We start from the raw sequence: 277,030 nt of genomic DNA on the forward strand, positions 1-277,030 counted from the left end.
AAGATGTTTGGAAGACAGTGGAGACCTTTGAGGATGCTGCAAACATTTTACTGTGGGAAAGTATAACGGTATTTTGGCTGGGGTAGAGCTGAGCCTTAAGTGCACTGGTATGTTGCATTTGGCCACATTACCCCTAGAGGTCCTCTGAGTCCTGGGATCAATGGCTTCCTGATTCTCAGGGACTGAGGAACAGCCCAGCCATTCCCTTTGATTTGCCCTCCTTATGGGAACCCCTGCAGTGAAGGAGGGTTGGAGGACCAAGCCAGGCACAGACCTGTGGGATAGACTGCCTGAAGCCCTGAAGAGAGATGGACTGGAAAGAGAGACAGTGAGAAAACTCTGAGAAAACTCACCAGGAGTGGAAGAATTCTGTCAGAGGGATAAGTGTGAGCCTGTGTGGGGGGTGGGGGGTGGGGGTGGTGCATGAAGCAGGAACAGTGGTTGGTTCCAGGTCCAGCGTGATACTGTTCTTGATATCCCTGGATTCAGCACATACACACCCTTCAGTGCCTAGGTGTTCTGGGAAAGAAAGCCCAGGGAAAAGAACTTTCATAGGAAATTCCTTTGTGGAGATGGTCACAAGGAATATTTTTCTACATGCCAGGGAGGAAGAAGAATGCAGAGACCAGTGGACCAGAGGAAGGAACACTGGCATGGTGGTGTCCTGGGGATGATGTGGAGGTCACCAGCACACCAACAGAATCCACCCAGCAACAGAGCAGAATTGCACATGGAAGCTCTGATTTTATGTGCAAGAACATTCTAACCATGAGGTATCTCCACCCCCACCATCCCTAGTTCGAGATGCCTAATGGGAATAATGAGGAGGGGACATCATAAGAAAGGCCAGGCACAAGGTATGGAGATTTTGGCTTATGACTCATCATTACTCTTCTTCCTTCTTTCTCTCCAAACTCCTTCATCCTTGCTTTCTTCTTTCTCTCTCTTTTTTCTTCCAACTTCTCTTTCTTTTTCCTCTCTCTGTCCCCCCCTTTCCTTCCATACTCCCCTCTACTTTTTCTCCTTCCTCTCTCTTCCCTTTCTCTAACCAAACATCCACTGCACAATCATACTGTTCCTAGATTTTCGCTAGGCTTTGGGGAGCACAGAGATAAATATATGTGGCAGAAACCTGTCTTAATCTCTTCCAGCTATCAGCCCCAAGAGACTTGCATGTGAATGGACAATTATAATTCAACATGGTTAACGCAAGGTCCCAAGGAGCCCAGGGCAGGAAACACCTAAAAGAGGGATGCTGCACTTGAGTCTTGAGAGGGTGAATAGGAATTAGGCAAGTGGAAAAGAGGGCAGCAATGGGGGCTCAGGACATCCCTTAGAAAGGGAACAGCATGTAGTAGAGGCCTGACAGAGTCTTCGATCTTAGGGGAACCTCAGATAGGGCAAGTAGATGCAGTTCCCCAATGTCTTCTTTAAATCTCACAAATGGCACCCAGGTTCAGTGGTCTTGGCAGACAGTGTGGAATGAGATCACTGTCAAGTGGGAGAATCCCAGAATGATGGGCTCTCTGCTCTTATATTCTCAGCCCTGTCATCACTCAGAATCAGATTTTATCATCAACACAGTACTTTTTCTACTTGGGAACCATCTCATCCTTCCCAACATCTGGGTTCTTGGCTTTGAAATCTTGCTGTAAAGTCACTGCTGCACTGTCTCCTTACATGCATGTCACTGCAGGCCCTAATAATTTTCCACTTTTGTCCCTTTAGGGGATTTCTGTGGGCAGTCTGATCACTGGCTATGAAACAGTGCTACTCACTGTGGGCCGGTACTGGTCCATGAGTGTTTGTTATAGGTCTGCAATGAGATAAGCACAGAAATTGAGCGCTTAGAAACTTTTATAGAAATTTAACATTGATGTGACATTCAAGCCCATAATCAGTTTCATATTTTATTCTTTTTTACAAAAGTATTAGTTCATGAGGAATTGGAAAATTTATATATAAAACAACAACAAGGGCTTCCCTGGTGGCGCAGTGGTTGAGAGTCCGCCTGCCGATGCAGGGGACGCGGGTTCGTGCCCCGGTCCAGGAAGATCCCACATGCCGCGGAGCGGCTGGGCCCGTGAGCCATGGCTGCTGAGCCTGTGCGTCCGGAGCCTATGCTCCGCAACGGGAGAGGCCACAACAGTGAGAGGCCCGCGTACCGCAAAACAACAACAAAACCAGTCCCTTATTGCAGGCGGTGGTACAGGCAATCACGATTCAGGACCGTGGACAGCACCTCATCCTGCCTCCCAAACCCTGAGTCATCACCCCTGCTCCCAGCTCCTGGTGAATGCCCTTGATGAACAGCTAGTTCCCAAATCCAACAGATGCTTTTCAGCTGTTGTCTTAATTGACCTTTCTAAAGTGTCTGCCTTTGTTAACACCTGCATCTATCATTTTCGTTTAAAGATCATTCCCAGTGAAGGAATAAAAACGTTCCCCTAGAATTATCAATGGACCACACTGATAAAGTGAGGGGACAATTTCTGGTAGCTAAAACATATTATTAATCTTAAAACACTGTATTGACATTGCTCCTTTGCTTTTCAGTGGGCTCTTAGAGGACAGGAGACAGGTTTTACTCATATTCATGTCCAACATGTATCGTAAAGTCATGCCCAGAGTTTGTGTGAGCAAATGCCTGCCGCTTATCACTGGATGACCTTGGGCAAGTTATTACTCAACCTCTCTTTGCCACTGCTTCCCCAACTGTTAAACTGGAATCCTATTAGAGTCTACCTTATAGAGTTTTAAAAATATTAATTTAGTTAATACATTTAAAAGTGCTTAGAACAGTGGCTGGCACAGAAGAATAAAAAGTATTATTATTTTCATCATCATTTTATATTACTGAATAAACCAATGAGCAACTATTATCATCAGGCTCTAGATGGTGGAGGACTTCATCCCACCACCTGGGAAGGGCTACTGCTTTATATTGACGTTTGAGTATACACTGCCCTACTCAGAGCACCGTGAGCTCCGGAATTCCTGAGATTTGCTATTCCTGGGTCCCTGTCTTGTCATGTTGGCCCCACCCTCCCACACCTTTCAGTTGTGTATTCCCTTTCCTTTTCCAGTTGCATTCCTGCCGACTTCTTTCACCCTCCAGGCTCACTCACAGTCTTTTCTTTTGGTCCCACTGGATGAAGAGTCCCACCTGTGCAAGTTGGCCTGGCAGCTCCTGCCCCCTCAGTGATTCGGCCCAACTTACCTCCTTCCTCCATGTGCCCATAAACTTTCTTCCCCTAGTCCCTTAACTGGCCTACTGCTGTTAGGCAATTCTAGGTCTCTCTACCTAATTGGGTCTTGCTCCGTCACTGCTCAGGGAGATTTTAACCATCCTTCAGAGCTTGAGTCAAACTTACCCCTTCCATAAAAGGGACATTTCTCCGTTCCTTTCCTGAACTACTACGTCAGCCTCTGAACCCCACAGGGCTTCTCTGCAGTTCTCATTCTGTCTCACCATCACTTCTAACCTCCTCGAGGTTCAGGTCCAGGTCATGCCTGGACATGCCCACACTCTCAACACCCATCTCAGGCAGCCGCTCCTGCAAGTTTCAGAGGGCTAGTCCCTTCCTTCTTCTCTCTGAGGCTGTTACCACATCAGCAAGATGGGGCTAAGAGCAACCGCCTCCTTGGGTTTCTGCGCGCATTAAGCGAGGCAGGGCAAGGAAACCGCTGGGCAGCGCCTCGCTAGTGGGGTGGGAGCTCGCGTGGCCCCTCCGCAACGCGAGTCCGCGCGGGGACTCCTGGGATTTGTAGTCCGTGCCCGAGTTGCAGTCTCGCAGGCCCAGCAAAGACACCCTCGGGCTCGGCTGGGAAGGTGGCGGGGGCCTGCGGGACGCAAGGCGCTGGGCCCGGGGCCCGCCCCGGGCGGGGATGGGGCCGAGCGAAGGCAGCCGAACTGGCCCTGCCGCTGCTGCTGGGGCAGCTGCTGGCGCTCACAGGCGGCGGAGACGCGTTCTACCTCGAGGTCAGCGAGCTGGAGGAGAAGTGCTTCATCCAGGAGATCCCCGATGGCACAGTGGTCATAGGTGCGCCCGAGCCATGCCCTCCCCGCACCCAGAGTCCCGGCCTTGCCCTCCCCGCACCCAGAGTCCTGAGAGGGAATGGGGATGAGGCCCCGCGGGATCAGCTCAGGCCCATACCTCCCCTCTGCTGCCGGGGGTAGGCACGGGTGGGAAATGGGTGGACAGCAGTGTGGGCAAAGCATGCTCTCCGTTGCCTGTGCCGGAGTTGGGGGGCGCCGAGGAGGCAAGTCTGATCCAGACCCGGATGACAGCAGAAAAGCGGGGCAGGAGAGGGAAGGAGAGAGGCAGAGGGTTGTGGTCAAGCCCCGCAATCAGACACCCGGATCTTCCTGTTCCTCCCCCCGTCCCCCGTGACTCCTGGAGGTCCTGGGCGGGCTCTTGGTCGTGAGTGTGGATGGGGATGCATTCAGGCTGCCTCCCCATTAGGTAACTACAAGACCGAGCTATACGACCCTGCTATGGAAAAGTACCAGCCCTCCCCGCAGTGGATCAATTTGTTCGTGTTTGTGAAGGACCCCGAGAACAAGGTGAGGTAGGCCTTGACGCCCTGCAGCCCTCCCACCCCCATGTCTCCAGCGTCATTGTCTAGTCCTCCCTAGTCCTCCATTTCTCAGAGGAGGGCTCATCTCCTCACAGGCAAGAGGGCTCAAGAAAGGCCATGCTCTTTGCAGTCTGTAGAGTATTGTGTACTAGCAGTGCTGGGATCTGAGATTTTCAAGCCCAAACTGATGCCATTTTCCTCACACCCTCCCTACTGGTCTGGCCTGTGGGGATCAGAACCTGGGATACCCCCAGAGTTCCTCTCCTAGAAGCAGGTTTCTGGTCAGCTTCTCTGTGCTCACAGAGGCTGTTTCCTCTAGAATCTGCTGGCTCGTCAGTATGGCCCTCGGGGCAGCTTTACCTTCACTTCTCAGTCTCCCGGAGAGCACCAGATATGCCTTCACCTCGAGTCCATCCGGTTCGCCCTCTTCTATGATGGCAAGCTGGTGAGTATGGAGGGGAAAGTCACCAACCCTTAACATCTCAGTCCCTTGGGTGAAAAGGGTTCAGTAGGCGGTGCCTCTTGAGGAGGGCTGGGCTTTCCATGAAGTAAGCATACAGAGGACAGGTCCTGAAGAATGAGAGGGGACCCAGGAAGGAGTCACTCTGACTTAAAATCATCGCTCGGCTCCCTGCCATCCCTAGAATAAAGACCAAGCTTCATAATGTAAAATTCAGAGCTGTCCAGCAGCTGAACGCTCCCAGGCTCTTCATTACCACCTCCCACTGACATGGAACTCCTAGGAGCTGCTTGTCTCAAACACTGAGTCATACACATTTTGTTCTGCACATTTTGTTCTGTCCCTTCTGTCTTTTGGACATGGTACTCCATGCAAGCAGGGCCTTGATCTGGTGTTTTGGCACCTGGAGCAGAGCTAGTCCTCACATCAATGAGTGTGAGGCACTGAACTGCTCAGTTCAGTCAGGCCCAGACTGGTGTGTGGAAGCTGGGTTTCTGGCAGGTGCGTGGAGCTGAGCTCCCTGACCCCCACCCTTGGCTCCTCTGCTCCCCAGGCCATTCACTTGGACATGCAGTTGGGTGAACACACCAATGATTATACGGAATTTGCAGCCAATGACAAGCTGACCCTGCTGCATCTGCGCATACAGCAGCTGGTGGAGCAAGTGGAGAAGATCCAGAAGGAGCAGGAGTACCAGAGGGTGAGGGGCTGGGCTGGGCCAGTTGGGACAGTGGATGTGTAACCTCCCAGAGAGTGGCTCTTTCAGCTCTTCCCCTGGGGGTCAATTCAGTTCTAGCCACACCTTCCTGTTCTCCCCTCCCACAGTGGCGAGAGGAGCGCTTCCGGCAGACCAGTGAGAGCACCAACCAACGGGTGCTGTGGTGGTTCATTCTGCAGACCTTCATCCTTGTGGCCACTGGCATCTGGCAGATGCAGCACCTCAAGAGCTTCTTTAAAGCCAAGAAGTTGGTGTAGATGAGCCCCAGAGACCAGAGGCTTAGCCCCCACTCATTCCCCTTCTGCTGAATAATGGGAAGTGGCCTGGCCTGGTCTGTCTCCTGGCTTCTCCCACCCCTCCCAACCCTGAGGGACTTCCTTGTTACTGGTGTGTGTGGGGTGGGGGACAGAGGACCTCTTTAAACTGGTTTCTGAGCCAGGACTTGGGAGAGGATGGGTTTCAAGCTGGAGGCATATGGGTGGGAGGAGCTGTAGGCTCCTTTGCTGCTCTGTGAGACTGAGCAGGAGCGGGGTGAGTGTTACCCCAACCCCCACATTAAACAGGATGGGTGAACTAAGAGTGAATATAAATTATAACTGTCAAATTTTCTGACCTAAATATTTATTGCCTCCTACTCTGCAATTCATTATATGTGTCCAATCAGATGTTAATATTTGAGGCCCTGCATGCATTAGTGGGGGACTGATCTCAAAATGGATGAGGTGAAGAATACTTTTACCCCAGAAGCAACATGTGGAACCTTTTCCAGAAAAGTCCAATTTGGGCCCATCTTTTGGGTAACCTGAATGCTGGTGGTGATCCTGTGCCCAACCCGCCTTCTCTCTCTCTGGGCTCTGGTCAGGCTCATGTGCTATCCTATTCCAATCACCTGGACTGCTGGGTTCTTCAAGGAGTCTGATGGGCACCTCTGTCGTCCTGCTATTTTTCAGTTGACCTCTTTCTCTTTTTATGATGCCATTGGCTAATCCTTTCAGGAGATGCCTAAAGATTCCAAGTCAATGTTTCCATTACATTCAGCATCTCCTGTAACTCAACCTTCACAAGTGCACACAGGGGTAGATACCCCGCATTGCTTCTGCCTGATCTAGTCCACATTTTACCAAGCCCTATGTTGGTTGCCCTGTTGGATTATAGCCATCTCTCACATGAATTTGACATTTTCTGTTATAAGGAAATTCACTGGTTGGCACCCTCAATAAAATCAAGTCCAAATCGTCAATGTCAGGAATATCAATGAGGGAGACTCCCCATAGGGTGGGGCAGCTGTGAAAGCCCTGGCCCCTGAGATAGATGCACCCCCCCTAGGATACTCCTGAGGGATGACTGCAAGCCTCAGGGGTGCTGCTCACTGGTGTGTCTGGCCACAATTAGCCTCAGAAAGTATAAGTGAGACTTAACTGAAGGCTGGGGGCGGGGACCACTGGAGAGTAACCTCTAACCAGAGAATGTGACCTTAGGGTCACTTCGCTTATCTGAAGCTGGGGGTGGGGGTGGGGAGGGTGCTCTGCTCTCTGCTGCAGGAGAAGCACAAGACCCAGGTGGGCACATTCTTGCCCATGGAACCTGTGGTATGACACCAAATGAGGCAGAATGTTGAACAAGACGTAGGGTGATGTATACTTCTGAGGAGAAGGGCATGGGCTAAGGGCAATATGTCAGGAGTCCTGGCCTAATCTAGGTAGTAATGGAAGGCTGCTTTTTAGAACTGAGACAGAGGATAGGAGTTAGCTGGGGGAAGAATGTTCTGGCTAGAGGGAATAGCACATACAGAAGCCCTAAAACAAAAAAGCACATGGCTATTTGGGGAAGCTGAAAGAAGGCCACTATAGCAGAATCCCAACTCCAGAGAGGCTGCCTGCAGCCTGCTTTCTAATTTATGATTTCATGTCTAGGACTTGCCTCTTCCCCAGTGATTAACCCCAGAATGACCATCCTTTTCAGAGGGACCCTGTCCTCTACCCACAGAGGTGAGACCTTATCCTGACACTTCAATAGGGAAACAAGTCACAAAAGAGCAACAGTGAGTATATGGGAGAGCTGCACACACACAGTAGAAGAGAGTTCCCCATCCATTTCCACATGAAACCTTCACAGTCACTCTGTAGAGGAAATGGCATGTGTCCCTGATTTAGAAAAGAGAGCCAGCTAATAATGGATGGGCCATGCTGAAACCTGGTCAATTCAACTCAGTTCTTGGTGTTCTTTTCTCTGTTCTGGCTACTTTTCTCCAGGTAGAGGAAAGACCTCATACAAAGAGGTAAAACACACTGCCTCTGATTTTAAAGAGCTGGCCATTTGAATTTCTAGTTTCTTGTGGCTACCATAACAAATTATCATAAAACATGGTAAATTAAAACAACTGAAGTTTATTCTCTCACAGTTCTGGAGGCCAGAAGTACAAAATCAAGGTGTCAGCAGGGCTGCACTCCTTCCAAAGGCTCTTGAAGAGAATCCTTCATCTTCTTCCAGCTACTGGTGGCTCCAGGTATTACTTGGCTTTTGTCTACAACACTCCAATCTCTGCCTCCATTTCCTCCTCTTGTGTCCCCTCTTCTGTGTCATATGACACTTGTCATTTGGATTTAGGACCTAACCAGGTAAGCCAGGATGACCTCATCTCAAGGTCCTTAAATTAATTATATCAACAAAGACCTTTTTTTCCATATAAGTTCATATTCACAGGGTCCAGGGGTTAGGGCATAGGCATATCTTCTGTGGAGCCATCATTCAACCCACGACACAGAGCAAGAAGTGTACGCCTGATAAGGTCCCATGTGATCTAACAAATGGGGTACTCAGAGCTCTCAGAATTCGGAATGGGGTGAGACCTGGGTGGATGGATGGATGGATGGATGGATGGATGGATTGATGAATGGGAAAAGGGATGCCAAGGAGGTCTTTATAAAAGAGAGAGTACATGAGTAGAACATTGAAAGATGAAATGGTTTAAATATGAAGAATAGGGAATGAATTCCATTTTGGGGAAATGGAGCCTGTAGAGATGCAAATGTACAAAAGATTTCAATATAATTCAAAATATAATCCAATACCCATGAATATATAACACTGTAAGACAGAGACTTTGAAAAAGAAAGGAATCAGGAAAATAAGTGTAGCATGAGTAAGATGAAGACAGGAGGAAAGTTAGATCAAACAACGGATGGAAGTGAATATACCTACTGCAAGTTGGACAACTAGAAGTAGGCTGTTATCAGAGGCTGAAGACTGGTGACCTGCAAGTATATTGTTTGTCCTTTTTGTGTGTTATTTTTTTTCAAATTATTTGACAACAGTAACAGTGCCACAGTTTCTGTAGTTTAAATTTTGGGATATATTGGATAGGCAAACTGGTTGGATGAAAGAGCTTGGAGCTGTTTTGCAACACTCGACTTGACATAAATGTGAGAAAATGACAGTTGTGCATATCCAGGAGGCATGATAAAGATTATGAGGAAGGAGTGGGCCTCTCTCCCTGGAGAACACTGTCTTAGACAATCACTTATGAATAAGAGAGACTTTGTGGAAATCCAGGTTTCCAGAAGAGAAATTCCAGCACATAGTTGGAGCAGAAAAATACACATTTGGACACATTGGAGAGGGTAAGAGGAACAGTTTGACTTTACCTGCATTACTTGTCCCCCAAACTGGCACAGCTCAATGCTAAGAAATCATTTTCTTGGTCAGTGATTTCTCCTTCAGGGTAAAGTGAGAGTGTGTGAGTGAGCACCCAGCTTCTCCAGCAGTGTGAGATCCTGTCAAAGAGGTCATTTCTCTCTTGCTCCATCCAGAGTGCTGAGTTGTGAGCTACATGACATGGGGGTGGGAAGAGGCTGGGTGAGAGCACATAGGACCCTCAGAGGACATTAAAGGGACATGGGTCCTACTAACTGTCATGAGCTGCTGGGGACACTTTACCTTTGAATCCTTCCAAATGGCCCACAGGCACTGCCGATGCTCCATGTGCCTCATCTACACACCTCCCTGTGGCTTATCTCCCTGAATGCACTCCTGATGGTGGTGAGAGCAAGCTCTGGCAGACAGTAGTGAACATGTGTAGAAAGCTTGCCTAAATCTGCTGGCCAGGAAGAGACCACAAACTCGAGCTTTAGCTCTATCCTTGCAAAAGCAAAAGAGAGTCTGTCAGCCTCTGGCCTGGTGCATTGCAGGATGGAGAGAAAGCATATAAGCTTAAGAATTCTGTCACAAGAGACAACAAGGAATGTAGAGTAGGCATATCCAGAAACCTCAGAATCCCTAGCAGGGCTGACAGAAGGTATTTCTCTCCCAAAGTCAATGAGTAAAGACTGGAGGAGGTAACTGCTACTTCAAATGTGAAGACAGCATCACAAGACTTCAAGGAACATGAAAAATCAAGGAACTATCACACCACCAAAGGATCACAATAATCTTCTGGTAACCAATACCAAAGACATGAAGATCTATAGTTTTCCTGATAAAAAGTCAAAAGAGTTGGGTTTTTTTGTTTGTTTGTTTGTTTTGCGGTATGCGGGCCTCTCACTGTTGTGGCCTCTCCTGTTGCAGAGCATAGGCTCCGGACACGCAGGCTCAGCGGCCATGGCTCACCAGCCCAGATGCTCCGCGGCATGTGGGATCTTCCCGGACCGGGACACGAACCCGCGTCCCCTGCATCGGCAGGCAGACCCTCAACCACTGCGCCACCAGGGAAGCCCCAAAATAGTTGTTTTAAGGAAGCTCAATGAGCTGCAAGAAAACATAGAAAGACAATTGAACAAAATCAGGAAAATGTTACACAAATAAAATGAGAACGTTAACAAAGAGAAATCATATAAAAGAACCAAATCAAAATTCTGGAGCTGAAGAGTACAATGAGTGAACGAAAAGTGCAATAGAGAGCATCAACATCAGAATGGATCAAGCAGAAGAAGGAATCTGGAATTAGAAGACAGGACCTTTGAAATTATCCAGTCAGGGAGAACAAAGAAAAACTAATGAAAAAGAGTGAAGAAAGCCTATGTGATCCGTGGGATAATATCAAAAGAAACAATCTGCAAATTATTGGAATCTCAGAATGAAAAGGGGGGCGGGAAGCAGAAAACTTACTTAGAGAAATAATGGCTGAGAACTTCCCAAATCTGGGAAGAGATTTGGCTATCCAAGTTCATGAAGCTCATATGGTCACCAAACAATTTAAAGAGATCTTCTCCAGGACGTATTGTAGTAAAATTGTCAAAGGACAAAGACAAAGAGAAAATCTTATAAGGAGCAAGAAAAAAGAAACTTGTAACTTATAAAGGAACCCTCATAAGACTATCAGAGGATTTCTCAGTAGAAACCTAACAGGTCAGGAGAGAGGGGGATGTTATTTTCAAAGTGCTGAAAGGATGAAACTGCCAAGTAAGAATACTCTATATGGCAAAGTTGTCCTTCCGAGATGAAGGAGAGGTAAAGACTTTCCCAGACAAACAAAGCTGAGGGAGTTTATCTGAGGGAGTTTATCACCACTAGACCTGTCTTGAAAGAAATGCTGAAAGGAGTTCTTCAAGCTAAAATGAAAGGACGCTAATTAGCAACATGAAAATACACAACATACTGATAAAGGTAAGTATATAGTCAAACTCAGAATACTCTAATACTGTAATATGGTGGTATATTAACCACTTTACTATACAGGTTAAAGGACAAAAGTATTAAAATAACTGTAGCTATAATAAGTTGTTAATAAGTACACAACATAAAAACAGGTAAATTATGACATCAAAAACATAAAAGGAAGGGAGAAAAAAGAGTAAACTTGTTGTACGTGATTTAAGTTATCAGCATAAAACAGACTGTAATATCGATAAGATGTTTTATGTAAGGCTAACGGTAACCACAAAGCAAAACCTATAGTAGATATATGAAAGATAAGCAGAAGGGAATCAAAGCATACCAGCACAGAAATTTAACTCACAAAGGAAGGCAGCAAGAGAGGAATAAAGGAACAACAAAACATCTAGCAAACAATGAGCTGGCATTAGTATGTCCTTACCTATCAATAATTACTCTAAGTGTAAATGGATTAAGTTCTCCAATCAGAAGGCATAGAGTGGCTGGATGGATTTAAAAAACAAGACTCTAATACAGTGGTCCCCAACCTTTTTGGTGCCAGGGACTGATTTCGTGGAAGACAATTTTTCCATGGATGGAGGGGTTTGGTGGGGGAGAATGGTTTAGGCAGTATTGCGAGCGATGGTTCAGGTGGTAATGTGAGCAAGGGGAGTGATGATGAGTGGCAGGTGAAGCTTCGTTTGCTCGCCTGCCCCTCACCTCTTGCTGTGCAGCCTGGTTCCTAACAGGCCATGGACTGGTACCAGTCCATGGCCCAGGGGTTGGGGACCCCTGCTCTAATACAAGCCTCCTACAGGAGACTCATGTCAGCTTTAAGGACACACATAGGCCCAAAGTCAAGGAATGGAAAAAGATACTCCATGCAAGTGGAAATGAAAAGAGAGCAGAAGTAGCTGTACTTATATCAGACAAAATACACTTTAAACCAAAAACTGTACAAAAGACGAAGAAGGTCATTATACAGTGATAAAGGGGTCAGTTCATCAAGAACATATAACAATTGTAAATATATATGCATCCATCACTGAAGCACCTAAATATATTAAGCAAACACTAACAGATCTGAAGGGAGAGATAGACAACAATACAATAATAATAGGGGGCTTCAATACCCCACTTTCAACAATGGATAGATCATCCAGACAAAATCAATAAGGAGACATTGGACTTGAACTACACTTTAGATCATATGAACCTAACAGACATATACAGAACATTCCATCCAACAGAACAGAATACACATTCTTCTCAAGTGAACACAGAACCTTCTTCAAGATAGATCAGTATAGGTCACAAAACAAGTCTTAGCGATTTTAAAAAGAGTGAAATTATACCAAGTATCTTTTTGTACTACAATGGCATGAAACTAGTAATCAATAACAGGAGGAAAACTGGAAAATTCACAAGTATGTAAAAAGGAAACAACACACTCCTGAACAACCAATGGATCAAAGAAGAAATCAAGAGGGAAGGTTAAAAAATTTTTGAAATAAGCAAAAATGGAAAAACAATATACAGAAATTTTGGGGATGCAGCAAAAGCAGTTCTAAGAGGAATGTCTATAGTGATAAACACCTATATTAAAAAAAAGAAAAATCTCAAATAAACCACCTAACTTTACACCTCAAGGATCTAGAAAAAGAAAAAACTAAGCCTAAAGTTAGCAGAAGTTAGAAATAACAGAGATCAGAGCAGAATTAAATGAAATAGAGACCATAACAACAATAAAAAAGATCAACAAAACTAAGAACTGGTTTTTAAAAGATGAACAAAATTAACAAACTTTAGCTAGACCAAGAAAAAAAGAGAAGATAAAAATAAATGAAATCAATAATGAAAGAGGAGACATTACAACTGATACCATAGAAATACAGAGGATCAAAGAGACTACTATGAACAATTATATGCCAAAAAATTGGACAACCTAGAAGAAATGGATAAACACCTAGAAGCATACAACCTACAAAGATTGAATCATGGAAAAATAGAAAATCTGAACAGACTTATAACAAGTAAGGAGATTGAATCAGTAATCAAAAACCTTCCAATGAAGAAAATCTCAGGACCAGATGGTTTCCCTGGTGAATTCTTCCATACATTTAGGGAAGAATTGACACCAATCCTTCTCAAACTCTTCCAAAAATTTGAAGAGGAGGGAGCACTCCCAAACTCATTTTATGAGGCCAGCATTACCCTCAAACCAAAACCAGATAAGGACACTACAAGAAAACTACAGGCCTATATCTCTGGTGAATATAGATGCAAAAATTACCAATAAAATATTAAAAAATTGAATTCAACAGCTCATTAAAAGGATCATGCATCAAGTTCAAGTGGGATTTATCCCTAGGATGCAAGGTTGGTTCATCATATGCAAATCAATAAATATGATATACCACATTAATAGAGTGAAAGATAAAAAAATCATATGATTACCTCAATAGATGCAGAAAAAATTTGACAAAATACAACATTCTTTCATGATAAAAACTCACAATAAATTGGGTACAGAAGGAACATATCTCAACATAATAAAGGCCATATAGGACAAGCCCATAGCCAACATCACACTCAGTGGTCAAACGCTGAAAGCTTTTCATCTAAGATCAGGAATAAGACAAAGGTGCCCCCCTCACGACTCCTATTCCACATAGTACTGGAAGTCGTAGCCAGAACAATTAGGCAGGAAAAAGAAATAAAAGGCATACAAACTGAAAAGGAAGAAGTAAAATTGTCTTTGCAGGTGATATGATCGAATATATAGAAAATGCTAAAGATTTCACAAACACACACACACACACACACACACACACACACACAAACTGTTAGAACTAATCAATGATTTCAGTGCAGTTGCAGGATACAAAGTCCACATATAGAAATCAGTTGTGTTTCTATACACTAACAATGAAATATATAAAAAGAAATAAAGAAAACAATCCCATTCACAATAAAATAAAACATTTAGGAATAAATTTAACCAAGAAGTTAAATATCTATACACTGAAAACTATAACACTTTGGTGAAAGAAATTGAAGAAGACACAAATAAATGGGAAAATGTCCCAAGTTCATTAATCAGAAAAATTAATTTTGTTAAAATTTCCATACTGGGGCTTCCCTGGTGGCGCAGTGGTTGAGAGTCCGCCTGCCAATGCAGGGGACATGGGTTTGTGCCCCGGTCCAGGAAGATCCCACATGCCGTGGAGCGGCTAGGACTGTGAGCCATGGCCACTGAGCCTGCGCGTCCGGAGCCTGTGTTCTGCAACGGGAGAGGCCACAACAGTGAGAGGCCCGCATACCGCAAAAACAAAAAAACAAAAAACCACAAAATTTCCATACTACCCAAAGCCATCTATAGATTCAATACAATGTCTATCAAAATTCCAAAGACATCACAGAAATGGGAAAAAAAATCCTAAAATTCATATGGAACCACACAAGACCCTGAATAATTAAAGCAATCCTAAGAAAGAAGAACAAAGCTAGAGACATCACACTTCCTGATTTTAAACTATACTATGAAGCTATTGTAATCAAAATGGTATAGTACTGACATACACCAATGAAACATAATCAAGAGCTCAGAAATAAACCTTCACATATACATTCATCTAATATTTGACAAGAGAGCCAAGAATACTTAGTGGGAAAAGGATAGTCTTTTCAATAAATAGTTAGAGAAACTGGACAATCACAAGCAGAAGAATAAAATTGCAACACTGTTTTACACCACACACAAAAATTAAATTGAAATGGATTAAAGATTTAAACATAAGACATGAAACTCTAAAACTCCCAGAAGAAAACATAGGGAAAAACTTCTTGACATTGGTCTTAACAACAAGTTTTTTAAATATGACACCTAAAGCACATGCAACATAAACAAAAATGAATAAGTGGGAGTGTATAAAACTAAAAATCTCCTGCACAGCAAAAGAACCAATCAATAAAATGAAAAGGCAACTTGTGGAATGGGAGAAAGTATTTGTAAGCCATGTATCTGATAAGGAGTTAATATCCAAAATATATAAGGAACTCAAACAACTCAATAGAAAAAACTGGATTTTAAAATGGTCAGAGGACCTGAAAAGACACTTTTCCAAAGACATACAAATAACCAACAGGTACATGAAAAGATGCTCAACATCACTAATTGTCATGGAAATGCAAATCAAAACCATGATGATTGGTACATGAAAGATGAAAAGGTACATGAAAAGATGCTCAACATCACTAATTATCATGGAAATGCAAATCAAAACCATGATGAGATATTATCTGATACCTGTTAGAATGACTATAATTAAAAAGATAAGAGATAACAAGTGTTGGAGAGGATGTGGAGAAAAGGGATCCTTATGCATAGTTGGGGGGAATGTAAACTGGCACAGTCACTATTTAAAACAGTATGGAGGGACCTCCCTGGTGGCGCAGTGGTTAAGAATCCTCCTGCCAATGCAGGAGACATGGGTTCCAGCCCTAGTCCAGGAAGATCCCACATGCCGCGGAGCAACTAAGCCTGTGCGCCACAACTACTGAGCCTGCACCCTAGAGCCCGCAAGCCACAACTACTGAAGCCCGCGTGCCTAGAGCCCATGCTCCGCAAGAAGAGAAGCCACGGCAATGAGAAGCCCGTGCACCACAACAAAAAGTAGCTCCCACTCGCCACAACTAGAAAAAGCCTGCGCTCAGCAACGAAGACCCAAAGCAGCCAAAAATAAATAATAAATAATTTTTTTTAAAAAAGAAAAACAGTATGGAGTTCCTCAAAAAAATTAAAAATAGAACTACCATATGATCAAGCAATTCCAATTCTGGATACATATTTAAAGGAAATAAAATTACTATCTTGAAAAGATATCTGCACCCCCATGTTCACTGTAGCATTATTCACAATAGCAAACATGTGGAAACAATCTAAGTGTCCGTCTAGAGATGAATGAATAAAGAAGATGATATGGACACACCCACACACACAAATATTATTTAGCCATAAAAAATAAGGGAATCCTGTCATTTGTGACAACATGGATGAACCTTGAGGTGTTATGCTAAGTGAAGTAAGTCAGAGAAAGAAATACTGTATGATCTTACTTATGTGTGGAATCTAAAAAAGCTGAACTTATTGAAACAGAGAGTAGCCAGGGATTTCGGAGTGGGGAGAATGGGGAGATTTGACATGTTGGTCAAATGATACAAATTTGCAATTAGAAGAAGTTCTGGGGACCTAATGTACAGCATGGTGACCATAGTTTACAATACTGTATTGTATACTTGAAATTTGCTAAGAGAATAGACCTTAAATGTTCTCACCAAACACACACACACACACACACACACACACACACACACACACACAAATGGTAGATATATGAGGTGATGGATGCGTTAACTAACTTTAATATGGTTATCATTTCACAAAATATATGTATATCAAATCACCACATTGTACACCTTAAACTTATACAATGTTACACAATGTTATTTGTCAATATATCTCAATAAATGGGGGGTTTCAAACTTTTGTACATCAAAGGATAGCATCAAGACAGCAGAAAGCCTAGAGTCTAGTCTGGATAGAACTTATAAAGAATTCTTACAACTCCACAACAAAAGGAGAAACAATCCAATAAAAATTAAAATGGGCAAAGGATTCAAGTAGAAATTTCTCCAAAGATATATAATAGCCTATAAGCACATGAAAAGATGATCAACATTATTAGCATTAGGAACATGCAAGTCATAACCACATGAGATACCACTTGACACTCACCAGAGTGGACATAATTTTTTGTTTGTTTGTTTGTTTTGTTTTTTGCGGTATGCAGGCCTCTCACTGCTGTGGCCTCTCCCGTTGCGGAGCACAGGCTCCGGATGCGCAGGCTCAGTGGCCATGGCTCACGGGCCTAGCCGCTCTGCGGCATGTGGGATCTTCCTGGAACGGGGCACGAACCCGCGTCCCCTGCATTGGCAGGCGGACTCTCAACCACTGCGCCACCAGGGAAGCACTGGACATAAGTTTTTAAATGGTAAGTAATAAGTGTTGATGAAGATGTAGAGAAATTGGGACCCTCACACATAGCTGGTGGGAATGTAAACAGAACAGAGGCTGTGGAGAACAGTTTAGCAGTTCCTTAAAAAGGTAACATAGGGCTTCCCTGGTGGCGCAGTGGTTAAGAATCTGCCTGCCAATGCAGGGGACACAGGTTCAAGCCCTGGTCTGGGAAGATCCCACATGCTGCGGAGCAACTAAGCCTGTGTGCCACAACTACTGAGCCTGCGCTCTAGAACCCGCGAACCACAACTACTGAGCCCACATGCTGCAACTACTGAAGCCTGCACACCTAGAGCCTATGCTCCGAAACAAGAGAAGCCACCACAATGAGAAGCCTGTGCACCACAACAAAGAGTAGCCCCCACTCACCGCAACTAGAGAAAGCCTGCGTGCAGCAACAAAGATGCAGCCAAAAAAAAAAAAAAAAAGGTAACATAGAGTTACCATATGACCAGCAATTCTACCTCTAGCTACTTTAAAAGATATGTTCACACAAAAACTTGTACCTCAATGTTCATAGTAGCATTATTCCTAATAGCCAAAAAATGGAAACAACCCAAATATCCATCAACCAATTAATGGATAAACAAAATGTGGAATATCAGTCAATAGTGAATGAATAATAATGAAGTACCGATACATGTTACAACACGGATGAAACTTGAAAACATTTAGCCAAGGGACAGAAGCCCGACACAAAAAGCCACATATTGTATGATTCCATTTATATGAAATGTTTAGAATAGGCAAAGCCATAGAGACAGGAAGTAGATTAATGGTTTCCAGGGGCTGGGGCTGGGGAGTAATGAGGAGTGACTGCTTAATGGGTGGGGTTGCCTTTTGGGCGATAAAATGTTCTGGAATTAGATAGTGATGATGGTTGCACAATATTGTGATTATACTAAAAACCACTGAATTGTACACTTTTAAAAGGTTAACATGGTGAATTTTATGTTATATGAGTTTTATCTCAATTTTTATACACATATATTTTGATACTGAAATAAACGATGACATGAGTAATAATGGTAACAGAACCAGGAAGTAAAGGGCATCACCTCTTTACTGAGCATTGTCAATTAACAGGAAAGAAACTAACCTTTCCTGAATAAATTGCATTGCAGGACAACCAAATTGCTTTCATTGATCGGGGAAAATTCTTCCCTATGGAAATATTCCAGGTGATAAATGTGGAAGAAATGATGTTAGAAAAAGAATTAGAAAAATATCCTCCTTCCCACCCTTAGTGCAGTAACTGAGTCAGGGAATAATCAATGGGTGGAGTGTCTAGATGAGAGGTTGATAGAGAACTTCACAACAGAGAGATCAGACTGAATTCATTGATCCCCCATGCCTCCAGATGGCTTACAATATGATGAAGTAATCTTGCTATAAAGAGTTGAACCTGCTTCTGACTAGGCCTCCAGAGTTCATTTCCATTTGTAGGTATTCAAGAAATCAAAGTAAAAGTTAAGTGACACTCTGAGGAAGAAAATAGACTTAGGTCTCCTAGAAGCACAGTTTGATCCTAGGATTCTCATGCAAGTGCTCTCAAAAGAAACCTGCAAGGAACTGAGGGAGGCAGAGTAGGACAGGGGAAGAAGCTGAGGCAATGAGTGCTTTCAGTTGAAGTCTAGGCTCTGCCTAGTCCCCTGGAAAGCTCTGGAGCATGGGCACCACTACAGTATTGTCCCTCCTCAGCTCAAGGAAGCTAGGCTTTAGTACCCCTGTCAATCACTGGCTGCGGGCCATGAAGAGGGTGAGCTCGGGTAGGCTAAGAGCAACTTTCTACAAGCAATTGCCCTGAGTAGAGGGCAGCTGTGAGCCCTTACAGCCAACATTCACTGCAGACAAAAGTTGGGTGTGCCAGGGACTTCTCTGGTGGTCCAGTGGTAAAGAATCCACCTTACAGTGCAGGAGACACGGGTTTGATCTCTGTTCGGGGTATTAAGATCCCACATGCTGTGGGGCAACTAAACCTGTGGGCCACAACTACTGAGCTCGTGCGCCTCAACTAGAGCCTACAGCCCACGTTCCGCAAAGTACAGAGCCCATGCGCTCTGGAACCTGTGTGCCACAACTAGAGAGAGAAAACCCGCAGGCCACAACTAGAGAGACGCCCACACACCACAACAAAGAGCCCGTACGCCGCAACAGAAGATCCCACATGCCTCAACGAAGATCCCGCATGCCCCAGCTAAGACCCGACGCAGCCAAAAATAAATAAAAATTAATTAATTAATTAATTTTTAAAAAATGTTGGGTGTGCCAGTAAAGGGAATCTGGCAGGGCAGCAACACTATCTACTATACAGATAAACAGATTGAGAGTCTGAGAGCCATTATACAGGATGACCAGTGTCAGCAACATGTCATTGACCCAGAATAAAAGGGAGAATGCTGTCCATCAAAACAGACTTAAGAGCTATCACAACCAAATGTTGGGTCTTACATGACAAACAGTAGTAAAACTACACCAAAGAAATTCAACTATGAACTGATATTAGTTTATACCAAGGAACCATTGTTAATTTTGTTAAGTATGATAATGGCATTATGGTATGAAAGTAGCTGTCATATTTTTGAAAGATGCATAACAAAGTATTTAGAAGTGACATGGCAAAATGTCTGAGCTTTGCCTTAAAATACTTCAGCAAAGAAAAAGTAACAAAGTAAATACAGCACAATCTTGGTAATTATTCAATCTAGAGAATGGGTACATGTGAGTCCATTGTTGTATTTCTTTACTTCTGTATATTTGCAGGGATAAATGGGTGGAAGAATCAGACCTGGTGAAACACAACTCTTTGACTAACCACCCACTCTTTTCTAGTCCCAGGAAAGTTCCCAGACAATCTGCTCCCTCTACCTGTGACCTTGGGACTGGAAGAGCTGACAGCAGGCAGCAATGAATACCTGCCTAGAGGGGATCCCAACCTGGGCTCCCAACTCTCCCTCTCGAGCTCTTCCCATGCCCCTGCTTGGCCTCCCTCCTCATTGGCCCCCAAGAGCCTCTCACCAAAGGAGAGGCAAGACACCTCACCACCTCAGGAGCCTCCTCCCTTCCTGTCCGCGTGAGGCTTCCTCCGCATGGCAGGTACCCTACTTAAGTCAGTAGTCAAATCCTTCACTGGAGGCTGCAGAGCAGGGCTCAGGGCTCAGCACCAATGCACCCTTACTTAATCTCACCTGAGCCTCCAAAACCGGCGCCAGGCACGGAGGGGAGGCAGCAATCCCCTGCCAGCTGGGAGGGTGCCTGCCCACTACCGGCCACAGGCCGCGCAGGCCTCCAGTCTCCTTCCCTAAGCAGAAAGGAAAACTGGAAGCAGGGCCCCAGGACTTGTCCTGGAAGTTAAGGGCTATGGAGGGAGGAAGGAGGAGCAAGGAAGTGTCCCCTGAGGCTGCCAGATGGAGAAAAGCTTCCAGCCTGGGGAAGGGGCACGCTGAGCCACAGCAGAGGGAAGCAGAGCCTGTGCTTCCTTCTCTACATTCCTAACTTCCAGTCTTGTTTATTCTTAAAACAGATTGTGCTGGTCAATAGGCTGCCCCTAACTTTGACAATGGGATACAGATGACTAAGACTCTATCTTGGGAGAGGAGCTTCCAGGGGGCTTGTAGAGACAATCACATAAAGAGAACTATGCCCAGGAGTCAGGGCCATATTGGGGGTGACCGGTGTGCTGTGGGCAGCCAGGGGAGCCACAGAGGTAACCCTTCACAGCAGGGTGGGCCCTGGAAATCTCCCAGGCATAGAGCAGAAGCTAAGAGCCACAGCCCCAGAACTCCCAAAGTGGTGGTGAATGGTGCGGGGGAGGGTGATGAGCCCAAACAGGATTTCAGAAGGACAGCAGAGCAGAATTGCAGGGAGGGGCAGCAGCATTTGGACCCTCCAATGCAAGCTCTGCACCAAGAGGCTCAGGGCAAGGGAGGATGAGGGTCAACGGGGGAGGGAAGCCAGATTTCAGTTAAGCTGGGGGGAAGACTGTGAAAAAGCTGCCGTGAGGACTCCAGTAGCCGTTTCAGGGGATGGGCATAGGTGGAGAACACCAAGCAAAGTGGTGACAGAGGCCAGATGGCCTGGAGAACTGGCTTTAGAGGCTGAGCTGGAAAACACAAGGCTGAGAGTCCTGAGATTGTGACTTCAGGTATTACCAGTCTCTTATCAGCCTTGCAAAGAGCTCTGGGCCCCTCCAGGTCACAGTGCTCCAGAGAGAGAGGCCCAGGCCACAGGCAATTAGACACAGACCTACAAGGGCCAAAAACAGCACCAGGTGGGAGATGGCTGTCCCAGTGACTGTCCTAAGGGCCCAATCCTGATGGAGAGCTCCATTTCCCTCCAAAACAGTATCTGCCCAGGACCTGGTCCAGCCTGGCCAGGTCCCCATTGTGACTGGGAAGGAGATGAGGCAAAGAGAAAAACCCAATGTTGATTTCAAATGGGAGCAACACTTTGCCAAGTGTTTTACACCCATTGCTCCTTTATATCAAGTAGTATTTCTGCCTTTCTGTAAGATAACTGTTTTCTACCATGTTATGGAGATGGCTGAATTTTCTCCAAATTCAGAAGCAATGTTTGGCATAGTTTGACTTAAAACATGAACTATATAATACAGTTGAAATTTGGTTTTAGAGACATTGGGGCATTTCGTTTATTTTTACTATCATAAACTGGAGTGTGTGGGTGGGGGATATCCCTGTAAAGATTTTTAACGGAATTCAGAAATTTACATGTATTTAATTTGCTTTTCGTCATTCTTTTTATTGGAATTACATGTGAGAAAGGATTCCTAATGACTTCCTGTCTGCCTCTTCTCCCAAACCCATCAAAAGCAGCAAAGAAAATGAGAAACACGTGCTTCCCTGGTGGTGCAGTGGTCAAGAATCCACCTGCCAATGCAGAAGACACGGGTTCGATCCCTGGTCCGGGAAGATCCCACATGCTTCGGAGCCACTCAACCTGTGCGCCACAACTGCTGAGCCTGCACTCTAGAACCTGCAAGCCACAACTACTGAGCCCACACGCCACAACTACTGAGCCCGCCTGCTGCAATTTCTAAAGCCCTCACTCCTAGAGCCCATGCTCCACAACAAGAGAAGCCACCGCAATAATGAAGCCCACACACTGCAAGGAAGAGTAGCCCCTTCTCACCACAACTAGAGAAAGCCTGTGCACAGCAACGAAGACCCAACACAGCCAAAAATGAAAATAGTAAAAATTTTAAAAATTAAATTAAAAAAGATTTTTTAAGGGACCCATATCCATTAAAAAAGAAAAAGAAAAGAAAAGAAAATGAGAAACAGCAACTCTCTGTCTTTGATTAAATGAGGGAAAACCTCTAACTCCAAACTCTGAAATAAAATGAGAAAAACTGCCAGGGGCAGGGAACACTGGGCCATCCACAGAACCTTCAAGGCAGGACCAGTGCAGGACAGACCCATGCAAGTGGGTGGCCAACCCGGGGTGGGGGTTGGGACAAAACAAGAACATTTGATACAGTAGAGTGGAAAGAGATAAGGTGCTCAGAGAGATAAGCGGTTACATGCAGGACCTGGCAAACTGCTGCCTGGCTAACATGGGGAGTAGGGAGGGGCTCCAGGGGAAGCAGCTGCCGCTCTTGGTTAGCTCAGCAGAGGAGAGATCAGCAGCCTCAATCACACACACCTGTCTTATGAGGCGTCTCCATGAAATAATGCAAATACCTTGGCTCCTCCCCACACGATCCTTGTGAAAACAGCTCATCCAAGAAGAATTCAACCACAAAATGAATAGGCAAAGAATCTATACTGCAGGAAAAAAAGAAAGAGGAAAAATCAACAAGTGAAGAACATCTCTCCAAAAGATATTGTCGTAGAAAAGATGAGCATCATAAGCAAAGATACGCCCCCAAGAACTCATAGAGTATACTAAAACTATCACCTCCATCATGCAAGGTCTCAAAGCTGAATCGCAGGTGCTTGGTGAAGCAATGATAGGACAGCAGAAAGAAATGAAAACATTTTTTTTCTACCAGAGCTCAGGAAAAAGAGGGAGAGGAGAATTTGACTATCCCTGAAATAAAGGCCACATATGAAGCCATGAAGAGGGGATGAGGTATTATGAATAACAATCAGGGACAGAGAGAAAAGGATAGAAAATATTAAGAAAGATGAATTGAAAACGAGAAAATCAGAAAAAAAGATTAGAGAAAAATGGCAGACATAGAACAAAAGAGATCCCACTAGACAAATAGTTGGAATCTCTGAAGAAGATAAGCAAGAGAAAAAAAGAAATATTCAAAAATGATTCAGATAGTGGCAGGAACCCTTGTCCATCAGCTGATAAACAGGTAAACAAAATGTGATCTATCCATACAACAGAACACTGTTCAGCCATAAAAAGGAATGAAATTCTGATATATGCTACAACATGGATGAACCTTGAAAACATTATGCAGACCATAGAAGCCAGACATGAAAGGTCACATCTTATATGATCCCAATTATGTGAAATGTGCAGAATAGGCAAATCCATAGAGACAGAAGTAGATTAGTGCTTGTCAGTGGTGGGGGTGGAGGCAATGGGGAGTGACCAATAAGGAGAATGGGGTTTTTTCTGGGGTGTTGAAAATGTTGTGGAATTAGATAGTAGTGATGATTTTACAATTTTGTGACTATACTTTAAAACCATTGAATTGTATACTTTAAAAGGATAAATATACTAAAATAGTGTGCGAATTATATCTCAATTTTTTAAAATTTAAGTTTATTTATTTTTTGGCTGCGTTGGGTCTTCGTTGCTGTCCACGAGCTTTCTCTAGTTGTCATGAGCAGGGGTTACTCTTTGTTGAGGTGTGTGGGTTTCTCATTGCAGTGGCTTCTCTTGTTGCGGAGCACGGGCTCCAGGTGCGCAGGCTTCAGTAGTTGTGGCATGTGGTTTCAGTAGTTGTGGCTTGTGGAATCTAGAGCACAGGCTCAGTAGTTGTGGTACCTGGGCTTAGTTGCTCCGTGGCATGTGGGATCTTCCCGGACCAGGGCTCGAACTCGTGTCCCCTGCACTGGCAAGCAGATTCTTAACCACTGTGCCACCAGGGAAGTCCTATATCTCAATTTTTTTAAAAATGATTTAGATGAAAATAAAACAAAAAGATTCAGGTAACTCTTGCAAAACAGAAGAAACTTTGAGTCCACGGATTTAAAAGAGCATCACACCACATCCCAGAAATGAGCTCTCACCCATCAGTCAGCACTGAGACATCACCTGCAAAGACACTGAATTTCAAAGATAAAGCAAAGCAACAATCTTGTGGCTTCCAGGCCAAAAAGAAACAAGCACACAAAAATCAAGCCACCTGCAAGGGGTAGATCAAGCTACCTTCAGAATCTCCAAAAAATTTTCAACATCAGCAGATAGTGCAGCAATGTCTGCAAAGTCATTGAGGGAAAAAATGTGACCCAAAAATGTCATGCCCAAATTTCACACAAGTATCAAGGCATAGAGAGATGTTTTCAAAGTTTCAGAACTCATGAAGAGCCTGTTAGAATCTTGCCACTTGCAGTGTGATCTGCAGCATCAGCCTCACCTGGGAGATGTCAGTCAGACACTCAGACTTTCAGACCCCGTCCCAGACCTATTGAACCAGAGTCCTAAGAACATAAAAGTTGGAAAATCACTGTCCTAGAAGACAATTTTCAGCCAAAATGAACAGAAAAACTAGCAACAACAGCAACAAAGTCAGTAGTGAGCACTGAATACATTCACATGTACAACTGAGCCAAAAATGACTGCAGCGACTTTGGTTCCAGGAAATAGACTTAGAAATAATCAAAGAAACTGTCTTCGGTAAAGTCAGTAAAGGAGAGGCAGAAATGGTGGAAGATAGTATAAATATGTTGATTTTCTCATCTTTCCCAGCAGAATAGTAACTAGATACTGTCATTAGCTAATAAGTAATAAAAATATATTTAAAGGAATAAGACAGGGTGGAAATACCAAAAACATACTAAATGCTGAATGCAAGAGTCTGGAGGGCTCCTCACTGGGGAATCTGACCCCAAACAATTGGCCCACGTCATTACCCACTGTGAAGCTCCCAGTTGACAAGGCCCACCATGTTTTCAAAAAGTCCCCAGTTAGTATCTTAGGCCCCATTCTTAATCATGAGCAGGGAGCCAGGAATTGCTAGACATCTGAGAAAAATGTCGAACACATTTAAACAAAAGAGAAAAGAAGCAACCTGGAGGAATAGACACTATGCAGGGAGAATATTTTATACATGGGTTAAAACTCTTCAAATTATACACCCAAAATAGTGAATACTACTGTATGTAAATTTTTAATTAAGATTTTAAAAAACTATCATTGAAATCTTTAAAAAATTAAATATTCTTGGGACTTCCCTGGTGGCGCAGTGGTTAAGAATCCCCCTACCAATGCAGGGGACATGGGTTCAAGCCCTCGTCTGGGAGGATCCCACATGCCAGGGGGCACCTGAGCCCGTGCACCACAATTACTGAGCCTGCACTCTAGAGCCCGCGAGCCACAACTATTGAAACCCGCACGTCTAGAGTCCGTGCTCCGCAACAAGAGAAGCCACCGCAATGAGAAGCCCTCGCACTGCAACGAAGAGTGGCCCCGGCTCACCGCAACTAGAGAAAGCCCATGCACAGCAACGAAGACCCAATACAGCCAAAAATAACTAACTAAATAAAAAATTTTAAATGTCATGCTTAAAAAAAAAAAAATATCCTTAAAACAATAACAATGCTATTTTTTTTTCTTGTTTTTGGCGGTACGTGGGCCTCTTGCTGTTGTGACCTCTCCCGTTGCGGAGCACAGGCTTCGGACGCGCAGGCTCAGCGGCCATGGCTCACGGGCCCAGGCGCTCCGCGGCATGTGGGATCTTCCCGGACCAGGGTACGAACCCGTGTCCCATGCATCGGCCGGCAGACTCTCAACCACTGCACCACCAGGGAAGACCAACAATGCTATTTTTTAAAAAAGAAAGGAGGATAGAAGGAAAAGAGGGAGAGAGGGATGGAGGGGAAAAGGAAGGAAGGAATGAAGATTCAGAAAAAGAAAAAAAGGTCTTGGAAATTCAAAATCTGAAAGCATAAATGGAAAATATGCAATGTAAAAGTTGGAAGATAATTTGAGAAACTCTCTCAATAAGGAGGGCAAAAAAAAAAGGGCTACAAAAGATGAGAAAAATGAGAGAAACTCTCCAGGAGCTCAACCATCTAAATGAGAAAATGGAGGGGAGAAGATAATCAACAACCACAAAAAATAATAATAATTTTAGAAATGTTGCCAGAACTGAAGATCTTGACTTGAAGGTTGGAAGAAAGCTTCAAAAACCTACAGACCCACACCAAGGAAAGTTACTGTGAAATTCCAGAACACTGGGGACAAATAGAAGATTCCAAAAACTTGAAAAGAGGAAAAAACCAAGTCATACACAAAAACATCAAGAATCACAATGGCTTTAGATTTATCAACAACAACTCTGGAGGGAAGAAGACAAAGGAGTAATCATTTCAAAATATTGAAAGAAAATTATTTCCATCCTAGAATTTCATATCCAAGACAAACCAACAGTCAAGGGGGAAGGTTGAATAAGGATATTTTCAGGCATGCAAAGTCTAAAAATTGACCTCCCAAACATCTTTTCTTGAAAGGTTACTGCGATGTTCTCCACAAAAACAAAAGAGATAAACAAGAAAGGGGAAGAGATGGGTTAGAAGAACCAGAAGACCCAACATGGAAAGAAGTGATGAAAATCCCCAGGAGAACGTTGAAGGAGAATCGCTTGGTGCTGACTTTCATTGCACTGTCTTTATAACCGGAATACACACGGCCTACTGAGCCTGGTCCTGATTTTCATCTGTACTTGGTTATACAGGAAAAGTTCCTGCTCTTTTCCATGCCCTGCTGCCTGTATCAGCTGAGAACGCTCAGCCCACCACATAGAAATAGCCCCTTCCTCCTATCATAATGCTGCCAGATGTGCAGCACCTGGAAACTCCAGAACCCTGTGGGATTTCCCAACTGTGATGAGACCCTCCAAGACTCACTCACAATCTTGCCCACCACCTTCCCTGAGAGGGAAGTTCTGAGGTATGCCTCAGAACCTCTGTTCAGTGTAACCTCTGGAGCTTCATCTAACAGTGGCCATACTGCCCTTTCCTTACACAGATGGGTTTACTACTTGGGTTTTCAAAGCTATACAGTGCATTCTTTAGGAGTACATACATAGAAGTAAAACCACAAAGAAAAGCAAAGAGGACATACATAAGTGAGGCTAGTGGTTATCTGGGGGAGGTTAGGGACATTGAGTGGTTTGTGGGGGAGGGACAAATAGATTAGTTATGGTTCTGGTAACAGTCTGTTTCCCAACCTGAGAGATGAGTATGCAGCTATTCACTTTATTATTTCCTCTTTCAACTGTAAATATACATTTTCTCTATGTATGTTATATTTCAGAATAAAGATTGTTTGATTTTTTACATACACGTATGCAGATATTCCATGCATATTTTTTTGCCCCAAAATTCTAACTGAAAAAAAAGTCACCTGGGTTTCCCTGGTGGCGCAGTGGTTGAGAATCTGCCTGCTAATGCAGGGGACACGGGTTCGAGCCCTGGTCTGGGAGGATCCCACATGCTGCGGAGCAACTAGGCCTGTGAGCCACAACTACTGAGCCTGCACGTCTGGAGCCTGTGCTCTGCAACGAGAGGCCACGATAGTGAGAGGCCCACGCAACACAATGAATACTGGCCCCCGCTTGCCACAACTAGAGAAAGCCCTCGCACAGAAAAAAAGACCCAACACAGCAAAAATAAATAAATAAATTACTAAACTCCTACCCCCAACATCTTCTTTAAAAAACAAAAGTCACCTGGCAGATGGTAGTTGCTGTTTCTTTGCAAAATGCTATGCAAGTAAGCAAACAGACATCACTGTTTACTTTCAAATATAAGTGCCTGTCGCAGTTGATGGGGAGATTGGAGCTCAAAAAGAATAAAAGCCCAAGCCTCTGGATGTTAAGTTTGCATTCCCTGGTGAAATGGCAGCAAGAAACTGGGCCAGGATCAATTCTACCACAACACCTCCCAATACAGATTGGGCCCTGTACTCTCATTCTACCTGCCAGCTAGACTCACAGCCCTTAGCTGCTCACCATAAACAATAGAAGAAAGTACACGCCTCTCATTCAAAGCCACTCTCATCTCCACACTCAAACCTCATGGGGTTTCTCACTGTATTATTCAAGGAACATCAAATACCCTTTCACACTTTGAACTTTTCACTGGTGATTCCCTCTGACTGCAGAGTTATCCCGCCATGCGCCCCCCCGCCCGCAGCATAACAAAATCCTACACACCCTTGAAGGCTCACCTCAAAGTTCTCTCCCTTATAAAACCTTCCCAGAGCCTCTGGGCTCCCACACCACCGTGCGTCCCTAATGTGAGCCCCTATCACATTGTACTCAATGGCTTGTCACTCTGTGCTCCCTTTTCTAGATCAGGAGCTCCTCAGCCAAGAACAGTATCTTTTTCTTCTAAATGTTTACCCATCACCAAGCTGAGCTGTGACATGGAGGGAGTGCTAACAAAGGCCTACTGAATGAATAAATGGCATTCTTTTGCAATGGGACAAACTGGAAACACACAGACACTCTATCATCTGAATGATCTTTTTAAATCAAAGAAAATCAAGTGGGAGCTAGAAGTAACTTCATGGGAGACCTAAGATCCCTGGTGAAGCCAGTTCTATAGATGAGCCAGGCCCAGGAAGTGTCAAACACTCCTTATGTGATGGTTCTAGGGCTATGGCTTCCTAAAGGGCAATATTATGTTGCCAGGAAGAATATTCTTTCCTCCAGGGAGACAGTTTTGTCATCTGCAAGAAAATTAACGCTTCCTTGGCAAGGCGAGCTTCCTTATGAGGTACATTACTAAAGAAAATAAGGTTTTCTTCACTGGTAGGGGAACAAACACCACACACACACACACACACACACACACACACACAGTCCCATCTTAGAAAGCAATACATTTGAAGGCAGAAAGGAGGAACAGTACCACACCTGGGGTTTTAACCTCATCAGGTCATATTGTCAACAAAAAAATTAATCAGTCAATCTAAGAAAAAAATGGAAATTTTAATTCAAGCTAAATTGACGATTATAATCCAGGAAAAACATCTCAGAAAGCTCTGAGAACTGTTCCTCCTGTTAGAAGTCAAGGCAGAATTATGTAAGTTTTTTGAGACAGAGGGCTGTACATTAAATGACAGTTTACACAGTCCAGATCAAAGCATCATCGTGGCCCCTTACAAGATCAGGAAGGAATGTCATCTTTAAGGAGTTGTCTTGTTGATGCTAGGAGAATATTGTTCTTCATTGTTGAGCAGGTATTTCTGCCAATGGGGAAGCTTTGGTTGATGTATAATGCAGATACACAATGCACAGAGTAGGCCAAAGGGCAGATAAAATTTTTATGTTTAAATTTTTCTTGTCTTGCCATAAAATATGAATTTTATTTCACAATATCAAGTGTACCCTGAAAACTCATCCTGAGATCAAGCCAGCCCAAGTCCATGGAAGAAACCCACACTACTATGCAAAAGGTGCCAGAGAAAATTTGCAGCCACCAATCCCTGTGCTGTAGAGCTGATCCATTTTACTTGGACTGAAGTTGTAACATCTTAGGCATAGCAGTGTCACTAAGTGGACATCAGCAATTGGACACATGAGCTGTCTTAACATAGCATGACACACAGTTCACTCTGAAAACAAGTGGGATCAATCTGAAGAAGGGAACTTTCATTTGCTTAATTGGGTGTCCTCCCTTGCTAGGGGCCAAGTTAATGTGAAGGCAAGCAAGGGTCCCAGGAAGGTGAACACTTTGATGTAAATGCTGTAGGAGGAAGGAAGAATGATATTGTTCCCCATCCTGGAAGCAGAACTGAAGTATGGGAGAGGGGACTGGCTTTGGGCCAGGCCTTGTTTTGAGTCTCCTTCCTGAGATGGAGGACCTAATGCCAAGCTCCAAAAGGAGTTGATGTCTTGAGATCCAAAAGGTCCCTTGTGGTCTGACAAGTCCTGAAGGAGGAATTCCTTCCGTGAGCCCTGCATAGCTGTGGCCTCCTGCTATTCCAGTAAGCTCCAAATGGCTGACTGGTAGACAGGCTGTCCCATTCTATCGGAAACTGAGAATCCTACATGTGTACGATGTGCAGGCTGACAGTGGGATAGGAAAAATCAAGGTGATCCACCAAAGAGATCTGATAGGTAAAGCCACCTCCAGCACATTCCAAGAAGACAGTTCGCCAAACAGAATCTGACTCCTCAAAGATCAGGGAAAGAGTGTGGAGGACCAACCAATAATGGAATAATGGAGCTGTTTGACACCTCACTCTGAAAGGTCTGTCAGGCCATATCCGTAGGTTGCAACCACTGTGCAATCCACCCAGGGAGATTCATGAAGTCATTCTTTTAACAAATATTTATGGGGCATATATCATGTGCCAGACACTTCTGGGCACTTGGGAAGGATCATGGAACCAAACAAAAATCCCTGTCCTCATGGGTTTACCTTCCAGTAGTACAAATAGACAATGAGCATAAAAAATAAATACATTATATGAGAGCTTGGAAGTGATAAGAAAGATTGAAAAATAAAAAGTAGACCAGAGTAAGGGCAACAAGAGTGCTAGAGGGTTGGCAGGGGTATGAGAAAGCAATTTTTAAAAAAATTAAGTCTTGGATTCTTTTTTTTTTTTTTTTTTTGCAGTACACGGGCCTCTCACTGCTGTGGCCTCTTCCGTTGCGGAGCACAGGCTCCAGACGCGCAGGCTCAGCGGCCATGGCTCACGGGCCCAGCCGCTCGGCGGCATGTGGGATCTTCCCGGACCGGGGCACGAACCCGCGTCCCCTGCATCGGCAGGCGGACTCCCAACCACTGCGCCACCAGGGAAGCCCTAGGCTTGGATTCTTTAAAATGTTTCCTGGAATATTTTATTAACATTCTTCACTTTTATATAAACCATGAATATTATCTAAATTTGTGAGAAAGCAATTTCTAAATAAGGTGCGCCTCAGAACGAGGAAATGACTTTTGAACACATATTTGAAGGCAGTTGAAGGAGATCTCATTCCTTCAGTGAGGAACCTAGCATATTTCACACCTGGAATAGATAATATTTTAACACCCCTCTCCTCCATAAGAAAAATATTTTCAGGAACAATCATGATGAATAATTATGGTAGTTAGAAAAGAAATGCAGAAAGTGAAAACTTTCTTCTATTGAACTTTATATATATAATAAAGTTAATAAACAAATGTCACAGTGCCCAAAAAGGGTGGAAAACCATGGTTTTTATATCTACCTGAAAAGTGATTTAACTGGAAGACAGTTTGCAGTATCTTACAGACACTAAATGTATTCTTACCATTTCATTCAGCAATGACGCTCCTTGGTGTTTACTGAAATAAGTTGAAAACTTATGTCCACACAGAAATTTACACATAGATGTTTATAGCAGCTTTATTCATAATAGCCCCAAATTTGGAAGAACATAAGATGTACTTTAATAGGCAAATGGGTAAATGAACTGTGATACTGCCATATAATGAAATATTATTCAGTAATAAAAAGAAATGAAATGAAAATGGGGACATTGCTATTGATAATCAACAAAAGAATTATGAGAATGCTATGAATAGTTGTACCAACAACTAGATAACCTAGATGAAATCTTAGAAACCAAAGATCTACCAAGACAGAAATAGAAAATCTGAATAGACTCATAACTAATAAAGAGATTGAATCAGTAATCAAAAATCTCCTGACAAATAAAGATGATAGGCCAGATGGCTTCACTGAAAACTTCTACTGAAAAATTCTATCAAACATTTAAAGAAGAACTAACACCAAAAAAGTGAAGAAGAGGGATTACTTCCTAACGCATAGAATGACAATATAAAGCCAAGACTGCCTTTATATCAAAGCCAGGCACAGATACTACAAGAAAAGAAAACTACAGACCAATATCCCTTATGAACATTAATGCAAAAGTTCTCAACATATACAGGCAGAACCGGAGATAAAGCAAGTTTGGTTCCAGACCACCACAATAAAGCAAATGTCACAATAAATGGAGTCACACAAATTTTTTGGTTTCTTGGTACATATAAAAGTTATGTTTATACTATCCTGTAGTCTATTAAGTATGCAATAGCATTATGTCTAAAAAAAATTGTACACAACTTAATTTTAAAATATGTCATTGCTAAACAATGCTAATCATCATCCAAACCTTCAGCTGGTTGTAGTAGTAACATCAAAGATCACTCATCATCAGGAATTCCCTGGCGGTCCAGTGGTTAGGACTCAGGACTTTTACTTCTGGGGACCAGGTTCAATCCCTGGTTGGGGAACTAAGACCCCACAAGCTGCGCGGAGCAGCCAGAAAAAAAAAAACCAAAACCACTCCTATAGATCACCATAACAAATATAATAATAATGAAATTTTTGAAATATTGTGAGAATGACCAAAATGTGACACAGAGACATGAAGTGAGCAAATGCTGTTGGAAAAATGGGGCCAACAGACTTGCCTGATGTATGGTTGCCACAAACCTTCTATTTGTAAAAAGCACAATATCTGCAAAGCACAATAAAATGAAGCACAGTAAAACGAGGTATGCCTATACTAGCAAACTGAATTCAGCTGCATATTAAAAGATTATACACAATGGCCAAGTGGGATTTATTCCTGGAATAAAGGATAGCTCAACATATGAAAATCAATCAATGTAGAACACATATTAACAAAATGAAGGGGAAAAACACATGATCATCTCAATTGTTGCAGAAAAAGCATTTGACAAAATTCAACACCCTCTCATGATAAAAACACTATAGAAACTAGGAATAGAAAGAAACTCTCTCAACATAATAAAAGTCGTATATGAAAAACCCACAGCTAACATCCTATTCAGTGGTGAGAGACTTTTCCTCTAAGATGGGGAATAAGACAAGGATACCTGGTTTTGCCACTTCTATTCAACATATAATTGGAAGTTCTAACCAGAGCAGTCAATCAAGAAAAAGAAATAAAAGGCATCCCAATTGGGAAAGAGAAAGTAAAATTATCTCCATTCACAGATGACATTATACTATATGTAGAAAACTCCACACACACACCAAAGCGGGGAGTGGGGGGGACCTCTTAGAACTAATAAATGAAATCAGCAAAATTGCAAGGTATAAAATCAACACTAAAAAATTAGTTGCATTTCTATACACTAACAATGAACAACCGCAAAAGGAAATTAATAAACAATTCCATTTACAATAACATCAAAAAGAATAAAATACCTAGGAATTAGCTTATTCAAGGGGGTAAAAGATTTCCACACTGAAAACTACAAAACATTGCTGAAATAAATGAAAGAAGACATAGATAAATGGAGAGACAACCCATGTTCATAGATTAGAAAACAGTATTGTTAAGATTTCCACAATACTCAGTGATCTACATTTTTAACCCAATCTCCATCAAAATCCCAATGGCATTTTATGCACGGTAGAAAAATCCATCCTAAAGTTCATATGGAAGTTCAAGGGAACTTCCAAAAAGACAAAACAATCTTGAAAAAGAAGAACAAGTTGGAGGACTCACTCTTTCTGGTTTCAAAACTTATTACAGGCCGGCTCGGCGCCCGCCGCGCGGCGGCCCTGGGGGCGCGGCTGGGCCGGCGGCCCGGGCCCGAAGCGGGCTCGGAGGCTGGGGCGGAGGCGGGGTGCGGGCCGGCGCCCTATGAGCGCCGGGTGCGCTGGCTCCGCGAGATCCAGTCGACGCTCCGCGAGCGGCGCCCGGCGCGCGCCCGGCAGCTGCTGCGCCTCCTGCGCCAGGACCTGGGCCTCGAGGGGACCCTCCTCACAGACATCCTCTACAGGAATGTGGCCTTCCTCAATCTGGTGGATCCCATCTCCCACGACCTGCTTGTGAACCTGGCCCGGGACCTGCAGTGCCCCAAGTCGCGCTGCCCCCGCAGGACTATGAGCTCTGGAAGTCCTCAGACAAGACCTGCCGGCAGCTCATCTACCACCTCACCCCTCACTCCAAGCGGCAGCAGGGGTCCAGCCTTCCCCGAAGGAAGACCCAGAGCTGCCTCAAGAGCAACCTCCAGAAGACTCTGCTGGCAGGGGAGACCGTGAACCTATCGGGGATACAACTGTCGGTGCGGGACGTGCAGCATATCATGCGCTACCTGGGCAGCCAGGGCGCCAGGCTGGCAGTGCTGGACCTGAGCTTCACGGGGCTGAGTGATGAGCTGCTGCACCGGCTGCTGCCCAGCCTCTGGACGCTGCCCCGTCTCACCCAGCTTCTGCTCAACAGCAACCGGCTGCCGCGGGCTACCGCCCGTGAGCTCACTAAGGCGATCAAGGACACCACCAAGTTCCCGGTGCTGGCCCGGGTGGGCCTGGGCAACAACGTGGATGTGGCCTCCCTGCCCCAGCCCCTGCTGGTTGGCCTTAGCCGTAGGCTAAGCCAGCGCACCTCGCTGCCCACCATCTACGAGAGCCTGGACCCAGAGCCTGAGGGTGGCATGGCCGGGGCCACGGCCCTTGCTTCCAGCTGGGGCTCTGCAGCTGCCGGGCCAGGGCCCGAGCCCCAGGCCTGCTGCACCAGGTGACCCGCCACCCGCCCTGGCTCCTGCTTCCTGACTAGCAACGCACCCGAGCACGTGGGAGGGGGTGATGGAGGCAGAGTTACCCCACAGGACCCAGATCCCCGTGCACAGGAGGATGGGCTCATTGGAGACTGGATGGTCGGTCCAGGCTGGAGTCTCAGCCTTCCCTCAGCAGAAGGGGCCTGGCACCTACTGTGCAGACCCCACAATAAAGGCTGATGCCACCTCCAAAAAACAAAACAAAACAAAAAACACCTTACTACAAAGCTAAACAATGTGGTACTGGCATAAACACAGACATATAGACCAATGGAATAGAATAGAGAGCTCAGAAATAAACTCTTGCACATATGGTTAAATGAATTTCAGCTAGGGTGTCAAGACTATTCACTGGGGGAAAGATAGTCTTTAACAAATGGTGCTGGGAAAATTGGATATCCACATGCAAAAGAATAAAGTTGGACCCTTACCTTACACCATATACAAAAATTAACTCAAAATGGATCAAATCAAAGGCCCAAATATACAATCTAATACTATAAAACTCCTAGAGGCATACATTGGGGAAAATATTCATGACTTTGAATTTGGCAATGATTTCTTGGATGTGACAAGACAGTAAAAGAAAAAATAGATAAATGAGACTATATGAAAATTAAAACTTCTGTACATCAAAAGACACAATCCACAGAGTGAAAAAGAAACTTAAGGAATAGGATAAAATATTTACAAATCTATATAAAATATATAGAATATATATACTCCTACAATTTAACAACAAAAACCCAAATAATCCAATTTTTTAATAGGCAAAGGACTTGAACGGACATTTTTTTCAGAGATGATATACAAATGGTGCACAAGCACATGAATAGATGCTCAACACACTAATAATTAGGAAAATGAAAATGAAAATCACAGTGATTCCAGTCTGGCATGTAGGGAGCTTAGAAATCAACACTCCATTCTAAGAATAAGAAAGAAAGAAAAAAAACACTGGAATATCAGCAACTTTTCTTAGATCTGTCAAAGAAGCAAGGTCACAGGGCAAACCACAGCCCCCAAAATTGGAGAGACAGAAAAGTGGATACAAATAATCACAACTTACTGTAGCAGAAACCCACAAGCAGAAACCTCCTCAGGAACCAGTACCAGGGTAGGAAAGTCTGAACTGTAATTTACAAATTGCTAGATGCTCAGTGTGGATAAGTCTGAAAATTAAAAATTCCAGAGGGGGCCCTCACTTCTGTGAATTTAATCCACAGGAGCTCAACCAGGTTAAGTGTCTATGAATCCCCCTGAATATCAGGGAAAATCTCCTTGGGCTCCCATCAGGGGGAGTGGAAAAGTAACCATTTTGACATATGCCAAAGCATTCTTTTCTTCTTAACAAGGCCTGCCCTCAAGAAAAACTACTTTACCAGAGCCTAACCTACTGAGATTTTATCAGTGTTTAACACTGGGAGAAGGAAAATACCTAACTTCAACCATTGGGGGGTGGGGGTGGGTGGGTACTAAGAGGCATTTGTAAACTTCACAGCCCAGGAGCACAGGCTCATTGAAAGACTGAGACCAAATCATAGGACTACAGAATGCTTCTCCTACTCTGACACCTTACCACCACATTCCTAAAAGACTATTCACCAGAGTTACTTTCACCCAGTACATTATGTCTGGTTTTCAACAACAAAAAAATTACAATGCATATTACAAGACAAAAAAATGCCATTTGAAGAGACAAAGCAAGCATCAGAGTCAGATATGGCAGGGATGCTGGAATTATCAAATCATGAATTTAAAATAACTATGACTAATATGCTAAGAACTCTAACGGAAAAAGTAGATGACATAAGAGAACACATGCATAAGGTAAGCAGACAGGTGGAAATTCTAAGAAAGAATCAAAGGGAAATACTAGAGATCCAAAACGCTGTAGCAGAATGAAGAATCCCTTTGATGGGTCATTAGTAGACTGGACACATCTGAGGAAAGAATCTCTGAGCTTGAGGATATGTCAATAGAAGCTTCCAAAACTGGAAAGAGAAGAGAGAAAAGACTGAAAAAAATGAAATAGACTATCCAAGAACTGTGGGATAACAACCAAAAGTATAATATAGGTGTAACAGGAATACCAGAAGGAAAAGAAAGACAGAAAAGAACAGAAGCAATATTTCAAACATTAATGAATGAGAATTTCCCCCAAATTAATGTCAGACACCAAACCACAGATCCAGGAAGTTCAGAGAACAGCAAGCAGAATAAATGCTGAAAACAAAAACAAAAGAAACAAAAACTATACTTTGTTATATCATAATCAAACTGCAGAATATCAAAGATAAAGAAAAATTTTGAAAAAACTGGGGGAAGGGGGACTTCTTACCTATAGAGAAGCAAAGATAAGAATTATACCCAACTACTCCTCAGAAACTATGTGAGAAGAGAGTGAAGTGAAATATTTAACGTATTGAGAGAAAATAAACACCAACCTAGAATTCTATATTATATTTTCATAATTCTGTGAAACTATCCTTCAAAAATGAAGCATAAATAGAGACTTCCTCAAACAAACAAAACTTGAAGGAATTTGTGGACAGTAGACCTGCCTTGCAAGAAATGTTAATTGGAACTTCCCTGGCAGTCCAGTAGTTAAGACTACGTGTTTCCATTGTATGGGGCATGGGTTCCATCCCTGGTCAGGGAACTAAGATCTTACACAGCCAAAAACAAACAAAAAAGAGTTAATAGAATTCTTCAGAAAGAGGGAAAGCAACATAGGTCAGAAACTTGGATCTACATAAAGAGATCTCCATTAGAGAAGAAATAAGTGAAGGTAAAATGAAAACCTTAAATTTTTTGTTTTTAATTGATTTAATAGATAACAGTTCATTCAAGATAATAAAGCAACAAAATACTCAATGATTATAGCTTAGAGGTAAGTTAACTGAATGATAGCAGTGATACAGGGATAGGAAAGAGGAATTAGAAATATTTTGTTGTTATAAGATACTTGCACTACCCATGAAGTGATACAGTATTGTTTCTTTGTTTTTTGTTTTTTTTAGAGTCATCAACATTAAGTATGATACTTTTATTGTGCCTAGGTTTAATATAAGCTAAATAAAATCTTGTTATATCTGTTACAAATTTGTCAGCAAGGAATATAACTCAATGTGAAGAAACGTTTTTTAATTTTTAAATTTTATTTATTATTTTATACAGCAGGTTCTTATTAGTCATCAGTTTTGTTTTGTTTTGTTTTGTTTTTGCGGTACGCGGGCCTCTCACTGTTGTGGCCTCTCCCGTTGCGGAGCACAGGCTCGAGACGTGCAGGCTCAGCGGCCATGGCTCACGGGCCCAGCCGCTCCGCGGCACGTGGCATCTTCCCGGACCAGGGCACGAACCGATGTCCCCTGCATCAGCAGGCGGACTCTTCAACCACTGCGCCACCAGGGAAGCCCTAGTCATCAGTTTTATACACATCAGTGTATACATGTCAATCCCAATCGCCCAATTGATCACACCACCACCCCAACCCCCCCACCGCTTTCCCCCCTTGGTGTCCATACATTTGTTCTCTACATCTGTGTCTCAGTTTCTGCCCTGCAAACTGGTTCATCTGTACCATTTTTCTAGTTTCCACATATACACGTTAATATATGATATTTGTTTTTCTCTTTCTGACTTACTTCACTCTGTATGACAGTCTCTAGATCCATCCATGTCTCAATAAATGACCCAGTTTCGTTCCTTTTTATGGCTAATATTCTATTGTATATATGTACCACATCTTCTTTATCCATTCGTCTGTCAATGGGCATTTAGGCTGCTTCCATGACCTGGCTATTGTAAATAGTGCTGCAATGAACATTAGGGTGCATGTGTCTTTTTGAATTATGGTTTTCTCTGGGTATATGCCCAGTAGTGGGATTGCTGGATCATATGGTAATTCTATTTTTAGTTTTTTAAGGAACCTCCATACTGTTCTCCATAGTGGCTGTATCAATTTACATTCCCACCAACAGTGCAAAAGGGTTCCATTTTCTCCACACCCTCTCCAGCATTTGTTGTTTGTAGACTTTCTGATGATGCCCATTCTAACTGGTGTGAGGTGATACCTCACTGTAGTTTTGATTTGCATTTCTCTAATAATTAGTGATGTTGAGCAGCTTCTCATGTGCTTCTTGGCCATCTGTATGTTTTCTTTGGAGAAATGTCTATTTAGGTCTTCTGCCCATTTTTGGATTCAGTTGTTTGTTTTTTTAATATTGAGCTGCATTGGGGCTTCCCTGGTGGCGCAGTGGTTGAGAGTCCGCCTGCCGATGCAGGGGACATGGGTTTGTGCCCTGGTCCAGGAAGATCCCACATGCCACGGAGCGGCTGGGCCCGTGAGCCATGGACGCTGAGCCGGTGTGTCCGGAGCCTGTGCTCCGCAATGGGAGAGGCCATAACAGTGAGAGGCCCACGTACTGTAAAAAACAAACAAATAAACAAACAAAAAATATTGAGCTGCATATATATTTTGGAGATTAATCCTTTGTCCATTGATTCATTTGCAAATATTTTCTCCCATTCTGAGGGTTTTCTTTTCGTCTTGTTTATGGTTTCCTTTGCTGTGCAAAAGCTTTGAAGTTTCATTAGGTCCCAGTTGTTTATTTTTGTTTTTATTTCCATTACTCTAGGAGGTGGATCAAAAAAGATCTTGCTGTGATTTATGTCAAAGAGTGTTCTTCCTATGCTTTCCTCTAAGAGTTTCATAATGTCCGGTCTTACATTTAGGTCTCTAATCCATTTTGAGTTTATTTTTGTATATGGTGTTAGGGAGTGTTATAATTTCATTCTTTTACATGTAGCTGTCCAGTTTTCCCAGCACCACTTATTGAAGAGACTGTCTTTTCTCCATTGTGTATCCTTGCCTCCTTTGTCATAGATTAGTTGACCATAGGTGCGTGGGTTTATCTCTGGGCTTTCTATCTTGTTCCATTGATCTGTTTCTGTTTTTGTGCCAGTACCATATTGTCTTGATTACTGTAGCTTTGTAGTATAGTCTGAAGTCAGGGAGGCTGATTCCTCCAGCTCCATTTTTTTCCCTCAAGACTGCTTTGGCTATTCGGGGTCTTTTGTGTTTCCATACAAATTTTAAGATTTTTTGTTCTAGTTCCGTAAAAAATGCCATTGGTACTTTGATAGGGATTGCATTGAATCTGTAGATTGCTTTGGGTAGTATAGTCATTTTCACAATATTGATTCTTCCAATCCAAGAATATGGTATATCTCTCCATCTGTTGGTATCATTTTTAATTTCTTTCATCAGTGTCTTATGGTTTTCTGCATACAGGCCTTTTTTTTCCCTAGGTAGGTTTATTCCTAGGCATTTTATTCTTTTTGTTGCAATGGTAAATGGAAGTGTTTCCTTAATTTCTCTTTCAGATTTTTCATCATTAGTGTATAGGAATGCAAGAGATTTCTGTGCATTAATTTTGTATCCTGCAACTTTACCAATTTCATTGATTAGCTCTAGTCATTTTCTGGTGGCATCTTTAGGCTTCTCTATGTATAGTATCATGTCATCTGCAAACAGTGACAGTTTTACTTCTTCTTTTCCAATTTGCATTCCTTTTATTTATTTTTCTTCTCTGATTGCCACGGCTAGGACTTCCAAAACTATGTTGAATAATAGTGGTGTGAGGGGACATCCATGTCTTGTTCCTGATCTTAGAGGAAGTGTTTTCAGTTTTTCACCATTGAGAATGTTTGCTGTGGGTTGTCATATATGGTCTTTATTATGTTGAGGTAGGTTCCCTCTATGCACAGTTTCTGGAGAGTTTTTATCATAAATGGGTGTTGAATTTTTTCAAAAGCTTTTTCTGGGGCTTCCCTGGTAGCGCAGTGGTTGAGAGTCCACCTGCCGATGCAGGGGACACGGGTTCGTGCCCTGGTCCAGGAAGATCCCACATGCCACAGAGAGGCTGGGCCCGTGAGCCATGGCCGCTGAGCCTGCATGTCCGGACCCTGTGCTCCGCAATGAGAGAGGCCACAACAGTGAGAGGCCCGCGTAATGCAAAAAAAAAAAAAAAAGCTTTTTCTGCATCTATTGAGATGATCATATGGTTTTTCTTCTTCAATTTGTTAATATGGTGTATCATATTGATTGATTTGTGTATATTGAAGAATCCTTGCATCCCTGGGATAAATCCCACTTATTCATGGTGTATGATTCTTTTAATGTGTTGTTGGATTCTGTTTGCTAGTATTTTGTTGAGGATTTTTGCATCTATATTCATCAGTGATATCGGTCTGTAATTTTCTTTTTTTGTAGTATCTTTATCTGCTTTTGGTATCAGGGTGATGGTGGCCTCATAGAATGAGTTTCAGAGTGTTTCTTCCTCTGCAATTTTTTGGAAGAGTGTGAGGAGGATGGGTGTTAGCTCTTCTCTAAATGTTTGATAGAATTCACCTGTGAAGCCATCTGGTCCTGGACTTCTGTTTGTTGGAAGATTTTTAATCACAGTTTCAATTTCATTACTTGTGATTTGTCTGTTCATATTTTCTATTTCTTCCTGGTTCAGTCTTGGAAGGTTATATCTTTCTAAGAATTTGTCCATTTCTTCCAGGTTGTCTATTTTATTGGCATAGAGTTGCTTGTAGTAGTCTCTTAGGATGCTTTGTATTTCTGCAGTGTCTGTTGTAACTTCCCCTTTTTCATTTCTAATTTTATTGATTTAAGTCCTCTCCCTCTTTTTCTTGATGCGTCTGGCTAATGGTTTATCAATTTTGTTTATCTTCTCAAAGAACCAGCTTTTAGTTTTATTGATCTTTGCTATTGTTTTCTTTGTTTCTATTTCATTTATTTCTGCTCTGATCTTTATGATTTCTTTCCTTCTGCTAACTTTGGGTTTTGTTTGTTCTTTCTCTAGTTCCTTTAGGTGTAAGGTTAGATTGTTTATTTGAGATTTTTCTTGTTTCTTGAGGTAGGCTTGTATAGCTATAAACTTCCCTCTTAGAACTGCTTTTGCTGCATCCCATAGGTTTTGGATCATGTGTTTTCATTGTCATTTGTCTCTAGGTTTTTTTAAATTTCCTCTTTGATTTCTTCAGTGATCTCTTGGTTATTTACTAACATATTGTTTAGCCTCCATGTGTTTGTGTTTTTACGTTTTTTTCCCTTTAATTCATTTCTAATCTCATAGCATTGTGGTCAGAAAAGACACTTGATATGATTTCAATTTTCTTAAATTTACTGAGGCTTGATTTGTGACCCAAGATGTGATCTATCCTGGAGAATGTTCCGTGCGCACTTGAGAAGAAAGTGTAATCTGCTATTTTTGGATGGAATATCCTATAAATATCAATTAAATCTATCTGGTCTTTTGTGTCATTTAAAGTTTCTGTTTCCTTATTTATTTTCATTTTGGATGATCTGTCCATTGGTGTAAGTGAGCTGTTAAAGTCCCCCAGTATTATTGTGTTACCGTCAATTTCCTGTTTTATAGCTGTTAGCAGTTGCCTTATGTATTGAGGTGCTCCTATGTTGGGTGCATATATATTTATAATTGTTATATCTTCTTCTTGGATTGATCCCTTGATCATTATGTCGTTTCCTTCCTTGTCTCTTGTACCATTCTTTATTTTAACGTCTATTTTATCTGATATGAGTATTGCTACTCCAGATTTCTTTTGATTTCCATTTGCATGGAATATCTTTTTCCATCCCCTCACTTTCAGTCTGCATGTGTCCCTAGGTCTGAAGTGGGTCTCTTGTAGACAGCATATATACGGGTCTTGTTTTTGTATCCATTCAGCAAGCCTGTGTCTTTTGGTTGTAGCATATAATCCATTCACGTTTAAGGTAATTATCAATACGTGTGTTCCTATGACCATTTTCTTAATTGTTTGGGGTTTGTTTTTGTAGGTCTTTTTCTTCTCTTGTGTTTCTCACTTAGAGAAGTTCCTTTAGCATTTGTTGTAGAGTTGGTTTGGTGGTGCTGAATTCTCTTAGTTTTTGCTTGTCTGTAAACCTTTTGATTTCTCCATCAAATCTGAAGGAGATCCTTGCCGGGTAGAGTAATCTTGGTTGTAGGTTCTTCCCTTTCATCACTTTAAGTATATTATGACGCTCCCTTCTGGCTTGTAGAGTTTCTGCTGAGAAATAACCTGTTAACCTTACGGTAGTTCCCTTGTAAGTTATTTGTTGTTTTTCCCTTGCTGCTTTCAATAACTTTTCTTTGTCTTTAATTTTTGCCAATTTGATTACTATGTGTATCGGTGTGTTTCTCCTTGGGTTTATCCTGTATGGGACTCTCTGCACTTCCTGGACTTTGGTGGCTATTTCCTTTCCCATGTTAGGGAAGTTTTCGACTATAATCTCTTCAAATATTTTCTTGGGTCCTTGCTCTCTCTCTTCTCCTTCTGGGACCCCTATAATGCAAATGCTTTTGTGTTTAATGTGTTTAAGACCCAGAGGTCTCTTAGGCTGTCTTCATTTCTTTTCATTCTTTTTTCTTTATTCTGTTCCGCTGCAGTGAATTCCACCATTCTGTCTTCCAGGCCACTTATCCGTTCTTCTGCCTCAGTTATTCTGCTATTGATGCCTTCTAGTGTAGTTTTCATTTCAGTTATTGTATTGTTCATCTCTGTTTGTTTGTTCTTTAATTCTTCTAGGTCTTTGTTAAACATTTCTTGTGTCTTCTCCATCTTTGCCTCCATTCTTTTTCCGAGGTCCTGGATCATCTTCACTATCATTATTCTGAATTCTTTTTCTGGAAGGTTGCCTATCTCCATTTCATTTAGTTGTTTTTCTGGGGTTTTATCTTGTTCCTTCATCTGGTACGTAGCCTTTTCATCTTGTCTATCTTTCTGTGAATGTGGTTTTTGTTCCACAGGCTGCAGGATTGTAGCTCTTCTTGCTTCTGCTGTCTGCCCTCTCTTGTTGATGAAGCTATGTACGAGCCTTGTGCAAGTTTCCTGATGGGAGGGACTGGTGGTGGGTAGAGCTGACTGTTGCTCTGGTGGGCAGAGCTCAGTAAAACTTTAAGTCACTTGACTGCTGATGGGTGGAGCTGGGTTCCCTCCCTGTTGGTTGTTTTGCCTGAGGCAACCCAACACTGGAGACTACCTGGGCTCTTTGGTGGGGCTAATGGAGGACTCTGGGAGGGCTCATGCCAAGGAGTTCTTCCCAGAACTTCTGCTGTCAGTGTCCTTGTCCCCATGGTGAGCCACAGCCACCCCCCACCTCTGCAGGAGGCCCTCCAACACTAGCAGGTAGGTCTGGTTCAGTCTCCCCTGGGGTCACTGCTCCTTCCCCTGGGTCCCGATGCACACACTACTTTGTGTGTGACCTCCAAGAGTGGAGTCTCTGTTTCCCCCAGTCCTTTCAAAGTCCTGTAATCAAATCCCATTAACCTTCAAAGTCTGATTCTCTAGGGATTCCTCCTCCCATTGCCGGACCCCCAGGTTTGGAAGCCTGACATGGGGCTCAGAGCATTCACCCCACTGGGTGGACTTCTGTGGTATAAGTGTTCTCCAGTCTGTGAGTCACCCACCCAGCAGTTATGGGATTTGATTTCACTGTGATTGTGCCCCTCCTACCATCTCATTGTGGCTTCTCCCTTGTCTTTGGATGTGGGGTATCTTTTTTGGTGAGTTCCAGTGTCTTCCCGTCGATGATTGTCCAGCAGCTAGTTGTGATTCTGGTGTTCTCACAAGAGGGAGTGACAGCACGTCCTTCTACTCCGCCATCTGGTTCAGGGCCAGGGAAATGGAGAAACTAGCTCTTCTCACCACTTTTCAGCCATTTTCACTCACTGCATGTGTAGAAAATGAAATAGTTTTCAGCACCCTGGGGTAAATGGATGAGGATGCTTGCTACTGAAGACCAGTGGCCCAGGGGTTCTGGCTGCCTCAGGCTCGACTTCGCCATGGGTGAGAGCTAAGGAGATCAGGATCTCATCAGTCCATAAGCCCGTTGTGGCTGACTGCTGGAGAAACTCAATGTGAGGAAACTTTTAAGGAAAGAAAATGCAAATGAGATAAGAGTTTTGGGTGAACTTTTTAGGAATAATTATGTTTTAGGAATGTCCATCTAAAAATAATCTCTCCAGGGACTTCCCTGGTGGTCCAGTGGTTAAGACTTCACACTTCCACTGCAGTGGTCACAGGCTCGATCCCTGGTCTGGGAACTAAGATCCTTCATGCCGCACGGGGTTGAAGCTAAAAAAAAAAAATTCTCTCCAGATATTCAACAACATGAAAATTTAGAGTTGTGCTAAATTAAGTTAAATGATGGAAGTTTATTAAATAACTAGGTCGTTTCCAAATAAAATAAGATACTGAAACATTAATTACTGAACACTGGCTTCCTTTTACAGAGAAACAAAAGGTTTAGAACTATTAATAAATGTTTGGGGGCTTCCCTGGTGGCGCGGTGGTTGAGAGTCTGCCTGCCGATGCAGGGGACGCGGGTTCGTGCCCCAGTCCAGGAAGATCCCACATGCCGCGGAGCGGCTGGGCCCATGAGCCGTGGCCACTGAGCCTGCGCGTCCGGAGCCTGTGCTCCGCAATGGGAGAGGCCACAACAGTGAGAGGCCCGCGTACCGAAAAAAAAAAAATAATAATAAAATAAATAAATGTTTGATGGGCTTCCCTGGTGACCCAGTGGTTAAGAATCTGCTTGCCAATGCAGGGGACATGGGTACGAGCCCTGGTCCGGGAAGATCCCACATGCCGTAGAGCAACTAAGCCTGTGCACCACAACTACAGAGCCCACATGCCTAGAGCCCATGCTCTGCAACAAGAGAAGCCACCGCAATGAGAAGCCCGTGCATTGCAATGAAGAGTAGCCCCCACTCATCGCAACTAGAGAAAGCCCACGCACAGCAACAAAGACCCAACGCAGCCAAAAATAAATAAATAAATTTATTTTTTAAAAAAACTCTCAGCAAACTAGAATAGAGAGGAAATTTCTCATCTTGATAAAGACGATCTACAAAAAAACCTGCAGCTAACATCATACCTAGTGGTGAGAAACTCGAAGATTTCCTGTTAAGATCAGAAATGAGGCAAGGATGTCCCCTCTCACCGCTGTTTTTCAACATCATACTGAAAGCCTAGCTAATATGATAAGACAAGAAAAGGAAATAAAAATATTCAGATTGAGAAGGAAGAAATAAAACTTTCTGTGATCAGTTTTGGGGTTTTTTTTAGAACAATAAACACCTTTATTACATGAGCTAAGATAGGAGGGAAGAGGATTTATTTGCCTTTCCGGGCCTTGATTTTCCTCAGATAGAACTCCAGCTCCTTTCCCTCTAAAACATAACCATCTGCTCTGCCACACTGTCCTGGTCTTGAAGCAATGCATGCAAGAAACTTGCCCTGCTGGAACTACTCCTCTAGAAGACTGCTGATTTGGGCATTCTTTTTCCTTTCATCATATTTCTTCTGAATTTCTTTTTTGAACGTTTTTTGTTTAAAATCACTTCCTCTTCAGGAGTCAGCCTAGCCCCCTTCTTGCGGCCCAGGGGCAGTGTATAGTGAGACTCGTACCACTGTTGGTACGTGTGCTGTCAATGAGCACGATGCAGTTCTTCACCAGGGTCTTAGTGTGGACCAGTTCATTGTTGGTTGCATTATAGACAACATCAATGATCCTTGTCTTGCGTGTACAACACTCTGAGCCCCAGCAGAAGTTCCCAACGTCCAGCCTCAAGGCCCAGTACTTCTTGTCACCTCCTCACACACAGACTGTGTGTATGCGGCGGGGGCCACTCCTGGTGTTGGCAACAGGGTGTCCCAGCTCATACTTCCACTTCTTGTGGTAGGGCTTTCTCTTGCCCCCAGTCTTGCAGCGCTTGTGCCAGTTGTCCTGAGAAATGCCTCCGTGTGGAAGTGGGGTCAGGAGCCTGAGCCAGGGAGCCCGGGGCCAGCCCACCAGCCCAGCACCCTGCCTCACGCTCAGCTCTCCAAGGTTGGCTCCCCCATGATCAAACAAACTTTGATCATCTATGTAGAAAATCTGAAAGAATCAACAACAACAACAACAAAAAACTCCTGGAACTAATAAGTGATCCTGGTTGCAAGATACAAGTTTGCAGGACACAAGATGGATATTCAAAAGTCAACTGTTTTCTTACAATGAAAAAGTGGAATTTGAAATTAAAAATATAATATCATCGTGGAATCTAAAATATGGCACAAATAAACTTATCTATGAAACAGAAACAGATTCACAGACATAGAGAATAGACTCGTGGTTGCCAAGGGGAGAGGGGTGTGGGGGAGGGAAGGAGTGGAAGTTCCAGGTTAGCAGCTACAAACTAGTATTTATAGAATGGATAAACAACAACGTCTTACTTTATAGCACAGGGCACTATATTCAATATCCTGTGATAAACCATAATGAAAAAGAATATAAAAAAGAATGTATTTATATGTATAACTGAATCACTTTGCCATACAGCAGAAATTAACACAACATTGTAAATCAACTATAGTTCGATAAAAAGAAAAGAAAAAATCTAGTATCATTTACATTAGCACCCCCAAAAATGAAATAGGTATGAATCTAACAAAATATGTACGAGATTTATATGAGAAAAATCTACAAAACTCTGATGAAAGAAATCAAAGAAGAACTAAATAAATGGAAAGATATTCCATATTCATGGGTAGGAAGACACAATACTGTCACAATGTCAGTTCTTCCAAACTGGATTGTGATTCAACACAATCCCAATAAAAATCCCAACAAATTAATTTATGGACTTTAATAAACTGATTCTAAAGTTTCTATGGAAGGGTAAAAGACCCTGTTTGCACCTTGATTTGTCTGCTGAAAATGTGAACTAGTAAAAATGAAGTAACTGGAAGAAAAATAGCCAACACAATATTGAAGGAAGAGAATAAAGTTAGAGGATTGACACTACCCAACTTCAAGATTTACTACAAAGCTACAGTCATCAAGACAGTGTGGTATTGGTGGAAGAATAGACAAATAGAGTAACAGAAGAGAGTAGAAAGCCCAGAAATAGACCCACATAAATGTAGTCAACTGATCTTTGACAAAGGAGCAAAGACAATACAATGGAGAAAAGAGTCTTTTCAACAAATGGTGCTGGAACAGCTGGACATCATATGCAAAATAAATGAATCTAGGGACTTCCTTGGTGGTGCAGTGGTTAAGAATCCACCTGCCAGTGCAGGGTACACAGGTTCGATACCTGGTCCAGGAAGATCCCACATGCTGCGGAGCAACTAAGCCCGTGCGCCACAACTACTGAGTCTGTGCTCTAGACCCCGTGAGCCACAACTACTGAGCCCATGCGCCACAACAACTGAAGCCCATGCACCTAGGACCCATGCTCCACAACAAGAGAAGCCACCACAATGAGAAGCCCATGCACTGCAACGAAGAGTAACCCCCGCTTGCTGCAACTAGAGAAAGTCTGCACACAGCAACGAAGACCCAACGCAACCAAAAGTAAAATTAAATTTTAAAAAAATGAATCTAGACACAGACTTTACACCCTCCACAAAAATTTACTCAAAATGGGGGGGGCTTCCCTGGTGGTGCAGTGGTTGAGAGTCCGCCTGCCGATGCAGGGGGCACGGGTTCGTGCCCTGGTCCGGGAAGATCCCACATGCCATGGAACGGCTGGGCCCATGAGCCATGGCCGCTGAGCCTGAGCGTCCGGAGCCTGTGCTCCACAATGGGAGAGGCCACAACAGTGAGAGGCCCGTGTACTGCAAAAAAAAAAAAAAAAAAAAAAAAATTTACTCAAAATGGATCGCAGACCTAAATGTAAAACAACAAAGCTATAAAACTCCTAGAAGGTAACACAGGAGACAAACTAGATGACCTTGGATATGGCAATGACTTATAAGAAACAACACTAAAGTCATGATCCATGAAATAAATAATAGATAATAATTTCATTTTAATTAATATTAAAAACCTCTGCTCTGCAAAAGACACTGTCAGAATGGAAAGACAGGCCACAGACAGGGAGAGAATATTTGCAAAAGACATATTGATAAAGGATTGTTATCCAAAATATACAAAGAATTCTTAAAAGTCAACAACAGAAAACTAACAATCCAACTTAAAAATGGGCCAAAGACCTGAATAGACAATTTGCCAAAGAAGATATACAGATGGTAAACACACATATGAAAAGATGTTCCACATCATGTCATAGGGAAATGCAAATTAAAGCAACAATGAGATACCACTACACACCTATTAGATTGGCCAAAATCCAGAACACTGACAACACCAAATGCTGGTGAGGATGTAGAGCAACAGGAGTTCTCATTCATTGGTGGTGAAAATTCAAAATGATGCAGTCACTTTGGAAGACTGGCAGCTTCTTACGAAACTAAACATACCCTTAGCATATAATTCAGCAATCATGCTCTTTAATATTTACACAAATGAGTTGAAAACTTATGTCCACACAAAAACATGCACATGAATGTTTATAGCAGACTTATTCATAATTACCAAAACTTGGAAGCAATCAAGATGTCCTTCAGTAGGTGAATGAATAAAAAAAACTGCGGTATGTCTAAACTATGGAATATTATTCAGCACTAAAAAAAAGAACTATCAAGCCGTGAAAAGACATGGAGGATCCTTAAAAGTATATTACTAAGAGACTTCCCTGGTGGTCCAGTGGGTAAGACTCCGCGCTCCCAATGCAGAGGGCCTGGGTTCAATCCCTGGTTGGGGAACTAGATCCCATGTGCATGCCGCAACGAAGATCCCGCATGCCGCAACTAAGACCCAGAGCAACCAAAATAAATAAATAAAATTTTTTTTCTAAAAGTGTATTACTAAGTGAAAGAAGCCAATCTTAAAAGGCTGCATACTGTATTATTCTTTAGGGGAGGAAAACTTTTCCTTTCTTCCCTTCTAGGTTTCGTGGCTGGTTTAATAATTAGACGTAAGACATTAACAGGAGAAAAATTTGATTTGTACATATGAGTGCTTGAAGGAATGTGAGACTCAGAGAAGTTACCAAAGCAGGCTGCTTCTTAACCTTTTAGACAAAGAAACAATCACTTGTGAAGATTTGACAAAACAAGGGGGTTTGGACTTGGGGTAGCAAATTAATGAAAAGAAACAAAATTTGTTTATAGAGCCTTCTCAGCCTTGAATTCCCTATCCCTGACAATAAGGATGATTTCTTGGGGTGGCCTAATCTGCTCTCCAATTCCAACTATATGACATTCTAAAAAAGGCAAAACTATGGAAACAGTAAAAAGATTAGTGGCTACAGGGGTTAGGAGGGGAGGGTAGGAGGGATGAATAGGCTGAGCATAGAGGATATTCAGGGCAGTGAAATTATTCTGTATGATAATATAATGATAGATACATGTCATTCTACATTTATCAAAACCCATACAATGTACAACACCAAGAATGAACACTAATGAAACTATAGACTTTGGGTGATAATTATGTAAGATTCATCGATTGTCACAAATGTACCACTTTGGTGCAGAATGTTGAAAGTGGATGAGGCTGCTCTGTGTGGAGACAGAGGGTTTACAGGAACTCAGTGCATTTTCTGCTCAATTTTGGTGTGAACCTAAAACTCCTCTAAAAAATAAAGTCTGTTTAAAAGGAAAAAAACCCATAATGAGACATCATCTCACACCCACTGGAATGGCTACAATCAAAACAAAACAGAAAACAAGTGTTGACAAGGATGTGGAGAAATTAGAACTCTTGTGCATTGTTGGTGGGAATGTAAAACAGCACAACACTATGGAAAATGGTATGGCAGCTCCTCAAAAACTAAAAATAGAATTACCATATTGATTTGGCAATCCTACTGGTGTATATTAAAAATAATTGAAAGCAGAATCTCAAAGAGATATTTGCATACCCATGTTCAAAATAGCAGCATTATTCACTATAGCCAAGGGGTGGAAGCAACACAAGTGTTCATTGAATGGATGGATAAATAAAATACAATGTATGCATACCATGGAATATTATTCAGCCTTAAAAAAGGAAGGAAATCATATCACATGCTACAACATGGGTGAAGCTTAAAGACATTGTGCTAAGTGAAATAAGCCAGTCGCAAAAAGACAAATACTGTGTGATGCCACTTGTGTGAGATATCTAGAGTAGTCAAATTCATAGGCGCAGAAAGTAGAATGGTAGTTGCCAGGGGCTGGTGGGGAGGAGAAAATGGGGAGTTACTGTTTAATGGGTATAGCGCTTCAGTTTTGCAAGATGAAAAATTCTAGAGATCAGTTGCACAGCAATGTGAATACACTGTACTTCACACTACTAAACAGTACACTTAAAAATCATCAAGAGGGACTTCCCTGGTGGTCCAGTGGTAAAGAATCTGCCTTACAATGCAGGGGACGCAGCTTCGATCCCTGGTCAGGGAACTAAGATCCCACATGCCGCTGGGCAGCGAAGCCCACATGCCACGACTACTGAGCTTGTGCGCCTCAACTAGAAAGCCTGCGGGCCACAAACTACAGAGTCCACATGCCCTGGAGCCTGCGTGCCACAACTAGGGGAGAGAAAACCCACACGCCACAACTAAAGAGAAGCCCGCGCACCAAAACGAAATGCCCATGAGCTGCAACTAAGTCCTGACGCAGCCAAAACTAATAAATTAAATAAATAAATCTTTTTAAAAAAAAATCATTAAGATGGGGAATTCCCTGGCAGTCCCATGGTTAGGACTCCACGCTTTCACTGCTGAAGGCGTGGGTTCAATTCCTGGTGGGGGAACTAAGATCTCACAGCTGCACGGCATGGCCAAAAAAATAAAAAATAAAATAAAATGATATATTTAAAAAAATCATTAAGATGGTAAATTTTACGTTTTTTTATCATGACTAAAAACTAAATAAAGTAAAATTTTAATAACGTAAATTAACGAAGCTAATTATTTTTTAGTGGATCAAAGACCTAAATATAAGAGCTAAAACCATAAAACTCTTAGAACAAAACATTGGGGAAAAGCTTCACAACTTTGGATTTGGCAATGATTTCTTGATGTGACACCAAAAGCACAGTCAACAAAGGAAAAACTATATAAATAGAACTACTTGAAAATTAAAAATTTTTTTTTCATCAATAGACAAAATCAACAGAGTAAAGAGGCAAGTCATGGAATGGGAGAAAATATTTTAAAATTATATATATCTGATAATGGATTAACATCCAGAATATATAAGGAACTCCTACAAATCAATGACAAAAAAACAAACAACCTGATTTTTAAATATACAAAGAACTTGAATATACATTTCTCCAAAGAAGATATACAAATGGCCAATAAGTGGAGAAATTGGAACTATTGTGCTTTGCTGGTGGGAATGTATGCAACTGCTGTGGAAAATGGTATGGCAGTTCTTCAAAAAATTAAATGTAGAATTACCGTTATGACCCAACAATTCTGCTTCTGGGTATATACACAAAAGAAATGAAAGCAGGGACTTGAGCAGATATTTGTACACCAATGTTCATAGCAGCATTACTCACAATAACCAAAAGGTGGAAAAAACCCAAATGTCCATCAGTGGATGAATGAATATACAAACTGTAGCATATACATACAATGGAATATTATTCAGCCTCAAAAACAAGAAAATTCTGACATTCACTGCAACATGGATGAACCTTGAGGACATTATGCTCAGTGAAATAAGCCAGACACAAAAGGACAAATATTGTATAATTCCACTTACATGAGGTACCTAGAATAGCCAAATTCATAGAGACAGAAGGTAGGACAATGATTCCCAGGGGCTGGGGGAAGGGGAGAATGATGAGTTAGTGTTTAATGGGTACAGAGTTTCAGTTTGGGATGAAGGAAAGTTCTGGAGATGGATGGTGGTGATGATTGCACAACAATGTGAATGTACTAAGTACCACGAAACTGTACACTTAAAAATGGTTACAGTGGTAAAATTTTATGTTATGTATATTTTACCACAATAAAAAAAGACATCCAACATTATAATTTCATTTAGTGACATAAAACTATATACATATCTTTCATTTTAAACAGGTTATGGAAACAGTGGTAACTTACGTACCTCATAAAATGAATCAGGAAATTTAGAAAGTTTAAATCATGAGAAATTTAACCCTGGTCATGTACAAACCAGAATATTGTGTTGACATTATTTTTATATGGTAAACTACTTTTCCAAGACTCTCAACCATGCCCAAAGCTCTTTTATCTTGGAATTAAAGCTTCTTCTTGTCTTTTAACAAAGGCTATTATGCACATAGACTTTCGAGTGTCTACACACATAAAAAACACAGTTGAATAATTTTGTTTTAGACAACTTTTACTATTTATTTGGACTAGATAGTTCTAGAGTGTGCACATAACAACCGAATGTCTTGTTTTGTTTTCCATTTTAATGGTAATCTTTAAGTTTACTGAGAGCATAAGAGAGAGGAACAGAAAAAGTGAGAAGCAGCTGGCTTTAGACCAATCTGAAATTGTTATTTTAAAAGACTACTTATGTTTCCTCTGCAACGGAAGGGAAGAACTTTAGAAACAGAAAAACAGAAGAAACCACATTACAGCTGGTTTAGAGAGTAACTTGGGCCTTTGACAAATTTCTCAAGCCTTACAATTAGAAAGCCCACATTTACTAATCCCCGAGGTATGGAAATGGAGGCATGGAGTTCATCCTACATTAAATAAAATGATCTCTCTTTTCAACAAACAAGACAATCTCTTCATGAGAGTTTGTTTTTTGCTTGAAGGTGTCTCTTAAATGAACAATCTTTTCAATGTCAAAAGCCCCCCAAAGTGGGCTTCCCTGGTGGCACAGTGGTTGAGAGTCCGCCTGCCGATGCAGGCGGCACAGGTTCGTGCCCCGGTCCGGGAAGATCCCACATGCCACGGAGCGGCTGGGCCCGTGAGCCATGGCAGCTGAGCCTGCGCGTCCGGAGCCTGTGCTCCGCAACGGGAGAGGCCACAACAGTGAGAGGCCCGCGTACCGCAATAAATAAATAAATAAAATTAAAAAATTTTTTAAAGCCCCCCAAAGTGGCTACTGCAATTCCAAATTGTCACTGGTGAAATTGGAGCAGTCAGAAAACTAAGTACAAGTTGGTGGTGTTGTGGTTAGAAAGCATGCAGCAGGTAAGTGTTCGACCAGGAAGAAGCCCTTTTTTAAAAGAGCCCATGGAACCGAATGGTCCATAAGGATGGTTCATGTGTAACTTTATTTCTCTGAAGCTTGGCCAAAGGCCAATCAATCAGCACCCATCAGAGCCAGATACAACCTCCTAATTCTAGGCAAACTAAGCTAAACAAAATAGTTCTCAGGGATACAAGGACAAGATCAAGGAGGAAATCTTTACAAGGTTTTGAAATGATGACCCAAGACAAAGAATGTCCAACTAGAGAATGAACTTATCAGGGTTATGCCCATCTCTCCCATAGAATTTTCATTCTCAAGAAGCAGCAAATGCTGGAGAGGATGTGGAGAAAAGGAAACCCTTGTGCATTGTTGGTGGGAATGTAAGTTGGTGCACCCACTACAGAAAACATCATGGAGGTTCCTCAGAAAATTAAAAATAGAATTACCATATGATCCAGCAATCCCACTTCTAGGTATTCATCCGAAGCAAACAAGATCACTATCTTAAAAAGATATCTGCACCCCCCATGTTTATTGCAGCATTATTTACAGTAAATCCAGGACATGGTAACAAACACACACACACACACACACACACACACACACACACACAGAGGAGCATTTTTCAGCCATAAAAAAGAAGGAGATCCTGCCAATAGTGACAACATGGGTGGACCTAGGGGACATTATGCTAAGTGAAATAAGTCAGAGAAGACAAATACCATATTACCTCATTTACATGTGGATTCTAAACAAACAAACAAACTCATAAATACAGAGAACAGATTCGTGGCTGCCAGAGGCGGCAGGATAGGAGTGGCAAAATGAGTGAAGGTGGTAAAAGGGCATAAACTTCCTGTTACAAGATAAATAAGCTCTGGGGATGTAATGTACAACAATGAGGACTATAGTTAATAATACTGTATTGTATATTTGAAAGTTGCCAAAAGAGTAGATCTTAAAGTTCTCTTCACAAGAAAAACATTATGTAACTATATGTGGTGATGGATGTTTATTAAATTTATCCTTGTGTGTGATGATCATTTCTCAATATATACATATTTCAAATCATTATGTTGTACACCTAAAACTAATACAATGTTGGGACTTCCCTGGTGGCACAGTGGATAAGACTCCACGCTCCCAGTGCAGGGAGCCCGGGTTCAATCTCTGGTCAGGGAACTAGATCCCACATGCATGCCGCAACTAAGAGCTCACATGCCACAACTAAGGAGCCCACATGCTAAAACTAAGGAGCCAGCAAGCCACAACTAAGGAGCCCGCCTGCCGCAACTAAGACCTGGTGCAACCAAATAAATAAATATTAAAAAAAAACAAATACGATGTTATATGTCAATTACATCTCAATTAAAAGAACACAGTTTTCATCTTATAAAAAAACGCTCAAGACACTGGGCAGGCAGATAGACCATAGAACAAGTGTTAGAAGGCTAGAAACAAGTAACCAAAACAACCTCAAGAGGCCTTATTCCTGGAAAAAAAAAAAAAGAAACTCAGTGCTGAGGGATTTCAACAAAACATCAGATCTCAGTTCAGCATGAGCTTGTCTCCTGACCATGGACACCTCAAATAGGTAGAGACTGGGAGGAGTATCAGATGCACACAGTATTACTGATTCAAGGGTCCTGGTCCAAGGTTGGGAGGGCTTCTGCTGAATCTTGGTGAACCTCCAATTCTGTCAACATCCTCCAGCCAAAGACCAGCAAGAGCTCACCCGCAACTGAACAAGTGGGGTTTGTTTTTCATTTCAGCAAAGTTGGATGCACATCACAGGGGAACCCTGAGGCAACTCAGCAAGAGGGTGTTGGAAAGAATTTGTTATGGGATTAGGGCTCCTGTAGGCATTTTGGAGGAGGGCTCAAGGCAGTGGGTTTTCCTCTGGATTGGATGCTGTCAAGAAGTGGGGGTAATTTTACGACCAGAGGATGTATAATAAATCCAATCTGTAAGGCAGGAGGAATGAATGAAGGCTAAAGGTGTGATTGGTAAAGAAGCAGCCCTCGTACGTGCCAGGACCAGAGGATGCCTGGTCATTCTGGGAGGTTGGGACAATGGTCAAGTTTTTGTTTGTGGTTAGACCTGATTATTGAGTGGAATCCTGTTTCTTGATCCATCACAGTCACATAGTGACCTCATCTGATGTTGAGGTCCTATGAAATTGGTCATGTTCAACAGAACACCAAGGCCTACTTGTGAGTGCAAGGCCAGCCCTAGATGTCAGGGGCGGTTTTCCTCTTTCTTGTAGTCTGATTTAGTAATATCATATGTAAATAAATGTCTAGTTATTACTATGACTAGTTAGTAAATTAACTGATACATGAATTTGAATAAACCCAAAATCTCTGTTGTACGATTCTACTTATAGCAGTCAAATTCATAGAGACAGAAAGTAGAATGGTGGTTCCCAATGGCTAGGGGGAGAGGGAAGGGGGAGGTTATTGTTTAGTGAGTACAGAGTTTCAGTTTTGCAAGATGAACAGAGTTCTGGAGATGGATAATGGTGATGGTTGCACAACACTATGAACGTACTTTATGCCACTGAACTGTACACTTTAAAGTGGTCTAAATGGTAAATTGTGTTATTTATATTTTGCCACAATTTTAAATATTAAATAAATAAAAACATCTACAAAAGGTTTGAGGCAACTACTAAATCATACCACTGATGAAATATTTTATCTTCTTGATTCATTTTTTAGTAAAAAAATTAACAATTTAAAACAACTATCAATTGTAATGATATGGGTCAAACTTAATAAAATACTTCATATATGAACGAAAATCTAACAAGATTATTACACCTCACAGTTTGCATTTTTTCCTCTCTCACTGTTTTACATGTTAAACAGAAATAAATGTGGTCACATGTAGAATGACAGAAATGAAGTAACTCAAATTCTATTTCTCTGTCTTTAAAATCATTAGGTTATTGGGACTTTCCTGGTGGCGCAGTGGTTAAGAATCCGCCTGCCAATGCAGGGGACACGGGTTGGAGCTCTGGGCTGGGAAGATCCCACATGCCGTGGAGCAACTAAGCCCGTGCGCTACAACTACTGAGACTGCGCCCTACAGCCCGCGAGGCACAACTACTGATCCCATGCACAAGCTCTGTGAAGGGGTATTTTGTATGCGGAAATCTTCAGCCCTGGAGGACCAGGCTAGAAGTACAAGACATCTCTACCACAAGGTGACCTCCAAGAAAGGACTTTTGGAGGGAGGTCATCACCCATGTAACTAACTGCGAAGGTTTACCTGCAGAGGAGAAAATAGCCAGGTTAGTTTCCTCCCATCTCCCCAAGTGATGTCCCTCTTCTGGGATAGGAAATGAGGGTAGGCTTTGGAATAGAGGAAAGGAAGTCTCCTCCCAAATTTAAGGCTACCAGTGTGGTCTAGCCCAACATCAGAGAGTCTCTGGAGGCTCTAAAGCAGCAGAACTGCTTCTTTCTTCGAGAAGATGGCCAGGGTGAGCCAGAACCTGAACCTTCCATCACTTTCTCTCTCCTGGAGCCACTGATGGTGGCAGAAGTGGTAACTGGCAGACCGATGGGAGCAGAACCCCAGCTTCCTAAGTACACTCCAGCTGCACCAGAACAGGGTACCCCACCCCTGCTGGACCTCTGGCTACAGAGTGGGGCTTGGCAGCAACAGTAGCCAGAGAAAATGGGGTGCTTCTGGAGATGCCCCAAGCTTTCTGGGGTCCTATCCAATAAACACCTGCACGCCAAACTAGCCAGGGCAACTGAGTTGCAGACCTACCACAGGAAGGAGGACATCCTTGGGAATGTGAGTAGGGCCCCAAGCCAATTAATAGGAATATTAAAAGACATGTAACTTTTTTTTTTTTTGATGAGGGGGAATCCAAGCTGTTCCTGTCAGCATGATATCATCCATGCAGTAGACCAACATGATGTCCTGTAGGTCAAGGTTGCTGTGCACTGACTTGCCTAGAGCCAGAGAACCCCAACCCCTAAGGTTTATTCACTCATCATTGGCCACAGGCCTTCAAGGCTCACTCACTGCAGTGTTCCTCTTTCTCCTAGCTCTGAAAATGCCCCTTCCTTCTTTTCTAGCTGAACAATGTATCTAAATTTTGTGTAATATTTTATGCTGAGAGTGGGGGGACCTCTCCTCCTCCCCCACGTCTTGGCAACACAAGTATGTCTGAGACAGCATCCCTGTGGTAGTCAGCATCCCAGACAGTCCCTAATGATTTTTCTTTACAGGTATCCATGGTCCTATGTGGTCCCCTCTCACACTGAATGGTGTTGACCTATGTAACCAATAGGATGCTGCAGAAATGACAACATGTGGCTTCTAAGGCTGAGTCATAAAGGCATTATGCTTCCACCTTGCTCTCTTGATTCTCTCACTTGAGGGAAGCCAGCCACCAGTGCACAAGGACACTCCAGTCCCCCTGTGGAGAGGCCCTTGTGGTGAGGAACTGAGACCTCCTGCCAATAGCCATGCGAGTGAGCCACCTTGGGAAGAGATCCTCCAGTCCCACCAAGCCTTCAGATGATGCAGCCTTGAGTAACATCTTGACTTTGTGAGAGACCCTGAGCCAGAACCACCCACCTAAGCTGCTCCCAAATTCCTGACCCCCAGAAACTAAGGAATATATGTCTATTTTTGTTTTAAGCTACTAAGTTTTGGTATAATTTGTTGCTAAAACAGTCCACCTCCCCAGTTTACTACTCTTCAAGAAGCCACCTCCTCACCTTCGTCCAGAACGCCCCCATCCCCATAATGGCATTCTGGATGTGAGCAGTGCAAGATCCCCACTGCCCACAGACTTGGGTCCCTGGGTGTGGGCTCCAAGCCCATTGGAGTTCACGTCCTTTGCAGACTACTAGAGCTCTCATCTCCTGGCCCCACTTAAAACCAAGAGATATCAGTGGGACTGGGAAGTGGGGGAGTGGGGTGTCACCAGCAGACTCCCCATCCATACTCTGCCATGACTATATATTCTCAGGGTATACGTGAGACCCTTCCTAATTTCCAGTGATATAGAAGAATTTTTCCTATTACTTCTGTTTGACTATTTTGGGGAAAACTGGAAAAGGGTGTAAATCTAAGGACAGATCTGGAATGCTATTTTGGAATGGGAAATTACTAAAACCCTGGGTTACAACATTATAACACTTACTAGAAAAGTCACTCTAAGGTGGCAGGGGGCCAAAGGGGACAAAACTGGAGTCAGAGTGCCCTGTGATGGAGCTAATATTGGCCAATGAGCAGTGATGATCTCATTGTTATGATGCCCTCATAGTTATTGTCATGATAAATCATTGTATTAGGTGAATTCTGACAGCATGGGCTCCATTAGATATCAGAGTGATCTGAGATGCTCTGGCCTTTAACTCTCTCTTGGCCAGGGCCTTGTTTGGGAGCTCTTGTTTATGAACACCCTACTGTATGTGCCAGGCACTGTGCTGAAAAGTGGCAGAATATGCCATCCCAAATATGCCACTTTGGCATAAGAATTATTGAGCTAAAGGCTCTTGAAGAAATAGCAGGTATGTGAAGGGTACTCTGACCTCCGCTTTTCTTCCTGAAAACAGGAGACAAAATTTGTGAAAGATGCTCTCTCTGTACCAGGAGGAAAGATTCTTATCACCAGAGATGGGAAGTCGAGACCAAGAGAAATCTGCACAAACAGACCTTATTAAAATAATTCATCTTTAGTCTCCCCATTTTTTCTTTTTTGGCCACGCCACACGGCATGCAGGATCTTAGTTTCCCAACCAGGGATCAAACCCTTGCCCCCTGCAGTGGAAGTGTGGAGTCTTAACCACTTGACCGCCAGGGAAGTCCCTCTCCATGTATTTTAGTTACTTTTCCACAACTGTCTCTCTTTGTCCAGCCTACTATATAAACACTTAGGCCTGGCCACTTCTCTGGATCTTTGTTTTTCCTGTGGGGGCTCCCATGTAAAGATCTATATGATTTTCTTCTTTTAATCTGTCCCATGTCAATTTAATTCTTGGAACCAGCCAGAGATTCTAAGAGGACAGAGGTTAAGTTTTGCCTCCCTACTGTGCCAAGGTCTCCATTTATGTCTCACAGTCCCATGAGATACTGCTTTCATCCCCATTCTCTAGATGGTGAGACTGAGACCCAAAGCAATCGAGGACATTCCTAAGGTCACAAAGCCATAAAGTGGTAGAGCTTAGATGGACACCTGAGTCTATCTGAACCCCCAGCTTTTCTACCACAATGTACATAGGAATGAGTCACAGATGGCTTCCAAGAAGAAGAGACACTGGCCTGGCCCAGCCCTTGAATAATCAGAACACGTTTATTAAACCCTGGAGGGGTAAGGGAGAGAATGCAGTGTTGAGCGCATCAAGGTTGTATGATAGGGCTGAAACCCAGGGTTCAAGGGAGAGAGTGGTGGGGAGCGAGGCTGCTGCACGCAAAGGCCAGCTCTTGAAGGGCCCTAAGTACCAGGCCTTAACCTGGAACTTATCCTGTGTGTCTGGGGGGCCTCCTGGTTGTCCAAAGTGGGGGGTGACATGGTCAGATTTGGTGTTTGAAGACTATCTGGGGACAGCATGGAGGCTAGATTGGGACAGCAGTTCTCAACATCAGTGTGCATCAGAATCATTCTGGGCTCCCTGTAAAAAACATCTGGAACCACACTCAAAAGTCTGATTCAGGGACTTCCCTCATGGCACAGTGGTTGAGAATCCGCCTGCCAATGCAGGGGACACGGGCTCGATCCCTGCTCCAGGAAGATGCCACATGCTGCGGAGCAACTAAGCTCGTGCGCCACAACTACTGACCTAGAGCCCGTGAGTCACAACTACAGAGCCCGCGTGACACAACTACTGAAGCCCACCCGCCTAGAGCCCGTGCTCTGCAACAAGAGAAGCCACCGCAATGAGAAGCCGGCACACCACAAGGAAGAGTAGCCCCTGCTCGCTGCAACTAGAGAAAGCCTGTGCGCAGCAATGAAGATCCGACACAGCCAAAAATAAATAAATAAAATAAAATAAAATAAAAAAATCTGATTCAGCAGGGCTGGAGAGGGGCCCAGGGTCTGCATTTTAACAAGTTTTCCGAGGGATTCTGATGCAGGTGGTCACATGAAGAAACACTAGTAATCCAGAGGGAGAAAAGCAAGGAAACTAAGAACAAGGTTGTTGCCAGAGACAAATGATAAGTCCTTGAACCTCAACTGTGGCAAGGAAAATGGAAACAGCCTAACTACTATGGCAGGATAATATCTTTATAATGTTACCACTTTTTTTCCCCTAGTAATTCACTCCAACCCCGTTTCCAACAGCTAGTCCATTCTGTGCTCATTGCTCCTCATGGGTGGAATGTGACAGGGCAGAAAATAAGAGTCTTTTCAGTGTGATACGTTGGACTTGTTTCAAACAACACAGGAGTTGGGATGGGGGGGAGAAGGTAAAATTTATAGATAAATCAAGATTGGCCATGAGTAGATTATTGTGGAAGCTGGGTGATGACTGCAAGGGGACTCATTATAGAATTCTGTCTACATTTGTCTATGTTTTAAATTTTTATTTTAAAAAGATTTTTCTCTTTTTTTTTGCGGTACGCGGGCCTCTCACTGTTGTGGCCTCTCCCATTGCGGAGCACAGGCTCCGGATGCGCAGGCTCAGCAGCCATGGCTCACGGGCCCAGCCGCTCCACAGCATGTGGGATCCTCCCGGACCGGGGCACGAACCCGTGTCCCCTGCATCGGCAGGCGGACTCTCAACCACTGCGCCACCAGGGAAGCCCTAAAAAGATTTTTTTTAAGTATTTCTGGATTCAGTTTCAACAAGGACTCAGGGCAAAGGAGAGAAGTGTCAGCCACAGCTGAAAAGTTTTTTTTTTAATTAATTAATTTATTTATATTTGACTGCATTGGGTCTTCGTTTCTGTGCGCAGGCTTTTCTCTAGTTGCGGTGAGCGGGAAATACTCTTCGTTGTGGTGCGTGGGTTTCTCATGGCGGTGGCTTCTCTTGTTGCGGAGCATGGGCTCTAGGCACACGGGCTTCAGTAGTTGTGGCACACGGGCTCAGTAGTTGTGGCTCGCGGGCTCTAGAGCTCAGGCTCAGTAGTTGTGGCGCATGGGCTTAGTTGCTCCGCAGCATGTGGAATCTTCCTGGACCAGGGATCGAACCCGTGTCCCCTGCACTGGCAGGAGGATTCTTAACCACTGCACCACCAGGGAAGTCCCTGAAAAGTTTTAAGAAACTTCATGAGGGAGAGGGGAGGGGAGGGGAGGGGAGGGGAGGGGAGGGGAGGGGAGGGGAGGGGAGGGGAGGGGAGGGGAGGGGAGGGGAGGGGAGGGGAGGGGAGGGGAGGAAGAACTGGCCCAGGGTGAAGAGGTTCCACTGACAGGAAACTTCTGCTCTTAGGAGAGAGAACTCATCTGATTAGTGTACTTGTGTACTTGGGAAGAACATGGTACATGCTCTGCTCAGTTCTGCCCTTCTTCCTCTTAGGATCTGCCACATCCACCACCCCTCCAGGGGCTCTGGAAGGGAGGTCCACCCATTCTAGCACTGCCATGACTGGGGGCTGGGGGTTCAGTTGCCCACATTGAGCAAATGCTCTGCCCTGGTCTTTGTCAGTAATATGGTAATATTCAGCCTCCACCTGCCTCTCCTTTGCTTCATTTTCCAGTATGTAGAGAACTCTAGTCAAGAAGACAGTGCCATTGGGACTTCCCTGGTGGTGCAGTGGTTAAGACTCCACACTCCCAATGCAGAGGGCCCGGGTTCGATCCCTGGTCAGAGAGCTAGATCCCACATGCATGCCACAACTAAGGAGCCTGTCTGCTGCAATTAAGGAGCCCATGTGCCACAACTAAGGGGCCTGCAAGTCACAACTAAGGAGCCGGAGAGCCGCAACTAAGGAGCCCGCCTGCCACAACTAAGACCCGGTGCAACCAAATAAATAAATAAATACATATTTTAAAAAAAAGAAGAAGACAGTGTTATCTACTGGGGCTTCCTCCAGATACTCCAAAAGGAGGACTTCAGGGGTCTGGAGAAATGGAAGTGTTACTGAGTCCAAGCTCACTCTGCTCGCCGCATGACAGAAGACAGGCCAATAAATCGGGAGACAAGGTGTTGAGGCAAGGAGTACAACTTTATTCGGAAAGCCGGCAGACTGAGAAGATGGCCAACTAAATTCTCCAAAAAACCATCTTATCGGGGTTTGGATGCCCATTTCTTTTATAGAACGAGGTAGGGGTGCGGGGGTGGGGTGGGGCTGGGGGAGGAAATGAGGAAGTAAAGTAAAAACGCTATACGTTTTGTAAATATCCCCTGGAATGGCCAGCCTCTGGGAGGGGATGTGTTAATTTCTTCTTACTTGCAGCCATCCACAGGTGGACAGGGTGAGGATGCTTCCCTGAACAAAGGCACTTTAGTTTAGCATTCAGGCAGGGTTCCCCGAGGCATTATTAGGCCATTACGTATAGACAGTATCCTTTTAGTGAACAAAAGCAGTGGAAAGCAAAGGTTAAAGTAAAGGAAACAGATCCAACATGTAGTCAGATTTGGCTCTCCCCTGTCACAGAAGTAAAGAAGAGGAGGATGGAGGGAAGCGATGAGAGCACAGAGAGAGGCCGGAGGAAAAGCAAAGAATCCAAGAATAGAGGGGAAGGTTGCCTGGGGAAACAGCAAAACCGGGCATGGAGATGGCTCTGGGGCACATCTAGGCAAAAAGAACCTTAGGTAACCTCACCAAGATTCTCATGAGGCAGGAAGAGAGCTGGGGTCTCTAGTAGACATGTGAGTGAGAACAGCCAGTTCTCAGCAGCAGCCACTGGGGACAAATGACATCTCCATGAATGCCTGTGTGGATGGATGACCTTGAGAACTAGATACACCTGTACACACACACACTCACTCTCACTGTCTCTCTCTCACACACACATACACACACACTCACAGTTGAGTACTAGATAAGACTCCAGGGCCTTAAACACAACCCCAGGGAAAGGGTAAAACCCTCAGTTAGCTGTGTGAGGCCCATGGTGCCCAATCTCACCTGTGCAGATGGGACACTATGCTGATCTGGTAATGTGGTTTGCATCACCCTTATAGTTTCCCCTTCCCTCCTCACCACTCAAGCAGTTAGTTCTGTAACTGTTGCCTTGCAGTAGGAGTAAGGTAGATCACAGAGTGGAAGGTAGGAGAACTTGCAAACCATCCTGGATGCTGTGTTTCAAAAGCCCAAGCTCTTACAGACTTGACAGTCAAGGCCAGTGGCCTTCAAACTTTTGCTTCATGCCCCCAAAAAACAGTTTCAAAAACTACACACCCTCTCATTCAGGACCAGCTACATAAACTGGAGTGCCTGGTACAAAATGAGAATGTGAGCCCCTTGTTCAAACATTATTAAGAATTACAAAGGACTTCCCTGGCGGTCCAGTGGTTAAGACTGCGCTTCCACTGCAGGGGGCACAGGGTCGATCCTCCATGCTGCACAGCATGGCCAAAAAAAAAAAAGAGAGAGAGAATTTCAAGAAGGTGATGGCAGAAAGTTAAGCCAAGCTCAGAGCCCTTCCGAATAAGGGACCCTGAGTGGCTGTGCAGGTTGTACATCCATGAAGCTGGCCCTGCTCTCACACATTTTAAGGTTAGCATATTAAAAAAATATATAAATGTAAGCAGTGGCAAAAGATGTGATTTTAGTACCTTGCATACATGCTTTAAAAATATTTTCTTCCAGTTCTCAGAGCAGTATAATAAGTTAATTAAATGTATGAGAAAGGTCTGTCATGACTATTCATCAATATTGAATGGATAAACAAACTGTGGTACTTCCATACAATGGAATACCACTCGGTACTAAGAAGGAATGAGCTATGGATACACACTACGAAATGGATAAATTGCAAAGTAATTACGCTGAGGGAAAGAAGTCAGGCAAAACAGAGTGCATACTGTATGAAAATATAGAACATTCATAGAGACAGAAAGCAGATCAGTGTTTGCCTGGGGAGAGGGGAAGGAGTGGGAAGGAAAGATTACAGTCAGGTGGAGCCATGTGGCTGAAATCTCCCCAACAGAATGTGAGTGAAAGTGATGTATAGTCATTACTAGGTATTGCTCATAAAAACAGCCCAGGCAACCCTCGCTCTATCTTTACCATCCTCTCGTTGAATGGAGAGAACCTGGATGAGGGCAGAGCCACAAGACAGAGAGGGAGTGGACCCCTGAATGACTGCATGAAGCAAAGTCCCCTTCATCCAGCATTGAATTGTGACATGAACAAGAACTAAACTATTATGGTTTTAACCCCCTGACATGTCGGGGTCAGTTGTTACAGCAGTTAGCCAACCCTGACTAATACAGAGCCCAATGTAATCTCCCATGAGATAGCTGGCTGTTTCCCTCAAAGGAAGGCTCCACCTGGGGGCTCAGGCTGGTTCCCTGAGGCTTGCAAATTGGGTTCAACACAAAGAGTAGGCCAGCCGTGGGAGGGAGCAGTCCGTAATACTGGGCCAGTTTTCTCATAAACCCACGGAGCAAGTCCTGAGATGGCTAGGGAAGGAGACTGCCTGATAGCCACAGAAGGAGTCAAGCTGCCCACCAGGCTCTTAAGAAGTTCTTCTGTAGTGAGACCCTTTGGTGAATGTTCATCTGGCACACTAATAACTCTATGCTCTGAAGCCATTCTGGGCAGTCTATCCACATTTATCTTCCTCAAAACTTCTTGTCACTAAGCCTTCAGTCTGGTTCCTTCCAAGTCCCTGACCAACAGACTAAACCATTATCCAACGGCTAGGAATCAGTGCATCTTTACTTTGGGGCCTCTGGGCACACTTCCCTTTTCCAGGTCCCTCAGGCCTTCTCGGAGGAAGACTGGAAGACCCCAACAATCCATTTCCGGCTGGAGCCAACATAATGTGCAAAGCCGTTTATAAACAGGGCTTTAGATTATTCTTCCTTAGTCAACCCATCACAAACAACTCTCCAGGAGACCATGAACATCAGTAGGAGAGGAATGTAAACAACTTGCTCAGGCAACCTACTTGTGCTTTTAGGGCCTGCTGGACCGAGGCCATATATGTCACTTCTTCTTCATGATGGAGTACTGCTGGCTACCCCTAATTCTATGACTAGGTAGATCAGATAACATGGTAGCTCAGGTCACGTGGTCACCTGCTATGCCATGGTCAGGCATCCAATTTCCACATACCCGGGAAGCAAGCCAGGAGATGTTTCTCAGAAGGAAAACAACTGCTGAACAAGGTCATAACTTTGCTCCAAAAGCCAATGCCTGAATATAAGGGCCAAAGGCAGAACTACCTACTTTGCAGCCTGATCCAGTAAGAAAACCTTCTCTCCTTGTATGGTCCCCCTTAAAGTTGATAGCTTTCAAGTGACCCAGTAATAGGTAAAAATAATATACCTAAATATGGTATATTTTATAACCAAGTAAAGAAGCCCACCAAGTACAGTACTGCTTTCTTAGTGGTCAGGAGTGTGATGTTCAGCAGCTTGTCCTTTATTTGGTGCAGAATATCAAAACACACCCCAGAACCCTAGATAGTTCACTGAGTAGATAGGCCACTATATATTCGTGGGATTTATTATCTGCTCTCTGGCACACACATCATGCTTACCAAATCATCTAGGGTATCTGCTACTTCCTGTTCTCAAGGTCCTTCAGGATATTGTCATCAGCATCACAGTAGATTAGCCTGATATCCACTGAAATGGTGATTTGGTCAAAAATTCCGATAAACTGAGTATGTCCAGAGAGTGACATACCCCTGAAGCAAGACAGTAAAGGTCTACTGCTGCCCCTGCCAGAGGAACACAAACTTTTTCTGAGGTTTGGTATAGAATAAATAGCATTGACTAGGGTCTTCCCTGGTGGTCCAGTGGTTAAGACTCCATGCTCCCAATGCAGGGTGCCCAGGTTCAATCCCTTGTCAGGGAACTAGATCCCACATGCTGCAACAAAGATCCCACGTGCCGCAGCTAAGACCTGGCATAGCCAAATAAACAAATAAATATATTTTTTTAAAAAAGCATTGATCAGGGCTTCCCTGGTGGAGCAGTGGTTGAGAGTCCGCCTGCTGATGCAGGGGACACGGGTTCGTGCCCCGGTCCGGGAAGATGCCACATGCCGCGGAGCGGCTGGGCCTGTGAGCCATGGCCGCTGAGCCTGCGCGTCCGAAGCCTATGCTCTGCAACGGGAGAGACCACAACAGTGAGAGGCCCACGTACCGTAAAAAAAAAAAAAAAAAGCATTGATCAGACCTATAATTGTGGGCCAACAATTGCACTGGCCTACCAGAATGAGTTTATCATAATGCTCGGTCATGATTTAAGACCATCCATCTTCTCTGGTTTTGTTTTTTGGGGTTTTTTTACTATTGCTTTTATAAATTTATTTATTTTATTTATTTATTTTTGGCTGCATTGGGTCTTCGTTGCAGCACGCAGGCTTTCTCTAGTTGCGGCGAGCACGGGCTACTCTTTGTTGCGGTGCACGGGCTTCTCATTGCAGTGTCTTCTCTTGCTGCGAAGCACGGGCTCTAGGCGCAAGGGCTTCAGTAGTTGTTGCACGCGGGCACAGTAGTTGTGGCTTGTGGGCACTAGAACACAGGCTCAGTAGTTGTGGTGCATGGGCTTAGTTGCTACACAGCATGTGGGATCTTCCCGGACCAGGGCTCAAACCTGTGTCCCCTGCATTGGCAGGTGGATTCTTAACCACTGTGCCACCAGGGAAGCCCTATCTTCTCTGTTGATGTATGAATGGATAAAGAAAATGTGATATAGACAGATAGATAGATGGATAGATAGATAGATCTTCTCTGTTGATGTATGAATGGATAAAGAAAATGTGATATAGATGGATAGATATCTGTATATGTGTATATGTATATAAAGGAATATATAAATATCTACAATATATATAGGAATATATATGAGGAATATACAAAAAGTATATATATAAAAAATATAAATGAATATTATTCAGCTTTAAAAAAGAAGGAAATCCTGCCATTTGCAACAACATGGATGAAACTAGAGGACATTTTAAGTGAAACAAGCCAGTCGCAAAAAGATAAATATTGCATGATCTCACTTATATGTGGAATATTAAAAAAAAAGGTAAACTCATAATAACAGAGAGTAGAATAGTGGCTACCAGAGGCTGGGGTGTAGGGAAAAGGGGGAGGTTTTCTTAAGTAGAATGGTGGTTGCAAAGGGCTGAAGGGACAGGAGAATGGGGAGTTATTATTTAATGAGTACAGAGTTTCCGTTTTACAAGAAGAAAAGTGTTCTGGAGATAGATGGTGGTGATGGTTGCACAACAATATGAATGTACTTAATACCAATGAACTGTACACTTAGAAATGGTTAAGACAATAAGTTTTATGTTACTCAAATTTTACCACAAAGAAAATAAATGAATGGGAAAAAATACCATCTATCCTCTGTTCTGGACAAACTGAAGAGGTAATGTTGATATAGTGGGAATCACCCTGAATCTTTCAAATCTTTGATGGCGGTGCTAATCCCTGTAATGAGATGAAGTATTATTTTTTCATTTGGCAGTTAGGGAGAGCTCCAGGGCCTTCCATTTAGCCCTTCCTCTCAAAATAGTCCTTGCTCCCTTGGGTTGGGCCAATGTCAGAATTCTGCCCTTGTTGATGGATCAACAGCAACTCTACATATAACCACCATATGGTTTCAGGACACCACTGGCCCTGGCATGACACAAGTTGCACTCAAAACTATTTTTAAAAATTTGTACTATACGCATGTCATATATTCAAAAAAGAAAGGGAGGGAAAATATCCCAGTTTTAACAATGAAATACATAATCATTACATTTTTTAAATGTTCCTTTGTGTACCACTCAAAATCCTCTCGCACACATACCACGTTTTTGGAAACACTGACCTAGTACATGCCCCAGTCATCTCATCTTTATCACACTTGTAATTGTGTATTTAAGTGTCCACTCTCCCCACCAGACTGAGACGGTGAGTCTCGCTGTCCCAAGCACCAAACGCTAGACTCCCCGTGTACCATACACTGAAAATACGAATCTAGACAATCCCTTTGTCCCTTTCAGCTCAGGCTGTCCACGAGCCCATGAGTTCTGGCTGGCTGATGTTGAGCAACCATTTCGCCTTTTGCAGCCTCGGTTTTCTCCGCTGCAAAATGGGAACTACTGTACCTGCCACTCAGTGTAGGTACAAGGAATCAGGTCATGGCTGTGAAAGTAGCGTAGCACTACAGAAATTACGAATTCACGCATCCATTTAACAGTTATTAAGCGCCCAGGGCCGTGCAGCACGATTACTACAGCGCACACCCTCCCCTCGCGCAGGTCTCATCCCTTGGATCCTGGGATGCGGAGGGCGTTTCCTCACCAGGTTCACTCTTCCGCGGAACTCCGGGTGGTGACCTTACTCAAAATGGCGCAGGCAGCCTCGGGGGCTAGTGCGGCGGCGCGGACTCCGCGTGCCCTCTGACCTGCTGGCAGCGACAGAGGGGGAGCCGGGCGCCGCCATATTGGCTGTTGTCCTGCGAGGGGAGCGGCGGCTGCGGCGGCGGAGGCGGAGGCGGCGGCGCGAGTGAAGCGAGGGAGCGGCGCGAGCAGCAGCATGACTCGGAGGCGGAGCAGGCCGAGTGGCGGCGCGGGCCGGCGCGAGCGGGCGCGGGCCGCGGGGCCGCAGAAGCCCCAGGCGCCGGAGCCCCCGCCGCCGCCGAGCCTGGAAGCAGGAGCGGGTGCAGGGCCCCCGGAGGCGCCGGCGGAGCCCTACCGCGACGGCCCCAGGGAGGAGGACGACCCCAATCTGGCTCCCGGTCCCCAGGTAGGAGCGAGCGAGGCAAGTCTGGCTGCTCGGGCTCTTTTACCTCCCCGGAGCGGGGCCGGGACGGGTTTGGGGATGGACCATCCTCCCCCGGTTGGGGCCAGAGCCTTACCCCCTGGGCCAGGGCTGAGGCTTTCTCCCCCAAGGCGGGAGTGGAGTCGGGATCCTTTGGTCCAAAGCCGAGGCACGGCACGTCCGGTTCTCCTGAGACCAGGCTTCCTGCCCTCTCCCGCCGCCTCCGGGAAACGTTATGGTCGCACACCCACACTGGGACCGCGCACCAATCTTGAGGCTACAGCTTAGGTCTGTGCCCTTTACCTCCCCTGGGCCCACCTGCTTCCCCACCCACCCATAGGCCACCTCGGGGCGCTGGGGCCTGGAAGGCTGCAGCCTCTTCTCTCTCCCCCCGGGAGCGGCTCCACCCCTTCCCCTCGCTGCCCCCTCAGCAGCTGTGCCCCCAGCATATGTCTCCCGGGGCCTCCCTCCTCTCCTTGCCCAGCGGAGCAGTTGCAGCAGACAGCCAGGCTGCCCAGAAGACTATTTGGTGGGTCTCCTGCACCGAGGTGGAAACCCAGCAAAGCCTGCTCTTTCTCCCCTGTATACCCCCGACCTACAAGGCGGCCCACCCAGACCCTCAAATCCCTGGGTTTGGCGAATTTTGCTGAGAGTGAGCAGTAGAAGGACTCTCCAAAGCTTCCAGTTTGCCACCTGGGAGAAGGTCACTTTCATTTGAGCAAAGGAGATAATAGGAGGTACCCTGCCGGTGTTCACTGCGAAGCTGGGGTGGCATGAGCCACAGTTGCTCTGGGAGGGTTATGGCACCTGGGGCTGGGTGGCTCGCCCTAAGCTTGCTCTGACAAAAGAGTTTTGAGTTGGTTTTTTGGATGAGCCTGCCAAGGAAGGCAGGCTCCTGCAGGAGTCTTGGAGGGTCGGATGCAGCGCCGGATGAGGATGAGGCGTGGCAGAAGATGCGTTTGGCTCTGCAGACACTGCATCGGGCAGCAGGGGACTCTGGGAGGCTGGTGCAGCCAGAAGGCATGGCTCTTGACAGCCTTCTAGTAGAATCTCTGGAATTGTGCATGTGAGTGGGGATGCTGTTTGGGGTACCATTCCCAGAAAGCCTTCCCTAACCTCCCCAGTTGCGTGAGGTGCCCCCTCTGTCCCACAGCCCCCTGTGCTCCCCTCTGGTAGCACTCCCCATTCTACAATGAGATAGTCTGTTGATGTGTCTGTGCCCCCCCCCCCCCCCCCCGAACTTTGAACTCCACCAGGGCACAGATCATGCCATCTATCTCTGGTCCTCCACACCTAGCCCTGGGCCTTGCTGACACAGAGTAGGAATAACTAGGTGAATGAGAGAGAATGAATCCGTTGAGAAGCTGTACTTATTGTAACCCAGTTTGGATACTGGTCTCCTTTGTGTCTCAGATCACAATCAGATTTTTAATTAATGAAGATGTCACCACTTATTGAGTGTCAGAAGCCCCACCTTCATCCCCACCCCTACCCTGGGCTGAGACTGGTTCCAAAGGATTTGACTCCTCAGGTTGGACCCCACCCTTGCCTGGTCTGACATCCCACCCTGAAGCTGCTTTCTCCTCTAGCTTTCTCTTTCCCTTCTCTGGGCCCCCTGGGAGTGCTGTTCTCCAGAAGGGGATAGTGGGGGAGGAGAGAACCAGGGAGCTGTTGTCTTTTCTCTTTCCCATTCAGGGTCCCCTGCCACTTAACCAGCCTATAGTATTCATGGCCAGAAAGTTTGGTTGATGGCTTAACCATTTAGTTTTTATATAGGACACAACTTTAACATGTAGGTTCCTACCTACTGCACTGCTTGACCTGCCAATTCATTCATTTATTCATACTAGGCACTTTACATACCTTCCCACCACCCGTGTTCTCTCAGCATTTAGCACAAATGTGATGAGTTAGCTATTGGTGTAATTATTGGTCTGCTTTTGCTATGTAAACTCTGAGAGTGCAGGAACCAAGTCAGTCACCATTGTACCCCTATGCCTGGTGGTTAACAAATTTTAATGAATGAACTGAAGGATATAAATACTATTAACCCCGTTTTTCAGATGAAGAAACAGAAACTCAGAGAAACTAAATATTTGCCCAAATAACTCCTACTATAGGTGCCCCCACTACCACCAAAAACAGGACACTCTGTGTACTGTGGGGTATTTAACAAGGCATTTTTTTACTCTAGCCACAGTAGGTGAAACAAACTGACAAACTCCTCTGATTGTGCCCCATTTTTGTTGGGGAAGGGGGTTCTGTGTGCCAGAAGCAGGCCTTTGTGCCTTGGTGAAAAGCACCTGCTGAAAGAATTGGGATCAGTCATTGCTCTACCCACAGGCATACCTTTGGTGAGGATCACTGGCTCCCACCACCACTTAGAACCCTATCTTAAATACTTAGAGTGGGTAAGTAAGGTGAAATTCAGTGTCATATGCCAAACCGAAGCCAAAGATGGCAAATGAGATCACTTTCAGTCCACATACAGGTTTAAATGCCTCAAGTCACATGTAGTTTTGTTTCTGTTTTTGTTTTGATTTGAGCCAGTATTTTTAAAAATCAAAGGTTTCCTGCAAAACTGGATTTGTGCCATCTCTTAAAATCTGGTGCTCCTGGGCCCACATTTCCAGGAGGCAGTAATCTGCAGTCTCTGAGAAGTGTCTGCCCTCTTTATCATATGAAGGACACCTGATCTGTGCCAGGCCCTGGACCAGCTGGAAATGCAGAAGTGAATCAGCCGTGGTCCCTCCTCACAAGGGGCTTATTTGGTCTAGAGACCAAATGAGTAAATGAGTTTGGTTTATAGTAGTTTGCGGTAAGGCTTAGAAGATCATTACTTCCTCTGAGTTAAGGCTTATAGGCCACTGGTTGCATCCAGTTTCCTTTGCTCATTTTCATAACCTGTACACATTTAAATGCAGGACTTTGAGCTTAATTGGAATCCCAAAAGTCCTTACTTCTAATTGATTAGGCCACTAAACTACATTGATACATTCACTAAAAACCCAAATCCTCATTTATTTCACAAGAAGACTAAAACAGTTACAGCCTTCTTAGCAAAGGAAAAAAAAAACACCCAACTTACAAAGCAGCTGGAGGAGGCAGTGAGACATAGTATTTAATGTTGCAGACTTGGGGTGAGCTTCCTGCTCATTCTCTTAGCTTTGTTGCTGTGGGCATGTTTCTTCCCTTCTTTAAGCCTCTTCTAGAGCTTCACCAGAGAATGTGGAGCAACCCACATAGCACCTAGTGCTCCTCACGCCAGAGCTAGAATTGGACGTGACGTGTGGCAGGGAGCCATTTGGCCATCCAAAGCCTGAGTGTTCTCACCTGCCAGCTCTGCTGGCTGTCTCTAGTTCTCTTGGACCACTCAGCTTGTAGTCCAGGTGCACACTCAGTAAACCCCCAGGAGACTTGCTAGACTGTAAACTGGCATTTGGTGGGGGTTGAGCTCATCCTGCCCTTCCCATTTCTCATCTCTACAGCATCACCTGGGACTTTGCCCAGCCTAGTTTAAAGGAACTCTAGAGACCTGGCTCCCCCACTGCTCAGAGTTAAACCTGCTCCCTCATGGGACTGGAGCAGATGATCAGCCAGTATCTTTATTAAAATCATCTCATTATGTTTAATCCACTCAGCAAGTATTAACGATCTCTGTGCCAAGGCCTTTATTCGGGGCACACAGATGAATGAGATAATCCCTATACCCTGGGACTTCCCCCTTAAAATCACTGCCCACCCAGCCATTTTCATTGCAGGTAGGAAGAAATGGTACTGAGGAGAGATCCTTGTCTCCTCTGGTTCTTTGTAAGCCAGTAGAGATTCACTATGTAGAAATGCCAAAAGTCTTTTGAAGATGAAGACTTACCTACTAAGATTTTAAAATTTTAAATTTCCGGACTTCCCTGGTTGGTCCAGCAGTTAAGATTCCGAGCTTCCAATGCAGGGAGCATGGGTTCAATTCCCGGTCAGGGAACTAAGATCCCACATGCCATGCGGTACAGCGCAAAAAAAAAATAATAATAATAATTAAAATTTAAAATTTCCTTAAAATGTCCCAGAGCTATAAGCTTAATAAATGATATCAGATGTACTATTAAGGTCCTAACACCTTTACTTACTAAACCTAGAATTTTTGAGAGCATGGGCTATGTTTTAATTCATTTCTGGTGTATTTATTACGCATGGTCCTTATGTGTTCAATGAATGGCTGTTAAACTAAATTATAATAAAAGAGATGTTAGGTTTCTAGCACTTTTTTCTTATCTGCCCGCACTGCTAGGCCAGGCTGGCAGTCATTCATTCAGGCACATTGCACACACACCATGCCCAGCCTTCCTCTCACCTGACCTGGCGTTCATTTATTCTACCAACACTAATGGACACCTGATCTGTGCCAGGCCCTGGGCTAGCTGGGAATGCAGAAGTGAATCAGACATGGTCCCTGCCCACAGGGGCTCATGGTCTAAAGAACACACATATAATAATTGCAGTTAGGCTAGAAGAGCATCGCTTCCTCTGAGTTGAGTCAAATCCTAGATCCTAGTACATGCTTTTAGAAGTATTTCAGCCTTTTAGTTTTTTTTTATGTATAAAATGACAGTGATGCTGGGCTCACACTAGGGTTCAGCAAGTACTGCATGTCAAGCACTGAGCACAAGTGGTAGCTGTGATTATTATAGATGCTTTGTTCTGAGGATGCACAGACGTGATAGCCTAGAAAAAGCTTCTCAGAGCTGAGGCTTCAAGGTCAAGTAGAAGGTCCTCCAGAGAAGGTGAGAGAAAGTGTCTAACCAAAGCAAACAGCATAGACAAAGACCCAGAGGCCAGAACTGCCCAGCTTATGGAGAGTGGTGAGAGGTCTGGCTGGAGAGTTTAGCAGGTTCTTGAAAACCAAAAGGTTTGGGCTTTATCCTGTAGGCAATGAGGAATCAATGAAAGGTTTTAAGTAGGAAAGTGAATGTGATGTGCTTCATTAAATTCTCTCTGATAGCATGGAAGTAATTCTCAGTGGGAGAGGCAGCTGTGATTGCTTGATTCTACCTCTACCTCTCCCTCACCCCAGCCTAACTAATAATCAGATCCCTTGTGCTTTGCTGGACCGTATCCCAGACCTAGAGTCTTTAGGTCTGAAGCCCAGCATCTATTGTTATTAAATTGCCCCAGGTGATTCTGATGTGTGGCTGGGTCTGGGAATTGCTGAACTGAGGGTGCCATGGGGATCTTTGCGGAGGCCTAGGCTATTCTTTAAAGAATGGGGCTTCCTGGGGGAGGAGAGAGCTTTTCCATAAGCAGGAGAAGAAACAGCCTTAGTTTTTTTAAAAAAACAAACTTTTCCTAGTTCTCCAGTTGTTGCCCATATTCTCCAACTGCTAATCTTTCTTCGTGTATGGAAACACGTGCTGCCACCTCTACTGAATGATTGGGATGCACTGATTCATGAGACACAGGCCCTGCCCTTGAAAAGCTGTCTTCTGTGGAGAAGACAGATTTTAATAATCATGATACACGTGATAAGCTCTCTACAAGAGACATGTAAAAAAGTGTTAGGGCATCCCAGAGCAAAGCACAGTTTATTTTGCCTGTGGACTTAGGAGAATGTAACACCCAAATTGAGCCTAAAAAGGAAGAGGCAGAGGGAACAGTGTGAGTGAAGATGTGAGTGCTTATGTATTGGAGAAGGGGAATGGATATTGTGGGAAGGAGTGGTTAATGGTTCTTCGTGGCAGAATATGCAGAGCAGAGAAGGACTGAGGAGAGGCATGCTTGTGTCCCGGGAAAGGCCCAGTGTTTGCACCCTTCAGTTCTGTGCCCATGTTCCCACCCTCATCCTTCAGACTCTAGGTGGATGAACATGGTGCAGTCCTATAGGCCACCTGTCCTTTATTTCCTACCCAAGGCTCTTAGCTATCCAGATCCCTTTGTGGTTTCCCCCTCCATTCTGAAGTGAATAGATATAGGGAAACTAAGGCAGAAAGAAGGGCCCGGAAATATTGAAGGTTCTTATTAGGAAGTTGCAGCCAGAGAATGTGGGCTGGGTGGGGGGGGTGGCGGGGGTCAAAGAGACCTTGAAGGTCACCTGTCTAGTCTTCTGTCCTGTGCTTCAAGTAATAACTTTGGATTGGGCAAGTCTCACTTAGTAAGTTTCCCTGTCATTTCTTCCAGGACAGAAGAGGAAAGAAACTAACGGGTATTGAGCACCTACTGTGTGCCAGGCCCAGGCCAGGTACTTTATATAATTTATTTCCTTCTGTCCTCACCACTCTGTGAAGTATGGTTTTATTCTCATTTCATAAATGAGGAAATTGAGGCTCAAAGAAATTCAGTAATAATCCAAGATCATACTGAAAATGGCAGAACTGGGATTTGAACTCACAACAGTCTGTCTCCAAAGTTCATACTCTTCCACCCATGAGAACTCTGTGTTGCCATTACAGAGTAGTCGGTAATAAGGTTTGCCCAAGGTTCCAGGTAAATAAGAAGCAGCTTAGGCCTTCCTGTGGCTGATTACACCCAGGAGGCAGGTTTGACAGATGAACTAGCCTTGGCGGGTAGAGGGCCCCTGGGGTCAGAAAGACTCACTGCCCTATCCTTGACTCAGCTTGTACAACCGAAGAGAATTCTCCACAAAATGGCTTTATGTTGTGAAACTATTGTCCTACCTCTTGGAAGGACCTGAGCCAACAGCCTGAGTGGGAGTTCGGGTGAAAGCTCCAGGGCACTGAGGTTGTATCAGCTCCCTAAGAATTAACTACACCTCTGATGGCCAGCAGTAGAATGGTCTGAGATTCTTACCCATTAGTGGCCTGGAGTGACGCAGCCATGCCTTTTCAACATGGTATGTCGGGAAAGGGGCTGGTTTGGCTGTGTTTTAGTTTCTATCCTTTGTGTAGAGCAGCTGAGACATGAGCCAGATGGGCTTTAAGGATTCGTTCATTTATTCAGTGAATGCCTACTATGTGCCAGACCCAAGCCAAGCCTAGTTCCTGGATACACTTAAATGGCCGCAGTCTACTCCCTGCCCCCAAAGAGCTCCCATTCTACCAGGATTTGGAGTAGGCAGAAGATATGTCTATGGCACAATGTGATAGGTGCTATACTGAAATAATTCTACTCAGCCTGGTCCAGCAAAAGCTTCAACGACCTTTGACCAAGATTTTAGGGGATAAGTAGGAATTTCCTGAGGAGTAAAGCTGAGGTGCTGGGGTTTGAAGGGGCAAGGTGTATCTGAGGAACAGTATGAATAGAACCTATGGCTCTCAGGTGTTAAGCGTGGAAATGGAGTATGGAGAGGTCAGCTGGGGCCAAGTTATAAATGCCAGGGGCCAAAGGGTGCCCTGGTAGCGAGCTCCACCAGAAAGGAGCCTAGAGATCAAAGAGAGACTAAGGTAGGAAAGAGGAGGTAAAGGAAAGAGATCCTCAAACTGGATAGGTATGTGAGAAGGCACATAATAAGCTTATATTAAGTAGAGAAGCCCAATGTCCTAATCAGTTTTTAATTTATGTATTATTTTGTTTATTATAATTGTATGTTATTTTAATGTGTTCCTGCCTGATTCTCCAAAATGAATATGAGGCATCCTGGGAGTTTGGGAGCATTGACAACCCCGTGCATGAACCTGCCTGGTTTATGCATGTGTTCTTAAGGCAGGAACTCTATGGTTCACAGCACCTAGCACAATGGTTGGCACCAGGTAGGGGCCCTGAGAATGTTTGTTGAATGAGGGAATGAATGGGTGAACGGAAGAGTGAGTGGTAATGACTGGGCTGATAAGTTTTTCTAGGCTGGGGATTAATCATTTTCTCTGCTTTTGGAAGGGAATTTTAACTGTTGTCCTCTGCCTGCCTCAGTGACAAGGAGGCTTTTGGAGTTGGGTGACTTGAGAGTAGAGTGCTCTACTGGGCCACTTCAGAATAGAATTTGGAAACTATTGCAGGGCTGCTGGTTAGATACAGCATGTGTCTTGGGGGAATCCTCTCAAACATACACAAACTCTTGGGAGTAAAAAGAATCCATGAAAGGAATGAGAGCAGGTTTGGTTCTGGAAATTAGATCCAGCTTCAAGAGCAGTCCTTGACAGCCATCTGGCCTAGTGACACATAATTCCCAAGTTGTGGCCAGAAAGTCTGAAGTGCAAAGTTTACTCATGCCCCCAAAGAGCTATCCAGATATGCCATGAACTGCTATATGGTTGTTAATAATCACTGTTGCTTATAGTGTACTCACTGGGTGACAGGCACTGTTAGATGCTTTACATCAGCAGTTCTCAAAGGGTTTGGTCTTGGGACCCTTTTACATTTTGAGGACCCGAAAGAGCTTTTGTTGGTTAAACTATTGATGTTTACTAAATTAAGTATTAAAACTGAGAAAGTTTAAAAATATTTAGTTACTAATTCATTGCAGAATAACAATATTAAACCTATCACATTAACATAAATAACAACTTCTAAATTAAAAATAATAATTTTCCAAACAAATTAGAAAAATGGTCTTGTTTTCACTTTTGCAAATTTATGTCTACCTTAATAGAAAGAAGTTAGATTCTCATATATGCTTCTGTATTCAGTCTGTTGCAATACATTTTGATTGAAGTATGTTAAAAAAAAAAAATTCAACCTCACACAGATACATAGTTGGAAAGAGAAAAGTATTTTGATGGCCTGTCCAGACGATTGTTGGTATTCTTCTTTGCAATATGGAATCTGAGACCATATCAATAAAGTCTTTATACTCATTTACATTAAAATCTGTTGGTTCAAAAAAAAAAAAAAAATCTGTTGGTTCACCTGACACTTTGAGTGGACTTTATACCAGTGCATGATTCTGTAACATTATGCTTTGATCATTTGGAAAGTAGGTTCACTTGAGTTATGTAGATCTTCCAAATGTTTTCCTGTTTCATTTTATAATATCAAAAGATAACATTTGTTAATATCACCATCAATTTCATCATAAAGTCTTTAAGTATTGGGAAGCTGTCAAGCTCATTGTTGTGGATACAACTTTTCCAAAATTCTAATTTTCTCCTAAAACTTGAATTTTATCATTGACCATAAATACAGAGTTGTTTTCCTTGAAGTGACAGGCTCGTTTTGGTCATTTTTTGAGAAAATGTCTGCCAGTAACCCAGGTTTGAATGACCATAGTTTGTCAGTCATTCTTTGAAGTAAAAATGGTGTTCCATGAAAAAACTGTCTTCCCCTTTCTTTGATTTTATCTCTTTTTTCACAGGAAAACTAGAATGTCTTAGCATAATGCTTCTCAGACAAAGAAGAAAAGTCTTGGGCCTGGCCAGGCGAGGGAGCAGGCACTGGTTTTAATGGCTGCACATGCCAGCCTCCTGGGCTGAGAGTGGCCACAGTCTAGGGTTCCCCTGGCTCATTGACTGCTCTGGGGTTGTGCGTGCTACAACACTGATCCCCTGTGTGAGTAACCCCACACTGTCCAGAGATTTGGGGTTTGCTCAGAGAATGAAGCAGAATTATCTTGGAGCTTTTTTGAGCAGATCCCAAATCTAGAGAACCACTAGAACCTTTCCTTTTTCTCCTCCATGTTTTACCTAAGGCTAGACTGGAATCTGGAGAGGCTCTGAATTTAAACTGAGGTAAGAAGTAATAGTTAGCTGTTGCCCAGGGTTTCTGGATTTAAGAATCAGTTCCATCAGCCTTTATGATGAAGAAACATGGTTGGAATTTTCATTCATTCGATAAACATTTATTGATTATGTTATTCATGTGGGAATACTGTGCCAGGTGCTAAAAAGTACAGCTTGAGAACAGCTAGTTGAAAGCCTGAATTGACTACAGAGGATAAGAAGTCATGATTGCCAGGAATTTGGAAAATGGCAGGAGATTGCAGTCAAAGGGAACTTTAAGCTTTAAGCTTTAAGCTTTAAGAACTTTAAGCTCTTTAACCAAGAGCTTTTCTCTGCCAAAGCAAAAATTTGAAAAATCTGGTAGTATTAACTGTATATAATATCTCCAGGGATTGGAATTCAAACAACCCTCTGGCAATTAAAGTAGAGATGAAAATGTCAGAGGGAAAAGTCCCCAGGCTCCACTGGGAGTTTTACCCAGGGGCAGGCACCAAAGATTAGAGTTAAGACAGCTCTGAGGGTGGCCCCCAGAACTACCTGGGCCTAGAAAGAAAGAATCTAGTATACCAAACTCAAGACAGTGGATAAGCTAGTTTCCAGTGTAGACTTATTAAGAACAGACCAGCCAAGGGGCATAGATGATAGATTGAATACCTCCTGTATGGATCCCTTGAGCTAAGTGCTTTGCATCTCTAATGTCACTTAATCCTCTGGGCAACCTTATGCAATGTAGGTGGTATATCCCTGCTTCAGATTGTACTTAATTAGCTTTCCAGGCCCTGTGTTTCTTCCTTTAACCAGAAAGAGCCTGCCCTGTAAATTCACTTCCATTGATGGCTATTCTTATTTATCATGTGTACCATTTTGGCTCTAGGGAAAGTCATGTTATTTCCATGAATGTGGAATCTCATTGTAATCCCCAAGGAATGCAATCTTCCACACTTGAGATTGTAACCATTTGGGTGGAGGTCCAGGGTGGGGAGATGGCCTTTTTCTGTGGGAAACAGTAATTTCAAGCAATGTCTCACCAAACTACCTGCCAGCTGTATTGCCATGGGGACACTTAACAAATCTGATTTAGCCACTATGTGCCCAGCTGAGCCTGTGCCCTGTGCTGTACTGTGAGGGATCCAGACAAGAATCAGATCTGGTACTTGCCTTCTAAGAGCACAATCTAGTAGAAGGGACAGATAAATAAGTTAAGTGGAAGGCACAGATGTTGTAACAAAGGCACAATGTGCTGTGGGGATATGGGAAGGAGAGGTGAATTATAAGAGGGAGTCTCTAGGAAAGCTTGGGTGAGATTGGATCTAAGCTGGGCCTTATTTAAGCCTTGCCCTTCTACTTAGTGGTAAATGTGGGGAGGAAGGGGGTTTTAGGCAGAGGATCCCCTTTAGCAAAGGCATGACATAAGAGTACAGGGAGTATTGGGGGAACTTAAGGAATGACTTCATGGAGTGAGGACAGATTAAGATGCCTAAAAATCACCTTCAGTTCACTGCATGTGAGAGACTCTTGCATTCTCTTAAAATACAGTGATTGTATATTCTATATTTTCAATCGTAATCCTGATTTTAAATACTGTTTCCCATTGCCCCCATCATGTTCATAATTAGTGCCATATGTTGAGCAACATATATGCCTGGCACTAGGTGCTTTATCACAATGCTCACAGCCAACTCTGCAAGTCAGGACTTAATCCCATTTTATAGATGGAGAGACGTAGAATAAGTAGAACTTGCCCAGCATTATACAGCTGGTAAGTGATGGAGGCCCAGGATTAATGCCAAAGTGAGTGTTGTTTCTGCTACACCCCAGCACCTCCCACAAGTACTTTGGCACTAAGTACAGTCACATTGATTACATATTTAATTTATAAGAATTCTGTTTTCACTTTTAAAAGAAAACAGAAAAAATCACTTATTACACCTTGTCATTTACATTATACATTTGAATTCTTGGTTGTACCTACAAAACCATATATACTGTACCTTACAGGCCATATAAAAAATTTCGAGAATAATTTTACTCATACAAGATTTTCATCTTATGTAATAACTATAGAACCTAACACTGAAATGAAATGAAACTCCATTGTAGTAAAATTACCTGTCCTGGTGTTTGCCTTAAAAATATGGTTACTTTTCTATTTCTCACAGGGAAAGGGACTTGGGCATTGACCTCATCTCCTCCTTCTGGAGTTACTGTGGCATTTTGTAGCTATGGAAAGTTTCCTGGGTACACATCTCAGAAAGGCTTCTCTTGCCATAACTTATCTGAACACCATCCTTCTCCATCAGCCTTCCACTCTTTCCATGAGATACTCATCACCAGTGGGTTCTAGAAGCCTATATTCTTTTGCAACTGCCATTAAGCAGCCGACTTGCTCACTGAAATGTCCCCTTGGCACGGACTGTTTAGGCAGCATCTCACATGAGTTCCATATGTAAGATTCCTTTCTTTCTCTCTCTCTCTGGTACTCTTTTCCAAGGTCCTTGTACTTCTGTAAATGTTTCAGTATGCTTCTGGTACTACTGTTTGATTCCTTTCTTTTTCTAGAAACCAGGGACCCAGGTCAGTGTAATTGTAACATTACAGATTTAAGGATACCCTGATGCCAACTTATTGTGAGAAGGTGATTTTATTTGAAAAACATGATGCCATTTATTTTATTGGTAGGATGAAAATAATACTCTTATTAATTCCTTTGCTTAGGCCTCTGCAAATACCTGTTACCTAGTGGTGGGTAAGTTTGGAAGGTATATCAGTTAACTACTGTGTGTAACAAACCACCCCAAAACTTAGTGGGTTAAAACAGTACTATTTATTATTTGTCATGAGTCTCTGGGTTGACTGGGTGTTTCTGCTGATCGCGGCCTACTTGGCTGATCTCAGCTGTGCTCACTCGTGTATCTGATCTGCTGGCCAATCAGCTGGGAAGACTCAGTTTTCCCCACATGTCTCTCACATCCCTCCAGCAGCTAGCCTGGTCATGCTTACATGGCATGACGGGTGCGAGAGCGAGCAAGCCCAGCCATGCAAGGAGGCAAGTAGAAATGCATACACACTTTTCAAGCTTATGCTGGCAGCATGTTTGCTAACATCCCGTTGGCTGAAGAAAGTGACGTGACTGTCAGAGTGAGAAGGGACTATAGTACAAAGTTGCAGGATATAGGAAAGCCATTAATTGGGGTCATTAGACACAATCAGTCTCCCAGTCAGTACCCCTCAATGTGACAGAAAACCTGTAGACTTATATTTCTAGGTAAAGTTTGTCCTAGAAGGGAAAAACAAAATCCAAATAATAATTACCGTGTACTGGGACCATGCTATCGGCACACACAGGGCTAGGCACTTTCCCTATCTAGGCACGAACCCTCACAACTCTGCAAGGTAGGTAGGAAGTCAGAGCTCAGGAAGTTCAATAACTTGCTCAAGGTCACCCAGCTAATTTGTGGTCAGGGAAGGATTAGAATGTGTGTCAGTCTGACCCCCGAAGCCCAGGGTTTTTTCACCATACCTCACTGCCTCTCAGAAGCACCAGGATTTGCCTTACCCTCCAACTCAGTTTTCAACTGAGTTGATAACTCTTTGACTGGCTCCTCCAAAATGCTGCTGTGATCCTAATGGAATTGTGCAGCTCTTCAGGAAACCCACATGTTCCCCCAAACTGCATTAACTGAAACATTTTTTCTTTCAGGTGGGGATTGGTCTGTAGACTTCACAGACTCCCAAGGTTTGTGGCATCTCCCAGACATGCCAGAGAAGGAAGGGCCATCTTCTCATTAACCTTCAAGATTTGGGGACATCGGGGCATTAGGGCATTTGAGCATGAGCTTTGGAGTCAGCCTCACTAGGGTTCAAATCCTAGTTCAACCACTCACTTAACTCTATAACCTTGGGCAACTTATTTAACTTCTTGAAATTTGTTTCTTCTTTTAAAAAAAAGAGAAGAATGATAACACCTAGTTTGCAGAGCTGTTACAAGGACTAAAATTTGGTAAATAAAGTGCCTAACCCAGTGCCTGGCACGTAATAAGTGATGTCATTAGTATTGTTAATATTATTTCTAAGCAGAGCCCTTCCCCTTCTGGGAAACCCTGTTTCTGTCTGTTGGACAGGTTCCCCCCACCTCCAGCCAGTCTGTGCAGACTTGCTGCCTGCTGTGTCACCGGGAACGCAAAGGCTGGGAAGAAGGCCCTTCCCAAAATGGACTGGTGTTGCAGGGTGAGAAGCTGCCCCCTGACTTCATGCCAAAGCTCGTCAAGAATCTCCTAGGCGAGATGCCTCTATGGGTCTGCCAGAGTTGCCGAAAGAGCATGGAGGAAGATGAAAGGCAGACAGGTCGAGAACATGCAGTGGCGGTAGGTAACCGCTGAGAAGGGGTCCCTGAATGCAGGAGCGCTGCCTGCCCAAAGAAGTCAGGCTGCTGAGCCGTTGCTGCCTTGTCCTCTCAGGTGGCTCTCCTCAGGCAGCACCTATGCCCAAGTGCCAAGAGGCTGCTGGGCTGCATCCACACAGCATTAGCAGCTTGGGTTCACATTTGGGGGAAGAAAAGAGGTTTCAGGCAGCCCACCAGCCCCTGAGGACAGTGCACAGTGTGAGGGCCGGCTCAGATGTACTGGTAGATTGAGATCCTGACCCTTCCCTGTGACTGTGCTGCCTTCAGCTCTCTGGCAGCTCAAAAGCCAACCAATATGATATGGAGGGCAAAGGTCAGTTTGAGGGTCTGCAATGTGCCTCCATTAGAAGGCTTCCAAGATGCCTAGAAGCTGTCCAAGTGCTATCTCCTGAATCACAGAGGTCCGACTCCTTGTTTCTTATTCCCCCCAGCCCCTCTCTTTTACCCAGAATCAGTTCAGCTTCAGGACTCCTAATTTAAAGACTGTTCCTCTCCTTGCCAGCTCTCAGGACTCCCCAAAGGCCCACAGTTAACAGGCAGTCTCTGCCATTACCAGAATCTCTCTCATCATATCCACATACTTCACTGGGAGCACCACAGCCCCTCTTAGCAAAGGCCTGGCCCGCATTTGCCCTTGAACCTTTAGTTGTGGGAACTGTGCTTTGGCCATGGCATGGGGGCCTGGAGGAGGAGGTGTCCCTGGGGAAGCTGAGGCAGCAGAGGGTTAGCTCTGATGTTTCCCCTTTTACCATGAGCCTTTTTCTTCCCCCTTCCCCAGATCTCCTTGTCACACACATCCTGCGAATCGCAGTCTTGTGGGGGTGACTCTCATTCCTCTTCGTCCTCCTCTTCATCATCCTCATCCTCGTCGTCCTCCTGCCATGGGAACTCAGGGGACTGGGATCCCAGCTCGTTCCTGTCAGCACATAAGCTCTCGGGCCTCTGGAACTCCCCGCACTCCAGTGGGGCCATGCCAGGCAGCTCTCTCGGGAGTCCTCCTTCCATCCCTGGTGAGTCTTCAAGCTCGGAAGACAGCCAGGCCCCATAAGTGGAGAGAGCTCTGTTTTCCTAACTGCTTGTTCAAACAATCAGAAGATCGGTTATTAAAATATTGAGCTGGCCGAAAAGTTCGTTTGGGTTTTTCCATAACACCTTATGGAAAAACCTGAACAAACTCTTTTGGCCAACCCAATAAGTAAAAGTGGAGCTGTTCTGGTGGAAGCCAAGCAGGGAATCTAGCCCTTGACTGTCTTGGTGGGACTCCTTTCCCCAGGACTGGCTCTGATAGCTGTTGCCATTGGATCCAAGAGGGGACCTGGTAAGCACTGGCTGAACAGAAAGTCTGAAAGGGCCTTTAGGGAATTAGGAATCAGATCACCTGACTCCTGCAGCAGCACAGAGGGCCTGGGTGCCTCCTTTTCTCCATCTAGGGCATGGGTGCTTTTATAAAAGCACTGCACTTCCATCCACAAGAGATAGGCAGTGTGAGCTGCCTTGATTATTAGCCAGTTTTGCAGCTATGTAAGCCTTTTCTAGACCCTGAGATAACACTTAGTGACCCAAAGAAAAAATCTTGGGTTTTTGATGTACTGTGTAAATATGAATTACTGTCTGCTTCTAAATGGAGGACCTGAATTCTTCAAAGGGGTGCTGCCCCCAGAATTGTGAGTTGAGTAATGCATAATTCCAGTTATTTTGGTGCATAAGCCAGAGAGAGTCATCAAAGCCTTTTCCCACTTGTCCTCTGAAATCTGGGGCCACCCGGGAGTCTGGCATACCCTGGCTGCCTCAGTCCACATGGCCCAGAGGCAGAGCCTCAACCTGCTGCTCCACTGGCTTCTGTAGATCCTGCCCTGGGCCTGAGGAATGCCTGTTGACAGGCAGGTCCTAAAGAGGCACTGAGAGACAGAACATGTATCCCCTGTTTATGCCAGCAGAGGTGTTGTGGCCTTGCATGGGGCTGGCATTCCTGGTGCCTTCTCTCTCAGGCCTGGACTTCAGCCTGTCCAGCTGTTGCCTAAAGAGAAATCTCTCCAGCCCAAGCTACTGCTGGGCTTTTCCGAAAGCTCACAAGTCCACCATGCTGAAAGGCTGTTCCCAGGCATGTTCCCTATGGTCACAGTAAGCAGGATGCTGCAGCAATGAGTCATTGGGCTTCCTTCCCAAGATCTGGGCTCCCACTGACACCTCTCTCCCCCGTCCGCCCACAGGTGAGGTTTTCCCCATCTCGGAGCACCACCGGCACTCAGACCTCACTGCTCCACCTAACAGCCCCACCGGCCACCACCCCCAGCCAGCGCTGCTGATCCCATCTCACCCCGGATCCTTTGGCTCACCACCCCACCCGCACCTGCTGCCCACCACCCCGGCAGCACCTTTCCCTGCCCAGGTTTCAGAATGCCCTATTGCCATGGCTGCTGCCCCCCACACCCCAGGGCCATGTCAGAGCCCCCACCTTCCCTCCACTAGCATGCCGCTCCTGAAGATGCCTCCACCATTCTCGGGTTGCAGCCACCCCTGTAGTGGGCATTGCAGCGGGCACTGCAGCGGGCCCCTCCTCCCACCGCCCAGCTCTCAGCAGCTCACTAGCACTCACAGGTGAGTGGCGCAAAGAGCAAACTCCCTGACAGCTTGAACTTAAAAGAGTTTTGGGAAACTTTGCAAAGGGTACCTTTGGGATAGAAATTAATGTGTTTATGTTTTTTCCATAGTTTGTTCAATTATAAAAGAAATATGTGTTTATTATTTAAAAACTTGGAAAAATTTAGAAATGTATAAAATTCCTGGCAACCTAAACTTTAACACTGCAGTACATTTTTTCTTGATGTTCTTTTTTTTTTTTTAATATTTTTTTATGTATTTGGCTTCGCTGAGTCTTAGTTGCAGCATGCGAGATCTTTAGTTGTGGCATGCAGGGTCTTTAATTGCAGCATGTGAACTCTTAGTTGTGGCATGTGGGATCTAGTTCCCTGACCAGGATTCGAACCCAGGCCCCCTGCATTGGGAGTGTGGAGTCTTAGCTACTGGACCACTAGGGAAGTCCCGTGATGTTTCTATATATAAATAATATATATAAATAACAAAACGAGGTCCACATTCTATATATTTTTGTGTGTTTATTTTTTAACAGTATACCATGATCATTTCCCCAGTTAAAATTCTTCAGAAAACTTTTCAGTGGCCATATAGTGTCTAATTGTACAGCTCTCGCATAGTTTATCATTCCCCTATTCCTGGATATTTAGGCATTTCTAGTTTTTAACTGTTATAGACTAGGCTGTAATAAGCATCCTTGCACACAAATCTGTTTGAGTCAGGAGTTCTGTCCTTAAGATAGATTCCTAGAAGTAACTCTTAAGTACTGAGAAAGTTTATATTAATATATATATGAAAGATACAATTTTTTGGAGAAGATAGATTTATCTTTTTATATTGTAAATCACATGTGTGTGATTTTTGGCCATGCCTGGTGGCATGTGGGATCTTAATTCCCTTACTAGGGATTGAACCCATGCCCCCTGTAGTGGAAGCTCGGGTCTTAAGCACATGACTGCCAGGAAAGTCCTCTAAGCACCTTGATAATGATTCCTTCCCCGTGGAACCTCCCTCACCTTCTCCCATCTCAGAAGGTGAGAAAGGCCCCAGAGTATGGGGGTTGTCAGTTTTTATAGGGGTGGGTAATTTCATAGGCTAATGAGTGGGAGGAGTGTTCCAGCTCTTCTGGGAAGGGGCGGGGATTTCCAGGAATTGGGTCAGAGCCCATTTTTTGATCCTTTTGGTCCATCTTGGAACTGTTATGGTGCCTGTGGGTGTGTCATTTAGCTTGCTGATGTGTTACAGTAAGCATATACAGAGGCTCAAGGTCTAGTGGAAGTTAACTAGTGTGCCATCTTGGACCCATTTGATTCTAATCAGTTTATGTCATGTCCTTGGGCTATGTCATTCTTTCAAAGGCTGTGCCCTGCCCCTTTCCCTCCTGTTTCATCCCCCCCCTCAAAGATTTTACTCCCACATTCTTATGGGAAGCAGAAGGGCAATGGTTGGTCCGTCTTCTGTAACTGCTTCAAGGCTGAGTAGGACTGTTGACCCACCCCTGCTCCTTGCCCCACCCTTCTTCCTGCCTCCCTTGGCCCTAGCCCTGGGGCACTCCTACTGCTGATGGCCAACCCAGGGCTCTGACTCTTCTGGCTCCAATTCTGGGACCTTGCAGGCCTGTCTCTTCCTTACCCTGGGAAAATAGTCTATATTACAGGGTGCTTCCAGAAATCCACAGGCAGAGCAGTGCAGTGAGAGAGCATGAGCTGTGTACACAGACTGAGTCCTAGCTGATCCTTGGGCAAAGCAGTGAAGCACTCTGAGCCTCGGCCTCCTCCACTGCAATGTGGGGATGGCAGCACCTATTTTGCAGGATTTGGGGGATTGTTAGAAATAATATGCTGTATACAGTATCTGGCGCAAATAGTAGCTCTTAGAGTCTGTGGCCCACAAGGCACATTTGCTTTCTTAACTTCAAGGCCCCATGGCTAAGGCAGCTCTGTCCAGTGATTCAGACTCAATCATAAGAACCTTAGAGGGAATTCCCTGGTGGTCCAGTGGTTAGGACTCGGCACTTGCACTGCCAGGGTCCCAGGTTCAGTTCCTGGTCAGGGAACTAAGATCCCACAAGCCGCGTGGCATGGCCAAAAACAAACAAAATGGGGAAAAAAGGGCCTTAGTAAAAGGACATTGACCTCCTTTGGATGTTCCAGGGAGCCATCAGTCCACTAATCTGTTCAGACACATACTTACTGAGCACCTACTGTGTACAAGGTTGTTACGCTACACACTGGGGCCCAAAAATAGAAGTGGCATAGTCCCTATTCTTGAGGAATACACAATCTGATCTGAAAGAAAGATGGGTAAACAGACCATTGCTATAAAGCGTGATTGTAGGATAGAGGTATACCTGGTGTCCTCAGAGTCCAGGAGGCTCACATGGTAGGCGTGGGCAGGAGGCACAGGGAACCTTTCCAGAATAGCGCCATTGAGCTGGGCCCTGAGGGACAGAGAGAGTGTTTGCCCTGTTTTTGTGAGGTTCTGATTTGGTCTGACTGCCTTGGCTTTTGTGGGATGAGGCAGTTGAAGGTGATGGTGGGGATGCTTCCTGGGCTCCTTGTGGCCTGCTCCTGCCCTTCCCTTCCTCACCTTTGGGCCTGTCTTTCTTCCCCATCAGCAGGGACCCTGGGTGCAAGGGGCACAAGTTTACCCATAGTGGCCTGACCTGCCAGCTACCCCAGCCCTGCGAGGCAGACGAGGGGCTGGGCGAGGAAGAGGACAGCAGCTCAGAGCGTAGCTCCTGCACCTCATCCTCCACCCACCAGAGAGATGGGAAGTTCTGTGACTGCTGCTACTGTGAGTTCTTCGGCCACAATGCGGTGAGTGAGCCCCGCCCAGGCCAGAGCGGGCTTGTGGCCAGCCGAGGGGAGCCAGAGGAGCACCCTGCTCTCCCCAAGGCCCCCTTGCTCATGGGGCTAATAATTGTGCTTGGACCCTGTGAGTCCTCCCACCAGCGTCCACTCGCTTGATCCTCACAGCACATTGGTGAGGTAGAGATTTCTCAACATTTTGCTGCCTTTGCTCTTCTCATGGTTTCTCTTAAGATTCACTTTTGTTCCTTAGGCAAAAAGAAAGGAGGTGGCAGAGGAAAGCTATGATTCTGATGAGTATGTATACGTGTGTAATCACAGAGAAGTGAAGGCTTGTGCATGATGAAGGCAGAGTGGAAGCAAAAGCTCTCAGTCCCCAGTGTGAGAGCCAGCCGAGGGCCAGGTAGTGAACACAGGTGGTGCCAGGAAGGAGGCTCAGAGCAGAGTACATGCTGTCTCTGGATGGGGAGAAAGCAGTTCAGAAGTCTCATAAGATGAAGAGGGAAGGGCTGCTGGCTAAGGGAGAGCAGTTGAGGACAGAAGAAATGAAAGTAATTACATGGCTAGTCACCTTTGAGCTAGCGGTTGTTATCCTCATTTTAGAGATGACAAAATTGAGGCTCACAAAGGCTCAGTGAACCTGCCCAAGGTCATACAGCTTCTGAGTGACAAAGCCTGGGCTCAAACCTGCTTTCTTGGCTCCCAAGTTACTGTGCTCCCAACACTGCTACGTACCTCTCACTCCCTCCACCCACCACTGCCTTGGCTCCGGGCCTGGCTGAGGGTGAAGCCATTTGGCCTTAGTGGCTGTGGTAGAAAGAACAGTTGTCTCGCTTCTCACCACGTTTGGTGCCGGCGGGTGGGAGTGCTACGGGCTTCACAGGCCCAGGGTGTAACGTCAGCACCTCCCCCTCCCCCAGCCACCCGCTGCCCCGACGAGTCGGAATTATACCGAGATCCGAGAGAAGCTCCGCTCAAGGCTGACCAGGCGGAAAGAGGAGCTGCCCATGAAGGGGGGCGCCCTGGGCGGGATCCCTGGGGAGCCTGCCGTGGACCACCGAGATGTGGATGAGCTGCTGGAATTCATCAACAGCACGGAGCCCAAAGTCCCCAACAGCGCCAGGGCCGCCAAGCGGGCCCGGCACAAACTGAAAAAGAAGGTGGGTGTGGCGGGAGCCCAGCTCTACCACCTCTTCTCCCCGAGGAATCCCTCGCCCCAACCCCCAGGACTTTTGGGGCATGAATGGTGCTGGCGGCTCTCTGCTCTGGGAAGGTCTGAATAAGTTTGGGAGGCATCAGGGTGAGGGAGCCTGGGGGCCAGTGATTGGAGGAAAAACAAGTCATAGCGTCAGAAGCCGCTTGCTGGATTCCTCAAAGCCCAGGACTTGCTTCAGTCAGGTATTCATTCAGCAAACACTTCTGCAAATACTGGGCGCTAAAATATGATGCAGTTAAGTTCTCACCCTGGAGAAACTCAGTCCAGTGGAGAGACTGACACAAAACTGGACAAGCACGTTAGTGTGTGACAAGTGCTGGGATGAGGGAAGCCCCCCGTCCTGCCTGGGCGTGCTGGAAATGGCTGTACAACGAGGCTGCCTTGGGAGCTGAGTTGTAGGGGGTGAGTACAGATTCATCAGGAGGGCCCTCCTGGCAGCAGGAATAGCACGTCCACAGCACCTTTGTGAAGCCAGAGCTCAAACCCAAGAGAGGTAGGAGAGATAGTGGAGGTGAGGGAAGGGCCTCTTGGGCTTTGACTTGATCCTGCAGCTGCAGGGGGGTGGGGTGGTCGCTGGAGGGCTTTAATCACAGAATGCACTCGCCAGATCTGCATCCCAAGATTACGGTGTGACAGTATGGAAGGTAGCCTGGAGGGGTAATACTCCAGGCTGGAGAACCAAGAACCAGGAGAGGAATGATTGATAATGGGCCTGGAGCAAGAGAGATGGGTTTTTCAGAGGAGGCAGGTGATCTGATTGCAGGACAAGGAGATGATGGAGTTTGGGATTATCTCCCAGGTGTTTGCTAGGGTGACTGTCAGGATGGCGTACCTTTAATGAGCAAGGGTGGAATTGGCAGAAGACTGGGAATTCAGTTGGGACACGGTGACTCAGAGATTCTCATGAGACGTCCAAGTGGAGATGGAGGTGTGGGTCTGGGAGTTGCTGGCATGGGGATGTAATTGAAGCTATGGGAATGACCCAGCCTGAGGGCTGAGTGAGCTCCTCCCAGAAGGCTGAGGATAGAACCAGGGGAGCTATTCCTGGGCAACCCTGCTGCCAGGCAAGCACCACAGTTTGATGGCTCAACCCCTGCCACCCCATCACCTCTTGGCCTGCCTGCCCTCAGCTTTGTCTGCACAGTGCCACACTCAGGAGCTCAGCCGAAGAGAATGGGTTTGACAACTAGCTAGCTCCAGGTCCTGGGTGGTCAAACAGCCCTGGTGCTCTGGAAAGCAGCAATGATTCTCCATCTTTTTCCAAACCAAAGGACAAACCAGGACCCCTTCTCTGCAGCCTGAAGTAATAAGCCAAAGGGTCCCACCACTGCCTTCAGAAAATGGTCAGCATTTTCTGTCTCCTGGCCAGCATTGCCTGGCCAGAAGTGTGCAGTGGGCAACAGTGGTCTCTTTGGCCTTTCCTGGCCTCCCAAGGCAGTGGTTCCTAGTTAGGTCCCAGCAAGTACGCTTCACAGTTCCCAGGCCTGGTGTGCTTTTCATAAATCGCTATGCCTGGATATCCTTTCTCCTTCATGTCTGCCCCCTCGTTTTCCTTCTGAAAACCTCCTCCCAAGCCCAATTCACGTGTTTCCTTCTTTGCAGTCTTCCTCAGGTAATATCTTCCGCTGTGCTACGGCTGCACCTCGCACGTCTCTCTAGTCTGCCTTTTATCATTCTCTACTCGTTCAGAAACTTCCTGCACAGCTACTGTCTGCCCTGCCCAGTCTAGAGGCCAAGATACAACACAAACACAGAAGCGGGTAGTTCTGATATCCTATAACTAGCGATCATGGTCATTATCTGTTTATACATCAACCTCCTCCCCAGTACCCCTCCTCCACCTCCCAGACTTAACTACAGTCCATCAAAAACACAGCTTCCACCAAGAACCATCCACCCACTACCCACCTGGGGAGACAGGTAAAGCTGGGTATTTTTTTGCTCCCTCATACAATTTCTGGACCATGACTCTCTCTCTCTCTCATGTCCTAACCCTTGCTCCTTTGAAACCAACCCCTGGCTATGTCATCTGCAACCTCCCACCACCACTCCTCTTCATCCACTGAAGACTGTCTCCTGTCCTTCTTCCCTTACCTTGACCATCATTCATTCACTCTCCTACCAGTCCTCTTAGTTCCTTGCGCCGTTGCCCTTCCTTTACACCCGCTCAGAAAAACCAGTCCTGGGTTCGACCCCAGCCTGCCTCTCCCCTTCTACACCTTGAGGAAGGCACTGGATTGAATCTATCTGTGGCACCCAGGCCGAGTGGTCTCCCGAGTGCCTGAGCCCCCACTTTGCTGCTCTCTAGTCTTCTGGCTCCTCGTCACTTCCATTCTCCCCAGTCCCTTTGTCAGACCTCCATTCTGCTCCAACTGCCAGGCTCTCCCCACCCCCACCTTATTTTTTGGCAGATAACCTTACTTACTGTTTCAACAAGGATTAAAAGCCAAGTGGACAGGCACTCTTTCAATGTCTTACCACCCCACCTGCAGACTTCCTTGTCATGAGGGAAGAGTTAGCCCTTTTCCTACCTAAGGCCTGTGCAGTCCTTCCTCCTCCTCAGTCTAACACCGGCTTCCTGCTGTGTGGCTCCAGCCTCTCTGGGCTGTTTCCCATCAGCAGTTCACTGTGCCCAGTACTCTCTTTTTTGAAAGAAGACTGTCCTTTGAGCATACAACTTCACACTACCCCAGTCTCTTTCCTCTTCACAGAAAAACGTCATCTGCATTTACTCTGCAATTGTCAGCTCACTGCAAATTGTCTTCCACCTCCACTGCTCCACAGAGCCACCAATGAGTTCTTTGTTGCCAAATCATTCTCTCCTGTTCCATCTTCTTTTCCACTAGGCAACATCTCACACTTTGTTCTCCTTTTCAAACACTGTTTTCTTTGGCTCCTCCAACTTCAGCCAAGTGGGGGTGGGGAAAGGGCAATGGGGAGGCCACATTCTCCACATTTCTCTCTTCTTCTCTGCCCTCTGTCCTGTCTCCTTTGTGAGCGCCTCTTCCTCTGCCTGGCCCTCCCCCTTGAGGACAGGTCCTTGGGAAAGAGCCATCTAGATAGTGTTGCCTCCCAGGTCATTATGTCCACCTATTTCCTCCCTGTGCTTCATGGTGACATCTCCTGCTGCTGGGCACCTCCTCACACATGTCCTGCAGGTACCCAAACTCAGCATATACCAAACTGAGCTTGTCATCTTTGTCCAAAGAGCCCGCTTTTCCTTCTCCGTTGTCTGTCTAGTTAACGGCACTACCATCCACCCAGTTGCCTGAACCAGAACCCCAGGTGCCATCTGGGAGGACTACATCATGGTGATGGAGAGCAGCGGTCCTTGGAATTGGACCCCAGTTTGAAACCTGGCTCTGCCATATTTGCTGTATGACCTTGGGCAAATCACTTAACTTCTAAGCCTCAGTTTCTTCCTCCATAAAATGAGAATAACCGTAGAACCTAATTCAAGGCTTTTGCAAGAATAAAATGGAGTGATGCACAGAAAGGTTGGGCAGAGTGAACGCTTGGTCAGTGTAGCTGCTGCAGCAGCAGTAGTGGTTGTTGATGTTGATTTCATGACTCATCTCATTCTCTCTCCCCGCCCCGTAACCAAAAGTCCTGGCTGTGCTACCTCCCAAGTAGCTCACACCCTACTGCCACTGCTTAAAAAGCCTTCCGTGGCTGAACATTGCCCTTAGGGTCAAATCCAGGCTCAAGCATGGCCTGCAGGGCTCTTGAGGATCCAGCCCCTGCTTAGCTTTCCAGCTTCATCTCTCAGTCTGCCCCTATTGGCTTCCTGCCCACTCCCCCCCACCAGAAGAAATCTGTGCTCCAGCTGTCCCTCTGAATGTTTGCATTCCCTAAATATTTCGCCTGTTCCCATTTCCCAGCCTTTCTATTTCCTTTTGTCTAGAAAGTGCTTGTCTCACACTTCCCAGGATAATCCTGTTCACCCTTCAGTGCTCAGTGAGATCCTGCCTTCTCTGGCAACCACCTCCTGATGGCCCAGTCTGGGTTCCCAGAGCACTCTGTGCTTTTTTCCCTGTACCTCTTGTCACTGGCACTCAGAATTAAACAGCCTGTTTGCATGTCCGTCTCCCCTGGCAGATTCAAGTCAGTGAGCAGAGACTGTCTCACGCATGGCTGAATTCCCAGTGCCTCATAGAATCACAAGTCAAAAAATGATTGTCAAAGGATATTGAAAAACATAAGAACTTCTGAAGATCACCCCTGGGTGTGCTTTCCCAACTCTGCCTCTTAATTAGCATGTAATCTAGGGCCAGTTCCTTATTCTTTCCAAAGATGAGTTTCCTCATCTGTAAATTGAGGATAACGACACAGCAAGGGCAGTTGTGAGGATTAAGTGAGACAACATGGGGAAATACCAGGCTCATGGTACATAGCAGAAAATGCGTGGTTCTGTGCTTTCTCCTTCTCTCACTACCAAATTATACATGATTCCACGTCACTCCCTCTACACCAGTAGTTTTCAGTCTTTTGTAGAGCAGCAAAACTCTTTTCTGCAATTGAAATCTTCCATGGAACCTCAATTCCTAACAAATAAAAGCAAAGCTGTTCTGGTGCAGAGGAGGAGCAGAGTGAAGGGCCTTCCAGTCCTTTGTCCATCCCCATGGCCTCAGAGCTCTGTAGCATTGAACTCCACGGCACACAGCTGCTCTAGACTGTTTCTCTTCCTCACCTGAGTACCACATTGCCAAGGCACAGCCTTATTAGTGCCCAGGAAAGGGGCACACACCCACTCAGGTGTCCTCATAATGACCCTCTGACGTATATAGGTTGGCAGTTTTTCTCCCAAATTTGCAAATGGAGATTTTAAGGTTCAGGGAGAATAAGTGATTTGTCCAAGGTCCCACAGTTGTGGAGCTAGTATTTTAAGAGAATAAATAACCCTGGGGCACAGGGTCACCTGTTAAGTTGACATTGAGGTGGTCGCAAGACCTCTTTTCTCGCTTCACTCATCCTGTTTCTCCCTCTCCATTCCCAAATCAGCCTGAAATAGGTGAAATGGTGAAATCATCTGGCTCCTAGCACATGACTACCACTTTGTCCCCGTTGGCTTTTTTTTTTTTTTTTTTTTTGCGGTACGCAGGCCTCTCACTATTGTGGCCTCTCCCGTTGCGGAGCACAGGCTCCGGACGCGCAGGCTCAGTGGCCATGGCTCACGGGCCCAGCCGCTCCGCGGCAAGTGGGATCTTCCCGGACCGGGACACGAACCCGTGTCCCCTGCATCGGCAGGTGGACTCTCAACCACTGCGCCACCAGGGAAGCCCCCCGTTGGCTTTTGACAACTGTCTCCCATCTCCCTCTAAAGGCCTCCTTAGCCTGCTGGTGCCTTGAGGTTAGGCAGAGGGGTGAGCTGACTCAGAGCCCACAGACATGTTTTCGCTCTCCAGATCTGACTCTGTCAATGCTGAATGGCAGGGTCCAGCCTTCCTCAGCCTCCTGGTCCTCACCTGGGCAAAGGGGCTGCTTTTACATCTTGCTGTGGGGGCCACATGTAGCTGTCTGTTGTATGCCACTGGGCATGCTTTAGGCATGGCCTTGATTGCCCGAGGCCAACTAAGCACTGAGTGGCCTTCCTGTGGGAACTTGGCCCTCTCCAATAGCCTCCCTTATGCGCCACACACATTCCCAGCCACCCAGAGCAGTCTGATCTACCATGGTAGTCTCACAACCCCACATCTTCTTGAAAGACCTACCTGATGTCATGGCTTTTTTTCCCCTACCACCTGCAGAATTGGAGAGAATGCCTCTGTAGCAGCCATCTTCCTTAATGCATCCCCACGTTGGTCTTCACTCCAGAATTATTGTCCCCATTTTGCAGATGAGTCCACTGAGACTCAGCAAGTGAGTGAGTTGTTTAAGCTTATGCCTGGGAGGCAGATCCTATCCCTTTTGAGTCCTAGCCGCCTTAGCTTTTTTAGGCCATAGAACTGCTACTGGGGCCCTGGATGAACAAGATGTAAAAACCCTATCCTCTGTGGGTATAACTGCCTCCATCCCCAGGATATGTACCTATCTGATTGCATTTCATCCTCATTACTGCAGGGTGAGCAGGCCAGGATTGCCAGGCCCTGCCTCTAGCCAGTTAGTGGCAAAGCTGGGCCAGAGGCAGACATGTCAGGTGTCGCATTGTGCCTGGCAGCTGCCAAGGCCCTGCGGAAACTGCCTCTTGTATTGGCAGGAAAAGGAGAAGGCCCAGTTGGCAGCAGAAGCTCTAAAGCAGGCAAATCGTAGTGTTTCTGGAAGCCGGGAGCTGAGGCCTACCAGGGAGAGGCTCTTGGAGTGGCCCGATCAGGAGCTGGATCGGGTCAACAGCTTTCTGAGCAGCCGTCTACAGGAGATCAAGAACACTGTCAAGGACTCCATCTGCGCCAGCTTCAGTGTGTGTGAGCTCAGCATGAACAGCAATGGCTTCACTAAAGAGGGGGCTGCTGAGCCAGAGCCTCAGAGTCTAGCCCCCTCAAACCTCAATGGCTCCTCAGAGCAACGGCCTGACGTTAACCTTGACCTGTCCCCTTTGACTTTGGGCTCCCCTCAGAACCATATGTTACATGCTCCAGGCGAGCCAGCCCCACCATGGGCAGAAATGAGAAGTCTCCACCCACCATGGACAGAGGTGAGGGGCCCCCCTCCTGGTATCATCCCTGAGAATGGGCTAGTGAGGAGACTCAACACCGTGCCCAACCTGTCCCGGGTGATCTGGGTCAAGACACCCAAGCCAGGTAACCCTAGCTCTGAGGAGCTAAGTGTAAAGGAGGTCCCTGGTTGCAAGCAGGAGCTGCCTGAGCCTGTGGCCTCAGGTGGCAAGCCACGGAAGGGCAAGAGACAGGGTAGTCAGGCCAAGAAGAGCAAGGTGAGCCCAGCTCCCCAGTCCCCAGCCTGCCTTGAGACTCCCAGTGCCAAGGGCCAGACCCCCAGCCCCAAGCAGCCAAGCAAGGCCCCAGAGCCTCCCAGAGTGGACAGCTGTGCCGAGGCTGGAGAAGGGAGCCAGGGGACCCGACCAGGACCAGGCTGGGCTAGCAGCCCCAAAGCTGACAAGGAGAAGGGCAGCTCCTGGCAAAACTGGCCAGGTGAAGCCAAGGCACAGCCTCTGGAGCAGGAGTCTGTGCAGCCCTCAGGCCCAGCAAGGCCACAGAGCTTGCCACAGGGCAAGGCCCGCAGCCGCCGGAGCCGCAACAAGCAGGAGAAGTCAGCCTCCTCCTTGGGTGAGTGCACCAGGAACTGAGTGGCTGACCCCCCCACCCAGCCAGGCCATGGGGTGGAGGGCAGTCCTCACATGTGAGCAGCATTGCCCCAAAAGCATGACCCAGACGCCTGGCTGTGAGCACTGAGCCCTCCTGGCTGTGTCTTCCTAGACGATGTGTTCCTGCCCAAGGACATGGATGGGGTGGAGATGGATGAGACTGACCGGGAGGTGGAGTATTTCAAGAGGTAGGTATGAGGCTGCCTGCTTTCCCGCTCACGGTGGACTCCAGGGCCCCCCCGACACACATACACACTCAAGCCTCAGAAAGGCCTCACCCTCAGCCATGTGCCCTTGGAGGGAGAACTTGTCCAGCCCCTCCTGGCTCTCTCCCACCAGCCTATCTGCTGGGACACAGGTAGCCAGGATGATTTGGCAGGACAGGTCATCTGGGAAGGTGCAAGGGACAGGGAGCAGGAGGCATGTCAGACCCCAAGAACAAGGGCTTTCTCCAGTTTTATTCACCTGCACTTCCTCTGCTCTGCCGGGGATGAGTTTGAGGGGCAGAGGCAAATCAAACAGTCCATCTAGGTGGGGAGAGAGAGCCATAAACATACAATCCAGTGATAAGTGCTGTCCGAGGAGTAAGGGCATGGGGCTAGGGCCTAGGAATGGCCAAGCTGAGAGGTGGGGTGGCCAGGGCAGCCCTCCCAAAAAAGGTGGTAACCAGGCTGAAACCTGAGGAATAGGAATGAGTGGGCCAAGTAAAATGAAAAGAGTTTGAGGGCAGAAGAAACACATCATCCTTGAAGGAACAGAAGGCATCTCAGTATAGCTAGAGTAAAATACAGGGTGAGGAGGGAGGCTGTATCCTAAGGCATTGTCACTCTCTTTACACATTGTCCCCTGGGCCTGTGGGCATCTCATCCAGGAAGCCCCATACTGCTAGACCCCAACACCTGGGAGCCAGAGGGGTTGTGCAGAGCTGACCTGGTTTCTTTAGTGACCATGACACACAGGTCTAGAAGAGGGTCCAATGGAGAGAGGAGGGAACCTCTGATTGTGCTTCTCTGGCATCTCCCGAACCTAACAGGTTCTGTTTGGATTCTGCAAAGCAAACGCGTCAGAAAGTTGCCGTGAACTGGACCAACTTCAGCCTCAAGAAAACCACTCCCAGCACAGCTCAGTGAGGTATAGAGACCCCCTTCAAGTGTTGCATGCACCCTCTCTTCCCATGCTGTGCCACCTTTTGTGCCCCTGCCAGGCCATTTCATGCTCTGGGGCATAGAGAGTTGGGACTAGGTGCTCGGCTGGCCACATCTTTTCTCCTGAGAGCCCTCCTGCTTGTGTTCCTGAAGGGCCCTTCCAGCCCTGCCATCTCCTGGGGTATCACTGCCAGGCCTCTACTTCCCTCACCAGCTGCCTCCCAAAGTGTCCAGGAGGCCATGGGCCTCAGAGGGCTGCCCCCATGCCTGACATTATCAGCCTGAGGGTTGAATCTCGTTTGCCTGGCCTGGCTTCTCCACGCAGGCTACCAAGGTGCTTCCGAGTTGAAGCCATGCGAAAAGGACACAGCCCCAAGGGAACAGTGACAGGGCAGCCACGCTAGACCAAGGCCTTGGAAGTCATTTAGGCATAGAGGAATAGGTGGGCCCTCTTCCCCAAACAGGACAGATTCCACGAGGAAATTGGTAGTGAAACCGCCTCCTGGAAGAAGAGCTTGGCCCCGACCTGGGCTCTGGCCTCCTCTCCCAGTCACCTGCAAGGGTCCTTTTGTCTGAAATATTGACATATCAGATGATGGTCCAGGCTGAAAACTGAGAAGGCAGTGGTGGGCTGGGAACCAAGGGCAAAAGAGATGGCTGTCTGGCAGGCCTTGGTCCTGGGCTTGGGGCTTAATGGCTATGCAGTGCCATAGTTCACCCTAAGATGCGTCCCTGGGGTCAGGCCTTTTCTGGCTGGCAACCACACAGCTGCCTTCAAGGCAACAGGAAGCTGGGGCAAGTGGGCTGAGCTCAGGAACCCCCCAGGAGGATGTCCTCACCTGTCCTCTTCCTCCTCTTTCCAGTGCCAGGGAAACAGACTTCTGGACCCTGGGCTGAGTCCCCGAGTCCCGTTTTGGGTGAGGATCCCCCCACCCTTGACACTGACCTCAGCTTCCCAGGGGCAGCCTTCAGGGCTGGGCTCCCTATGGCACCTTTGTACTACCCCAGAGTCAGGACTGTCCTCAGACTCACCTCATCCCCTCTGCTCTGTGGGCCTGGGCTTCCTGATCCTTTGCCAGACTGATACATCCATGCCCCCAGGAGCTTCTGCTAGGGCTGGGTTGCCCTCCTGCCTTTCTTCACCACTTCTACAAGAACCAGGAGCTACAAGGACCCCAGGCACCTTCATCTGTTGCCCTTCATGAGAGAAAACGGGTCACACCTCCTCCTACAGCCCAATGCCCCTGTCATCTAGGAAACCTCATCCAGCCATAATTTTCTCCCACTCCCTCTTGGCTGATCTCTTTCTCAAGACAGGGGATGCTCCCCTCCAGTGAATGCTCTCCTCTGACCTTCTCCACCCTCCTCATAGCGTGATTGTGAGCCCCAAGTGCGTTAAGAAAGCAGTGCTGGCACAGACTCGGGACCCAGCCCGGGCCATGTACCTGGAGCCTGAGGCAGGAGTCTGAGTGCATAGGTGGCCTCTTCACTGTCAACAGGAGCGCAATGCCAGAGGCTGGCCTCTTATTCCACCCTGGCCTACAGCAGAGCATTGTGGGCTCCTCGAGTGTTGTCCACTTTCCTTGAGATTTAGGATGATGTTCACTGGGGCCAGGGCTCTGTCCCCCAACTGTGACTTAACCTTCATCCCCTGCTGGAGGTGATCGTCTGTTCAGTGTTTTCAGCCCAGGGGACAAAAATAGTAGGCAGCTGTTCCTGCCTCCATGGGCACCTGTGGAGACTCAGAGGCAGCATGAGGAGGCTAGGGTGGGAGCCATTGCTCACCGTGTGGCCATGCTCTTCTGTTTTCTCAGCCCCTGCCAGATCAAGCTTCTTCAGGGTGTCCTGAGACCCTGACTGCCAGCTGAAGGTCTACACCTTTTTCCTTCACATCGCCACCCACCTGCCCAAGACCCTCCCTGCCATCCCGGACCAACCAAAAGCTGAATAGATGCCGTGTGTGCTGGGGCCCCTCAGGACCTCTGCAGAACCGCTTCCTGGTGCTACGCAGCCTCCACATTCAGAGCCCGGGGGCTGGGCTGGCCTTTGGGTTTGGGGGCTGATGGTACTGCTGGCCCAACACTGCTTTCTTTGTGTTTGGTATTTTGTTTTACTTGTTTTTTCAATTCTTTTTGATACTGTGAAGATCTTTCCTGCCGAAAGATAAAGCAACATTTGGACACAGAGTTGGTATGTTGGTGGTTCGCTTGTCTGGGTGGGGAGTGAGGGTGAAGGATATACTCAGAAGCATTGGAGTCCTTCTTAGTCATTAACCTTCTTGAGCATGTGCTACCTGTCAACAGGTTGGCATCGTTTCTGCTTAATTCTCGAAGCAATGCTAAGTGGGACTGTTATTCCATTTTACAGATGTGGAAATTAAAGCTCAGACAAGAAGGTGACTCTACTGAGTTCAGTTTGACCAACTAGGATTAGAGCATAGGCCTGTATGCCAGCAGCATCTGTGCCATTTCACCCATTGGGAGGACTCTGGTATGGAAACCCTGAGCAACCCCTTCCCCACACTGTCTTAGTTTCCCTCCCTCCAAGATGGATGAGTTGGAGGGGTGCAACTTGATCTCTGTGCAGCTGATTTGAGAAGGTATCAGGGGAAGCCTTGAGGACTTTGTGAACTGTGCATCTATAGCCTGGACGATTGGAGTTGTCAGGGGAAGTTGGTGGTAAATGGAGTTTTTATAAATTGGATTTGACTTTACAATGGGAATGGACGTGCAGCCTAAGTAGTTGAGAGTTAGGAGAGTAATGAACTATCTTATCCCCCCCTCCCCACCGTGGATCTGGTTAGTGAATTCAGATTTTAATATAATAGTTTGCTAGAAATGCCTCACACACACTTTTGTCCCGAATCCTCTCCATTTTCCTACTATAACCAACTCTTAGCCTGAGCTCAGTGTGTGGAGCGACAGTGGTAGTGGCGACGCAGTCACTAAGAGCCCTTTGTGGAGTGTTGGGAGCAGAATCGGAAACCAGTCCCTCCCTCCTCCAAGGTTGGACACATATATTCTCTCTCTCTCTCTCTCTGTCTCTGTCTCTGTCTCTGTCTCTGTCTCTCTCTCTCTCTCTCTGTCTCTCTCTCTCTCTCCCCCCCCACCCCGCCCCAATACAAGCGCTTCCTTTTCCAAAGAGGTAAAACAGCATTAACCATGGGCTCACAGTTCCTGGTCCCTTGGCCAATCCCCAAGGAAGTGTGGACACTTCTGTGAAACTTTTCTCTGTGTATTTATTACCTGTGCTCCTCTCTCCCTTCAGCTCTTACACACTAGGCTCCTGCCTTGCAATTGAATTCTCACAACTATCTAAAATTCTGCTTCATCATTTCAAAGTTGCAGGTCTGATCAAGCAGCCACTTTACATACAGAGAAAGAAGACTTTTGAGAATGGCATTGAGGGCCCTCTAAGCCCGGCCCCTGCCTCTGGCACGCTCTCTCCACACCTGATGACCTCAGTCTCCAGCTAGGCCTGGCACCCTCGGGGCTTCCGACTTTTGCTCACTTGTTTCCCTCTTCCCAGTTAACACTTTGTTCATGAATTCCACCATAACTTTCACATCCCTTTCTTTCAACTGAGAAGCCACTTTTACTGTGAGAATCAAGTTTGCCCTGCGTTTATGCTAATTCCAAAAGTGGTACCTTTTGTGTCTTAGAGATTTCTTAATCTCAAAACCAGTTATCTGTGTTTGTCTCCTCACCTAATTTGTAAGGTCCTCACAAGCCAGGTTTGTGTCTTGTTCATCTTTTATCTGCTTCGACACTACGCACAATGCCCAGCACATACTCATGTTTAATATATGAAGGAAGAAAACAGCACTGACCCATCACTCGTCTTTAAAAGTTCCCAGTGAAGTTGAAATCACCCTGATAGTCTTGGCCCTGCATGCTCTGGGTCTACCTTAAAGCCTTAGCTCTGACTACCCAACCCCACACGGGCCACGTGATCACTTTGTTCCCTGGGAACTTGCACATGGCCAGAACTTCACTCCTGCTAGACCCTCTATCAGGAAGCCTCTCCCTCTCTTGCATTCCCAGCTCTGAGATTCCACACTTCCTTGTAACTTCAGATGCAGGTCTCCTCGAAGCCTTCTCTGGTTCCCCAGTCACACTCTGAGCTCTGTTACAGCATTTACATTAAATAATCGTTTACATACATATACAGGCCCTCAGTTAAAACCCACCGTCATCATTTTGTTTATCCCTCACCACTCTGAACATAGGCGTCTCACACAGATGAGAACACCAGTCAGAGCGGCAGCGTGTGTTGAGTCACTTTCTCTTCAAGCCCTGCCCTGCCCTCCTTGGCCCGCGCCGGTTAATGGGGGCGGGAATAGAGAGCGGGTCGGGATCCCAGCTGGCTGGGTCCCACCGCACCCCGGCCACGAGAGGGCGCAGTGTCCGCTGGCGGGGGCATGCAGGGTGACGTCACGCCCTGGGCGAGGCTGGGAACCAACACACCGCCGTCTTCGGGATCAGCGGTCCCCACGACTCAACCCGACTCGCTTTGCGCCTTCAGCGCGTGCTCCAAGTCCTCCAGCGTCCCACAATGCCTTGCCTGACGCTTTCGCCCTCAGCCCTGGCAACAGCTGCGTAGCCGCCCACAGGGGGCGGAGACGCCACACCGCAAGACAGGGGCTCAGGAGAAAATTTGTCCCTCTGCGCGATCCGGCACTTAGAGGTCGTTGCTAGGCGCCGACGTCCGTTTCTTCACATCTGATTGGATCTCATCATAGGCGAGGCGGGGGTTTTACCGCGGTGCGCATGCGTGCAGCAGAGGATGGAGGAATCGGAACCCGAGCGGAAGGTGGGAGCCAGGTGGGGGTCCGCGCGGGAGGCGAGCGATCGTGAAGTGGGGGGCGGGGGTCCGGGTCTGACTCGTGTGTATCTGCAGCGGGCTCGCACCGACGAGGCGACTGCCACAGGAAGCCGCTCCGAGGCAGACGATGAGGACGACGAGGACTACGTGCCGTACGTGCCGTTGCGACAGCGCCGGCAACTGCTGGTGAGGGCCCCGGCTCGAGGGTGGAACGAGGGCAGGAGATGGGGGTTTGGCGGTGGGATGGGGGGTGGTCCCCGGTCTGCGGAGTAAGGTGTCAAGTACACGGGAGCGTGGTCCCCAGGCAAACGAGGAACTGGCGACCTGATCTGAGGAGTGGGGCAGCTGTGCGCCTCTGGGCACAGAACCCAGTCCCAAAAGCCAGGATCCTGACTCAGGCCCCTGGGCCCGATGTCCCACTGTGCGTTGGGCTCGGCTCTGTGGGGCGCTGGTGGAACCTCAGCTCCAGAAGCTGCTGCAGCGAAGACGCAAGGGAGCTGCGGAAGAGGAGCAGCAGGACAGCGGCAGCGAGGCGCGGGGAGATGAGGACGACATCCCGTTGGGCCCTCAGTCCAACGTCAGCCTCCTGGATCAGCACCAGCACCTCAAAGAGAAGGCTGAAGGTGGGCTGGGCAGCAGGCGGGAGGCTCAGCTTGGTGCACTGCTTTGGTGTCTCTCTGACATCTTCTGCTTGTTTGGTCAGCCCGCAAGGAGTCTGCCAAAGAGAAGCAACTGAAGGAAGAGGAGAAGATCCTGGAGAGTGTGGCTGAGGGTCGAGGTATGGCTGTAGCTAGGGCAGAGAGGAGGTGGACTGAGCCTCCTCCCCCAGTCCTAGGCATGTTATATTTCAAAGGGCCTGGCCTCTGGGAAGCAGGAACCAGCCCTGAGCCACATCTGTTTCCTCAGCCTTGATGTCAGTGAAGGAGATGGCTAAGGGAATCACGTATGACGATCCAATCAAAACTAGGTATGTCTTTCCAGTCTGGAAAGTCAGTCACTCTTACTTCAGACAGTATGTGGTGGAGACTGGCGGGAACACCCCAAAGCCAGCTGTGCCCAGGGGCTCTCTTGACTCTTGCCACCCACCCACAGTTGGACACCACCCCGTTACGTCCTGAGCATGTCTGAAGAGCGGCATGAGCGTGTACGGAAGAAGTACCACATCTTGGTGGAAGGAGATGGTATCCCACCACCCATCAAGAGCTTCAAGGAAATGAAATTTCCTGCAGGTGCCTGGGAGCTGGGAGCAACACCACATTTTGATAGGGAAATATCTGCAAGGTTGCAGCCTAGCCCTCACCAAGCCCAGCAACTGCAGCATTGGGTCTAGTCAGTGGGGATGAGGGATTTGAGAAGGAGAGATTTGTCTTTATTCTCCTTTTTCAGTTGTTGCAACTGTTCATATTTACCAATTTCTGTCATTAGGGAGCTTTGGTGGGCAAGTGATGACGGCCTTAAACAGACCTGGGTGTGAATCCTGCCTCTGCTTAACCTAGAGGCCTTGGACAAGTCTGCGTGTTTGTTTTTCTTTCTTTTTTTCTTTCTGGGTCTTAGTTTCATCATTTGTAACGTGAAGGACATAGTGCCAACTTTTTGGCTTTGGGGGCTTGTTGGAGTACCTATGAGACACAAGGATGATGCCAGTGTTGTTTTCTGTAGCCATCCTGAGAGGCCTGAAGAAGAAGGGCATCCACCACCCAACACCCATTCAGATCCAGGGAATTCCCACCATGTGAGTGTGAACCTGGTGGCCCTGGGGAGGAGTGGTTGCTAGATGAGAAGTAGTCCCTGTATTCCAGTGAACCTGACCCTCAGGCCTCTCTTCTCTCACCAGTCTGTCTGGCCGTGACATGATAGGCATAGCCTTCACGGGTTCAGGCAAGACACTGGTGTTCACTTTGCCGGTCATCATGTTCTGCCTGGAGCAAGAGAAGAGGTTACCTTTCTCTAAGCGTGAAGGGCCCTATGGACTCATTATCTGCCCCTCGGTAAGAAAGCCTGGCCTGGAGGACAGGGTGCAGATGGGGCCACCTTCTGGTGCCAGCCACTGCCCCTGTACCTGCAGCGGGAGCTGGCCCGGCAGACCCACGGCATCCTGGAGTATTACTGCCGCCTGCTGCAGGAGGACAGCTCTCCACTCCTGCGCTGTGCTCTCTGCATCGGGGGCATGTCCGTCAAAGAGCAGATGGAGACCATCCGACAGTGAGTATAGGCACCCCCGCCCCAAGGGCTTCCCCAAAGTCGCTGCCTAGACAAGCTAAAGGACCCTTTGCTTTAGCCACTCGACAGATCCTTGCAGAGGCCTCTCATGGGCCCAGCCCTCAATGAGCCCCAGTCTAATGGGGAGGTTGGTTGGGGTGGGACAGAGGGATGTGGTGAGGTACTGTGGGAACACAGCAGATGGAACGGGGGCATCTGGGAGGTCAAAGAGCCGGAGCATTCCAGGCAGAAGGCAAAGAGGTGGGGGCCCCGGGGTGTCCAGGAAGGTCAGGGTTGTTCAGTGTGACCCATTGAGGAGGCTGAGGCTCTGGGGCATGGCTGGACCTGTGCCCTTTCCACACAGTGCAGTTCCCAACAGACATCACTAGATGTCCAGGGTTACAGACAGACCAAACCCAGTTCCTGTTTCATAGGCATTGCTAGTCAGGGAGGTTGCAGACATGGAAAAGATGAGCTCATTGTACTACGAAAGTGAGCCTTTGAGGTCTACAAAGGGAGCTGTGGGAGCACAGGCTGAGCCCTATCTGAAGATTTAGGACCGTCCTCCTGGGGGCAAGAGGAGTGACCTGGGGGAAGGGTGTGTGGGGCCGAGGTGACCACATGGCTCGGGTAGAGCAGTGGAACAGAGTGGTGGTCGAGAAGGTTGCAGCGCTCTCCAGGAGAGCCTTGTGCCGTCCATAGAGCAAGGTGGTGGCAGTGACAAGGAGCGTCAGGTGAGGAGAGATAGGAAAGAGGCTGGAGGGCAGAACAAGGTGGAGTGCCGGCCTCTAGGTAGGGCTTAGCAGGTGGCCCTGCTGTCAGTGTCCCTCCTTGGTCCCCAGTGGTGTGCACATGATGGTGGCCACCCCTGGGCGCCTCATGGATCTGCTACAGAAGAAGATGGTCAGCCTGGATATCTGTCGTTACCTGGCCCTGGACGAGGCTGACCGCATGATCGACATGGGTTTCGAGGGTGACATCCGTACCATCTTCTCCTACTTCAAGGTGCCCTTCCCCACCTGGCCGGGACGCTCCTGCCACCTTCCCCCTACACACCACATTCAACTCTGGAGGGCCCTAAGGCCCTGTGCTGCCCACCCACTGTCCCAGCCCCTCAGGCTCCCCAGGCCCCACGTGCCCTCAGCCCCAGCCTTCTTATTCCTTAGGGCCAGCGACAGACTCTACTCTTTAGTGCCACCATGCCTAAGAAGATTCAGAACTTTGCCAAGAGCGCCCTGGTAAAGCCTGTCACGATCAATGTGGGGCGTGCCGGGGCTGCCAGCCTGGATGTCATCCAGGTGGGCAAGCACTCCTGATGGGCAGTCTCACCTGTGAGGGATGGATCTGGCGAGGCTCCCTTAGCTGATCGGAGCCGGGTGGGGGGCCACCTTGTGGGCACTAGGGGTTTCATTCACAGCCACAGCCCTTAGCAGGAAGCCTTCTCATGGTACCCAGCCCTTGGCAAGAGGCTCTCTGGTCACCTCCTAGCCAGGACTGGGGGCCCATCCTCTGTGGCAGGGCCATGGCTGGTGAGCCTGTTCTCAGGACCACCTAACCTGATCCTGGTGGTGGCAGGAAGTGGAATATGTGAAGGAGGAAGCCAAGATGGTGTACCTGCTTGAGTGCCTGCAGAAGACACCGCCGCCCGTGAGTGCTGCCAGCCAGGCTAGCCCAGGGGCAGCATGCTGGCGGAAGGTTGCGGGGGCGCCCAGGAGTCAGCCCCTGTGACTGGAGTTGGCTTTCCTGGACAGGTGCTCATCTTTGCAGAGAAGAAAGCAGATGTGGACGCCATCCATGAGTACCTGCTCCTCAAGGGGGTTGAGGCTGTGGCCATCCATGGGGGCAAAGGTTAGCGTGGCACGTGCATAGGCATGGACCCCGCTGCCATAGCAGCCCCTCATCTTATCCCTTCCCCTACCTGGCCGGCCTGCCACTACTCCCCAGACTCTTGCTGTCGCTCTAATAGCTCCTACCTGACCCTTCCCAGACCAAGAGGAACGAACCAAGGCCATCGAGGCATTCCGGGAGGGCAAGAAGGATGTCCTAGTGGCCACAGACGTAGCCTCCAAGGGCTTGGACTTCCCTGCCATCCAGCACGTCATCAATTATGACATGCCTGAGGAGATCGAGAACTATGGTGGGCTGTTCGGGGGGCTGGGGTTGCGGCCTAGGTCCCAGCCCCTGGGCAGTGGGCCAGATGCTCTGTTCCCTCTCTCTGCAGTGCACCGTATCGGCCGCACTGGGCGCTCAGGAAACACAGGCATTGCCACTACCTTCATCAACAAGGCCTGTGGTGAGTCTGCCACCAGGGCCACATTTGGCTGTCCCCTGGGTCCTCCACCTATGACCAGCCAGGTCCTGGCTACAGGGCCCAGGGCTGGACCTGATGGTTCCCCGCCACCCCCACAGATGAGTCGGTGCTGATGGATCTCAAAGCCCTGCTGCTGGAGGCCAAGCAGAAGGTTCCACCCGTGCTGCAAGTACTGCACTGCGGGGACGAGTCCATGCTGGACATTGGAGGTGACACGGGGTGGGAGACACTAGTCCAATGGGGGCGTGACGGGAACACCACGGAACAAGTCCATTCTGCCCCTCAGTGGCCTGGGGGTCTGATGGGGGCCCAGGGTCTGGGGCACAGAGGCTGGCCCCATCACCATGCTGACCCTCCTCCCCCACCCACCGCTACCCCATTCCCCCAGGAGAGCGTGGCTGTGCCTTCTGTGGGGGCCTGGGCCATCGGATCACCGACTGCCCCAAACTCGAGGCTATGCAGACGAAGCAGGTTAGCAACATCGGCCGCAAGGACTACCTGGCCCACAGCTCCATGGACTTCTGAGCTGGCTGTCATCCCTCTTTCTCTCCAAGGGGCCTCCGTCCCTGGGGCTCCAGCCACCTCCCACACACCCCTGCCCCGTGGGCAAGAAGCCAGCATCCTCGGCCCAGCTGGCCTGGGTTGGGCCAGGCTGGACCTGGCTGCCTGTTCCCTGTGCCCCCCAGAATTACTATTTTTGCTCCTCTTTATCCCAGCTGCCATTAAAACACCAGCCTTTTTGGTCTCAGCCTCTGTGTTTTGCCTTCTCTGCCCTGTGCTTCCTGGGCAGGCCTCACCCTCTGACCTCCAGAGCCCCTCTCAGGTAGGGCCTTGGCATCTCCCACCACTACTGCCATACCTGCTGGTACTCAGTTGTGGAAGGAGCTGCCTACCCAGGTTCCCCTCTGGGGGCTTAGGGTATTTCCTCTAGTCTACCTGGATTTATGACTCAGAGAAGAACCACACTGATGGACCAAGGGGAAATGGTTGGTTGGGTCTACTGGTCTTTCTGATTGGCTGTTATAATCTCCAGCCCTGCCCCAGCCTCCCTCTTCCTGTCACTGTGTAAAGGTCCTGGGGCTTCTCCTAAGGCCCTTTAGGAGGAGACTTCCTGCCTCAGGCCCCTTGCCCACACAGGCTCCCAGTAGGGAACCCTGTGCTCTGTTTGCCAAGGGGGCAGCAGATGCCACAGGACTGCCACTCAGGCCACAAGCACCCACTGACCCAGCTCTGTGCCCAGGTATCTGCTGGGCTCAGGACACAAATGAGCCAGGCAGTTGCCCTCTGAGGAGTTCACAGGTGAGTGGGACAGACAGATCAGCCATGAATAAATGTGGGCAGCGGTCACGGGACTGCTGGCAAATGGGCCAGGATTTCAGCATCTTGCAAAGGGTAGACAGAAAAAGCATTGGTGATAGCTCCTCTGTCCAGGCACTTCATGTGCAAAGCCACATGCTTATCCCAGCAGGACAGCAGTTGCTCAAGCCATGTTTGTCACTTGGTGTGTGGCTTAGGGCAAGTTACTTAATGTTTCTGAGCCTTGATTTCCTCATCGCTGAAATGGCAATGAGAATGCAAAGGACATGGTGTCTGAGGCTGCCAGAGCTCAGGGCTGCTTGGGCCACAGTGGGCACAAAGCCAGGTGAATGAGGCCCTTGGAAAAGATTTCCTGCCCGAGAAGCTACACACCCCACATGTGACCACCAAACAGTATTCAGCCTGTTTACACATTCCTTCCCAGAAGTGGCACTGAATAAATGAAATGAGGCTGTTCTCAGGATTCAGATTCATATGCAGAGCTCCCATACTGGCCTCCAGGAAGACAAGACTGAAACAGGACTCTAGCAAGAAGCAGAGCTTAAAAAGCCTGTGAGCTCTCCAGGGAACCCGCTGGGGGCGTGCCACCCATGCTCACGTGGCTGGGGCCGTGCCATGAGGGCTGGGGCCTTTGTGCTCTCAGACAGCGTGGGGTGGTCTGGGGAGGCCTCCCAGAGGAAGAAGTCCCAGAGCCCTGAGCAGCACGGTGAGAGGTGCCCTGAAGGGGCCAGGCTGGGGGAGGTGGAGGCCAGAATACCCAGCACCCTGAATGCTGGGCCAAGGAGTCCAAGCTAAACCTCAGGGCACTTGGGAGCCAGGAAGCATTTAGGGAGGGAAGAGACAGGTTGGTTTGGGGTTAGAGAGGGCCCGGTGGGCCCAGGTGGGGACGTGGTTCAAAGGGGAGATGCCAAAGCTGGCAATGGATAGGGGCTGTGAAGACGGAGAGGAGCAAGTGAACATTAGAACTATTTCCAGAATAAAGACAAGCAGACCAACCAGGATTCCAAGGGGGAAAACAAGGAATTTGCCAGTCTGGCTAGAGAAAGGTCCTGGGGTAGGGACCAGGCTGTGGGAATGACAGGCCCCAGGGTACACAACAGCCCCAGGATGGGGGAGGGGTAGGAGCTCCTGATTCGGGAGCCAGCCTGCGGTCAGAGGCTCACACCCAGCTGACCCAGGCAGGCACGGGTCATCTGGTGGTCCAAGGCCCCTGCCTGGCACTAGTGGGTACCTTGGGCCAGCTGGAACCCCAAGGAAGAAATATGTGATGCCCTTCACCCCCATCCTAGCTCCTTTTCCGAAGACAGGGCTCCCCTCCCCCAACCCTGCAGCTGCCTCTCTGGACAGAGGGAGGGGGAAGTGGCCAGAAGGGGAAGTGTGAGGAGTTCCCCTCCGGCCCGTCACCAGTCTCCTCAGGCCCTCGGAGCGGCGGCCATGGCCATGGAGCCTCTGGAGACACCCATCAAGGACGGCATCCTCTACCAGCAGCACATCAAGTTTGGCAAGGTGGGGACCCTGGCTGCCAGGCAGCTGCCTGGGACAGATGGTGGGCCTCTGCCCCAGCCTTGGACAGCCCACCAGAACCTGGGAGAATGGGGGTAGGAGTCCAGGTGGGGAATCCAACCCAGGTGTGGGGAAGTGGAACAGAGCCCCATTCTCAGCCTGAGCAGGTTGGGCTGAGTGGGCCTTTTCGAGACCCTGCCTCATTTACAGATGGGAAGCCAAGAGCGGGGGGAGCCAAGAATGGAACCCTTGGGGCAGGGCAGAGCTGAGAGGCTGGTTAATCCAACCGCCTTCCATCCCATCTACTAGTGGCACTGTGGCCCCTCGAGAGGGCTGGAGGCTGAGCTGGAGGAGCCCCCAAAAGTGGAGCTCCATCCTGCAGAAGAGGGCTCAGCTCCTCCCAGCCCTGTCCTGGGGTAGCAGGCCCTGCACACACACAGCTCAGCTGCAGCTGCTGCCCAGGCAGATAAACCGTCTGTTTCCTTTGCTCGACGCTATTTGCATGTTTCCTTCCTTGCCATCATGAGACTGAGGCCTCCCTCCCGCCCCAGCCCTTGTTCCGTGGCCCAATTGACCTTTTCTTTACAGGGGGTGGGTGCACCAACAAAGCAGTAGTGTCAGGTGGTCTGCTCTGGCCACTAGATACTTTACAGACATTGCCCAGTAGAAGCCCCAGCCCCGTGTTCTCATAATCTTTTGAGAGACGAGGATCCTAGTGCTTATGGGGGGGTCACAGTTAGGAAAGCGTGGGGTGGATTTGAAGCTAGGGCTGACCGACTCCAAGCACAGACGCTTCCTGCTGCCGGGCTGGCTCTGGCAAGGCATCCTCTGTGGCCTGAAGAGCTGCGAGGCAGAGGCCAGCCTAGGTGGCCAGGAGTGTTTGCTAAGTGGCTTGTGCTAGGCTGAGCTGCAGGGAGAACTGCCACCCGAGGGTCATCTCCCCCATCTTCATCTCCTGCAGAAGTCCTGGAGGAAGGTATGGGGTCTACTGTATGCAGGAGGCCCATCAGGCGTGGCACGGCTAGAGAGCTGGGAGGTCCGGGATGGTGGCCTGGGGCCAACAGGTGACAGGTCTGTGGGGCCTGGCCGGAGAGGAGAGCGGCGGGTCATCCGCCTGGCTGACTGCGTATCCGTGCTGCCGGCTGACGGTGAGAGCTGCCCGCGGGACACTGGTGCCTTCCTGCTCACCACCACGGAGCGAAGCCACCTGCTGGCCGCACAGCACCGCCAGTCTTGGATGGCCCCCATTTGCCAGCTGGCCTTCCCGGTGAGCACAGAGTGGGCGGGTAAGGCATCCAGGGGCCAGCCGGGGAGACCAGTTCACTCACACCTTGTTCATCTCCATGCTCATTCACATCTCATCACTCAGCAAGCACCTGCCAAGCACCTAGAAGCCTGGGAAACAGCCCAGAAGCCCACAGAACAAATCTCAGATGGCCATGCATGCTATGGAGAAAATGAGAGGCTGGGTGGGAGCAGGAGTGAGTAGGGGGATGTTAGGATGGTCCAGGAAGGCTTCTCAGGAGAGGAGAGTGCGCCTGAATCCTTGAGGAAAAATAACCCACCAGGCAAAGATCTGAGGAAAGAGTGTCCTAAACACAGGTCTGAGGAGTCCCCTGAACTAAGGGAGCAGCATGGGCAAGGGCCCAGGGAAAAGCTTGATGTTCAAGCAGCAGAAAGGCCAGTGTGGCTGGAAGGTAAGGAGTGAGAGGGGGCCCAGGAAGAGGCAACAGTGGAGAGTCCGGTGGGAGCCAACTGAAACTGCCTTGGGCCACATGTGGAGTTTGGGATTTTATTCTGAGTGTGAGGAGAAGCCTTTGGGGAGTTGGACACAGAAGCTGAGAGTTTTAAAGCTTTACAGGATCCGTGATGGACCAAAAGGAAATGAGTGGTGGTTCCTCAAAAACTAAACACAGAGTTAACATATGACCCAGCAATTCTCCTAGGTGTATACCCAAGAGAACTGAAACAGGTGTCAAAATAAAACTTGTACGAGAATCTTTAGAGCAGCATTGTTCACAATAGCCCAAAGATGCAAACAACGCAAATGTCCATCAACTGATGAATGGATAAACCAAATGCAGTCTATCCATACAACAGAACATTACTTGGCCATAAAAAGGAATGAAGCACTGATACATGCTACAACATGGATGGACCTTGAAAACACGCTAAGTCAGAGAAGCTAGACACTAAGGGCCACACATTTTATGATTCCATTAATGTGAAATACAGAAGAGACAAATCTATAGTGACAGAAAGCAGCTTAGGGGTTGCCAGGGAATGGGGAGAGGGGGGAATGGGAAGTGACAGTTAATGGGTACGGGGCTTCCATTTGGAATGATGATAAAATTCTGAATCATACACTTTAAAATGGTTAAAATGGTAAATTTTATGTTGTATATTTTACCACAATTCTTATAATTAAAAAAAAAAAAGGGAAATAAACAGGAGCAAGGAGACCAGTGGAAAGCCATTGCATTTGACCCTGGCCATGGTACCATGGGCCAAGGTGGTCATGATGGAGAGCTCAGGGTCAGAGCCCAAAGGACATGGTGGGAGATGGGGAAAGAGGCCAGAGATGGGAGGAACAAGTGGCCATTCACTCGTGGGTCCCACCCTTGAAGCTCCCACCCCTTTACTGCTCCAAGCTGTCAGGGACACACACAGGCCGGCCCAGTCGCTGGCCAACCTCAAGGGCAATGGACAGCCTCGTTTGTGCCCTCTGCTTTATAGCACTCAGCACCCTCAAGGGGGAGCCGGTGGGGATTGCAGGTGGGGAAATAGGCTCAGAAGGGTGTCCAGGGTCTTGCAGTGTGTCAGGGGCAGAACTGGGACTGGCACTCAAGTCTCTGGGTGCCCTTGCTTGTCATGAACCCCAGAGAAAGGATGTGGGAAGAGGAGTGGATGGGACACTAACCTCTGACCTTGTCCCATTCCCCAGGGCACAGGGGAGAGCTCCCAAGGACCAGGGGAAGCAGAGGCTCCCAAGAAGGGCCTGGTCCAGATGGAGGAGAACTCCATCTACTCCTCCTGGCAGGAAGGTGAGTCGGGGAGGTACAGGGGCAGCCTCAGCCCTAGCACAAACAGGGCTGGGATCTTTCCGGGACCCCCCGGGGGGCTGTGCTTGTGGCCCTCACGGCGCCGTGCCTGCAGTGGGCGAGTTTCCAGTGGTGGTACAGAGGACAGAGGCAGCCGCCCGCTGCCAGCTGAAGGGGCCCTACCTCCTGCTGCTGGGCCAGGACTCCATCCAGCTGAACGAGCCCGCCAGCCCCCAGGCGCTCTACACCTGGCCCTACCGATTCCTGCGCAAGTTCGGCTCCGACAAGGTGAGGTGCTGGGCGGCCGCCCCACTGGTCCCGCAGGGAAGGGTAGCGGTTGGCGGGCGGCCCCTCAGCCGCTGACTCCCCGTGCCGCCCGTGCCCAGGGCGTGTTCTCCTTTGAAGCCGGCCGCCGCTGCGACTCGGGCGAGGGCCTCTTCGCCTTCATCAGCCCCCGCTCCCGCGACCTATGCGGGGCCGTAGCCGCCGCCATCGCCCGCCAGCGGGAGCGGCTCCCGGAGACGGCGGGGCCCCAGCCCTGCCCCCTGCCGCGGGCCACCTCCCTGCCCTTGCTGGAGCCTCCGGGGGAGCTGCGGGAGGTGCCCCCGGGGCCCGAGGCGCCCGGCTCCCGGAGGGCGCGCGCGGCCGAGCCCGGGCCCCAGAGCCTGCCCCCTGTGCTGGGCCCCGCAGCCCCGGACGAGCCGGCGCCCGCGCTCTACGCGTCGGTGTGCAAGCGGGCCAGCCGGCTTCCGGACGCCGCCGAGCACCTGTACGAGAACCTGTGCGTGCTGGACGCCGGCCCAGCGCCCGACGTCGGCTGTCCGGAGCAGGAGGGCCCGGGCGGCCGCAGCCCCCTGGCCAGCCACATCTACCACAATAGCCAGGACCTGGGCTGGCCCGGCGCGGCCCATGACAGCAGCCTGGAGGCCCAGTACCGGCGGCTGCTGGAGCTGGAGCTGGCCGACGACGGCGACGAGGCCGGGGGCTGCGCCCGCGCCGGCGCCCACTTGGGCTTCAAGGCCAAGCTGGTGACGCTGCTGAGCCGCGAGCGCAGGAAGGGACCGGCTCCCTGCGACAGGCCCTGACCGAGTATCGTGGCGGCCGGAGGAGAGGAAGGCTCTCTCCCTGGGACAAGAGGGCGGGGGAACAATGGACATCTGCAGACACACCCCCACACTCACTCTAGCCTGGAGGGACAAGGCAGACAGCCTGGGGAGGACCGCTCAGGTGCCCTGCTGGACCCCAGTGTACAGTGTACAGATTTGCTGGTAATAAAGCCTTTTAGTTCTCCTCTCCATCCCACCTTGTGGCCCACAGTCCATACCTCCTCCCTACGGCTCCTTGCAGTGGCTTGCCCGGGTCCACACAGACCCTCAAACACAGGCATTGCAGCAAACACCAGTGCCCTGTACTGGGTTCCAGGGACACACGTGACCTGGACCTGACCTCTGCCGCCAGTAGGCTGAAGTCTCCTGGAGCAGGAGGGTGAGATGCAGGTAATTACGGCTCCACGTGGTCCTGTTCAGCAGAAATAACTCCGACAGTAGGGCAGAGGGAGAAATAAGGCTTGCTGATGGGAGAGGTGCCCCCTGAATTGAGTGTGAATGGCAGGCAGGGCTTCACCAGGCTGGCAGTGAGCCCTGGAGCTTTCCAGGATGAAGGTGGGCATGGTGGGTGCAGAGAGCAAGGGAAGACCATGGACCTGGAGGGCTCCAAGGGGCTGAGGGAGAGTTGGCCGCACATGAGAGACCTCACCATCCTACAATGAGCTTGGTCTCATCCTCAGTAGAGGGACATAGTCAGCCAGGGAAGCAGTGTGGAGGCTGATTTTGAGGGACCAGAAAGCCTGGGCTGGGGAGGAGTTGGGGGCGGGGGGGAGACGGGCAGGTGGAAGGGAGTTCAAATGTGCGCACACCCAAAACACTCCCCACTGAGACTCAAAAATGCACAGACACTTCTGTGGAACCCCTGGCCTCAGTCTTCCTCAACTGTCAAGGATAAAGATCAAATTGCATACCAAGTATACATTCATTCGAGTTTGATCAGGTGCCTACTCTGTGCCAGGCACTGAGGTCACAGCCATGTTCATTACAGCCACAGTCCTGTTCTCAAGGAGTCCTCACTCCAGAGGGAAATAAGGAGTCTCTTGAAGACTTTAGTGCCTGCCTTACTGTCCTCCCCTTATTGCTGTTCCTGTCACCAACGCTGGGCCACCATGCACTCAAGGATCGTGCCCCCAAAGATCCGGCCTCCTGGCCCCTTGACCTCAACTCCACCTCAGCTGCTCACACCCTTGGTACATCCCAAGCCTCATCTTTATGACAGTGACACTCCACTGACACTTCACAATGATACAGTCTTTTTTTTTTAAATAAATTTATTTATTTATTTTATTTTTGGCTGCGTTGGGTCTTCATTGCTGCACACGCAGGCTTTCTCTAGTTGCAGCGAGCAGGGGCTACTCATTGTGGTGACTTCTCTTGTAGCGGAGCATGAGCTCTAGGCGCGTAGGCTCCAGTAGTTGTGGCACATGGCTCAGTAGTTGTAGCTCTAGGGCTCTAGAGCACAGGCTCAGTAGTTGTGGTACACGGGCTTAGTTGCTCCGCAGCATGTGGGATCTTCCCAGACCAGGGCTCAAACCTGTGTCCCCTGCATTGGCAGGCAGATTCTTAACCACTCTGCCACCAGGGAAGCCCATTTATATTCATTTTTATTTATTTATTTTTTTGCGGTACGCGGGCCTCTCACTGTTGTCACCTCTCCCGTTGCGGAGCACAGGCTCCAGATGTGCAGGCCCAGCGGCCATGGCTCACGGGTCCAACCACTCCGCAGCATGTGGGATCCTCCCAGACTGGGGCACGAACCCGTGTCCCCTGCATCGGCAGGCGGACTCTCAACCACTGCGCCACCAGGGAAACCCTATATTCATTTTTAAATTGAAGTATAGTTGATTTACAATGTTTCAAATGTACAGCAAAGTGATTCAGTTACATATATACATTTTTTCAAATTATTTTCTATTATAGGTTATTACAAGATATTGAATATAGTTTCCTGTTTTATACAGTAGATTCTTTTTGTTTTGGCATACTTTTTTTAATTACAAATCTAAACCTTTTTGTTTCATGGCTATTTTTGTGAGGTTCCAACCAGACTGTGGAAGAGAATGTCTTTGGAAACATCTAGGGAACTGGCCCTGGAGCTGCAGGTGTCCTAACCACCAGGGGGCACTGTGTCCTAGCCCAAGGCCTGTTTCTACCCAGGGGCTGTCTGTGCAGGGAGCTCTTAGTGGCACCATCTAGGTCTGAGCCCTGCAGGGACCCAAGGACTGGGATCCCAGGGCCCTCTCTGTTGGAGGACTGCCCAGGGCCCCAGCTGCCACTTCTTCCTTTGCTCATTTGCTGTTTCACTTTCTCAGTCCTTCCTTCATCTGTTCATTCATATCCACTGTGTGCAGGCACTGGGGAGATGCTGAACAAGACAGACAAGCCCCTGCTCTCATAGGAATGACTTTCTAATGGGGACAAAGGACAATGAAGAAACAAACACTTAATATAATGTCAAATGGTGGTAAGTGCTATAGGGAAAAATAAAGCAGGATAAGGGACTAGTGCATTATGCAGGTGAGGTGTCAGGGGGCTGCTGTTTTAGATAGGACAATCAAGGAAGGAGGAGGCAACATCTGAGCAAGAGACCTGAACACAATGAGACAGCCTGTTGTTTAGATATCTGGGAGAAGGTGTTTCAAGCAGGAGTCACAAGTGCAAAGGCCCTGAGGCAAGAATACATTTGCTGTGTTGGAGGATTAGTGAGGAGGCCGGAGTGGCTAGAGTGGAGTGAGCGAGGAGCAGAGTGATGGGGGGTGGACCCAGTTTATCAGTGTCATGTATGTCTGAAAGACTTTAGTTTTAAGCACAATGCCAGCCCCCTGGAATGCTAAAAGCTGTGGGTGATGTAGTGTGATTTCTGCTTTAAAAATACCACTTTGGGGACTTCCCTGGTGGTCCAGTGGTAAAGAATCCACCTTACAATGCAGGGGACGCGGGTTTGATCCCTGGTCAGGGAACTGGGATCCCACATGCCGCGGAGCAACTAGGCCCGTGTGCCACAACTACTGAGCTCGTGCGCCTCAGCTAGAGAGCCTGTGTGCCACAAATTACAGAGCCCACACGCCCTGGAGCCTCTGCACCACAACTAGAGAGAAGCCCGTGCACTGCAACTAAAGACCCTTCATGCCTCAATGAAGATCCTGCGTGCTGCAACTAAGACCCGATGCAGCCAAAAATAAATAAAATAAATGAATAAAATAATAAACACATCTTTTAAGAAAATAAATAAAAATAAAAATACCACTTTGGCTGCTGCATGGAGAAGACTCTGGACTGGGTAAGGGTAGAAGCAGGGAGCTCTATCAGGAGACTGTTAAGACGTCCAGGCATGAGACAAGTGTCAGGGACAACCATGGAAGCCAGGTGTGGAACAGATTCTGAAGGTGGAATTTGCAGAATCTGATGTATGACACAGAAGGTAAAGGAAGGAAAACCATAATTTTTACTGGACCAGGCAGATGAATAGTATTGCGGGGGTTTTTTGTTTTGTTTTTTGTTTTGTTTAACCGAGGTGAGGAAGGAGTTAGGGAGCTGGGGAAATTGCAAGTTTAAATTGGGACATGATGATTTGAGATACCTAGTAGATATCCAAGGTTTGACAAGCTGTTGGATACTAGAGTCTGGGGCTCCTGGGGGAAGGCCAGAGCTGGACAGGTAAGTTGGGAGTCTTTGGCATGTAGGTGTTATTGATAGCCACAGAACAGGATGGGGTCCCAGAGAGTGAATGTAGAGAGGAAACATCTGATGGCCACTTTGGGAAGTAAATGAGACGCTGCCAAAGGAGGTGGAGAAGGAGCAGTCAGTGGGGCAGGAGGAAGGCATGAAGCCATGGGGAAGAGGGAGTGCACCTGGACCAGAGCTGCTCCTAGACAGGGTAAGAGGAAAGCTGAGAAACCACCATTGATTTGATAACCTGGAAATCATTATAGACCTTTTGAAGAGGGAATTAATTCAGAGGACTGGTGGGGACAAGAGCCTGACTGGAGTGGGTTCAAGAGAGAACGGAGGAAAGCAAGGGTGGCAGGGCGATAGACAACTCAAGAGGAATTTTACTCTCAAGGGGAGTAGAATAAAAGAGAGATAGCTGGAGAGGGATGTGGGATCAAGAGAGAATTTCTTTAAAGATGAGAACGCTTACATCGGTTTCTGTAGTGAGGGGGTGATGCAGAAGATGATGGTGGAGGGGGGAGAATAGCATGGGCCATGCCCTAAAAAGAGTTGAGGACACTTCGGTCCCTGCTCAATTTCCCCCGCCGCCTGCGCTTAGCTGCCGGGGCTGAGCACTGGGGCAAAGTGGGGACGCTGACACCACCATTGGAGGCGCTGCACGCTCTGGAGCGGGATACCAGGACACAGCCCATCGCGACAGTCAGCGCTGAGCCGTGGTTGCAGGGCCACAGGCTGCTGACTGCCGGGGGTCGGGGGTAGGAGTAAGGGCAGGGCCCACAGGTCAGGATCGGGGCCGAGCCAAGGGCCCTTCCACCTCCGTCCGCTGCCATTATTTTCTGCCTTCAGTGGAGTGTTCTGCAAACTTAACTTCAAGCTCCCCTGTGTCCTCCTCCACTAACCCCACCTCGAGGTACCCCCCCCACAACTCTCTACCAAATCCGTCCGATTTAGAAATTCTGGAACCGCCAATGGCTGTGCCTTACGCCAAACTGTGCCTGTCTTCACGGCGGCCCTGAGAGGCGAGTATTATTGTCCCATTTTTCCGAGTTGGAAACTAAGGTTCAGAGATGACTGAGGTCCAGATCTGTCTGGTTTCCAAGGCGGCTTTCCTTTCATTCCTCCAACGGGAGGCGCAAGGGGCCAGGAGAACGGCGGGTCGGGCTCCGGGGCGAGGAAGGTGTCCAGCAGCCCAGTCCCCGCCCAGGCCCCGTCCAAGCCCCGAGGACCGTGTCTTACAGCTCAAAGCGAGATGGGACTTCGTGATTGGGCGGAGCGGAAGGATTGGGTGGGGCTTCCCACCGCCCGAGAGGCCGTGACTCTGACAGGGGCGTGGCATCTGGCTCCGCCCCCTTACGCGGGCTCAAAGCGGACGACGGCCACGGGGGCGGGGTCAGAACTCGGGCGGCGGATCCCACCGCTACTCTGCGGAGATCGCCGGCGAGCAGCGCCCCGGCGGGGCCGGGCAGGTACATGCGACAGCGCGGGGCGTCTCGGGCAGGACCAGGCGGGTAGCAGAGGCCTACTGGGGACCACAGAGGGTACTGGGGGTCTTAGCCAGCTCTGCGCTTCCTCCGGTGGGCCGGAGCCCCTACCCCCGCCCCCGCCTTCCTGCGGCAAAGCCGGCTGCGGCGGGGCTGATTGGCGCCTGCGCCGCTCCCTACTCCCCGGACTCGGCCAGTGCATGGGGCCCGGGCGGGAGAAACTGAGTCACGTCTGGATGGTAGCAGGCCTGTGTGGGAGGCACCACCCCCACTGAGCTCCACGATGAATCCCCTTCCTGGCCACGCTTTGGAGTCCCAGCCCCCACCAGCCTCCGCAGGGGCCGCGCCCCCGCGCAGTTCCCCCCAGCGCCCAGGGGTCCCGCCCTGGCTCCCAGCAGCTTCGACTGGGCTTGGAATGGCTAGGACCCGCTCCAGCCGCCTCCCTCCCCACCCCTCCCCCTCGCGTCCGAAGCCCCTGTGTGCTCCCTCCGCTGGCTCTCCGCACAGTGTCAGCTTACATGCCTTATATAGTCCGAGCAGGCTCCAGTCGAGGCCTGCCTGCCGGGACCTGGGGGCGGGGGAGAGGAGCGCCGGCCCCGGACTGGCCTTGCCGTCCAGTCCGAGGCTCAAGGTTGGCTTGGGAGGAGGCCGTGCCAAATTAGCCCTGCGATCCACTCCTGGATGAGAGGAACCTCAAGACTGGATGCGGGCTCCCCTCACCCTCCCAGTTCCTTAGGGAAGGGGGGTTGCCCCTGTCTTTCTAAAGTGAGGTCTGCCAGCTAGTAGCCCAGCCAAACCTAACAAGGTGCCCGCCTACCCTCCCCCTGGGTGTGCTCAGCGTCTGCCCGTGCCTGCCTGGCACTAGTCCGAGGCTGGTGTCCTGTGATGGGCCTGCCTGTGCACCCACTATGCATCACTCACCTTTTCTCTCCTCTCAGGAGCGGCACCATGGATTCCTTCAAGGTGGTGCTAGAGGGGCCAGCACCTTGGGGCTTCCGGCTGCAGGGGGGCAAGGACTTCAATGTGCCCCTCTCCATCTCCCGGGTGAGCCTAGGTTGAGGCAGGGGCTCCTTCAGGAATCTTTGGGTGCTCAGATCTCCAGTGAGTGATGGGAGGCGTCTGAGCAGGAGTGAGCTGAGGCCAGTAGGCCAGGAGGTGTCCAGGTCCAGAGATGTGGGCTCCTGCCACAAGGACTGCCAACTAGGCAGATACTAGGAAAGGAGCTCCCACACTTCCACAGCACTGCACTGTACCTGATGCCAGTCCACGAAGCTCCTGGGGCCACCTTCGAGGCTCAGGGAGATGCCATTTCTGGAGGAGGGGAGCCTCAGGTCTCCAGGAAGGGCCTAAGTTGCTTCAGGGAGCAATGCTTGGAGCTGGACCCCAGGCAGGGCACTCTGCAGGATCTCACTCCATCCGCATTGCCACCCAAGGAATAGCAACTGTCATCCTGTTTATCCAGTTGAGATAACTTGGAGAGGTGAAGGGGCTCCTTCAGCGATTCCATGGCAAAGCAGGGATTGGAATTCAGGCACAGGGATGGCCAGTAGTTTTTGTGGGTGGGTGGGTTGCCTCTCCCCAGCCTATGTGAGGACCTTTATCCCAGCCACTGGTCCCATTCAGGATGCAGTGGCCTTTGACCCCAAGCAGGGGTTAGGACCGGGCTCTAGGGCTGTGACTTCAGCTCCCAAGAGCCTGTTCTGGTGGGGGTGGAGCTGAGGGCTGGCTCCTCCCTATGGCAGGGGGATTGCCTTATAAGCCCAAGAATGCAGTCCCATGCTGGGATGGCCAACTGGTGGCTGGAGTCTGCAGAGCTGGAAAAAAGCTGGCCTAGGCCTGGACCCCTGAACCGCATGAGTGGGCCCCTCAGCTGATCACCACCAGGCTGTGGCTCCAGCTGTGGGGTCAGTTGTGGGACATAGAACAAACTGCCTGCACTGAGAGCACGAGGCCAGCCCTTGGGTTGGTGTCTCTGACTGTGGCCTGGGGGTCAGGAGGGGGTGGGGACTTCCTGTCACCATATCCGCTTGTCCAGAGAGGCCCACCCAGGCTCCTGGTGGGCAGGCAGCTATTGGCAGAGGGCCCAGCTAGAGGGGGCCCCAAGGCAGTCTGTCAGATTTGGGCTTGGTGGCCAGGGCAGGCAGGCAGTCACTGTTCCCAGGGACCCTTCCACAGGGTTCCCTGGAAGCTGCCCTACCAGCAAGGTAGCCAAGGGCAGTGGTGTCCCTACCACATACACCTATCCCACACCCAGTTCTCAAGCCTTGCCAGCCCTGGAAACCTTGCCAGCCCTGGAAACCCTATACTCCCCTCCCTGGGAAAGTGCTGGCCAGTGTGGCTGGGGCCTTGGCTGACCTCTGAGCCTCAGTTTCTTCATTGGTGAGGATGGGCAACAAAGTAGCCTAAGGGGTGGACTTTCAGATGTGGCCTGTTGGGGGCAGTCTGAGCCCAGGCTTCCTTGTCAGCAGCCCCAGCATGTGGGTGGGGCCACTAGCCGAGCCCATCCCTGGATTTGGACCTAGGCCCTGGTGGGTGGGTGTGTGGGGTGGTCTTTTCTGAGCTGGGCTGGCACCCTTTCTCTCCCCTGACCCCAGCATGGAGTGGGGCAGGGAGGGGCTAGGGCTGGCTGTAGGCCCGGGCCTGGGAGATGAGGTAATGTCTGGGACTTGGGGGTTGGGCTGCTCAGTGGAGCCCTCAGGCTGACTCACCCCCTACTCCATGCAGTGTCCAGCCCCCTGGCTTTTCCCCTCCTTGGTCCCTTGGGCCCTCTTGCTTCTCTCTCCAGACACACCCCGCCCCCCCTGCCCCCCCCATTCTGCTTCTGTCTCCACCTTTCTGATCACTCCCCTATCCCTCCTGTGCTTCCTATCCTCCTCACTCGAGAGAAGGAAGTAGTCCCCAGCTCCCCATCTCCTCTCTGGGAGCCAACTGCTCCTGCTCAACCTGAGACCCCCACCTCAGGCTTAGCCCACACCTCCCAGGAGCCAGCCAGTGTGGGTAGGGAGTGGCCAGACCAGGTTTCCCGTCTACTGACTCACCACGACCTTGAGTAAGTCACTTCCTTGCAAGGGCGTCACTTCCCCATGCCCATTATAAGGGGTTGGATTGGACTAGAGGTAAGTAGGGTATCCAAGCCCTAAACCCAGCTAGGAGGTCAGGGGGTCTTTCCAGCCAGAGGGCTGACCTCTGAGTTGGGCCCCAGCTCTCAGCAGAGATGGCCTGGTAGGGTGGGGCCTTAGGGTCAGGGTCCTGGCCTTGCCTCTTGAGTTGCTAGCTGGGTAACTTGAAGCAAGTTACTTAACCTCTCTGTTTTTCCATGTGTAAAATAGGTATATTCCCAGACTTTACTCCACAGGGTTGTTGAAGGATTCAGTGTGTGGCAGTACTAGGTACTCAATAAGCGTAAGCTGCTATTACCATTTAGCAGGTGAAGAAAGGGCCACCCAGCTGTCTTACCCTTCTAACTTCCCAAGCATGAAATAGAGCCATCAAACCCAGTTCTCCCTTCTTTCCCTAGTGCCATTAGTCTCTGCATCTGGTCCCTCTGCCATCTCTCTGGAACCCCTTATCTCCTCTCTCTGCCTCAACTGAGTCTGAGCATCAGCCTACCTGATGAGCCTCATGGGGCCACAGACAGCCTGTACCCCTCAAATCTCACTGTGAATTTGCCTCCCAGCACTTCCCCACAAGCCTGCTCAATGCCAGGCCCCTTGCCAGATGGCCAAGCAGCCCTGTGGGCTTAGACTTATGAACAGCAGTGCCACTCCTGCCTGTGTTGCTGCCACTAGGCTAGAGGGCTGGGAGGGCCCAGTGGGGTTCTTCAGGGTCACCTCTATCTGGACCCTGGCAAATACCCCACCCTGGGCCTTAAAACTGCTGTTGGTTCCTCCCAATCTCAAGGCCAAATCCTGGTTCCTTCCAGCATTTGAGGCCGTCGTAAATAGCTGGACTCTCTCACACCATAGGCAGCCCATCCCACTCTCCTTTCACCAAAGACCACCACTTCCCAGAAGTCATCCTGATGGTTTCAGCTCATGTTGGTGGTGACCATTCCTTCCAGCCTAGTATTGCTTCTCATTTGCCATGGGAACCAGGGATTCACAACTCAGAGCCTGAAGGATTGGGGGCAGAGGGTGATGTGGCAGTTGAGGGCTTGGGGGTGACATCCATATTTATTTACAACCTATGAAGCCCCAGCTGACATTTTGGACCCCATTCAGTCACACTGATCACCGGGAACCTAGAGGTGAGGGGGCCTATTCCTGGTGCTTGAAGTGTTCCAGTAGATCCCTGACGATGGCTCCAGGACAGGGTGCTAGGAATGTAAGAGGTCAATGAGAGCACCCAACAGTGCTCAGGGAGGTACATGCCACACGCACAAGCCAGAGGGCATGTCTGGTGGGTGGAATGGCCTGGGCGAGAGGCCAGCAGGGGCCTCAAAAGGCTGCGGCTGGAGCTGAGAAGCTTGGGTTTTAGCCTGAAGGTGGCTGCTTGTTGATGTCAGCAGTTTCTGGACTGTGGGGAGGGTCCCTGGAGGTGAACTAATAAATAAGCAGGGTGGTGGTGAAGCTCAGGTGAGCCCCACCCCCTTCCAGATGGCTTTAGTATGCAGCAGCTGCCCAGAAATATGTTGAATGAAGAGGCCTCTGGGTTCTGCACGTGGGGCAACTAAGGAAAGGCAGGGTTGGCTGCTGTTGGCCTGAGTTTGGCCTGCAGAGCCTTGGGCCTCCACGATCCTCTGTCTCTCCATAGCTCACTCCTGGAGGTAAAGCTGCGCAGGCCGGCGTGGCCGTGGGCGACTGGGTGCTGAGTATCGATGGTGAGAATGCGGGGGGCCTCACACACATCGAAGCCCAGAACAAGATCCGTGCCTGTGGGGAGCGCCTCAGCCTGGGTCTCAGCAGGTATGCGGGCGCTGAGCAGGCCTGGCAGGTGGGCATGCCATTGGGGCTGCCCATCAACACCCCTTTCCCTTCTCTTTTAGGGCCCAGCCGCCTCAGAGCAAACCGCAGAAGGTATGTGAGGGGCTTGGGACATCTGGGTGGCAGGCGGGGTGGGATTGGACGTCCGGGCTGAACTGCCCTCCCTGGTGCAGCCTTGGTACCCCCATCCCTGGCTGGGAGTAGAGGGTGGAGGCCAGAGCTGGGGAGTCTGGGGACTGGGAGTTGGGCCGGGGGCTGCCGCACGGTCAGGGTACCACGCGTATCTGCCTGTCTGTCCGTCTGCCTGTCTGCCTCCCGCCGGCCTGTGCTGCAAGCTGCACTAGTCCGCCCTCGCCCTCGGGCCGCGTGGGCTGAGATCATCGCTGCCAAATGGGCCCCTTGAAACCCGAGTCGCCCCTTCCCCGTAGCCTCAGGCCAGATGTGTGGGGGTGGGGCTGGAGCGCCGCAGTCCTCTCCGCGCCAGGGGGGCACCCCACTCTAGCCAGGTCCCCGCCCCTGCCCGCCCTGCCCGCTCTGTCTCCGCCCAGGCCCTGGCCCCAGCCGCGGACCCCCCGCGGTACACCTTTGCACCCAGCGCCTCCCTCAACAAGACGGCCCGGCCCTTCGGGGCCCCCCAGCCCGCTGACAGCGCCCCGCAGCAGAATGGGTACGTCCACCCTGCCCGCCCACATCCCTCCTGCCCGCCCACCGCCCACGCCATCTGTCCACAACCCCACGCCCGCCCGCTGCCCGCTGCTGCTCAGTCTGCGCTGTGCCCCAGCCCGGCCGGAACCGTGCGGCAGCGACCCCTGGCGGCCAGGGCGGGGACTGCAGGCACAGGGCCCCACCGAGGGTGTGGCTCCTGCCTGGGCACTGTCCTCCTGGAGGCTCTGAACGAGGCAGCGCCCCCTCGCTGGTGGCCTGGGGTTGGGGTTTAGTGTCGGGCCGTCTGAGCCCTAGACACTCAGTGCAGCCTTGCCTCAAGCTATTCTGACCCCATGCCGTCTTTCTTCCTCCCCTTGTCTATTTCTTTGTCCCTTTATCTGTCCATGTGTCTATTTCCTTCACAGGTGCAGACCCCTGACAAGTCAGTGAGCCCCCTCTGCCTGTCCCTCTCTTTCTTCCTTTTGGCACTCTGGGTGGTGGCCCCTCCCCACCCTGGCTGCCCTACTCTCACCTTGATTGCCCTCCTCCCCTCTCACTTACCTATCCAACCTCCCACCCAGCAGGGCCCTGGCCTTGCCCTTCCCCACTCTGCCATCACCATAGCCCACATGTACCAAATCTGGGGAGGGGCTGCCCCCACTGCCCACCCCAGCATGAGGTTCTGAGCCACACCCTCCCCACAGACAGCCGCTCCGACTGCTGGTCCCAGACGCCAGCAAGCAGCGGCTGATGGAGGACACGGAGGACTGGCGGCCGAGGCCTGGGACAGGCCAGTCCCGTTCCTTCCGCATTCTCGCCCACCTCACGGGCACCGAGTTCAGTAAGTGCCATCCCAGGGCAGGGCAGACTCTCTTCCTGGCCCCCAACCCGGGCCTGGGCTTAGCTGGAGCCTGCTCCGGCACCCCGTGACCCTCTGCCAGGGCTCAGGGCTGGGGTGGCCTTCTGTCTGCTCTTGGTCAATGCCTGCCTCTGCCCTCTCAGTGCAAGACCCGGATGAGGAGCATCTGAAGAAATCAAGGTAACAGGACGAGCTCCAGCCCCTCTTTCTCACTTCCTGCCTCTCCCATTCCACCCACCATCCTGTGTCTGCTCCTGGCCATCCCTAGCCAGGCTTCTCCATTCTCCTTCCTTTCTTCAGTCCTCCTTCCCTTCCTCCCTTCCTCCCTTCCTCCCTTCCATCTCTCCTTCCTTCCACTTTCTCCTCCTTCTCTCTCTGCCCCTCAGGGAAAAGTATGTCCTGGAGCTGCAGAGCCCACGCTACACCCGCCTCCGGGACTGGCACCACCAGCGCTCTGCCCACGTGCTCAACGTGCAGTCGTAGCCTGGCCCTCGCTGGCCGGCTGCCCTCTGTGCCTCTCTCTTTCTGTTCCTCCTCCCAGGCACCCCCCTCTTGGTGCCTCCAGCTTCTGCCTACCTCACCCCTCCCTTTCCTGCCCCTGGACTGAGCCTCCTACTGGCCTGGCCTCAGCTGCCCTCCTGGCACAGGGCCCGGCTCCATCTGACACTGTCTTCACTCTTTGCCCTATGGTACTGCTGTCTGCCAGGTCTGTGCTGGCTTAGGCATGAAAATAAACATGCTCGGCCCTGCTTTTTCTGCCTCTGTCTTCTATCTTTGTAGGCTTGGTTTGCATTTGGGGTAAGGGGGTGTTAGATGGATAAGATCCAGTATGGGCCCTGCCAGTTTGGGTCTCAGTGGGTGGGGGTACCCAGAAAAGGGGGCCTTGCCATCAGAAGGAGACCCAAGAGTTGCCCCAGAAGTGAGAGCCTTGCTCCACCTCCCAGCCCTGTGCCACAGACCAGCCAGCTGGAACCTGGCTAGGAGAAGCTGCCCTACCCATCCCTACCCCAGTGGGACCTGGAGTCCAACCCAGCAGCTCTCATGCACCCACACATCTCCCATGGGGCCAGCAGGACCAAGGTTGGGGGGTGGAGCCATGCCAGGAGCCTTAGCCGTGCAGGGCCTTGAATGGCAGATCTTACAGCCAGGTGCCCAGGACAGAAGCCCCAGCCCCAGCTTCAGCTACACCCCAGGAACCCTGGCCTGGTGAGAGAGAGTGGGCTCGGGCCTGGGGAAGGGTGGGTAGCCTCCAGAGGCATGGGGGTGGGCCCCTCCAAGCTGCCCCGGGGTCTCCCCACGGTCCTGTGGCGTCCCTGGGCACCCCCCTGGAGTCACTTTCCTGGCCTTGGCAGGCCCTACCACCCCCAGCCCCACCAGCCGCCCGCCCTGGGCTGTGGACCCTGCATTCGCCGAGCGCTACGCCCCGGACAAGACCAGCACGGTGCTGACCCGGCACACCCAGCCAGCCACACCCACGCCCATGCAGAACCGCACCTCCATTGTGCAAGCTGCCGCTGGAGGGGGCCCTGGAGGCGGCGGTGGCAGCAATGGCAAGACTCCCGTGTGCCACCAGTGCCACAAGGTCATCCGGTGGGTGGCCCTGTTCCTTTCCTACCGTGGTCTTTCCTGACCTCAAGTCCAGCCCTGGTGTCTTTCTGATCTCTGCTCCCCATATATCTCCCCACTCATCTCAGCCGCCCCTGCGGGAGGATGAGGATTCGGTTCCCTATTGGAGTGAGGGTAGGGACCTGGGCTGGTTCCTCAGGTTCTGAATCCCGCACTCCTTACCCGCAGCCCACCCGTCATTAGCCTCTGTTCAGCATTTGCCCTGGTGAGATGGAGGAAGTGCCAATGACACAGCCAAGCTGCAGCCCTAGACTTGCTGCTCTCTGGGCAAGGAAGGGCCTCCCCTTCCCAGTCCCTCTGCCTCTCTCCTTCCTGCACACTCGGTCTCTCTCCGCTAAGCCTCTGAAGTCCCTCCCTCTCTGCACTGCTCCCCGGGGCCCAGCAGAGTCACACAGCCCCCCAGAATCAGTGTGACAGTGTGCCTTCGTAGTTCTCATCCCAGGCCCTGCACTGCTCTAGATTCCTGTCAGCTCTTAGGCTCTGTGAAGCACCCCCTCCTTCAGACATCCCCATTTCTCTGGGACCTGCAGGGCCCTCCCCAGGCCAGATGGAACAGGCAAGCAGGACAGGGTGGGCACCAGGCTCAGCTCAAGTGCCCACTGGTCTTCAGGGCTCACGGGCACTCCAGGCGTCCTGCCCCCCCCCCCCAGGGCACCAATTCCCTGGGTTCAACTTATTAGGCCCAAATCAGCAGCTCTCACCCAGTGTAACCTTCCTCCTTTTCCAACACTGCCCCTCTCCCTCATCTCCTGTCATCAAAACAGTGCAGCTTTGTCTCTCTTGCTGTGTGACCTTGGGCAAGTCACCTCCCAAGCCTGTTTCTCCCCTGTTTGGAGATGGAGAGAATGAACTTTCCCTTCAAGGCTTCATAGTAGGTTTTGGGTAAACCCCATGGGGTTCTAGCCAGGAACCCCGACTTCGTTTGCATCCATTCCTGCTCACTGCCCTTGCCTCCCGCCAGGGGCCGCTACCTGGTGGCGCTGGGCCACGCATACCACCCCGAGGAGTTTGTGTGCAGTCAGTGTGGGAAGGTCCTGGAAGAGGGTGGCTTCTTCGAGGAAAAGGGCGCCATCTTCTGCCCGCCCTGCTATGACGTGCGCTATGCACCCAGCTGTGCCAAATGCAAGAAGAAGATCACTGGCGTGAGTGGGGCTGGTGGGTGGCTGGGAAGGCAAGTCTGACCCTTGAGTGTTGAGGAGTGTTGTTGAGCAACTCCTGAGCCTGGGAGCTCTCCCTGCAGGAGCCTATTGGAACCTTACCAGCCTAACAGTCGGGCTGCTATATTGACCTTACTTTTCATTAATCAGGATCCTCTTAAAAATGACCTAAATCCCACTCAAAAGGGCTCAAGCAAGAGAGTGTTGGCGCAAATAATCAGAAAGGCTGAGGGGTGCTAACTTCAGGCCCAGCTGAATGCGTATCCCGGGGTCATCAGGAGTCTTTCTACTACTTGCCTCTGGTTTCATCTTTGTTGGCTTAGTTCCCAGCATGCTTTTCCCTAGAAAGCGGCAAAGATGGTGCCACAGTGGCTCCAGGGTTACATCTCCCCAGGTTAGCACCACAAAGTGAAAGAGAGCATCTCTGTGCCAGTTGATGTATAAAGAGTCCCAGTGCTGATACCCATCTCTGAACCAAGCCCCATGACTCTAATTGGCCAGGCCTGGGTGACACCCCCTCCTGGAGTGGGGTCTGGTGGCCTTGCCTGAACCACAGGACTGGTTCCTTGAAAATAAAACCAGGATGACATTACCCAAAGAAGGGAGGTAAGTGCTAGTCAGGCCAAAACAAGAGATGGCTGCTGTGTGGGGATTGCATTCAGCTTCGGTAATAGAAAACCCCACTACAGAGGTTGAAACAGAAGGAGTAATATTTACTTCAATCACAAGAATTCCAGGGGTGGAATAGCAGCTCAAGGATGCCTTTAGGCTTTTCCTCTTTTTAAGTTCCGAAACCCTTAGCATGTAGATCTTTGTCCTCAAGTGTATTGTATCATGGTTGGGGCAGATGCTTTCTTTTAATGAGGTTTTGCCTTTTGACTCTGGAAGAAAAACCAGGAACTTGAATCCTTATCTCAGTTGTTGGAATTGTTATCCTGTGAGCACCTGGACCATGGGGGAAGCTGGCAAATCCAGTATTTTAGCTTCTGTCCTCTGTAAGGGAGAAAGGCAAAAGAGAAGGGGGTTGTGACAGGCTTTTGGGAGGCTAATGCACCGTGTCTGCCGCCCCTAGTACATATGAAAACGGAAACTCTGAAAGATGACTTGATGGGCTTGAAGGACACAGGACTATTGATTTGCAAAGCCAGAAATTTAGGCTCAAAAACTTGTGATTCAAAATCCTGTTCTCCTCGCTGAGGCTAAATATGCAGCATAGCCTGGCCTGGTCTCCGGCAGGGCAACCTAGCTGCCACCCAGAGCTGGGCTTGGGACTTGAGTCAGCACAGGTCATGGGTTAAGAGTGATGCACTATCTACCTTCTCCCATTCGTTCTCTTTACTGAGTGTGGGCAGTATGCCCCACGCTAGGGACACCTCGTGAAGAGACAGGCGTGGCCCTGCCCCCAGGAGCTCACACAGAGGAAGGGGACTCTGAGGGTGTCAGGGGCTCAGCAGCCTGAGGAAAGGGGAGCATAACAGGCAGGGTAACAAGTTGAGGGGGTTTCAGTTGTACCTGTATGGAAACTGAAGTCCAGAGAGAGGCAGAAATTGCCCAAGGCTGCAGAGCATGAGGGCCGAGCCAGAGCAGCCCCAGGCACTGCTGACTTTCAGCTTGGGCTCTTCTTGCCGTTCACACTTCTCCCCATTTCTGGATTCATAGGCAGAGCTTCCAGATGTGGCTAGAGAGCTCTGTAGTGATGGTCATGTTAGTGACGATTACCTTGACCGCAAGTGATAGAAAAAATAATGGCGGCTATTACTTACCTAAGAAAGTCCAGAGGTGGGCAATCTGGGACTTGTAGGCAGATCCAGGCTCCTGGATCTTGTTTCTCGGACATTCTCAACATTGGCTTACTTACCACTTGTAGTCCAAGATGCTGCTTGAGCTTCAGGCAAAATTTCCACGTTCCAACCAGCAGGATGTTGGAATGAGAAGAAGGCTCTTGGGAGCCATGTTTAGAAGATGCTGCCACCCAACCCTTCCGCTTCCATCCCATTGCCCAGAACTCAATCGCATAACCACACTGAGCTGCAAGGGAGGCTGAGAAATATAGTCTGGTATAGATATGTGCCCAGCAAAAAATGGGGGTTCCATCAGTAGACTGGAAGGGAAGAAAGGATATTATCACAGTCTTGTGTTGTGGGTAATTTACTATGCGTAGGCATCCAACTAATCATACTACGAAGTCAGTTTGATTATTCTCATCTTACAGATGAGGAAATTTTGCCCAAGATCACAGTAATTTCTCCACCAGCCTAGGCCATACCCTGTTGGACTGTTCTAGCGGAACGGGTTGGATCCCAGGACCTTTCTTAAGCTGGCATCTGGGTTTGTTTCCCACAGATCAAGGCCCTGCTGTTCACTGATGGCCCTGCCTGTGTTGCACGGCACTCTTGTCCCTCCCTGCCCCAGTTTTGGGTGGGCAGGGTTATCACCCAGGCCACAGATGAGGAGGCAAGGCTCACAGAGCCTGACTGGCTCCTGGGTCCTAGAGTAAGCCCAGAGTAAGGTGGCAAGCCCTGCTCCTGCCCCAGCCCAGGCCAGTGGTTCCACAGTGTGGCCCAAGGGCCCTCAGCTTCCCCTCTTGCAGGGACTCCAGGGCCTGACAGACCCCAGGAAGCTCCTACCTCACCCTCGCATGGGGCAGAAAGCTAACCTTCCCAATTTACCACGCGCTTTGGGCTCTCCCTGTGCCTGGTGCTTGGGACTATGCCTGCTCTCGGAGCTCAGAGTGGAGCGTGGGGAGAGAAACACAGGACAATCAGGTTGTTTCAGCAGAGTTGGAGGGGACACATTAGAGGGGACCTGTCCCCTGGTCTGGGGACCCTCTGGAACACTATGCTCTCAAGGCTCACCACTCATCACCAGCCCCCCTCACTCTATGCTCCAGCCACATGCGCTTCTCCATTTTGCCAGTGTGCTGTTCCCTTCACCACAGGACCTTTGCACAGGCTGTTCTCTGCTAGGAATACTCTTTAGCACTCTCTTTACCTCATTTCTTCTCATCCGGGACTCAAATAGCACTTCCTCAGGGGTACTTTCCCTGATACCCACCCTCCCCACCAGCCCAGGCTCCCCACTGTTTGCTCACTACCTTCCAGTCCTGTTGTCCCATCTCTTCCGCAGGGTGCACTTCATGGGTTGGGACCAGGGCTGTTTTGCTCACACATTATGCTGTGCCCAATATATAGGAAGTGGTCAATTAACACTTGAAGGAGTGGATGGAAGTGGCCTCTAAGCTGAACTTAAAACATGAGTAGGAATTAGCTTGGAGACGGATCAGGGGAAAGTGCTCCAAGAGGAGGGAAGAGCTGTGTCACAAGGCAACACACAGGGAGGGTGTGAGATGAGGCGGAAGAGGGGGGCAGGGGCCGTGTTAGAAGTTCAGAGCTGGGGACTTCTGAGGTCAGGTGTGCCTGGCAAGCTTCCCTGGGGCAGAGGGAGACAGCTAGAGGAGGAGAACTGAGCTGCTGGCCCTGGGTCAGCATGGTGGGATGGGAGAGGCAGATAGATTTAGGAAGCTTTGGGCATGAGACAGGGAACACTGGCTCACGGGTTCTTCTGGATACTGGCAGAGACCTGCCTCCCTGCCCATGTTCCCACTGGGCCCAGCTCTGGGCTCCCCATGCTCCTGCCAAGACCCTGTTCTGTGGGCTCACAGCCAAGTTCCTTCCCCCAACCCTTTGTCTTTTCCTTGCAAAGAGGCAACACCAGGCAGTGGGAAGGGCCAGCTTTGTAGCGAGCCAGACTTGGGCTCAAAACACATTTCCACCATCTATTGGCTGTATGACCTGGGGCAAGTCACTTTCTCTGGGCCTCACTAAAATGGGGGTGGCAGTAACTTCCTGGCCAGGGTGGTTGAGAGGTATATGTGAGATGTGACAAATTTTTTTTTTTTTTTTGGCCACTCCACACAGCTTGTGGGATTTTAGTTCCCCGACCAGGGATCGAACCTGGGCCCTCAGCAGTGAGAGCATGGAGTCCTAACCACTGGACTGCCAGGGAATTCCTGTGACAGATTTTATAGAGGTCACACGGGCCAGCTGAGAGTTAGGTGCTTCCCACGCTTATGTCTTGTCTTACTTGGTCCACACTTCATTTTTAAATTAATGGCCAACATTGAAAAACTGGATTTGACTTTAACACCTAGATTTCCACCTGAGCCTTCCAGGCGTTCCTGAATGAAGTGGTCAGCACCACCCCCGCAGGGAGAACAGGTGCTCTCCCGCAGCACAGTCCCCACCTGGCCTTGGCAGGTACTGGGTCTGGGACCCCTGGCTTTAGATGTGGGACCATCTTTACAACACCCCTGCAAAGCTGGGATTAGGCTCTCAGTTCAAAAGGGAAGGAGCCAAATGTAAAGAGAAGGTAAAGCTGTTGGGCAAGCCACACAGCTAAGGTCTGGCTGAACTCAAAGATCTGATCCCCCCTCCGGGCTCCACATTGCCTTCTGCCTGCTCCGGATAGGAATGCTGCTGCCCTGGTTGGCCCGGGGGTCCCAGCCCCAGGGAGAGCTCAGCCCACCAGCAGCCTCTGCTTTGGCAGGCCTCCATTGGAGCAGGTTAACTCAACTCACGAGCACTTGTGATGCATACCCATGGACCAGGCACTGTTGGGATATACCTACTAACAGGACAGTTGGTATTTCATGCCCTCCTGGACCTTACACTGGATCAGGAAGAAGAGGGGGGTGGGGAGCAGACAATAAGCAATGACAAAATAGGTAAATTACCTGGTAGTATGTTATGGAACAAAGGAAAGCGCTATTGGGAGTGTGGCTTTGGGAAGGCGGGTTGGCCTATGAACTGGTGGTGTCAGAGTGGGCCTCATGGAGAAGGTGACCTTTGAGCAGAAACTTGAAGGAGGTGAGGGGTGGGCCTTGCAGGTATCTGGTGCAGAGCAGTCCAGGTAGAGGGGACAGCTGGTGTGAAGCCCCAAGACGGTGTGCCTGGTGTGTCAACCAGGGATGAGAGGCCATATGGGGAGAGCAGAGGGACAGAGGCCAGACTTGCTGGCCTCTGGGCCCTTCCCAGGGCTTTGGCTTTTGCTCAGAGAAATGTGGACTAGGCAGGAATTGGGGCAGAGAAGGATGTGGCCTGGCACAGGTTGATATCAGTCTGTAAGGGCAGAGGGAGGAGCACAGAAGCCATTTTCATGCAGTCATCCAGGTCAGAGGTGCCCAAGGCTCACATCTCACATCAGGGAGGCTGTGAGAAGTGCTCAGAATCTGGACGCATCTTGAAGGTGGACCCAGCAGGATTTCCTGGTGGACCTGAAGTGAGGTGTGGGAGAAAGCAGGGAATTTGGTCCACGTGGATGGAGTTGCCATCAACTGAGATGGAGACAGCTGTGGGAATGCGAGAGGTATGGGGTGCAGAGATGGGGAGCTGAGCTTTAGACGTGGCGTGGTGGACAGCCACGGGGAGACCTCAGGGTTGGAGAAAGAAAGTAGCAGCAATGCGTGTGCAGACGTAACATTTACCCTGAAAGAAAGAGGACCCAAGCCTGCTTTCCTGTGTCCCCGGCTCTGGAGAGGAGGGTGCTGAGCTGCCAAGTGACTGTCGCTTCCTCCCAGGAGATCATGCATGCCCTGAAGATGACCTGGCACGTGCATTGCTTCACCTGTGCGGCCTGCAAGACACCCATTCGGAATAGGGCCTTCTATATGGAGGAGGGGGCCCCCTACTGCGAGCGAGGTATCGGGTGGAACAGGCAAGGAGGCGGGGCTGGGTGAGGGGGCGGGGCGCGGCAGGGGAGAACCCAGGGGCCCCTTCCTCTCTGTGTGTCTTCAGACTATGAGAAGATGTTTGGCACAAAATGCCGAGGCTGTGACTTCAAGATCGATGCCGGGGACCGCTTCCTGGAGGCGCTGGGCTTCAGCTGGCACGATACATGCTTCGTGTGCGCGGTGAGTGCCCCTCCTCCGACTCAGGCCCCGCCCCCAGAGCCCTGTGTTCTTCACCAGCCTCCCTCCCACCCCTGCCTCTGGGATTCCGAAGAGGTTGGGAAGGGGCCTCTCTTGCCACCTCCAACCCCATGTAACTGGACCTTGGCTGTTCCCAGATATGTCAGATCAACCTGGAAGGAAAGACTTTCTACTCCAAGAAGGACAAGCCCCTTTGCAAGAGCCACGCCTTCTCCCACGTGTGAGCCCCTCCCACCCACTGCTGCCACCCTGCCCTGTCCAGCTGGAGGGGTTGCTGGTTCTGGAGTCATCGCCCCAGATTTCTGGGTAGGGCCAGCAAAAGTTGCCCAACCCCGACTCTTGGCCTGAGCCTGCGGTTCCCCGAGCCCCTGCCCACCCGCTTCACCTCCCCCCACTCCCTCCACCACCTCCGCACACTGGTGCTGGCCTCACCGGCCCCTCTTCACGTCCAGTGCCACAATAAACCTATATCCAGCTGTGTCCAGCGTGCACTTCCCCCTACGCATCAAGAAAGGTGGGATCTGAGGCACGTAGCAGGGTGGAGATTAAGTTTTCCAGGGCTTACTGTCCTGGTGGTCCTGTGATGGGGACACGGAGGACGCTCAGTCAGCAGGAGGAGGCAAAGGGGAATCGCATGTGCTGGGCCCAGCACCCGCAGAAGTGGGGGGCACCTGGGCTGGCCTGGCGTGGAGGTCAGAGAAGAGGAGTAGAGGGGCATCCTCAGGGATGGGACATGGAAAACAGTACGCCAGAGTGAGGGCCTAGAGGGACCGCTGCCATCTGTATGCTGCAGGCAAAGAAGGTGGGGCTGGAGAGGGCAGCCCTCTGGTCCTGGGAAGCCACAAGTGCCAGGACAAGGAGCCAGGACTGCTTCCTGAGGGCAAGGTGGCGGTGGGGAGATCAGGGCACAGAAGTGCTCAGATCTGTGTTGTAGAAAAAGCCCCGAGAGCCGTGAGTGGGGTGAACAGAAGGAGAGAGACTGGGAGGAGGGGCAGGACTCAGGGGAAGAGAAGAGCAACAAGCCAAAAGGCAGAGATGGGATCCGGTGACAGGTCCCAGGGAGCCCAGAGTGGAGACCTGGGATGAGAGGTGAGGAGAGGAAGGAAGGCAGGTTTGCTAGACATCTGGAGTATACCAGTCATTCCTCACATCATCTTACATGATCCTCCTGGCAACACTGTGAGGTGCCTGCAGTTATTCTCATTTTATAGATGAAAGCCTAGGAAACCTGACCAAAGTCGCACAGATGCTGAGCCATGAGCCAGACTAGAAGGCAGGCACGAAGCTGGCTGCACTGCCCTGGGACTGGCCGGCACTGAGTGCCATGCTCCAGGGAGGATCCTTCGGAAGCTTACTTCTGTCTGCTGCCTCAAAACCTGGAGGCTATGGTGGTGGCCCCATCTTTCCCTGGGGTCTCTTGCTTCCCACTGGTGCCCTCCACTACCCCAGGGAGACTGTCATTTCTCCTGTTCCAAGTTTGGACTGGAGAAGGACTGAGGAGAGGCCCCAAACTAGGCCAAGACAATTCAGTGCGCCCATGGCCACCTGTCCTCCAGGGCTCCCTTGGCATGAGGAACCTCAGCACATCTAAAGTTGTTGTCATTCTCAACAGATGCTTGGGCCTGTCCTCTTTAAGAGAAGAGAAGGGCCTCTCTGTTGTGTTCTCTCGAGGACCCCTGGAGCATGAGTGCAGGGCTTCCTGTGTTGTTGGGTTGGCCAAAAAGTTCATTCGGGTTTTTCCAATTTCATGATGTCTTGCCAGAGCCTAGAACAGTGCCTAGCACACAGTGGATGCCCAGTGAATGTTTGCTGAATGACTGAATGAGGTGCCTATGGGACATTTAGGAGACCAATTCAGGGAGCAGCAGAATATTCAAGTCTAGATTCACCTTGGATTCAATTTGGGAGTGAGTTTGGGGTAGTTATCACAGATACTTGTCTTTGATGCCCAGAGAGGGGCCCAGGCAGGTCACAACAGGAGTAAGGCAGGTAAGATGTCATTTTCTTTCAACATAGTTATCCCTGGCTTATTTTTTTTTAAGAATTTCTTGTTGCCTTTTTAAAAATATTTATTTTATTTTTTTTGGCTGCGTCGGGTCTTTAGTTGAGGCATGCAGGGTCTTCATTGAGGCATGCGGGATCTTTCATTGCGGCGTGGGCTCTTCGTTGTGGTGCACGGACTTCTCTCTAGTTGTGGCGTGCAGGTTTTCTCTCTCTAGTTGTGGCACGCGGGCTCCAGGGCGCGTGGGCTCTGTAGTTTGCGGCACACGGGCTCTCTCGTTGAGGCACGTGAGCTCAGTAGTTGTGGCACTCAGGCTTAGTTGCCCCGTGGCATGTGGGATTTTAGTTCCCTGACCAGGGATCAAACCCATGTCCCCTGCATTAGAAGGCGGATTCTTTACCACTGGACCACCAGGGAAGTCCCTAGACATCCTTGGCATATTAAATGCAGAGTATCTTTCACTTCCACAAAGAAATATACTCCCTCCCACTTCTCTTGAACCATGAAGCTCTCTCAGTCCATCCTTGGTTTCCATGGAGAGGGGTGGATGGTGAGTGCTGCTGGAAGCCGTCTGTGGGGGGCCTTCTGGGGGCAGCCCTGTGGGAATGCTGAGCTGTAGCCAGATCTGCCAGTTTACCAACAGCGTCCAGAGATTCAGACTTCTATGTGAAATTTGGTTTTTCAATGTTGGCAACTAAGTTAGATTTTTTTAAAATCCTATAAAAAAAAAAAAACGTGGACCAAATCCAGTGTGAGGATGGCCAGGGCCGCAGCATAGAGAAGATATGAGAGATGGGGGAGTAGCAACATCACAGCACAGGGCAGAGAAAGCAGAAGCAGCTGCCAGAAGTGGAGGACCACAGCCTCTGGAGGGAGGGAGCTTGAGGCAGGGAAGCCCAGGCGGGAAAGGAGTGTTTCCAGAAGTCGCCAAGAGTGTCAACCAGGCAGGTAAGGCCGAGGAGTCCCCATGGCCTTTTGCAACAGGGTGAAGTTTGCCAGATCAGTTTAGCAGAGAGCTGGGGCCGATGCCAGGGTTGGAAGATCAAGGGGGAGGGTGTAGATGAGAGTGTAGACGGCTGTCTTAAGAGGCTTGGCTGTGGTGGGCCCAGAGGACCACTAGCAGTCGTGGTCAGCTGAGTAGCCAAGAGGGGTGGAGGAGGCAGCTTGGAGGCTCCTGCCAAGGGAAGGTGGTTGAAGAAATTGGAGGGCAGATGTAAAGGGAGAGTAGAGCAAAGAGCAGAGAGCTGGGGACCGAACCTCAGGAAAGCAGAGCTGGTCTGGATGGAAGTGAAAACAAGCATGGGCACCTGCTCTGAACAGCCACCTCTCTCTCTGCCGGAACCACAGAGCAATCTCTTAGATGTCATTTAATCATCAAAACATGCTTAAGAGAGATATCATTAAAGATGTTCAGATGAGGGACCTGAACATCTGAGGGACTTTTCCCTCAGAGAGGGAAAGTGACCTGTCCAGAGCCACCCAGCCTGAATGGCCCGGGTCTGCTGCTCCATGGATCAAAGGCCAAGGTGCTCCCCCACGGCACCTCCAAGCACCCGCCCTCCCCAACACAGAACTGCAGGGATCACGGTGTTCTCAAGCTTGGGTGTGAGGCTATGCAGGTGGAGGCCAAGGGTACTGGGAAATGTCTTTGTACCGGGCATGGGAGGCCATTAGCACCCTTGGAGAGTGCAGTCCCCCCAGCCGAGGGGGCAGAGCCCTTGGTCGGGGGCTGAGTGGGCAACTGGAGAGACAGCAGGCCAGGGAGGGGCATTTTCCAGCCCTGAGCAGCTTGAGCTCATTGGAAGTCAGCAGGGAGACAGGTGGTGGAGTACAGGGTACACAGGCAGGAACTGATGATTCTGGTGCTGCCTTCTTGGTGCTGGGCCCCACCTGGGCCTTGGAACACTCACAGGGTACACAGAGTCCTGCTATAGGAAGGGAGCTGAGGCTACGGGCTAAAGGCCCCTGCCCCATGGCACACAGGGGCAGCAGCCAGGGCTGGGATTCGAACCTGAGTTGGCCTGAGTCCAAAGCCAAACCTGAGAGTGGAGGAAGGGCTCCTCCCCAACTGGGACCTAAAGTGGAGCAGGGTAGGGCATGTGGGGGTGACCCTAGGGTTCCAGGAGCTATGGTGGGGCAAGAAGAAGCTTGCTGGGAGCCTGCGGAGAACTCAGGAGGCTGGGGTCAGCCCTGGGAGACTGTGCAGTGGGGTCACTACAGAGTGGCCAGGGAGAGTCCCAAGACCAGCCTAGGTTCTCCCACTCAGGGCCCGGGAGCAGTAGAAGGTCAACTCAGCTTTCACCCATGTCCCTTGCCACTGACAAAAATGACTACTACTTGGAGACTAGGTCAACTAGGAAGGACCCTCAGCTGCATTTCAAACTAGTTTAAGCAAAAACAGGGATAGCCCAATGATTATAAAGAGACACGTTATTAAGAGGACTCAATGCTGGAATTCTTTACCTTCTTTCTCTCTTTTTTGTACTTCTATGTTCGCCTGTCAAAGAAAAAAAAAAAGGGATAATCTGTCTCATTTAACTTAAAAGGTTAATGGCTTCAGACATAGCAGGATCCAGTACCCATGGATGTATACCAGGAGTCTCTGAGCCCCCGGGTCGCTGTCCGCACCCCCCACCCCCAGATCTCCCCCCACCTCCATTTCTCAGTTCTGCTTTTCTCAGTGCTGGCTTTATTCTCAGGCAACTCTCCCCATTATTAGCAAAGACGCCCCTCAGCCAGCTCCAGGCCCACATCCAGTGGGGCCAGCTCAGGGCTGGCTCCCATTGGACTGACTTGGGTCATGTGTCCATTCCTGAAGCAGTCACTGGTTCTGACCCACTGGCCTGAATCACATGCTCCCCTCTGGAGCCTGCAGTGGAAAATCAACTGGAAGACGGGCAGGGATGCCTGACCATGGACATCCACTGCACTGGGCAGACATCCTGCTCTCCACGCCTAGGATCCCTGCCCCCTGACTCCTTCCCTAGACCCCACAACTGTAGCCTCAGGAGCTACTACCAAATTCCAGGCCAGCCCCTGGATGCAAAAATGGGGGTGCTAGAAGGGGAAGCAGGGAGGGTGTGTGCTATGCTGAAATGATGCAGGACAGACTGGGGTTCCCATACAGATTTTGCCACTCACCAGCTGTGTATTACAGGGCGAGTAACTGCCCCTCTCTGAACCTCGGTTTTCCCAGCCGTGAAATAGTAATAATGGCCAACGTGTCAATAGCACCTACTATGTGCAGTTGCCATTTTAAGCATTTTCTAGATACTTTTTAAAAATCCTCAAACAGGGTCTTCCCTGGTGGCGCAGTGGTTGAGAATCCACCTGCCAATGCAGGGGTATGGGTTCGAGCCCCGGTCTGGGACGATCCCACATGCCACGGAGCAACTAAGCCCATACTCCACAACTACTGAATCTGCACTCTAGAGCCCGTGAGCCACAACTACTGAGCCTGTGTGCCACAACTACTGAAGCTCGCACACCTAGAGCCCGTGCTCCACAATGAGAGAAGCCACCACAATGAGAAGCCCGCGCACTGCAACAAAGAGTAGCCCCCCCCCCCCCCCGCTCACCGCAACTAGAGAAAGCCCATGCGCAGCAACAAAGACCCAGCACATCCAAAAATAAATAAATAAAATAAACAAATTAAAAAAAAAACCTCCTCAAACAGACCTTATGAGGTGGGTACCATCATTATCATCCCCATTTTATAGTGAGACAAGAAAGGCCAAGCAGAGTCTAAAGTCACACGGTAGTCTGTGCAGCTCAGGAGCAGAGCTAAGTGGTGAAAGTGGCTGGCCCCATGCCAGGGGCAAGACCTGGAAAGTGCTGGGAGCATTGTAATGATGAGAGGGCAAATTCTGAAGGTGTGCTTGGTAGGAACTTGCAGAGGGAGGGTGAGGGCAGAGAAGGCTCCACCAGCTGGTGCTGAAAAAGTCCTGAAACCTACATGTCAGCCTTGAAGCCTTCTCTGAGAGGTGTGGGGGAGTGCAGAGCAGGAAGGTGGGCGTGGGAGGGCGGGGCTGCAAGGAGGAAGGGGAAGAGGTTCTTGCTTCCTAAGCCTTCATCCAGTCATATCTTATCCTCACAACATGTTGTCAAAGAGGAAACTCAGAGAGGGAAAGCATTTTCCTCAAGGTCACACAGCAAGTGACCAGCTTCTGGATCTGAATCCTCTCTCTTTCTTGGCTTTTCCACTCTGGGGACCCAGAAGCCATTGGACTAGGTTCCCAGTGCTGAGGGGGTGAGGGGCAGGGAGGAGCTGGAGATCTAGGAGTGGGAGAGACTTGAAGGGTGATCAGTGCTGGGAGTGGTAGACATGAAAGCCTGGTGGGAGGGCCTCCAAGGAGGCACCCAGCACCCACCCACCAAGGCTGAGTGTGTGGGTTTCAGGGGCAGCAGGTAGCTGATGGGAGGCAGATTTGCAGAAGAGGTAGTGATCATTGGTCACCCTGCTCCCACCGGTTGAGGAAACTGAGGACTACAACAGGGCCACTGAACTTGGCAATTTAGTGGTCTCTGGTGACCTTGGCCAGAGCAGTGCCAGGGAAATGCGGGAAGGAGACAGACTACAGATGTACAAATTATAGGATGATAATGATGTGGAGGGGTGAAGGGTAGGCTCCAAGGAGGGTGAGCAGGGAAACTTCTTGCTCCCCTGAAAATAGAGAAAACTGGGCATGGGGCATATGGGGACTCTGTACTATCTTTGTAATTTTTCTGTGAATTTCAAACTGTTCTAAAATTAAGTTTGTTTAAAAATATAGATGGCAAAGAGGTAAGAGTGGGTGTGGCTGGAGTTTGTAGGTGGCTGGGGGGAAGTAGGAATTTGAGGAAGGGAGAGCATGCAGGTAGGGCTTCTGTTTTTTGGATGTGAAATTGAGTGAGCAGGAGGCTGGGGAGGGGGCTTCGGGATGGGGAGATGAAAGGCATTCTGGGCTGGGAAAAGTCAAAGGAAGCAGGAAGGGACGAGGCTGGAGATCCCTCTACCTACCGCTCCCAGGCACCCCTCAGCCCTGCTGTGGGGTCTTCCTCCCTCCCCGGAAATCCTACTGACTCTGCCTGGGACTTGCTCCAAGTGGGGGCTGTGGAGAAACCAGGGGTCCATGGGCATAGTGGACGCAGAGAGTTCACATGAAATGTATTGAGTTTTAAGAGGTTCTTCCCACCCCAAAGTGCTGGGACCCACTGCTGGAGATCAGTGCACACACTGCTCTCCTCCTCTTGGCCCAGCTGGTTACCCAACTCAGAACTCAGAGGCCCAGCCCCACCACCTCCCAGATTGGACCAGGTAAAGTTTGCTCAGGTTCTGTCACCTCCTCTGGGAAGACAGGGGTGGGAGGCTTTGTAGGTGGTGGTAAAGGCTTCTGAGAGCTGCAGAGGGTTTCAGGATTCCAGCTCAGACAGGAGCAGAGATGCTCCAGGAGGCCCTGGCAGTGGTGTCCACTTCCCCTCGAGGGACTCCTCTTAGGCCCCAGTGTTTTCTGTGTTCAGAGCTTTGGGAAATTAAGGTGCCAGGAAGCTGGCCCTGGAGTGTCCTTGGAGGAGCCCTGCCCTGAGAGTCTGGGGTTAGATTCCTCTGGGAGGCCTGAGGCTTGGGAGAGAAGGCAAAGGATCTCCTAGTCTAGCCCCACCTGAGAGGACTCAGGGGGCAGCTGGTAAGGGAGGGGTGCTCAGCATAGGGTAGGGCAGGGATGGGGTAGAGGTTGGCAATGTTGGGGTAAGGAGCTGAGAATGGTCTAGGAGGCAGGGATGGAGGGGTGTGGTTGGGAACAGGGATCAGAATGGGAATAGGGTAGGTTGGAAAGAGGAGGGTGCAGCTAGGGATGGGGTCTGATGAATGGGTAGTGGGTGTGTGCTAAGCATGGGGTTGGGAGTGGGGCTGGAGCTGGGAGGGGAAAGGAATGGGCTGGATTTGGAGATGAAGACAGCAGTGGACAGTGATGAGGATGGACTAGGAATGGGCCTTTCAGAGGTGGGGATGGGCTGCAGATGGGCCAGGGGCGGCTGGCACGGGAATTGGGTTGGGGCTGGAGGTTGGGATGGACCAGTGATAGGGGTGAAGCTGGGTGGAGATAAATTAAGGACGGAGTGGGGCTGGGCCGGATTGGAATGGAGTGGATTTGGGATTGGGACCGGGAGCTGGGAAGGAGAGGGATGAAGCTGGGCCTGGATAGGGATTGGAGAGGTGGGGACGGGGCTAGGTTTGTGGCTGGGGACACCACAGGTGAGAATTTGGGACTGGGGAAGAATGGACCCGTGCAGATGGGTATACCCGCCCGGGCGCGGGGTGCAGGGACTGACGGCGAGGGGCGTGGGGGCGCCCCGGGGCAGGCCGGGAAGGGGGGGCGGGCCTCCCCCCGGCCGGGTCGGGGCGGCGCTAGGACCGAGCGCGCGGAGTGAGCGAGCCGGGCGGAGCCAGCGCCCCCCGCCCCCCGCCGGCCGGCTCCCCTCCCCCGGCCGCTGGCTCGCTCGGCTCGCAACGCTGCAGAGGCTCCGAGGCGGCGGCGGCGCGGCGACTCCCTCTTTCCCTCCCTCCTTCTCCGTCCGTCCGTGCGTCTGTCCGTTCGGCCTCGGTCCGGCCCGCAGCATGGCCGGCGTCAGCTTCAGCGGCCACCGCCTGGAGCTGCTGGCGGCGTACGAGGAGGTGATTCGGGAGGAGAGCGCGGCCGACTGGTGAGCCCCCGCCCCCGCCCCCCAGCCCCTTTGTCCCCGCGCTGCCGCGCCTTTGTTTCCACCCGGCCCAGTCGCCCCGCAGCCGGGAGGGAGGGGGAGACCCCGAAATGGTGCAGCGGCCCGGGAGGGCCAGGGAGGGGCTGCTTTTGTGCGCGCCGGGGGAGGGGCCGGGCCGGGCCAGGCGGGGCACCGGCGGGCCCCAAGCGCCCGGAGGCGGCCCCAGCCGCGCGGTGGGAACGGTGGCCGGACGCGGGCTGGAGAGACGCAGGGTCCAGATGTGTGGCCCGGGGCCTCCCGGCCTTGTGGAAGCCCATCGCCCGCCCCCTCCCCTTTGCCTCGGGCCGGGCGGACAGGTGTGCATGGGCGGCCAAGGGCACCTTTGCCACCTTTGAGCGGGCGAGGACGGGGCAGGGACCGAGCTAGCAGAGCCAGCGCAGCCTACCCGGCCGAACCCGGCCCCGGCCACAGCACAAAGGAAAGCTAGGGCGGGGGAGGAGCAGAGCGGGCTGGGGGCCGGGGCGCCCCGCCCACCGGGGGGCCTCTCGGAGTTGGGGTGTGATGGAAAGACGTTCATTGCCACAGGGCCACCGCCAAGTGACTCCTGTTCCCCTGAGGGGTCGAGGAGGAGGCAAGGATAAGTGCTCTCCTCGATGCCAAGGGGATTTCAGGGAGTAGGCAGCTGGGCTGGGACATGCCAAAGGAACTGAACTGCCTGCCTAGGGAGCCAGGTGGGGTCCCTGGGAGGAAGCCCCCAGGCGCACCACTCTGCAGGGAGTTCCCAGAGAAGGATGAGGGGGTGAGTGGATCCACTGAGCCCCTAGCCCGGTGGCCCAGGGGCAAGGGGCTCTCAGCTCCTCTGTGGGGGAGGAGCTGGGCTGCCCTCTCCTCCCTCCCCAGCTGTTGTCTCCGCCTAGGCTGTGGGAGGGGTTGGACCACCTGCTCTGGGACTGGAGTCCCCAGGGTGGCAGGAAAGCCAGGGGGTTTCACACTGCCCCATTCAGGAATCATCATCCTCCCAAGATACTCTTCTCCTGGGGCAGATGCCCATTCTGTTCCCTAGGGCTCTTCTCCCCTTGGCAGGCAGGAAACACAAAGTGAAGGCAGGTCTGAGGGACCTCACTTGGGATGGCCTCACCCTCATGCTGGGAGGACACTGACCTGGGGGCTGGAGGAGGGGACAAGATGGCCAGGCATCCATGCCACAGTACTGCAGCACTGGCGGGCGGCCAGGCCTGGAGGGATGGACGCGGGAGACAAGCAAGCTCTCGTGTCCTGCGGGTCAGTCATAGGAGAGGCCAGCACAGGCTAAGCGGGCAAGCGGCCCATCCGTTGTCCCAGCCCTGCCCCATGGGGACTGAGATCATGGGAGGAGTTCAGGGCAAGTGGCCGGCTTGGCCTGGTGGAGGAGCTGGCCTTGGGATATGGGCCATGCCTGGAGAGAGGCACAGCCCACCTTGGAACCCTTGCCCTCCAGTCCAGGGGTGCTGCCTGCCACCACCCCATTTACCCCTACCTTCCCAAAGGCAGAGCTCCCACAGCCACTGCTGGCCCACATCCTGCTCAGCAGAGGCCTGGGCTCCCACCACCCAGCAGCATCCATGTGGCCAAAGTGAGTTATTCATCACTGGCGTGCCTCACCCCTCCCCCACCCCAATCTGCGTTGTGTGTGGGACACACACAGATGTACACATGCACCGTCATACATACATACATTTGCTTACTCCCAAGGGCCCAGATAAACATTTGGTAGAAAGGATGTGAGGATCAACCTGCAGAAGGGGACATCAGGGCCCCCAGCACCTAGCACAGAACCAGGGGTACAGTGGAGTCTCAAGACTCAGGGGCAGACCCTGTACTCAGAGGCTGGAGGAGGGCGTCTTGGGTAAAATTGCTGTCTGGGCAAACGGGGCTTGGCACTTCCCTCCCTTACCTTGCCTCTGAGTGGGGAGTAGGGGTGGGGGAGTTCACTCCTAGGTGGCTCACTCTGAAATGGACCGCTGCCCTGATGCTGGCAGCAGGGGACCCAGGAAGTCAGACTGTGTAGTGAAAAGAACTAGTGTTGTCCTGGATGTGATCCGACTCGCTATACATAGCCACACCAAGTCTCTGCTCCTCTCTGGTCCTCTTGAAAAGAGGAAAAGGGGATTGGGCTCAACCATACCTGGGATACCCAAGGCCCTTCCAGTTCTGATATCCTGAGAGTGTGATTGTCCTGAAGAATCCACCTGCCCTGAGCCCCCCATCCTCAGCTGACCCCAGGATCTCCCTGGAGCTGCTACATTCAGCTCCCACCTCACCCCAGTCCACTTTCTCTGGCCGAGATGGTCCCACCTTCACGAAGCTTATAGTTCAGGACAGTGTCTGTCTCCAGGGATTGGAGGTGGTGTAGATTCCTGCCCCCCTCCATCCTGATTCCTTGCAGTTTCACCAGCTCCCACCCACCCAAGGCTCAGGCCACCTCGAATGTGTTTGAGAAGCACTGGTGGTCTAGTGAGATCTGGGGCAGGCTCAGGTGCCTCTTCCTGTCCCTGCTGGAGTGTGGTAAGCGCTTTGGGGAGATGCAGCGCAGGGCAGGGCTTCATGGGAGCTGGCATTGGGTCCCTGAGAGATTTCAGTCAGGGATGGGCATGGGTGGAGAAACAGGTCTGGCCTCCCTGTGAAGGGAACCACATATGCAGAGGCTCCAGGTTGGGAAATATCCAGAACTGTGCTGGGAATCAGGGAGCCATCCAATGTGACCCGAGTGTATGGTATGGATACGGAGGTCTGGCTGGAAAGGCAGGTGGGCGGAGCTCAGGGTTGAAGGCCTGCTGAAACCTTTGAACTTAGCTATGGTTTCCACCAGGTAAGGGCCAGGGCTGCAGCAGGAAAGGTGGCTGCAGGTGGGTAGGCAAGGAATAAAGAATGGAAGGGGCAGGTTCCTGGGAGGAGCCAGGGTCCCTCAGAGAGCCTAGGAGAGGCTGACAAGTCACCCCAGGGAGGTGTGATGGCCAGAGCAGTGTCTGGGAACCAGGGTCTTGGAGTTCTGCCTCAGTTTCTCATCTGTGGAATGGAGAAGGGAAGACCCTGCTTCTCTAAGGGCCTTTTGTTCCCAGTGGTGGGTTTAGGGCAGCCAGACAGGTGGTGGGACAGCTGTGTTGAGAAGCAGCTGCCAGGACTGTAGCCTGGGCAACAGTTGGACCAGGAGCTCCCGGCCCCACAGCCCACCTGTGTCCCTTTCAGGAGGGAGGGATCCCGAGAAGCAGGGGGCTGGGGGCCCATTTGGCTCTGGCAGTGACTTGTGCTGACCTCATGGGGCTGGGCCTGGACCAGGCCCTCCCTGCTCCCTCCTTGCTCCGCCCTCCACCCTCCTCCCTCTCTCCCTTCCTCCCTCTTCTCTCCTCCCTCTTTCCTTCCCTCCCATTTCCCTTGCTCCTTCATTTTCTCTTCATCCCTTCACTTCCCTCCCTTCTCTTGTCTTCTCTGTCTGCCTCCTCTCCCTGCTCGCTTTCTCTTCTGCATCTCCCTGGTGCTCCTGCTTCCTCCCCTCCTAGCCCCCTACCTTGGCAGTAAGGAAAGGGGAGCTTGGGGGAGGGGCTGAGCCTCCTGCACCTCCGGTACATGACCTTTATTCCTGGCCCCAAGCCTGTCCTCCAAGTGGGTCCTGGGGAGGAGCTATCTCTGTCTTCCCTTCTGTGAAATGGATGCTGTGCCACTGCTACCTGTGAAGAAAAAGCTAGGGAGGAGGAGGAAGGAGGAAGGCTGCTAGGTCAGCTTTCTGCCAAAGCTGAGAGGGAAGGCAAGGCCAGCAGTCCCAAGAGGCCAGAGCCTCAGCTAGGGCGGAGGAGGCCTAGGGCTGGAAGGCCAGGAGAGCACATTCACCCAGGGGCCAGAGTCCAGGCAGGAGTGACCATGGTGACCTCATCCCCATTTCAGAGAGACTGAGATTGAGACTGAGGGCGTGTCCCCTTGGGGTCCTTTGTGTTCAGGAGAATGCAGCTGGGGTGGGCCAGTCGCGTGCCAATTGCTGGGTTGCCATAGTTACCAGGGGATGCCCAGAGCTGAACAGCACCAGGTTCTCTCTCCCCATCCCCCTCGGTGTGGGGGGAGGGGCAGTGGGTACCGAGGCACGCGCCAGGTAGGTTCCTGGCAACGGCCAATGGGGATGAGGAGCGGTAGCCAGGGAACGGTAACCAAGGAACCGTCGCCTTGGAATCTCCATCTCACACCGCTGGCTGAGTTGCAGGCTGCTAGGGCCAGGGCTCCGAGGACGCAACACACTGGCTCACTGGAAGCAAGCGACTGGGCAGCGATTTCTTCCCCACTGCCTGCTCCCCACCTGACCCAGGCCTCCCTCCATCAGATCCCAGACTGTCCCCCACTGGGTTCCAGCCTGAAATGGTGCTTAGCCATTGTTGTCATGGTGACAAGGCTTAAGTGCTGGGCTGGAACCCCCCTCCTGTCCTGCCCCCTCTGTATCCCTCCTATCACCGAGAGCCGTCTCCACCCAAAATTGGCTGCCTGGGCCCTGCCAGTTCTCCCAGCCACCCCTCCCTCTCCCCAGGGCTCTGTACACATATGAGGATGGCTCAGATGACCTCAAGCTTGCAGCGTCAGGAGGTAAGAATTCCAGCCATTCCTTTGCCTTCCTCTCCGCTCGCCCCTCCGGTTGTTTTCTTCCCCACCCGCCTGGCTCCAGGCCACCTCGCTGCCTTCATCCAGCAGACCCACACTTGTCTGGCCAAGTGTCCTTCCTGTGGTTATCCCTAAGATCCCCAGGGTGGGGAGGGAGGGAGACTTGTTTCCTGTTTGATTATGAGAAGACTGAGCCTCAAAGAGGGAGAGTGACTTGCCCGAAGTCACACAGCTAGACGGGAATGGGCCTGGCAGGGATGGCCCAGATCACCCCACTTTCTTGAGAGCCCTAAAAGGTTTTATTTTACCTCAGTGGGTGCCAGCCCCGCGTGAGACTTCATGTGTGAAGAACACTTCCTCAGTTCTTCCCCAAGGTCCTGGGGGATTCAGAGGCAAAGCTCACACCTGCCTGCTGCCTCTTTCACACCAACACAGAACTCTGGGACTTCCAGATCTCTGGCGGTGCCTGCAGAGCCCACAAGAAGAGTCTTTGCTTTGGGTTCCAGGCCCTTTGTGGGGGAGGGATTCAGGAGATGGCGCCTGACACCCTCCTGATTCCCCCAGATGGGGGCTTGCAGGAGCTCTCTGGCCACTTTGAGAACCAGAAGGTGATGTATGGCTTCTGCAGCGTCAAGGACTCCCAGGCTGCTCTGCCGAAATACGTGCTCATCAACTGGGTATGCAGCTATGGGCTGGGGAAGGGAGCCGAAGGCCCAAGAACGGTTATCCTCCATCCCACTCCACTCACTGACACTGCTGGAGAGAACCCCACTAGTCCCGGGAAGAGAGCCCTGGGCCTCAGCCTGCCGCCAACTCTTGTCCTTTCCCGACACCCCCTTTCGCTGGGTACTTTGCAGGTTGGCGAAGATGTGCCTGATGCCCGCAAATGTGCTTGTGCCAGCCACGTGGCTAAGGTGGCCGAGTTCTTCCAGGTGCGAGCAGGGTCAGGGCTTATGGGGGCGGTGATGGGAGGGAGCCCTGCCGCCTGAACACGCCTTCTTCCTGCTGCAGGGCGTCGATGTGATCGTGAACGCCAGCAGTGTGGAAGACATAGATGCGGGCGCCATCGGGCAGCGGCTCTCCAACGGGCTGGCACGGCTTTCCAGCCCCGTGCTGCACCGACTGCGGCTGCGTGAGGATGAGAACGCCGAGCCGGTGGTCAGTGTGCGCCCCGGGCAGGCTGGCCCTGCCCAGGGCTCCGCCGTCCGGTTCCTCTCAGTCCTCACCCTTTGTGTGTGGGGGCTCCTGAGCACTCGGCCTGTGGGCTGCGCTCACGCCAGGCCGCTTGACTCTGCAGGGCACCACCTATCAGAAGACCGACGCAGCTGTGGAGATGAAGCGGATTAACCGCGAGCAGTTCTGGGAGCAGGCCAAGGTGTGGACCCTGACCCCGGCCTGCAGGCTGAGCTGCCACTCCCTGTCCTAACCCCATGGGGTAGCTCTGCCTTCTCTCCCTAAGGGCCTCGCTTGCACAGCATGGGCCATCCTACGTGCTTCCCCTACTGAAAGAGCGAGCCCCTGAGTTCTCAGAACCCTGGGTTGGGGATGGGCTGGAGGGCTGGGGCGGGCCCCAGGCTCAGGGCCTGCACTGCCTTGGCACGGGGTGCTGCAGAAGGAGGAAGAGCTGAGGAAGGAGGAGGAGCGGAAGAAGGCTCTGGATGAGAGACTCCGGTTTGAGCAAGAGCGGATGGAGCAGGAGCGGCAGGAGCAGGAGGAGCGGGAGCGGCGCTACCGGGAGCGGGAGCAGCAGATCGAGGAGCACAGGTGCGCCCCGCCCCGCCCCCGGGGTGCTGGGCCGTGGGCCCCACGTGGGCCTATCCTGAAGGCTTGCCTGCACCTCTCATTCCAGGAGGAAACAACAGACTTTAGAAGCAGAGGAGGCCAAGAGGCGGTTGAAGGAGCAGTCTATCTTTGTAAGTTCTTAGTCGGGGTTCCTGTCTCCTGCCCAGGGAAGCGAGGATGGTCCTCGTGTTCCTGCGCCTGTTGCGGGGGGAGTAAGTGTCTTGGGGACAGTGCTGGGCATTCTGGGTACCGCTGCATGGGCATGGGGTAGCATGCAGTGTCAGGCCTGGTACCCGATCATGTGAGGCTCTGTTCCCTGGCTGTGGAAAGAGACCTCCTTGGAGAAGCTAATACTCTAGACCGAAAGAGAAAATCTACCTTGACCCAGACCCTCACTGACCAGGCTCCTCCTGCCCCTGCCCAGCAGGGCCTGAGGGGCTCGAGGTGGATTAGACATGCTTCCTGCACTTATATGGGGCTCGAGGCCTGGTCCCCACGGCAAGAATACTGCAGAGCCATTGAATGGATCTGGGCTGGAGTTCTGAGCATCTACATACAAGTGTGTGTAGTGTCTCTTTGAGAACAGGTACTTGTTCCAGGGGTGCTGGCTGAACCTCCAAACACTGGGATGGCCCATAGGGTCATCATGATTGACCCCTTCAAAATCACAGTGGAGTCAAATCTTCATGCTTTGAATTGAATTTTATACTTGAGAAATAGTTAAGATCATTCAAAGCTGAGCATGGTAGAGTTTAGGACAGGAGGTGGGCAGTAGTCATCTGGACTGGGACTGTGTTGGGTAGCCGTTGGGCCATGGGGACTCAGACAGACTCCAAGGTCACACCCACAGGAGGCTGGGAGGGAGCTGGCAGGACAGCCCTGCCGGCACTGGCATTAATGGCTGTCATAGGTCATTCCACTCACGTTAGCCCCTGGGGGTGGAGAGGACGTGTGGTTAGTAAGCTGCAGCCTCATTCATTCAGCAAACCCTTGCCACCTGCCATGTGCCAGTGTGAGAAACATGGTGGAGAACAAGATGAACAAGGCTTTTTTACAATTAATTGATTAATTAGTTTATTTTTAATTGTGGCAAAGTGTACATAACATAAAACGTACCATCTTTACCATTTTTCAGTGTACAGTTCCGTGGTGTTAAGTGTATTTATATTGTACAGCCATCACCACTGTTTATCTCCGGAATTTTCTTCATCTTCCCATACTGAATCTCTGTACCCATTAAACACTAACTCCCCACTGCCCCCTCCCCCAGCCCCTGGCAACTGCTTTCTGCTTTCTGTGTTTAAGAATGTGACTACTCAAAGTACCTTGTATGAATGGAATCACGCCGTTATTTTACCTTTTGTGACTGGCTTATTTCATTTAGCATAACATCTTCAAGGTTTATCCATGTGTCAGAATGTCTTTTCTTTTGAAAGCTGTTAATATTCCACTGTATATGTATACCAGATTTTGTTCATCCATTCAGAGCAATTTCTTTTCGAAAAAGCTTATTTTTATGGAAAATTTCACATACGTACACAAAAGTAGAAAGAATAGTATAGTGAACCCACTGAACTGATTGCTCATCTTCAACCAATTACCAGTGTTTCAGGCAAAGGCTTACAGTGTCACATCATTATTTTATAGTCTCATCTGGCCCTTCAAGTGTGGCTCATGTGACAGTGACAGTAGGTGTTTTAGCAGGTCACTGTGGTTACCCTGCAACTTCAGGTCCTCTGAGGGAATTCCCACATGAGAAACTTTGGAATTTAGAAGTGCTTTATATTGGCTTAAGGAGCTATTCTGCTTTCTCTCTTCTGATAAGAATTGCATTCCTTATGTGAGTTCCCTTTTTGCCTGGGATGCCGGGGAGCTTCCATTTATCTGAAGATGCTCAGGCATAGCAATGCTATTGACTTTTATGGTTAGTGCATTGATGTCTCTCTCCAACCCCAAGCTCTAATTTGTTTCAGTGTTTTTTTCACAGTGTTATGTAGTTAAGGTTTTTGTGGTAAGCTGCCTCTGGTCCTTTTTTTGAACAAGGCAGAGGAACCTAGCAAGGTTATACTAGGCAGGGGCAGCGTAACAGCAAAGGCTGGTGGGATGTACATTTTGGGGGGAAGGCAAGGAGCCTTCCCCAATGACTGGAGCCCACTGGGAAATTTGGGAGGAGAGAGCAAGGTCAGAGGAGGAGTTTAGACTTCATTCTGGAAGACACAAAGTGGCAGTTGGGGTGACAACCCTCTTGAGGCTTTTGGTGTGATGAGTTCAACTGAGGAAACAGGTATGAACTGAACCTTGGGCTGGCCACTCACATACATAAGTGAGTTCTTATCCTGTATTACACACAGAGGGTGGGGAGATGATCCAGAAACAGGAAATTATGACGCAGTGTAATCTGTGGTGTATGCCTGGAACACCTCATGGGGACCCAGGGAAGGAAATGACCTGAATGGGCCAGGGACCCCTTCCCAAGGAGGCAGTGCCCAAGCTGAGGCCGGAAGCAGGAAGAGCTGGACCTGGGGTGGGGATCGGGTACTTGGGGAGAGATATTCGTCTCCCATGCCAAGGCACGGAGGTGGGAAGTTGTATGCATGTTCCAGGAACTGCAACTACATCATGCTGAGGACTTTATGCCTACATCTAACAGGGTGTGGGCGAGTCAGGGTGGGAGGGGAGCGTTGTGAGAGGTGATGGACTAGATCAGGCAGGGAGAAGGGAACATGGGCCAAGCAAAGGGGCCCCACCTACCTTTATTCCTGTGGTTGCAATCTCAAAACAGCGAGTGAAGTGGGCATGTGAAGGGCAGTAGGGAGTGGTGGGGACTGTGGTGAACTGGACAACACACACCCTGTGGGCTGCTACAGTGCAGCTCTAGTCGATGGCTGCTTTGGGACACGCTGGCCTGTGTTGCCAGGGCTTCTGGCATTTCAAGAGAAACTGGAGATCCTTGATCTCAGTAAGAAAACCTGATTTTTAAGTGATGGCGACTAATTAACATTTTGAAAAGATCCTTTCAGGTCTGTAGAGAAGAAATGGGGGGAAAGAGAACAAGGAGGCAGGGGACTAATGAAGAAACCTCAGTCGTGATACCAAGATCCACGCAGCAGTGATGGAGGTGTGGTTGGCTAGGTGCTGGGGTAGGAGGTTCGAGAAAAGTTAGCTGCAAATCAGGGAGTGCTCCTGGGTGTCCTGGGGTGCCCAGGGGCCTGTCTGGACTGGAGATGAGGTGGCTGAGGACCTTGCAGATAGAAGGTGCTGTGTGACTGGGTCGTGAAAGTGGTTCCAGATAGTGGAGGAAACATAGGGGCTGTAAGAAAGCCAAGAGCTCTTGTGGGAGTGGGGTGCTCAGAACACTTTCCCTTTTGGTTTCCAGGGTGACCAGCGGGATGAGGAGGAAGAGACCCAGATGAAGAAGTCAGAATCGGAGGTAGAGGTGAGAGCCAGGGGGACCAGACATCTGAGTTTGGTAGGGCTGCCTCAGTCGGGCCCCGCCTGGCCTGACCCTTTCCATGTGCCCCCAGGAGGCAGCAGCCATTATTGCCCAGCGACCTGATAACCCACGGGAGTTCTTTAAGCAGCAGGAAAGAGTTGCATCGGCCTCCGCAGGCAGCTGTGATGTGCCCTCACCCTTCAACCACCGACCAGGTAGTCCCAGCTCCCACCCCCACCCAATCCCCACTCCTCAGGTTTTGGCCTTGAGCCTCTTTGGGACCTTTCTTGGAAGGGAAACCTTGCCCAAGGACCCCTTGGAGAAGGCAAGGCCAGTCATTGAGTGTGCTTCCACCCGCCACCTCCAGGTGGCAGGGCTGAGAAGGGCTCGGGCAGGGTCAGTGTTGGGCCTGGGCTGAGCAATGGGCTGTGCTCGAGCCATCTGGGCATTTCACACAAGGGCTAAGGCATCCCCCTGGCTGCAAGGAGTAGCCCTGCTGGGGTTGAACTAGGTCTTATCTGAAGGCCTGTGGGTGCATGGGGAGTGGGCTCTTTCCCTGGTCCTGAGTTTGAGCAGCCTGGAGCCTGTACCCAGGGTTCCCTGTTTGGATTCTCCCTGTGCAGCTTCCACCTCTCCTTGAAGCCCCCTTCCGCTCCTTGTCTGCTGGTCTGTTTGCCCCTTCTGTGTGCTTGGCTCTGGGCTAGGGTTCCAGGGGTGGGGCAGGCTGATCCGAGGGGTGGGGCAGGCTGTTCCGAGGCGTCGGCTGCCCTGAGGCTGGTTGCACTGTGGCGTATCAGGCTCTTTGCTGTGTGTGGCTGGTGTGGTGGAGTCATCTGTTGGCTTGAGGCTCTGGCCCAGCTTGGCTGAATGTGCGCCCTGGCTGAAGGCAGCTTGGACATCCAGGGCCAGCTTGGGGGTGGATGAGGCCTCGGGGTGGGGGTGGGGGAGACTGACCCTCTCTTGTCCTCTGTCTCTCTCTCTGTCTGTCTCTCTTGGCAGGTCGTCCGTACTGCCCTTTCATAAAGGCATCGGACAGTGGGCCTTCCTCCTCCTCCTCTTCCTCCTCCTCCCCTCCACGGACTCCCTTTCCCTATATCACCTGTCACCGCACCCCAAACCTCTCTTCCTCCCTCCCATGTAGGTAGCAGACCCCAGGCCTCCGTGGGGGGGGTAAGGAGGGCCCCCCGCTTCCCAGCAGCCCCCCTGCCCTCACTCCCCCAGCCTGACTGCTGACCTCTGGTGTTTGTCCCCAGAGCAGGTACCGCCTGCCTCTTTCCCCTGGCCCTGAAGGGACACTGGCCCTTAGGGGCCTGGCTTATAGGGTCTGGAGCTGTGGTTTGGCCCCTGGGGGGCCTGGGGAGCTCCCAGCCCCGACCCAGACTCTAGAGAGGAGGGGCTGGTCAGGCCCCAAGGTGGACAATCCTGGTTCCACCTGGCTCCCTGGCCCTTACTGACCAGCCTAGGGGTTTTTGTTCCACAGGCAGCCACCTGGACAGCCACCGGAGGATGGTGCCTACCCCCATCCCTGCCCGGAGCCCATCTGACTCCAGCATGGCCTCTACCCCTGTCACTGAGCAGATCGAGCGGGCCCTGGATGAGGTCACGTCCTCGCAGCCTCCACCACTGCCACCACCACCCCCAGCAGCCCAAGGTGTGTGAACGACCCTAGCCCCTGGGCTGGGAACGCCAAATGGCCATGGTAACAACCCCCCAGGGATCTGGGCCAGACTGTACTGCCCTGGAAGTGGCTGGGGCAGCGAGGAGCCCTGGTCAGACCTGCCCTCTCTGAACCTCAGTGTCTCCCTGGAGTGGGGATTGCGCCTTCCTCCCAGGGCTGCTGAGAGGTTGAAAGACACTAGGTAAAGGGGCAGTGGGGACCAGTGGGTGCTAGAAGGCACTCTGCATGGAAGTCTTAGTGGAGGCCTTCTTTCCTGGACTCCTCAGTGGGTGGGCAGGGTACTGTAGGGTGCCTGCCCAGGGCCTGCATCCTTTCCTGGGAGCTGATCACATGTCTCCTCCATCTGTGCTTTGACAGAGACCCAGGAACCCAGCCCCGGCCTGGATAGTGAAGAGACCAGCAAGGAAGCCAGAGCAGCAGACCCTCAGGCCTGGGCCAGCCCCCTGGAGGAGTCCCCTCAGGCACCAGAGCCTCCCCAGGGCCAAGGCAGCCCCACAGAGGACTTGATGTTCATGGCGCCTACAGAGCAGGCAGTCCTGGCTGCCTCTCTAGAGCCTGCCATGGCTGGAGCCTCTGCAGCTGACACCCCAGCAGCTGATGCCATTGAAACCGACGCTGCCGCTGCTGACACCAGTGTTGCCAACACCATCACCCCTGCCACTGCCAGCCTCATTGACCTATGGCCTGGCAATGGGGAAGGGGCCTCCGTACCCCAGGCTGAGCCTAGGGCCCCCACACCACCCTCAGGTGCCGAAGTCACTCTGGCAGAAGTGCCCCTGCTGGACGAGGTGGCTCAGGAGCCACTGCCGCCGGCTGGTGAAGGCAGTGCCAACCTTCTCAATTTTGATGAGCTGCCTGAGCCACCAGCCACCTTCTGTGACCCAGGGGAGGAAGTAGAAGGGGAGCCCCTGGCTGCCCCCCAGGCTCCAACTCTGCCCTCAGCTCTAGAGGAGCTGGATCAGGAGCCGGAGCCGGAGCTGGAGCCAGAGCCCCAGCTGCTGACCAATGGCGAGACCACCCAGAAGGAGGGGACCCAGGTGGGGCTGGGGCTGCCTAATGGGAGGGGAAGTGGTCAGGGCTGGAGCAGGGGGCTGACCCTGCCTTCCTTAGGCTTACAGCAGTACCCTGCCCCCTTTCTCTGTGACCCACATTGTTCGGGGGTGGGGGGGAAGCTGTATTTCATTCCCCCTCCCTGGGCCAGCTCTGCTTTTATTCCCAAGGCGGGCATCTGTGTTTGCCTGGCAACCGCTGATAGAATCGCTGGTTGCAGGGGAAACGTGCTCAGGCCTGGTAGGTCAGCCCTAGTCCTGCTGGGTGGGACCCAGTGACATGGACCTTTTCTCCTACAGGCCAGTGAGGGGTATTTCAGCCAATCACAGGAGGAGGAGTTTGCCCAATCGGAAGAGCTGTGTGCAAAGGCTCCACCTCCTATGTTCTACAACAAGCCTCCAGGTAGTACTGGGATGGGTGATGGAGAAGAATTTGGGTGGCGGTGCTGTGTTCAAGTGTGGACAGGCAGCGCCCCCCTCCCCCCCACACACAGCTGGCACAGCTCCCCAGGGTTGGGAGGGACACAGGCATGGATCTGCTGGGCCATCTCCTTAACTCCCCTCCCTTCCCTACACCATAGAAATCGACATCACCTGCTGGGATGCAGACCCGGTACCAGAAGAGGAGGAGGGCTTCGAGGGTGGCGACTAGCGGTGATGCTTGCCCTCAGGCTGCCCTCGCCAAGGCCGCCCACCTGCGCTGGCCTCTGGCCAGACGGCCCGCAGTGCCTGCACTTGCAGCAGCTCCGCCTGGCACCCACTCTGGATTCCGGCCCTGGCCGGGGACTTGGCCGCTTCCCTACCCACAGGGCCCTACTTTTACAGCTTTTCTCTCTTTTTTAAAGTTGATAGGAGACTTGTACAGTTGACTGGTTTTCCTCCCGTTGGTAGTTGAGATGCTGTTGCAAATTCCACCCCCTTCCCACCCGGTCCAGATTGTAGCTCTTAGTCCTCCCTGCTCACTCAGCTGGCCGGGGTGGAGGCCTCACCCTGCTTGGGGCCTGGCGTGGGGGGAAGTTCTGGTGGGAAAATGTTCCCCCCACCTCTTTTCCTAGTTTTCTGTTTCTTGGAAAAATATCACTTTGTATTCTCTGTCCAGGGCTTCAGATATTTTGCACGAATTTTAAAACATGGCAATAAATGGCTCGTGGGCTCTGGTTCCCTGGGACCCGCCCCCCTCCCCCCTTCTCTTGACCCCTCCCAACCTGGTCCGAAGGAAGTAGCAGGCCCAGCTGGGGCCTCTCAGCTTCCTGGCCCTTTCCTGCCCCCTCCTGCTGGGCAGGTCCCAGGCTGGAGGCCCTAGGCGTGATTCAGGTCAGGGCTATGGGTGGCCCCTTTCCATCTCCTCCCTCTTTGCTTGGGTTCCTTTTTCACGTTCAGTAACTGTTTTTTGGAAAGCACAAACTTCTGTAACAGGTCGTGCTCATGTCTGTTAATAAAGAAATCCAGATCCCTTCGGGCCTGCTGCTCCGGGCCTCCAGGGGCTGATCTGGGGTGGACTGCCTGCCACGACCCCATTCCCAACTCTTCCCACTTCCAAGGCAGCAGGGGGCGCCCTCGCCAAGACCTCAAGGGCAAGGAAGGTGGGGTATGAGGCTCCCTGGGGAACCGGCCAGTGGTTTGAAGCAGGCAGACCTCAGGTTTAGTTCTACACCCTCAGGCCGGTTTGTAGCTGAAAGGCGCAACAAGGTTCGGTCCCGATAAGGCCGGGCACACCTGGCCGCCAGAACCTTGGGTGCAAGCAGTGGGTGCCCCCTCCGCTTGTACCAAACCAGATCACACACCTTTATTATCCTCAAAATGTAACAAACGGGGTAAGAAATCCCTCCCTCCCGCCCCGCCCCCCACCCCCACCTCCGCAGTCCAAGGGAAGCGTTTAAAAAGCCCCGCAATCAGGCCAGGAGTCCGCGGGTGGGGCCCGGGAGGCCGGGCGCCCTCTATACGGCTGTAGTCCTCCCGAACAAGGGGATGGAGACCGGCAGGCGCCAAGCTCCGTGCTCCAGTGGCTCTCGGCTGCTGAGCTCTGAATCGGTCCAGCTGGGGAAGACCCGACGGCTGCGGTCCGCCTGCAGGCAGAGCGCAGGGCAGGGCGGCGCGGGCCGCGGGGCACTGGGCAGGTGCAGCGCCGACGTGTAGCCCCGGTCCAGGAAGAGCGGCTTGTAGCTGGGCGGCGGCTGCTCCTGTTTCTCCGCGCTGTCGCGGCGGCTCAGAAAGGGCGTGACAATCTTCCGATACAGGCCGCGCGTGTCCGTGAGCACCTCGCTGTAGGGCGGCGGCGGCTCGGCCATCAGCACCGCCTCTTCGTAGCACGGTGGCTTGGACGTGTCCGATTCCGCTGCGAAGTGGGAAGCGGTCCGAGGACGTGAGGCTCTCCGTCCTCAGCCTCCCGCAGAGGCCTTGGCCAGCCGCCAACCCCAGACCCAGCCCGCTCCCTCCTAGCTTCTCAAGGAGGCTGTCCTGTGGAAGCCCCGCGGGTAAGCAGCGAGCCCGCCCCCTGACGAGGCCTCGCCCACCCTAGTGACCCAGGCTGCCCTCTGGCGGAGGTCGGTACTTACCTTGGCGCGGGTAGCTCCACGGCCGCGGCGGTACTGATAGGTGCTGCGGCGGTGGGTGCGGAAGCGCGTGGTGGTGTGCGTGCGGGTGCGCGTGCGGCTGCGCGGGCCCGTGGTGCAGCATCGGGTGCACGTGCACGTGCTGGTGGGCATGCGCCGGCGCCTCGAGACGGCCGCGGTGAGGTGGTGGCGGGGGCGCCAGGCCGGGGGGGCTCCCGGCCTGGCTGCCCTCGAGCTCAAGGGGCTCCAGCTCAAGCGCGCGCAGATTCTGCTCACGCAGCCGCTCCTCCTGGCGCCGTTTGAGGCGGCGGCGCAGGAAGCTGCAGAAGCAGCAGAGTAGGACGATGAGACCCCAGATGAGCCAGAAACCGGCAAAGCACGTGAGGAACGTGTAGGTGCCCTGGGACATAACCATGGCGGCGGCGCGGGCGGCGGGTCCTCGGCTGTTTCACTGGACAATGGGCTCCTCGACGTGGCCCCGGGCCCGCGCCAAGCTCCCAGATGCCTCCAGCGTCACTCGGGGACCCGCGGCCGGGGGCTGCCCGCAGCTGGGTTCAAGTCGTGCGCGCGCACGCAGGGGGCAGCAGCAGCGGCGCCCGCTCCTTCCCATGGCGCCGACAGGCACGCTGGCGGGCCTCACCCGGGGCCGCGCGGGACCTGTGGGACAGACACAGGGCGCGGTGAAGGCGTGCTGTAGCCCCGGACGACTTCCCTGCCCGCGCCGGTGCCCTGCGCAATCCCGGGGAAGCCTCCTCTACGGAACCTCCGCACTCCGCGGGGGCCCGGTGACGTCACCTGGATGACGTCACGCTCAGAGGTTTCCCCCGTAGGGCTTTCCCGTATCTGAGACCCGGCCGCCGCCGCCTCCCAGCCGAGGTGACTCCAGGCAGGCCAGCAGGGGGCGCGCGAATGCCAGGTTCGACCTCAGTGCGAACGGAGATTCGCCATCCGCATCCCCGGGGTGCAGGGTACCCCAGCTCCGAAAGGGCTCGAGAGGCCCATAGGCAGACTCCCAGGGCGCCGAAGGGGAGCCATGGCGCAGTTGTTTTGCGGCGGAGAAAAGGTGGTCCACCTCCTAGGCCCCACAAGCAGCCCGCCGGTGCCCAGCTTCAGCCCTATGCATACACACCTGGCAGCCCCTGGCGCCCTAGGCCTTGTATCCGCTCCCAACCCTGGATGTCCAAAGCGTGTAACATTCCGGACCGCACCGCGGCTTCCTGCTTGTCTCAGCTCTTGTAGGGGGCGATCGGGCGGGTGGTTCCCGCGGCTACTGCGTGCTACCAGCCTTTGTCTGAGCCCAACGCGCCGCCGAGCGTGGGCCGTTCCCTCTTTTCCTTTACTCTAGGCGCCTCCGCTCGCTGAATCCCAGCTCCGTCTCCGCTTCCTCAGCCTCCTACCCATGCGCAGCCCCACTTGGCCCTGCCCTTCTAGCTCCAGGCCGCCATGTCTCTTCCCCCAATTCCTTTCCCTCTCTGCAGAGGGTAGGAAAATTAGCTCAAGTAATCGGTACCACCTGGTTCCACATCACTCCAGATGGGCACCTCTAGTTCCATTTCCTCTTCACAGCCAGGGTTGAGAGGGGAACCTTGCATCCTAAGAGGTATGTAGGAGGGAGCCCTAACTGAGGAGGGACAGGCGACTGTTCACCACCCCCTCAGAACAGGAATGACCCCTTCCTGACTGCCTTATACCCAGGGGCTTTCACATACAACCCTTTGGGGTAACAAATTATTCCTGTTTTACAGATTTTACACAATTAGCTGTGTGGATGGCAGTTGACGGTTCCATAATTTGAACCCAAGCCTGGCCACAAAACCCTAGCCTGGGGTGGGAAAGTGCTGCTGCTTGAGCTACTTTGTGGGTCTCTTCCAGGAGCCCCATGGACCCCCCATCCTCAGCATGCCCAACCAAGGCACACATGCATTCAGCTCTGGGGGCCACAGTGAGCCTGAGCCCCAAGCTGGGGACCCCACATTAAGTTGACTTAGACTGGTCTGAGAGCAAGCTGGGGGGAAGCCAGGCCACACAGGCCACCCCACACTTCTCCCCCAGATGGCTCCTTTCTGACTCCGTGACTGCTTTGTGCCATTGGTGCCCGTGCCAGTCCCTTTCTCCTGGGCCTGTGTTCCAGAACACACAATGGCAGGAACAATAGCTCCACCCGCCCCCTCGACAACCCCACCATGAGGCTGCCATGGTGACGCAGCCCAGATAAAAACACGATGCTGCCAGTCACTGGGAGTTAATTAAATCTGTTATTCTCCTTTTCCTGAGCCCACAGGAATTTTCAGGAGTGCTCTGAGGAAGCTGGCCCTAACTAGGGGGCTCCTTGGCCTGCAAAGTAGGAACAGCTCTGGGTCAGGAAAGCACTTCTGGGGCTGGAGGTGATGGAGTTTAGCGGAATTAGAAATAAAAATACCTGCCAAGGATTGTCTACTGTGTGAAGCCTCATTCTAGGCCCCTTCCATGCAGAGTAATCTAATGCAATCTTCAACACCACCTTCTCACTGGGGGTCATGCCCATTTGATGGATGAGACAGTCTTAGAGAAGGAAGTGACTTGCCCTGGGTCACACAGCTAATAAGGGGAAGAGCTAGGATTTAGCCTGAGTGTGAATCCAAAGTCTGTGTTGAAACACTTTCCCCTAAGTGATGAGTGAGATGTAAATAAATGCACGTGAGCACTCAGTACAGGAGATTTGGCAGTCGTGGGGACACTGGCCAGGCTGGCCAGCCTGTAGCCAAAACATGCCTTCCTACTCCTTCCCACCAAAACTTGGTGCTTCTGGCAACCAGTCCTCAGCCCAACAGTGGGAAAGGCTACAGGGTGAAGGAGAGATGGAATGGCAGCTCTAGGGTTAACAAGGAACAAAGGACAGGGACTGTGCCCTGAGGGGTCCAGCTCAGCTAGCTGGGCATTAGGAGGATTGGGACAGGCCACACCCAAGACCCACTGGGTGCCACTGTCGCCTCTCAGCCTGTCTCATCTATCAAATGGGCATGACCCCCAGTGAGAAGGCAGTGTTGAAGATCACATAAGATTCTGTGTGAAAGGGGCCCAGAACAAGGCCTGACACACAGTAGACAAGCCTTGGTGGGTATTTTTATTTCTAATTTAGCTAAACTCCAGCTGAGAGGCAGGAACTATTGCTGAATTTTACAGACTTGGCCTCTGTGGGTCTGAGAGAGGAAGTCTGCTTAAGGTCTCACAGCTGAGCTGGCCCTCTGACCCCCACACAGGGCTGGTCCATAGGAGTTGCTCAGTAATATCTCATCTAATCCACAGTAGTTGCCCAATATATAAATGTCAAGGAATTAATTCAGGCTTTTCCAAGTGCTCTTCCTGACCAAGCCAAGCTTCTCAAAGCCTTTCCAAAGGGCTGTTCCTTTATCCCTTCACACCTGTGCATGCTCCTGTCCGGGTCTGGGGCGCCCTTCAAACTCAGACCCTGCCTCTTGCTCACAGCCACTCACCTTCCCCATCCCCTTCAGACGCATGCCTGGTCCCTAGTAAATACCAACTCCAACTGTGTGCTGGGAGCGGAGCCTTTGGCCAGACTCATCCTTAAGTCTACCGTTTTATGATTTGTTTTCTGTTTGTTTCCTTATTCTCTTTTCTTACCTTTTTGCGGGTTATTTGGACGTTTTTCAGGATTCCATCTTGGTTTATTTGTGGAGTTTGTGAGTATATCACTTTGTAGTGTTTTCTTAGGCCACACACTCACTGGGAGCACAGCAGGGGATGGGAGTGAGAGCTGGAGGGTGACATGTTGTCTCAGTTTCCTCGTCAGTGGCCGTGGAGAAGAGTGAGCTAATCCATACAAAGGGCTTGGAGATGCCCAACAAACATGAGCACTGCTGTCCACAGTTTCAGAGCTGGGGGTGCAGAGGTGTGTGCCCACGGGCTGGATGCCACAGAGAGTTCTCAGTCACCCTATAAACTAGGTGAGCATTCTGCCCATTGGACAGATGAGAACACTTGGCTCAGAGAGATTAAATGACCCCCAAGGTCACACAGATCTCTTACTCTAGGGCCTGGTGCACTGCTGTGGGCACCTCCCACATTACTCCTCTGTATGGAGAACCCCGGCCCCCTAACCTTAGACCCCAAAGATCTGCTGCTGGCTCTTTTATCTCAGCAAAGGGCCCACCGTTTTCACCATCTGCCAAATCCTGTTGTTTTTAACCCTCAGTATAGTGTGTCTTCATCTGTCCACTTCCTTTTGTCCCCCCACCGCAGCTGGCTGGGTCAGGTCACTGTCATCTCTCACCTGGGCCCCCATTACCGTGCTTGCCACCACTCTCTCTACTTCCACGCTGTGCTTCTGCCTGGCCTACCACTCTCCACACTGTCCATTTCCCCCTGGCCTGCTCCTGAACCCAGCTGCTACACAGCCTCGCTGCTCTCGCCCCAGCGCGTGCTCCTCAGCCTCACCTGTTACCTCCCTGGACGTGTCAGCCTCCAGCTACCTCACCCTGCAGGGCTGGATGAGAAGTCCAACGATATCAATCACAGTGTTCTGTAGTGGCCTGTGTCCAACACGAGGGCTGCATCTGCCTTGATCATCTGGCATACGGTAGCTCAAAAACCACTTGTTGAAGGAGTAACTGGAGGTGTCCAGTTACCTGTTTGGTCTTTTAGCTGTCTGACAAGGAATACCTCAAGAGCTAGGTCTGCATCTAGTTCATTCCTGGGAAATGTTGGCCATTCACCAAAATGTCACTGAGAAAGCAGCTCTCAGCCCTCACAGGGAGGTTTGTAAGCAAGCTGAGGATGCATACGTCTATGTGAATAAAAGGAAAAGTCTACGTGGCGATGTGTACCAGGGGCTCTGGAGTGGAAAGAAGGAATCCCAGGCAACAGGGGCTCTGGGTCACAAGGGGAAGCCGTGGATGTGACACCAGAGTTGCTGGTCAAGTGAAGGAATAGGCATTCAGGCCGGGGGACAGAGGAGAGAAGGAGGAGAGTATGGTGTGTGGAATGAGGGTGGGGTAGGAAAGGTGACCGCTCACCTGTCCTGCGTGCCCTGCACGTGCCAAGCCCCCTGCTAACCTCTCTAGATTCATTACCTCAGCGAGGAGGGAGCTGCTGCCATCCCCACTCTACAGGCAGGGAGCTGGGGCCAGTACAGGCCCACATAGCCTGTGGGCTTATGAAATCCAGGGGACTGTAAAGCCCACTGTCCTGGCAGGAAGGCCATTTTAGGGAGGCATTGGTGACATTTTTACACTCCTCCCACACCAAGACAAATGAACTGAAACCAGAGAGAGATGATGGCAACTGTCCCAGCTGCCACAGTCGGCCAGGCGCGGAGCTGGCCAGAACCTCATTTCCAGCGAGGCCAAGGTACTGGCTTGACACCCTCACCTGCAGGCAGCATCTCTGTGATCCAACCTCAGCACAATGCCAGGAACCCAGGGCTTGCGAAACTGCAAACAGGACAACAGAGATTGGGGCCCTAGTGGGTTGGTGTCTACTGTACTCAGATCTGCCCCTCCAAGGGAGTTGGCCACACCTCGGGGGTTGTGGGGGGGGGGAGCGGAGGTGATTGTACCCTCTTTTGAGGGGCAGCCTGGTGAACACGCAGAGCACTGAGCAGGGAGCCCTGGGTTCAAATCCTGCTTATACCCTGCCCAGGCTGTGTAATCCCATCCCAGCTATTCCCATGCCTGAGCTGAAGTTTCTTCACCTGTATGACAGAGACGATGAGACCTGCCTGGCAGTGCCAAGGTAGGAGCAGAACTGATGGGGGATGTGAAAATACACCAGCATATACAGCTGCACTTGACAAACCAAATGCCAGCACCTTGCAGCCTCAAGAGGCTCAACTGTGGAAACTGGCCCATGGAACTACATCTACACAAGCCTGGAGATGGTCTAGCAAAAATTGCCATCACTTTCCCTTGGACTAGAGATCTCAGCCTTGTGACTCTCAGCCTTGACACAGTTCATGGACATGTTTTGTTGGCCCATAATCATTTTTTAAAAATATGATTAGTTGCCAAGATTTAAAAACCAGGAGATTTTACATACATTTCTGGGTCAACTTGAAAACTGGACAACCTTGTCATACCAAGTCCACATTCTCAGATGGTGACACAGACTGCAGCTGATTAGTGCCCTAGTCCACCTGGGCCTTGGAGGCATTTGGGTTTCTAACCCCTGAGCTAGACTGAGCACCCACAGGGGCCAGCAGTGCATGGGCCCATCATTGCTAAATTCCTTCTGCTACAGCCAGGGCTGCAAGCTGACCAGGCCACAGAGCCCACAAACCAAGGAATAGGGCCTTGGGGGTTTCCCAGGGGACTGAGGTAGCCCTCACTGCTCAGCTTCCCTCAGAGAGAGAAAATGGAAGGAGGGAGGAAAGGAGGCAACCCAGCCATAGCACGGTCCTACAGAGCATCTGGGGGCAAGAATCTGGCTGATTTTGCTGGAAGAAGGAAAGGTGTGCCAAGGCCTAAAAGACATAGGGAATTTCCTCACTGGAGGAATGCAGAAGAAGGTTAAGAATGCTCCTCTAGAAGGCTCTACAGTTCTTTTCTGCCTGGCTCACAAGAGATAGTATGTAGCAATACCATAGCAAAGAGGCGCCATGCCAGCAGAGAAACCTGCACTGGAAACCTAGCTCCACCACTTATTAGTTGTGCAACCTTGGGCAAGTCATTTTACCTCCCTGAGCCTTGGAGTCATCATCTCTAAAATGGGGATAATAAACTTACCTTGCACAATGTTGTAAGGACTAGGAGACCATGGATGCAGAGTGCTCAGCACAGGTCTCACACAGCAGGAACAGAATGAAAGGAGCCTGTGAGTAATTCCAAAGGCACTCCTGCCTGTGGGAGACTCAGGCCTGACTTAGGATACCACCCATCTAAGGGCATCTATGTCAAGGCCTCACATGCCCAGGTAATGGTCACCTCTGGTACCCAGGAGACCTCCCTGGATGGGAAAGGAAACCCAAGGGTGGTTGTGGTCACTGGGATGTTGGGTCCAAGGCCTGCGGTTGGGGCTGGCATCTGCTGAGTCAGGCCCGGGAGAGATGGCAGGAGGGCCATTTCTCTCCCCCAGCAAGCTATCCACTGAGGGGAGGTTGGGAGGGGAGCCAGAGGTCATTTCCTCTGACTCAGCGGCCATTCTCTCAGAGGAGCTCCCCTGGAAGATAGGACATCTCCATGTGGCGCTGGCCTGCCTGCCGGCCAACCTGCATGCCACCCAGCACAGTCTGGGCTTTGTGCTCAGACAAGAAAGGGACACTTGTGATCCAGACAGGGGGTCGGGTGCTTCTATTTGGCCTGGGATTCAGCTTCCCTGGGTCAGCAGTGTCCTTTCCTCTGCTACTGCCCACGCTCCTTCCACCCCTTCCCGGAGAATGGTGGCTTGAGAAGAGGAGCAGAGACCCACCGCGGGCCCAAGCCACGGTTTGGCACATGCTCTGGCCGTGAGGAGGAGGGATGCGAGCGTCTTTCATCTCCCCTGGTAGGGACCATCACCTTTGGGGCACCCAACTCGGGTCAGGCCATTTCGCTGGCGGGGGGTGGTGGTGGTGGGGTTTGGGTTTGGGATGACGGGCACAGACCCCGGACCCATGCCTCCTCCTCCCGTGGCTGGCCCAGGGGCTGGCCCGCCCCCACGTTTGCTGCCACCCCAGGAGCCCTGCTGCGACGACTGCAGCCACGTGGGAGCCAGCTCCTGCCCACGGGGCCGCTCGCCCCCCACCCCCACCCTCGACGGCTGTGGAGGCAGGAACACCCAGACGGGCCAGAGGGTCGAAGTTCCCCCCACCGCGAGAGGGAGAGTCCCCCGGGGCTTCGGCCCCTCGTGGGGGCGGGGATAGGGGGTCGCCGCCCTGCAGCCGCGTTGCCGGGGAGCGCAACCCGGTTGCTGTGGCAACCGTTTCCAAGCGAACCGGCGGCGGCTTGCGCCCTGCTCCCGCTTCTTGGCTCACTGGCGCCTTCCCTCTCTCTCCCTGCCTCCCTCCCTTCCTCCGGTGTGGGCTGGGGGAGGGGCCGGCCGGGGCGGGGGTCCGGGGCGGCGACCCGGGGCCAGGGCGCGGAGCCGCCCGCGGGGAGGGGCTTAGCCCCGGGATCATCTTCCGCCCGCGCTCCGGACCCGACCGGCCCGCCACCGCGGTACTCACGGGCCCAGGCATCATCCTCGAGCTCGTCCTCCTGGCTCGGGGCGAGCGGCACGGGCCCCGCGGACAGAGCCCGCGACCCGGGGGAGGCGGCGGCGGCCCCAGGGAACGGACTGTGGCAGCGAAGGCGGCTCCGAGAGCTGGGCTGGAGCCGCGGGGCGCGCGCACGGGCGCGTACACGGCGCGTACCGAGCTCGGCGTGCGCGCGCGCGCGGCCGCCGGCAGAGGGCCCCCACCCCCAGTCAGTCGCCGCCGAGGATGCTGTCCCGGGAGCGAAAGGCTGAGGACCCGGCACCCACCTGCCGCACCGAGACTCGGCAGGCAGGGCGCCGGGTTCACCCTGCACAGGGAATGCCCACGCCACGCCGCACAGCTCCTGGCAACAGGCTGTCCGGACCCGGCAGACGCTAGCAGACCCGGTGCACACCGTCGTCGGCTGAGCACACAGGATGCTCAGCCAAGGAGCTGAGATGGAGAACGAACCTACCTACCTACCTACCTCCACCCGGAGAACGCACACATGTCCAGGCCCTGGCCACATCCTGACGGGCACCGCACACACGCAGTGGGCAGGGGCTGGAGCAGGCAGGCACCCCAATGTGGCTCCAACTCACAAATACATAGCCCACTCCCAACTCACGGCCCTTCCCACTGTGTTCCCAGCACACACTATCACATGTCTAGTAAGAAGTAGCACAGGGAAAACCTAGTGCTGGATCCATAGCCCTGGCTTTCATGGACCCTGCTCATCCCCAGGGAACAGAGGTGAGCTCTAGTGAGGGCCCCGCTACCTAGGCTGAGTCTGAACCTGACTGTCCATCAGCCTCTTAATTGGGTTCTTTGTTTCCAGTCCAAATTCTCCACCATGCTTAGGGTGGTCTTCTAAAACATCCTCCACCATCATGTTGGCTGGGGCATTTTGAGTTCCAAGTGACAGAACCTCAAAACAAATAGGCTTGAGCTCAAAGGCATTTGGCACATGTAACTGCGAAGTCCAGGGGTAGATTTTAGCTGTGATCACAATTGTGTTCCAGCAATGGAATGAGGCATTTATCTGTTCTCTCCACTCGGTTCTCTTCTGTTTGCATTATTTTCAAGCAAATTTGCCGCCAAATGGTGGCGAGGATGACCCCATAGCTCTAGGCACAAGTCACCCATCCCCGGAGGAACTGAGAACCCCAATTCTTCCCCAACAGTTCTAGCAACCCCCTAGGTTCTTTCTGGATTCATTTTGGCCAAGTGCCCATAGGTGATCCAATCGAGGTATGGGGGAAGGGATATGTGTTCAGCCACCCAGTATGTTACCTTTTCTTTGAGCACCCTGATTTCATTGGGGGACTCATTTCACCCCATTAGTTGCCCCCGATGTACAGTGGGCAGGTTCCCAGCCTGGTCATTTGGATTCCTTGGATCTGGAGCTCAGTGGTGCAGAGACATAAACATGGCTGTAGCATATTGCTTCTGGAGGTTGTGCCTTGATGAGCTGCCTCAGTTCTGATTCTTCCCCACTCAGCTCCTCCATATCTTTTTTTTTTTAATTAATTAACTTTTGGCTGCATTGGGTCATCGTTGCTGTGCGCGGGCTTTTCTCTAGTTGAGGCGAGCGTGGGCTACTTTTCATTGTGGTGCATGAACTTCTCATTGTGGTGGCTTCTCTTGCTGCGGAGCATGGGCTCTAGGCTCACGGGCTTCAGTAATTGTGGCACGCGGGCTCAGTAGTTGTAGCTTGCAGGCTCTAGAGCACAGGCTCAGTTGCTCTGCGGCATGTGGGATGTTCCCAGACCAGGGCTCGAATCCGTGTTTCCTGCATTGGTAGGCGGATTCTTAACCACTGCACCACCAGGGAAGCCCCTCCATATCCCTTTAACACTTTCTAAGTTAGCTATAGGACAGCTCTGTCACTTGCAACCAAAGATTCCTAACAGCCCAACCTGGGTCACATGCTCTGGGTGTATGTGTATGCAGGGGGTGCAAGCCCAGTCTCATATAAACCAAAAGGACTGAGGGGAGTCTACCCAAAGGAAACATGGGGTGCTTTTGTACATGCTAGGGAGACACCCTGACACAACCACCTACAACCCTTCAGGACTGCCCCACCCTCCAGATGAGACCCCGCATCTTAACACAGCTTTCAAAGCCCAGGATGGCAGAGTCTCGCTGACCTCCGCTCCAGCCACTACCCCACGTTCAGCCATCCTAAACCACTAGAGGCGCTAGACCATCCGTCTCCTCCCCTGGGAACATCTGATTCTGTATCCTGGAGGGTACCACTTGACACCTTTGTGGCAAGGGGCCTCCCCTGTTTGGTGTTGGCCCCCAGTCCCAGCATCATCTCTGCTACAGTGCTGATCACACTGGGTCCCACTGTCCCCACGTCTGCTTGCCTACCAGACAGAGCTCGAAGCTGGCAGGGGCCTCATTTCCATCTGGGTCCCCCAGCTCTTACCATAGGGCTGGATGGAGGAGGTGAACTTGGGCAAGGCTTGTTAAGAAGTGAATTCTGGGAGTTTTCTCTGCCAAGCATCCACTGTGGTAAGAACTTTAGGGTGGGTTGAACCCTAACCAAGAAGTTCCTACCTAGCCTAAGGGGAGTCTGGTGGGAGGTCTGGACCCACCCGGCTACCTGGCACTCATTTACCCTCGCACACCTGCCCAGAGCTGGGCTGTGGCTTCTGCACACTAATACCTATCTCCCCCCACCACCCACAAGAAAGCCTGGAGCACCTCAGGCCCCAACCTCTCACCTCCAGCTTCTTCATCTTCAGCTGGCTTCCTCTCCAAACTGCAATGGCCGCTCACCAGCTGGAAGACCTAGGTAAGGCCCTCTCCCTACCCCATTTCCCTCAAGTCAATAGAAGCAGCGGTGTGCACTCCACATACCAAGAGCTAGGCCGCCACCAGAGGCCCCTTCAAAGTTGGTACTTGGAACCTTGACTTGTCCTTAAGATAGCCATCAGCCTGACCCCCAGCACCCACATACCCCCAACAGGCAAGAGTCCTGCCAGTGACCCAGGGGCTCAAGGGGGTGACTGGCTACTTAGTTGGATTCTCATAGATGCCCAGTGAAGCGATGGGTATCACACCCAGCTTTCCAGACGAGGGAAGGGCCTATGCAAAGGCAGCTTGGCAAGTGGCCAGGCTGGTACTTGAACCCAGAGCTATCCAACTGCAAAGCTCATGTGGCCTCTGTGGCACTGGGTACCCAGCCCAGAGGCAAGGAACAAACACTTATGGTGGTTACAGAGCATCCCTGGGGGGCTGGGGCCACTGGGATGCTACAGACCAGGAAAAGACTTGTGAAGTCTGGGACAGACTTGTGGTCAACAGGCTGCCACTCCCAAGTCTCTGCACAGGTGGAATGCTCCCCAACTTCCTCTGTCCCCCAGGTGAATGTCTCCTTCAAGACCTGGCTCAACTGCTACCTTCAGAGAATCTTCCCTGATGGCCACATGGCTGGTCTCCACCCACCTCTGCCACAGCCTAACTTCCAGCATCACCAGTGTCTGTCTCTGCCCAGCCACATTTCCTGCTTCAAAGGCAAAGCAGAGGAATGGCTCTAACACATGTGTACTGGCCCTGGGCAAATCACACAGCAGGTGTCCAGGTAAGACAGACTGGGCAGGTGCTCCTAACTGGCAGGTGTCCAGGTAAGACAGACTGGACAGGTGCTCCTAGCTGGCAGGTGTCCAGGTAAGACAGACTGGGCAGGTGTTCCTAACAGCAGCTCCCACCTTACTCCCCAGGCCGCTCCAAACCCACGAGCGGCAGCCAGGCCACCTTGGCCTCGGAGGGGATACTGCCAGCTGAGCCCACCTCTCCAGCACAGGCCCACACCCTAGTGGTTCCAGAGCCAGACCCATACCTAGCGGGGACCCAAGGCTTCTTTTCTGAGGCCTCAACCTGCTGAGGAAGCTGCTGGGCCCAGAGGCCACCAAAGCCTGGCTGCCTGGAGAGGCTACCCCAAGATCGGCCCTGGGGGCCCTTGGGCCTTGCTGGAAGGGCAGCCGCCACTATCCCCACTTCCAATCTCTTTCCACTTCCAGCAGGGCCAGGGAAGCAGGAAGACCCCTGGACCACCAGGGGCAAGAAAGAGGCAGGCAGGGGCAGCTGGCCAGGTTTGTGCTCGGACTGTATTCACACAGAGACATGTGGCAGCTTATATTGGACAAAATGGGTAATAAAAATTGGCTTTAAATATGGAAAAACTGGGACCCTGTAATCCCACGCTACCCTAACACTGGGACCAGGATGGCCATCACAGTCCGGGAGGGGCCAGGGCTGGGGCCTAGGGTGCAGGCCCACAGCCTCGCCTGCCCCCTTCTCTCTCTCTCTCTCACACACACACACACACACACACACCACAGGCACACACTGGGAGGGGTGGATTATTGCTGGGCACATGTGTCTGTTATGAGGGGAGTCTGGAATGTTTGAGGGTTGGTCAGGGACACCCCCACCCCTACCCTTCCCCTGGCCTGGGCTGGGGTGTTTCTGCACGAGGTGTCTTCAGGACAGGGCCCAGCACAAGGGACGAGGTGACCTGGGAGCTGGAAGGCAGAGGCAGACCCATCTGGGACAGCCTGGGCAGTGGACTGAGGGGTCCCAGGGTCAGCCCAATCTCTGGTCACACTTTGGCACAGGCCTAGGGGACAGAAAGGTCCCAGATCCAGCTCTGACAGGTGCTGAGAAGGGACAGTATTGGGCCCCAGAGGTGGCGGCCTAAGCCCAGGGCGGCAGGGGCAGGCACGAGTCTCACTCGGAGGTCGGCGGTGGCAAGCACAGTGCTGGGGGCCCAGGGGCCTGGCCTGGCCCAACCTCGCCCGTCTGAGCTGGGCCTGAGGTGCCTGGAGTGTGGCAGCAGCCCCTCTGCCGGCTCCAGCGTGGGTCTTAAGAACGCTCTGGTTGCTATATACATTCGTACAAAGACATAAATACAGAAAGCCCCGAGCTCCACAGACAAGAGCTGAAGGGACGCACCTTTGTCCCAGGGACAGTCCAGGCCTTGCCAAACTCAGCCAGACCAGGGGCTGAGGGGCAGAGGGCACTGGGGACAGCTCCGGCTGTGTTCCCCAGGCCACAACTTGAGTGGACAATGGGGAAGACCACTGTGCAAAACTGTAAACAGCGCTTGGAGTAGCTGCTACCGCCAACCGCCCGGCGGGGCCTCAGGTTGGGGGCTAGAGGCGGGTGGGGAGCTCGAGGCGGGTGGGGAGCTCGAGGCGGGCGGGAAGCTCTTCCTCACTGTCGCTGCAGTTCCCACAGCAGTCCTGGAGGGCGGGGAAGACATGGAGGGAGAAAGGCAGAGCAGGTGCAGTTAGCTACCAGGGCCGTCACCTGGGCCGGCCCTGCCAGGGCAGACCAGGAGCTCCGTGCTCCAAGGAGGGGGCTCCCCACGAGGAGCCCAGAGCAGCAGCTCAGGCCAGACATGTGTGGACATCAGTGCAGAGGCTGCTGGCAACAGGCTGAAGTGAGGAGGACCAGGTGGATCCCAGGCTCTGCCAGGGCCCTCTCCCCTGGGGCCGGTGGAGGCAGGGCATGGGGAGACAGATGGCTAAGCAAGGCTAGCAGCTTGCAGGTGCTGGGCACGGAAGCAGTGGGGAGGGGGAGGTAGGGAGCGGGCACCAGACTTCTTTCGCCCACATCTCGCCTCTGCCATGGAAGGGCTGTCTGTGGCTCCCCAAGGCCGGGCAGCAAGGCCAACCCATGGGGAGCCCACACTGCTCACCTCTGGAAAGAGAAAAGAGGCCGTGAGCCCAGCCGGGGGTGGGGGACAGGCGGGAATGAGGCCAGAGACCCTGGGCACTGCTGACATGGCTGGAGGATGCCTACTCCCCGCGCATGCAGGCACCGGCTCTGCCTCCCACCCACCGTCCCCTGGAGCCAGGTGGGGGACCCAGGTAGGACACTGCTGGGGGTTACCTGGCGACTGAAGAGCCTCTGCAGCAGTCCCTTCTTTGGGGGTGCAGGTGGCTGGCCCTTCCAGTCCAGGTCTGGGGGAACCGAGCCATCCAGCCCGAAGACATTCAGCTCCTGGAAGCACTCGGTCTCCACCATCTGCCACAGAACAGGTAGCTGTGAGTACTGACCCCAAGGGTGCCCCTCTGGAGCCCACCCCATCAGCTGGGCAGGTCCCCACCTCATTCTGCCAGGGGATGGACACACTGCCCGTGGCAAATTTCTGGTAGAAGTCCTGGTCAGTGGCTTCCAGCTCCACACCCTTAACTGTGGAGAACTGTTCGATATCCAGAACATCCTTGCAGTAAATGGCCTGGGGCTGGGGGGACAGAGGCAGTGGTTAGACAGGAACACCACACACACCCCTCCTCGACAGGAGGGCAGCTCAACCCTGAGCTGGGGCTGGGTTTGCCCTGACCCTTGCAGCTTCCTGGTTTGCAGGTGCCCCCAGTGTTTACAGCAGCACTATTAACAATGGCCATGACATGGAAGCAACCTAAGTGTCCATCCACAGATGAGTGGGTAAAGAAGATGTGGCATATGTATATAAATAATGTACAGTGGAATATTACTCAGACATAAAAAAGAATGAAATAATGCCATGTGCAGCAACATGGATGGACCCAGAGATTATCATACCAAGTGAAGTAAGTCGTACAAAGACAAATATATTGGGCTTCCCTGGTGGCTCAGTGGTTGACAGTCTGCCTGCCGATGCAGGGGACACGGGTCCGTGCCCCGGTCCGGGAGGATCCCACGTGCCGCAGAGCGGCTGGGCCCGTGAGTCATGGCCGCTGAGCCTGTGCGTCCGGAGCCTGTGCTCCACAATGGGAGAGGCCACAGCAGTGAGAGGCCCGCGTACCGCCAAAAAAAAAAAAAAAAAAAAGACAAATATATTTAACATGACATCACTTATATGTATGACATCACTTATATGTGGAATCTAAAAAAATGATACAAATGAACTTATTTACAAAACAGAAACAGACTCACAGACATAGAAAACAAACTCATGGTTATCAAAGAGGAAGGGGGGAGGATAAATAAGGAGTTTGGGATTAGCAGATATATTTTACAATATATAAAATAGATAAACATCACAGTCTTACTGTATAGCGTGGGGAACCATATTCAATCCCTTGTAATAAACTACAATGGAAAAGAATCTGAAAAAGAATATGTATACACACACATATACACATATATACATCTGTACATATATATATCTGAATCACTTTGCTGTACACCAGAAACTAATACACAACATTGTAAATCTACTACACTTCCAAAACAAAACAAAACACAAGTGCCCCATGCACTTCCTGAGCATGGCAGTCCCTTCTCTCTGAGGCCCAAGTTCCCCTCTAAACTGGGGCTCATTATCCCTCACTGCTCACTGCCTGACAAGGCTGCAGAGCTGACCCACGGTGGCCAAACAGCCCCCACAGTGCCATACGGAATCAGCAACAGGCACCCCCCTCCACCTGTATACAGCTGTCTAGGTGCAACTGGTGAGGGCAGCGCAGACTGAATCTCAGCTGGGTACTCCATGCGGGGCCTGGAGCTGATAGGTCCTCTGTCCTGGGATGTCCAATGGCATATTCCATCCCCTTCTGCTTCACAGCCAACCAAAGGATTAGAACATTCCTCCCACCTCTCTGCGCCCCCAGCCCTCTGCCAGGAGCCCACCTCACTCCAGAAGGCCACTTCTTTTTTCATCGTTACATTTTTTTCTAAGTCCTACTGTTAAGGATGTCAAAATATTATCATGTAAAATCATACAGCCGCTTTTTGGAAAAGTCTGGCAGTTCCCCAAAAGGTTAAACATAGCGTTACCATATGAGCCAGCATTCAACTTCTAGGTGTATGTCCCAGAGAAATGAAAACATATGTCCCCACAAAAACTTGTATGTGAATGCTCAAAACAGCATTATTCATCATAGCCCCAAAGTGGAAACAACCCTAATGTCAATCAACTGATGAACAAACAAAATGTGTCATATTCATACAATGGAATATTATTCAGTCATAAAAAAGGAATGCAGGACCAATAAATGCTACAACATTGGTGAACCCTGAAAACAGTATGCAAAGTGCAAAAAGCCAGTCACAAAGGACCACATATTATATAATCCCATTAATATGAAATGTCCAGAATAGGCAAATATAGAGGGACATAAAGTAGATTAGTAGGGATGTCCCTGGTGGCGCCGCAGTTAAGAATCCGCCTGCCAATGCAGGGGACACGGGCTCGAGCCCTGTTCCGGGAAGATCCCACACGCCGTGAAACAACTAAGCCCGTGCGCCACAACTACTGAGACTACACTCTAGAGTCCGTGAGCCACAACTACTGAAGCCTGCATGCCTAGAGCCTGTGCTCTGCAACAAGAGAAGCCACCGCAATGAGAAGCCCGTGCACCACATCAAAGAGTAGCCCCTGCTCGTCCCAACTAGAGAAAGCCTGCGCACAGCAACGAAGACACAACGCAGACACACACACACACACACACACAAAAGGTCGAAGAGTGGATGCCAAGGGCCAGGGGAGGGGAGAATGGGGAATGACTGCTAATGAGTATGGGGTACTTTGGGGGGAGGGGTGATGAAAACGTTCTAAAATTGATTGCGGTGATGGTTGCACAACCTGACTATGCTAAAAGCCATTTAATTATATCCTTTCAAGGAGTGAGTTGTATGGTATATGAACTCAATAAAGCTGTTAAAAACTATATCATCATCAAGCACATTTTTCATCTGCTGCTTCTAAAAAAAGTTAAACTCCAGGGCACTGATTTTCAAGGTTGGTGTGCAGGGAAGGAGGAGTAAACTCGAGTGGCAGGGCCAGCCCTGAGGCAGGCTGCCGGAAGTCAGGCTCTCAGTTCAACTGCCCACAGCAAGGCTAAAACCGTGGGTTGCTGGTGAGACCCACCTACAAGATGCAGTTCTGCAGAGGTAGCAGCCCACTAGGTGGCCTCCCACTCCCGATCCTGCTCCCCTGCTCTGTGGCCCACACCCCCACCTCACATTCTTGCTCCACGTTCCCTGCACATGCTCATGCCAGCTACACTGGCCTTCACTGCTGTTCCACCTCTCAAGGCTGGTCCCTGTACTAGGATCTTAATGCCTGGCTGCTCCTTCTCCCTGGAATGCTCATGCCCCAAATCCTGGTACAGCTCTGTCCTTCACGTATTTTAGGCTTCTACTTAACCAACAGCTCCTCAGAGACCATCCTGTCTAGAAATACTCCCACCTCCCCACAACTCTTTTTTCACTTACTGGTTTATTTTGCTGTGTCTTCCCACTAGAACATGAAGGGAGGACTGGGTCCTGTTGACTCTATTAATTCTGAGGTCTGGTACATATGGGCATTCAGAATATTTGTTGAATGTGTAAACAATCACGTGCATGGTTGACAGCCACCAACCTGGCCTGCCCATCACCTACCTTCCTCCCCCGTGTTCCTGGTGAACTGTCAATCACAGGTCCCAGTCCTTTTACACATGAGAGGGGGGGCAAGCACGTGATCTAATCTTGGCCAATCAGAACCTTCCCTATGACTTTATACAGAGAAGCCTGAATTCAGTGGGAGAACAGTCAACAGGCTGCAGCAGAGCCAAGAGATGGAGTCCTGACAACATGGTATGAAACCCTGACATTGGCCCTACTCTGGGACTTTCTGGCCAAATGAACCAATAAGCTCCATGTTGGGTGTAAGTTTGAGTTGGGCTTCTGCCACTTAGAATTTGATGACTCGAGGATGTTTCTGCCAGGAGGATGCCTGACCCACTGAGATGCTCAGTAAATGAGTGAGACTCTGCAGAGGGGAGTGTCCTGCTCCCAGACAGGAGGTCAGCGTTGCCAGGTGTAGTGGGCAGCAGATATTTTGCCAGCCCAATGGGCCTTTCCCCTGCTGGCAAGGCATCTTAGTTTTCCTTTGGGAAACCGATCTCCCACCACTGGCAGTGGCTCAGGTGGGTATAGGATCCAGGTGTGGCTGCTGAGGGGCCTCTGGGCAATCAGGCAATGAGCATCAGCCTCAGGCCTTGTTTTTCCTTTTCGGACTTCTTTTGAAATTATTGGGCAAGAGGCACTCTCTGTCTTCTAGGGTGGCTGAGCTGTTAAGATGTAGGCCTGCCACACCCTGGGGACAGCTGCCTGAAAGAGAAGCCTGCACACTGACCAGTAGTGGTCAGAGAGAGGAAGACGGAATTCCTGCAACATTGTTGGAGCCCTGGATCGGGTGGGCCAAAAGCAAGGCCTCTCCCACAGCTTTTCATTTTTCTGAGCCCGGTGAATTCTGTTTTGCTGGTTAACACACTTGAGTTTTCTAACACTTGCAATGAGGGTGTCCCAACCAATCCTCCAAGAGCCCCCAACCCTTCCCGCTCACCCCTGCCCCCCAGCCAGGGCTTGGCCCTGCCCTCGGCAAGAGGGGGCAGCACTCACATCAGGCTTGAAGGGTGGTTCTAGCATGCCGGCTCCCAGCCGCTTGAAGTTCAGCTTCTTGAAGAGGGGGTGCTCCTTCACCTCGCGGGCACCGCCCCCCCCACACCCCAGGCGCTCAGCAGGGTCCTTGCAGAGGAGCTACAGCAAGGCAGGGTGGTCAGGGTAGCCCCGGGAGAGGCGCCCCCAGCCCCAGCCCTGGCCGGTTGGGCCTCCTGCTGGCTGCTGTACCTGGGAACAGAGCGAGCGGGCCTGCGGGGAAAAGTGCTCTGAGTACTCCTCGGGCACCTCCTTTACCAGCCGCTCCACCTCCTCCCGCTTGATCTTCTTTTTTCTCTGCTGGAAGGGTGACTGGCCTGCGATCATCTCGTACAGGAGGCAGCCTAGCGCCCACCAGTCCGGGCTGAATGTGTACCGTTCGTTCTTCACCACCTCTGGGGCTGGGAGGGACAGCACAGGAGTTAAGACGGGGCAGGAGGCGGAATTGTGCCCCGGGGCCCCAGGAATGCCCAGCATGCATGTCAAGGTGGGGTAACCAGCTGAGACACCCACTGGCACCACCCAGGCAGGCAACATCAGCAGCCCGGTGGGGACTGAGGTGAGTTGGAGAGCACACATCCCATCAAAGTGCGCTGGTATGGCCCTGCAGGGGGCCACGTCTTCTGACTTTTCAAGAGAAGTCAGAAATCCGTATTTTTAACATGAAGCTGTCTGGGTTATCAAATGTTGGCAATCAATTCAGATTGTTTGAAAAACAATTTGATTTAAACACAGATGGAGGCCAAATTAGGCCTAGTGTGGCTGCCAGTTTGCAACCTCTAGATTTAATATCAAAGAGAGGAAAGAAGACAGCAACTGATTTGCTGGATAGCTACTGCCTGCCAGGACAGGCAGGTAGGGATTTTTGCCTCTACTACCTCTTTTCATCTTCAAGGCAACCCTGGGAGTAGGTGATGATCACTTTACAGTCAGGGAAAGTGAGGCTGGGAGAAGCAGAATGTCTGGCCCGAGGACACATAACAAGGAAGAGGTGGAGCCCATAGCTGGAGCTCTGTCTATTGTGTCACGTGGTCCCAAGGGGAATTTGGGGCCACATCTTGGCTTCCGCCACAGATGGGCACTCCCACTTCTAGCATGGGCAGGTCTCGGGAGTGGAGAGCCGGGGCCATGGAAACAGGTATGAGGCCCTTGTCTTTCACTGGTAGCCACCTGTAGGCCCGGCCAGTAGGAGTAGCTCAATGAATATGTAGTGAGTGAATGCTGTGGATTCACAGTGTGTGGGGCCCTGGCTGAGTCTTGGTCTCCTCATCTATAAAAGAAGAACATCAGCTCTTTCTATTTCCTGAGGTACAGGAGGCTTCCCAACAGGGGTGGTGGGACTGGGCCCAAGACAGATAGAGGACCCAGGAGGCTGGCGGGCCAGGGGGAAGGGAGACTCACCCATGTAGCCCACAGTGCCCACACGGCCTTTGATCGTCTGGCCCTCAGGTACGTGCACTGCCAGCCCCAGGTCGGAGATGCGGATGTGACCTGAATGTGGATGGAGAAGCAGGGAGGCCCGTTAGGCAGGTGGGCCAGACCTCCCCCATGCCTCTCCCACCCTTTGTGGCCCCTCACCCACCGTGGTCATCTAGTAGGATGTTCTCTGGCTTTAGGTCCCTGTGGGGAGAGAAGGGCAGGATCAGATGCTGCTCAGTTTGCCCAGCAGCCAGACAGGGCCACCCCCTCCTAGCTCGCTCACCCCCTAGGATGGGATGTGCAGCAAGGTGTGGGAGCCTTTTGTTGCCAGAAGACAGACAGCCCTGCCTTCCCTGGCAGCAGCCCCAACCTGAGGGAGCAGATGAAGGAACTATGCAGCCAGGACTCCTGGGACTCGCTAGGCAAGTGGAAGGCAGTTCCCACTCAGAGGGAAGCTTCCCAGACATCACCAGCAGCTTTGTTCACCTCTAGTGCTCTCCCTCCACTCTGGTGGCTAACTCTACCTTTTCCATCTGTCAAATGAGGCTACTCATCCATCTCCTCATGGAGCTGTTGTGAGGCTCAAATGAAATCATCACCAGTAATAGTAGTAAGAGGAGCTCTCCACTACCGAGTTCTATGTACTTTACAGCATTATCTCATTCATTCCCTACAACAACCTGAGAAGCAGGAGTTATATATAGTCTTTGCTTCCCAGGAAAGAAAATGGTGTTGTGAGCAGGGAGCTGAGTGGCCAAGGTCACAGAGTGAGAGAGGGGCGACGATGCCGGGATTCACACGTGGTCAACCAGACCCCAGAGCCTGGGTTCTGAGCCTCTCAAGTCTGCCTAGTGTGGGTGAGTGTGGAGTCCCCAGCCAGAGCCCAGACAGACTTGCGCCTGCAGTGACAGCCCCAGCACACCAACATCTCTCTGCAGCCTCCACCCAAGCCCAGTTGCGGCCCCTGGCCAGGAGGGCCACACCCCTGCACCTGTACACGATGCGTTCCCGGTGCAGGTCCTCCAGGCCGCAGCAGATCTCTGCCGCGTAGAAGACGGCCCGAGCCTCGGGGAAGCCAGCCTGGCCCATGTGGTAGATGTGGAACTTGAGGTCGCCTCCGTTCATCAGCGTCAGCACCAGGCACAGCGCGTCCTTGGTCTCATAGGCGTAGGCCAAGCTCACCTGTGACCAAGAGGGTCCGAGCCCTGAAGCAGGGGCCGTGGGCCACCTGGTGGGGGGGCTGGTGCCAGCCGCCCGAAAAATCCTTCTTAGTACCACTCCCTGGGGCCCAGCCTGCTCCCTAGGCCAGGTGTCAATTCCCCAAACCCACCCTTCCCAGGCATCTCTGAGGACAAGGGAGGCAGTTGTGCCTAGAGGGGGCCTGTGGCAGGGAAGAGATCTTAGTCCAGCGAGTGGGGAGAGCAGGCGTGGCCAGGGGAAAGGGAAGGGTCTCCTGTCTGTACTTACTACAAACCTACTGTTCACTTTCTCCAGGATCTGCTTCTCATTGAGGGCCATGGCCTCCCCTTTCCTCTTCTTGATCCGCTTCTTCTCCAGCTTCTTGCAGGCGTACATCTTGCCTGTTGCCCGCACCTGGCAGGCACATACCTGTAGCCAGGGTAGATGGGGCAAATGGGGACCAGCTGTGCCCTTCCTGGGGGTACAGGGGCTCAAAGGGGGAAGGGGCTTGTCAGGGTCCACCCTACCCCACCTCTGCACTCTGCTGGGCTCTGGCCTGGCCACTCACCTCCCCAAAGCCACCTTTGCCCAGGACTCGGTACTGCCTGAAGGTGTTTTTGGTCACTGGCTGCCTGTGGACAAGGGGTTGGGGATCAAACACTAGCTGATCAGGGGCCTGACGCCCATGAGAGCCCCCACAACCTGGCCTGGCCCAGCCCAGCCCAGCCTTCAAGGAGCTCACCTTTCCAGCCACTTCCACTGCAGGAAACGGTTGAAGTAGATGCTGTCGAGGTAGTCGGTATAAGGGGCCACACTCAGGTACTCGTGGGTCAGCCTATCGAGAAGACCCAGCCCACTGGTCAGCCCCTGACACCCCAAGTTCTTGGCTTGATGGGCCAGGCCCCCTGTTGTGTGTATGCTCAGCCTGAAACGCAGCATCCTCAGCCAGCCCTCTTGCTAACCCACCTAGGTGGGAGACATGCATCCTGGCTGAAGCCCAAGAGGCTACAGAGAGGGGAGGCAACCTGCCCAAGGTCACAGAGCTGGCGCAAGGCTGGGGTGAGGGGCTGAGCTCCCTCACCACCTGCTGAACTGTTCACAGCCTTCTGGGTCCACAGAAACCCACCCGTCAGGACACGATTCTCAGCCTATGGGCAGGGAGAGGCTTACCGGGTGAGCTCCTGGAAGAGGTCTTTGCAGGGCCCCTGCTCCAGCCGCTGGGCACAGTTAGTCACCAGTTGCCGGGGGACGTCAGGGATGAGGTCGGGACCCTAGGGACAAGCCACAGACAGGTCAGTGCAGGGGCTCCCTTGGCCAGCCACCCACTCCCAGGGCAGAGACCTCGGGACTGTGCTGGGGTGGCTATGGGCTGGAGGTGCGCCAGCCTGCCCAGTTGCTGAACTTGGTTTCTGCTGTTCCCCTTGAGGCAGGGTGAAGCAGAGCTGCTGGCAGGCTGCAGGGTCCAGAGCCCCAGCCCACCCTCCTGGGCTCCATGCCTGCAATGCTGCCTGGTGAGCCTGGAGCAGCTCCAGGGCACTCTCTGCCTGAGCTGTGGTCAATCCTCTCCCCATCACTGAGCTCTACCGCTGTCATCATCCCTCCGTCAGTGCTCACTTACCGTGTGGCTCAGAAAATTCTGCATTAGCCGCCACCCACACTCCTTCCGCTTCTCATCAGGGGTCACTTCATAGTCAGCCTGCGGGGTGGGAGGCAGAGAAGCTTGGGGTTTGGGTACAGCAACAGGTGTGGGGAGATGGGGCACATGTGGCCCGGGACCTCTGCCCACCCTTGGTGTTGGGCTGGGCTGCACTCACCACCCCGTCCAGGAAGGCAATGCAGCGGGTCAGCTCGGGCCTCGTGGCGCAGAACTCTCGGAACAGCAGGCGCCCGATGGGCTGCCGCTTGCACAGGCTGTGGTAGTCACACTCTGCAGGCAGGGGTGGGAGCTGTTGGATTTCTGGACCTGGAGCCCACCGGCAGGGCACTCCTGTCCACACCACCAGGCCCGGGGCCCTAACAACAGCTTCCAGCCCTGCAGTATGGCAGCCATTGTCTCCTTTAGAACCCTCACCACAGCAATGAGGTGGCACTACTGTTACTGCCATCATAGCTTGGGACTCCGAGGCCCAGAGAGGATAAGTAATTAGCCCAAGGTCACACAGCCAGGAGTGTGGCTCCAGAGCCGGGGTCCTCACTTCCAGCCGCTGTCTCCTGGTTCACACCACTTGCATACGTCACAGTTGGGGTTGGGTGTGGTCTGTGAGGTTCCGGCCCGGCTTGGGCCCGGCCCACACCTGCTGACTGCCTGGCGAAAGTGTGGGAGGAAGCTGTGGCTTCCGGCGAGCTTGAGGCTAGGCCTCCTTCCCGGCGGTGGAAGCAGCCATGGTGTACTCCTAGCCCACGTGCAGGCCTTCAGAGGGGGCCTGGCCCTTCTCGTTAAGGTTTTGCGGGGCACCTGCAGGGCCAGGCTGGGTGGGGCTGAGCACAGGCCTGGGGCTCCCCGGGCAGTCGGTGAGGGCTGACTCCAGCCCCTGAAGCACCCTCCGCTCCATCCTGCGAGCCCTGCTCGCCTGAGGCCCTCCCTTCCGCTGCTTCCCTCAGATCGCCCCCAATCTGACCCCGTCCTCCTCCCCACGCCTACCCCAACCACCCGCTGCTGTCCTATGTGCTCTCTGCCCTCCACCCAGCCCAAGCCCAGGAACTGAAACTGGGTTGGTGGTGCGGCCTCAATTTCTCTGCTCCCCAAAACCCCCAACCCTGCCCCTCCACCCTGAGGCAAGGTCTTGGGGGAGGCCCCGTGGCACCAGCAAGGCCCTCTCACCTCTTCACCCCAGCCCCCGTCTCTACCCAGGTCTCACCAATGTTGAGCCGCAGCTCTTCGCACTGGCTGATATGAGGGAACTGCAGCATCTGACGCCATTTCTTGCTTTTGCCTTTGCGATTCCCGCCACCACCTGTGGAAGCAAACAGGTGCTGGGTCTCGAGTCCCGCCACTGCCGTGCCTCCCCTCCACCCTCAGTGCAATCCAGAGGCCTTCAGGGCCCAGCCTAGGCCCAGTCCACTCTGGGAGGCACCTCGGGCCTTCCTTCCGTGTGCTGCAACATGCCCTCGCTGGGTTCCAGGACAAACATGGGCCCCTAGGCCCACCTGCTAGGGGCTTCTGGGCTGGAAGAGCCAAGAGGGGCATGAGGCCAGCCACTGGGGGAGAGTGGGGTTTCCAGGTAGCTTTGGCAGGCCTCAGCTTCTTCCTACCAGGTAGGAGTTTCCCAGGTGAAGAAAGAGAAGGACACGATAGTGGTGGGAACTGTGTAAGTCAAGGCCCAGAAGGGAGATGTTCCAGGACATGTGGGACATGCCTGAGAGATGCCAGAGGCAGAGGGCAGCCTGGGTCACCAGGTAGGCTCCAGGCCCCTATTACGAGGCCCTGCATCAGAGCTATCAGAGACGCAAACAAAGTGGTGGCAGGAGGGTTGACACACAGGATCCCTACCCCTGCTTTCCTGGTCCTGCTACCTGCCTCATTTTACCTAGCTGACCCCTCATCTGTAGCTGCTGAGACCAGGGTAGCAGCTCAAATGCCTACAGAGCCAGACAGGTATAGTAAATGTGGGCCAGATGGTAGACAACAGGGAGTGGTGAGGAGTGTGGGAACTGGACCCGGCATGCCGCTTCAAACAGGGGCAGCTGCAGCACAACCACGGCTGACTGCTTGATTGTTACTAGGCAGGAATGCTGGCCCAGTGTGGCCAGCTCTTTTGACTTTTCAAAATCAGCTGAGACTCTGGACTGTTCCATGAAATATTGGTTCCTATATTTTAAAAAACCCACTGCAGCCCAATAAATAAAACATGTTAGAGATCTAGCTAGATGTGGCCTGTGGGCCATGAGGTTGAAAATGGTGGAAGGAGCCTGAGTCTTGGAATCTTACAGACCTGGGTTTGAATCTCCACTTTACACTTCAGGCCCATCACTTGCTCTCTAGGAACCTCAATTTCTCCATGTGTACTTCAGGTCCAGAGCCATCTCCAGAGGTATTGTGATGGTGACCAGGAGAGTCTGTGTCCAGTACCCAGTAGAGCTGTGGCAAGAGGTGGGTCCCAGCTCCAACAACTCAGTGGCAACCTCAGGCCACCACTATCCCTTGCCTGGCCTCAGTTTCCCCAGCCTTGTTTCCATCTGGCCTGGCTGAAGGCAGGTGGTGCAGGAGGAGCCACCGTCTAGGGAGAGGGCAAGGCTGGGTCCTCCAATAGGCTCCCTGACCTAAGCTGCCTGGAAGAGGAAGTGTTGTAGGGTACCCATTGGGAAACCTGCTAGCAGCCCTCCTGCAGCCTGCACCCAGCATACCCCACAGTCATTGCTCCACTGTGAGTGAGCAACAGACCCCCACCCCCCAACCCAGGGCAAGGCCTCCCCAGAAGGGGAACTCCTCCCCCACCTCTCCATCCGCCTGCTACCCCCATCACTTACTTCCTCCTCTCCCTCCTCCCAGCCACATCAAGGCAGCAGCAGAGTCACATGCAAATATCCTGTCCTGGAACTGCCACCAGAGTCAGTGGGGCTCCTCCCCACCCCAGCCTGGTCCCCTCCCCGTGCCTCTGGGGGCCTGGGAAAGGAAGGAGGACTAAGTGAGGGTTCACACCTCCAGTGCTGTCCCACTTCATCCTCATAGCAATCCTTCCAGACCTGGCCCAATTTTATGAGAAAACCGAGGCCCTGAAATGAGGAGTCAATTGGTCCAAGATTACGAAGGCTGGAGGTCCCAGAGTCAGGACTTGAACCCAGCTCCCTAGGACCACAACCCAAGCTCTTCTCCCACCGCAAACATGCCTGGCATCAGGTGTCAACTGAATACATGCAATCCCAAATCACTCAGGGCCTCAGATCACTTGGGAAGCTGGCAAAGGCCTGGGGTCCAAGCTGTCAGCCAGCTCATGAAGTGATTCCAATGCACTCAATCTACAGACCAGGGTTCAAAACTCAGTGACAACTGGGATTTCCTTTAGTTTTCAGGTCCCACCCTCAACCATCCCACAAAAAGAGTTACTGAAGTTCAGAGAGAAGAGACTTGTCTAGAGCCACCCAGGTGAGAGGGACAGAGCCAGGCTGGAGTAAGGATTCTCCAGTGAAGGCATTGGTCTCAGTCTGGCCATAACCCCTTATGCCTCCTGAGGAAGCCTATCAGAAGGTGCCCACACTCTCTAGTTAGGCAAGGCAGTGTTCTCAGCAGGCCTGAGGCCTGAACTGGCTACAGCCCTAGGGAGGGAGGCCTGGCCAGGCTCTCCCCACCCCTCCTCCCTGGATGGCTGGATGACGAGGCAGAACAGAATCGGCAGATGCCCCCAGAGGCTGGGAGGAAGGCCTAGCCCCAGGACTCGATAATGGACAGGAGATAAGGAAGGCTCTGGGCACTGAGGACCCAGACTGCCATGCCCATTTCCAGGCAGCACTTCCCCAGGGTCAACATGCACTGGGCAGGCAGGGGGCACCAGATGCTGTGCCAGCTGGGGGTTCCTCTGGGTTTCCTACAGACTGCATTGGGGACATCCTGTGTCCTAGGCGTGAGTCAACCAGTCTCATTGTGTGTCCTTGGGGCTAGTCACTGATCTAAGCCTCAGTTTCCCACCTGTAAAATAGGTCAGAAAGGCGAAGCAGATGTCTTTTTCAGCCTGAAACCCCAGCAAAGAGTCCTGACCTCCCTGCCCTAGAGTTCCAAAAAGAAGTGTCTTCTCTGCTGGTCCCTGGCACCCTGGACAGGACAGGGCACAGAGTAGGTGTTCGGTGATTATGTTACTGAGGTGAACAGTGGCAGGTGAGGGGCAGACTGACCGCAAGGCAATGAGGACCAAGTCTGGTCCCTATGCATCCCCAGGATCCTCATAGAGCAGGTGCCTGGTAATGTCTGAGGAGCTCAGCAACACTAGGTTCACAAGACAGGCTCCCTCTGCCAGGCCTTGCACTTAACAGTCCTACCAGCCTGGCATGCCTCCCTTCCTTCAAAACTCAGCTTCCAGTTTTTTCTGTGCCCATCTGCCCCACTACTCCCGAGGGCAAAAACTGTGACCCATTCACCTCTGTCCCCAGTGTCCTGAGGCACCGAGCAAGTGGCAGTCATGCTGGTAGCATATATGACCAGCAGTTTCCCCACCTCGCAAAGGCTGTGCTACGGCAGAGCCTCGGTTAATTTATTTTCCAAACCTTTTACCCTGCACCAACTTTGTGCCGGCCCAGGCTGGGCGCCGGAGTCTGGGCCCGGGCACGTGGGGTGTGGGCTGCCCCTTTCCCTTCCTGGGGCATCTTCTTACCTCTTACCTGGGAGAGGGCTCAGAGAGGCTCTCCCGGGGCTGGGGTCCCACCCTTCCCTCTTCCTTCCTCTCTCCTCCTCTCACTCCCTCACCACGACCCCACCTCCTCGCCGCGCGGGCGGCGGCCTGACCCACCCCTTGCTGGGCTCCAGCTCCCGGGGGGCAGGTGCGGAGAAAGAGGACCACAGGCCGGAAGGGCTCGTGTCTGCGCGAGGTGCGGGGCACGGAGCGAGCTGCCCTAGGGGATCGGGCGGCTGAGGCACCCGGTCGAGCTCTGAGGCCGCGCGCCCGCGTTCTCCTCACCCAACAGCCTCACCTTCCCGGGCCTTGAGTAGCACCGTGTTCGCTACGATGTTCTCGAGCTCCATGGGCTGCGGCGCCGCCGGGCCCGCCGGGCCGCGCCACCGGCCGGGATTGCGCGAGGGAGCCGGGGCCGGATGGCGATCGGCGCGGCTCGGCTCGGCTCGCAGTGACCGCGCCGCGGCCTCCCGGGCCTCCCCGGCCGCCGCCGCCCGCCGAGCACTCTGCGCCCCCTCCCGGGGGCCACCCCTGCGCCGGCACGCCCCGCCCCGGCCCGCCCACTGTTTACTTTACTCAGCCAATAACCGGGAGAGCGCTCGCCGCGCCGTCTTCCCATTAGACAGCCTCTTCATCATCCCCCGCCCCCAGAGCCAGGAATTCGTTCAAAGGAACGGGGGGGCGGGACTTAAAACGTCACCTCTTCCTGGTTGGTCTGCGGTGGGGTTCAGCCTCTACGTTCGAATTTCTGGGCCTTCGTAGGATACCAAACTGCCAATTAGGGCCGAGCCCTCCGCTGGGACAAAAGAGGTGGGTCCTCTGGGTCACGCCCCGGATCTCTTGTATTTGATTGGATGAAAGAAGCGTCAGTCATTCTCAGCTTTGCACTCTGATTGGGCCATTAGATGTGGGTGTGGGCCAGGTCCTTTTGGCTCGCCTTGGCTTGTCCAGGGTTTGTAGGGGATGCGCTTGGTATCTTGGGCCTCTTGCAGGCCAGCCTCAAGCAAGTTCGGGCCGTGTATCCAGCCGTATTCCTTTGGGCCGGCCCATTCTGGAGGGCGCACATCGTTAGCAGGGAGAGGCCCACAGGAGGGTGCCGGCTTTCCGAGCTGCTCCCAGGCCTGCAGGCCGGCCACCGCGGGCGCCCCAGCCCCGCCCCACCCCGCCCCCACAGCCGGATGTTGTGATTTCTCTCCACCCACACGGCCTTGTCCGCCCTCGGCCTCTGCTGCCTTATAAGGCAGCGCTACCACCCCAAGACGTAGGGAATGGGCTCACACCCATTATATAGGTGGGGAACTGAGGTCCAGTGGAGGGCTGCGGGCCTAGGACTAGGGAGAAAACAACGCCGAAATTTTACAGCTAATCAACACCTTCTAGCTAAACATCCTACTCCCTCCACCCTCACTTCACACACCAGGAAACGGAGGCTTGCCCAAACTTGCGGGTAAGGCAGAGTCCTATTCAACTAGGCTTCTCTGATTCCTATCCATTCATTCATCCAAAAATACAGAGCATGCACTTTGTGCCAGGCACTGGGCCAGGTGCTAGGGAATACAGTGGTGCCAGCAAGATAGTCAATCTCTCTGCCTACCTGCTAGAAGGGGGATAAATACGGTAATCCTATGTGTAAACAAATAAATGGTATGGTCTGAGGGAGTGACAAGTGCTATTAAGACATTAAGACAAAATAGGGGAAATGGTCTCAGGGTGTGACATTTGAGCAGATCCAACCACACAAAGATCTAGGGGAACAGTGTCAAGCAGAGGCAACAGCAAGTGCAAAGCTTTGAGCCTAGAGTAAGTTTGGTATGTTCAAGGAACAGGAAGAAGGCCTGTGTAGCTTCAGGGCCCAAAGTCTGAGATGAGTTGAAGGAGCAGGGATTCTAGGTAGATCCTGAAAGGCTTTGTAAACCATGGAGAGGAGTTTGTTTGTTTTTCTTAAATGAAATGTGGAGCCTTTGAAAGGATGATTTATACTTTTATTTATTTTATTTTTAGGCCATGTGGCATGTGGGATCTTAGTTCCCGACCAGGGATTGAACCCACACCCCCTGCATTGGGAGCACGGAGTCTTAACCACTGGACCGCCAGGGAAGTTCCTGACTTATACTTTTAAAAGATCACTCTAGCTAGTAGACTTTCAGGGGGCCAAGAGTGGAAGCAGAGTGAGCAGTTGGGAGCCTACTGAATTCCAGGAGCGAGAGGATGGTTGCTTGGACTGAGAAGGTGGCAGTGGACATGGAGAAAAGTGCATGGATCTAGGATACTTTGGGGAATAAAGAAAAGTACTTTGAAGGAAGGAAACCCGGTGGTCAGTAGGACAAAGGGCAGGTACCTCACCCAGTGAAGGGTGTTGTGTCTAAGTGAGACCTGAGAGTTAAGTGAGAATGTGCAGGTTTCAGAGGTAACTGGAGTGGGAGGGAAAGAGCCTCTGGCTAGAGGGCTAGCACATGTTCAGAGTTCTGTAGAGGAAGGTGGTTAAGGGCTCATGCATTTGGCACCTGAGGGCAGAGCATTGAACTAGACTTTCAGGTACACATTGTGGTGTGCATGGGGAGGCCTTGAAGAGGCCTGGATCAGGGAGGTCCTTGGAAGCTAGGTAAGGAGTCTGGACTTCATTTTGAGAGTAGTGGGGAGCTGTCCAGGGTGTGCTAAACCAGGGAGTAGTTTGATCATATTTGCTGACTCAGCCACACTGTGCTAGGGGTGAGGTGAAGGGTGGGGAGAGAGGGGCCTAGGCTGACTTGTAAACACCGGTTGTTTTGACGCCCAGCATCTGAACACCCCTCCCCTTTGGGAGGAAACCTATAAAATGCAGAGGCAGGCCCTGCTTTCCACTAGGGAAATCAGAGAGGAGGCAGAATTTCCTCTCTAAGGTCCCTGGTACCTGGAGCGTTTCCAATGTTTGCAAGCAGGTCTTTGAAATCCAAAGCAAGTGATTAACATAAGACATCAGAGGACCATTTAGGGTTCATTATGGTGGCAGTGGAAGAAGAGGGGGAGGTGGTCGAGCCAGGCCCTTCCTGGGGTAGGGAAATTCAGCAAGCACCCAAGAGCATCCAATCAGTTCCTTGTCTGCCTAAGTTACCCAGAATCAGCTTCATTGTTTAGAGCCAAGTATCCTGAGTAAGACAGGTGGGAGGCCCTTTTAATAGGAATCACTGGAGAGAGGAATGATGCACTGTGCTGGGGCAGTGGCCAGTGGGTGCAGACAAGTGGCCAGGTTGAGAGCTATCACAGAGCTCGAATGAATAAGACTTGGTGATTGATATGGGGTGAGGAGGGGATGGTATCACACACAACTCTTGGGTTCTGACTCTTCAACCCGTTCTCTAGCTATGACCAAAGTGATCCTTTTTAAAAGGGAAGTCTGCCACCATTCGTCTGACATATGCACTTCTAGGGTTTATCCTACAAATATAATTGCACTCAAGCAAAATAAGAAATGAATGTTCAAGGTTGTTCACTGCAGCATTGTCCAAAAACACCAAATGTACTAATTGTCCTTAATAGGGACTAGTTAAGTAAAATTTGGTCCTTTCCTGTACAGGAATACTATGTAGCTTTAAAAAAAAAACTGTCGGGGTGCTCTTCATGTACTGATATAAACAATCTCCAAGATATATTGTTAAATAAAAAAAGTGGGACTTCCCTGGTGGTCCAGTGGCTAAGACTCCATGCTCCCAATGCAGGGGGCCTGGGTTCAATCCCTGGTCAGGGAACTAGATCCCGCATGCCTCAACTAAAAGATCCTGCATGCCGCAACTAAGACCTGGCACAGCCAAATAAATAAATTAAATAAATATTTAAAAAATCTTAAATTGAAAAAAGCAAAGTACAGAACAGTGGGTAGGGTTTGCTAGTAGTTGTATACAAAAGGTCAGGATAGGCTAGGTTATGCTGCAGTAACAAACAATCCCCAAATTTCAGTGACTTAAAGCAACAAAAGTTAACTTCTCAGGTACACCTTGTGTCCAGTGCAGGTTGTTGGGAAGTTGGGAGGCTCCACTAGGAGTAGTCACTCAGGGACCCAGGACACTAGAGACTCCCTGTCAATCTGCGCTTCTGCAATGTCAGGCAGTAAAAGGAAATGTGGGGAATCATATGATGGCCCTTAAAGCTTGCATCTGAAAGTGACACAAGTCACTTCTGCTCACATTTCATTGGTTAAGGCAACCACATGGCCACAACTAAGTTGAGAAGGGTGTGGAGGTCCGACACTACTGTGGGAGATTGTATTTTCCAAAGATGAATGTAGCAATACACTCCCATCCCACAGGCATTTCTGCAGTGTGACCTTGCCACCCACACAGCAAGAGGTGGGCTCTCATTTCCCTGTCCTTACTTCTGGCCTGGCTTTAGTGACTCTTGTCATCAGTAGAATATGGTGGAAGTGATACACATGAGATCTGAGGCCAGGTCACAAAAGGCCATGGAGCCTGGGTTTCTTGCAATGCTTGTTCTCTCAGGATGTTCCTTCAGGCTCATCAGCTGTGCTGTGATGTGATAAGCCCACACTGAATAGATTGTTCACGTGTAGATTGGTCATTGCTCTGCTATGGTTGACAGTTCCAGCTGAGCCCAGCCTTCCAGTTGTCCCACCTAGAGCACAAGACAGTTGAGCAAAGAAGCCCCTGGGTGATTCCAGCTCCCGGGCATTCCCATCGGCCCCAGCTGAGGCCCCTGGCATTGTGGTGCAGACAGCCATCCCTGCTGTGTCCTGTCTGAATTCCCAACCCGCAAAATCCATCAGCCTAATAAGTTGGTGTTTTATGCCACTAAGTTGTGAGTGGTTTGCTACAGAGAAATAGATTCTGGAATAACGACTGTACGCCTGGAAGAAGAATAGAATTGGAAATATTTAGTGAACAACACTAACACCTACAGATGAATCTGCTTCTGTACGCATGGACCCCACTCTGGAAGGCCACATGAGGTATGGGAACATTGGTTGCCTATAGGAAGGGGTAGTTAAGTGGCTGGGGACAGGGCTGGAGGGGGGCTTTTCATCTTATACCCTTTGTTTCGGTTTTTTGTTTTGTTTTGTTTTTTTAAATGATTTGTATTTATTTATTTATTTTTATTTTTGGCTGTGTCAGGTCTTTGTTGTAGCATGCGGGATCTTTTTTCTGTTGTGGTGCGTGGGCTTCTCTCTAGTTGTGGCGTGCGGGCTCCAGGGCAGGTGGGCTCTTTAGTTGTGGCGCGCGTGCTCTCTAGTTGAGGTGCAAGGGCTCAGTAGCCCCGCAGCATGTGGGATCTTAGTTCCCTGACCAGGGATCGAACCCGCGTCCCCTGCATTGGCAGGCAGATTCTTTACCATTGGACCACCAGGGAAGTCCCCTTATAGGCTTTTGGACTTTAATCTTGTATCATGTGACTCTATTGCTTATTTTAGAAACAATCAACCGGGTCCTGTCACTCTCCTGCTCAGAACGCCCCGGTGGCTTCCTGGGGTGGGCAGCCTCTAAGATGACCCCAATGATCCCTCCTCCTGATATTCACCCCCTGATGTGATCCCCTTTCCTCAAGCATGGATTGGACCTAATGACTTACTTCTAGTGAAAAGAATGCAGCCAAAGTGTTGAAATGTCACTTCATAGATCAGGTTACTAAAAGGCTGTGGCTTCTGTTTTAGGTGCCTTCTCACCCCCTTGCTGGCTCACCCTCAAGGGAGTTGCTCTATGCAGAGGCCTACATGGCCAGAACTGAGGTCTCTGGCCAACAGTCAAGAAGGACCTGAGGCCAACAGCCTTGTGAATGAACTTGGAAGTGGACCTTACCCCAGTCGCACTATCTTTGAAGTGAAATAAAATGAGGTATGCCTGTAAATGTTTGTAGTTTAAGCCGCTAAATTTGGGAGCAATTTGTCATCTCTTATTAGCTGTAGTAGATAATTAACTTCCCATTACACTTAAAAATAAAACCCAAACTCTTCCCCTTGGCCTACCAGGGCCCAACTCGATCTGGGCCTGTGTAGCTCTCCAACAGTATTTCATACACCTCTCCCTCTTGTCACACTGTGGAGCTGCACTGTCCAGTACAGTAGCCACTGGCCACGTGTGGCTATTTAAATTAAAATTAAATAAAATGAAAATTCAGTTCCTCAGTCATACTAGCCACTTTTCAAGTGCTTAATAGCCACATGTGACTAATGGCTACTGTATTGGAAAACACAGGTAGAGAATATTTCCATCATTGCCGAAGTTCTGACAGGCAGCACTGGTCTGGAGGAAGGAGTGGCTTCCATTTGTACAAATGTTCCATGGTGGTGGCCTGAATGACTGGGATAAAAATGGTGCCACTGACTGAGAGGAATGAAGGATGATGGGCTGGGTACCTTCTGACCCCCTAAACTTGTCTTTGAATAGGCAGTTCTGCCACCTCTTGAAATGTACGCCCCCAAGTCTCTGCTACAGAGGAGTGGGGTCTGTGTGTGTCTGTGGATCCAGGAACCTGTGAGCAGGAACTTGATGGTTTCTCCCTTCTCATCCCACAGACTGACACCCCAGGTATGGAAAGACAGAAACCAGGGTGAGGAGATGGTGCCTTTCTGCTCTGATCCAAAGCAGTTGATGGAAGGGACCCAGATGTTCAGGGGGAACTGGGCACGCATGTAGAAATTGCTGAGGTGGGGGGGTGTCCACATGGGAAAGTTTCTTTGTAAACTCCTATAGACTGAGCCCCAACCATATGCCAGGCTCTGCCCTTTCACATGCATTCCCATTCAAGCATCTCTACAAGCCTGCCAGATGGTGTGACTGCCATCCCCTCCCTAAAGAGGCGTGGCCTCTTTAGGTTCAGAAAAACTTAGCCCCTGACCCATGGTCACACCAGGGGTTGGTAGTGATTTGAGGTTTTGGTAGTGATTTGAGGTTCAAGACGGGATTTGAAGGTTTCCTGATTGAAGTTCGTTGCTGTTTTTTTCCCTCCAGTCCCTGCTTCTAAGGTCATTGTTTTCCTATTCTTTAAGCTACTGACTTACAGAGCTGATCACTAGCGGTTTTGTTTTGTTTTAGGAACTTCCTGGTAACGATGCATGAATTCTTGCTTGCATCAGTTAAGACTTTTGGTTGCAACTAAAACCGGCTTAAGTAAAAAACCAGAATTTATTGGTTTAAGTAACTGAAAAGTATAGGTGGTGGTTCTGATTTCAAGTGTCATTGCATCCCAGGTCTCAAATGGTGTCACTCAAAATTTGTCTTTCCCATATTCTGACTTGGCTTTTAAAGTGTTGTGTTTATTCTCAGGCAGTTTCTGAGATGCTAAACACGGCTGCCAGCAGCTTCAAGGTCACTTCCTACCAACATGGCAACTTTTATAGAAAGAGAAAGGCTCTATCTTGATTCCAGCAAAAATCCCGGGGTTGCCTCTCATTGGTTTGATTTGGGTCAGGTGTTCATTTTGAACCAGTCACTGAGGACAGAAAGAGGCAGGTTTTTTTTTTTTTCATTGTGAAAAAGTCTCTTTATTTTAAGAAAAAAATTTAGTTAACAAAAAATTTAACAAGTTTCATTTAGCAAAATACACCCAAAAGGAAATCACAATACAAAGAAAGTTTTAAGTCAAGTCCTCACCAATTCCTACAGTATTAGTAATGTGTTTCAATTTCCAAAACTAACTCTTAAAAAGCTTAAACTTAACCTAAAAGATTTTAAATGAAAATAAACTAGAATAACAAATATGAGAAATGTTCCTCTTTGAATAAGGGATCTAGCACCCTGAGTTTTCCTAAAGAGGCAGTGTTCTAATTGACCAGGTCTGGATCACATGCCCACTCCACCCTCAGCTGAGGGATGGGGTAATCTTTCTTATATCCACTTGATGGAAGGGGGAATGGGCCCCTCCCCAAAGGAACATTGAGGGCTCTTACTAGATAAAGGGAGAATGAATGCTAAAGAAGGGAAATGACAGATGTCCACCAGAGGTTCTCAAATTATGTTCCGCCACTGTATATACCTTTAATTTTACGGAAGTCAAAGAAAGAGGCAGTGGGAATGGAGAGAAGTGGAGGGAATTGAGAAATATGTGGGCAGTGTAATGAACAGAACTTGGAGGCTGGTTAGACTTGAGGGATAAGGGAGAGTGAAAGGCCTTGGCTGCAAGCAACAGAAAATGGCTCTAGCTACTTAAACAAAAGGGAATTTACTTTATGGGAATGCCCTCAGCGGTTCATAGCATCAACTAGAAGGAACAGGCTTGGAAATAAGAAGGAATTAAGGGCCACTAGAGGATAAGGAAGCAGGAATTACAGCAGACACTTTGGTTGTTTACCTAATATCCAATACCACTCCCTTCCTCTTTTGCAGAGTCCCAATTCTGTTTCTGTGGCTACTTTACCTCACAGCCTGACTTGGCTCCAGGGTTGATTGGCCTAAGACAGGAGATCCCCTTACCCTTGCCAGAGATTGGTTTAGGAGTGTCTGGTAACCCAGTTGTGGCCATTGAGCCATGAGGGGAGGTCTTCTTGGGATTTTGGGGGGAGGAAGGTTTCCTCATTTCTAAGAAAGATCTACTGGAAGGGAAGGTTCCTCTTCACTGGAGTTTAGACGGGATTCTTGGAGCTGTGGCAGCCATCTTGTGACCATGAGGGAATCAGCCTGAAAGTATACACACTGAGGACCATAGTAAACAAAAAGAAGAAGGAACATGGGTTCTTGATGACATTGTTAAACCACTGAAAGCACTGTTCCTGGAGCCCCTCCACTCTAGATCTCTTATGATATGAAATGATGCATTTGAATTTCCTTGCTACTTAAGCTTGGCTTTTGGAAGGCATCCTGACTTATGCCATGTAGCAGGGACAATCTGGTTGGGGCACAGTTGGTGCAATGGCAGACTTCCAACCCCAGCTCTTTTCACCATCCTTGGGTGGCCTGTTCAGGATTCAGAGTCCTGGGAGAGAGTGCCCATTGGCCTCGTTTAGGCCCCTCTGACTATGTTAATATAGGGAGAGGGTGATCTGGTCCATTAGGCTTCCAGAGTGGGAGGTGATCACTAGAAATTTCCCTTCCCCCACACAATGGGGGAGGGGTGACCCCAAATAGAAACTGGGAGACTAGAGGAAGAGGAAGGGGGAATAGATGTTGAACATCCAAATACCCATGAATGTCCATCTCCAGTCCCAACAGACTGGATGCCTCATCTCACATTCCCTACAAAGCACCCTGTGCTCATCACATTCTTCATTTGACATGCTACATTCAGGTTTCTGTGAAGTTGTAGTACTCACTCTGCCTGGAAGCTGTTCTCTCCCTTTCCCACCTACAAAGCCCTATTCATTGTGAAGACCTGTTTAAAAGGCCCCTTCCAGGCTTCCCTGGTGGCGCAGTGGTTAAGAATATGCCTACCAGTGCAGGGGACACGGGTTCAAGCCCTGGTCTGGGAAGATCCCACATGCCGTGGAGCAAATAAGCCCATGCACCACAACTACTGAGCCTGTGCTCTAGAGCCCGCGAGCCACAACTACTGAAGCCCATGCGCCTAGAGCCCGTGCTCCACAACAAGTGAAGCTGCCACAATGAGAATGAGAAGCCTGCGCACCGCAATGAAGAGTAGCCCCGCTAACCACAACTAGAGAAAGACCACGCGCAGCAACGAAGACCCAACGCGGCCCAAAATAAATATAAATAAAATAAATTAAAAGGCCCCTTCCATTTGGAGGGAGAGCTGGCTTCTCATCAGGAGGAAGGAGCCAACGTGGGAGCAGCTCTGGGCCATGGACTGTATTCAAGAACTGCAATCAAGAACTGACAAAGGGGGCTTCCCTGGTGGTGCAGTGGTTGAGAATCCGCCTGCCAATGCAGGGGATGCAGGTTCAAGCCCTGGTCTGGGAAGATCCCACATGCCGCGGAGCAACTAGGCCCATGCACCACAGCTACTGAGCCTGTGCTCTGGAGCCCGTGAGCCACAACTACTGAGCCCGCAAGTCACAACTACTGAAGCCCGTGCACCTAGAGCCCCTGCTCCACAACAAGAGAAGCCACCACAACAAGAAGCCCATGCGGGCTTCCCTGGTGGCGCAGTAGTTGAGAGTCTGCCTGCCAATGCAGGGGACACGGGTTCAAGCCCTGGTCTGGGAGGATCCCACATGCCGCGGAGCAACTGGGCCCGTGAGCCACAGCTACTGAGCCTGTGCGTCTGGAGCCTGTGCTCCGCAACGAGAGGCCACGACAATGAGAGGCCCCCGCACTGCGATGAAGAGTGGCCCCTGCTTGCCACAAGTAGAGAAAGCCCTCTCACAGAAACGAAGACCCAACACAACCAAAAATAAATAAATAAATTAAAAAAAAAAAAAAAAAAGAAGCCCATGCACCATAACGAAGAGTAACCCCCACTCACCGCAACTAGAGAAAGCCCATGCGCAGCAACAAAGACCTAACGCAGCCAAAGATAAATGAATAAATTTAAAAATGCTATATAAAAAAAAAAGAACTGACGAAGATGCTTTCATTTTAATGATCTCATCTATACAGCTCACAGTTTCAGTTTCATCACAGTCTTTTTTTTAATATTTATTTATTTATTTGGCTGCACTGGGTCTTAGTTGTGGCACACAGGATCTTCATTGCAGCGTGTGGGATCTTTTTTTTTTTTAAGTTGCAGCATGCAGGATCTTTTAGTTGTGGCATGTGGGATCTAGTTCCCCGACCAGGGATCGAACCTGGGCCCCCTGCACTGGGAGTGTGGAGTCTTAACCACTGGACCACCAGGGAGGTCCCTTACCATGGCCCTCATCATAGTCTTAGTAGCTGTCTCATCAACTTTTTTTGTTTAATCCGTTTTTTAATTTTTTTTTTTTTTTTTTTTGGTACGTGGGCCTCTCACTTTTGTGGCCTCTCCCGTTGCAGAGCACAGGATCTGGATGTGCAGGCTCAGCTGCCATGGCTCACGGGCCTAGCCGCTCCGCGGCATGTGGGATCTTCCCGGACGGGGCACGAACCCGTGTCCCCTGCATTGGCAGGCGGACTCTCAACCACTGCGCCACCAGGGAAGCCCAAATCAGTTTTTAAATTTAAAAAATTTTCTTTTTAGCTGTGTCAGTTCTTAGTGACGGCATGCAGGATATTTCCTCGCAGCGAGCAGGCTCTCCGTTGCAGTGTGAAGGCTTCTCTCTAGTGGTGGCGTGTGGGTTTTCACTCCCTAGTTGTGGCATGCAGGCTACAGGGTGTGTGGGCTCTGTAGTTTGCAGCACGCAGGCTCTCTAGTTGAGGCGCGCGAGCTTCAGTTGTTGTGGCGCACGGGCTTAGTTGCCCCGCGGCATGTGGGATCTTAGTTCCCCGACCAGGGGTCGAACCAGTGCCCCCTGCATTGCAAGGCGGATTCTTTACCACTGGACCACCAGGGAAGTCCCAATAGCTGTCACATCAACTTTTGAAAACAATTGTTGAAGTGGTGCCTCTACTCCTGCCGACCTGTTGCTGTGTTTCTGTTCCAGGAAGTCTTCCATGGCCTACCTTTCTTCCAGCAGAATTAAGGAATCGCTGCATTCTGTCTTCACTTCATTTCCCACAAATTACTTTGTATCAGTCAGGACTTCTTTGAAAGCGATGGAAGTCCATTCAAATTGGTTTTAATTGGTGAATGTAACTGAGAATTCTTGAGGGTATCTCTAGTTTTAGGATCCAGGTTCGCAAATAAAAGAATCAGTAATCAATTTATCTGTATTAGTTATCAAATGCTGGGTAACAAATCATCCTAAAATTTATGGCCTAAAACAACAAAAATCAATTAGGATTTTCTCAAATTCAGAGGTTCAAGAATTCAGGAGCAGCTTAGCGGGATGGTCTGGCTTGAGGTCTCTAATGAGGTTGCAGGCCAGATGGTCGGGCCTGCAGTATCCATATCAAAAGTGGTTCATTCACATGGCTGTACAGTTGGTGCTGGCTGTTGGCAGGAGGCTTTACTTTCTTCCCTCATGGGCCTCTCTGCAGGGCTGCTTAAGTGTCCTCACAGCGTGGCAGCTGGCCTCCCCCGGAGTGAGTGATCCATGAGACCAAGGCAAAAATTGCAATGCCTTTTATGATCTGGGCTTGGAAGTCAAACACAATCATTTCTGCTGTATTCTATTGGACACAGAGAGCAGCTCTGAATCAGTTTTAGAAGAGACTATTCAAGGTCATGAATCCCAGGAGGTGAGGATCAATGGGGACCATCTAGGAGGTTGCCTCCTACAGCATTCCTCCATCCTTCCTTCCCTGTTTGCTCTGCTATTCCTATATGTGTGCTTCATTCTCAGGCAGGCCTTCCCCAGGCAGTGACAGAGATGGCCATCAACATCTCCAGGCTTGCATTCTTAGGGACCCCAGTGGGAAGAAAGTACCTTTATACTTTATACTTTATAAAAGTTCTGGTGAAAGTACCAAGGCTGACTCTGATTGGCCAAACTTGTGTATAGCTTATCCCTGAACCAATCACTGTGGTCTAGAGATACCATGCTCTGATTGGCCAGACCTAGGCCACACCCCCAGCACTAGAACTGAGGGTAGAGTGGGCAGCACTAGAGACTCATGGAGCGGATGAAGGAGGAGTGGTTCCCAAAGGAAAAATCAGGGTGTCCTTACTGAACCAAGGAGGATGGTTGTTGGGCAGGAAAAATAATACATGCCCAACCTATCTCCCTCCTTTGTACTCCAGTTGCATATTTTAGCACCCCTTGGTTTAGTATTTTTAGTATTTTTTCCATGGGATAATTTACTTTCTTTGTAGGTAGAACTCTAAGATGGCCCCCAAGTTCCCTGGTGTAAACATACCTTCTCCCAGTCATTTAATCAAACACTAATCTAGATGCTTCTGTAGAAGAATGCTGCAAATGTAAGTAAGGTCCCAAATCAGTTGACCTTAAGACAGGGAGATGCTCCTTAGTGGGCCTGACCTAATCAGATGCGCCCTTAAAAGTGACAGGGTTCTTCCTGGCAAAAGAAATTCAAAGGGTAAGAGAGTCAACGTGGGGGAGATTCTCTGTTGTTGGCTTGGAAGATCGAAGGGTCTCTATGGCAAGAAATGCAGGTAGCTTCTAGCAGCTGAGGGCAGCCCCTGGCTTGCAAAGAAAAAGGGACCTCAGTCCTACAAACACAAGGAACTGAATTCTGCCAATGACCTGAATGACCTTGGAAGGGAATTTCCCCCAGAGCCTCCAGAAAACTTAGCCTTGATCTCAGTTTTGTGAGACCCTGAGCAGAAAACTGAGTCACGCAGTGCTGGACTTCTGACCCACAGATTTACGAAGTAATTAATGGGTATTATTTTAAGCTGCAAAGTTTGTGGTTAATTTTAGGCAGCAATAGAAAATGAATATACTTCTCCATGGACTCTAAGATTCCTAAAGTAGGGAGCTTCTCTTGGATCTCCTTAAACTCTTCATCCCCAATAGGACCCAAAACAAAGATGGTCCCTCTTCCTGCTTCCAGTTCCACTATCTGGGAAAGAGAGGAGGAGCCCCACTCCTTATTATGCTACTCCCACACACCAGCTCCCAACTTTCCCATCCTTGGGGGCCCACCAAGGAAACTCTCTGCTTGGCTTTCCATAAACAGCCCAGGAGGGCAGCTCGACCAATCTCTGCTTCCCAGGCCTCAGGGACCTTTGACCAGTTCTATTTTTTTAAAAAGTTATCATTTATTTATTTATTTTTGGCTGTGTTGGGTCTTCGTTGCTGCACACAGGCTTTCTCTAGTTGTGGCGAGTGGGGGCTACTCTTGGTTGTGGTGTGTGGGCTTCTCATTGTGGTGGCTTCTCTTGTTGTGGAGCATGGGCTCTAGGCATGCAGACTTCAGTAGTTGTGGCATGTGGGCTCCAGTAGTTGTGGCTCACAGGCTCTAGAGCTCAGGCTCAGTAGTTGTGGCGCACAGGCTTAGTTGCTCCGCAGCATGTGGGATCTTCCTGGATCAGGGCTTGAACCCGTGTCCTCTGCAATGGCAGGCGGATTCTCAACCACTGCGCCACCTGGGAAGCCCGACCAGTTCTATTGATCTGGACTCCTGGACAAGTGGTTAGACCAACAGACAGACCCCATGAGGGCTCTGCTGCTCCTGGGGGTCCTGCTGGTGAGCCTGGAGTCAGCAGTTTTGGTGAAGGCTGTGGGAACCAGGAGGGTTGTACTGGGATGGCCCTGGGGGGTCCCTATCACAGCCTTGGCCTCTGCCCATGACCTTTTAGTCTAGGTGATTGGAAGGCCTGTTTGGAAAGACTAGGCAAGCCTATAAGGCCAAAGTAGAGGAGAGAAAGACAGACAGTGCTGGTGGATATGAGGACATGGCCTGCATTACTGGGGGAGGGGGACCTTGAGGAGACAATGAGAGGAGGAAGGAGGGGTCCAGGCCTTCTGAGGAAATCTCTGCATTTCTGGACTGTGAAAGGAAGCTGGGGACTAGCATGGGATCGGGGCAGGCAACGACTTTCTGGGAAAATTCCCGGCTTTCTTCTCTCTCCCATAGACTCCACCTTGGAAAGCCCCCATGCAGAGCAAACAGGGAAGGAAGGATGGAGGAATGCTGTAGGAGGCAACCTCCTAGATGGTCCCCATTGATCCTCACCTCCTGGGATTCATGACCTTGAATAGTCTCTTCTAAAACTGATTCAGAGCTGTTCTGTGTGTCCAATAGAATACAGCAGAAATGATTGTGTTTGACTTCCAAGCCCAGATCTCCACCTTGGAAAGCCACTCTCTATGAACTCTCTAAGTTCACAGAGAATGAGCGCACAGTGGGTAAGTAGCCTGGATCCACCTCCTGAGAGACCCTTGAACAGGGATGAGTATGGCAGGGAGTGTGCAGATTGTTAGTCTCTGGCCCTTGGGGTGAGGGGAAGGATCCTGGGCACTCTTCACTCTCATCCCCAGAGTTGTCTGGCTGGCATTCAGACCTGAGAGCCTACCATATGCCAGGTCTTGTGCGCATGGGTGCCGGGGATCCAGAGTGATAGTGAACTATGTGCTCCTTGAGGGCAAGGCTGGGCCTGTATCTGAGTGTCTGGTCCAGTACCTGCCAGTCTTCCTCGGTTTCCCCAGCCTCCCCCTTCCTTTCCTCTCCTCAATACATCTCGCAGGCATCAGTCATGCCACACAGAGGCCAGGGCCCTTGACGGACAAGGAAGGATCAAGAGCAGGGCTCTGGAGCCCAAATTCCTCTGAATCCCAGCTTCATCACTTACGTGCTGGATGGCTCTGCACCAATGACTTGACTTCTCCAAGCTTAAATCCCCACCTGTAAAACGAGGCTGGTAATGGTAAAACTCTTAGGGTTGTGGAGAAGGAGAAATGAGTCATTAATCCCAGTGAGGCGCTCAGCCCACAGTTTGGTACATGGTAAATGCTTAAAATATATTGGCTTTTGTTATCAAGCTCCCTTTTAGATGGTAGATATCTGCCATCTTCCCCCTGCCATAGCTCCTCATTTCCTGTATTCTTCCAGGCACTAAATATTTACCTAGAATTGTAAACTAGATTGAGCCTGCCCTGGCAAGCCTGCCCTGATGGGATCAGGCCCAGCCCCTTAGCATGACACTGAGGCAATCCTGAGTACCTCACCTCCTCTCCTCAGCACTCCACACCTAGCCAAACTGCTCTCCTCCCTCTAGCCTGACTCAACCTAGCTGCTCTGCCCTTGCCTAATCACCTACTTAGGGTCCTACTCTTCCGTGTCCATTCCATTTGCATCTTAAAGGTCCGTCTCAGACCCCTCTCTCTTCCTTTAATGTCCTGTCCCTGATTTGGCCCTCAGCACAAGCGTCATTGGGCCTCTAATAACAAAATAGCAGCTAATGTACTATGTGCCAGACTCTGTGTAAGTGTTTTATAGACACAATCTCATTTAAGTTTCACAACACTCCTCTGAAATAGAGTCAATTCTCATTATTCGTGGTAGTCATGTTCTATAAAGTCACCATGAACACTGAATTAGCAAAAACTGAACCATTGCTCCTAGAGGAAATATAGGGTTAGGTTTCTGTTAGCTCTGGTCACAACATTTTCATCAACATATAACCTTGTTGTATGTGTGATTCTGTTTAAAGACACCTTACTTAATATATATTATTGATTCATTGATATTGAATTCATGGCCAGCAGCGCTATAGCTCATGCCTGGACGAAGCTTATCTAACCCACAAGTGTTCTACATAATGTACATCACAGCCCTTTTGCACTTCGGAACACTGGACAGCACTTCAGCACTCTATTTGGGGGCCATTTTCAACAGCAAAATCAGGTATCAAAAGCACAAAATTTGAGGGCTTCCCTGGTGGCGCAGTGGTTGAGAGTCCGCCTGCCGATGCAGGGGACATGGGTTCGTGCCCCGGTCCAGGAAGATCCCACATGCCATGGAGCGGCTGGGCCCGTGAGCCACGGCTGCTGAGCCTGCGCATACGCGCCCTGTGCTCCACAATGGGAGAAGCCACAACAGTGAGAGGCCCGCGTACCGCAAAAAAAAAAAAAAAAAAAAAAAAAGCACAAAATTTGAAAAACATGGCACTAAATAGAGCATGAAAAGTACACTTCTTGAGAAGTAAGAAGAACTACAGTCCTGCAGCCTGTGGAACAAAAACCACATTCAGAGAAAGATAGATAAGATGAAAAGGCAGAGGGCTATGTACCAGATGAAGGAACAAGATAAACCCCCAGAAAAACAACTAAGTAAAGTGGAGATAGGTAACCTTCCAGAAAAAGAATTCAGGATAATGATAGTGAAGATGATCCAGGACCTCGGAAAAAGAATAGAGGCAAAGATTGAGAAGATGCAAGAAATGTTTAACAAAGATCTAGAAGAATTAAAGAACAAACAGAGATGAACAATATAATAACTGAAATGAAAAATACACTAGAAGGAATCAATACCAGAATAAGTGAGGCAGAAGAACAAATAAGTTACCTGGAAGACAGAATGGTGGAATTCACTGCTGCGGAACAGAATAAAGAAAAAGAATGACAAGAAATGAAGACAGCCTAAGAGACCTCTGGGACAACATTAAACGCAACAACATTCACTTTATAGGGGTCCCAGAAGGAGAAGAGAGAGAGAAAGGACCCAAGAAAATATTTGAAGAGATTATAGTCAAAAAATTCCCTAACATGGGAAAGGAAATAGCCACCCAAGTCCAGGGAGGGCAGAGAGTCCCATACAGGATAAACCCAAGGAGAAACACACTGAGACACATAGTAATCAACTTGGCAAAAATTAAAGACAAAGAAAAATTATTGAAAGCAGCAAGGGAAAAACGACAAATAACATACAAGGGAACTCCCATAAAGTTAACAGCTGATTTCTCAGCAGAAACTCTACAAGCCAGAAGGCAGTGGCATGACATATTTAAAGTGATGAAAGGGAAGAACCTACAACCATGATTACTCTACCTGGCAAGGATCTCATTCAGATTCGTTGGAGAAATCAAAAGCTTTACAGACAAGCAAAAGCTAAGAGAATTCAGCACCACAAAACCAGCTCTACAACAAATGCTAAAGGAACTTCTGTAAGTGGGAAACACAAGAGAGGAAAAGGACCTACAAAAACAAACCCCAGACAATGAAGAAAGTGGTAATAGGAACATACATATCAATAATTACCTTAAACATGAATGGATTAAATGCTCCAACCAAAAGACACAGGATTGCTGAATGGATACAAAAACAAGACCCATATATATGCTGTCTACAAGAGACCCACGTCAGACCTAGGGACACATACAGACTGAAAGTGAGGGTATGGAAAAAGATATTCCATGCAAATGGAAATCAAAAGAAATCTGGAGTAGCAATACTCATATCAGATAAAATAGACGTTAAAATAAAGAATGGTACAAGAGACAAGGAAGGAAACGACATAATGATCAAGGGATCAATCCAAGAAGAAGATATAACAATTATAAATATATATGCACCCAACATAGGAGCACCTCAATACATAAGGCAACTGCTAACAGCTATAAAAGAGGAAATCAACAGTAACACAACAATAGTGGGGGACTTTAACACCTCACTTATACCAGTGGACAGATCATCCAAATGGCAAATTAATAAGGAAACACAAGCTTTAAGTGACACAATAGACCAGAGAGATTTACTTGATATTTATAGGACATTCCATCCAAAAACAGCAGATTACACTTTCTTCTCAAGTGTGCACAGAACATTCTCCAGGATAGATCACATCTTGGGTCACAAATCAAGGCTCAGTAAATTTCAGAAAATTGAAATCATATCAAGCATCTTTTCTGACCACGACGCTATGAAATTAGAAATCAATTACAGGGAAAAAAATGTAAAAAACACAAACACATGGAGGCTAAACAGTACGTTACTAAATAACCAAGAGATCACTGAAGAAATCTAAGAGGAAATCAAAAAATACCTAGAGACAAATGACAATGAAAACACGATGATCCAAAACCTACGGGATGCAGCAAAAGCAGTTCTAAGAGGGAAGTTTATAGCAATACAATCCTACCTTAAGAAACAACAGACATCTCAAATAAACAATCTAACCTTACACCTAAAGGAACTAGAGAAAGAAGAACAAACAAAACCCAAAGTTAGTAGAAGGAAAGAAATCATAAAGATCAGAGCAAAAATAAATGAAATAGAAACAAAGAAAACAATAGCAAAGGTCAATAAAACTAAAAGCTGGTTTTTTGAGAAGATAAACAAAATTGATAAACCATTAGCCAGAGTCATCAAGAAAAACAAGCAGAAGACTGAAATCAGTAAAATTAGAAATGAAAAGAAGTTACAACAAACACCACAGAAATACAAAGCATCCTAAGAGACTACTATGCCAATAAAAGCAACTCTATGCCAATAAAATGGACAACCTGGAAGAAATGGACAAATTCTTAGAAAGGTATAGCCTTTCAAGACTGAAGCAGGAAGAACTAGAAAATATGAACAGACTAATCACAAATAATGAAACTGAAACTGTGATTAAAAATCTTCCAGCAAACAAAAGTCCAGGACCAGATGGCTTCACAGGTGAATTCTATCAAACATTTAGAGAAGAGCTAACACCCATCCTTCTCAAACTCTTCCAAACAATTGCAGAGAAAGGAACACTCCCAAACTCATTCTATGAGGCCACCATCACCCTCATACCAAAACCAGACAAAGACACTACAAGAAAAGAAAATTACAGACCAATATCACTCATGAATATAGATGCAAAAATCCTCAACAAAATACTAGCAAACAGAATCCAACAACACATTAAAAGGATCATACACCATAATCAAGTGGGATTTATCCCAGGGATGCAAGGATTCTTCAATATACACAAGTCAATCAATGTGATACACCATATTAACAAACTGAAGAAGAAAAACCATATGATCATCTCAATAGATGCAGAAAAAGCTTTTGACAAAATTCAACACCCATTTATGATAAAAACTCTCCAGAAAGTGCACATAGAGGGAACCTACCTCAACATAATAAGGCCATATACGACAAACCCACAGCACACATCATTCTCAATGGTGAAAAACTGAAAGATCAGGAACAAGCAAGGGCAAGGATGTCTACTCTCACCACTATTACAACATAGTTTTGGAAGTCCTAGCCACATCAGTCAGAGAAGAAAAAGAAATAAAAGGAATACAACTTGGAAAAGAAGAAGTAAAACTGTCACTATTTGCAGATGACATGATACTATACATAGAGAATCCTAAAGATGCCACCAGAAAACTACTAGAGCTAATCAATGAATTTGATAAAGTTGCAGGATATAAAATTAAGGCACAGAAATCTCTTGCATTCCTATACACTAATGATGAAAAATCTGAAAGAGAAATTAAGGAAACACTTCCATTTACCATTGCAACAAAAAGAATAAAATACCTAGGAATAAACCTACCTAGGGAGACAAAAGACCTGTATGCAGAAAACTATAAGAAACTGATGAAAGAAATTAAAGATGATACAAACAGATGGAGAGATACACCATGTTCTTGCATTGGAAGAATCAATATTGTGAAAATGACTATACTACCCAAAGCAATCTACAGATTTGATGCAATCCCTATCAAATTACCAATGACATTTTTTTACAGAACTAGAACAAAAAATCTTAAAATTTGTTTGGAGACAAAAAAGACCCCGAATAACCAAAGCAGTCTTGAGGGGAAAAAAACGGAGCTGGAGGAATCAGCCTCCCTGACTTCAGACTATACTACAAAGCTACAGTAATCAAGACAATATGGTACTGGCACAAGAACAGAAATATAGATCAATGGAACAGGATAGAAAGCCCAGAGATAAACCCACGCACATATGGTCACCGTATATTTGACAATGGAGGCAAGGATATACAATGGAGAAAAGACAGTCTCTTCAGTAAGTGGTGCTGGGAAAACTGGACAGCTACATGTAAAAGAATGAAATTAGAACATTACCTAACACCATCACAAAAATAAACTCAAAATGGATTAGAGACCTAAATGTAAGACTGGACACTATAAAACTCTTAGAGGAAAACATAGGAAGAACACTCTTTGACATAAATCTCAGCAAGATCTTTTTTGATCCACCTCCTAGAGTAATGGAAATAAAAACAAAAATAAACAAATGGGACATAATGAAACTTAAAAGCTTTTGCACAGCAAAGGAAACTACAAACAAGATGAAAATACAACCCTCAGAATGGGAGAAAATATTTGCAAACGAATCAACGGACAAAGGATCTCCAAATATATCCAAAATATATAGACAGCTCATGGAGCTCAATATTAAAAAAACAAACAACCCAATCCAAAAATGGGCAGAAGACCTAAATAGACATCTCTCCAAAGAAGACATACAGATGGCCAAGAAGCACATGAAAAGCTGCTCAACATCACTAATTATTAGAGAAATGCAAATCAAAACTACAGTGAGGTATCACCTCACACCAGTTAGAATGGGCATCATCAGAAAATCTACAAACAACAAATGCTGGAGAGGGTGTGGAGAAAAGGGAACCCTCTTGCACTGTTGATGGGAATGTAAATTGATACAGCCACTATGGAGAACAGTATGGAGTTTCCTTAACAAACTAAAAATAGAATTACCATATGACCCAGCAATCCCACTACTGGGCATATACCCAGAGGAAACCATAATTCAAAAAGACATATGCACCCCAATGTTCATTGCAGCACTATTTACAATAGCCAGAACATGGAAGCAATGTAAATGCCCATCGACAGACGAATGGATAATGATGTGGTACATATAAACAATGGAATATTACTCAGCCATAAAAAAGGAATGAAATTGGGTCATTTGTTGAGACGTGGATGGATCTAGAGTCTGTCATACAGAGTGAAGTAAGTCAGAAAGAGAAAAACAAATATCATATATTAATGCATATATGGAACCTAGAAAAATGGTACAGATGAACCAGTTTGCAGGGCAGAAATTGAGACACAGATGTAGATAACAAACGTATGGACAAAAAGGGGGGAAAGTGGCAGGGGTGGTGTGGTGTGATGCATTGGGAGATTGGGATTGACATATATACACTAATATGTATAAAATGGATGAGTTATGAGAACCTGCTGTATAAAAAAATAAATAAAATTTAAAAATTAAAAAAAAAAGACACTTGTTTACAGTAGGAGTTGAAACAAGATGCAGAGCATCACCTTGTTTGACCTCAGCTGGGAATTGCACTTCAGGTGACTCAAATTTTTCACCGCTCTGTGCATGTCCACAAATGACAGTGAAAGCCCCTTGAGTATTGGTTTGGGGTTACAGATAAATTTTAGCAAGAAGTGCAGATAAGCAAATACAGAATCTGAATGAGGCTCAATTGTACTATTTTTAAAAATTACAATAGCAATATTTTTATTGTAAAAACTTTATAAATTACGGAAATAGAAAAGAAGGAAAAGTCACCCATAATCCACTATCTTCCAAAAACCACTGTTACAAATTTTGGAGATTTCTTTCTAGATTTATTTTTTATGCATATGTAAACATATTTTTACAAAAATAGGACCATACTGACATGCTGGGTTTTTAAATAAATAAATAAATTTATTTATTTATTTTTGTCGGAGTTGGGTGTTTGTTGCTGCGCGCGGGGTTTATCACTAGTTGCCGCGAGTGGGGGCTACTCTTCATTGCGGTGCGCAGGCTTCTCATTGCGGTGGCTTCTCTTGTTGCAGAGCATGGGCTCTAGGCATGCGTGCTTCAGTAGTTGTGGCTCACGGGCAGTAGAGCGCAGGCTGAGTAGTTGTGGCGTACAGGCTTAGCTTCTCTGCGGCATGTGGGATCTTCCCGGACCAGGGCTTGAACCCGTGTCCCGGGCATTGGCAGGTGGATTCCTATTCACTGCGCCACCAGGGAATCCCCGTCTCAACCATTTTTAAGTGTACAGTTCAGTGATATTAAGTACACTCGTATTGTTGTGCAATCATTACCACCATCTATCTCCAGAATTCTTTGCATCTTGCAAAACTGAAACCCTTCATCTGTACTATGTATGATTTTTGCCATTTTTAACAGATGAGAAAACTAAGGCTCAGAGTGGTCAAGTGACTTCAACATTCAACAAGTATTTATTAAGTGCCTACTTTGTAGCAAGCACTCTTCTAGGCCTGGAGGCTGCAGACTTGTCTAAAGTCACGCAATTAGTAGTTGGTGGAGTCAGGAGTCCACCAACTGACTCCAGAAACCCAACTCTTAAGCAGGATGTGGTCTTGAAGGCACAATGATCTTTTCAAAGGTCTATCCTTTTTCCAACCAGACTCTGAGGGGTGGTACCTGGGCAATGGGGCATGGGGAAAGTCATTAAGGAGTGTGTTACCCCTGCAGTTCTCACTGTCACTGGGGAGCCCTGCCACTTCCCCTTTCAGTACCACTGGCAGCTGTATCACAAATTTATCCACAGAGGCTGGCCTGGCCCCGACCCTGGTAAGACTACCCTGGAAGGGTTGGAGCAGGGGTCTGGGGGAGGTAGACTCTGCCCATCCTTCTGTCCAAGGAACCCTGCTTGGAGAGAAGGGGCTGTGATAGGGAAGGGCAGCCCAGCCTCTTGGGCAGAGCTAGGAAGCTTCATCTCTTTCTTTCTTTTTTTTTTATTTATTGAAGTATAGTTGATTTACAATATTGTGTTGGTTTCAGGTGTACAGCAAAATGATTCAGTTATATATATATATTTTTTCAGATTATTTTCCATTATAAGTTATTACAAGATATTGAATATAGTTCCCTGTATTATACAGTAAATCCTTGTTGCTTATCTATTTTATGTATAGTAGTGTGTATCTGTTAATCTCATATTCCTAATTTATCACCCCCACCCCCGTTTTCCCCTTTGGTAATTGTAAGTTTGTTTTCTATGTCTGTAAGTCTGTTTCTATTTTGTATATAGATTCATTTGTTATTGTTTAGATTCCACATATAAATGCTATCGCATAATATTTGTCTTTCTCCATCTGACTTACTTCACTTAGTATGGTATTCCCTAGGTCCACCCATGTTACTGAAAATGGCAATATTTCATTCTTTTTTAATGGCTGAATAATATTCCGTTGTGTATATACCACATCTTCTTAAACCAATCATCCATTGATGGGCACTTGGGTCACTTCCATGTCTTAAGCCTTATCTCTGTCTACAGGTGTGCTACCACCCCCAACTTCAAGAAGGATCAGCGATGTGGGCATACTGCCTGGAGCCAAAGAAAGTGAAAGGTGCCACACAACCTTTGGCGTGGCACAGGGCCCTCTCCCCGACCCTAGCTACTCTCCTGGGTATCATCAGATCTAAAACATATGGGACTCTGGGCCCACCTATCTCCTTCCCTCCCAGAGGGAGAAGTTCTAAGAGGGGGTAGCCCCATTTTTCAGGTGGGTAAACTAAGGCTTGGAAATTTGGAGGGCCAAGGTCAAAAGACAAGCAGGTTTGGGTAGGGACTTGGCCCCATCTGTTTGATTCAGGCTCCCCACTCTTTCTCCCCCTGTGTTCATCTCTCAGATCACTGCAGCAAACACAAACCCTGCCAGAAAGGAGAGACCTGTGTGAACATGCCAAATGGCCCACACTGCATCTGTCCAGATCACTTCACTGGGAAGCACGGCCAGAGAGGTAAGGAGATGCTGAGGCCAGGGGAGGGGCTGCTGGGGAACAGGGGCAGCCACGGGCCTACTGAAGAGGTCCTGTGGATTCCCAGAGATTTGGCATGGTCCCACACTCTCCTGAGACTACCCTACCCCTTTGTCCCCAGAGAAGTGCTTTGAGCCCCAGCTTCTTTGGTTCTTCCAGGAGAATGAAATATGGCACAGGCTTGAGCTGGCAGGTGTAGCCAAGTGCCAGTGCAATGGTCCGAATGCCCAGTGCAAGCCACTGGCCAGCCAGGGTGAGTAGATCGGTGGGGAGCTGGCCAGGGAGGAGGGCAGAAGGTGGGAAAGAAAGGCTGGCAGGAGGTCAGGTGGTGTGCCAGCGTAAGAGGGAGCTCTCTGGGTAGGGGGGGGCGGGGGTCTTTGAGCCTAGGGGTGGCTCAACATGCTCCTTCTCCCAGTCTGCCGTACCAACCCATGTCTCAATGGGGGCAGCTGCCTACAGGCGGACGGCCACCGCCTGTGCAGTTGCCCCACGGGCTACGCTGGACGCTTGTGCGAAGTGGGTGAGTTAGGGTGTCTGGGAAGCAGAAGCCCCGCCCCCACGTGGGAAGGGCTTGCAGAGAGGGAGGAGGGAGAGTGAAGAAGTGGGTGAGAGAGCGGCAGGAGACCGTTCCATACCCTAGCTGTAGGGAGCCTTCTCTCTCCCCAGACCACAAGGCGAACTGTTACGACGACCGCGACCACGGGCTCAGCTACCGCGGCGTGGCCCGGACTAAGCTCTGGGGTGCACCCTGTCAGCCGTGGGCCTCCGAGGCCACCTACTGGAATGTGACCGCAGAGCAAGCGCTGAACGGGAGACTGGGCGACCACGCCTTCTGCCGGTGCGCGGTTGGGGCAGGGCTGGGCGTCTCTTTCCGCCCCAGGGCCCTCTAGGGCTTCTCAACCACCCCGACCCCGTGGTTGCAGGAACCAGGACAACGACACCCGCCCGTGGTGCTTTGTTCGGAGAGGCGACCGACTAAGCTCGAATTATTGCCGCCTGGCACTGTGCCAGGCCCCAGCCCCGGCGGCGCCCCAAATCCCTCCTCCGATCCGGATCTCATCTGGGCACCAGTACTTCCCTTTGCCCTCGCTTTCGGCTTTGCAGAAACCTCAGTCCACGACCCAGACCCCGCTTCGACCCCTGACCTCAGGTTGTTGGGAAAAGTTAAGAATCCGAGCAGAGAAAGCACGGGACGAGCTACATTCCAAGATCGTGGGTCTCCCGGCCCTCAGCCTGGGCTTCTCCCACAGGCTGGCGCTCGCCGCCCGAGCAGCGGACTCCCCTGCCCAGCGCGGGCCCGGCGGGCTGTGGACGGTGGCTCCACAAACGGCTGTCCTCGCTGAGCCGCGTCGTCGGGGGACTGATGGCGCTCCCCGGGGCGCACCCCTACATCGCCGCGCTGTAACAGGGCCAAAATTTCTGCACCGGCAGCCTCATCGCCCCCTGTTGAGTGCTGACCGCGGCTCACTGCCTGCAGAACCGGCGAGTGCCTGAGCGCTCAGCTCCCGGCCCTGGATCCCTAGCTCCTCTCTCCTGTGCCCAGCTTCCGCGCGACACCTGAACACGTGCCCTACCTCTACGCGTCCCCTACCTCTACGCGTCCCCGCCCACCTTTCCCCCTTCTCCCTTTCAGAGCTCCCCAGGAGGAAGCTGAAACCCAAGAAGGGGCTCGGAAAGAGGAGGGTCCCGCAGGATGCCTGTGGCCGGCTCTGAGCACGCTTCCTTTTCCCGACCCTGCCCCCAGACCTGCGCCAGAGGAGCTGACAGTGGTGCTCGGCCAGGACCGCCATAACCAGAGCTATGAGCAGTGCCAGACGCTGGCCGTGCGTGCCTACCCCCTGCACGAGGCCTTCTCGCGTTATCACCTACCAGCACGACCTGGGTGCGTGGGGGCGCCCCAGCGGGGATCAGGGGAAAGGGTGGGCGGGGCTCGAAGTCCTAGCGTCCCGGTCTCATGCTCCTCCCCGCTTGGGTTAGCTCTGGTGCGCCTGCAGGAGAGCGCTGAAGGCTGCTGCGCGCACCCGTCGCCTTTCGTTCAGCCAGTGTGCCTGCCGAGTAGCGCCGCCCTCCCGGCCGAATCTGAAGCCGCGCTCTGCGAAGTGGCCGGCTGGGGTCACCAGTTAGAAGGTAGGCAGAACCGCTAGGGGTGGGAGGGAAACCTCTGGCCACCGGGGTAGGCAAGAGAAGGCCGCAGGTTTGGTACCGCCAGGGACAGGTGGGGCCGACCTGGTGGGTTGTGAGGACGTGCAGGGCCCTTGTCTCTGCAGTCTGCTTCTCCAAGAGCTTGGTATTCACTGTTGGGGGGCGTCCCCAAATCTGAGGCGTATCGGGAGAATCGCACTTTCTCTTGATTCCCTCTGGGCACAGGGCTGCAAGGGCTACTAGGACGCTGGCCCGCGCTGGAGCAGTAGGTGGGCTGGATGGGGACCAAGGTTTTGAGACACTGGATGGGAAGTTGGGGTGGGGTTCCGAAGCAGTCCTGCTTCCTCCTGGTTCATTCACATAACCGCTCCTCTCTGGCCTCAGTTTTCTCGTCTATGAAATAGTGTTAAAGGCAACTCACTCTCTCTCGGGCTTGTTGCGAGGGAGGCAGGAGATTAGCGGGTTTGGAAGAGCCTGGCGCAGCCAGGTCCATGGCTTGGGCGGAGAGGAGTTGGGAGGGGTGTGAGGAAGGCGCTCTCGGTTCGCAGGGCCAGGGTAATATTCCAGCTTCCTGCAGTAGACTCAGGTGCCGCTCATCCATCCGGAGCGCTGCTCCGCCCCCGACGTGCACGGAGCCGCCTTCATCCCCCGGCATGCTCTGCGCTGGCTTCCTCGAGGGTGGCACTGACGCGTGCCAGGTGAGCCCTTGGACCCACTTGGTGCCCTCCTCCAACCCGGTCAAGTGCAGACCTCAAGCCAAGGGCGCTGAGCCGCGTGTCCCCGACCCAGGGTAACTCCAGGGGCCCTCTGGTGTGTGAGGATGAGACCGCAGAGCGCCAGCTCATCCTGCGAGGCATCGTCAGCTGGGGTTCAGGTTGCGGCGACCACCACATGCCAGGTGTATACACCGACGTGGCCAACTACCTAGCCTGGATCCGGGAGCACACCGCTTCCTGACCGCCCCGGGACTCGTCTTTCCCTCCTGGGCAATTCTGGAATGGAAGTGTGGCTGAGGCTTGATCATGGATAGCAAGGAATGTGTTCCATTCCCCCCAGCGCTGCCAGCCCGGCTCCAGGCATGGCATAGAAATCAGTAAAGTGCTTTTGAAGATGCTTGAAAGGCACAGCTCTTCAGGTGTCCCGTTGGGAAATGCCAAGATAGTATACCGGTGCTCAACTTCTCCACACCCCTTCAGAGAACAGAATCTATTGAGATCTGATGCAAGGTTTAGATTCCTGTCCAGCTGACATTTACTAAGCCACTCTGTGTACCAAACCTGTGCAAGGTGACTCCACATGTATGAAACTCGTATTTTAAGTTTATAGAACAGGAGTTCTCAACCTCGACTGTACATCAGAATCACCATGGGGAGCTTTTTGAACCTATGCCCAACATCCACCTCAGGCCAATTAAATCAATATTTCTAGGGAAGGGGGGTGGGTGGGTAGCCATTTGTTTTGTTTTGTTTTTTTACAAACAGAAAAAAGTGAAATGTTTATTTGGCAGAAAACTTTTGAAGTTAATAAAGAAATGACAATAACTGGTACACACATTAATTCAAAATATTTCTACTAAGCACCAAATAGAATAGTTCCTGAACTTTTCACTAAGAATCTCTTTCATTACTGAAAGAATGCTAAAATGTAATCAATTTAGTTAGGTTTTTAATCAAGAAATCTAAAGCTGCCAATCAGAGCTTCTAATTGGCATGAGATGACCAGGTTAACAACCTTGAAATCAGATAATGTGATTAAAAACAACTTTTAAAAGCTTTGTTTAGGGCTTCCCTGGTGGCGCAGTGGTTGAGAGTCCACCTGCCGATGCAGGGGACACGGGTTCATGCCCTGGTCCGGGAAGATCCCACATGCCGCGGAGCAGCTGGGCCCGTGAGCCATGGCTGCTGAGCCTGCACGTCTGGAGCCTGTGCTCCGCACCGGGAGAGGCCACAACAGCTAGAGGCCCACATACCGCAAAAAAAAAAAAAAAAAAGCTTTGTTTAACTATATACTCTGAATGAGAGAATTTGTTGCCTCCGGCTGTGTACCATACACACACATACACAAACAAAAATAAGTACTAAGTTATTATATATAAAAGATAATAAACGGTCCCTGCATATTCAGAGGGGAATAATGCCTACTTCTCATGAGGAACAAGGAGACAGATTACTAACTCCAGAGGGAGAATCAAGCAAGGCTGGCAGAAGAGACAAGAAGTCCTGTGTCCTGTGGATACGACGGAGAGGGCCTTTGGAGGCTGCAGAGACCAGGTGGCGTCCAGGCCAGAGGGGAACTTGAGTGGATGTCAAGGTGGGTGGGGCAGGGCCTTCAAGGCTGGAGAAAAAGCGAGCCAAGACACCGAGTCACAGAATTACTGCCTGTTCAAGAGACAGTGCAGCACTTGGTGAGAGAGAAGGGGTGTAATCTAATGAGGGAATGTGAACAACAGAGAAAGGAAAGCCTCATCCAAGGAGACCAGGCACAATGCCGGTCTGTATTTCTCAACAGCAGACCAGGCACAATGCTGGTTTGTATTTCTCAACAGCGGTTCAACAGAGAATCTGAGGTGGCCTGTGCGGCTGGCAGAGGGTAAAATATCTTCCCAAACACCGAGTCTCCCATGCACCCTGCAGCCAGCCTCCCACCTCGAGGCCCCAGTCCCTTGGAATCAACACCACCCATTAGCAAGAAATTCATTAATGGAAAAATCTGCTCCAAATAGCAGAACAAACAAACAAAACTCAAAACTCAGAGATGATTACAGCAAACTTTAACCCTCATACTTCACCTATGCCCCTATTGAGATCAGGGTCCGCTCTGTTACTTAAACTGATTATTGAGGAAATGAATATCACTAGCATATCACTGCTCCTACCACCCCCAAAAGTAAATAAACACTACACAAAATATAAACTTACCCCAAATAAAAGTCAACATTAACTTAAGGATACTACTGGATCCCTATAGCACTAGGTTACTGCAGTACAATAACAGTTACTACGCTAACCTACGATATTATAATCCTCTTCCAACCTATTTACAAAATATCCTCATACTGAGGTTCTGGAAGTGTTACACTGTTGCATTAGACTCCTCTTCTTGAGGTAGTTCAAAGTCTTGAAAAACAGCAAATTTACATATTTTTATATACTGCCACTGATGGGTAAATTATCATAAAAGGCCTACAACCGAAATCCTCATCCTTTGATATGCAGATCAGATCATACAAGCTTTTCCCCTCAGATCATACAAAGTAATGTAAAACTGGAAACAGAGAGATTAACACTCATTCAAAAATAAAAATAATAACAAGCAGCAAAAACCAAAAACATAAAAAGGAATCTGTAAATGGCATCACACTAACAGTCTTAAACTTTGCTAAAGACAATATACTTGGTTTACCAAAGCAATAAGCATTTTATAAAGTACTCCAGAAATAACACTTATAAAAATAGGGGGGAAATTTTAGATGAGAGCACAAAACTAAAATCATATTCTCTGGCAAAAAGTTCTCCCAAAATGGCATGTCTACAAGAAGTGATGTTTGACAAAACTGTTGGCTGACTCAGCCACGAGCTCATGTTCAGGTGGCTTTTCCTCAGGTTTGCTTCATCGGTGAAAGGGTATTTGCAGATGCCTGCTTGAGGTAGGCCAGGGAACCCTGAGGGATGTTGGCTGGCTTTTTGTGCTGCCTGTTGATGTCCTCCAGCACCTGCTGCCAATGTCTCAGTTTTGTTAAGTGCTTCTGGACCAGAGCACCCTTCCACTGTAATTCGTTCCTCAGTTCCGAGACATCCTCTTTGATAACTTGCTCTGGTTTCTGGACAGATAACTGCAATCTTTTTTGGAGGAAAAAACATTCTGTCTGTCTCACAATATCTAGAAATTTCTGGATACACTGATCAACACCAGTTCGAATTTCTTCCTGATCTGTACCATTGACATAATCCTGACTCACCAGAGAAGCAAAGCAGGCCTCGAACAATGACTCCGACTCGTCCACCAAGGTACTGTTAGAAGTTCTCAGAATGCCGGGTATGGCCTGAAGAAGCGAAGCCTAGCCCAATAACCCCGGCGGGGGTGGCGGGGGTCCATGTGGCTGTCCGGAGAACATGCCTCCCAGCGGAGCCGCCATTTCTAAAATGGCCTAGCCATTTGTTTTAAAACCTCCCCAGGTGATTCTATCTGCAGCGGAGGTTGAGAACCATGGTTAGAAGTACTTAACATTAAATCAGTGGTGTGGACCCTTAAGACTGGTGGCGTGGAAGACCCTCACCCCTGCCCCAACTGTCACTAGGGCAGTGGGTCTCAAAGTGTGGTTCCTGGACCAGCAGCAGCATCGCCAGGGAACTTGTTAGAAATGCGTATTCTCTGGCTGCATCCCATACTGCAGAATGAGAAACTCTGACTTGGGGCCCAGCAATCTGTTTATCAGCTTTCCAGGAGATTCTGATACTCCTAATGTTTGAGAACCACATTCTGGGAGTTGAATGGTTATCAGGCTGAGAGGTCAGGCAGTTTAGACATGGCACCTTTCTTTTTATTCTTAAACTCGTGTGCTGTGCTTGATGGGCCATTTAAGTGTTCGCTTGTCTGTTTTGAGAGTTATTTTGACTCGTGCGATTCCCTCCTTCAGGCTAACTTTATTTTTTTTTTTCTGCTTATCACACTTTTATTGTAGAAAATTTGAAAAATATAGGATAAAAGTACGAAGAAATGAAAATCACCTGTATCTTACCATCTAGAAATAACTGCCATTATCTACTAACGTTAGAACTTCATCAGGTGTAAGATATGAACACCGCCCCACCCGCACCCCATTCTCCAGCGTAGGTATCCGTTCTGTGACCTTGCAGCCATCTCAACGTCACAACCCCGCCCCCCCAATACGTCATAGTGCCCCGGGCGTTCCAGGTGCGCGGCGCAGCAGGACAACCCTCGAAAGTGAGAGGCGAGGGACGCACTCTGAGCCGGAATGGGCGACTGGAAAGGCTACATCAGTGCGGTGCTGCGGGACCAGCGCATCGACGACGTGGCCATCGTGGGCCACTCGGACAATCGCTGCGTGTGGGCATCGCGGCCCGGTGGCCTGCTGGCGGCCATCTCACCGCAGGAGGTGGGTGTACTCACCGGGCCGGACCGGCGCACCTTCCTGCAGGCGGGCCTGAGTGTGGCGGGCCGCCGCTGCTGCGTCATCCGAGACCACCTGCTGGCCGAGGGCGATGGAGTGCTGGACGCGCGCACTAAGGGGAAGGACGGGCGCGCCATCTGCGTGGGCCACACGCCGCGTGCACTCCTCGTGCTCATGGGCCGGCGGGGCGTGCATGGGGGCGTTCTCAACAAGACGATGCACGAGCTGATCCATGGGCTGCGCTCGCAGGGCACCTAGCAGGACAGCCAGACAGCGCCAAAATAAAGTCTGACCTGGGCATGGCAGACTCACCCTCCGGTCGTGAGGGGGACGGGGAGGGTTGCAGATGCGGAAAGTACTTTACTAGAAGATCCTTGCAGAAAGGGTATCTGGTGAGGTTGGTATTATGAGTCCAGAGGCTTCCCAGCCTCCTGAGCCCTACATCAGGCCCTCCCATGGGTGCCCTGCCTGTGGCCTAACTCCCTAGGCCAGAGTCCAAGGGCCTTGGTCCCTTCTCAGGGTCCTAAGGACGGCCAACCCGAGGAGGGAGTTCTCAAACCCTCTAACTCAGGCCTGAGCATCCTCTCCCACAAAACTTTCCACAGATCTGTGTGGGACATACTGCAAAGGAAGTCCCGTCCCCACCCTCCCACAACACTCACTAAGTTGGAGGCCAGGATACTTCTCACCCCCTCCACATGGCAAGAGGAAGCACTAGTGAGGGTTGTGAGTGGGTGATGGTGGGGCTGGTAGCCTGGAGAGCAGCTCTAGGGCTTGCAGGCCCTTGCATCTCCCTGCACATACTTCATAGGGGACAGAGGTGGGGGTGGGGAGGCACATGTTGCAGACCATCACAACTAGGTCTGGGGCCCCACAGCGTTCCTGCCTCCTTGGGGTCCAAAGGCCCTGGATATGTCCCTGGACTAGAGTGAGGAACTTTAGCACCCCCCCCCCCACCCCTTGACCCTCCCTCTGCAGGCCTCAGCTCAGGGGGCCCTATGGAGGAGGAGGAATTGAAAAACTTGGGTGGGTTTAAATGAAGGCTGGTTTATTGCCCAAAAGTAGAGGATAAAGGTGGGAGGGAGAGTGGCTAGTTTCTGCGCCCTGTGCACTGGGGTCCAGGGCATGACCTCTCTAGCCCATCTCCACCCTGCCTCTCCTTCCCCGAGTGGCCCTGACAGGCCCCCATTTATCACTTGTTTTCTGGAGAACTGATTTTTATCCCAGAGAGAGGGAGGGAGGGAGGCAATGAGGTGGGTGAGCAAGAGGCAGATAGGGCACAACAGGCTCTCTTTGGGAGGGGAGATAGTACTGCTGAACCCCAAACCATGGTCTCTCCTCCCCCCTAGATGGAGAGCAAGCAGACTTCCAAGTGCACAATGAGAATTTCATTTCTTTTTTTTTTTTTAAATCAAACAGTGTTGGGGAAGAGGGTTGTAACAATGATACAGAAAACCTGGGTGAGGATGAGGAGAATGGTATCATGGAGGAAGGAAGGTGGCAGGGAGGGGGCGAGAATTCAGCCAGCGACTCAGGCTCCCACATCTGTGCGCGAGCAAACAGCTGTAGGTCATGAACTCAGACTCACCCTTACTCCCACCCAGCCCAGTCAGAGTTGTGTGTGCACAAGGACACAGTGCAGGTCTCCAAACACATGTGCAAAGGACTCAAACCATACCCAAGTAACATGCAGTTGGCACGCACCCCCTCACTCCACCCCCAGGTGCATCAGTACGCATATGCAGGCTGTCACACAGGCTCACCCCAACATGCCCACATGTGCACATAACACTGTCTCTCAGTTACAAAAGCCCAGACCTCTGAGGACCTGTGCAAGGACAGGTTCATGCCCAGAGTACACAGACACACCCCTCTGCCCTTCTACCCCGGGCACCAGGCACAGGCATTTCCTGACTCCAGGCAGCAGTCTGGGCTGGAGCCTAGAGACGGGTGGCGTTGTGATTGGGCATCGCGAGGCGGGGGGAGGGTGTGGCAGGGGGCAGCTCCTCCAGGAAGACCCTGGCAGGCAGCGGGGGTGAGCGGGGCTCGGGCCTGGCACAGCACAAGGTAGCGCGGGTGATGAGGTGGTCCAGGGGCTGCAGGGAGTGCATCCAGTGGGGCAGGAAGTCCCATGTCTGCAGCCACTTGGGCAGGCGCCCGGGGCTGCGACTCTGCAGCATGCTGACAAGTACCACGAAGGCCAGCAGGGCCCCAAAGGGTGTGCCCACACCTACCATGGCCTGCCAGCCTGCCATGGAGATGCCAAACACCAGCGACGGCAGCAGCAGGAAGCACAGGAGGAGGTAGAGGACGGCGAACCAGCGGTACTTGGCAGTGCGTTTGCCCAACGCCTTGGCCATGCGGATGGGCAGGCGCGTGCAGGGCACTGGGTACCACAGCAGGATGCCTGAGATGTTGAAGAAGAAGTGGCAGAGGGCAATCTGCAGGGGAGAGGGCGGAGGGGTGGAGGTGGGCAGGGGTGCCAGCTCCTGAGTCAGGATAGATAACAGTGGCCCTACAGGGTCTGGGCAGCAGGAAAGTCAGCACTTAGGGCTGACATTCCCCCAGTAAAATACTGAAACACTTCTGGACCAGTAGGTAAATAACTGCTGCCCTGAACTCTCCACATTTCCCCCACTGATCTCCCTCTCAGGAATTCCCCAGCAGATCCTGCCCAGATCCAGTAGCTAAAAGATTCACATCAGTTTCTGGCTCAGGAGCTCTGGCCTTCTGAGTGGGCAACATCCTGGCTTATCAGTTACTCCTTTGCTCCTAGAACAGCAACCCCTTTGCTGTCTGCCCCCCCAGTCCTTGATCCCCCAAACTGAGCCAGCACCCCTTCCTCAGAGTACAAATCCCTCTCACTCTTGTTTGATTGGTGTGGCTCTCAGTAATGTCTCTCCCCTGTTAGACACTAAGGTCTTGAGGGCAGCACCAGGTATACTTTGCCCGTATGGTTCCCATAGAGTCTGGCATAGCAGGTGGCCCGTAGTAGGCAGTCAAAAACTAATTTGTACGTGTTGTCCTATGTTGGGTCAGGCTCCAGGCACCAGTCCTAGCCCTGTCCTGCCTCTGGCCAGGGTTACTCTCCCAAGCGCACCTGGAAAGCACTGGACAGCTTCTCCCGGGGGCTGGCCAGTGCAGCCAGGATGGCCGTGGTGGTGGTGCCGATGTTGGCGCCCAGTGTGAGTGGGTAGGCGCGCTCAAGGCTGATCACACCCAGGCCTGGGGGTAGAGGAGAGGACATGGTCTCCCCAGCTCCTTCCTTCAGCCCTTTTCCTGTCAGCCCTGCCCCACCTGACCCTGCCTCGGCGTAGGGACTTACCGATGAGTGGGGTGATGGCCGAGGTGAATACAGAACTGCTTTGGACAACGAAGGTCATGCCAGCGCCCACCACCATGGCAAAGTAGCCTGTGGCCCAGGTGAAGGGGGTGGGAAAGTCTGCGAGCAAACGGTCCCAGTAGGGTCAGTGGGAGGGCATTGGGAGGGGGCGGGGACTTTCCTTTGGGAGGAGGAATCCATGTCAGCTTCCAAGTGGGACCTTGTCAGTCCCCTGCTCGACTGCGGTGGCTTTTCCTGGTCCTCTTTGATCTTGGATTAAAGGCCCTTCTCAGCCTGCTTCTATCATGCTTTTGCTCCCTTGTTCCCTCTGCCTGGGACATCCTCCTCCTAAATATTCATCCTCGGGACTCAGCGTGGATATCACTGCCACTGGAAAGCTCTCCCTGACCCCAGCCCCTGGGCAGACTTTGCTTCTCCCTCCTCTGAGCTCCCATAGATCCATGGATGCCCCTTATTCCGGCGTTTGTCATGCTGCCTTTGCCAGTGCCAGGCAGTGTCCCAAAAGCTCAAAATGAGGCTTAAATGAAAGTCAGATGGTATCACTGCCCTGCCCAAACCCCCAAGTGCCCCTATTAGCCTGGATAAAGTCTAGGCTCTGAGTGCAGCCTGGGACCTGCTCTGTCCCTGTTACCTCGCTGACCTCTCCCTACCTCTCTCCACCTCACTGAGCTCCCACCACACTGCTGGCCACCTTTTTGTGCCACAGTCCTGCCCAGCTGAGTCCTGCCTTGGAGCCTTTGCACTTTCGGGTAGGTTCCCTCCACCCGAAAAGCTCTTCAGCCACATCTGACTGCTCCACATTTAGGTCCCTGCTCAAATGTCACCTCTGCACAGAAGCCACTGACCACCCATCAAAAGCAGCCTCTTCCATATTCTATTTGCTGTGTTTTGCTTTCTCCTTGGCAGTTACTGCTCTGTCTGAATTTATCCCCCCTCGATCACTTTTTTATTGCTTGTCTCTCCCTCTGGGCTGTGAGCCCCCTGAGGGCAGGAGCCATCTCTGTGTGGCTCACCTCTGTATCCCTGGCACCAGGCCATGCTTGGCATACAGTAGGGGCTTAATGACTATTAACTGAATCAAACAATGGCCTCTGAGAATCTCTTTGGAGCCACCTGCTAGAATGGAACCACAGCCGGAAGCAGCCACAGATCCCCAGCTGTCAGCACCTCAGGGGCCTCAAAAATCACCTCGTCCAATCTCTTCTTTGTTCACATGGGGAAACTGAGGCTCAGAGATGGTAGGGCTTTACCCAGATCACACACCAAGGCAGTGGCAGGACTCAGCAAGATCCAGAAGGGCCCATCCTGGGGCCTGCCCACCCACTGCTTGAGGCTCACCAGTGTTGATAATCATCTGAATGACCTTGGCCACCTGGCCCTTGAGCAGAGAGTTGAGCATCTTGACGAGGAGGATGAGGCAGGTGCACAGGAGCACCAGGGAGCCAGCCAGCAGAATGAGCCCCACAGCCAGGTCAGGCAGGCCTGTGTCCACGAAAATGTGGCTGCCTGCGGGAGGGTGGTGGTAGTGGTATCAAGCTTCTGAGAGCTGACCCCCTCAATCCAGCTCCTAGCCCCCAACCTTTGCCACCCTCTTGGGCTCAGAGCCAAAGGCCTTGCCTCATGTCTCTTCAACCTCTAGAGCAGGGCCAGACCCAAGCCCAAGAGCTGGGCTGGCTGACAGCTGTCCTTCTGGGGCTGGAAGCAGCAGTGGCCAGGTGGGAGATGGCTCTGCCTCTGCCAGACTCTGCCCTGCCATGCCAGACATCTCCCACGCTGCAGGTACTCACATTTCTCCATGGTGGCATTTCCGAGCATCCGGCTGGTACTGGCCTCTGCCCTGGGCCTGCGGGAGGGAACCTAGATTAAGAGGAGAGTGACTTAGAGAATTCAGGAAAATGCAGCCTGGGATGGGGGCTAAGGTAGCGGTTAGGGAGAGATGGGGGATGGAGGGGATACAGATGGTCCTCTTTTTTTTTTTTTTTGCGGTACGCGGGCTGCTCACTGTTGTGGCCTCTCCCATTGTGGAGCACAGGCTCCAGACACACAGGCTCAGCGGCCATGGCTCACGGGCCCAGCCGCTCCGTGGCATGTGGGATCTTCCCGGACCGGGGCACAAACCTGTGTCCCCTGCATTGGCAGGCGGACTCTCAACCACTGCGCCACCAGGGAAGCCCCAGATGGTCCTCTTGACTACATGCCCCTGAATGCTTTGCTTGCCCTCTCTGAGTCTGTTTCCTCCAATGATGAAATGGAGTTGAAAATATCTGCCACAGGAGAATCTGGCTGTAGTCGGCCCTCAGAATATTCAGCCCCATCAACCCACTGATCTGGCTCTCACGGGGGCCCGCAGGGGCCTCCTGATCTGATGGTGTCTTGTCCATGTTTTCTTCTACCTCTCCTTGGCATTGGAGGCTGCTGACCATGGCCCACTTCTTCTGAAAACTCTCCCTTCCCCATCTTTTATTATCAATCCCTGTCTCAGGGCCTCCTCTTCACCAGCATCCTTGCCCTGTCCTCTCCCCTCAGGCACGTAGCCCACGTTCTGTTTTCCTCTTGCTCAATTCCTTATCTGGAGGGGGTGGAGCAGAGGGCCCAGGACCAACATCTCTTCCCTCCCCCACCTACTATCGGTGAAGAGGAGGGGGTTCCTGGAGAGGGCCCTTAAATCAGAAGGCCCAGGACAAGCAGGTAGCCTAAGTGAGGGGCTCAGCCTTGCGTGGGGGTGGTGGGGAGTGTCCTGGGCCTAAAGGGGCAGCAGCTACTCAGCTCCAGGACACTGTCACTGTCCAGGGATTTAGCCCAGCTTAGCCAAAGGGCCTGATTCTACAAGAGAAACCACAACTCTGAAGGTTTAGATAAAATCTCCCAATCTGTAAATGTTGGCAACCACTTTAAGACATACTTTACAATTCTGTGAAGGCCAGTCTGGCCAGTCTGGAACCACTCATTTGTAGCCTTCTTGGGTTAAGGAGTTTTTTTCTTTTCCTTGGCACAGCCTGTGGGATCTCAGTTCCCCGACCAGGGATCAAACCCAGGCCCCTAGCAATGAAAGCGCAGGGTCCTAACCACTGGACTGCCAGGGAATTCCGTAAGGAGTTCTTTTTAAAAATGCAACCTGGGCTCCTTACCTTTCCCCCAGGGTCCCATCAGTGAAAGTAGAGAGTGGGCCAGGCTTGGCTAGGAAGAAGCCATGTCACAAAGGAGGACTTGAGCGGCAGAAAGGGGCCCTTACTCCTTGGGCCCCAGGCAAAATGAAAGAGTCACAGCTTCTCCCCGTCACCACCATCTGCCTCCTCTGGGAGCTGATATGGACCCTGGTCCCATTCCCCCTGTGGGGTCTCCATCTCACACCCCTCTGACCTTCCTGGGTGCTGAGGGTAAGGGCTCAGGCGTGGTGCTGGCACTTGGATTTACAGCTCCTTTATGTTTTATTCTAATCTGTGTCATTTAAAAACAAATGTGTGTTAGAGATAAGAACCATTTATGGCACCTGACTTTAAATCGGGGTTTATTTTAATGGCATGTACTCCCTTGAGGGGGGCAGCGTGCTCCTCTGTGTACCCAGTTGGCCATACCAGGGCCCTGGGGCATCCTCAAGCCTGGGCCAGAATTGCAGGCCGAGAAACCAGGAGAAAATAGTCTCTGATGGGCTTGATTGGAAAAGCCGGCTGGGAAAGTGGTGGTAACTGGGAGACAGCCGGGTGTTTGCTGTCTGGCAGATCTGAGTTCAAATCCTGCTTTTATCTCAGCTACCTTGTGCAAGTCATGCCGCCTCACTGAGCCTGTTTTCTCTAAAGCAGGAAAAGAAAAGAGCTGTTGCAAAGGTTACAGGAGGAAATATGTGTGAAGCACTCACGACAGGGCTTAGATCATGACAAGCCTTCGATAAATTGTGCCTCCAAATAAGGATTAGACCCCCTCCTTCCCTGGGCCTATCTAGTATCACATGGTGTATGAGTACGGGTTGACTTCCTAGGTCAGGATCAATGGCTCCTGCAGACATGCCTGAAGATCCTGGCCCTGCTGGGAAGGAACTTGGTGGACCATCCTGCACTGCACTGGGTCTAGGGGTCTCTTGGGGGAGGGTTCTCTGGGACCTGGGGAGGCTGGAAGAGGAGGAGAGGAGCTCCACTGGGGTCCCACTCAGTGCTGACAATGTCGGGGCAGGGCAAGGCTAGGGGCTAGGACTTCTGAGGTTTGGAAACTTGACCTTCCTGCCTGGGGTTATGTGGCCCTGGCTGAGCTCAAAGGGCCAGTCCAGAGACCCTAAAGTGCAAGAGAGGAGTGTGGAGGCAGCAAGAGTGGCAGAGAGGGGGTCAACTGCATTGCCAGGCTGGGTGGGCAGAGACGGGAGGGGAAGGAGCAGGCCCTGGGGTTTCCCTGGCCAGCAGAGGGGAAGGTGGGAGCTCCAGCCTAGATAAAGAGCTGCCAGGCCCAGGGTCTGGGGCATAGCCCCAGGATATGCCCATCCCTCCTGGGCCTGGGGTAGGTGGGGGTGGAGGAGAGGGAGGGGCATGTGGAGGGGGTGCCTTAGCCCTGGGCTCAACCCCAGCTGAGCACTCCCTGCTGTGTGACACTGGACAAAACACATAACCTCTCTAAGCCTCAGTTTCTTTGTCTGAAGCATGAGGTCCATAATGCTGCCCACTTCTCCCCAGGGGCTAGTTGTGAGGAATCTGGGAAGAAAGAGTTTGGGATTCATGTGCTTGCAGAGACAACCCAAATTCAGGAGACACTTCTGGGAACTGAAGCATATGATTAAGCTCACAGAGGGATGTGGGCTCCAAGAATCCTTCCCCTGGGGAAAACCGTGCAGGATGTGGGTGTGCGCAGTAGTCTCCCCTCCAGGAGAAGAGGTGTTTTAGGGTCTTTGCTTTTCTGGAAGCAGAGTGTGAGTGCTCTGCTAGCAGCGCCATCTGGTGGCAGAGAGGAGAATTGATTTTTTTTACGGCCACACCTACCACCCCTGGAGGTTCTCAAGTGGCTGTGGTCACCTGGTGGCATTCACGCCTGATAGGCAGAGTGGGAAATGGACACCTATGGTGGGATATACATCTGGAAGGGACAGCGAAATGGAGAGTCAAGAGTGTGGGCTCCAGATTCCACCAGGATTTTTGTCCTACCTCAATCACATAGACTTGGACAAGCCTGTCTGAACCTGTTTAAAATGGGGTTGTGACAGTCCCTGTCTCCCAGGATGCAAGTCCTCAAAAGAAGCTGGTTTAAACCAGGTACATAGGGTTGACAATCCACACTGTGACCACACAAGAAGGTAATTCCCAGGACAGTGTCAGGACCCTGGAACATCAAGAATTGTTAGGATGCTAACAAACACTGCCTCTGGTTTTTCTTTCACCATCTGGAAAACCCCAGACTGTCAGTCACATAGGTGCCCTGGAGGCTGGCTTAGGCGAGGTTGGGCCTAGCTTGGTGAAAGCTGGAAGCAATGAGAACAGGTTGGAAGGGGCCACAGGAGACTCGGTGGCCAGAGGAAAAACGTGAGTCTTCAGTGCAGGAGCTGCCAGTGCACGTGGCTGAGTGAGCCACTTTCCAAAGGGGACTGTCCCAGAGAGAGGGCCAGAACAGGGAGCTCACATCCCACCCCCAGCTACTCTCCAAGCCAAGGAAATCCAGTCTGGACCCTGCTCTCAAGGGAAGGTTTCCCGGGAGAGCTGGGACGAGAAAACAGTGCTCAGGCGAGTGGTAGCAGGCTCAGCGGAGGAACCAGTGAGGACAGCCCCAGCCCAGTGAACTTGGGTGGGTTGCTTCCAGTCCCTTGGCCTCAGGACCAGCATCACTGAGGATTCCATTGGGTGAGAGCTACATTTGCCGGTGCATCCTTCAAGGGGAGACCAGGTGAATGCAGCTGCAGGCAGGCAGCAGGGATTTCAGAGGACTCGAGGATCGCCACGGCTGAGGAGTTCCCTTCCACAGCTTGCTTTCTGTGAAGTTCAAAGTGTGTGACTTTGGTCTCTTTCAGGTTTTGCTGTGAAGCAGAGGGGATTTTGGCCATTCAGAGAGCTTGGAGAGGGCCCAGAGTGCTCATGAGAAGGAGAGATGTGTTAGAGGGGTCACAAAGCCAGCGTGAAAGCTGTCTGCATGGGCTTTTTGATGTCAAACTGCCTTGAACACTCAGAAGGACTGAGCTGGAGCTGTGTGCCACTCAGATGCAAAGGAACCTTGCAGGGCCAGTTGAAAGAATGTTCTCTGTTCACACTGGGATAAAGTCTGGGAACATCAAGTAGCAAGTGAAGAGGGTGTGCTGGGCTTCCGGTTTCCTTGTCTTTCATTCTAAATGGTGTTACTTCTTGTATGTCATAATCAAGGGGGAGCAAATACTGTGGATTATGGTTTTGATGAAGCATTTTCCTTTTTATGGCTGAGTGAGAAAGTGTGCTAATAGTTAGCTTCCATGTTAGCCTGGTGTAATGGCTGGTCCACGAGTGTCCAACTGATCCAAACGGAGCCTCATTCCAGGCATTAGAAGCCAGAAAGCAGCAGGAAGAGTGCAGCAGGACAAAGGGACACCGGCCTGTGGGAGTCTCCAGGGGAAGGAGCCCAATATCAGTACAAGTGGCTGTTGTGTCTCCAGTGAGGTCTCCATGGCCCACTTGTCCTGCTCCTGGACCAATTTCCTGTTGGTCCTATTTTTCCCAGGCATCCTCTCCCCGCCCACCTCCGCACATTACCTGGGCCCCCAAACACGGCAGAAGTGAGTCGTTAACCCCCCTGGCACCCGGGAGAAGAGAGAGCCCTAGATTGCAAGACCTGCGCTTGGGGCCCTGAAGCGGTAGGACAAGCTCTGGAGAGTTTCTTAGCCCCTTGGAGCCAATTTCTCTACCTATGAAACGACAGGGTTGAGCCATATCAGTGGTTCTTCAACTTGAGCATGGAACAGGCCTAGAGGGCTTGTTGAAATGTAGGCTGCTGGGCTCCACCTGTTTTTTTCTGATTTAGTGGGTCTAGGAAAGGGCCGGATAGTTTGCATCTCTAATGGGTTCCCAGGTGGTATGTGTGCCACTGGTCCACACTTTGAGAACCAATCTCTGGGCTGGATCGATGACATGCTAACTCTAATTGATTGGCAATGGCTGCCTGAAGCTGGTGTGAGGCTGGCAGGGTGTAGCAACATCTGCCCTAGGCACAGTATCACCGCAAAAGTGCCCCATGTTTGTCCTCCCAGGGTAAATGATCCCCTAGGTCTACATAGAGCTTTTGAACAGACGACACTGGCAGTCAGCTGTCTGGAGAAGGAGTCTTCTCACTGAAGCCAGACCTGGGACTCACCTCCATGGGGTTTGGGTGGCACCAGATCCGGATAAGACTGTGATTTCTCAGGGACTCATCCCCCGTGGCAATGCTGGTAATCACGGACTTGTCCAGCTGTGGGCAAGGTGTGGGAGGGGGGAGTGAGGGTGGGGTCCTACAGTCCCCCAGCCCCCACCCCATGACAGCCCTGCCTCCACCTGAATGATGAGCTTAGTGAAGGGCTCTGTGATGATCTTGAGCAGGTCAGGGGCATCGTGGCCGCCGCGGATGTTGAAGGAGGCCACCACAAGTCGAGTGATGTGGTGCAGGTACCCGGTGGCAGCCTCCAGGGGTAGCAGGACCAGAACTGACAGCCAGTTAAAGCAGTCGTGCACTGTGGCCCCCGCGAAGGCCCTGGGCAGGGAGGCCACGTTGCAGGGCAGGCTGGAGCCAGGATGCACTCAGATTGGGGTCTCCTGGTGTCTGGGACCACCCTCCCCCGACAAGGACAGGCCCCTCACTGCTCCACCCCCTCACCGCCGGAAGTCAGTCCTGTCCCCCGCCTGCATCAGGGCCACGATGGTGTTGGTGACGGAGGTGCCGATGTTGGAGCCCATGATGATGGGGATGGCAGAGCTTACCTCCAGCACTGGTAGAAGAGGGTGCCTCTTAACTAACTGGATAAGGGCCACCCAGCTCCTGCCCCACAACCTCTCCTGTCAGACCCACTGCCCTCATCCCAGCCCCCAGCAGGCATTCCTGCCATGCTGCTGACTCTGCTCGGCCTCAGCATCACAGGTACATGGAGGCACATGCTGTGTGTTTACATGTGTGCGTACATGTGAACTGATGTTCACATATGTGTACTGCACCTGTGTATATGTGAACGAGTGTGTGGGTGCATGTCCACGAGGGCACGGGTCCTAAATTCAAATGTGTCTCTGTGCTTGTGTGTGCACATGTGTACACAAGTGTGATGTCACTTTCATGTGTCAGCTTGGCTAGTACCCAGTTATTCAGTCCAACACTAACCTAGATGTTGCTGTGAAGGTGTTTTGTGGATGGATTTGCCTCAACCATCAATTGACCTTGAGAAAAGATTAACCTCAATAATCTGGGTGGGCCTCATCTCATGAGATTAAAGGCCCTAAGAGCAAAACTGAAGCTTCCCTGGGGAAGAAGAAATTCCACCTATGCACTGCAGTATTGGCTTCTGCCCAAGAGGCCCAGCCTGCCTCACAATCACGTAAGCCAATTCTTTGCAATAAATTATAGATCTCTATATATCTCACGCAGGTTCTGTTTCTCTAATTCCTCTGGTTCTGTTCCCTTGATTGATGGAATGAGTGACTGTGTGGTGACATGAAGGTGAGCCTTCCTGAGGCTGTACTCCCTAGTTGCCACCCTTCCCAGCTCCTGGGGCGCCCCTCCTGGCTGAGACTCCAGGCCATGCTTTGGAGAACAGAGTGGGAGACACCAGAGCTGCCCATTGCCCGCGGCCCCTGCCCCCAGTCCTGCTCTTCCCACCCCACCCCAGCCGCACGTCCAGCATCCCAGCCCCCAACTCCTTCCCTGGCCCTGGTGGGCTTACTCACAGCCGGAGGAGACCATGCTGACCACGATGGATGTGGAGGTGCTGGAGCTCTGCACCAGCACGGTCACGAGGATCCCCACCACCAGCGCCGCCACCGGGTTGGACAGGATGGCATTGTCCTTGAAGATGTCGCCAGCCACCTTCCCTGGGGAGCATGAGCCAGCGTTGTCCGAGACCCTTCAAAACCCTTCCCTGGTCCCCTCCCCTCCGCCCTACCTCTCCCCTGAGGCTTCCCTGGGGAAGGAGAAATTCCACCTGTGCACTGCAGTATTGGCTTCTGCCCAAGAGGCCCAGCGTGCTTCACAATCACGTAAGCCAATTCCTTGCAATAAATCATAGATCTCTATATATCTCCTGCAGGTTCTGTTTCTATAATTCCTCTGGTTCTGTTCCCCTACCTCCGGCCAGCTGGAAGGCTGAGCTGAGCACGTCCAGGGAGCAGACGAAGAGGTAGAGGAAGACGAGCATCAGTGGTACCTTGAGGAGCGTCAAGCCAGCCCGGCACAGCTTCTGGGCCAACCCAGGCTCTGGAGAGGGGCCAGTCATGAGCACAGTGGCTGGAGGGCTCTGCCAGTGACTGCCGACACCCCTGCCACCCCGACCCAGGCCCACCTGGCTTCTGCTCATCCTCCTGGGCCAGCTTGGCAGGCAGCGGGTCATGGTGCTCCAGAACCTCCCCGTAGGGGCAGCCTTGCTCGGCGAGGGCCATGGGGCCCAGGCTGGGGAAGGCATAGGCTGAGGTCCCTGGAATCCTGTGCAGGACTGGGGAGCGAGGCTGGTCAGCAGTTCCCTGAGGCCCCAGGTCCTGGGGAGGTTGGGAGGGGTGGGCAGAGGGGTGGAGGCCTCCCCACCGGGGCAGGACGTGGGCAACTGAGGGCAAGCAGGGTCCAGGGGTGGGAGCAGCACTCACCCTGTGGGCTGGGCACATAGGCAAACGCCGCCCCACACGTCATGTGCCCCCCACAGACTGGGAGTGGGGAGACAGCCCGGCTCTCCAGCCTCTCTCCGTAGGACATCATCCTGGGTACACACTGTGGGCCCTGCACATCAGGGGCACAGCAACACTGAGTGAGAACTGCTGTGTCCTGGAAACTCACACACACACACCCATCCCTCCACACCCACACCCATACACTCACGTGCGCAAACACCCATGGTGTGTGATCACAAACATACCTCCAGCGAAGCACACCCTCCAACCCCACACACACACACCCAGAGCTGCACACTCAGGTCTCAGCACAGATTTGGGGATTCATTCACTCATTCATTCAGCAAGTATTTATTGAGCATCTACTCTATCTAAGGCACTGAGCTTGATGCTGGGGTACAGCTGGCTAAGTACAGATGCAGCTCCTTCCCCCAGGAAGCTCAAAGTCTAGTGGAGAATCAGATGTCAATGAAATAATCCCTCAAATAGATGGAACATGGCAATGGGAGCAAGTGTTCTAATGACAGATACAGGTGTCATGAGAGTGCCCCTGGGGCACAGGGGTTCATCCTCACAAATGAACTTCTTTCCCCATCCACCCTTAGCCCCCAGCAATAAACAAGCACTGATGGGCCTTTCTGCCATGAATGAGGCTCAGACCAGGACTTGTTTAGTTAAGGAGGGCCCCCATCCTGTCCCCAAGTCTGGGAAGCCCTTGACTTGCTTTAGCTGCCCCTGAATTGCCACAGGAGTTCCCGGCTGTTGGGGTGGGAGTGCCCCAGTCTGCTTCAGCACCCCACCCTTCACCCCCAACCTTATTCCAAGGGCCCTGGCTGTGGGGTTGTGGGGCATGCAGAGCTGAATTCCAAGCTCTGGAAGAGCATGAGTCCGTTTTACTCTGGGGCAGTGAGCCAGGCTGGGCTGGGACTGAGATGTTATATGGGACAGGAAACAGAGGCACAGTAAGGACAGAGGTGAGGAGCCTGTTTCCTACTAAGGGTTGGGGATGGGGTTGGGATGTGGGGACCCTGGACTCACCTTGGTGTTCTGTGTTTCAGCTCCTGCTCAGATGCTCAGGGAAGCCCTAGGGGCCTGAGGAGAACCTGGGATCCTCTTCTTTATACCCTCGGGTCAAGGGCAAAGTCCCTGGAACCCTAGCTGCCCTCCCTCTGTTCCCCAATTAACCTCACCCCCGTAGATTCCTCCCGGTTAATTGCTAATCGTCAGCTCTGCAGGGGGAGTCTGTGGACAGGCTCTCCCCTCCCCCACACAGATACTCAGCTAGAACCATGATCCAGACCCAGCAAGGAGGGCACAGATGCATCCCATGCCCCCAGGCAGAGACCCTGATGCCACTCAGGCACCTCATTCCCAGGGTCCCCAGAGATTCCATGGCTCTGGCCCCTTTCCCTCCTTCTTGGCCTGACAGTACTCTGCAAGGAGTAACACAAACACCCTTCAGCCTTGCCTTGCATCTGAGTGTCTATGGGTCTCTCTGTGTGTCTTGAGGGGCATTTAGAGGAGAGGGAGTGTGTGATGGAGGAAGCAACAGAAGACAAACCCAGAGAAGCTATGTAGCGCTGAATTGTGGAGGGTCCAAGACCACAGATCCAGGATGTGAGCCTGAGAGAATCTGCCCCTGGCCAGATGGGGCAGGGCCTGGTCTGCATTTTAGAATGGTCCCAGGTGTGTGGGGTTCGGATGTGTCAAAGGGAGTGAGTCTGGAAGCAGAGAGACCGGTTAAAAGGGTGATGAGATGGTCCAGGTGAGAGAGGATGAGGTCTGAATCTAAGTGGGAAGAAGAGGGATGGAGAGGAGAAGATGCATCCCAGGGATACTTGGGCAGGACAATTGGTGTTGGGAGGGTGGGAGGGAGAGGAAATATATCACAGTTGGGCTTCTGGATCAGGAAGTTGATGATAACATGAGGTCTGTTGTAGAGTCCCTGAAACCCAGACAGGGGTCTTAGGGAGTCTTTGAGAAGCTTATTTCTCTTTACAGGACCTTGGAGCCTGAGTTGGGGCCCATATTCACAGAGAGATGAGAAGGGAGCTTCCCTTCTAAGGGACTAAGATTTTCTCAGATCCAGGAGTGGTGAGTTCCATTCAAGATCTAGCTTGGGCAACTGTCTGAGTGACCTAACATCCATCGGCCCATCCATCCATCCATCCATCCATCCATCCATCCATCCATCCATCCATCCTTCCATCCATCCACCTAGCCAGCCAGCCAGCCAGCCAGCCTTGTGTCTATCCATCCATTTCTAAGCACAGTAGTTGAGTTCCTATTCCATGCTGAGCCAAGATTGCAAGGCCAGCTTCTCTCCTGATCCAAGAAATGGTCCAGTCCCTGAGTCGGCCTGGGATTCTAAGTACTCACCTCCCTGAGCCCTAGTCCCTTCCCTTATAAAATGGCAATGAGCATGAATTTTTCAGTGAGTTGTAGGATTCAATGAGATAAATGACCCATCTCAGTGCCTAGAACAAAGTCCCTCAGCATGTTTGTTCTCTTCATGCCCTCATGCCCTTTTCACTGTCTCCAGGATGGCTGAAGTGTCCCCGCCAAAGAAATGGCCCCATCTCCTCTAGATTCTCAGCCCTGTTTCAGGTCAACAACTCTTGGCTCACCAGCTACTCTGTTTGCTCAGGGTCCCCTGAGCTACAAATCTTACTCAACATCTTACACATCTTAGGGCGACACAGACAACAGACTCTGTCGAAGTGGCTAAGAGCAGAGAACAGGCCAGCCTGGGTTTGGATCCCAGCGCCACCACATTGTGGCCGTGGTAGTTTAGGCCACAGAACCCACAGGGGAGAGAGGGGTTGGGGGGGGCGGAGGTGCGGCTGGGATTGGTTTTGAGGAGAGTGACTTTAAGTCCTGGTTTGCCTGGCCAAGTCCGGGTTTATGACTGTTGGCCCAGAGTCCCCTTTCACTCTGCAAAGTGCCCTGGTTTGGACAATAAGCCATATAGTCTTATGGCTTGTTCTGGAAGATTCTGGGGAAATAAGGCAGGGAATCAGCTACGCAGTGCTTGCTAGAAAGGTCTCCATTCATATCAAAAAGGAAAATAAAGACAATCCTGCTTCTCAAAAACATCACCGTGTTGTTTAAAACACCGCCTTCTGTCCTTTTCCCTGTGCCTTTTCTATCTACTTTGGATTTTATTGTCTCTGGAAAATTGCATCTTGCTTTTTTTCATCTAACATTATAACATAAGCCTTTTCCTGTGTCTTTACACTCAGCACAGATGTTGTTTTTAATGGTTGCATCACGTTCTGTCATGAACCCTAATTTATATGGTGAACCCTTGGGTGTCCTAGAACCTCTCCTACCTGGAGGGAGTGATTTGGGTAAGACTGGCATTCATGCACGGGTGGGAGGGGCGTTGCTGATCCAGGGAAATGCAATTATTACTGAGTTCTTGTGTTGGATTCATCCTTGAGCTGATGGGCTCAGAGATTGTCTGGGTACGTCCTCTCCCCTGTCTGCTCCAGTCAGACCCCGGGCGGGAGCAGAGGTATTCAAGGCACTCCTTATGGGCTGGGGGTGTGTCTCCTTTTTAATAAGGTTTGGATCTTTGACAGCTTTGAAGCCTACCTTCCCTGCCCTCGTGGAGCTCAGGGTTTAGCGGGAGAGGCAGTTATTAATCAAATGCATCGCAAGAGAAACAATTATGTAATGCTATGGATCTCCACCACTTGCAAAAATATTTTGTGGGGAGTGGGGCTGCCACAGCCCTAGCAAAAGCATGGAGACTTGGGAGCTGACCAGAGCTGCCTTTGGGACTCTTGAGAGCAGTGGAGAAGGTGGCCACACCCCAGACCCCAAGCATTTCAGCCCCTCTGCTCATCTCAGCCCACTCCTGCTCATGGCCTGCCTCCTCTCTGTCTGTGACAGACCCTGTGTTCCCCTGAATGGTAAGTCCTGCCCTGTCTGCTCACCTGCACTCTGGCCACGGCTTCCCCCAGACCTCTGGGCCCGGAGCCTGGGTGGCTGGTGGTGTCTCACACTGAGAAAGGCACCCAGGAGGAGGAGCAGTTTTGGAGGGAAGATGCAAAGATCCGTCTGTACTGAACTGTACCACTGTGTCTGAGGTGTCTCTGGCGCGAGCAGTTGGAGCTGCGGGTCTGAAGCACGCGATGTTCTCCTTTCCCCAAATGGGGCCTCTTGCATGTTCCAACCTCAGTGAGCAGCATGTGGTCCAGACACGGAGCCAGACATGGAGGAGGCATCTTTGACACACGCTTCTTCTCTACCTCTTGGTCTCAAATTCATCCCCCAATTCTCCCAATTTTCCTTTTCTGGGAGCTCCCTAATCCTTTTGCCCCCTCCCCGGTCTGGCCACCATCTCTCAGCTGGGTTATTGTAGTAGCCTTTCTCTCTGATGGCTCCCCTCAATCTAGTCTCCAAAAAAGCAGCCAGCCAGCCTTCCAAAATGCAAACCTCACCATGTCACCCCTCTTCCTTTTAAATCCTACCCCTGCTAGCCCAAAGACCAGCATCCTGTCACAGCCTCAGGGCGCAGCGTGACTTGGCTTCCTGCCTGAGTGGGCTCAGGTGAAGGTGCCCCCAGGGAGAGTGTGCACAGTGAGGAGAGACCCAGCCAAGCCCAGAGGAGCACCCACATTTGAGGGAGGACACAGGAAGAGGCACAGCAGGGATAGGGAGGAAGAGCAGAAAAGCAGATGCCCCAGAAGCCAGGGTTGCCCATGTTTTGAAAGAGATACCCTGGTCAGCAAGATCAAATGCTGCTGAGGTGTCAGGAAACGTGAGAACAGAGTGGATTTAGTGGCCCTCGAGAGCCTAGTCGGGGCAGTGCTGTAGGAGGGGAAGGAAAAGGAGGTGGGAGCAGAGATAGCATGGCTAACGTGCATGGGACAGACTGACAGACACTGAATTTCGTCACACCGACGACAAGGATTTCTCCAGGAGCAGCATGATTGCTGAACGGAGTAGAGAATGGTCCCAAGAGCAAGTGTGTGGTCCAGAAAGGGAGCAATCTGGACCACAATCTGGACCAGCAATCTGGGAGAACAACCAGCTCCAATTATTCTCCTTTTCTACAATTCTCTGTTAAGATCCATTTGCTCCTTAAATACACACAATTTGCTGCACGTAAGTTTTCTGCAGGACCTAAAGTTTAACGACAATCAAAGGAGGAAAAATTGACATTCCAGACCATCTGTTCATGACCTGGATTTTTTGAGGGGATCTGGTTAATGACAACAGGGTTTCCCATCAGCACAGTTTGAGAAACTTGTGCCTCTTCTCATCAATATGTTTATTTAATATTCAACCAACATATAAGCCCCACGGAGGCAGCACGGTGCTGTACATCGGGAATATGGGCATCAACATTCCTGCCCGGCATGCAGCCAGCACAACTGCACACCAACACAGCATGAGTGTGCATTGCACACATGGGTGCATCCTCTCTGTGTCTGTGGTCAAAGCATCCACTCTCACCAGCAGGCTGAGTGACACGGTAGGGGTCACCTGTCACCTCCCTCTGGGAACAGAGCAGTCCCTCCCCTGGCCCTCTTGACTGTCCTCTCTTAGAGAGCCTGGATTTTGATCTGAGCTGCCCGGCACAGATCAGGCAGGGCCCTGAGACATTGTCCCATCTGAGCCCCACTTTCCAGAGGGGTAGCCCAAGGCTACATTAGATCCTCTGGGTCCAGGGCAGGGGTGGCTGACCTGAGGATGCCCTGTCCTTGTTTGGGGGATAAGTGCCCCATGTAATGATTAATCCTGGTGGCCCAAGTGCCGGTCACTCATTGACTGACAAGGCCAAAGTCTGTGGCCAAAAGAGCTGAGGCTGCTTTGGGCTTTTCTCAGAAATCACCTCTTCCCCTGCAGTTCCCTTCCTTACATGGCCCCAGCCCTATGCCCTTCCTGCTGGCCTCAGGGACCAGGCCTGAACGGGAGGCTGTGGACTCCCGGTTGGTTGTCCCAGGCTCTGGCTTCTGAGTTCCAGACCTGAAGCTCGGAGGTTGGCTTCAGACTTCAGGTCCTGGCCTTCATGCTCTGGGCCTGGAGCTTGTCTCCAATTTCTGGGGTCCCCACTCTGGTTCTGGCCTCAAGTGGGCTCCAGTATCTGAGTTCCAGTCTCGGGCTTCAGTTTTAGACATCAGATGTCAAGCTCGGGGCTCTGGTTCTTGGCACTGGGCTCTGGGTTCTGAGCCCTAATCTTCAATTTCAGATTCCAGACACCAGGTTGGGCTTCTGACTCTTGCCTCCAGGTTCTGGGTCTGTGCTTCAGGCCCCAGATCCAGGCTTTGTGCTCCAGATTCCAAGCTCCAGTTCCACACTCCAAGCTTCAGGTTTTTGGTCTGGGTTCTGGGTTCCTTCAGTGCTTTGGCAATGGGGCAGGAAGATGGGGGCCTCCTCGGCTTGTAGGGTTACGCCGGTCCACCAATCTTAGCTGGCCACTTCGTCCTAGCAGCTGGCACTCTGGGCTGGCCTGCAGGTAGGATGCTCATTCACCTCCTTGGCTTTCTGTCTCCGCTTTACCCGCAAGCCAGTTCTCTGGAGACAGGAGTTGAGATGGTCACAGAGCACCACTCACTCAGTCCCTCCCTGCAGGAGTCAGGACACATGCACATGTTCATGTCCCTAGCTCTTCTTGGACACCCCCAGGACCATGGTGGACATGAATGGCGACCCCTGTGGTTGTACAGTGGTACGGGCCTGTGCCCAGCTCTGGCTACATTTGACTCACTGTAACCAACCATATGTGTTCCTCCCCATCTGGGCCTTCATTTCCCTGTGGAAGCTGAATTCCAGCCTCTAATCCCCCAGAAGTCTGAGTCACCTGATCACCAGACCAGGCCCCCTACCGGGTGCACTCTGTGCTCGCCCTTGTGGGTGGGGTGGCTGTCCCCAGAGAACAGTGCATCAGCACTTGCAGCCCAGCTCCAGGTGAGCAGCCAATGCCTGTAACTGCCCCCACGCTGGCCCAGAGCCAAGGTCACTGTGTGCCCTGTTCTCGCCCTGTGCCCATCCCGTACCCCAAGGCTATTAAGGTGGGTGGGGGGACAAGAGACAGATTCTTAGAGGCTTGGAGCCACATGGGGTTGGGCCCCACGGGTGTCCTTGAGGAAGTCACGCCTCCTCTCTCAGCCTGTGAACTCTGTAGGATGGGGGTGTTGGAGGCTGCGGAGTGGTCAGCAGATGTGTGTTCGCTCCCTTCCTTCACACTGGGTGCTGGGTGAACAGGCCGACTCCTCTCCGGGCTTCCCACCTGGTGGGATGAGGGGAAGCAGCTCTGCTACCTTTCCTGACCACCCAGGAGTCCACCTCTGTGCAGTGACTTTGAAACATGGCCTCAGGGGTTAACCAGCTGGTGCTCCTGGCCCCCTCCCTTGTAGTTGGGGCCTGGCCAGGCTGGGACAGTGAGGGCTCAGGGCTGCTTCAGGGGGCATGATGGGGAGGAGATCACAAGGGGATTGTGGCAGAGGGACACACCCAGCCAGTCAAAATGGGCTGAGGGGGCAGTGGGCTGAAGCCCCTAATGGAAGAGTTGGGTACCACTTCTGGAGAAAGGGATGGCAGGCCAGCAGTGACAAAGAAGTGGCTTTGGGGAGTTCTTTGTGATATTATAATTATTTTTAATTGCATCCTTTAAAAAAAATTAAAGCAAAGGTGAAAGTCTCCTTTGACCACTACCCCTTCTGCTTCCCACCTCCCTGTCAGTTTGGTATGTATCCTTGTAGAACATTCTCTCTCTTTTCTGTACATTTATAAGTGCCTGTGTGTTTGTGGTTTATATAAAGGTATCATGCCATGTTCATTGCTCTGCATTCTCTTACCAAACTGTCTTGGAGAACCTTCCATGGCAGGACATGCTGTACCCAATTCTTTATCTGCTGTGTGGTATCGCAGAGCGTGTGTGTGTTACCCTACCCCCCGCCCCTATCCACTTTTGCCAGTTTTCAGGCAATAGACAACCCTGCAGCGATGGGCCTCCACGTGCCCAGAAGTGAGTGATTCTCTAGTGGCACTGCTGGAGTCACATGCCGTGTGTTTTTAATTTTTAGCAGAAATTCCCAAACTCCCCCCAACCCAGAGTAGCCACATCAATGTGCCCTCCTCTGAGAGGGCCCTGGCTCCCCAGTGGGGGTTTCTACAGCATCCAGGCCCTCCTTGGTGTGTGTCCCTGCGTCACACAGCCTGAGTGCTGGTGACACCCCAGCGGCAATCCCCTGCATGATCCTGGACTAGTCACTTACCCCCCTGCAGCCTTGATTTCATCCCCACCAGGCTGTTTTGTTGTGAGGACAAAATGAGATAAAGGATGGAGGATGCCTAACTTGGGGGCCTCGGGAGATGTGAATTCCTCCTCCTGTAGGGGCTGACCTCTACGGAGGCTCTTCTACCTAGGCTTCAGCCCTCTGCCCCCTTAGCCCATTTTGTTTGGCTGGCTTGGCCCAGCCCTCTGGCTGTTGAGGTCATCTCATGAGCCAGGCTTGGCTACTCAGTGTGGTTCAGGAATGACCCTCTGACCCCAGTCAGAATCCCAATCCTGGTCATTTTCTACCGTCCTTTGGGGATTTGCAGAAAGGACATGCAGGGAGAGAACACGCGTGCAAATGAAGCCAACACAAGAAAGCAGGACTGAGATGGACAGAGATTCCTGACTAAAATGATCTAAACTCCTAAATTTACCCAGCCACTCCTAGACTTCTTCATTAGATAAGCCAATGCATTCTTTCAGTGTGTGTGTGCTTGTGACTCTGAGTGGGATTTCTAAGACTTACAAACACAGAAGTCCCGCTTCATTGAAGGTCTCAGCTTACACAGCTCAGGAGAGCTTTCCTGGTCACCTTGTGCTATGGTCTAAATATTTGTGTCCCTCTGAATTCATATGTTGAAATCCCAATGCCCAAGGTGATGGTATGTGGAGGTGGGCCTTTGGGAGGTGATTAGGTAATGAGGATGTAGTGAGATTAGTGCCCTTACAAAGAGACCCCAGAGAGCTCCCTGACCCCTTCCACCATGTGAGGACACAGAAGTTGGCTGTTACAACCTGGAACAAGGTCCTCACCAGAACCCCACCATGTTTGCACCTGATCTTGGAGTTCTAACCTCTAGAACTGTGAGAAATAAATTTTTCTTGTTTACAAGCCATGAAGGCCCCCTGAGGAAGGCTTGCGCTTGACTTCTAGAGAAAGGCCAGCAAACCGCACTGATCTCTCCCAGGAACTTCAAGGGTGAGGAGCCAGTTACAAGATAGGGGGCAGGTATGGGGAGCCCCTGGCAGAGGGGACAGAAAGTACAAAGAGCTAGAGTGGGGAAGAGAGCTCAACCTGTTGGAGGTGGTCAAGAGGGCCCCTCACTCCCCCAGTGCCTTCTCAAGGCTCCTGCGTCCCCTTGTTTCCTCTGTCACAGCAGCACCGGGACTGAGTCTAGCTTCTCTGCCCCCAGGCTGGGGCTCTCCTTCTGGGGTTCTCCCTGTTCCTCCTTCCTGTGTGGGCTGTGGGCTTCTCTGGCCACTGGGGGACAGAGAAGACCACCCAGCCAAAGCAGGCAGGGGGCAGAACCTGCCCCCACCACAAAAACCAGTGTCCTCCTCGAGGCCTTCGATGAATCCAAAGTAGCCCACTGCCATGTCTACAGAAACACTTTCAGTCCCCAGTAGAAACAGGACAGTGACCAGACACTGTACTCAGATTCAGAGAACAGCACAATGACACCAGCAGAGGCACAGCTGCCCAGAGGGGTCTACCCCTCCCTCCTCTTCCTCCCTCCCTCCCCTGCTTCCTCCTTCCCTCCCTCCTTCTCTCTGGCTGTCTCTGTCTGTCTCTCACACTCACACCCCATACTCTGTGCAGTCAGGAAGACAGGTTCTGACAACAGGAAGTCAGGGGGTACATCCTGAGGTCCCCAAGGGCTTCCTGGCTTTGACCCTGGTGACAGAGGCAACACAGTTTGGGGGTGGGGGCGGCACACAGGGTAGACTGGCACACAAGGAACACGCCCTATGGCAGAATAATAATTATTATTATAACAATATCATACATCCAGGACAAACCCAGCTGCCCCAAGCCAACTGCAAAATCCAAAAGTTCAGTAGCATCTCTGTGGGTAGAGGGAGGGGCTGCCTGCCTGCCTGCACCCCCAGGCCTTACTCATACCAGCTCCCCGAGGAAGAGCCGGCCCCTCTTCCTACTCATTGCTGAGGCCTGGCACATGGTGGGGAGGCTGGCACTGCCAACGCCGCCCCTCCGTGTTGGGCACACCTGCACTGGGGGCTAGGCCCACTTCCCCCTGGTGGCCTGGCAGCAAGGGATGGACGAGCAAGCCTGTAAGGGACCAAGTGGTGGCAGCTGTGGAGTGTCACTCCTCTGATTCGCCTCTCCATCCCCTCCCAGCTCTTCCTGCGGGCCTGCCCGTGGCAGGAAGGGGCCAGGGACACTCATGGCACAGACAGGGCATGCAGAGCGGGCCCATGGCATGCTTGGCCCGCCAGGTGCCATGCAGCCGGCCTGGACGGTTGGGCAGCTGTCAGAGGGCCGAGTGCGCAGTGGAGTCTGAGGGGCTCCCCTTGGGCTGGGCCGCTGATTCAGTCTGTGGTGGGGCTTCCTGGGAGTTGGCTCCTTGGGCAGGCAGCTGCAGAAATTCTGGAAGCACCAGGTCCTCTTTGCGCAGAAGGCCCCTCTGGTCATGGGCTCCACTGCTCTGCACCCGGTTCAGCAGCTCCACCAGGCCTGGGGATGGCCACAGAGTCAAGGGGACCATGGGTGCAGACCCACCTATGCTAGCCTACCACAGTCCTGCTGCCCTTACTATGGCCACAGCCTCCCTGACCCCAGCACCAATGCCCCCATCCCGCCCCCTGTCCCAGCCTTTCTGGTCCCTCAACCCCAGTGGACCCTGTTCCAGCCCCAGTGACATCCAGGCCCCTGCCTCAGCTCAAGGCTCTCTAAGGCCACCCACCCTCAACGGTCCCCAACCTTCTGGTCCCTAGCCACCATCATCCCCAATGTACCTTCAATGTCACAGGTCTGCCGCTTCCCAGTGATACTACTGGGTGCCTGGGCCAGCGAGTTCAGGGACAGTGGAGGGAGGTGGGCGGCCTTGTCCTGGATTGTAGGCGGGCCACCCTGTGAGAATGTGGGGTTAGAGCCACAACCGGAAGGGGAGGCTGGCGGGCAAAAGAGGGTGCCCAGTCCCTCGCTCACCTGGCTGAGGCAGGGCGATATGTCGCCAGCTTCAGTGATCTTCACACCTGTGGCAGAGAGGGCCACCGTTCCTGTCTGCCTCTCGCCTGGACCCCCTTCCTCTTGGGCCAGAGCTGTCCCTTACGAGCCCCTGGGCCAACGTCCCTTACCTGGGAGAGCGTCCAAAACCAATCTCTCGGCCGCCACCGAACTCACTAGCTTCCTCAGATCTAGTGGCTGCTTCTCGCCTGGCTGAGGGGACAGGTCAGCAGCCCGCGGGACAGGCAGTCCGCCCCGCTCCGCCCCTGCCCCTGGGCTACACGGCTCACCCGACGAAGCGACACCTGTTGCGGGCTCAGGCCGTGCTTCGCCAGGATGGGCTGCAGCGCCTCCTGCAGCCGCTTGGTGGGCTTGGCGGAGATCCGCACCACGCGCTCCAGCGGCGCCAACTCGAGCCTGCGCGGGACCCTGGCGCTGCGGAAGGTCGGAGAGCCCGCCGCGCCTCTCCCCCAACCCACCTGGGACTGGCCGGAGAGAGGGTGGAGCCTGAACTGGGGAGGTGGGACCTCTTGGGGGTGGGGCCTTAGCCTAAGGGGCGGGGTTAGCACCAGGGGCAGGACTTGGAGGGAGAACAGCAGCCAGAACTGGGACCCAAACGAGTGCTGGGACCCCCGGACCCTAGACTGGAGCGACAGACACTTACTCGAAAGTGATTCTGTTCTCCAGCCGCACTTCCTGGTCCGCCAGCACGGTGCAGTCCTGATCCAGGACCAGGGCCTTCTGCAGGAGCCAGGTAGGGTCTCAAAATTCCTTCTCCTTCCCTCCTCCCCCATCCCCGGGGTCTGAGGGAATAATCATCACTTCCTCCCAGGGCCTCCACTGAGGCTCCCTAAGGGCCAGAGGGAAGGGCCGGTGGTCGGGTAAGCCATAGAGATGCCGACAGAATACAAGACCGGGCTGGATCAGAGCCTAGTGGCAAGAACGCTGGACATGGGGCTTCTCTGGTGGCGCAGTGGTTGAGAGTCCGCCTGCCGATGCAGGGGACACGGGTTCGTGCCCTTGCCCGGGAAGATCCCACATGCCGCAGAGTGGCTAGGCCCGTGAGCCATGGCCGCTGAGCCTGCGCGTCCGGAGCCTGTGCTCCGTAACGGGAGAGGCCAGTGAGAGGCCCGCGTACCGCAAAAAAAAAAAGAATGCTGGACAGACTTGGAAAAGGAACAGAGTTATGAGAAACATGGAGGTGGGGTGGGCACGAAATGGTAATGGGGCTGCTTGGTTAAGGGGTAGGCTTAAGTCCTGGAACATGGGGGCCACCTCTTCCTGAGCCAGGTCAGGATCTGCCTCCTGGACAGCTGCCCCTTGTCCCTCAGGCATGGGAAAACCAACTGGACCAGCTGGACGCATTTCCTCCCTCACCACCTACCTTTGGTCAGCCACCCAGGCCTTGTCCCTTTTTTTTACACTTGTCCACTTCTCTCCATTCCCACCTACTAAGGACACTTCTGGTCTCCTCACTGCAAAAAGGGCTTTTCCCCGCAAGACAGCTGTGAGGCCAGAAGGATGCGAAGTATCTGGCACAGTGCCTGGCACACAGTAGGTACATAAAAGTAGCTGTAGTAATTACCACCCCTGGAGGCCCTGCTGCCTGCACCAGCCCGGGGCTGGGAGGCAGCCTCTTCCAGGCAATAGGCCTGTGCTGTGCTGCAGGGACAGGTGGAATGTGGGTGGTGAAGTTATATTTAGCAGACATGAAAACCCATCAGGGCTGCAGAGGCTGCCTGGGTGGCCCAAGAAAGTGGGCAGAGCTTCTCTTACTGTGGCCCTCATACTCCCATGCTCCAGGCCCCTGAACCTGTACTGCACTTCTTCCCACCTGTGCCTGGAATGTCCTCCCCCCACAGCTCTGCCAGGCAAACTTGTCCTCATCCTCATCAACGGCCACCTCTCCCATGAAGCCTCCTGGGACCAACCAGAAATGCCTTCCTTGACCCAGAAACTCTCTGGAACTTCAACTCCTCCTCCTGATCACATCCTGCCTAGCTCACCTCCAGCCTTTGGACCTGGAGGACAGAACTCAGCCTGGCTCCCTCTGCCCCCACCTGGCAGGGGCTTAGGACTGTTACTGGGTGAATGAAATCCTGACGCGTCTCCCTGGGATACAGCATCCTTCCTTTAGATTTCCCCTTATTGGATGGTTTAGTTTAAGTGAATTTTGCCCTAGCCTCCTCTTTAAAGCTATGCTAGTTTGTACCTAAAGGAAAGTTTTTCATAGGTTGGGTGCAGTTGGGTGCCCCTGGTGGCAGAGGAAGTAAGGGATCCCCAAATGGCCATTTCAGGGATGGGCAGTCTGAACTCTGGGAGTGACAGGGAAAAACTCAGCTCCAGCAGTGGTTTTCCCCTACTCTTCCTCCCAGAGACTATCACAGTGAGGATGATGGCTGAAGCTAGAAACCAGGATGGGAATGGGGTGGGGACAGGATTTTCATGGGATGAGAGTGGATATCTGAGTTTGAGTGAGGAGTTGGTGCTGGGTTGATTTGGAGTTGGGCATGGGGCAGGGGGCTGGAGTTAGGAAGGGGGTGGGGATAGGGGATGGGGTTGGAATTAGAAGTGGAATTGGTGTTGGGGTCATGGCTGAGCAGAGACAGGAATGGGGGTGGGTTCAGGATCAGAAAGGGAGTTAGAGTTGGCGAACAGGCCAGGTTCGCACCTGCTCATTGCCCACCAGGTAGACCTTGATGTCAGGTAGAGAGAGGCCTCGTTTCTCACAGATGCCTTCCAGCATGTCACGGATGGTGAGGCCAGGTCGGGCTAGGGCCAAGGAGGCTGTGCCATCAGGCAGGTACACGCAGCAATACTTCCCTGGTCGGCTTTCACTCTCGCCTTCTGAGCTCCCAAGGCTCTTCCGGTGGCTCTGATTCAGAGCAGGTGTCAAGGGAGGTGATGTGTACACACGCAAGGACACACAGACAGGTACACAGACAATGTAAGCTCACTGGGGCACACACAGGCATACACATGCCCAAGGGCACACTTGTAGGCAGGCAGGATACATCCTCCTACAGGAATACATGTATGCTCACCCAAACATATGGGCACCCAGAGACAGGTCCACCCACTGACTGCTACACACGTGTTGTACACACCTGGGCACCCACATGTGCACACACATCAGCTGAAGAGGATGTGCACCCATAACATGCATGGGGCCCAATGTGGTGAGGACAGGAAGAAAGTGAGGAGGCTGAGTGGTTGGCCATGTGGATCAAGTGGAGGATGAAGTGGGGCCGGTGACTTGGAATGAGGGTGGTCACACAAAGGGGCCTGAGTAGTGGCCCGAGCCCACACCACGTCTCCCCCAGCAGTGGGCTCACCTCAGATTTGCTGCTGACAAAGGCAAGAAAGCCGAGGTCCAGGCTGGCAGAGGAGTTGAGGGACCCCTGGGACTCTCGGCGCAAGGCTGAGTTTGACGCGCCGCCCCCTAGTTCTAGGGGAGAGGGAGAATGAGCAGGACAGCCCCTCCCCCAACCCCTCTGCCGGGGCCTCTCCCCAGCCAGGCGGACCCTGTTGGAGCCCTTTACAGGGGTCTAACGTGGTTTGGGTTCCTGGAAGCTTCGCTGCTGAGGGGGGCTTCCCAAACTTCTGGGGTCTAGCGTGGGAACCGAACCACCAGGGGAACATGGGGGGCACACGGACCTGCATTTCGATTTTCACAGTCTTAGAGACTGCGGGACCAGTAGGAGGAAGGGGGTGTTCTCCAGGCTTGCCCAGACTCCCGACCCCGCTCATCTCTGCGGCCCGCTCCTGCCCTCACCTCTGCGGAAGGACAAGCGGAGTGGGCGGCCCCCAGGGCCCTCAGCAGGAGGCAGCTGCCCCAACTCCTCCACGCCCAGCGGCAGCGACTTTCCGGGCTTCAGCTTCGGCTTCTGCAAGATACAGGGAAGCCACTGGCACTGGGCCGGGCCCCACCCGCAGGCAGACCGTGGGCACACCCTCGCAGATCTGCACCCGGTCGCCTGCCCCCACAGGCCGTCGTCCGCACCTTTCTCGTGGCGTCAGGGCTGCCAAGGCGCGAAGAGCCAGGTTCCCGCAGGGGGCGACCCTCGGCCTCCGCAAGGAGGCACTCGCGGTACAGCGGGGATTTGACGAAGCGTGCATAGCTGTCAAACTTCATCAAGTTGAAGATCTGCGGAACCGGCGCCGGGGCGGTGAGCTGGAGTGGGCGCTCTGCGAGCCGCCAGAGTCCCAGACCCGGCCCTGGGGCTTGGCGGCGTCCGCAACCTAGGGAGCGAGCCCCTAGCCCTTCCTTGCTCCAGGTCCCGCCCCTAGTCCCTCCTTCACTGTCTCCTCTAGTCTTACCTCTGACCCGCGCCCTGCCCAACGTTTAGCTGGGTCCCAGCATCCAGATTTGCACTCTTCCCCACCCCATCCCCACCATCTCTGCCGCTCAAGGTCCGCCGCTGGATCTGGCCCTGCCTCTGCTCCACCGAGCTCCCTTCCAAGGCGCTGCCCCTTATCTCAGGCCGCGCCTCCGGGACCGCTCACCTGAAGCTGCTGTGCCCGGAACATGTCTGGTCGGGGCTCTGCCAGCACCTCCTCGCCGAGCCAGGCCTGCCTGTCGATGTTCACAGGGCTCAGTGCCTGGCTGGACAGAAACTCCTGGTAGATGTTCCGGGCCTCCTGAGCTAACTGGGGCAGGACAGACAGGAGAAGGTCAGGGGCATGGCTCAGGCCCTGGTCTCATCTCGCCACCTCAGTTCCCCCTTCTCCCCACCTGCTGGGTGTCGCTGGCGGGGATCTGCTGGAAGCGCTCGCAGGCCTTCCAGAATGTCACGTTCTCAGCACTGAACTCCTTCTTCAGGAACTCCTGGGGGTGGGGAGAAGGGGGCACAGACACAGAGGCGAGACACAGAGACCCAGTCAGGGGATGTGGTCCAAGAGATTGGTATAGAGAGAGGGCCAAGAGGCCAAGCCAGACAGATAGGGTCAGACAGACAGATGGGATGAGATCCGGAGGCACAGAGAGAAAATAAGAGGCAGAGAGAAGGAAACATCCCAGCTGGGAGAAGAGTAAGAGAGTGCCAAAGAAAGGCCAGATGAGGCAGCTGACAGAGGAGTCCCACTCTGGCCAGCCTGAAACTCCATCCATGCCCTCTCCCATGCCCCCCACCCTTCCCCCCATGGTGGCCACTGCCATCTGCCCTCCCTATCCCACCCCAGGGCTTACAGTGAAGTAAGCCAGGCCCAGCGGGTCCTGCAGCAGCCGCTCGAAGGACAGGCCCCAGCTGGCCACAGGCTGCTCCTCGGTGGGGAAGGGGCTGCTGGGGCCACTGGGAAGGCTGTGGATGCTGAGGGAGCTGCCTCGGCCCTCTCCCTGGCCCTGGGGCCCCGCCGTGCTGCTCAGCTCTGCAGGGGGATGGACAAGTGCAGCTGAGCCTTGCAGCCTTCCCCAGCCCCTGGCCCAATCCCATCTCAGGTACTTTTCCTGGAAAGACAGCAAATGGCAGGGGTATCCCCACGCTGTTTCCACATACACCCCCCTCAGCCCCCACCCCCACCCCAGCCAGGCTTCCTCCACATACTCTGTCACTTACCTCCATCTGAGACAGCCACAACCTACAAGAAACCCGAGGTAGAAAGTCAGAGTAGAGCCCAGGGTGGATTCTCAAGGGATAGTTCTAGGCCCAGCCCCCAGGACTGGAGCTGTGTTCTCTGCCTGCAGGGCCACACTGGGCATTCTCAGCCAGGTCTCTGCTTGCTCAGGGTTTTGCTCAGGCTGCCCCTGGCTCCCCTTCCATCATGTGCCAACCACTGTGTGCACTGGGACTTATACCAGGTACATCCCAGTCACCCCTGTTGACCCCCAGCACCCACTGGGTGAGCCTGGGTGTAGAGCATGGTGGGTAGGAACACAAACTTTTAATCTTGTCTCTGCCACTAACTAGTTGTATGACTTTGGGCAAGTAACTTGTTTGTCTCCATCTGTAAGTGAGGGATGATGATAATAATAGTTAACTTACTTCCTGGGCCTGCTGTGAGGATCAAATCAGTTTAATATATTTCCAGCGTCTAGAATAGTGGCCAGCATGTGGCAGGTGTTATAGCAATGTTTGCTGTTGTCTTTGAGGAAGGAGAGGTGTCTGTAACTGATGATCTCCTTATTGCAACTGCCTCCTCTTGGAAACACCCCACCATGGGCAGGGCATAGGATGCTATTTTATAGTAGAGAGCAGTGGTTCTCAAACTTTAGTGTGCATTAGAATGATGGCGGGGGGGAACCTCCAGAGATTCAGTTTCAGGAGAGCCTAAGACTCTCCGTTTCTGACAAGATTCCAAGCACTGATGCTGCTGGTTATGGACTACCCTGTGCGTAGCTGTAGAGGCCAATCCCTTCCTCTGTGCATCCCCCCTTCCCCCACATGCACAACTCTGGCTTCTCTGGGAATCCCAACCATTAGTGAAACAGAAAAACCCTCCTTTCAAAATGACTCTTGCAGTGGTTTCCCTCGGTCTTCCTACCTTCCTAGCAAATCCTCCAGCTTCCTCATCATCTATACACACAAGGTGGTCTCTACCCCTCTCTGACTCTGTTCTGGGCCCTTTCTCCCTCCCACATCTCCCCAGCTTCAAACACACATAGCCAACTTCCTGCTGACATCTCCACCCAAATGCCCCACAAGCCCTTCCAACTCAGCCAGTCCCAATTGGAAACCACGTCTGCCACCACCAAAGCAGGGCACGGAACCAACTTCCCTGAATCTGGTTTTCCTCCCATCACCTGGGCTCCTAACACCAGGGCTTGACTGATCCCCAGTTCCTTCCTCCCTCTCACCTCCTACATTTTCACTAGGTCCTGTCACAGGAGCTTCTGCCACCTGTCCCTTCGTTCCATCCCTACTGGAAACAAGTCAGCAAACATCTCCTCCCCAGGAAGCTTCTCCCTGCCCTCCCAGCTGGAATCTCCCTCTCTGTTCCCCAACCTGGGAGCACCCGGGTCACACATCTGTGGGCCAGAGCTGGCCTGCAAATAAGTAGGACATTATTAATATCAGAATGTTTTTGGTTTTTTTAAACTTTAAAGGGGTTTCCCACATATGAAAGTCAGGAGTTTTACATGAAACCCCAGCTACCTTGAGCTTCTTCCCAGCATGGCAACCTTGGCTGGCCCTGAGCAGCAATCGCTTTCCCTAGAAGGGTTTCACACTCTCCTCAGAGGTCTCTGGGGCCAGTTTGATGCATTTATGTTATTTATGGAGGCAGACCCCACACTACCTGAGTTCACATTTGTGCTGTGTGACCTTGGGCAGAGTACTTTACCTCTCTGTGCCTTAGTTTCTCCCTCTATACAGATGGGGCAAATAATGGTCAGGACTTCAAAGGTTTGCTGTGATTAAATAAGTTAAATATACATAGAAAGAGAACTCATAACACTGTCTGGCATGTGGTAAATATTTAAGGAACATTACTATTATTGTTGTCGCATTAGTATTGGTGTCTGGCCCTGCTTCAGCTTTCAATTTTGCCAAGCCCTGCGGTAGAGGGAAGAACACAGGGATCGGGTCTGTCAGACACGGATTCAAATCCTAGCCCTGTCCTTTTCTAGTTTTATAACCTTGGGCCCCTCCCTGAGCCTGCCTCCAAGCTGGAGCACAGGGCTAAGACATTATGGAGGAGGAGGGAAAGCTTGTGCAGAGGGAGGCTGGACGTGGAACTACCCTGCACGCCCTCCCCTGGCTGCCCCAGCCTTCGCCTTCCTGCCTTTGCACTTGCCCATCTCACAGCTTCATAGGAATTCTCTCCCGGGGCTGCAGGACAAAGTCTCAACTCCTGGGGTGTGTGAAGAGGACAAGTTGAAGCCCAAGGTCCCTTCCAGCTGTTCTTTCCCTTTCCTGGCCGCTGCCCTCATGCCTGCACCTGCCTGTCCCACGTTCTTCCTCCCCAGGCTGCTCTGTGGCTGTTCCCAGCCTTGGTTACTGCCCTCCGTCCAGGTCTCCGGGAACCATCCTGACTTTCCCCTCCCACTCTGCGGTGGCCACCTGGCCCTCCCTCTTCCCCGCACCCAGCACACACCGGGCCTCTCGCTGGCCCACCCTCCAACCCAGGACTCAGCTTCTCCCTTGCTCAGGGCTCTCCACGGCACTTTTCGTGTGTCAGGGGGTGGGGCACGGGATGCTCTTGGGCAGCCCAGGACCCCAGGGAAGGCAGAGGGCTCTGGGCTTGGCTTCACTCCTATTTCGTTTTGTTCTTTACATCCTGTTGAATGGATTGTGTCTTTATGTGGGGCTGGCTCCCAGGCCCTCTTCCGGCCCCACTCCTCACTCTGGGAGGCAGAGCAGTTGCTGGGTTACCGCTGAAGCTCTGCCTGAGCCTGACTAATAAACCCCTTCAGCCTCCCCCATTGCCCTCCCCCTCACCTCCACCCTACACTTCATCAAACTTCTATTTTCCCCACACCCCTTCACACTCCTGCTTCCTGCTTTACTATTTCCTCTGCCTGGTATCTGCTCCTGCTTCCCCCACCTTACAGCTCTCCAGTCTCTGCCTGTTGACATCAGTCTTCCCTAAACTCCAGTTGCCCCGAATCCCCCTGCCCACCACACTGCTGCCCACCTATTTGTAGGCCTCTCCCCTACCAGCCTGTAGCTCCTGGAGGGCAGGCCTATACCGTAGGAGAGAATCAGCCTGAACTCCCTCCTCAAAGAGCACCCTCTTTGCCCAGGTGCTCCCAAGCAGCCACAAGGGCCCAAGTTGCCCTCCCCTGCCCTCACAGGAGGCGCTGGCACCCCCTTTGCCAGGGATGCTTTGACTCCGAATGCCCCATGCAGTTCTTCCTGGGCCCCTCTAGATATTAATAACCTGGTCTGAGACAGGACGGAGATCCAGAAGTGGCAGGGAGCGGGGATGGGGTCCAATTCCAGATTGACCATTCTGAGGCAAGTAACTTCCCTTCTCTGGGGCTCAATTTCCCCCTGGGTAGCATAGGGCTCAGCATTCCCAACCTCCTGGAGCTGCCAGGAAGGGTGAGTCAGCGAGGCCCCATTTGTGAATGTGGCAGGTGTGCAGCAGGGAGAGTGGCATGCTGCTGCTGCCGCTGCCTGGGGCTCTGATCTGCCCAGGCTCCTGGGTCTGGGGAAGTTGTGCTGAGCAGGGCTGGCCTTGCCCCACCCTGGCTTGCCTGAGGAGAAGTGGTGAGTGAATGGGAGAAAAGGGGAAGAAAGGAGGAGGAAGGGTGTGGTGGCCAAGCGGCAACCCCAACCCATGGTCTGGACTCAGTTTGCCAAACATTTTTCCTTGGAAATGGGCCCTGGGGGAGCCACTGGTATCTGAGAATACAAAGATGAGGGTGACCCGACATTTCCTGAGCTCTCCGACAGAGAGAGAACATGGACGGCACACATCCATGTCACACATCCAACCTCACATCCTTATCCTATGTGGCAGGTATTATTATGCCCATTTTACAGATATGGAAACCTTGGCCCAAAGAAATCACACAGCTGGGAAGTGCCTGAACTGAAATTAGGGCCAAAGTGTGCCTGACTCTGGAAACCTAAGGTCTCCCCTCCACTGAGCTGCCTTCCTGGGTGAACAGCAGACGTACCGGGGACCTGGGAGCCCCAGGGCCTCAGCCCTTGTGGCATAGATGGGCAAGGTCGATTGGGGTAAAGGGCTCAGGGGCTCCTGGATGAATTCTGCCCCCTGGAGGGGTGACTTCAAAGGGAGGGCTGATTTACTGAGCGTCTTCTGGGCTTGGCCCTCTATATCATCATCTTATTTCATCCTGGCTTGGGGTGACTGAGGCCCAGAGATCCTCTCTGGGTAGACCCACTGAGAACCCTGGCTGCCTGGCTCTTCAGCCTGAGTCAGCTTTGTGGAGCTGACCTATGGCCCTGAGCTAGACTCCAGGAATGTAGGCCAAGGTACAGTGGGCTCTGCTTTCCAGGTCTTCCTGTGCAGGGAGACTAACTGGGCACCCTGAGAGTGACAGGATGCAATAACTGCTCCTCTCCAGGCTTTAGGCTCGCCAGCCCTTGGGCCTTGTCCCTGTACACACATCATGTTTCCCTGCGTGTAGGCCTTTCCCCATGCTGTTCCCTCCTCCAGCTGGCACATCCTTTCAGGACATCTTCCACACCAACAATGCATGAAGTGAGTGGAGAAGTTTGTTCTCCCTCCCGGTCTTCCTCAAGCTTTCTCTATTCCTGACTTACTGCTCTTATCCAAACCTTAATTTTATTCTGGTATTTGCGCTCGTGCCTTTTGTGCCTTGCCAGACCAGGAGCTGTTTGAGGGCAGGGCCTAGGGCGATGGGCCTTGGTCTTGATGCCTGGGACAGGGCCAGCACTGAGCAGGCCCTAAGGAGGGATTGTTGAATGAATGCATGAGTGAACAAATGAAGTGGGAGTTGGGACTCTGTGAAGGCATCTCTGGGAGGGAGGCTGGGAGCCATCTGTAAGTGACAGGTTTCATTGCAACCCCCTGACAAGCTGAGTGGCAGAAAGACGAGGCTGACAAATGAAGTTGCCTCAGCAGGGAATGACGGTGGTGGTGGGTGGGGTTGGTGGCAGGAGGAGATGGGGGAGGACGAAGCCAGGCAGTTCTGGGAGGTGGAGGAGACCTGGCGTCGAGTCAGATTGGCCTGGTTCAAAAGCGGGTCCCTCTCTTGCCAGCTGCCCTTAGCATGTCATGTACTCCTTTGAACCTCCCTTACTTAGGAGGTGACTCATGGAAGGAGGCTGACAGCTGGCCTACATCTATGCACATCCGATGCTGGTCTGTCCCTCCCTGTCTCAGCTGAGTGTGGCCTCAGAAGGCTGCCCGATGGCCAGCAAGTGGCCAATCTGTGACCCTCGGGATTCCAAGAGGTGGCACAGAGTTCAGAATGGGCCCGGAAAGGGCAAAGATAAACCTGTGTGTGAACGTCGCTGAGAAAAGCAAGTCCATGGGCTTGCAGGGCTGGGGGTAGAGCTTGGGGGCCTTCCCTGCTCTGAATGACTCTTGAGTAGAGAAGCTATAGGTTGATGTGGGATGGGCAGAGGCTGGGTCTGTCTCTGGGCCCCCTCAGCTGCCCTGCAGTTCTGGGCACTGCCCAGAAGCAGCAACCCAGTTGCCCTCTGGGGTGGGCGTGGGAGTGGGTGTGTTCCTCCTTGGCCTGGATGCTTTGGGAGGGGTGAGCCAAGCATCATGCCTCCAGGGAGTGCGAGGCCCATGGATGCTCGAACTTCCAAAGTCATTTTGATGGTAGAGATAGTGAGGTGGGGGACATGGCCAGCTTGGAGGGATTTGCCTCTCTCCTGCCCAATAAAGAGATGCTGGAGGAAGAGGTATGGAGACAGGTCTTGGGAATTAGGAGGAGGAGTAAGGGTGGGGAGTGGCTCAGCTTCTTGGTGAGGCAGGGGATCCTTGAAAAGGGGCTGAGAATGAAGGGGGGCATTGGGCTGACATTTATGGAACCCCGATGGTGGGTCAGGGGGCTCATATTCATTATTCTACTTAATCGTCTCAGCAAGCCTTTGAAATCCCTTTCAAACTCCTCCTTTTATAGATGAAGAAACTGAGGGTCAGAGAGGACCCTCTAGTAAGGGACAGCAGAGCTGAGATTAGAACCCAGGTCTCTCTGGACCCATTGGCTTTGTCCCACAGTACTAGGCTGGGGCTGGGTAGGCGACTAGAACACTGGACTTTCTGGAGTTTTTAGGAGGGGCTGGGACTCTGCCAAGTGGCCTGGTGTCCTAGGGAGAGAAGAGAAGACCGACACAGCCAGTTCCATCTGCTGAAGCGGGTCTCTTCAAGGGCAGCTCTCACCTGGATGCCAAGCAGCCAGGGAGAGGATTTAGCAGCAGCCAGGGGCACCCTAGTGCTCAGCTCCCCCCACCCGTCCTAGTAGCCCAGGAATAGAACAGACAGAAGCTGTGCCAACCGGGCCTGACCCTGCTGACCCATCCCAGGCTGCCCAAGGACGGCTAGTTCTGGCAGGAAGCCTCTGGAGTAGGTCTAGGTGGAGGTCAGTGACCCATTAAAGGCTGCCCCTTACCTGACCTTGGGCATCAGGACACTGGGTGAGGGAGGGGGCTGAGGTTAAGTGAGGTATGGGGGCTTGGGTCCCCGTAGGGGTATACAGGGGGCAAAGGGCATGCCGGGACTCCCTGCTACCCTAGGATGCAGTCAGCCCCAGATGGTGCCAAAGTAGTAGGTAAGAGAGCAGTGGGGACTGGGCCAGAAGCCTATGCCTGCTCTCCTCTGGCCTCATCACCGGAGTGGCCCCAGGTCCCCATCAGAACCATCTGGAAGGTCCTGGGATGAGGGTGCCAAGTTCTACCACCTGCTGCTGCCTCTCCCCAACTTCTCCCGCCCGATGGCAGCATGCAGGCTCTAGCCCAGCCCTGCCGGGTGTGCCTGTTGGGCTCCACCCTGGGTGTGCCCACCCCCTCCCTGTGGGCCTGGCCTGGAGCCCGCACTCACCATGCGTCCGTTGGGGACGCCCAGGTGCTTGGGCTTCCCTGGCATGCCGCTGCTGTTCACGGGTCCCCACTGCGGGGGGCGCCCACCATGGGGACTGTAGGCAGCTCTGGCCAGAGCCTGCACGGCGAAGGGCAGGCAGCAGAGAGAGAGCCCAGCTCCGCTCCTGCGGGCCCTCACATCCTGAAACACCAGCTCACTACCTCTTTTCTCTTCCACAGGAAGTGTCTCTATAGAAACCGAACCACAGAAAGAAGCAAGGTCTAAGAGAGCGAATGTTTCTTCCTACACACACACACACACACACACGCGCGCGCGCACGCGCACACACACATTCACACGCACATACACATGCTGCCAATGCACCCTTGGCAGTGCCCCATGCAGGCACCAACACACAGCAGAGGCCTCTGTGTGCCCAACAAGGAGCCCAGCCTGGTCTGGCCCAGCCTGGGGAGTTCCAAGGGCACATCTGGGCACACAGAAGTACACATTCACACACCTAGGCAACTTCATACACCCTGCAGGGGCTACCATAGACACAGGGACATGTGTACTGTGATGTAAGTGTCCACTTACGTACTTTACTTAGCACATACCTATCCCACACCGGCTGTGTGCTTGGCATGTGCACACTCAGCACCCCTCCCCCGGCAGTTGTGCACGTGCAGTTACTACCTCTGTCCTGAGACATCTCCAGGCTGTCCTTTGCAGGCCTGTTCCTGGGTGTGGACAGATACATTGCATGCATGGTCATGCACACACAGACCCTTCAGGTGTACAGGTTAGAAACACACAGGTTCTCCCTCGTCAGGAACACCTGAGCGTTCGGTCATATGTATGCACAGCCCTTCGGACATGTGCATGTGACAGGCACATCTGCCTGTCACATATGAACACAGGCACATATGAACTCAGACACCCCAGTGACATGTGCAACCAAGTATGCACACACTCGCCCACCTGGGCAGGGAACAAATAAGGTGCATCTGTGCCCAAAGACACGTGTGCGTTTATAGTCATTCACATAAAAGTCCTACCTTGGTGTAGTACTGTCGACTGAAGAGGGACACCCTGCTTCCTCAGCCTGGCCCAGTCCTCAGTTGGCCTCTTTCTTACATGTGCATGTACCCACTATGGGACTTGTATTTTACCTAAGTATGGGCTTACTTAGAGCCCTCAAGTCACCCACCACTCCAGTTTGGACCCCTCTTTCTACAAGGATAAGGTGACATCCCTCTTTCATATTCTACCCTCTACTCCACTGCCCCCTTCTAGGGCCATGACCCAAAACCTTCAGAGGTGGAAACTGAGTGATTCTTCACCACAAATTCATGTCCTAGTCCTCCTGGGCACACAGCTAAACTTTAATTTCCCAGGTTCTCTCACAGTCAGGTGTGGCCATGTGCTAACTAGTTCCCGCCAACTGAATGTGAGTGGAGTGATGTGTGCCAAGGCTTTTCAGCCCTTTGTGTCCTCCACATTCTCTCCTTCCCCTTTAGCTGACTGGATACAGAAGATGATGAAGCCCTAAGGGCTTGTGGAGCCACAAAAAGGAAGGAGCCTAGGTCTCCACATTAGTGTAAGAAGACAAGCCATCCATCAACCAGGAACACCAGCCTTGGACTGTTAAGGGAGAGAGAAATCAACTTCTTCTAGCTGTTCTACACATTAGAGTCTATTTGTTATAGCAGTTAGCATTATCCTAGTTAATATAGCTCTTCACCCAGTCCTAACTCACTTCTTTCCAGACACCTTGTTCCAGGTCAGACAGACAGAGAGATTCAATAAAGTCAGACTTGGTGTGTGTATTGGGAGTTGCATTTGGGCCTGGAGCATTGCCAATGGTGGTCTTAATAAGGTGCATGACGGTGTCAGTATACCTGTGATGGGGGGTGGCTGTGTCATGGATCCGGGCCTAGCCTCATAGGGGGTTTTAAAGTTTACAAGCTCTCCCCCCTAACATGACCTCTAGACCAAACATTCATTCTTTCACCAATTACTTATTAATCAACTTCTATGTGCCAAGCACTTTTCTAGATGCTGGGGATTAAGTAGTGACTATAGCTGATAAAAATCTAAGCCCTCATGGAGGTCTAGTGAAATGCACATGTCCTTGTTTGCACAGATACAGATAAATCTCTGAAATATACATACATATATATATCGCTAATTTTAAAAAGATGTCTCAGCACTTAATCCTGAAGAAATTCATTCATTCAACAGGACAACTTCTTAAAGGAGCAGGAAACCAACTGTCCCACCCTGTGATCTATAACAGGGGTCATTAATTCAAGCGTCTAGAAGGGCCAGGCAGGTGCTGTAAATTAGTGGCCAGAGTGGAGACTAGCTTAGAAAAGTAAGGCATTTTTAGCAGGGCAGCCCCATGAGCCTAGTGTGGTTGGGTCTTCCAATTTTTCCTGAGAAGCTGGAAACTTGGATTTTTAATTTGAATTTGTCTCCTGATTTAAAATATCGGTAGTTAAGTCATTTACTGAAATAGCATCAGCAAGAGCTCTATTTGGCTGTGGGCCACCAGTTTTCCACCTTTGCTCCACGGCCAGCTTTCCCGGACCTTTCCTGGACGCTTCCTGCTGCGCCAGGCAGGCACTACAATCGTTTGGATACGAATGGGCCCCAGCTATCACTGGGACGGGATTCGGGTCTGCTCCTCCTGCTGAAACCCAACTGGGCCTGAGGAACTGGGAATGCTGGACGCCATCAAGTAAAGGAATTCTGTTTCCAAAGGCGTGGAGCCAGAAATGGCTAAAAAGTCTCGCCCTAGTGAGTTGTATGCGGCGCGGGAGTTGGAATTCTAGTCTCCGCCTTCAATTTAGAACTCACTTCTGCTTGGACTGGGAAAGGTTACTCCAGGGACGCCACCAGTGGCCAGAGGCCAAGAGAGTTCTAGGCTTCGTCTTCCCAGCTCGCGCGAGCGGCCCATGAAAACTACAAGTTCCAGCATGCCCCACTCCACAGACGACCCTCGCGCTGCCCGCCGACACAAATCATCCCTCTGCTCCCCGTTGGCCCACAAGCCGAAAGTGCTGTTCCATGATTGGTTGCTGCTCTTGTCGCTCATAAGAACCCACTGCTGAGGCTGGCTGACAGGTGCCTCGCAGCCGCCAAGGCACTCGACCAGGATGGGAGGCTGCTCAGCAAATACAGCCGCCGTCTCCACGGCAGCGAGGCTTTACTTTTGCTGGCAGTTCCCAGGTGACACTAGGGTTGGAGGGCTTCCGGCCGGAGGCTATTAGATGGAACACCCGGAAGGCGGAAGTCCTAAGACGGAAGTGGTCGACAGGAACGGAGAATGGCGGCGGCGGCGGTGGCGGCGGCAGGCTGGGTTTGGCGCTGGGGCTGGGGCCGGCGATGCCCGGGGAGGCCTGGGCTTCCCGGCCCCGGCCCTGGCCCCACTACACTTCTACTTTTTCTCCTGTTTCTGGGGCCGGTGGCTGCCGATATAACTGACGGCAACAGTGAACACCTCAAACGGGAGCATTCGCTTATCAAGCCCTACCACGGTGAGGCCTGGGGCGGGAATGAGTTCAGGGTGAGGGCGAGGCTGGATGGGGTTGGGGAAGGGGTGCCCTTTATCCTGGTCAGAGCAGTTATGTGGGTTCTCTGCCTCTGGCAAAGCGAGTCCTGGCCTGGCCTTTTACGCACCTGTCTGTGCCCGTGTCTCTGCCCACAGGGGTCGGTTCCAGCTCCACGCTCCTCTGGGACTTCCAAGGCAGCACAATGCTCACGAGCCAGTACGTGCGTCTGACCCCTGACGAGCGCAGCAAAGAGGGCTCTATCTGGAACCACCTGGTGAGTGGTTCCCAAGAGGCTAGGCAGAGCATTAAGTAAGCCCCTGCAGTCAGCAGCCTAGACCTGAGCTTAGTTTGAATGCCGCCCTTCCCTCCTCCGTCCCCTTCCCCATCTTGGTCACACCCGCCAGTAATAACAGGTAATGACAATTGAAGTAACCATGTGTAAGGAGCTGTGCTTGATATTTCGTACACTCTTCTTTCTTCGTTCCTTCAAAAGCCATGTGAAGTAACTGATGTTATCTCTGTTTCACTGACTAAGAAGCTAAGACTCAGAGTTGAAAGTGCCTTCCCCAAAATCACATAGCCAGTAAGTAGTGGGGCTGTCATCTGCCTGAACTGAACCCTCTCATTAGTGGGATAAGTGGAACGAGTGGGGTCTTCATTGGGTATTTTTTGTGTGTTAGGCACTGACTTCAACGTGCCTTATCGCACTTAATTCTCAAACAGACTGATGTAGATGGCTATCCTGAGTTTTTGCAGAGCTAACAGACAGCGAATGGCATAAACAACGTTTAAACTCTGATCTGTCTCATTTCCAAGCCCAGCAATTCATTTGCTACACTTGACCCAGCCTGGACAGTGGAGGAACCCCTTAGAAATATTTGCAGACTCAGTCCCCTTCCTTAGTGCTTGATTGAGGGTCTAGTCATCAGTGGACTCATGGGCAGTTTAGTTTCTGTGACCTTTGCTGTAGAGGTTAGGGAGCCTCAGGTGTCACTGGTGTGTCATATATAAGCAGTGGCCAAGATCAGCTGCTGCACAGACTCCACACCAAAGAAGGTCAGGAAAGGGGTGAAAGGGGAATAATTGGGGGCAGAATGTACTCCTTCCTCAGCCTGCCTGATCCTAACCGTTCCCATGGCCTAAGCTGTTGGCGAGTGTCCTAGTTTTCTTTGTTACTTTGCTCTTTGGTCCCTTCTGGATGACGTCCCCATTTAGTTCTGAGAGCCCACACTGTCCTTGTGTTGCCTCATCTGCCTGTTACCTCAGCTCCACCTCTCCTTCCAGCTAGGGGCATCTGGGGATACTTTGTTTAGCTTTCACTCTGATCCTTAGAGCCTGGGGTCTCCTGTGAAGGGACAAACATGCATTATGTCTGCACAGTCCGGCCTCTAGTGCCTGACATTTCCAGTCATTCGCTCTGTTAATTTTGTTCCAGCCTCTCTGGCTGCCTTCTTGCCTCAGGACCTTTGCACTTGTTACCTCTGTCTGGGACACTGTCTCCAGTCTCTTCATGCTTGCTTGGTTTCTTCTTATCTGTTAAGTCTCAGCTCGAGTGCCACCCACTCAGAGAGTACTTCATTAACTATTTCCCCCGGAGTCACATTCTGTCACATTTTTCTGTCATATAAATTTTTTAAAAAATTTTATTTTATATTAGAATATAGTTGATTTACAATGTTGTGTTAGTTTTAGGTGTACAGCAAAGTGATTCATTTATACATATACATATATACATTCTTTTTTCAGATTCTTTTCCCATAGAGGTTATTACAGAATATTAAGTAGAGTCCCCTGTGCTATACAGTAGGTCCTTGTTGTTTATTTTATATACAGTAGTGTGTATTTGTTAATCCCAAACTCCTAATTTATCCCTCCCCCACGTTTCCCCTTTGGTAACCATAAGCTTGTTTTCAAAGTCTGTGAGTCTGTTTCTGTTTTGTAAATAAGTTCATTTGTATCTTTTTTTTTTTTTTTACATTTCACATAGAAGTGGTATCATATGATGTTTGTCTTTCTCTGTCTGACTTACTTCACTTAGTGTGGTAATCTCTAGGTCTATCCATGTTGCTGCAAATGGCATTATTTCATTCTTTTTTATGGCTGAGTAATATTCCATTGTATATATGTACCACATTTTCTTTATCCATGTCAGTGGACATCTAGGTTGCTACCATGTCTTCACTATTTTAAATAGTGCTTCAGTGAACATTGGGGTGCATGTATCTTTTCAAATTAGAGTTTTGTCTGGGTATATGCCCAGTAGTGGGATTGCTGGATCATATGGTAGTTCTATTTTTAGTTTTTTAAGGAACCTGCATACTGTTCTCCATAGTGGTTGTACCAGTTTACATTCCCACCAACAGTGTAGGAGAGTTTCCTTTTCTCCACACCCTCTCCAGCATTTATTGTTTATAGACTTTTTTTTTTAATAGTTATTTATTTGGTTGCGCTGGGTCTTTTAGTTGTGGCATGAGAACTGTTAGTTGCGGCATGCATGTGGGATCTAGTTCCCCTGACCAGTGATTGAATCTGGGCCCCCTGCATTGGGATCATGGAGTCTTAACCACTGCGCCACCAGGGAAGTCCCTGTAGACTTTCTGATGATGGCCATTCTGACTGGTGTGAGGTGATACCTCATTGTAGTTTTTTTTTTATCCTTAGGTAGCTTTTTATTATATCATCATTCAAAGGAGCATATGATAAGAGAGCAGTGGTATAAAGTGCCAAAGAAGATCAGGAGAGAGTTGACTTGTTGACTTCAGGCTGGGGTGAACATGGCTTCACAAAAGAGGTAGCCCATGAGCAGAAGTAGGTTTCTTCTTTCTCGAGAAACCAGAACCCCTTTTGCTTTCTCCAACAAAACATCCATTCAGAATACTATTCTTTGCCAAAAGATAAAATTTTGAAGTCATCTGAGACCATCAAGGAATTACATAACAAAAATCATGATAGGTTTCCAACTTTCTTCAACATGCAGGGTTATCTGCTCCTTCATGGAAGCTAGAATAGTGGTGGCTGTGGTCTCGGGTTCCATGCCTGGGCCAGTGGAGGCAGCTTCCTGATGGGTCTGTGGTTGCCTCTCCTCCACCAATGAGGCCTGCTCAGGAGCTGGCATTCCTCTTTCCAGGTTAGGCAGCGGCCGTTGTCACCCTGGGGATCAGGAACATCAGCTCCAGGGGTCGCCTCTGCGGCACCCCAAAAAATTTAAAGAGTGCCGCAGCCGAGCGGCTGCCTGCCTTTCCTTCTCCCACCTGCTCCCTACCCGGAAGTGGCTCTCCTCCCCAACCCCCCCCCCCGGCAGCGGTGGTGGCCAACTTGCCCCTCTACCCTTGCCCGTGGTGCCACCCCAGAGCCCCCTCTACTGCCCAGAGGCTGCTGCCACCCACCTAGCCGCCTGCCTGCCTGCTCAGCCACCCCCTCATTCTAGTGTTGATGTGCACTTCTCTAATAATCAGTGATGTTGAGCAGCTTTTCATGTGCATCTTGGCCATCTGTATGTCTTCTTTGGAGAATCGTCTATTTAGATCTTCTGCCCATTTTTTGATTGTATTGTTTGTTTTTGATATTGAGCTGCGTGATCTATTTGTATACTTTGGAGATTAATCCCTTGTCCATTGCTTTGTTTGCAAATGTTTTCTCCCATTCTGTGGATTGTCTTTTTGTTTTGTTTATGGTTTCCTTTGCTGTGCAAAAGCTTTTAAGTTTAATTAGGCCCCATGTATTTTCAGATAACTTTTTCTTTTGGCCTCACTGTGCGGCATGCAGGATGTTAGTTCCCCAACCAGGGATCGAACCCGGGCCTCCTGCAGTGGAAGCGTGGTGTCCCAGCCACTAGACCGCCAGGGAAGTCCCCATGTTTTCTGGTAACTTTTAAAAATTATAATGTAGCCTTATATTTTTCAAGGAAGTGAGTTCAGCATAACATTACAAAATTTTTTTTTTTTAAATGAGGTACAAATAGTGCTGGAACTGCTAGAAATTGGTTCAGTCCCAAGTAACTTAATTATGGTTGGAGGTAGTTGGTGGTTGGCAGTGTCACAGGCTGAGAGAATTCTGTACTTGCCTTCATCAAGTTTTTCAGTCTGGAATATAATTGTGCTGTCTTTCTTCCCCCGCCTCCTGTTCAGTGGAATCTAAATATTGCAATTTGAGATCCACTCTTTTATTTATTTATTTATTTTTGGTATCTTTATTGGAGTATAATTGCTTTACAATGTTGTTAGTTGCTGCTGTATAAGAAAGTGAATCAGCTATATGTATACATATATCCCCATATCCCCTCCCTCTTGAGCCTCCCTCCCACCCTCCCTATCCCACCCCCTAGGTTGTCACAAAGCACCGAGCTGGTCTCCCTGTGCTGGGCAGCAGCTTTCCACTAGCCGTCCATTTTACATGGTAGTGTATATATGTCAATGCTACTCTCTCACTTCCTCCCAGCTTCCCCTTCCCGCCCTGTGTCCTCAAGTCCATTCTCTACATCTGTGTCTTTATTCCTGCCCTGCCACTAGGTTCATCAGTACTGTTTTTTTAGATTCCGTATATATGTGTTAGCATACGGTATTTGTTTTTCTCTTTCTGACTAATTTCACTCTGTATGACAGACTCTAGGTCCATCCACCTCATTACAAATAACTCGATTTCGTTCCTTTTTATGGCTGAATAATATTCCATTGTATGTATGTGCCACATCTTTATCCATTCATCTGTCAATGGACACTTAGATTGCTTCCGTGTCCTGACTGTTGTAAATAGTGCTGCAATGAACATTGGGGTGCATATGTCTTTTTGAATTATGGTTTTCTCTGGGTATATGCCCAGTAGTGGGATTGCTGGGTCATATGGTAATTCTATTTTTAGTTTGTTAAAGAACCTCCATACTGTTCTCCATAGTGGCTGTATAATTTACATTCCCACCAACAGTGCAGGAGGGTTCCCTTTTGAGATCCACTTGAATAAGCCCAAATTGTACATCATTTTTAAAAATTGAACTTGTATTTTCATTTCATTTCCCACACAGAATTTTAACTTAATGCAGTATATTTAATGCTTGAAAATTTTACTGATTAGCCTATCATGTACCTCTGCAAATAAAATAAGTGTAATAATTTAAGGTTTTAACCTTGTTGGGACCTTGAAATTAAGTTTTAATATTTTCTTTGGGATTATTATAATTATCATTGGTATACAATTGATCAAAAGAAATGCCTTACCCAATTACACAATTTTTGAATAATTATTACACAAAGTAAACATTTATTGAAATGCATCTCATCCAGCTGTCATCTCCCCACCCCTGTTTGGATGGATGTCATTGTCAGAATGAGAAGCTTTAGCGTGACTTCTGCTTTTTGTTCTTACCTGTGTGAATGCTGAGAACTTGTGTTTGCTTAAATAGTAGATGGAGATGCAGGGAGTTTTGTTATAGCAGGGTCACTCAGTGTTTTGAACTTCTTTGGTTTATAAACCCTAAATCATGTAGTGATCTTTCATCAAAAATTTTCACAATGTATCAGCTGACTGTTAGGTTAGCTCTGCCTTGATGTGGATAGACCTAGAGACTGTCATACAGAGTGAAGTAAGTCAGAAAGAGAAAAATATCGTATAATATTGCTTATATGTGGAATCTAGAAAAATGGTACAGATGAACTTATTTGCAAAGCAGAAATAGAGTCACAGATGTAGAGAACAAACTTATGGGAGATTGGGATTGACATATATGCACTACTATAGATAATATAAAATAGATAACTAATGAGAACCTACTGTATAGCACAGGGAACTCTACTCCGTGGTCTATGGTGACCTAAATGGGAAGGAAATCCAAAAAAGAGTGGATATATGTATACGTATAATTGATTCACTTTGCTATACAGCAGAAACTAACACAACATTGTAAAGCAACTATACTCCAATTAAAAAAAAAAGGATTAGGTCTGCCTTTCACTTTATTGCAAGCCAAGACACAGAAACTACCTAACTGTAAAATGGTCTGTGACCGCCAATGATTGATTCTGATTTAGTTGGCCTGGGGGAGGGCCAGGGCATTAAGATTTCTGAGCTCCCCATGTGGCTCAGCTGTGCGGCCAGGATGGAAAACCATGGCCATGTCATGTTCTGCCCTCAAAAGCAACTTCTACATCAGTTCTAGCCCGTACCTCATCTGCTTAAATCCTTCTTTATATTGTCTGTATCACAGTATTCTGTCTGATGTTCTGCAGTCTTACCTGCAGTACACAGAGACTTTTTAAGGCCGGGATAGTCTTGGAGGTCTAGGTCTAGGTCTAGGTCTTCTAGGTCCTCAACTTCCATGTGTACTCTTTCCTGAAACTGATCTCCCTGCAAACATGCCAGGGACAGGAGGGGAGGTTTTCCTTTCCCACCTTCCAGTGCATCGTTGCCCTTCTCAGAGGCACACCTCCCACCAGCTTGGAGTCTTATTCTCAGTGCATTGTTCCCAGGCATAGAAAACTCCTGGGCACCAAAGAGCCCATTTGAAATCTTAGTTTCTAGGCTGACTTTTGTGTATGTGAGATATGTTTTTAAGTTTTTTCAAATACATGAGGGCTTTTCTAGTTATCTTTATTTTTTAAGTTATTGATACCTAGTTTAATTTCATCGTGGTCAAGGAACAGGTTCTGTGATTTCAATCCTTGGAGGTCTGTTGAGACTTGCAAATGGTCCTTCGAATGATCAGGATTTTGGGGAAACATTCCATGTGTGTTTCTGAAGGATGTGGATTCTTTACTGCTTGAGTGAAATGTGCCATTTAGATCCTTAGGTCATGTTTGCTGATTGGGTTCAAATCTCTATATCTTTCTGACATTTTTGCTTGTTTTTATCAGTTATTAGGAGAGGTGTATTAAAATGCCTGTGTATGGATTTGTCTTTATCTTTGTAGTCTGTCAGTTTCTGCTTTATATATTTTGAGACCAAAATTTTCCTGAAAAATGGAGTCTTTTGTTCTTAAGAAGAGTCCCCTTCTAAACTTTGTTATTGGCATAGCTGCACAAGCTTGCTTTTGCTTGGTTTTTGCATGCAATATCTTTTTCTATCCTTTTCTTTTTCCCACTTCTTTATGTTTTAGAGTTGTCTCCTGTAAACAGCATAAAATTAGGCTTTTGGACAGTTATTCATTTATTTTTATTGTGGTAAAATACAATAACATAAAATTTACCATTTAACCTTTTATTGTTTTTTACTTTTAAATACTTTAATATTTTAAACCATTGTCTTCAGTACGATACTCAATGGCATTGGGACAGTTTTTTTAAATGTAATGGTCACCACAAAGGATGCAAGAATATACAATGGGGAAAAGACAGTCTCTTCAGCAAGTGGTGTTGGGAAAGTTAGACAGCTGCAATACAGCTGCAATCAATGAAGTTAGAACACACGCGCACACCATGTACAAAAATAAACTCAAAATGGCTTAAAGACTTAAATATAAGACATGACACCATAAAATTCCTAGAAGAAAACATAGGCAAAACATTCTCTGACATAAATCCTACCAATATTTCCTTAGGTCAGTCTCCCAAGGCAATAGAAATAAAAGCAAAAATAAACAAATGGGACCTGGTCAAACTTACAAGCTTTTGCACAGCAAAGGAAACCATAAACAAAATGAAAAGAAACCTATGGACTGGGAGAAAGTATTTGCAAATGATGCGACCGACAAGGGCTTAATTTCCAAAATATACAAACAGCTCATACAATTCCATAACAAAAAAAAACCCCAACCCAATCAAAAAATGAGCAGAGGGCTTCCCTGGTGGCGCAGTGGTTGAGAGTCCACCTGCCAATGTAGGGGACGTGGGTTTGTGCCCCGGTCTGGGGAGATCCCACATGCCACGGAGTGGCTAGGCCCGTGAGCCGTGGCCGCTGAGCCTGCGCGTCCAGAGCCTGTGCTCCGCAACGGGAGAGGCCACAACAGTGAGAGGCCTGCATACCGCGAAAAAAAAAAGAGCAGAAAACCTAAATAGACATTTCTCCAAAGAAGACATACAGATGGCCAATAGGCACATGAAAAGATGCTCATCATCTCTGATTATTAGAGAAATGCAAATCAAAACTGCAGTGAGGTACCACCTCACACCGGTCAGAATGGCCATCATTAAAAAGTCTACAAATAATAAATGCTGGAGAGGGTGTGGAGAAAAGGGAACCCTCTTACACTGTTGGTGGGAATGTAAATTGGTGCAGCCAGTATAGAGATTCCTCAAAAAACTAAAAATAGATTTTCCATATGATCTGGCAATCCCATTCCTGGGCATATATCCACATAAAACTCTAATTTGAAAAGATACATGCACTCCAGTGTTCATTGCAGTACTATTTACAATAGCCAAGAGACGGAAACAACCTAAATGTCCATCGACAGATGAATGGATAAGGATGTGGATATAGAATGGAATATTACTCAGCTACAAAAAAGAAGGAAGTAATGCCATTTGCAGCAACATGGATGGACCTAGAGATGATCATACTAAGTGAAGCAAGTCAGACAGAGAAAAACAAATACATCAATTATATGTAGAATCTAAAATATGACACAAATGAACATATTTATGAAACAGAAAGAGACTCACCGATATAGAGAACAGACTTGTGGTTGCCAAGGGGGAAGAGGGTGGGGGAGGGAAGGATTGGGAGTTTGGGATTAGCAGATGCAAACTATTATATATAGGATGGATAAATGACAAAGTTCTACTGTACAGCACAGGGAACTATATTCAATATCCTATGATAACCCATAATGGAAAATAATATGAAAAAGAATATATATATCTGTATAACTGAGTCACTTTGCTGGACAGCAGAAATTAACATTGTAAATCAATCTTCAATATTTAAAAAAATGTAAATACTGTAAAAAATGTAAATACTTTGATTACTGTAAATATGTATCTGCATGAAAAAGAAAATAAAATTTCTCAAAATATTTTTATTGTAACATAGAATGACATAAAAGTTACCATCTTAACCACTTTTCTTTTTATAATTAAAAAAAATTTATTTATTTATTTTTGGCGGCATTGGGTCGTTGTTGCTGCGCAGGGCTTTCTCGGCGAGCAGGGGCTACTCTTCATTGTGGTGCGCAGGTTTCTCATTGCCGTGGCTTCTCTTGTTGCGGTGCACAGGCTCTAGGCATGTGGGCTTCAGTAGTTGTAGCGTGCAGGCTTCAGTAGTTACAGCTCGCGGGCTTCAGTATTTGTGGCACGCAGCCTCAGTAGTTGTGGCTCACGGGCTCTAGAGCTCAGGCTCAGTAGTTGTGGTGCACGGGCTTAGTTGCTCCGCAGTATGTGGGATCTTCCCGGACCAGGGCTTGAACCTGTGTCCCCTGCATTGGCAGGCGGATTCTTAACCACTGCGCCACCAGGGAAGTCCCTTAACCGCTTTCAAGTGTACAGTTTAGTGGCATTAAGTACATTGACCTTGTTGTGCAACCATCACCACCATCTATCTCCAGAACTTTTTCATCATCCCAAACTGAAACTGTACTCATTAAACACTAACTCCCCGTTCCCTGCCTCCCCACAGCCCCTGGTAACCACTATTCTACTTTCTGTTTCTGAATTTGACTCTTCTAGGTATCTCACATAAATGGAATCATAATATATTTGTCTATATCTGGCTTATTTCACTTAGCATAATATCTGCAAGGTTCATCCATGTTGTAGCATGTGTTAGTACTTCATTCCTTTTTATGGCTAAATAACATTGTGTGTGTGTGTGTGTGTGTGCGCGCGTGTGCGCGCGCACACCACATTTTGTTTATCCATTCATCTGTTGGTGGACACTGGGTGGTTTCCACCTTTTGGCTATTGTGAACAGTGTTGCTACGTACATGGGTGGACGTAGATGGTTGTTTTCACTTTTTTTTTGGTAAATAACTAGGAAATGGAATTGCTGGGTCATATGGTAACTCTTTGTTTAACTTTTTGAGGACCACCAAACTGTTTTCCATAGCAACCACACCATTTTACATTCTCACCAGCAGTGCATCAGGGTTCCAATTTCTCCACATCTTTACAATACTTATTTTCCTTTTTTAAAAAAAATTTATTTATTTATTTATTTTTGGCTGTGTTGGGTCTTCGTTTTTGTGCGAGGGCTTTCTCTAGTTGCGGCAAGCAGAGGCCACTCTTCATCGCGGTGCGCGGGCCTCTCACTGTCGCGGCCTCTCTTTTTGTGGAGCACAGGCTCCAGACGCACAGGCTCAGCAGTTGTGGCTCACGGGCCCATTTGCCCTGTGGCATGTGGGATCCTCCCAGACCAGGTCTCGAACCTGCGTCCCCTCCATTGGCAGGCAGACTCTCAACCACTGCGCCACCCCCTGATTTAGTGAATGGTGAGACTGAAGTCTCAGTCTGACCCTTTCCAGTTTTTTGATGATAGCCATCCGAATGGGTGTAGAGTGGTATCTTGTGGTTTTGATTTGCATTTCTCTAATGACTAATGATGTTGAGCGTCTTTTCATGTGCTTATTAGCCATTTGTATATATTCTTCTATGAAAAAATGTGTATCCAAGTCCTTTGCCCATTTTTGAATTGGGTTTTTTGTTGAGTTTCAGGAGTTTTCTATATATTCTGGACATTATATATGATTTGGAAATATATTCTCTCAGTCTGTGGATTGTCTTTTCATTCTCTTCATGTTCTTTGACGTGTAAAAGGTTTTAATTTTGATGAAGTCCAATTTGATTTTTTTGTTGTCTGTGCTTTGGTGTAATATCTAGAAAATTATTGCTAAATCTGGTGTTGTGAAGATTTTCCCCCATTGTTTTTTCTAAAGAGTTTTGTAGTTTTAGCTCTTAAGTTTAAGTCTTTGATCTGTTATTTATTTTTAAAATCAAACTTTTTATTTTGAGATAATTGTAGATTCACATGCAGGTGTAAGAAAAAATACAGAGATTAAGATAAGTCATGGGGATGTAATGTACAGCATAGGGAATGTGGTCAGTAATATTACAGTAACTTTCTATGGTGACAGATAGTTACTAGACTTATTGTGGTGATCAATTCGTAATGTATATAAATATCAATCCCTGTGTGGTGCACCTGAAACTAATATTGTATATGAACTGTACTTCATTAAAAAAAAGAAGAAGGAAAAATAATACAGGGAGATCATGTGTACCCTTACCAGCATTTAGTCTATCTACATTTAGTAAGATTACTGATACGTTTATTTGGGTTTAATCTGCCATCTTACTATTCACTTTCTGTTTGTACTGACTGTTCTCTGTTCATTCTTCTCTCGGGTCTTGGCTTCTTTTGGGTTGGCTAATTTTTATTACACTTTTCCTCTTCTATTAGGTTGAAAGTTCTGTGCTTATTTCCCAATATTTTAATGGTTTCTCTGGAGTTTAAAGCACACATGTTTTACCAAAGTCTAATGATAACGCGTACTTCTAACTCCTTCCAGGACAATGCAAGGCTTTTAGAGCACTTTAACTCTTTTTACCCCGTTGTTATTAATCTTTCTGTTTTAAATCACACAAAGCATTATTGTTTTATGCAGTCAAATATTTATTTAGATTTTTAGTCTCATATCTGCTTTAGTCATTGTTCTTCATTCCTTCGTGAATCTCTGACTTTACGTCTGGATCCGGATCACTTTTCTTCTCCCTGAAGAATGAAAGATAACTTTTTTCTTTTTTTTAATGAATTTATTTATTTATTTTTGGCTGCATTGGGTCTTTGTTGCTGTGTGCGGGCTTTCTTTAGTTACGGGCGAGCGGGGGCTACTCTTTGTTGCAGTGCGCAGGCTTCTCATTGCGGTGGCTTCTCTTGTTGCGGAGCACGGGCTAGGTGCGTGGGCTTCAGTAGTTGTGGCTCACGGGCTCAGTGGTTGTGGCTTGTGGGCTCTAGAGCACAGGCTCAGTAGTTGTGGCGCACAGGCTTAGTTGCTCCGTGACACGTGGGATCTTCCCGGACCAGGGCTTGAACCCGTGTCCCCTGCATTGGCAGGCGGATTCTTAACCACTGCGCCACCAGGGAAGCCCCTGTGTTTGCAAGATTTTTTTTGCTGAAATGTGAGGCTTGGGTGCGTCTGTTTAGTCTAATTTCAGGGATTGTGAGGACTCATAGCTGAGCTACAATCCCTGGGAGGCCTTTCTCATTCATTCTTACTTTTCAGTTGCAGTTTTTGTCGTCTCAGTCCAAAGCAAGACTGGTTCACCAGGCCTTCCATCCCCTCAGCAGGTCTTGGACTTAGATTCCGTGCCCATATGTCCTTGAGACCTGGTTCTTATCACCTCACAGTTGCCCCCTCCAGAATCTTCAGGGTCTCCCAGAGCCAATGAACTGTCAAGAACTGGGAGGGCTGACTTCACACTGTGTCAGGCTGTAGTGCAGGTGCCTGCAAACCCTTTGTTCTCAGGGGCCAGGTCTCCTCACCTGGGCTCCTGGTGCCCAGGCCCAGAACAGTGAATCTGGTAAATCAGTGATGCACAAGCCAGATCACCCACAATGGGACATAGGGTTTTTATTTTTCATTTGAGTTTTTTCTAATTACAGAAGTAATATGTTCAATACAGAAGATTCAGACATAGAAAGTAGACATTCCCCTCCCAGAGTTAGCTTTCATTAATGTTGGTTCATATTTCTTTCAGTTCCTTCTTTCTCTACACATATGCTAATTTCTTTTTAAAAAATGAGCACATAGTGCTGATACTGTTTTGCAACTTATCTTTCCTCTTTTAGTATCTTTAATATCTTGATCTTGAACTGTAAGTGCTTATGGAACTCCCTCATTCTGTTAAAAAGCTGCCTCAGCAGCCTTGGGATACTCTGTGGCCTCCCACTCCCGACCTGGGAGGCCCAGCAGCCCCTTTCTCCCTGCTGAGAATGCTGGGGGGTCTGTTGGTCAGTGACACTCATGACCCTGCTGCCTGGCCCTGTTCTGAGTGTCATCTCGGTGCAGGGTCTGTGCCCGGTCACCTCCATCTGGCAGACAAGCTGGGGAGCTCTGAACAGCCCTCTCTGCTCTCCCTCTAGCCTTGCTTCCTCAAGGACTGGGAGATGCACGTTCACTTCAAAGTCCATGGCGCAGGGAAGAAGAATCTCCATGGTGATGGCATTGCCTTGTGGTATACCCGGGACCGCCTGGTGCCAGGTAGGGTGGCGCTCGCACAGGTGGGACCTGTGCATCTGTGGCCAAGGATCCTCCACTCTGCACCCCTTGTTAGGGCGCTGCTGCTCCTCTTTGAGGAAACCTGGGACCTGGGGGCAACTGAAGGGAGCGTCCTTTTAGAAGATGACCCTGTGGCTCAACTCTGTGCCCCATTGTGGCCTGGTGTTCTACACCAGCTAATAATGGTTTTACCATTCTACCATTTTATTTTATTTTATTTTATTTATTTATTTAGGCTGTGCCAGGTCTTAGTTGCAGCACGGGGGATCTTTAGTTGCAGCATGTGGACTTCTTAGTTGTGGCATGCATGCAGGTTCTAGTTCCCCAACCAGGGATCGAACCTGGGCCCCCTGCATTGAGAGCACGGAGTCTTACCCACTGGACCACCAGGGAAGTCCCTCTACCATTTTAAAAAGGATAAAACAAGGAAGACTGTGTGACAGAGACCATCTGTGGCCCACAAAGCCTAAAATGTTTGCTGTCTGGCCTTGGACAGAAGGGTTAAGGGATGGTTCTTACTGTAATGGCCACCTGTTTTTCACAGGTTGGGTATCCCCTTGTCACCTGACACCTCAGAGCACATAGGCAGGTGCTGTTCCTTCACAGTTCAGGCTTCAAACTTGAGTCCTCTCTGCCACACCCCTGAGACCACCCTCCAGTCCCCCACCCCACCCCCACTTAAAGATCCCTTCTCTTTCCTGGGAGAATGACCACAGATTAACCCACCCATGCTGGCATTACTTTGTCCTTCAGGTATCCATGGGACAACTCCAGTTTCTCCCGTTACAGGAGCATCTCCTTCTAATTCCAGGGCCTGTGTTTGGAAGCAAAGACAACTTCCATGGCTTAGCCATCTTCCTGGACACGTATCCCAATGATGAGACCACAGAGGTAGGCCCCTGCTCTCCTGCAGAGCAGAACGGGACTTCTCCCTGGTCCCTGCATGAGAGGAGCCTCCAGGGATCAGGGTGGTGGGTGCCCTGCGGCCTCCCACGGGCTGGGCTGGGCTGGCCTCAGAGTAACCCGTGTCTTGTTTCAGCGTGTGTTTCCGTACATCTCCGTGATGGTGAACAATGGCTCCCTGTCCTACGACCACAGCAAGGATGGCCGCTGGACCGAGCTGGCAGGCTGCACGGCTGACTTCCGCAACCGCGATCACGACACCTTCCTGGCCGTGCGCTACTCCCGGGGTCGCCTGACGGTGAGCGGGCGGGAGGGGCGGCTCTGGGGGGGCTCGGGAAGGTGGGCAGGCCGGCCCCAGGCTGCCCTTGACCTGCTGGTCGGCCGCAGGTGATGACTGACCTGGAGGACAAGAACGAGTGGAAGAACTGCATTGACATCACGGGCGTGCGCCTGCCCACTGGCTACTACTTTGGAGCCTCAGCCGGCACCGGCGACCTGTCTGGTGAGTGTGTGGGCTGAGCGAGGTGTGAAGTCTCAGTCTGACCTTCCCTGGTACTTTGGGAGCTTGTGACACAGCCAGTCCCTTTCCTTCTGACCTTCCTTCATTTGATTCCACGCTTGCCTGGTTTTCTTCCTCCTTTTCCCATATCCATGAGCAGTCCCTCACCGCCATCTCTCTCTGTCCTCTAGGGGCTGGGGTGCTTTGAATCTGGATGCAGTGGACCCCCAGATTTCCATCTCCAGACCTGTGTCACCAGCATCCTGCTCAGCATCTCCGCCTGGTGCCAAGCAGGCCTCTCAGCCTTCACACACCCACAGCCAGAGATAGAAACGAACCTCTGTCCTTGTAGTTGCTCAGGTCAAAACACCTTGGTATCATTCTGGTCTCTGCATTTTCTCTCACACGTCACCTCTCATCCGTTGGCTGGTCCTGCTGGCTTTGTCTTCTCCCTGCCTCAGACCACTTTTCTCCCTTCCTCTACTGCTGGCACGTCCGGGCCACCATCCTCCCTCACTCGGACAACCACAGGAGCTTCCCGGGGGTCCCTCTTCCCACGCCAGCCCCAACAGTTTCTCCCAGCACAGCAGCAGAGCTGCTCCTCCCACCTCCCTCCCAGCGGCACACTGCCAAGCCTGTGTGCCGCCTTCCCACCCCCTTCCCTCTGGCTCATCCTCCCTGCTCCCTGGTGACACTGCCCTTAGCCGCTCTTCAGACCCACCCCTGCCCTCCTGCCTTGGGCCTTTGTGCTTGCATCTCTCCCTTGGCTTCTCCAGGTCTTGCCCAGATGTCACTTCCTCAGTGGGACTGTCCCTGATTCCCTCATTTAAAGTCGCATACACACATCCCAGTCCCCTGCACACTTCCCATCACCTTTCCTAGCTTTATTTTTCTTCATAGCACTTAACCATCCTGGAATCTGCCATGTAATTTATTTCATTATCTGTGTCCCCCTCACTGAATTGTAAGCTCCACAGAGTCAGGGCTCTGTCTTGTTTGGCCCACGGTGCATGCTGTAAGCATTGGGATGCTGCCTGCCTACACAGGCCTCTTGGGGCCACCAGGCCTGGGTGGCACTTGATGGTGGCCTTTGGCCTTGGTCCTTAGTCCCTTCTCAAGGCCCTTGGGAGGCACCAAGCCTGGGGCTGGCTCCTGCCTACCAGAGCTAGGAAGCAGTGTGGAGAACTAGTCAGAGGCTTGTTTATTGTCAGGACAGATGTTTCCAGGGCCTGTGAGCCAGCACCGTTCAGGAGCCTGCCCTTCACCATGCAAATACCTGGGTCCACCCTGTCCCAGTGTCTATTTTGCGGGGCGGAGGGGGGGGTTTGTTTTAAAGTTTTTAGTGTGGAAATTCCACTAAATACCCATAAGAGGGGAGGTGGTCTAATAAGCCCCTTGTTGCTGTTAACCAGCTTCAGTAATTACCAGCTCATGGCCCGTCTTGTTCCATCTGTGGATTCGCTACAGCCCTCCTCTGGGTTACTTGGAATTCCATCTGACAGTGTTTCAGCAGGTGTCATGAGAAGGTTCTGGGAACAGAGCCAGATCTGTGGCAGGTGGATATTCTCTAAGGTTGTTTAGAGAGGCCCCGGGAAGGGCAATGGAGGGAGCCATGCACACAGTAGTGTCCGACCATTAGTTGGAGGGTTGTGCACGCCAGCCTCCCGTCAGGCATCGCATGCATAAAGGCACGTGGTGTGTTCTTAGATAGGTAGCCGTCTCTTTCCCATTTTATACACCTGGGACCATTGGGCATTTGGGAGTTGAAGGGATCTTGTCAAGTTCATGCACCCAGGGAACGGCAGAGCTCAGATGGGACCTACCTGATGCCTGACTCCAGAGTCCATGCTTGTCCCTGGGCTTCCAGGGGCTGTGCATACTGCTGTCAGGTATGGCTGGGCTCTGCCCAATCCGGCCACGGGGGTCCTTGCTCTTTAGGCTCTCCCTTTTCTGGACCTTTCCTCAAATTCTAGTCAGTTAGCTGAGCTGATAGCTGGAGTCAGGTCCTTGACCGGGACCCTTGTCTTGGTTCGGAGCCTCAACCTCCCCATCTCAAAAATGGGTTGATCAGTTATTGTCAGTGTCATTTAGAGGTTCTCTCCTGCCCATACTAGTTGGACCCAGGCCTTTCTCAAGTCTCCTCAGGTACAGTCGCTTGACTGTGTGTCTGGCTGAGCTTTCAGCTGGCTGCCAAGTCGTTTGTCCGCATTCTGTATTTGGGTCTCTGTGACAGGAATGTCTGGGGGCTGCCTGCCCTTGGGAGGATCAGGCTTCTCAACCAGTCATAGAACAATGTGTGGGTCCTTATCTGGTTCTGTTTTCAAAGACATACTATCTGCAAGCAATACGCCTGTGCCTTGTCTGTACTTTCTCATTTATATGCCTTGATAACCATGCAAGATGGAGATTACCACCTGCATTTACAAATGAGGAAACTGAGCCTCAAAGAGGACAGCAGAGCCAGGATTAGACCCAATGATTTTGATTGTAAAACTCCTACTTTTTCCTGTCTGCTCTGCCTCCTTCCAGGTTTCTTGTTGCTGAGTTCTGGAGGTGTTCCAGCCCCTGGAATGCTGCCTGCTGGGGGCTACTGGGTTCTCCCCAGGGAACCTGGCCACTTTATGTGGTGGTGGGGGTGGTCGTTGGGCCACGTGCGCCGAAGCGTCTTCAGGCCCCTTAGAAGCTAACTCTCATCCTGCAGACAATCATGACATCATCTCCATGAAGCTGTTCCAGCTGATGGTGGAGCACACGCCTGACGAGGAGAACATTGACTGGACCAAGATCGAGCCCAGCGTCAACTTGCTCAAGTCGCCCAAAGGTATGCACTTGCAGCCCCTCCCGGTGGGGCCTGGGCCGGCTCGGGCAAGTGCCCGGGGTCCATCTGCCCTTCCCTGGTCCAGCCAGGCCCTTGGATCAGCAAATAGTGCTCATGAGCAGGTGTGTGGGCACCTGGTATCTGCATCCTCCTGCACTCAGTGCTGGGATAACGGCCAGTGAAGCCAGAGGGGCTGTTTGTTGGTGTGGGTGGTGCATGGGGCACTCTGATACCTCAGTGCGCGGCCTCAGTGAACGGCGTGGAAGTAGGTCCTGTGACTGCTGGGAGAGCTGATCCTCAGGTTTCCTCAGCTAGAAAAAGGTAAAAAGGCAAGATGTGAACTTGAGTTTTGGCAAAACTCCAAGCCTGAGTTCTTCCCAGAGTACTAGTCAGCCACCACTTCGTCCTCATGGAGCAAGGGTTCTCGTGCGGGAAGTGAGGCCCCTGTGTGTGTGTGTGGCGAAATCTATCCCAGGGGCTCCAAAGTTGTGCATGTGGGCCCAGCGGGTGATAGAGCACCAGTGGAACCCAACATTTTATGTGACGTCTCACTTTTCTAAGATTCAAGTTGCTTTTAAATGTTTTGGGGGCCAAACAAATCCTGCCATAGACCAGTTTTGCGACCTTTGGTTGAAGGCTTTCTGCTGCCGAGGGTTTTCGGACACATCATCTGCTCTAGCCCACCCAGCAACCCCATGCAGCTGGCCAAGCAGGGGTTAACTCGTTTTCAGTTGGGTGGACCCATTGGGGTAGAGGGTCAAAGCAGAAGGATGGGGGTTGGGGGTCGGGGCCCTGGGAGAAACCGAACGCATCCAGATGTGATTGAGGGCAGCCTGTGGCCAGGGCTGTGTTTCTTCAGATGGGGACCTCAGACCACTGCATTGGGCTGGGAGTGGGCTTGTGAAAGCAGGTCCTGGGCCCGTCTCAGGCAGACTCAGGCTGTCAAGGAGACCCCAGGAGTCCAGTGTTCACCAGTTTCTTGTAGCAGAAAGCACCTCAGCCTGGATCCCTGGGAGCCTTGATCCCTGGGAACCTTGGTCCCAGTGAGGTTGGACAAT

General features: G+C 50.7%; 15 protein-coding genes, 3 non-coding genes and 1 pseudogene across 52 annotated transcripts in view; 13 read left to right on the top strand and 6 right to left on the bottom strand.

Annotated features, from left to right (window-relative positions):
• The first annotated feature begins 3,639 nt into the window (after positions 1-3,639).
• On the top strand, positions 3,640-6,379 carry LOC101286003 (transmembrane emp24 domain-containing protein 9-like). Its single transcript, XM_033414904.2, has 5 exons — positions 3,640-4,043; positions 4,467-4,567; positions 4,901-5,026; positions 5,595-5,741; positions 5,867-6,379. The coding sequence occupies exons 2-5, from the start codon at positions 4,499-4,501 to the stop codon at positions 6,014-6,016; spliced, it is 492 nt and encodes a 163-aa protein (XP_033270795.1). The 5' UTR covers positions 3,640-4,043; positions 4,467-4,498; the 3' UTR covers positions 6,017-6,379.
• Positions 6,380-19,177: 12,798 nt separating this feature from the next.
• LOC101286255 (leucine-rich repeat-containing protein 75B-like) lies at positions 19,178-35,201 on the top strand. The gene is given in 3 exon segments (XM_033414930.2): positions 19,178-19,196; positions 34,121-34,452; positions 34,455-35,201. Coding segments are annotated over 3 exon segments (1,008 nt in total). The 3' UTR covers positions 35,112-35,201.
• TRNAK-UUU (transfer RNA lysine (anticodon UUU)) lies at positions 32,775-32,846 on the top strand. Its single transcript has one exon. It is a non-coding gene; the product is annotated as a tRNA-Lys (tRNA).
• Positions 35,202-46,297: 11,096 nt separating the features above from the next.
• Positions 46,298-59,014, bottom strand: LOC125963882 (40S ribosomal protein S8-like; annotated as a pseudogene).
• Positions 59,015-69,770: 10,756 nt separating this feature from the next.
• On the top strand, positions 69,771-101,312 carry FAM193B (family with sequence similarity 193 member B). 14 transcript variants are annotated; one of them, XM_033414861.2, is made up of 12 exons: positions 69,943-71,167; positions 71,515-71,632; positions 76,270-76,330; positions 83,822-84,064; positions 84,881-85,112; positions 86,313-86,700; positions 89,315-89,516; positions 90,428-90,667; positions 96,920-97,943; positions 98,094-98,169; positions 99,015-99,112; positions 100,941-101,312. In XM_033414861.2, exons 4-11 carry the CDS (start codon positions 83,951-83,953, stop codon positions 99,109-99,111), a joined length of 2,373 nt encoding a protein of 790 aa, XP_033270752.1. In that variant the 5' UTR covers positions 69,943-71,167; positions 71,515-71,632; positions 76,270-76,330; positions 83,822-83,950; the 3' UTR covers position 99,112; positions 100,941-101,312. The 14 variants fall into 14 exon arrangements, 13 of the variants coding, with proteins under 13 accessions (XP_033270749.1, XP_033270750.1, XP_033270751.1 ...); XM_033414862.2 differs by lacking the exon at positions 71,515-71,632 and having other exon boundaries at positions 69,946-70,086; positions 70,704-71,167; XR_004479566.2 differs by lacking the exons at positions 71,515-71,632; positions 76,270-76,330 and adding an exon at positions 99,990-100,043 and having other exon boundaries at positions 69,771-70,086.
• On the top strand, positions 88,681-88,753 carry TRNAA-UGC (transfer RNA alanine (anticodon UGC)). The gene has a single exon. It is a non-coding gene; the product is annotated as a tRNA-Ala (tRNA).
• On the top strand, positions 100,946-109,208 carry DDX41 (DEAD-box helicase 41). 3 transcript variants are annotated; one of them, XM_004284795.3, is made up of 18 exons: positions 100,946-101,316; positions 103,868-103,938; positions 104,026-104,136; positions 104,414-104,573; positions 104,654-104,728; positions 104,857-104,917; positions 105,043-105,179; positions 105,610-105,682; positions 105,785-105,938; positions 106,016-106,152; positions 106,992-107,154; positions 107,316-107,447; positions 107,725-107,796; positions 107,901-107,997; positions 108,137-108,286; positions 108,371-108,442; positions 108,559-108,669; positions 108,849-109,208. In XM_004284795.3, the coding sequence occupies exons 2-18, from the start codon at positions 103,912-103,914 to the stop codon at positions 108,983-108,985; spliced, it is 1,869 nt and encodes a 622-aa protein (XP_004284843.1). In that variant the 5' UTR covers positions 100,946-101,316; positions 103,868-103,911; the 3' UTR covers positions 108,986-109,208. The 3 variants fall into 3 exon arrangements, with proteins under 3 accessions (XP_004284843.1, XP_049564174.1, XP_033270762.1); XM_049708217.1 differs by lacking the exon at positions 100,946-101,316 and having other exon boundaries at positions 102,354-103,938; XM_033414871.2 differs by lacking the exons at positions 100,946-101,316; positions 103,868-103,938; positions 104,026-104,136; positions 104,414-104,573 and having other exon boundaries at positions 104,652-104,728; positions 104,804-104,917.
• A 1,257-nt stretch (positions 109,209-110,465) lies between these two features.
• On the top strand, positions 110,466-115,618 carry DOK3 (docking protein 3). Its single transcript, XM_004284796.4, has 6 exons — positions 110,466-110,483; positions 111,185-111,283; positions 112,242-112,547; positions 114,225-114,324; positions 114,437-114,609; positions 114,708-115,618. The coding sequence occupies exons 2-6, from the start codon at positions 111,212-111,214 to the stop codon at positions 115,404-115,406; spliced, it is 1,350 nt and encodes a 449-aa protein (XP_004284844.1). The 5' UTR covers positions 110,466-110,483; positions 111,185-111,211; the 3' UTR covers positions 115,407-115,618.
• Positions 115,619-120,451: 4,833 nt separating this feature from the next.
• On the top strand, positions 120,452-136,195 carry PDLIM7 (PDZ and LIM domain 7). 5 transcript variants are annotated; one of them, XM_004284797.3, is made up of 13 exons: positions 120,452-120,565; positions 121,519-121,624; positions 125,333-125,484; positions 125,565-125,595; positions 126,051-126,169; positions 126,852-126,988; positions 127,150-127,186; positions 128,151-128,212; positions 128,359-128,596; positions 129,594-129,774; positions 135,365-135,485; positions 135,582-135,697; positions 135,853-136,195. In XM_004284797.3, exons 2-13 carry the CDS (start codon positions 121,529-121,531, stop codon positions 135,937-135,939), a joined length of 1,377 nt encoding a protein of 458 aa, XP_004284845.1. In that variant the 5' UTR covers positions 120,452-120,565; positions 121,519-121,528; the 3' UTR covers positions 135,940-136,195. The 5 variants fall into 5 exon arrangements, with proteins under 5 accessions (XP_004284845.1, XP_004284846.1, XP_049564179.1 ...); XM_004284798.3 differs by lacking the exon at positions 126,051-126,169 and adding an exon at positions 126,573-126,589; XM_049708222.1 differs by lacking the exon at positions 126,051-126,169 and having other exon boundaries at positions 126,835-126,988.
• A 3,926-nt stretch (positions 136,196-140,121) lies between these two features.
• Positions 140,122-140,240, top strand: LOC117198417 (small nucleolar RNA SNORD97). Its single transcript, XR_004479578.1, has one exon. It is a non-coding gene; the product is annotated as a small nucleolar RNA SNORD97 (small nucleolar RNA).
• Positions 140,241-141,781: 1,541 nt separating this feature from the next.
• Positions 141,782-158,408, top strand: DBN1 (drebrin 1). Of its 4 annotated transcripts, none has more exons than XM_033414922.2 (15): positions 141,782-144,398; positions 148,942-148,997; positions 149,577-149,689; positions 149,870-149,944; positions 150,024-150,170; positions 150,310-150,387; positions 150,625-150,776; positions 150,862-150,925; positions 154,171-154,230; positions 154,319-154,442; positions 155,227-155,364; positions 155,708-155,878; positions 156,263-156,942; positions 157,255-157,357; positions 157,536-158,408. In XM_033414922.2, exons 1-15 carry the CDS (start codon positions 143,974-143,976, stop codon positions 157,604-157,606), a joined length of 2,457 nt encoding a protein of 818 aa, XP_033270813.2. In that variant the 5' UTR covers positions 141,782-143,973; the 3' UTR covers positions 157,607-158,408. The 4 variants fall into 4 exon arrangements, with proteins under 4 accessions (XP_033270813.2, XP_004284848.3, XP_049564172.1 ...); XM_049708215.1 differs by lacking the exon at positions 141,782-144,398 and adding an exon at positions 146,080-147,148; XM_049708216.1 differs by lacking the exon at positions 141,782-144,398 and adding an exon at positions 147,125-147,243.
• Positions 158,409-158,715: 307 nt separating this feature from the next.
• PRR7 (proline rich 7, synaptic) lies at positions 158,716-170,217 on the bottom strand. Of its 4 annotated transcripts, XM_033414928.2 has the most exons (4): positions 166,226-167,635; positions 164,874-164,935; positions 159,510-160,163; positions 158,716-159,289 (listed from the first exon to the last, which is right to left on the bottom strand). In XM_033414928.2, the coding sequence occupies exons 3-4, from the start codon at positions 159,919-159,921 to the stop codon at positions 158,892-158,894; spliced, it is 810 nt and encodes a 269-aa protein (XP_033270819.1). In that variant the 5' UTR covers positions 159,922-160,163; positions 164,874-164,935; positions 166,226-167,635; the 3' UTR covers positions 158,716-158,891. The 4 variants fall into 4 exon arrangements, with proteins under 4 accessions (XP_033270819.1, XP_004284850.1, XP_049564180.1 ...); XM_004284802.3 differs by lacking the exons at positions 164,874-164,935; positions 166,226-167,635 and adding an exon at positions 167,644-170,217; XM_049708223.1 differs by lacking the exon at positions 166,226-167,635 and adding an exon at positions 167,644-170,217 and having other exon boundaries at positions 159,510-164,935.
• Positions 170,218-171,752: 1,535 nt separating this feature from the next.
• On the bottom strand, positions 171,753-187,848 carry GRK6 (G protein-coupled receptor kinase 6). 7 transcript variants are annotated; one of them, XM_049708219.1, is made up of 17 exons: positions 187,294-187,505; positions 184,608-184,753; positions 183,534-183,629; positions 182,490-182,602; positions 182,294-182,371; positions 181,846-181,946; positions 181,418-181,510; positions 181,244-181,307; positions 180,971-181,104; positions 180,488-180,736; positions 179,660-179,697; positions 179,479-179,568; positions 178,270-178,478; positions 178,042-178,179; positions 173,777-173,914; positions 173,560-173,694; positions 171,753-172,909 (listed from the first exon to the last, which is right to left on the bottom strand). In XM_049708219.1, the coding sequence occupies exons 3-17, from the start codon at positions 183,583-183,585 to the stop codon at positions 172,781-172,783; spliced, it is 1,761 nt and encodes a 586-aa protein (XP_049564176.1). In that variant the 5' UTR covers positions 183,586-183,629; positions 184,608-184,753; positions 187,294-187,505; the 3' UTR covers positions 171,753-172,780. The 7 variants fall into 7 exon arrangements, with proteins under 7 accessions (XP_049564176.1, XP_049564177.1, XP_049564175.1 ...); XM_049708220.1 differs by lacking the exons at positions 184,608-184,753; positions 187,294-187,505 and adding an exon at positions 187,696-187,848; XM_049708218.1 differs by lacking the exon at positions 184,608-184,753 and having other exon boundaries at positions 171,753-172,907; positions 187,294-187,507.
• Positions 187,849-209,006: 21,158 nt separating this feature from the next.
• Positions 209,007-214,320, top strand: F12 (coagulation factor XII). Its single transcript, XM_049707474.1, is given in 15 exon segments — positions 209,007-210,035; positions 210,480-210,617; positions 210,620-210,653; positions 210,937-211,047; positions 211,187-211,318; positions 211,481-211,585; positions 211,732-211,903; positions 211,989-212,218; positions 212,316-212,547; positions 212,810-212,921; positions 212,923-212,947; positions 213,043-213,192; positions 213,756-213,853; positions 213,855-213,905; positions 213,997-214,320. Coding segments are annotated over 15 exon segments (2,058 nt in total). The 5' UTR covers positions 209,007-209,735; the 3' UTR covers positions 214,165-214,320.
• A 2,451-nt stretch (positions 214,321-216,771) lies between these two features.
• LOC101287031 (mediator of RNA polymerase II transcription subunit 28-like) lies at positions 216,772-217,342 on the bottom strand. The gene is given in 1 exon segment (XM_033414891.2): positions 216,772-217,342. A coding segment is annotated over 1 exon segment (537 nt). The 3' UTR covers positions 216,772-216,805.
• Positions 217,343-217,840: 498 nt separating this feature from the next.
• Positions 217,841-218,649, top strand: PFN3 (profilin 3). Its single transcript, XM_004284807.4, has one exon. It carries the CDS (start codon positions 218,183-218,185, stop codon positions 218,594-218,596), a length of 414 nt encoding a protein of 137 aa, XP_004284855.1. The 5' UTR covers positions 217,841-218,182; the 3' UTR covers positions 218,597-218,649.
• Positions 218,650-219,751: 1,102 nt separating this feature from the next.
• On the bottom strand, positions 219,752-232,681 carry SLC34A1 (solute carrier family 34 member 1). Of its 2 annotated transcripts, none has more exons than XM_004284809.3 (13): positions 232,493-232,681; positions 231,434-231,563; positions 231,136-231,285; positions 230,922-231,050; positions 230,525-230,668; positions 229,467-229,578; positions 229,148-229,343; positions 228,969-229,064; positions 223,469-223,538; positions 223,020-223,187; positions 221,664-221,780; positions 221,439-221,563; positions 219,752-220,779 (listed from the first exon to the last, which is right to left on the bottom strand). In XM_004284809.3, the coding sequence occupies exons 2-13, from the start codon at positions 231,540-231,542 to the stop codon at positions 220,279-220,281; spliced, it is 1,917 nt and encodes a 638-aa protein (XP_004284857.1). In that variant the 5' UTR covers positions 231,543-231,563; positions 232,493-232,681; the 3' UTR covers positions 219,752-220,278. The 2 variants fall into 2 exon arrangements, with proteins under 2 accessions (XP_004284857.1, XP_033270775.1); XM_033414884.2 differs by having other exon boundaries at positions 231,434-231,587.
• Positions 232,682-241,437: 8,756 nt separating this feature from the next.
• On the bottom strand, positions 241,438-255,276 carry RGS14 (regulator of G protein signaling 14). Of its 3 annotated transcripts, none has more exons than XM_012538661.3 (15): positions 255,079-255,276; positions 248,211-248,232; positions 247,844-248,022; positions 247,391-247,483; positions 247,162-247,305; positions 246,659-246,802; positions 246,431-246,542; positions 245,991-246,103; positions 245,327-245,530; positions 243,320-243,396; positions 242,946-243,072; positions 242,787-242,868; positions 242,638-242,684; positions 242,445-242,559; positions 241,438-242,163 (listed from the first exon to the last, which is right to left on the bottom strand). In XM_012538661.3, exons 1-15 carry the CDS (start codon positions 255,121-255,123, stop codon positions 241,961-241,963), a joined length of 1,707 nt encoding a protein of 568 aa, XP_012394115.1. In that variant the 5' UTR covers positions 255,124-255,276; the 3' UTR covers positions 241,438-241,960. The 3 variants fall into 3 exon arrangements, with proteins under 3 accessions (XP_012394115.1, XP_033270845.1, XP_033270846.1); XM_033414954.2 differs by having other exon boundaries at positions 242,946-243,090; positions 247,844-248,101; positions 255,079-255,274; XM_033414955.2 differs by having other exon boundaries at positions 247,844-248,101; positions 255,079-255,272.
• Positions 255,277-258,215: 2,939 nt separating this feature from the next.
• LMAN2 (lectin, mannose binding 2) overlaps positions 258,216-277,030 on the top strand; it is a 19,266-nt gene continuing 451 nt past the window's right edge. Inside the window, exons 1-7 of the mRNA XM_004284811.3 lie at positions 258,216-258,599; positions 258,770-258,888; positions 271,617-271,734; positions 272,564-272,643; positions 272,792-272,953; positions 273,043-273,157; positions 275,856-275,975. Of these exons, the coding sequence (XP_004284859.1) occupies positions 258,389-258,599; positions 258,770-258,888; positions 271,617-271,734; positions 272,564-272,643; positions 272,792-272,953; positions 273,043-273,157; positions 275,856-275,975 (925 nt within the window). The 5' untranslated portion in view covers positions 258,216-258,388. The remainder of the gene's footprint in view (positions 258,600-258,769; positions 258,889-271,616; positions 271,735-272,563; positions 272,644-272,791; positions 272,954-273,042; positions 273,158-275,855; positions 275,976-277,030) is intronic.

Source organism: Orcinus orca, chromosome 3, assembly GCF_937001465.1.
Source record: "Orcinus orca chromosome 3, mOrcOrc1.1, whole genome shotgun sequence".
NCBI classification, from domain to species: domain Eukaryota; kingdom Metazoa; phylum Chordata; class Mammalia; order Artiodactyla; family Delphinidae; genus Orcinus; species Orcinus orca.

Coding starts and splice junctions, on each gene's coding strand:
- GRK6 (XM_049708218.1), bottom strand. CDS start 187,345: ATGGAGCTCGAGAACATCGTAGCGAACACGGTGCTACTCAAGGCCCGG. Junction 182,372..182,489: donor TTGCCTTCCTGGACGGGGTG/GTGAGTGCAGCC, acceptor CCCACCCCGCAG/GCTGACTATGAAGTGACCCC. Junction 181,308..181,417: donor CAGTGGAAGTGGCTGGAAAG/GTGAGCTCCTTG, acceptor CCTTGTCCACAG/GCAGCCAGTGACCAAAAACA.
- PRR7 (XM_004284802.3), bottom strand. CDS start 159,921: ATGGTTATGTCCCAGGGCACCTACACGTTCCTCACGTGCTTTGCCGGT. Junction 159,290..159,509: donor GTGGAGCTACCCGCGCCAAG/GTAAGTACCGAC, acceptor CCCACTTCGCAG/CGGAATCGGACACGTCCAAG.
- RGS14 (XM_033414954.2), bottom strand. Junction 246,104..246,430: donor CCGCTTGTCCTTCCGCAGAG/GTGAGGGCAGGA, acceptor CCTCTCCCCTAG/AACTAGGGGGCGGCGCGTCA. Junction 243,397..245,326: donor ACCTGGTGGGCAATGAGCAG/GTGCGAACCTGG, acceptor TGGCTCCTGCAG/AAGGCCCTGGTCCTGGATCA.
- DDX41 (XM_004284795.3), top strand. CDS start 103,912: ATGGAGGAATCGGAACCCGAGCGGAAG. Junction 107,797..107,900: donor TGCAGAAGACACCGCCGCCC/GTGAGTGCTGCC, acceptor TTTCCTGGACAG/GTGCTCATCTTTGCAGAGAA. Junction 107,998..108,136: donor GGCCATCCATGGGGGCAAAG/GTTAGCGTGGCA, acceptor GACCCTTCCCAG/ACCAAGAGGAACGAACCAAG.
- FAM193B (XM_033414858.2), top strand. CDS start 69,877: ATGACTCGGAGGCGGAGCAGGCCGAGTGGCGGCGCGGGCCGGCGCGAG. Junction 85,113..86,312: donor GAGTCCTCCTTCCATCCCTG/GTGAGTCTTCAA, acceptor GTCCGCCCACAG/GTGAGGTTTTCCCCATCTCG. Junction 98,170..99,014: donor GAGGTGGAGTATTTCAAGAG/GTAGGTATGAGG, acceptor CGAACCTAACAG/GTTCTGTTTGGATTCTGCAA.
- LOC101286003 (XM_033414904.2), top strand. CDS start 4,499: ATGGAAAAGTACCAGCCCTCCCCGCAGTGGATCAATTTGTTCGTGTTT. Junction 4,568..4,900: donor TGAAGGACCCCGAGAACAAG/GTGAGGTAGGCC, acceptor TGTTTCCTCTAG/AATCTGCTGGCTCGTCAGTA. Junction 5,742..5,866: donor AGGAGCAGGAGTACCAGAGG/GTGAGGGGCTGG, acceptor CCCCTCCCACAG/TGGCGAGAGGAGCGCTTCCG.
- SLC34A1 (XM_004284809.3), bottom strand. CDS start 231,542: ATGATGTCCTACGGAGAGAGGCTGGAGAGCCGGGCTGTCTCCCCACTC. Junction 231,051..231,135: donor GGAGGATGAGCAGAAGCCAG/GTGGGCCTGGGT, acceptor GCCCCTCTCCAG/AGCCTGGGTTGGCCCAGAAG. Junction 229,065..229,147: donor TCACTAAGCTCATCATTCAG/GTGGAGGCAGGG, acceptor CCTTGCCCACAG/CTGGACAAGTCCGTGATTAC.
- DBN1 (XM_033414922.2), top strand. CDS start 143,974: ATGGACCCGTGCAGATGGGTATACCCGCCCGGGCGCGGGGTGCAGGGA. Junction 155,365..155,707: donor CCTCTCTTCCTCCCTCCCAT/GTAGGTAGCAGA, acceptor TTTGTTCCACAG/GCAGCCACCTGGACAGCCAC. Junction 156,943..157,254: donor CCCAGAAGGAGGGGACCCAG/GTGGGGCTGGGG, acceptor TTTCTCCTACAG/GCCAGTGAGGGGTATTTCAG.
- DOK3 (XM_004284796.4), top strand. CDS start 111,212: ATGGCCATGGAGCCTCTGGAGACACCCATCAAGGACGGCATCCTCTAC. Junction 111,284..112,241: donor AGCACATCAAGTTTGGCAAG/GTGGGGACCCTG, acceptor CATCTCCTGCAG/AAGTCCTGGAGGAAGGTATG. Junction 114,610..114,707: donor GCAAGTTCGGCTCCGACAAG/GTGAGGTGCTGG, acceptor GCCCGTGCCCAG/GGCGTGTTCTCCTTTGAAGC.
- PFN3 (XM_004284807.4), top strand. CDS start 218,183: ATGGGCGACTGGAAAGGCTACATCAGTGCGGTGCTGCGGGACCAGCGC.
- PDLIM7 (XM_004284797.3), top strand. CDS start 121,529: ATGGATTCCTTCAAGGTGGTGCTAGAGGGGCCAGCACCTTGGGGCTTC. Junction 121,625..125,332: donor TGCCCCTCTCCATCTCCCGG/GTGAGCCTAGGT, acceptor GTCTCTCCATAG/CTCACTCCTGGAGGTAAAGC. Junction 128,213..128,358: donor ACCCCAGGAACCCTGGCCTG/GTGAGAGAGAGT, acceptor TGGCCTTGGCAG/GCCCTACCACCCCCAGCCCC.